At 39.3% G+C, this 288,358-nt stretch overlaps 3 protein-coding genes across 9 annotated transcripts; 1 reads left to right on the top strand and 2 right to left on the bottom strand.

The window, feature by feature from the left end:
• Positions 1–123,308: 123,308 nt before the first annotated feature.
• On the bottom strand, positions 123,309–224,688 carry TBC1D4 (TBC1 domain family member 4). 2 transcript variants are annotated; one of them, XM_062566897.1, is made up of 20 exons: positions 224,196–224,688; positions 167,254–167,856; positions 165,756–165,845; positions 162,054–162,158; positions 159,918–160,050; positions 157,963–158,054; positions 156,970–157,080; positions 156,249–156,368; positions 152,852–152,926; positions 151,639–151,865; positions 149,631–149,780; positions 140,710–140,870; positions 139,624–139,833; positions 136,800–136,958; positions 135,366–135,524; positions 134,825–135,069; positions 131,808–131,967; positions 129,427–129,596; positions 127,310–127,486; positions 123,309–125,563 (listed from the first exon to the last, which is right to left on the bottom strand). In XM_062566897.1, the coding sequence occupies exons 1-20, from the start codon at positions 224,655–224,657 to the stop codon at positions 125,345–125,347; spliced, it is 3,828 nt and encodes a 1,275-aa protein (XP_062422881.1). In that variant the 5' UTR covers positions 224,658–224,688; the 3' UTR covers positions 123,309–125,344. The 2 variants fall into 2 exon arrangements, with proteins under 2 accessions (XP_062422881.1, XP_062422882.1); XM_062566898.1 differs by lacking the exon at positions 149,631–149,780.
• On the bottom strand, positions 209,327–240,781 carry COMMD6 (COMM domain containing 6). 5 transcript variants are annotated; one of them, XR_009957296.1, is made up of 9 exons: positions 240,710–240,781; positions 240,099–240,157; positions 239,415–239,480; positions 239,145–239,221; positions 238,044–238,212; positions 236,860–237,012; positions 235,662–235,802; positions 232,176–232,284; positions 231,593–232,017 (listed from the first exon to the last, which is right to left on the bottom strand). XR_009957296.1 is itself a non-coding variant. In XM_062566899.1 (7 exons), exons 1-7 carry the CDS (start codon positions 240,759–240,761, stop codon positions 235,752–235,754), a joined length of 627 nt encoding a protein of 208 aa, XP_062422883.1. In that variant the 5' UTR covers positions 240,762–240,781; the 3' UTR covers positions 232,936–235,751. The 5 variants fall into 5 exon arrangements, 1 of the variants encoding a protein (XP_062422883.1); XR_009957297.1 differs by lacking the exons at positions 231,593–232,017; positions 232,176–232,284 and adding an exon at positions 209,327–209,368; XR_009957295.1 differs by having other exon boundaries at positions 231,593–232,921.
• Positions 240,782–244,060: 3,279 nt separating this feature from the next.
• UCHL3 (ubiquitin C-terminal hydrolase L3) lies at positions 244,061–285,545 on the top strand. Of its 2 annotated transcripts, XM_062576071.1 has the most exons (9): positions 244,061–244,136; positions 244,374–244,385; positions 252,392–252,520; positions 256,823–256,979; positions 257,315–257,400; positions 258,434–258,481; positions 279,985–280,060; positions 282,531–282,589; positions 283,748–285,545. In XM_062576071.1, exons 1-9 carry the CDS (start codon positions 244,095–244,097, stop codon positions 283,829–283,831), a joined length of 693 nt encoding a protein of 230 aa, XP_062432055.1. In that variant the 5' UTR covers positions 244,061–244,094; the 3' UTR covers positions 283,832–285,545. The 2 variants fall into 2 exon arrangements, with proteins under 2 accessions (XP_062432055.1, XP_062432066.1); XM_062576082.1 differs by lacking the exons at positions 244,061–244,136; positions 244,374–244,385 and adding an exon at positions 250,032–250,106.
• Positions 285,546–288,358: the final 2,813 nt, after the last annotated feature.

Raw genomic sequence — 288,358 nt, 5'->3', positions numbered from 1 at the left:
GTCAGGTGTCCACAGCTGGATGGCTCTGAACAATGAATAGAGTTATGGAGTCTAAAGTTGCAAGGACAGTTGGTAACCATAGATCCATGAAAAAAATAGAAATGATGGTGGAGTTACTGTACTGGATAGGAGACTCTAGCTGGAGCTTAATATTATCTGAAGAAGACAGTCGATTCTGGGGAAAAAAAAAAGTCCAAAACTCTCCTCCTCAGGGTTAAAAAGTAAAATTCTGCAATAAGTTTAAGACTAAATACCACTTTAAGGAAACTGAAGTTATAGTTAAGATATGACTTCAGATTAAGACATCTAGGAGCATAACTAAGTGACACTATTTAAAAGATTCTACCCTATCTGGTTAAATTTACCCTTAGAAGCAGAGGATTTAATATACCAAATTTATCTATCTAAACTTGATCACCTCCTAAGCCTAATCTAAGCTGATCATCTCACTTTTAATGCTCATGCAGAAAAATAGGCACCTGCAGGAAGTCAATTCATCCCCTCGTAACATAAGTGGTTTGGAAGACTCTTAAAAGTTCTCCCTTCTGTTGACCATAGAGCAAACATGGCAGACTACATTTTATATGGATGAAGTGAAGTCAGATAAGTCTCCTCCAAGGAGAAGACTGCTGTAAATAACAGAAATAACAGAATCTTTACAGCTGTGAAGACATTCTAAGCACGGCTTATGCAGGAAAAGGCAGTGAAAAATCCTTTCGTTTGCTCTATAATAAAATGTATATAGTACCAATGTAGCAGCAGAGTTTCCAAAAGACCTCAGTAAAATAAAGTGGTGATCAGACATCAAGTTTTTTTGTTCTGAGTGGAACTGACTTGCAGTGGAGGGTTTACAACTACATGCAGGTTGAAGTCTATTTATTTGCTGTTTAATTTGGGTCAACTGTTGTTTTCTGTCAAGGGGTTTGTAAAAAACATCTTGGCGTGCTTATTTCCAGTGTATTAAATTACACAACTTTTTGCTGAGTTTCAGTCTACCATACGCCAAGACATCATACCACATAAGAAATGTCAACATGAGAAATCACAGAAGGGCAGTACAAGAGACCTGCAATAAACAGATGCAGTCCACCTAACCTGTCTGAGTCTGTCCCCTCTTACTAAAAATAGAAGCCAGCAAAGCACAGGACTTTTCCTGGGGATTAAAGGTTAAAGGTTAGAAGGAAGTGTTGATGAGAGGAAGCACAGCCAAAGGCCATTAGACCCAACTGGTCTTTCATCCTCCAGGAAGTGCCCTTTGCACTTAATAATGTACATAAACACTAATGATTGAAAAGGAGCATGGTTTACTTGTTTGTGAGGTATGGACAGCAGCATCTCATTATTTTTTTCATCCAGTTTTCCCAGTTATATTGGGGAATTGATGAGACTTTTTTATTTTTTTATTTCAGCCTCATATTTCCTACTTCTTTTCTCATTTTGCAGAGTAAAACTTTTGCATAACCTGGAATTGTCAAACAGCTCTAGTTCCAGGAATCAAGGTATCTTAGTGCTTTTCTTCATGTTTTCTTTTCTACTTCTGACAGTCTCTGCCAAAAGCAGCCTTCAGAAAATGTTAACATGCTATGGGCAGTAAACTGTTAATATTTCACATGCTATTAGTGTCACACAGTTCTAACTTTTTGATACTTTTTTGTTTCCCTGTTCTCACAAAAATTTTGTATTGGCAGCAACAAATATTCCACTAGCATTCACTACACAGGTGGTGAGATGCTGAAGATTTTTTTAGGATAATCTAACCTTTACAGCTTGATTTTTTTCTCTGCAGATATGCATCGTTTACCACTGAGTAGAAGAGAACAGAGGAGGCAAGGCAAGGCAAGGCAAGGCAAAAGAGGAAAAGTGTGCTGTTATTGTAAGATAACTAACATGCTTAGCTATCTACAGTAAAACGCTACTGGAGATATATTCTGGTTCTTTGCCACAGAGCAGGTACATACAAGTCCTGACCTGTCTTTCTTTGCTATCTTTTTTCTCAATAAAAGCGAAGTTGCTTGTCTTGCAGTGGTTCTACTCAGGATAACTGCTGATGTGATTCAGTTATGCAACCATTAAAAAACCCTGAAACTTCAGCTTTTTCTCAGGTCATCTGATCAAATCTTCCTATTATACATTCAAGGAAGGTCTGTCTTGCCTAACTAGACATCTATTATGAAATTACCTGGATCTGTCCTGGCTGCTCTGTGTTCTCTTTACTGTCGATGATGTAGAGAAAAATGGAATTTTTAGGCTGTGATTTATCTTGTCTTAAGTCAGCAACTGCTGCTGTTTTCAGTCTTGAAATGTCTATTTCCTTCCATAAATGGGCTATTTCAGATCTTGTTGACAATTCTACAAATGCCTACATCTTCCTAGGTAAAGGATTAAATTTTGCCCCATTTATACCTCAGTAGATAATTATTTCTGAAGGAATGAACAAGCTCAGCATCCCAGCATTTTCAAGCGATCACTGTCACAGGCTGAATCTTATCCTCTTTGGCTGAGCCTATCACAATACAAGCCTTCAGGAAAGACATAACTGTGGAACATCTGGATTTTATCAAATAGATCTTCTGTTTTCCGTATCACATGCGCTTGACTCCACACACTGTAGCAGGCTGAATTTTATTGTATTTTATACTGAGTTTCTCCAGGGAGACTCTAGTGTCTTCCTTCTCTTAGACCAGCTCCTCCTGGCTATGCTGGCTAGGTTCCAGCATAAGCAGGGGATATCGACTCAGTCACGTATTCACCCTGCCCTGGAATTTAAGGAGATGATATTCTTTAAGCATCTTAATTAAGTTCCTGCTCTGAGGGTGCCCCTCCTCAAAGACAAGACAAATGATAAAGGAAGTCTGCACTTTTAACTTAGGCACGTAAATTTATGTTGAAAGTGAACAATGTACAAAAAATGCCATAGTTTACGAAGGCTTTTGTTTTTTCCTGATTACTTGAAAAGACTTTTCAAAGATTTCTGCAGCATATGCTAACAGCTTCTCCAATGCACTAGTGAAGATATCTAAAAGCCAAAGTTCTGGGTGTGAGGGAACAGTTTGTGTGTACTGAAGAGCCTCAGAGGAGGAGAATGCAGTGATAGAGGACAAGAGGCCCAGGAAAGATTTGAGCTGATTATCAGCCCTCCAAAGAGTCCTAGGATCTGCCCTGTTCCCGTTGGAAGGAATAGAGAAATTCCCATTGGTGTTGGTTCGGTCTTGTGTCATGGGGGAAGCTGAGGTGGACATAAGAACGAAACCATGCCACTACGTGATGTGGTGGGATGGCTATGATGGTTGGGTACCAATTTCTGATCTAGGATTATATCCAATGACACATGTGCATGACACATTGGAGCCAGCCAGGGCTCCTGCCCCTCTGCACCAGTGTGGACCAGCCTCAGGAAAGCAGCACGCTCTCCGACTGCTCGATGTTTCTCGGTGCTGACATGCTGCTGGACTTCCGTGGATGTGTCCCCCAAATTCCCAAGGGGCTTCATTATTTATTATTCTCTGTATCAGACTTCCAATAGCCACTGACAGTTTTGCAGGTCACATAGCTGCAGGTTCCTTACACCCTCTGTATCTCAGTCCATCCAGAGAGTAGTTGCCAACAGTGTTTCTATTGCCCTCTGATCTCCTGCCTCAAACGCGTTGCAGAGGTGTGCAGTTAGCAACAATTATCTAACAAGGTTCATGTTACCAGGCTCCTTTTTTTTCCAGCTCATATCAAATTAATCTGGTCAGTTTGAGCTGAGTAGATGTAGTCAAGGTCTTACCTATCTGAGAGGTACTTTTAGCTAGGCTTTACTCCATGATATGCTGTGATCCTGAATATCTTTCAGTGAAAAACAGCCTCTTGCAATAATGAATGAAAGTCTTCCCCTCCCTCATTTCTGAATGGAAGGAAGGAAAGAAATTACCTGCATCAAAATCATAATTCTGCAATCTACAGTACTCAAGGGAATACCATAACTTTGAGTTGTTACATGGCTTACTGACAAAATAAGACACATCTCTATATAGACGTTAATAGAGAGATAATGGTTTATATTGAAAATTGTTCTCCATTCTCAATATTCAGCCAAGACGTATTTTTTCCTCTACTACATTGTATTCAGGACGAATAAATCTCTAAACATCTTTATTTTTCCTTAGAAAAATACTTGATCTTCTAAGTAGCATACACTAGTCACAGATTATATCGCAACTTCTGTAAATTATTACTACATTAATAGGCACAAATCCAGGGCCACAGAGTCTAATAGCCCTAACCTTTGAAGTTTAAATCTGATCTACTTTGAAACACTGCTGCTTTGGGCTACCTCTATGCGTATGGTCAGATGTTTCAAAAGACCAGGTTAACACTTTTTAAGAAGTTCTCCACATAGTTAAAACATAGTGACTTACTGCATACAAAAATCATAGTCTACTGCACTGCAGCATAAAATAGATTGTGATTATGCCCGTGCAAATGCAGACTAACTTGTTTCCCAAGGTCTGCTACCCTCATCATTAAACCTACTTGCCAGGACTATATTCACACTGGGACAAACTGACAAAAGGGCTAAATAGTCAATAAAGATTCACAAAAAACAATGGCCTAAATGCATGCAAGCTTTACTATACTGATCAAAATTACTTTGAAGGATTTCTAAGGATTATACAGGTTAGAGAATCTGGCACAGGTTAGTCTTCTTGACCTGAATTGATACGGGCAAACCTCACAGGGAGGACATTTACAGTTATGGGTAGGCTGGTCTTAAGTTTGGGCAGAACAAGGTTAGCAGGGGCCGTACACTGCCAGCAGAGTTGGGGAGCAACCTTTTTCCTTCTGCCTTTCCACAGAAAAGCTCAGGTGAAACACCATCTAAGGAACATTTCTCCAAGAGGTCTCCCTCCTCAAGCCTCAATACAATCCTGTGCTGCCAGTTATTTGGTTAAATGTAATTACATAAGGTTTTACACAATTCAAGAATAATTTCCTTTAACAGCTGTGAACAGTTTTATTTTTCTTTCTTTTTTTATCAAACGCTAGGAAAAGACTCAGAAAACCTCTTATTCACTGCAGAAATGAGAGTTATTTAAAATACTGGGTTTTTGTTTTATCTGCTGCTACCTAGGCTGTCTCACTTGAAGCGATCTGCTTTCCAGGGTTCTCCTCTTCTCTTTGTCATTGTCTTTATTTACACTGACGCACAAGCCCCACAATCTGTAGAAGCCTTCTTCGTTTACTGCTTCCTGTTTCTTTTTACTTTTTCTTTACTCAGTGGCTCTGGCGGTTGCCTAATAGCAATTTTAGAGCAATCAATCAGCAGTCTGGGCAAGCAAATAACTTACCGAGCACTTGAACCCTGTAATTGTGTTCCGACCTTGGTGTTACTAAAGGTGAGAATGACAGCGGCGTCTCTGAGCGGTGGCACCTGCACGCTGGGGTCCTGAGAATGCCGTTCACCTGCAAAAGGTGAACTTAACAGCAGAGAAAAATCGACTCCCGCCAAATAAAACCTCGCAGTACGTGGAGGAATAGGTGACAGCACGGGGAGTATTGGCAAACAAGGCATAATATCACCTAAACCAAAGAAAGCTTAAGAAGAGAACTGTCTAAGGCAACTGGATAGGAGAGCTGACTGTCCTTACGCTGACACTGAAAGACTGCAAAAGGTTTTAAAACATCTAATTTTCCTCGCTTCAGATTTTTGGAGCATGAATTTAAGACGATTATTAAAGAATTTGCGGGGAGATAATTTTCACTCCAAACTTCCTTTTCCACCCTGAACCTGTGAATAAATGCTGTCCTCCCTGTAATTAAACAAGCCAATTCTATTGTTTGCAGAGTGGTATGTGATTCCGGTGTGATTCCTGCTGGGCGAATGACGCTCAAAATATACAGATTTCCTACTAACAATATTATTAATACCACTACTCATTATGCAGCCTAGTTAAGAAACAGGCACTATTATTATTCTTTCCAGAAGAGCCTTGAGACTGAAGACCAATTTGTTGAAGCATAAACATGCTCTTTCCAGAACTGTTTAAAATGAAGTAATACCCCTTGGTTAGCAAGCAAGATGGAGTGGCAGATAGGAGCTATCGCCGGAAGCTGCTGGGTTGGCTGCTTTTGAACGTGAATAATGTTTCTGAAAGGAATAGTGCAAGCACCATGTGTGTGTGAAAGAAAGACTGAGACACTCTTGGAACAGAAAAGATGCAAAGGGAAGCGACAGGACCTTGTACTCGTAAGCATATCGGTTGTCGTGAAGGACTGCCCATGCTATGCTGTGCTCAGACATGCAAAGACAATCTTGTGCAGTGGGTGTGTCAAAACAGAGGTCCCATGTGAGCACAGGCAAATATTTGGGGGAGTAGAAAGGAACTCAGAGGGTAATTTTAATCTACCTGATTAATAGTAGTATCCATGCAGCTGTAGTGGAGTTGTTGTCAAGATTCATGACCAAAAAAGAAGAGATGTTTTCTAGAAATTCCTCTCAGTTTCAGAGGCAGCATGAGAAAAAGCCTGAAAGTGCTTTTTTGAAAGTCTTAGAAGGGAGTAATGGGGTTTGATCAGTGGCAAATCCAATGCAGAAGCAGCTTTCTAAGGAGAAAAGTAGTGAGATGGAACGAAACCATGAGGACTTTAAAGGTTAAGACAGTATTCACAACGATGAATGGAGGCAAACAAACCCTTTCCTAAATCTGATATCTAGACTCTTGCATCCCAGTGCGCGGTAGCCCTCATTGCTGCAAGGCTGCACTCCTAGCTCACATCAATGCAGTCAATGGAGATCTTAATCACTATTCTTCTGATTAAAGGGTGTCTTCTTTAGGGTTTATAGCTCTCCACATTCTGCTGGTTCACTAGTAGGGACTTATTTAATTTGACACATGCAGGTCCAGTGCCATTATGGGAAACCTTCCAGTATTTCGTCCACCCTCCAGCTGCCACTCCAGATGGGTGCTAATCTTTCATAGGTTCAGTGTCATATCAGATAGTTCTGTAAGACAGACCTGTTTTGTACAGCATAGGATATTTCAGATAGCACTCGTTACCAACAAGTTGGGAGGAGAGTAAAAAAAGAGAGATTTTAGTCCTGTTTAGTTTGCCCTGATGGCTGCCTGGAGGACAGAAGCACCACAGTGAGACTGTAAGAAGAATGCTTGCAATGAGGAGGAAAAGAAAAGAAATGGTCTTTAGTGCAATGTGGAATAAATACATTAGTTAGTTACATTTCAATCAACTATGAAAACATGTTCAGGCTATGAAGCTTACAATATTGACAGAGACAGAAAACGGGTAAATGTTGTTTTCTGGGGATGAAATGTGGTCAAACTTAAATTACCAGAATACCATTCCTATCAGCAGGCATGGTTGTTAATAAGAAAGAAAGTCTCTCTCCAGAACACCTTAGACATTTGGCACTGAAGATATAACTGGTATGGGGAGTAAGGAAAGTTAGCAAAGGCAGATGAGAAGACAGAAAAATGGCAAAATTAAGCCATTAGAAACTCCCTGGAGTATGCCACTAAAAGCTTGTTTCTTTATGGGAACTTTGGGTAGTTACAGATCTATTAATGAGCTGAAAAGCAACAAAAACAAGCTTCACGTGACCTCCACAGCACAGATGCCCCCATGCATTTTCTAATATGCTGCTTTGTTTTTCAGGGTGCAAATGCTGGTGTTCTTCATCTGAAGTCCTACTTGCTTGAATGAGTTAAGTGAGGTGGACTACAACACCTTCTGCAAACTCCATTTTCAGGCACTCTCTGTTCCAATTGCAAATGGAGATTTTATTTAACAGGCTGCAACACCAACAGAGATGAAGCATCTAATTTCCCAGTGTTGCATGCTAACACAAAAACAAAATCAATGTACACTAAGTTATATTAAATAATTAGCATGCACTAATATAAGCTAATCAAAACCAATACATGCAATACATGCAACAAATAATCAAATTCAAACATTTAAACTGAATTCTCACAAGAATGTAGCTTAAAAATTATCAAATTCAATTAGTAATTCATCACAATTTGTGGTCACATATCCCTCTCAGTATAACATGAGCAAGATTTGATTCACATCTGGGAGTCTTGTTGATGTGAAATATTGTACAGGCTTGATGCCAGATGTGAAATTATCCTTATTAGGTGTTTTTCTTTAACAATTGTGTTTTACCATAGTGATTAGACCAGATGGAGCATAAATCTTTTCTTTCCTTTTCTTTTTTCTTTAACCTACATCCTTTCAAAATCCAGTTACCATAACAACTTGATTTCACTGTTTTTGTTAAATCATCTTTATATATATATGTATATATATATATATCACACCTAGAACTTTTGTCTGGTGGACAAATGAATACAACTAATTTTTTTAGTTAATTATTTGCTGTCAAAAATCTGTCAACTTCTTTTTTTTTGGTGGGGGGAAGGGAGAAAAAGAGTAACGTCTTTTATTTGGCATGTTTAGTATCAGCAATAAGTAGACAGAGTTTTTGTATAAGCCTTCTACAAAACAATAAAACAGAAGGACTCCCAGCAGAAAGCCTGAGAATCTCAAACCATACTTACACAGACCACTAATGATATTTTTAGAGGACATTTCTTTCCATGAAAATTAAATACTCTTGGTAATTTCACAGCATCTGAGCTTTGAATATATTTTCCTCTTTGTTTAAATGGGCCAATTCAAATCTTCTTTTATGATAACAACATAAAACCATATTGCAGTAAAATACCTTCCCTTCTGCCTCCTTTTTCTATTGCTTAGTATCTATTTGACTTTGTCAGGGAGAAAAAAGAGACAGTGGGAGTGTGATAAGTTAATATCTGGGAATAAAAAGGCGCTACCTAGCAACATTTCTCTGGAAACTAAATCTCATTTGTCGAGCAACTCTAAAACAGGGGCTACATTGCCCAGGGGATTGATAATGCCATACAGAGCTTTTCACTGCAAGTCACGAAAATATACCTCCAGCCCAGGTCAGTAGCAACTGAACACCGTTACCAGCCGACAGCTGTTTAGCGGCCTGTGTGAAATGCCTCCCTGGTCATGATCTGATTCCTAGTGGGAAGGTGGTCGCATCCCAATTAGCACTAATTGGCTCCCTCGTTGTTAGCTGCAGCAAGGAGACCAAGCACTGTGCAGCCTCACTGGGCTGAGGGCTGGGAGGAGCACGCGGTGACCCACTGGGCCAGCTGTGCCTCTAGCTAAACCAGCCAGTTTTGGCAAGTCCATTTCCCAGCAGACAACCGTGTAACCTGCTTTTAAAGACCTGGAGCGAACGAGCGTCTACAGCATTCCTTCAATGTGCCTCTCTCAGTGTTTCTGAGAGAAACTCCTATCATTTCAGCAATTTCCCCCCTCTAAAATCTTACCATTTTTTTTCATCTTCAGTGATTTTTTTTTCGTTTTGCAGAGAATTGATCAATTTGAGAACATTGCCTGATCTCCCTGCATGCTTCCCTCTAGAATCTCTCCAATTTGTCTGTTTAATTCATGAGGTGCAGTGACCAAAATCAGATGTAATGCTTCAGTAGAGGCCTTTACAATGCTAAGTACAGCAAAATAATTGTTTCCCTTGCTATACATTAATGTTTCTCAACACAGCTCAGAACAAGATATACTTTTCTGCTACAGAACCTCATGTTGAGTCATGTTTTCTGATCTGCTATAACACAAAGATCCTTGAACACAAGTGTTTCAAGTGGCTCAGATACAACTTCAACTGAATTTCTAATCATCATGAATGAATTTTCAGGTGTTTCCAAACAGAAGTCATCTAGCTGGCCTAAATTTTCTTTAAGTTCTTCTTTCTTTGCTCTGCTGTGTTCTCCCATCTCATTATAAAAACAGGTTTTGTTCATTAGCAAATTCCACTTCACTTTTGGGGTATGACTAAGGCAAAGGAGGTACTGAATGTTTCTGATCCTCCTGTAATTCATGTTCCTTCTCTGTTTTACAATAGACCTTTTTGCTTGCCTTTGTCCTACTTCTAATGCATTGACAGACTTTTCTTATCATTTCGCGTGTTTCTAGTTCATTGAAGCATATTTCGTACTGGAGTCTGTTTTTCTGCCCACATAGTTGGGTTATTTTTTATACTTAGTACTATATCCTATTTCAGTTCTTTGTAATTCCTTTTTATCATCACTGAAGAGCCAAGGAGCTTTCTGTAGAGCCAGGAAAAGACTCTTGCTAAACTTCTCATGTCTTTTTTACAGGAGGATAGCTCATTGTTGTGCACTTGATAAAATCTACTTAAATAGCTCCCACCTCTCACATTCTTCTTAATCTCTTAGATGAGGAATAATTAACTAGATGTCTACTATTTAAGTGAGTTAAATAAGAGCTGGGAACTGAAAATCAATTCAGTCACCAGTATATCTAGCCTAGTACCACTTGAAATGCCTAGGTAACCTCCTCAGCCTCCAGTCACTGCTCCAGAAAGGCACGAGTCATCTGTCCATCTTCTGCACTATCTGATAGTCCCATGTGGGCTTTTCTCAGATCCTAGGGAGCCTAGAGCAGCACTAGAAACCTACACATAGGCATCAGGCAAGCCCAATGGCATCCTAGAAGCTGTTCACCTTATCCCTAAGTGGGCATCTGTATTTAGTTAGCCACATAACACTCCGTACCCCATTAACTGTATTAACCAGGGGCTTCATTCGGTGTTTAGATGTTGGTATCTAGTGCTGTTTGGGATGCCATTGGCCATAGCTGCCATTCCAGAAGCTTACAGATATCTGCAGATCTTCCGTCATACCTACCAGTCCTATAGAGAGGTCTCGGATACTTCAGGGCATTTCAAGTGGTACTTACTGCACACTTATGTTAAGATGACTGCATCAGGAACCTAGTATCTGTTGACTGTAATGGAACCATAGACTTGTCCTCCTTTTTGATATTGGAAGTAAGATTCAGTTGCCTAAATACAGACTATTTGAAATGGTCTAGATCAGTCAAAGGGACCTACACAGGCCTAAGACAAACCAAAACCCATGTCCCTTTGGAATGCTAGCTGGAGGCCTAATGGATTACCATATACCATCTCAAAAGGCTTTATATGCCTTTACATATGCATCTGAATCTATCGATGCCTGCAAGTGAATCAAGCTCTATGTGCTTGAAGCTGGAACTGGTTCCACACCAACAGACTACACTGAATTTTGATATCCAGGATGACATGGGCCAAGACAAAACGGTTAATAAAAAAAAAAAAAAAAAAAAGACTTGAATAATACTTGAATAGTACTACAAACTGTACTTGGGCATATATGACCCACACAGGATCATCTTCGGTCCATACAGAACTTATTAGCTTTAGCTGAGTGTGGTTCCTGCCAGACTTGAAATTAGACAGTACTATCTAAAGAAAATAAGAATATTGAAAGCTACATGAGCCACTTTAAATATAACAAAATAGATCATTAACCACAGTTGTTAGGAAAAAAAATCATGCACATATAAACTCATTGTTTGCATGGTACCTCTTGTTGCACCAGTACAGGTTCAACTCATGTGATTTCTTTACAATCTACCATTCCTCAGTGAGTACTTAGAAATAATTTTCCAAATATTCTGGTTTCTTAAGTTGAAATGCGCAATTCAGTTTTCAGAAATTTGAGTTGAAAATGAGTGCTTACTGGCACAACTGGTCCTTATGTGCAGTAATTTTAGTTTCCAGGCACTGGGAAGCATTCCAGCATGACAAACTGGCACAACCTCTGCACACACTTAGATGCTCTGTCTTCTCATGTCTTATTATATGACCTATAAAAGAGATCAGCATCAAGTTCTCCTTGTGATCTCCTCCTGTCAATTGTACTAGACCTCTGAAGTCTCTAACCGTCTGATGTCACCTCACAGGGTGACAAACAACAAAAATCTCCTGAAAACTGACTTGTTACCAATAAAATTTGCCTGAAGTTGAATGATAAATAATTCTAAAAATGAGATAAAGTTGCTGTTTGATAATGTTATTCTCATGGTCTTAAAGTCATGTTACAACATTTTGTCTTTTTCAATGAGTCACAAGGAGCTGATGAAAAATCCAGGCTTTTAAGTGTGTTTGGAAAAACTGGGGAAAATATACAATTCAGTTCCAGAGCTTTTATGGCTTTTATCCCATCATCACTGTCTTCTGTAAGAGTGATTTCTTCTAGAAGATTTGTTGCAAGGACCTGCATAGTTGTACACTGCAACCAATCATTTATTTTATGGTCAGCATGCATATAATGAAATAGTCTTCCATCACGGCACACAGGATTTGCTTGAAATGAACTTTTAACTTGGAATGGTGATGCTCTGCTTTCTCACTTCACTCTATTAGGTTCTTAAAAGGCTCAGGAAGCTCAACCAAAGTGACTTCAAAATCATTAATCTTCACCCAACATATGAAGCAGAATTGCACGGTTTGCAGTGGGGACAATCACTTTAGCAGGCACTGACAGGATAGTTTGCCCCTTTGAAAAACTTATGCATATCACCCAGAGTCCCCAAAGGGTCCTTTATAAGTGGCACTTCATGCTGGTCTGACACAACTAACGTTAGACTATGCATGGTGCACTGAATCTTCAGAGTTGTTCTCCTGATATGAGCCTCAAGGCACTGAAAGCTGCCATTCACTGCAGTTCCATCAGAGCTGTCCTATATCTTACTTCTCTTCAGCCTCCACCATAGCTACTGTACCTTCCCTCGCTGGGTCACACAGCTGCAAGAGGGACACTCAGACCATGGGTGATCACAGAGCATGAAATGAGCAAGTGCAAGTGCTGTAAACTCACAGTCTTCGAACTCTCATTTGGGAATCCAGAATAACAGCTTTTTCCTGTTCTGGTCTTCTTCACGAAACTCAGAATAATTGGGCAGTTTTATATTTAAGTTATTCGACTTTAGTTACTTCAGTATTTCTACTGTCTGTTTCTGACATTCAACTTCAGCTTCTTCTTCAATATTACATCAGTCCTGGCATATAAGCTAAGAACAGCATGAAATTTGCTGTCATTTTTTGTGGACAATTATTATGGTGCAGTAGGAGTCTCTGTGTCCCTTGAAGACAAGGCTTTGACTCTGGAAAGGATAAATGATAACAGATTTCTTGACTGTCTGACATTTTGCTTCACTCCCTAATTGCATGAAAATTTCATAGTGCCTATCACATTAGATAGGTTTCCCGAATCCTTTATATTTGCTAGCAATACTGACATTTTTCACAAGCAGCAAAGCTCTTGGCGCTATCCTTCCCATTGCCCAATGCTAATATGCATAGCTATCCTAGAGGCTGCTCACCCAGTGACAGTGAAATTGGCAGGAATGGTGCACAATATTTGCAAAACACACCATCTTGAGCATTGGAATAAGCCAGCTGCTTGTTCTGAAATCAGAGATTCCCAAGTCCTTTGGCAGGAAAGAAGTAAGCTTGTCTCAAGCAGCCATAAGTTCTCCAGAATCTGTACGGTCTGGTCACTGCTTCTCCTGTTGTCCAATATTGTTCCTGTGACTGAGAGCACAGTAAAATATTTCAGCTAATGCAGTTAACTCTGAGCTGTTTCTGCAGCCCTGGCCAAAGCCAGACTAGTCTGCTCATTTCATTAACACTTGTAGATGTTTTCATAGCTGCTATGCCATTTGCCTTCCATCTCTTCTGACTACAAGATTTTTTTCTGACACAGTTTAAAGTGAAACATTTTGGCCTCTTGTCAGACATGTCAAAATCATGTATTAAAGAGTGAAGTAAAAGCTGTGTTGCTAGTCACTGTTTGTACCTAACAAATGCTCTCAGAAACACAGCCACAGTTATCAGTCACTCATGCGGACACACGCTGTACAAAGTGGATTACTTGCTGTGACTTGGGAGATAGCCAGAGCATATCTGAGCTCTCGCTAGTGCAGCATATCCTGTGTCATCATAGCCATGAAAGAGCAAATGATGTATTTCACATATATAGTCCCAAGAAAATGCTGCTACCACAGGGGTGCGGAGAGCTTAAATATCTGCCAAGCCAATGACAAAAAGACATTTATCCTTCTCACCTCACTGAAACAATTACTTTTAAAATAACTCCATTTGACAGTAATAAATGATTTTCACTTTATTTAACTAGAAAGGTAACACTGGACAATTTTTTCACACAATTCCTATCCCATCCTATTCCTCAGAATTACTTTAATAAGGATATCATATCTGTACCAATGAAAGAGCAACCTCCATTCATCACCTTTTTGCTTTGAGGAAGGATAGTGTCATAAATGTCATAAATGTCATGTTGTAGATGGTAAACTTGGGAAAGGGCTGTTAAAAGAAGTGGTCTTTTAGATGTTTTCAATGGTAGTAGTTTTCAATGGGTAAACTATCCCTAAAAGCAGTAGAAGAAAAAAAAAGTTGCGTATGTGTGCTTGCATGTGCATTTGATGCTACACATACTGACATATTTCCTATATTAGAGAAAAATATATCAAGTTGCATCACACATGCACATCTGGTTTTTGACAGCTCTTCCTACATGCCTGTAGCATGTTAACCTGCAATTTCCTGCTTTGCAGCAGACTGACAACCTTCAATTTTGCAAATAAGTAAAGAGATGTTTTATATATAATTTTGAAATTGCTCAGTTATCACAGACTGAAAGAAAGGAAAAATTCTAAGTCAATTCCCTTATTTTCCCATAGGGCAAGATTGTTCTAAAAACTCTACACACTATGGCGTTCGCTGGCTTGAAGTCTTCTGAAACCTGAGTTTTAAATCCCAGCAGGAACTGTCTCATTAAGACTGATTAAAAAATGACAATGTGTGAAGGAGAGTCCACACATACATCTAGATAATGGTGCACCGATATAAGGCCTTAGTGGCTGAATTGGTTGAAGTAGGAGATATGTCTCTGTAAACTTATGAATTCTGCTTGATTTTCTGAACTTTACCTCTGACCAAAACCTTCAGTGTGGATTAAATCTTCCATTTTATGGGTAAAAGCAGACAGTGTGAACAGCACCATTAACATTTGAATAACCTTGTCCTGCTAAAGTAGGAGAGTACCAGCTCCCTCAGTTCTTAATAAACTGTTGCCAAAACTCTGGCAGATATTGGAGGAGAAAAAAAAGAAATGCAGGTGTGCAGAGTATCAGGAACTCTTTTTTTAAGATAAGAGTTACTCTCTTACCCACTGTTTAATATCAAGGAAATTTAACAGGAGGCAGATCCGTCTGTGTCCCTGGAGGTTCTGTGTATTTATTTAAGATCTAAAAGGCTTTCAGGAGCAGAAAAGTAGTGCAATGCTGCTGCTTCCAAATATCTGTAACTTTTTGTGTTTTGCATCAGTTAAGTCTTTAAAGACACTCCTTTTTCTGTTTTTTTTCCTAGTGCTTCTGCCACTGCTTGATCCTCAGCTATGAACTGAAAAGCTGAAGCAGGATATAAAGGGTACATCTGAGCTACAGTGAAACTCACTGGCATTCAGTGTTGGTTTGGGGGAAAAGTGCTGGGGTTATGGTGGGGAGGCTGATTCCCGGACCTAGCCCAAGAAGCTGGACGTGGTGATGATGACCACTCTTCCGATATTAACAGTGCAGGGAATTAGGTACACAGCTGCCCCTCTGCGTGCCTCGGGCTTGTACTCAAGCACTATAGTGCTCTTCAAAACCACCACTCAAATATTATCACAGGTGGTAGGTGCCAGTGTTGTCCTGGTGGACACATAAATGGTCATCTGGCTGAAAGTCCTTGGGATCTGGGTTCATGTTTAAGCCTTGGTGGGATTCTCTAAGTAGGACTGAAGAGCTGTAATTCCTCAATGAGCAAAAGGGAAAGACATCTACGTGCAGCTTGTTAGGGCACTCACCTAGGATGTGAGTTGACGCCACGTTGAAATAAATTCTCATCCCAAGGAGTGCACAGATATTTATATAATGGAACAATTCAAAAGAAGGAGCTGAAGAGAGTCCTACCCAATAACACACGTAGACCAAAGTTAGAACTTCCACCTGGGCAATAGGAAAGACCCAAATAGAAAAAAGAAAAATAAGAATTTGAAATCAAGTCTCCAAACTCTGAAGAAAGTGCTCTAATAAGTAGCGGGTTATTGGAAATATGCAAATGGAAGTTTATTTTTGGAAAGGACTCTACTGACTTATAAAGCAAGAAAATAATTAAAGACTTCACATAATAAGTGATGATAGATGATTTTCTCATCTCAACCCAGAGTTCTCAGCTTATTCCTCAGAATTTCTTATTAACTATTTTACATAGCTCCCTGCTTAGAATCATGCTTTGATCAGCTGGGGACATTACACTGACTTGTAACAGGAGCCTAAGAAGCCTGATAAGAAATTAACAGCAGAAGAAATTTCCACTTATATTCAGGCCACTAGTTGTGACTCGCACCAGTTTTGTTACCAGCTGTGACAGATTTCTTTCATGATCACAAAAGGAAAAATCTCTTTTCATTTCACTCACTACTTGTAAAAAAGGGTCAATAAGCAGGGTCACAGCAAGGCTGGGACAAAATCAATACTCCAAGCTGAGACATACTTTGCTTTTTTATCATCAGTGACAATAAGGAAGGGTGCAGATTCACCAGAAGCAGATGAGCTAAAAACAGTGTAGTATTGGATGAAAATATCCCAAGATGGTGCAATACTCCTGTCCAAAATAGCCTGAGAAGAAGTTTTGCTATCTCCCACTCTTGTGTGGGGAGAGCTTTTATAATCAGGAGGTTAACGTATCAGTGTCATCCTGCAAATGTCAATGAAAGGCAGATAAGAGAAAGTCCCCATGAGAAACACTGACATCAAGAAAACCAGAATTAGGCTGAGTTAGATTTGATGGGTAATGATCCACTTCCAGGGAGCAACTCAATAATCCAGCTGTGGGACCTTCTTTCAGGACATACTCACTAACCTTAGTGACACTGAAACTGGAACAAGTGAATGGAGTTGTCAGAAGGCAAAACTTTTGTTACCCAATAGAGGTTTGAAAAAAGGATAAGCAGAAGACTCTTAAAGAATCCTCAAGAGAGAATTTGAAGGAGGTTTTATGGCAGAAGAGAAGTTTCTTCAAGCTTAAGGGATTCTAGGAAAAACACAGAAGTAAATAAAGAGTGAAGCTTTTATTTTATTTTATTAATTTTATTTTTTATTAATATGAATGGGAGACTGGCTAATCCTGAAGATTTGGAAGGTGTGGTGGAACTTACTTTCCTACGACTAAGATTAGAAATACTACCAAGCCAATTGCAGTAGTTTTAATACTATCACCAAGCCTGCACCAAGTACAAATCATGCTGAAGTCTAGACCTTGGTCTCCTAATTAGATCAAGAAAGCAAGTAGCAGATGGAGAAATTAAAGAAAGAATATGAAGAAATTAGGAGCCTGTGATGCAGGTAGCCCATTGCAAATACAAATATGCTTTCTTATTATTGTATTTTGCCTAAGTGGATCATTTATAAACAATTTTTATGATACATTTTCTTTACAATTCCCATTGGTTTCATTTAGAAAATAAAAAAAAAAATTACTTGGTGGTTGGCTATGTATATGTGACATGACACAAGCAGCTTGAGAGAGTACTTTTCTGCTCCTTTTTAAAAAGGAACCAGTAGTCTATGAATTATATTTTCAAGGTGAAATATCACTCCATAATAATACAGCTAAAGGCAAGTGAATGATCTACAATGAAAAATTTGATTGAAATATTTTCCCTTTTTTGTGGCTGTTGGAGAACAAATTGCATAATAAGGCTCAGATTTATTGTCTTGTCAAATTCATGTCCTTATGAATTTATTTAGGCTTTAGAGCTTTTGAATACCTGCTTTTGATATTTGTGGCTCAATAGATCAGGGAGAGGAAAAACTTTGCTGATGTTTCAGTGAGGTACAGTGCAATGAAGCATAAAAGCCTCTTTTCCTGCGGAGAATCCTAATAATACTGTGAAGATATTTTAATGTTCATTTGGGGCTTGAGAAAGAAAAACCTATGATTAGACATGAAACAACAGCTGAGGACTCCGTAGTCAGCTTTTTCTATTTTCTTTCTTTCTTTCTTTCTTTCTTTCTTTCTTTCTTTTTTTCTTTTTTTTTTTTTTTTTTTTTTTTGGCAATAGTGATATTACCTTCAGATCGTAATTGGAAGACATAGGGCACAAAAATTGTTGAGAAGGAAGCTCAAAATGAGAAAGTTCATTTTCTTGTGCTTGAGAGTAAAAAGCTACTTGTAAATGAAAGTCATAAATGAGAACTATTCATTTTTAATTGGGAGTAATAATGTAAAAATTCATCTAGCATATCAGGAACAGGGTTACAGTAGTTTTGCATTTCTGTGGTGGCCTTTGCTGAAAATCTATTCTGTAGGCACCCTATCTGTAAGCAACCAGTTTTAGAAACAAAATAGAGAAGTGAGAGAGAAGACTGAGGTGACTCCATGGAGAAAATTCCAAGTGAGAGTTCACTCCAGAGAGCAACTACTCAAGTCCAAAGCATACAAGTCCAAGCTTATAACCCTACCTCTGCAAGCTATGCTGCCTCTAAGGCTCTATCAGCTCTTTTATGCTCTTCCCACCCCTTTATCCCTTCCTATCTATACCATCACTTTCATCAAACTCTCTAGTGAACAGAGCCTGGACATTTCTTTCCACCATGCACTGCTCAGCACTGCTAACATAAACTCCATCCAGAGCACAAAGAAGGACATGAAATTCCTCAGACAGCACAGAGAAATGAAAACAGTTACTGCCAAGCACACTGTGAATTTGAAAACTCTTTAAATTACTTCCCTGCATTGACTTCACTGGTGACCAATAAACATAGCATAGCTTAACTTACCTTAAAAGAGCAGTAACAGTAAAAAGGTATGGACTCTTAATATAAATGTCTTTCAGCAGAGAAAGCCAGCTGACATAGAGTGTACACAAGGAGACTAAGTGTGAACTAGCTTGCGAGCTGTAAATTCACGTTACCTTGTTTTACAGTAGTTTTCCTGTAGAGACAAGCCCTTAGGTGAATTCAGTCTCTTCCACAAAGCAGATTTCAATCGTAGTTGTTTGCAGTATTTACAATTCATATTATTCAGGCCAGTGCAAATTGTAAAGTACACCTTGTACAATCAAGCTGTAATCAAAATTCACTTCCACAGACAATCCAAGCATTTGAGCTAAGAATATACTTTTTAGAGTGTTCTTATTAGTAAATTCTAAGCACTAAATTAACATAGTAAGCTTACATAAAAGTGTTGTTTATGTTTCCATTCTAATTTAATTAATATTCATAGGAAGTATTTTTCACTATGTGTTCCGCTGTGATATCCACTCAATTCACATTAAATGTACATTTTACCTTCTACCTTACAACTTAGCAAGGGCTATCAGGATTAAGCAGGCCATGTAACAAGGAGATAGGTATAGCCTTCACTTCTGTACCACAGAAGCATTAAAAAGGAAGTAATGTAAATTGGTGGAAAAGGAAGAGAGAATTTTAAATGCTAAAAAGAACGCAAGAAACATTCCCAAAATGAGTGTAGTTATACTATACTGATTATGAAAATAAAATATTATAATGAAATAAATGACAAGACTCAACCTTTCTGCAGTGCAAGATCATGCTTTGAAACACTTCTGTAAATGGGTATATTATAATTACCCCTCAGCTAATTTAACCTTTACTTATAACCCTCATATATATTTCAAGCGTATTCCTTCAGACTGGAGAACCTGTTCCTGTTGTGCTTTAGATTCATAGATGTACTCAGTGCAACAATTTATCCCCTTACCATAAATTCTCAGTCTAATACTTTCACCTGGTTCTAACCATCTTTGTTTTGTATTTTACTGTTCAACACCAGTCATAACAGTTTGATTTGGCATTCAAATAGCAGCCGCACATTTCTGCTGGGATTCCGCTGCTGGTTAATATTAACGTTCCCTTAAATTGAAGTAACACCCAACCCTCTCACATTTATTCCACGTGAAATCCTAGCCTTCCGAAAGGTAGGTCACGGTGACGTGACACGACATCTTCTTGTCCTCAGGGTTTGGAGGCTGAACCTTGGAGCTGCCAGACAGATCTGGGAAGTGCGGTCTCACTGCCTGAGCCTGTGAGCCGCGGGATGCCCATCACCCGAGCGGGCAGGAATTCTCCTCCGCAGGTCAGCCGGCAGGAGCCCCTGCGAACCGCCACGAGAGTCATTAATGTCACCCCGGAGATGAGACAGCCTTCCTTGCCAGCAGCAATAGTTTCTAGAAGTACCAAGACCACAGCTTACTGATGGGAGAACCGTGATTTGTAAAAAGTCACGGGAACAGCACAGCAGGTTTAAGGCAAATCCAGTGGTGTCTGATTATTTGATAAAATAACTCCTCAAATGAAATGCAGAATAGTCACGCTCTCTAAAAAGAAAAATAAATTTAAAAGAAATCAGACTGATTTATGAATTGCACATTTTAAAAAAAATGTTCAGGTAAATAAATGTCTTTTACCTCATACAGAAGTTTATAAAAATGATAGATGAGCTTGGCAAGAACAACTGTGATTTGATATTAGTTGATCCATTGCTTGATTGCATTATGACTGAAGCTGAAATAACATTTTTCACTGATAGGATCAGATCAAAGATCTACTTCATGGAAAAATAAAAAAAATAAAAAAAGATGAGATGGGATGATGCACATATGAAATTAGCCTTTCTTCTGAAATAATTCTGGGTGTGCTTTCAGGTATAAGCACACTAACAGAAAAACAGGTAACTGATTTTTTTATCCTTCTGAGATCCACCGTGACAAGGAATTCTCCCAGTAGCCACTAGTAACAAATAATTTCAGGGTGTCCCAGAGGACACAGGTAGGACATGCAAATGTTAACATCCCTTCAGTCAGCATTAGCTTGGCTGAGGAATCAATGCACAAACCTGCTGACAATTTGGTGCAGTCACAACTGGCATAATTCTCAAGCCCAGAACTGTCATCAAGAGTGTAGTATAGCTAGAGAGGAAGGTAAAAGCGGTCCATCAACATACAGGTGATACCCTCTCAGGTTTCCTCTGGTTAAGGTCAAAGGCTTAAAATCATTTTTGACGTAAAGCAATTTGTGTCAATATTATTCTATGCGCATATCTTTTAGATACTTACTTAGATTAAAACAGATATTACATATAGGTAGTACTATCAGTAGTATGTAATGTCAGTGAAACATTCCTCAGCCAAAAAAAAAAAAAAAAAAAAAAAAAAAACATACCAAAAGACTCTGTGAAGTTTGAAATAGACCTCATCATATCAACCAAACTTCTGTAGAAATACTTAGACATGTCAGCAAATGAAGGCATAGAAAACTCAGATGTAAGTAAGTATTTTGATCTAAGGGGCAGCATTCTGCCCTCCACCTTCCAAGGGGAGCATTTTCTCTGCTTTACATAGTACCATCAGTACAGAAGAATGAAGAATTCCAGAACTTCAGATCTGCTGCCCAGAAGACAAGTAGAAATTTGTTAGTTGTGCATCAGAATTAAGTGCTAGGTTAATTCTTCTGAGTACTCTTGTTCAAATGTACATCAGACCATCCAGTGGGGATCTGTACATTTAATAAAGCTATCTACTCACACTCAGAGGACCTGCAAATAGAAGACATACAGCAACCAGTCTTAAACCCAGCTACCTTGCTAAGAGACTCTGTTTGCTTACCATGTATAGCTTTGGAGCATAGTTCATTTGGTAGGTAATATTTCATACATTGACCAGTCCTGGCCAGACTTTTAATTTGAATTCAGTAGCACTCATTTCAGAATCGAAATACCTAGGAGTGCTATGACCACGTAAGCAGGCTGCTGAAGAAGTATGAACATGTTTAAACTATAATTGTTCAGAATGTACTAAGCTTTATTGACCATTTACAATACTATTTACCTTTGTCAGGTATTTTATGGCATCATTTTTGCTCCTGAATCATAGAATCATAGAATCAGTAACGTTGGAAGAGACCTCTGGAGATTATCTAGTCCAACCCCCCTGCTCATGACTTCTTCCGATTAAGTGATGTTTTTTTTCCTAGAACTCATTGTTCCTATAGTAGTATTTCCTTTTACTGATGGATACAAATTACACAGTAGAAATATTAGCAATACAGAAAATGACCAATAATTACTATTACCTCAACAGTATGATATGTATAACTGCACCAGATCTTTCCTTATTTACATTTGTAGAAGCAAAGATGAAAATCCATTTGCTCACATGACTTGCATTGATGAAAATATACAAGTGTTTCAAGTTCATCAAGACTTTTATTCCATTCTTCTGAGTTCTTTAAAAACAGTAATGTAGTTTCTGACTCTTCAATAGCCACTACAGAGCAGAGTCTCACTGGCTTTGAATACAGCATCATAAAAAAGTCTCTGTTTTAATTTGTCTGGAAAAGCCCACAAAATGGACATCTCATTAATCTTTTGCTTTCTTCAAAGTTTCCTTTTTATAGTCTTAAGACTGTAAAAGGCATTTTCATTGCCCTAAGGACAGATGCAAACAGACCACAACAGAACTCCCTGTCTGCAGAGCTACTTAGTAGTATTTAGCACTGGAGTTTCATCCAAAAAGTGACTTTTAAAAAAGAAAAGCAGGTGCTGTCTGTTGCAGCCATTTGTGTTTGTGCTGTCTAGACTGGCATGATTTCCTGAACAAGGAGAACAAGCAACAACTAAACCTTAGGACTCTCTTTGCCATCTGTTTGTAGTGCCAGAGCAAAGACACTAAGTATCAGCAAATCTTTATGTAGGTATCAGTATGCTCAGCTCCTAACAAAGCACTGGTTCCCAGCGTGTTTAGCACCCTCTTTTTTCATTTCTCCTCTCTGTATGTGTGCACATATGCTGGTTTTGCCTCTCGTACATCCACTCTCTGCGCTAGAGGTGCCTTTTCAATGTCAAGCTCCAGGCTGGTGGCCAGATGTGCCACCTAAATCATGCTCAACAGGAATCTCACTCTGCCTACGATCTTTCAGCCACACAGAAAAGTGAATGTTGCTGCACAGACCTCCCCAAGTAACCATTAAAAGAACCACTTACATTTCATACATAAAGATTTAACAGGGAAACCAGGGTTATATATGAAAGGAAGTTACTTGGGTGGGGAACTCTACACTTTATTTAGGCTTTACTTACTCTGATCATTTATTGCTTACACCAAAGCAGCACAAAAAGTCGCTACTTATAACCTCTAACAATCAATCTTTTTGCATGGAATTAAAAAGAAAAATCAAAAAAAAATACTGAGGATTTGAAACAGAAAAGTGTTTAAGTCCACACAAAAGGGTTTGCTGATAGCGTTAGTTGGTATGGCACAATAATGACCATTAGCTTTTATAACCATTTTACCACAATGGAAGTTGTGATTGTAGGTTCTCCTCTATACAATACCTAGAAGAGGAAATGAGTGCTCCTTTTTCAAGATTTGGCTTTCTGAATATTTTTATATATATTAAAATATATAAAAAATTATACTAGTGGCCTTCCTAGCCATCAAACATAAATTTATGTTCAATAGTATGAGCACTTTGCATGAGCACAAAACCGATTAACCAAAAATCCTAACTACAGAAACTATCTGTAAGGTAAATCACTGCAGCAACCTAAACTGAGTTTCTTCAATTTCTTATTGCTGTTACTACTAGCAACACAGCAAACTATTTCAGTGGCATATCAGTATAATCAAAAACGTCTAGCTTGCTAAGTACCACCCAAACAAAAGGGAGAATACAGCTGATAAGCTTTTATTCAGTTTTGTTAAATGAGACACACTTACGTGGTATTTTTAGCACATCCTGCCCCGCTTCACCTCCTCTTCTCAACTAAAGTGTTTAACCTCTACCAAGCCATATTTCTTTTCCAATTTCTGATGCATTTTCCACATACCTTATTACATCATCTGTTCAGTTAGGATAATGTTAATGCCAACTAATGCGTTATCTTCACATACGCAAACAACTACTGCTAAATAAAAGAGGGCCAACTGGCCCCTGTTTGTGTGTGCTGCATAACCGCCAGGTTATTTTTAATTTGTTTTGGACTGTTCTCCCTACAACACAAATCTCTTAAGGAGGAGGCCTGTCTTCAGCAGTGTGGTATGAGCTAGTCCATGGCACTCGGACTCAGCACCTGAGATTAGCTCTTGGCCTTCTCATTTAGTGAAAAATGCATAAACCAAGTCATTGCTAGAGTGGAGATGCAATTAACTTCAGGGCTGAGGTTTGTAAGCAGAACCAGCCCTACTAGAATAGTGCCCAAGTACTGCCTAAGCCCTCTATGTGAGTGCTTTCAGTTGAATCACTCACCTTAAGAAAATAAGGGAGCTATTAGAGGAATCACAAACAGGAGTAATTTTGCCAAAGAAAGAGCTGGGCTAGGAAACTTGTCTTTCAGTTGAACTCCAGATACTTATCAAAGGAAAGGTTGTGTTTGAGAGTACCCTTACACTGACAAGAGACAGGGTAAATCTGGATTTTAAATTAGTTGTGTAGATAGAAAGAACAGACCTTCTAGAAATATTACAGAGAAAGAACCTGCAAGTTTCATCCATACCTTGGTTTTGTGGATGTGGTGGCAGGCAAGACAGTGAAGTTTCCCTGCTATTTCCCAGCTTGATCATTGCAGACAACCTCTTTGTAAAGGACTGGATGACATTTTAGTTGTGTTGAGCTTGAGCTGACAGCTAGACATTCATAAGAAAAGAGAAAGACATGCATTCCAGTTCAGGCAGGAAAAAAATTATTTGAATAGGAAGAGATCTGTGAACCATCAAGATTGAAAAAGAAGCTGTGTGTGAGTTTGTGGATTCTGCTGCTTGAAGATAAGATGAAGAAGAGGAAGGCAGAGAGAAACCCCTGTGAGTCACTCATCAGAAGCAGAGGGTTCAGGAGAGTTCACCAAAGAACTTGCTCAAAGAACAGTCTGAAGTCAGGAAGACATCCAAGAGAACAAATAGTTGAGACAGACAGGGGAAGACAAAATTTTGAAAGAATATTCCTATCTCAACAGTATCAATGGTAAATGAGAGTTCATACAGAATGAAAATGGAACATTTTTTCTGTAATATGGTAGAAGAAGAGATTTTGGTAAAAGAAATACCTGTGAGGGCCCAGACAGAAGTAACAGGGCTTAATCCCCTGATCAGCCTTGCCTAGGACCAACACCCCCTGACCCTGACCCAGGGGACCTATTTGAGCAAAACGCTGGGCACCCAGACCTGCCTGGGGTTGTACTGTAGGTAGGCCAGTCTCCAGTTCTGACTTTTCCTGTTCCTGATTGCGTGTCCTGAACAGACCTTAGAACCCACGAGTCGCCTTACCTTGCTTGATAGTCACTAGATGGTTGGCAGAACCTTTCCCAACCACCAGCCTGGTCCAGCTCAGTTCCTGAGGGACTGGGGGGCCTTGGTCAGTCAGGGCACTGACTGCACGGAGGTCAGCCTCAGCTACCGGCTTGTCCCACCTCATGGAGTAGCCTTGCTCTCCCCGCTCACTGATGCTAGTTCTTGGAAGTAAATATTAGGAGCCAGGCTGGTGGTAAGCCAGCATGCCTCAGAGAAGAGGTCCACAAGCACCGCATGGGCACTTTCAGCAGCCTGAGCTGAAGAGGACCAAATCTGAAGGGTACTGTGAAATCTCAGTAAGCTACATCATTTCTGAAAATGGTCTTTTATCTCCTGTCACTTAGGCACTTCTGAGTTATCCTGTCTGCTGCATACAGAAGAGCTGTTACTAACTGATCTGCAGTACCACTTGGCTTATCAGGGAATATCTTGTTCATATATCTGGGTAAGAATAGCCATAACACTTGAAGACACCAAAGAATAGATTTTGCAGAGAAATCTGTTATACATACCCACATTTACATATGCACAAATTGCATGCTGTAAATTGTAAAAGAGAGCTGAAAATTTCAGCTGGAAAGGTACTATTTCAAAAACAGCGGTCTTGACATTTGCTTAACAGGCCTCTGGTTTTCTGGACTGAAGAAAGCACTAACAAGGATCAAGGGAAGCATTTAGCTTATGCAAAACCTGACTCAAGATATGCTACTCATCTCCTCCTCTCCCCCTTATTTGTCTTTTAAATATAGCTAGCAATGATAAAATAATTCTGCATCTCTCTTGCAGGCTAGCATGGGTATCCTGAATCTTCATCTTCAGATGCAGTCATCCAGAGATTGAACCAAAGCTCATCAGATTAAAAAAAGAAAAAAAAAATTGACAGGTCTTGCCTCAAATGATTAAAATATTTAACTCATGGAATGTGCACAGAGCTGTTAGTTTTCACTATATTTAATGCTATGCTGGATTATGAATAGAACATTTTTTTGAGGTTTCGCTAAAAGTTTCTGACACTGTTGTGTTCACACTCATTTATTTACTTGAGATCACCTTGGCCTGACTATCATTCTTTACAATAAACAGTGAAATGTAGTTAATGGGGTGCTGTCAGAGATATTAATAAAGCTGCCTATGCTGTCAAAGAAAATCTCTGGAATAGCATATTCTGGTGGAAAAAATCTTAACAGTTTTCAGCAAAGATATTTACTGAAATCCATCATTCACTCACTGCTAGAAATGTCACATGAAACACTGAGTAAATATAAAGTGAATTTACCAGCAAGTGGCAGAAGTTCACCAGAAGTCCATTTTACATTTTGAAAAACCCCTCACTTGTAAAATAGGTTTCTAAAATTAGAAAGGTAAAAATAGTTAAATAATTTCTAACCATTTTATAGAAAAATAAAGAAAATCATTGTCAGCAAATAAACAGGTGTATGCTCTGAGGCAAATTCTAAGAATCAGACCCCTAGAACAGCAAATTCCCATTGCCTTATTCTGTTATGTTTATTACAGTTTCATCCAAAAGTATTGTTTCATTCTGATCATGTAGGAAAATCAAAAATTCCAGCTAACCCTGCATCCACATTTTTACAGTCACTAAAGAAACCTTAACTTGAATCTGTATTTCAGCTATGAACTTTGACTGTTACATCACCCAAAACTGATGTAACAGCCAAATTTTTGTCACTAATTTTTCAAGTTAGCATAACTAGAGCAAGATTTTTAAAGCTTGTACCTAAGGTTAGATGCACAAAGCAGTATACATTTATTTCTGCAGGACTTTCAAATCTGACCCTCCCTAGTGGTCTGTGGCTCATTATGTTAGGCAATCAAGGACCAGGCCCAGGAGCTAACTGTAAAATTAAGTTATTTGATAATGTAGATGTATCTTGAGATCGTCATCCAAGCTCTCCTCTATTAACAGTGGCAACAGATAAATACCTGACATAGCTGGGTGGTTTTGCTCTAACAGCCCATTTTAGGGTCAGAGTTAAGTGAATGAAGACCCCCCAGTAATATTATTTGATTGTGGGAAGCATCTGAGAATCAAGAACATCTCTGTTTTATGATAGGTGTCAAAATCTAGATCTGTATTCACCTGCTTTTTGAATATCAAGTAGGAACAAGCATTCCTGCTTCAGTATCTGGACACAGGTAGGACGCTGTCTCAAAGCTGTACTAGTAAAACAAGTGCTCAGATTTACAACTTAAATCCACATAGAAGCTAAAGCTGGCACAGAATATGTAGAAAGCTGGCTGCTATGCAGACTGCCTCACTATCAATATTAACCCAGTGCTCTGCAAGCAATACTACATGTTTTTGTGTTTGCAGGTAAAGTTTAAGTTCTTGGTTTTGACTAACAGAGCCATAAATTGATTCAGGACCTTATAGGCTGGTTTTGCTGTTCATCAGTCCAAACAAATAAACTGCCAGCAGCCTGTTTGACAGCTAGTCCTTCAAACTAACTTCACTTTCTGTGGGCAAACACGAAGGAAAAAAAAAAGGCAATCCAAGCAAAGAAACGATTAACCCTTGCCTGAGTCAGGAAAGAGCAAACCTGCTGCTCCTGGTACTCCTCATAAGCCCCATTTAGATCTCACTGGGAAAAACATAGTGAGCCTAAGAGCCTATTTACATCTTTCAGCTGGGAATAATTCCAGCTGATTCCTGGCACCTCCATGGGGCTTGGGGGAAGGGGTTATTTTATTTTTATTTTTATTTTTAGGAAAATGGTGCAAGGTCAACTGCTCAGCTGCTTCTGTAGATCCTAATATACTTTTGTAAAACTTCTCCAACCTCTTCATGCTATTCGCCTCTCCATGAAACAAAATACTCTTCAATAGCCATCAGTCTTGGGATTTCATAAGATAGGGCAGTAGTTACTTGTGTAGCGAGGACCAAAGATGGGCTGTAAATATAGCACTGCAACCATTTTTTCACATGGAAGTGTTAGAGCAGTCCCCAGCAGGTGATACTGCGGTGTCAGCTGCCCGAGTAACAGGTAGGCCACTCTCCTAATGTTTCACTATGTTCTTCTGGAAGAAATTTTTGGTTCAGACAAGAGTGAGTTTCACGCTCAGAGTCATCTCCTTTGAAAACACCTGCATGAAAAATTAATTCTTTAGTAAGGTCTGAATTCTTAAGGATTAAAGCATTAAAAAAGATGTGCTTACTCTCATCAAATTTGTTGGCATATGCAGCTGACTTACCTGCTTTGGGAAGGTTTGTTACTCAGTAAATCCTCTTAAGATGGCTATGAACACTACAGACCTTCACATGCATCATCAGTAATAACTGGCTTCTATGGAGAAGGGTTGCACTCTTTTTACATAGTGGATGCTGAATTTTTGCTTTGTCAGAGAATGGGAATATTTCATGACTCAAAGTTATGCTTTAAATTTTTGTCTTGACACACCCATTTTGGTATGCGTTGCAGAAAGCAGAAGTCTTCTACCCTAAAAAGTTTAAGAACCATTTCCACCACACAGATATCCCACAAATTAAGTTGGCATGTATCACAACATCAAGGTATTTTCGTTTTCTTACCTGAAATGAACCTGAAGTATTTTGCAATACATCCCCAAATCAGTCAGCTTGTCAGTTCAGCTGTGACTGAAGTTGGGTTGAACCAATATAATAAATAATGTTTTGATAACCAGGTCAAACTACAAGGAGGTGGCACAGGGACAGACAAAAAAGAGGAAAGGGGAGCAGTAGTTTTGCAGTGTCAGCTGAGAAAAAGAATTGTACTTCAAGCCCAGCAAATATTTCAAGTGATCAGCCTCAGCTCATTCCCACTTTTAAGAACTGATAAAATTCCAGGCAGCCCAAATAGATGATTCTCTAGCCAGTACGGACCATCGAGCAGGTCTCAGGACTCACACAAGAGTAACCTGCCAAAGCACTGCTTTGGAACGTCGAAGGCAGTTATATATTATTTTTTAACCATCCTCTAGTATTGTGTCAGTTTGGGATATCAGGTTACACATCAAGTTTATTTCATACTTTGCACTGCAAATTACTACAAAATCAGATATAATGGATAATTGGATCTAGTGGAGCTACATTATACCTTTCATTGGAAATGGTACTGAAGAAGCAGCATCTCCATATCTAGATGGGGGAGGTGGAGGGGAGGGGAGAAGGTTTTCTGGGAGTGACTTTTTGCAAATGCTTCTAAATAGCTTCTTACATAGTCTGAGAACACTAATTTAGAAAGACAATAAATGCCCCACATATTAGCCAAAAAAGCCTTTTGACTGAACTCAGTCATACTTGATTAATCTTGAACAATAGTTTTAACTCTATCTTAATTCTTCAGCTATAATTATGATTCATGTGCAGCATATTGCACAGGATTTCCCATTGAGGTAAGGAACTATTTTAATGATCCACTTCTCCAGTGGGACATGTAAACCTCAAATATACACTCAAGAAGGCTTATGGATCTCTTCAGTCCCTGCTTTAGTGATGGCTCTTCTCTTTTGTTGAGGGACCAGCCCCAGCTGCCGCAGCCCCCTGTCCTCTCAGGCCACCGGTCAGAGCAGGAACTGCTGTGGATATTTTTTCTTTTCAATGAGGATTCCCGTGCAGCAGGAGCAGTCCGCTGACAAGCAGAACCTTTTCTGCTTGCTGCTCCCTCTCCTGTCCCTAGAGATTTGATCAGGTCTACAGCCCTGATCCATATTTCCATCAAGCTATAACCACCCTAACAATTTTCTCTACCGTATCTAGGCCGTTCTCCAACTCAGGCAAATAAACTGTCATAGCCACTTAAAATAGTCCCATGCAAACAGAAAAAAAAAATGTGGTGAACCCCTTAATTACTTGTATGAATCCAATAATTTCCTTTCTTTCTTTCTTCTGAAATAACCTAAGCCTTTTCAAGCCCCATGAGAGAGTTTTTTTTTTTCCCATAAGTATTAGGAAAATATGATTATAAGAACAGCCAATAACAGGAGCAGACTAGCATGTTTAGAAACATATTTTAACTGTGCCACGGATGTTTGGAGAACTTACATGGTGACTCAGTTGTTCTGAAATCTGTAAGTCTCAGTACAGAATAAATAATACAGAGTACAATCATACCTCAATGTTCAAGTTCTCCTTTGCCCTTGACATATGTTTAATAAGAGATAATCATCTCAGTAAAAAAAACTTAAAAACTAAATGTATAAGGCAAACCAAAAGCAGTCCCATTTAGAAATACATGTGCAAAGACAGAGAGAATTGGATCTTGGTCTGGTTAAATACCAGTTCAGTGTTAGATGAAGAAACAATGCAAGTTTTCTGTCTCTCTTTTTTCTGTGCTAATCACAAGACCATTTATTCCTCTTTTTTCTTCAAATTCTGAAATATTTGCAGCATTTGCAAAGAAAACACATATTATTGTTGGCACTTAGTCTGACTGAATTTAATTTTGAGAAAAACATCTGAAGGAAGTCCTCCTTTAAAAAAGAAGGGAAAACTTATGCATAATATATTTAAGACTGTTCTTTCTGTACTAAAAAAAGGGTTAGGAGCACAGGAATCAGCTAGCAACAACTAGCCACTGTGCACTAGCAACAATCAATCAGCTGGTAAAAGTCATAGATAAAAATCAGATCCTCCAGATTAAATGTTCAACACACTTAAATAGACATTAGCAAATATAAGGAATAAATGGCAGCACTCCAGAAAAGGCAAGCAGCCAAATAGCAATCATAGCGATATTAAAAAGCAGAAATGAAGAAAGGCTCCTGGAGCAAACCTAGTGGCAGGAAATGCAGGTATAATGGCAGAAAACAAAAACTGCAAGAACCATTTCTCTCTTCCTCCCTAAATACCCCTGCACCTAAGCAGCAAATTAATTTTACCGCCCCAAGACACAGTCCTTGGCTTCTGAAGGGTCTGAGGATCTCTACTAATTCCCTGCAATATAAAAATTCCCTTAAATAAGGTGGTGAGATAGTGGACTAATAAGGCCTTTGAAAGAGAAATGGCCGAAAACATGCACATTCCATCCCACAGTGGCTCTTGTCTTACTGTGATCCAAAGGGATCTCCCATTTGTTGCCCTACGGAGACCTTGTGTAATCTCAGTGAAAAATCACAAGGCAGGTAACCAGAGGACTGTTAAGGACAAAAGAGCCTTTGGAGGCAGCACACCCCAAACCCTATACACTGTAGCCTTGCCAAGGGCATCCTGAGAAAGATTAAGGCTCATAGAAGTTCTGACAAACAGGCCGTTTTTCAGCTGACTTAAATGAAGACCTAGCAAACTACCTAATTACTCCAATAAAGAGAAGGCACAAACCTCAGTCCTGTTTTATATGAGCCAAATGCTGGATTATTCCCAAAGAAGAGTTAACATGGTTCCTATCAATATTTCTATGGATTTTACTTAACTAATAAGTTGCTTTTTTAAAAGAAAGGCATTGTGTTCCTGCTTCTGTTCTTCTTTGTTGTTCTTGGTGGCTTTTGAATAATTGTTCTTTTTGTGAAAAAACAATTCTTTGTCACAAGAGGTGATATATTCTGCAACAGAGAGCACACACTCCAGCAGAGAGAAGGAAAGGAAACAAAGCAACTCTACTGTGTGAAAAAAAATCTTAGTTCACAATACCATAAAATATATTCTTCCTCCCACCCCATATTCAAGTAGAATATAACAGTGAATTACAAGTTCTTCTACAATCCAACATCTGTTTTGTATATGTAATCCATAAAGGGCTTCCAAATGCCCTTAAATGAGTCCTCAATCTTCTGTAAATTTGAGTCCTCAATAAATCTGCTGTTTCTTAATCCATATGCAGTCTTCTTATACTGGACTGATATCAGAAAGAATTTCCATTCTTCTAAGGCTTGGGGCAGAAGGAGGTGAAAGAATGAGGGAAGATGCCAAACAGGGAAGAGCATGAACTGTCTTTTTATACTCTGCATTATTTTATTTTTTTAAAAAAAAAGGTTAGTAGTTGCATGATAGCTTATAATGAATGTGTATGGCTTTCCCAAGAGAGTCAGCCATTGTCTCTAATACTTTATGCTAAAGCTTTCCTCCGTGTTACAGAAGATACTAACCTAAAAGACAGCCATGTCTGTTGTCTTATACCATCTGAAGTCATTAGCACCTAATGGTGGATCCTGACTACTGCTTCTGATCGTTTTGCAGCCTCACTCTTGCAATGCATCTTGAGCAGTTGCTTTATTCCAAGCTGAGTGAATGCAAAATACTACCTCATTTGAATGGTGGAATTTCACACCAAACTTCTCAAAGGCAGACAATAGGGTGTGAGAAAACATTTCAAGATCAAAATCTATTTAAATGATTGTCTCAAAACTCTATATACATTCAAGATTATAGTACTTTTTCTCTGAATAAGGCTAAACAAAATGCTGTCATAAAATTGAGGAAGAACTGTGCTGCTAGTGCTCCTGCTATTTGAATTAGACATAAATAAGTTTTCAGCTATTGATTTACATTACTCATTCCATGATTGTCCTCAGAAATATGTTGCGAACTAAGGATTTTCCAAATCTGAAACACTGTTCATATGAGAGGGGAAAAGGTCAGTCAAACACAGGTGTACTTCCTGTGTGTAACCAGAGTTTGGGTAATAAACCATGGAGATCTTTTGGGGAGAAAGGTGGCTAGTAAAGAAAAGAAACGTCATGCGCAGTAACACCTTTTCAAGTGGTAGCATTTAATAAAATAAGAACCTTTTAAAAAAAATCTAAATTTTTTCTTTAGCTTATTGACCAAGTAAACTGTGTAATGGGCAGGTCTTTAGAGACTGGGAGCAGCAATACATGCACCAAGCAACAGAGCACTTGAATCCAAGTTTCATTTTCCACTTCATTTTCAACATTTCCATGGGAGAAATATCTAATGGATACACGTTGAAGCAGATTTCTCAGTTCTGTCCCTTCAATACCTGCTGCATAGTCCAGAAAAATAAATCTTATCAGTATTGGCACTGTACTGTTGAAACAGCTTTATGGAAGCATGAAGTGTGGGTACCTCTCTAATAGAAGGCCTCTCTAGATACATTATTAGAGGAATGGCAACATTTGCTTTCATGGAGGATGCCTCTAATGAGAGTTTCTTAGCAATTAACTTTTCCATGACAAGGAGAAGCAAACCTCAAGTCTTTGCACTGTCTTTGCAGTTTTAGGTATCCATTCAGCCTAGCTAAGAAATAACAGTAACTGAAAACCTTTCTGTCAAAATAACCAAATGAAGATTTTACAGTTTGACTCATTCTAACTCCTCTACTTTGTAACAAGCAATAAAGAACAGTCACCATTTCACCAGAAATGGTAATGCAGGCATTTCTCAGATTTTCCTCTAGTCTAGTGCAATTACCACAAATAGTACAAAATCACAGCCAGCACTTTGGAAAGCTTTTTATTTCATTCATGAGAACATGCTGGTCAGTTTTATTTAAATGTATAGCAATTTCCAGAGCTGAATTTCTAGGAACTGACATTTTAACGTTATTTCCTATACAAACTTTGCTGTGATGGCTGATTGTCTCTATTCAGGGATTGAAGAGAAAGACTGTTAAGCAACTTGCGTTCACCTTAGGTTTTCAGCCAGCCGGTGAAGACCTCATACCAAGAAATCCATGGGAAGACCACAGTGTCAGTGAGAGTTGCCTCTCACACTCCAGTCTTGCATCATGATGGAAGTCACAATTTTCTGTTGTTTCTTTAAACTCAGTAAGGGTTGAAGCCTCATGGTCTTTTTGAATTTCATAGGAAGTCTTGAAATATAGATTACACTTGCATTTTGGCTTCATATAACCACCCATTCCTCTCTCTTTCTCAGACACATTCCTTTTTTTCCTGGCTATTTTTTCTCTCCTCTCCAAAAGCCTATGATTGCTAAGATCATAGGAATTACACAACACTAAGAGTACATTTCAATTTGGCTGATCAGAAAATAGGAACAAATTTTGTGGTTGTGGTAAGAAAGCTCACTTCGAATCATTAAAAAGTAACCTTAGGAAAGCTTGCATAGAAAATCATTTTGAAGCATTTGAATTTACCGTGCCATTGTTTTTTTCAATAAACTGCAACTACTCATGATCAAACCTTTCTATGTAAAACTATGGTAAGTTGAATCAAAATTTTCCAATTTTACCCTTAAGCTAACAAAATAGGTTGGTCCAGCATTTTTAAAACTGTATTTCTTCATTAAAAAGTTAAGCAGTTCAAATCCAACTGATTGAAATGCTCTAGAGTCTTGAGTTTGATTCTTCATGATGGCTGCTATAGCTTTTAAAGTAAATGTCTCTTATAAACCACTAAATTGTGTTTCCATTATATGACTGTCTGTACCGGTGCACAGACTGCTGGCAAGTCTGAAATGCTTTCTGCATAAGGAAACAGCTAAAAATACTGAAGCTGACATTTGGGCTTGGGTCTGCTCCGTGTTCGCTCCAGCCTTATTCCATAATGCCTAAGATTTTCGAGGACTGTTTTGAACTACCAAGCTCCCTGTCCCCATAGCTTTTCCAGAGTTCACCACACGTATCTCTTGACCATATGCAGATTTTTGTTTTCAACTCGCATAGCCAAGATTTGCCTCTCCAGCTCTACACGATCTTTTGCTGGCTGCTCAAGTTGCTCCACGCGCAACCATACCACACTCAAGAAGCCATATTGGTAGTAGCCAAGAGTGAGACGAAAACGCCTCACTGCAAAGTACATTGATTCAGGCTCTGCACCAGTCGAACCAGTGCCCCATGGCTTCCGCTTTGTACTTCACCCTTCTGGAACATTTGTTCACATCTTCCTGCAAAATGCCACTCCACTTTGGAGAGTCTCTACAGAAGTTGCACTGATGCACTATAATCTCTCAGGAGAGAAAGGGGAAAATCTCAATGTATTAAATGAAACAAAGGGAAACAGGAAACTTCCCATGAAGTTCACGTCATACAGTGTCTCCCATATTAACAACATTTGAACTTTTCAGTTCTTCCACACAGACCCTTGAGCAGCACTTCAGTGTGGCTGCCATTTGGGTCCCAACTGCATCGACATTACCTCTTCTTCTGCCTTGTCCCATAACTTTTAACCTGGGAAGGCCAAAGTCCTGTTAAAGCCAGGATTAGCTCTGCCTGCATCAGGGCTATGGTGTGGAGCCCTTCAGCTGCCTGGCAGTCCCTCATTCACACCTCGGGCATTAATGCTGCTGTTCAACAAGCAGCCTCTGTAACTTCACTCCACTTCATTGCAGGAAGGACTGCCAGAAATAACTTCTTAGTAGGTAGAAATGAATTTTCAATTCACAGTTTTACAACATCCAAGTGCTTCTGGACTATTTTCTCTTTTCTGCCTCACTGCAGGTATTTCAGGGTGTCTAAGTTATTTCTTTTTTCCTGGGAGAAGTCATAGCCTGTGTCATGCCTACTGGTAGAGTGGATCTGTAGTCAGCAGCTTCATTTCATTTAAGTCAATGTATCATTCAATCAACCTATTCAGACTGAATTGAAAATTCCTACTTTACAAAAACAGCCTCAATAATGAGATAAATCCTGTGCAAATTCACAGATATTCTGTGATTTCTGATCTAAACCTCCTGGTCTTGGTACAGGAAGTCTCTGTGTTTCTCTCAGGCAGTCTCCAGCAACAGCTGGGAGCTCTGGCCATGGGTAGCTGCAGGGAGTGCTGCAAAGACAGACAAATGACTTCATCTTGCTTTTCACTCCACTGGCCAGAAAAGTGGGAAGGTTGCCCAAAAAGTGGTTCCTTTTTCAAAAAGAAAAAGCTTATATCATGCCTCATGATATGTCTCCATATCAGACAGAGCACACTTAGGGAAATAACTATGGTCCTGGTATCATCTCTGAGAAAGGAATAAACATAGTGTTACATATGTTCTTTTGCCAATATCCCTCTGTCTGTTAAAGACAAATTTCAGTAATTCTTGGAATATGGGGAAAGTTCCAGATTGCTGAAAAGAAAAAATATGCCATGGTAATATCTTAAAAGGATTAATGAGACCTCGGTCGATGATAAGACTGTCAGCATGACTGCAGTCCATGGTAAAATGGAACAAGGAGAGAGCAAGAACTTGATTAATAACGCATTAAAGGAGGATAATGCAATTAATGCCAATCACTGTAGATTTATGGAAAACAGACTTTGTCAGAGAAAATTTCCTCTCTTTTTTGATGAGGTTACAAATCTGATTGATAAAAGTAATAGTCCTAATGTAATATACTTAGATTCCTGTAAGGCATTTGACTTAGTATCACACGGTATTTTGATTAAGAAACTCAAATGATGCAAAATCGATACAGCAGACACAACATTAAAAGGATTAAGAGCTGTCTAACTGATAGGTTTCAAAACGTAATTGTAAACAGGGACTCACTGCTTTATGGGAGTGTGGCAGGCAGCGTCCTGCACAGATTGCCTTTTGGCCCTGTCAGGAACCTGGCAGGAACAGGCAGAAATCATTGCTGATCGAATTTACAGATGACACAAAGATTGGTGGGCTGAAAAACAATGAAGAGGAAAGGTCAGTGAGCAGTCTGAATTGCCTAGTACGCTGGATGAAAGCAAAGGATGTATGCTTCAGCATGGGAAAATGGTAACGAGCTAGAAACAAAAATAATAGGCTCTAGGGTAAGAAGGAGATTCTGTGAAGGGGAGGCTGTGGCATGGTGTGTCACAGTGTTTGTCCAGGTCAATGTCTCATCCCAGCTGAGACGCTGCTGCACATCCATAGACCTACAGCTGCCATCAGGGACAGTGCAATTTCAGCAGCCCTTTTGTGCAATGACATATTGCACAAAACTAGTTCTAGCAAGGAATGTAGTTTTGAAAATGTCAAGAAATTAAGACTCCATCACTTCTAGTGGTTACTTTCCTTATGTTTCAAAAGTCAGTAATTTTTCTTCTTTTAATTTTATATTTCCTTTGTCTTGTTACTTCAGAGGTTCCTTAGGCTGTGTGTTCCTGTATTTACCCAGTAGTCTTTGTTTAGTAACACATCTTCTTTTCCTCATGATCATTAGGATTTTGTAAAAAAAAGAGACTTTCTTTTTAAAGTTTCATTTTACATTTTGGTACCTCCAAATACTGAATTATTTATAAATTTTATGTGGGTGGTAAATTAACAGGAAATTTCCAAAAGCGTATTACACTGAGAGTACTTTTGCTTTAAAATGTCTTTGTTGACATTGATTCACATTATACTTTCTTCCTGATGTTTCTTTCTCAAACGTTTAAATTTACATTTTTTTTCTCACTGAATGGCATAAGACACAGCCGGGTCCTACATGAGTGAGAGGCATGAGCTGTAGAGAAGACATCAACTAATGCTAATATTCTGTGCATGGCTGAATGCTGTTTTAACATTATTTGACTTTTACACAAACTTGTTTAACTTCTAAACTGCCTTGACGGGGAAGGGAGAAAGGGAGAAAAACCCTTCCCAAGCAGAGATCTTATTTATCTGGGGAGTGGGTTGATACCTTCCAATTAAACTTTATCATGGAGCTGTCAGCTCTGAAACTAAAAGCTAATCACAGAATGTTATAAGATGACACTATTCTTAGTCAGCTGTGGGTTTTGATGGAAAAAAGAACGAGATTCAGTTCAAGGATTTCCAATAGACCTCATTAGAGTTGTGCACTAACGTAGAAATAAGGTTCTAAGAACTAAAACATTCAAAGATTATTCACAATAAATATTTAGGAAACCAGTGGAAAAGAATTTAGGTGAATAAAGCTCAATCCTAAGGAAAAAATAAGAGGTCAAGATGTAAGAGTTTATAAGAAAACTATACTGCTTTCCAGGTTTATTATGCACAAGACAAAACCAGATACATTAGCTATGAAAAATGACTTTGAGATGGAACAATCATTTTTTCATCCCTTTGACTGCTGTCAAAGGCATGGGACTAATTCCTGGAGCTGCTGAGAAATGTCCCCACGGGCAACTTTCCCAGAGATGCCACCTTTTCCACAGGGTCCACAAGAAGGGCTGTGGGAACCTGGCTGCCTGGTCACCCTCCATTTGTACCTCTGTGATTGCTGCACCCTGCAAACTGCTGCAGAGCTCAGGTGCTGGGAGCTTCAGCCACACAGTCTGAAACTCTCGAATTCCTTTGAACTCACTGGCAGAAAATCATTTCGAAGTTTTTTTAAGGAGGTTTTTTTATACAGTGAGTTATTCATCCTCTGTACTAGCACTCTTTTAAAAAATAAATCATGCAGTCTTCAGCAAAGTCCACTGGAGAAAGTCTAGGTACATATTTCTATGCGTCATTATAGGGAGGTAGTCAAAGATATTTTCAACTCTTACCTAGTCTTCAATTTTTACTATGCTGCAGAATTTGGGACAGAATGGAGAATGGGTAGAGAAGGTGAAGGTCTTGGCAGATGAGTACATTCAAGTGGAGGTTTTCTGGAAACTCACACAGCAAAGATATCTATTTGGATTTTCGGAGGCGTAGATTAACTACATATTTCTTCAGCAAGAGTCAGCGTGTTGGTATTTCCAGCTTTTTCCAGGATTTCTCAGTTAAGTCTTTCTTTTCTTAAAGAAATATGCAAGATGGACTTTATTATTTCAGGCTGTTGGCTAACTCAGGAAAGTTGTTGGTTAATATTGGTTTACAGTCAGTTCTTATTTTTAAAAGCTCTCAAAAAGTGTAGTGAGCAGGAGCATATTATATTTCTTAATGGGAGGATGAGGTTACACAGAACTCTGCTACATAGTGCAGAATGAAATCTGTGAATTAAGAATACACGGGCATTTGGTTACTTGAGTGTCCTAGCACACTTTGGAAATACAGCTTTCCAGTCCTAATTCAAACACTAGTGACTTCTGCATTCTCCTTATCTGAACATTCAGTTCAGAATGAGATAAAATGATTAACAGCCAGCATGTCCTTGAAACATAACTGTTCGAACAGGTCTGCTTTCTTTTGCCAGTTAGAAAGAATATTTTGTTTTGAGATCATCTACTCCTATTTTGATTAAGATCATCTACTGCTATTTTGATTAATGGATATTTCCACACATAACTCAGTATTAACCACTCCTTCATCTTAAAAAAAGTATATACTTCATAAGTATGCAATTTAAATTGTCTATAAGATTTCCAACACTGTCATTATAGATGTTTTTTTTGCCTGAGGGTATAGTTTAGACTTGCTTTGCTACTGAAGAAAATATTCATTTAACTACACCCTTACATACCAGAGAATAATGTTTTGAAGAACCTAGAAATAGATGTGTTTTAAAGTCAGTTTCCAGAGACAGTTAGACTCTCAAACTCAAATGAATAACAAGGACCTTATATTTCATTCCTTCATATAAAAAGAAAGGAGAAATTAAGCCTAAAAGAATATGAACATTGAATATATAGAGAGGAAATGGAGGTTGTCAAAATCCCAAGTGACAAAACATAATCCTGCACTCACTATTGAAAGCTGAGATTATTGGGAACTGGGAACCCAGCCTTTGGGTATGTAAATTGCCTATATCTTGCAAATCTCCTGAGAGACCTCACAATCCCGTTGCACATCCCACAGCAAAGTATCAGCTCCTCGGACTCCCCATGTACCTCCCACCTACCAGAAATCTCTATATGTGGGATCCTCAGGAGATGTGTGTGCATATACACAAATACACCTAGGCTTTGCACAGAGCTGTAGCACAGTTCCTTTTACTTAGAGGACAAAGTACAAGATGTTTCTGAAGGTTTTTAACCAGCCGAGGGCAGGATCCCATCCACCAAGAGGGCAGCACCTCACACGGAGGTGATCTCTCTCTGGAAATCTCTGCTGGCAACTGCAGAGGGATCTGAAGCACCCGCTTTAGGACACCTTCAGAGGGTACCAGGCAGTTAAGTGCTAAGTCAGGTGGGCTGAGTCACCTATAATACCTGAATAGCGTGCCCTTCATTTTATTGCATTTTTCTCTCTAGGTCTGTTCATACTCAGTTTCCCTTCCACCCTGCTGCACTCCTGAAGCAGATATCTCTTCTTCAGCTTGAGCTGCTAAAAATGGGCCATTATCCTTTTCTATAACCTTCCAGTTCCTCTGCCAGGTGACATCTTTTGTAGGCTGATCAGGGAAACATAGACTCCAGGTAGGTGACTTTGCTGCTTAAGTGATCTGCTTCCTGTTGTAGCGAATTTCAGTAACAGGAGTTCGTTTATTGCTTAAAGCAATCATGCTTCAGTGATCTAGGAATTACGCCTGTTCCCCTGCTGTTGTCTGTGCCACTACGATTTGAAGAATCAGGCCAACATGAAAGCAAAGACAGCAAAAACGATAAAAGCTACCTATCCAAAACAGAGCTGGCAGCCTTCGAAAGGCACAAACACAGCACTCGCAAATTGTCCCCCACTCTCTTCAGCCTCCTTTTAAAAATCCAGAAAATCCCTCAAGCACAGCCCTCTTGGGTTGATTTAGGCTCAGGGAGAATTTAGATCTTGGAGCATCTCTCTTCTCCCTTTTCCTCTCCACGCTTCAGATATTTCATTAGTTTAGTAAAGAATAATGTTGTGCCAATCTTCACACAGCATCTGTGTGCTGGCACAACATCACGGCCCATCCCTCCTGCCAACATCCCTTCAGCAGAAGTAAAAGCAGAAGGATGGAGAAGGCCCTCCGCAGCAATTCATCGCTTCTGCAGACTCCAGCAATTGCGACTGGAAAGGTACAGAGGAATGGAAAACACCTTCAAGTATCTGGTGGGAAGACTGAGCTTCCAGTTTCCATAGCAGTGTGTGTACGACCCACCATTCACCCAACTTGCATGTCCCTAACAGTACAGTTCTTTCAGGGAAAAGAGGGTTGGATATGGATCAAAGTATAAGGAAAGACAAATTAAAAAAAACATAGGAATGCAGCAAATACACGGAAAAAGCATATGGGAAGCTGGTAAAGCAGTGTAATATATGTAAGAATAAAGTCTGTCTGAGATAGTGTTTTGATAGGAAAGTCACAGTACACAGAGGGAGACTAGAGCACTGTTACATAAATTAGTTGCATTTACTCATTCCAAATACAACCTGCTATTTTTAATCATATTCTTTAAAACAGGGTCTGTGCAGAGGATTTTTAACTCTGTGTCTGTCCAAAGTTACTTTTATAGTCTTGTTAGAAATTTCTAAAAATAGAGAGTTTCTAATACAAAACTACTGGCTAAACTTTAATAACTTACAATGGCATGTTATAGCATGCCACTATGGTCTGAGTAAATTATATACTGTGATGACTTAAGAAGAACGGCTGCGAGAGCTGGGCCTCTTCAGCCTGGGGAAGAGAAGACTGAGGGGGGATCTGATCAATGTGTACAAGTACCTGAAGGGAGGGTGTCAAGGGGACGGGGACAAACTCCTTTCAGCTGTCCCATGTGAGAGGACAAGAGGCAATGGGCAGAAATTGAAGCACAGGAAGTTCAGCCTGAACATGTGGGGGAATTTCTTCCCCGTGAGAGTGACAGAGCACTGGACCAGGTTGCCCAGAGAGGTTGTGGAGTCTCCTTCTCTGGAGATTTTGAAGGCCTGCCTGGATGCAATCCTGTCTAACATGCTCTAGGTGACTCTGCTTGAGCAGGGGGGTTGGACTAGATGATCTCCAGAGGTCCCTTCCAACCTTACTGATTCTATGATAACAGGAGAAACACGAGCTTAATCAGCCCAAGTGTCACTCAGGTAGGGGGTCCCATCTTGAATTTTTTTCTAGACAGTTTATATACACAGTGAAATGCTCCAAAGTCTCATTTATCACATCTTGCTGCAATCTCTGCTATTTTTCTGCACAATGTTAACCTGCACCAGTTAAGAAAAAGTTTGGCCACAGCTACTTGGATCACTATAAAATCTCTTGCTTTTGTTTAGCACAGCCAATCTTTCATGAATATAACACAGCTCATCCTACAATCAGAAATAAGAACTCTTCTAACAGCTAATCGATCAAAGTTGGAATACTGCTGTTATAACTGGTATTTTTCAGAGAAATTGGAAGTTTGATGAACTGAATCAAGTACCATTTGCAAGACTTCCCTTCAAGATATGACCATTCTTAAAAAAAGATTGAGACTGCTATAATGAAATACAGATTTCTCTTCTATAGAACACTAACTAAACATTTTATGACTTACACAGATTCCTTCAGTATTTCTAATGATGGTAGAAATATTTCTGGAACAAGATAAGTTTCCCAAGATGTTTGCATCATCAGTTGAGTAACCTTTCCTAATCAAAAAAAAATAAGTGAATAAATAGAAGACTTTAAAAAAAATTAGTGTTTCTTCCGTCAGAATGAATTTGAGGCCTAAATAGTCATGACTCTTGCATGTTGTAGCCTAAGAAGGAAAAGTTTAGGATTTTGTATACATGAGTAACTTGTAACTTATACTAATTCCCTCCTTATGTCAATGATAATACACGAGTATTATCATTGACATAAGAAGAGAATTAATATTGTACTAAAAAAAGAAAAGCCTCATATTATTAGGATAAATAACACTCTACTTATTAATGTGCTACCGTTTGCTGCCTCAAACCATGAATTTGAATTATTTGACTGAAGATATAAAATTATACCCATGGCTCTCTGATAAAAAGCACAAACCTCTTGGTTCTGTTTTAATTGCACGTTAAATATCAGGCCATTAGATTGCATTGTCTGAAAACAAACTCCTACAAATGATTATGCTAGGAACACTGCAAGATGTTCCAAATCAGGTTTTCTAAAACCAGGACTCCTATAATGCTGAAGAACATTCAGCCAAGTCAGATAACGGTTATATGACTTTTCAGCCACAACAAAAGAAAGACAGAAAATTATATCAATCCATTATGATGTGCTCCATAGAGCAACACAGAGAAAGTAAGCGTAAGCAGTTTTTATGAACCCAATCACTTCTTTACTTACATCAGTAAACCAGCCCACTACATCAGAATGATTCAGGTACAAAGTGGAAGCAATTATTTGTTGAAAAAAAATATAATGATTCAGTCTCTTTTTCTCAAATACATTAAGTATTATTTTTTATTTTATTTTTTTTTCCTCTTGATTTTTTCAGGGAAGGATTGCAAAGTACAGATCAGTCTTTGGCATGGAAATAAACTATAAAAGCAGGAAATGGTAGTAGTTTCACAACACATAACACTGCCTTGTAAGACACTTCCCAGCTCACGGATTCACAAATGCGTCTTCAACACATAAATAAATGATCTTGAAAAAGGAGTGGGAGTGCAAGGTGACAAAATTTTGTTGCATGCTGTTTTCTCATCTAACGCACTCTGCAGAGGGTGGTATACACATTGTCAGGTTTGCCTCCTCATATTTTCCTGGATGTATTCCTGTAGACACATCCTGAGAAATTTAGCTGTACAGCTGAAGGCCAACTGAAATCTCTCTCTGACGGTAACAGTTAGGAACTGCTGAGGCTGGCGTGGGGAGAGACCAACGAATGCCATGCCAAATCGGAAAGAGCTCTGCAGAAGATGTAAGGGGGAGTGAAAGTGGAGGCAAACCAAAGCAGGACTATACGATGGACTCTGTGGCTATTACACATACATGTTCATTGCCATGACACATCACACACTTGGCAAAAAGGAGCTGGTGGAAACAACGCTCAAGCTAAAACAGTAATGCACATAACAAGCAGACAAGGGACTCTGCAGTGACTCCTCATCTTGATCCAATGCTCTAAGAGTACGTAAGACGCAGCTAAATTTGTGCGCATCTTCCCTACCTTGAGCACACTTCATAATTGATGAAGGGGAAATGAATTTCATCTTTACATTAGATTTTTTTTTTTTTTTTTTTTGCTTTTCCCCAGAATAAAAAGCTCAATTTGAGAATAAAGTTATATGCGGTCATTCTTCCACACTCCCTACCACAGCCTGCTCTCAATTCTAAACCTGTGAGCATGTCTCTAATCACACATGTCATTTTAGAAACACTGTTTTTCATGAAGAAACTGATGTAGGCAGGTAGGCAATGAAGCTTTTCAGCAGACCACACAATGCTCTCTACTGCTATAAATACTATTTCAACAAGGCAGGTAAATTACATGTACATTTAAGCTTAAATCAAAATTGAAACTGTAGAACTTAAAGCTTTACATTTAGTATTTGCAAAGATTTCAGTAGTGTTGGATTTGGTTTGAATCTCTTTTATCTGCTAATAGAATCTTGACAATGCTTACCTTTAACTAACAGGAAACTGAGTGAATGCCTCTGAGACTATTCCAGCCCACAGTGCTTTGGCTGGGCAGAGTGTGTTTCAATAGTCAGATCCGTTAGTCTAATTGACTTAGGAGATGAATGAGTATTCTGAAGATTTTCCTATCCCTTCAGGGATTTTTTGTAAATCTTTTATTCAAGTTAGGTGGAATAGTAGATGCTTCCATGAGCCAGCATGTTACACAGCTTGAGTTTTTCCACAGATCTACTTCTCTGAGAACAATACTAACTATGCTGTGGAACTAAATACGGACCCAACCATTTAACTCTACAGCCATCCATAAGGAGGCAAGATGATTTAGCTATAGGAAACAAGTACTTCCCAGGCTCTTGTATAGCAGAGTGATTTGTCCTGGAACTGGACCTCCTTTCATGAGTTCAAGCCACCAGCTGCCAGGTACCTGCCTTCTCCACTGTGGCTGGCCCCAATGCAGTCTAGCTTCTCCTGCTTTTATAACCCCCTTGCAAAGGCTTTTATGTGACAGGTCTACCTCCAGATTGGCTCCCTGCTGCAGCAGCTGCCCTCTCAGCGTGATGGACCAGAGGAGTCAGCATCCATTCACCTCTAGCCAGAGTCGTATTGATGCAGCTGATCTCCATTAGGAGAAATGTATTTTCTTAAGCCCCTTTTGATGCCTGCTTTAAGTAGCAACAGATCTTTCCCATATGCAATATCCTAGGCTGATTATACTAAAAAAAAACCTGTTTGCAAACACTTTCATGAGAAATAATACTGTGTCTGCAAACCAGCAGCTGCTGCAGCTCCTTATACATGTGAATTATTACACATTCTCCTCAAGTTTATCTGTTGATATTTATTCTTGGGGTAAGTGACTTTGTGCGGCTATGCACATGCCCTAGTCACATGGCAACACTGAAGCAGGTACGTTTCAGACAAGGTGCGGTTGAAGGGTTTCAAAACTTTCACAATAGATGTTTAGTGCATTGAGAGGAATGGTTGCTGACTATCATTGTATCAATTAAAATGTGCTGAATCCTCTAATAAAGACAAGGAAAAGGTAGTATGTCATCTGAATGTATTGCTCACAATTGCCAAAAGGATTGGTTATGGGAGAAGCTCTGATTTTGGATGCCACATGTGAGAATATTTAAAGAATCCATTTTTCAAGAATCCAGCTGTTTTACAATTTCTGTCTTCTAAAGCATCAGTATTTTAGACCTGAGTCATCCTAATACAATAGCTGGGATATTCCTGCCTTTAATCAGTTTGCCTGTATTGGGCAACAGGCCCATTTCAGAGAGCACTGCAGGAATAGATTACCTGACTCAAGATCCGTAGAAGCAAATGTATTCCCATTGACCTCACTGGGCAATGGATCAGACTTATCAGCATGATTAAGCCCAAGATGAAAGCTAATCATATGTGTAAGACCTTTTCTGATATTTTTCCCCTGCCTTCAAGGTCAGACCTTTCCCATTTGTGATTTGTTCACACTTTGGCAACATAATTGTTGGTTATCCCACTGGAGCATCTCTAACAGGCATAGATTTTCCAAGGAGTTGAGAGGACATCAACTTTCCCCATAAGCACTTGGTGGTCTGTGCAGGATGCTGCCACTGTGACATACCTGTGTCCTGTAGCAGATGAAGATGCCCTGGTGGGTTGTGCCCACCCTTACTCTGTTGCAGGATACTCAGTGATCTGGAGCAGCTCTGGTTGCATATTGTATTTCATTCCTCATGTAAAAAGTGGGAATATTTCACATTACATAGAATCACAGAATCAGTAAGGTTGGAAGGGACCTCTGGAGATCATCTAGTCCAACCTCCCTGCTCAGCACGGTCACCTAGAGCATGACAGATAGGATTGCATCCAGGCAGGCCTTCAATATCACCAGAGAAGGAGACTCCACAACCTCTCTGGGCAACCTGTGCCAGTGCTCTGTCACTCTCACAGGGAAGAAATTCCCCCTCACAGTCAGGCGGAACTTCCTGTGCTTCAATTTCTGCCCATTGCCTCTTGTCCTCTCACATGGGACAACTGAAAAGAGTTTGTCCCTGTCCCCTTGACACCCTCCCTTCAGGTACTTGTACACATTGATCAGATCCCCCCTCAGTCTTCTCTTCCCCAGGCTGAAGAGGCCCAGCTCTCGCAGCCGTTCCTCACAGGGCAGGTGCTCCAGCCCTCTGATCATCCTCATAGCCCTACGCTGGACTCTCTCCAGTAGCTCTCTTGTAGTGAGGAGCCCAGAACTGGACACAGTACTCGAGATGTGGCCTTCCCAGGGCTGAGGAGAGGGGCAGGATCACCTCCCTCCACCTGCTGGCAACACTCTTCCCAATGCACCCCAGGAGACCATTGGCCTTGGCCACAAGAGCACATTGCTGGCTCACGGTCAACTTGTCATCCACCAGCACTCCCAGATCCTTCTCTGCACAGCTGCTCTCCAGAAGGCCAGTCCCCAGCCTGTACTGGTGCCTAGGGTTATTTTTCCCTAGGTGCAGGACTCTGCACTTGCCCTTGTTGAACCTCAGGAGGTTCCTCTCTGCCCAGCTCTCCAGCCTGTCCAGGTCTCTCTGAATGGCAGCACAGCCCTCAGGTGTGTCAGCCACTCCTCCCAGCTTGGTGTCATCCGCAAAGTTGCTGAGGAGGTACCCCGTCCCCTCATGAAGGTCATTGATGAAGAAGCTGAACAGGATGGGACCCACTGTTGACCCCTGGGGGATGCCACTAGTCACAGGCCTCCAACTAGACTCCACGCCACTGATGACAACCCTCTGAGCTCTCCAAATACCTCTCATATCAACTTTCCTGCCCTATCCCTATGAGACACCCCTTACCAATTCTCCTTCCACCAGCCCAAGAGACATTCACCTTCCCACCAAGATCAGCAACAAGTTCATCCTCCCTCCCCACATTCTCCGTGACTGACTTACACCTCAGTAAATTCATCACTCCCTCTGCACCGCAACACAAGAGCTGATCAGACAGATCTAAAATATGGACCTGGTGAAGAATTCTTGCCTGAATCATAGCTATTAAAAAGGCACAAGTAATGATTGCAAAATAAGAATAGTACTCAGCATTCAGTACTATAAACCTCCAAAAAGTTACTTTAATCAGATAGGACTATGAAATGTAACTGAAAAAGCCAACCTTCACTCAGATCACTAGCACCTTAAAGCAAGAATCATCTGGGAGCCATAGGCATTTACTAAGGACATTCTGACTGTGGGCAACATCTGCGTCTGGTGCAACACATAGCTATAACAACTTACCTATGGTAAGTTACCAGAATCCCCGTTTGACAGCTACAGAACTCCCTATACAATATCCCATAGATCTCCATCATTTCTCCTTCATACTTTAAGGCAGAGGTTGTCAATGGCTGTCATTGCTTTTTGCATATGGACGAAGAACTCCAGTTAATACACAAAGTGTACCTGGAGAAGTGGGTTTTTCTAATCATTTCATCTTTTAACAGTGATGGAACATTTCTTCCCAATTCTACAAGAAACTAAAATCATTATGTAAATTCTGATAATTATTTTCGGAAGGGTACTTGGTACCAGATCCAACTCCTTCAGCTCAACTATGTTAGTAATTAATATTAGAGATTTAAACTTCAGCCACTCAAGAGTCGGTGGAGTAACACCCTCAAATTCAAAAGGCTGGAATGTGGTTTTCTATTGAAATATTGACTGGAAAAATCTAGGATAAATTAATGTCTTCCATCTTCATTTCATTCTTTTCCCAGGAAATAAATTTATTTTAAAATTTCAACTTTGAGCATAGAAGAGGTACAAATAAAAACTTCCTTCTTCAGCTGCAAGTCAAGCCACACACAGAAAATACGGTAGGACAGTTAAATCATCTCAACAATATAATTGCAGAACATAAATCTTTACCCAATCTAACTAAAAAGACCTAGTAACACCTCCAGAAGTATTGGTTCTTTTTCAGAAAAAACATATTGCAACAGTAGGAACTCCAAAATTCAGCCAGAAATTAGACATTGCTATTATTCCTGTCCTGTCCTTTCCTTTCCTTTTTCTGTAGCTTTTTTTCTCAGTGTTGCTTATTGCCTTTGCTAGAGTTTTACCCTATTTTTACCCTGGCTTCATCAACAGAAGCAAAAAGTCAGGGAAAGCTAACATCTTCCCATCCCTGTTTGACGTGCTTGCTGATATACCAACATCTTTTTCCTTTTTGGTTGCTTGAGTTCTTCATCAGTTGCCCGCAAGTAATGCCCAATCTTCCACACAAACAGTTGCAAACAATTGCAAATACTTCAAAAACCACCAGTATTTTATGTTAATTTTCATTGCACCAGAATGTTAAAAGACGAATGTGATCTGAAACGATAAAGGAATGATATCATGTTAATAGAGAGAAAATTGAAAGCTTGTGAGAAATAAATAAACGGATTGGGATTCTTAACATGTTTACTTTCAGCTGGTTTCATTTGTGGTCATCAGTGAACAAACTTCTCTCCTCAGCTCTCTTCTCTTCATATAGTGAAGCTCTACTGCATATTCATTGCTTATAATGTCAAAGAAGAAATTCATTTTCAATCACATTTTCAGGTTACAGTTTTCTATCAGAAGGAAGTCTCTGCTGAGAAAAAAAATAGCAAATTGAATATTTTAAGTAAATTATTTTAGAAAAGAAAACCAAACATTTCCAGGTTCTGGTTTCTATCTGATATCAGGAAACTTAAAAAAAAAATCTTTAAAAATTTAGCTAAAATCTAAAGATGAAATATTTTAATTACTGGAAAAAATATACTAACATCTTCTTTTTGACTGACTTGAGCAATATTATGTTCAGTTGAACGAGCAGCTTTCTTTCTAGAATCCTTTTCTTTTATGATTAGAGTGTAATAACAAAGGATTACAAATCACTAAAAGATAAGAAAGGGTCATAACGTTAATATATTTCATTAATTGTTAAAATTGTATGTCTAATTCTATAGCCCTAGAAAGATTACTGCTCTCAGTAATGAAGTTTATATTCTAAAGCACGTTTAAATACAACAATCCCAAGCTTGATGTTAAAAAGGCAATGGTGTAACTGCACTGGGCTAACCAAACTCAGTAGCGTTATTCTGGTGTTAAGAGATTTTTCACGTGTTCAGCATTTGGCACTCACAATTGTGTTCATATTTGTGTTTAGGAAGATGAAGCTTCTTTTAGAATAAGGAAAAGTGGTGGTATCCACATAGTGCTGGAAATACCTCATGTATACTTAGATACATTCACAAGTCCCCAATTAAACTGCAGAAAGTGGGCAAAACGGGAAGTCTGGCAATTACAAGAGGAAATGTCTAGATTATTTACTGTTCTCAGTTAAAAAGAAGAAAAATATTGGTGTAGACACAAACACGCTTTCCAAACTTCTGTGACTAGCGAGATTTTATTTGCTTATAACTAGCTCAGAATAAAAAACTAACTCTGACAGATATTTTTAAAACGTTATTGTTGAAGCTGAAACAAAACCCCCAGGTTCTATATTTGAACACTTCTTTGTTCTCCTGGTGGAGCGTAGCAGCCGTTAGAATCACATTTATGCTAATTTTTTTGTTAATTAACATAAGCGCTTCTTGTCACTTCAGTTGGACACAAACGCTATTTAGATGCAGAAGGGTAACGAGATAAAAGCGGTGAGACAAGAAATAGGGAAGGATGAGAAGGAGTGAAAGCTACTCGCATCTCATCCTGTTTCTGCAGCACGAGGGATGCACCTTTTCTTTCAGGTCCTCCTGCTTCCTGCCTGCCTTGCAGTCTCTGGGGATTTATGCACCACTGGGCAGAATATAAGTTTCCCATTGTTACTCGACAGTGGCTGCCCCATACTGTGAGTTTAAAAATTCATGCATCTGTAATGCAAGAAAGGGACGCCTTTTCTCTTCTGTATAACCTGAGCACAGCACAAAGGTCAAGACACGAAAAGCCTAGTGGAATTAAGTAGATTTTGTTTGTTTCGTTCTAAAACACTGAAGAGATGTCTATACTGAGAAACGATTAAAGATGCTATTTCTAACAAAGTCAGCCCATCTAACAGTGTTTGGTGTATAGTAGGAATTCACTTTGTACGTGGTTCGGCTCTCCCAGAGGAAAACTGCACAGATGGAGGGAATCAGAGCTGTGTTTATGTGGAGCTTTCTGCCCTTGCACCTAGGCTTTCATCAGTCCTGTATCCATTCTCTCCCAAACTCTTTATTACAGTAGTTTTCTCCCAGAATGTGTGCTAAATAAGCTTTCAGGTGATGCTGTTTAGGAAGTAACAACAGTGAGCCTTGACATAGGGCAATGCTGATCTGCTTCCAAATCTTGAACTGAGCCTCCTTCCCCCAGCTGGAGCTTGGCCCAGTACATGAGCTGGCTATATTGCAGGGTAAAAGATACATCTGGCCTCTCTCACACCCTGCCTCTGACACCACTCCCCATCTTCCAGAACAGGGAAGAAGAAATCAAGACATATCCAGAGCATACAATTTATCCCTGTCCATTTTAGCAGGTAGGTTAAATTCATCCCACCAAGCTTTAGGAGCCTCATTGTGGTGCTTTTCCTTAAGGGTCTATATAGTTCTTCAGTGGAAGAAAGGCACCTTCAGTGGCTAATTCAACACATCTACATCTTCAACAGCTTTCTGTATATCGTTTGCATGTCTGTAAAAAACAAGAGCAATGACTTTCCTAACTTAGAACTCTTGTTAGGTGTCTTAACTTAGGTAGAACGAGACTAGGTTTCCATGCCTTTTTTGACTGCCTGACCGTGCCATAAATCAATGAAATTTGGTCTTACAAAACTGCATTTTGCTTTTTTTGGTCATGATGTTTTTGTATTTCCTGGTTACCAGGAAATGAGATGACCAGGAAAACTGTGGCACTTACACAATTCAGTTGCTTCTCCTGTATGTGAGGTGACCTATGTGAAGTCTGTTCTCACATGGGACCTTACTGGGCTATCTGAGTCTCTGGCTGTGGTAGAAAGTGAACTAGCAGAAAAGAGAAATCAGATGTCATTAGATCATCTTAATTATAATTAGATTCCTATAATCATGACCTATTTATTTCCTAAGGGAGGAGTGTGGCCAATGCAGCCCATGCGCTGCATTTCCCATGGGAGCCAGGAGCAGGGCAACAGCATGTCTCTTTGACTGTATCTCTAATGCTAACTAAAATAGGTCAGGGACCAATCTCCAGCCCTGAGGCTGAGTGGCACCATCTGACTAATGTCCTCACTGCTGAGGACTTGTTCCATCTAGAACAGATTTGTCTTAGACAGTGGCCCAAAAATGAGACTGAAAGTGGACCAACAGCTGAAGCAGTGTGGACAGTCAGATTTTACCTATCCATTCCCAGGGCTGAACTGCAGCTGGTCTATGCACATAGATCAGTACAAGGAGTCACTCCCAGGACCCTCAAATTCAAGACCAAGATGCGCTCCATTGCCCAGTTTTCTCTTGACACTTCCCTTGACAATAATGTCCCTTTTTTGATTGCAAATCATTTTCTGAATGCCTCATTTTTGGCTTTCTGAGGAAAGCGCAATTTGTTTGGATTATTTTAACATGCAGTGCACATGGCCAGTAAGCTTGGCCATGCTTAAGTTGGCTCTTAAAACAGTACCCTGCAAGCCCTTTTATTACACATGAAACCTTGAGTTGATATTGCAGCATATCTGTTCTACCTTGGGCTGCCTTTACTACAGAGTTAACTCAAGTTATATGCACAGGTAAGCCCAGCTCAGTAAGAGTCACCACACTGTGAAATAACATTTAAGCCAAAAAGCAGTCATTGTGTTATTGTATAAGGGGGTGGTATTAGAGCTGGCAAATTGTGCTAACAAGGTATAGATTTTACCCTCTGAAGAGCTAGCCAGGAAAATAGAGTATGGAGAACCCAGTCTCAACTTCAAAGTGACTCAAACATCACATTAATTTAAATTAATATATTCAAAAACCAGTGCAGTGCTACACTGTATAGCAATTGAGCTACCTAAGGCAATGTAATGGTCATCAGTCAAGCATCGTGCTGAACACATGAAGTTAGTTAAGCTATTTGCAGAAGATGATATATTTATTGATTCTAGACTTTTTGTCTGGTGTTAAAATATTGGTTAAAAATTCTAGTTCCTAATGGGAATAGTAATAGACACACTTTAAAAATTCCCCTTTCCAGGAACAATTTTCAATTAACAACTTTGAATCGAGATATCTAATTTCTGTTATTTTTTAAACATTTCCAAACTTTCTTGCTTTTTCAATTGTGAAGAAGTTAAAAAGAGGTGTGAGAAAAATTTTTTGTTCCCATATAATCACATTCTTTTATTTTTTTTTCCTCCAACATTTTAAACTGAAAGAAGTAAGAAAAGCATGAAGAAGAAAGGAGGTTTTTTGCTACTTTCTTCACTTACTTAACCTTCTTTCTAAGGGAGAAGCTATTGTAAAAGAGGCTGATGAAAGGAGAAAACAAGAGAATTCCAAGTTTGGAAACGTTCAAACAGAAAACTGAAAGCCAGAAAGAGATTGCCTAAATTAGGATTTCAGCATGGAAAGCATGGTGCCTAGCAGTCCAAATTGGCTACTCTCGAGGAATCCTTAAGCATATAGGCACCGAAATTCCCGGAAAACCCTGCCTTTGGCAGGATAGTTAGCTCTCTGACTGCCTAGATTTTTAATTTCAAAACATTTTACCTTCAAAATTTATTTAGATTTTTAAAGAAAGGTTGAAGAAAGATCAAATGACAAAAATATAGAAAAAATAACTCCAAATCTGCCTGCGGTTGAGGAAAGTGCTTTAAGATCTCCAAAGTTAGTATTTTCCCTTTCCTCTTTTCTGCTTATTTTAACCTTTAGTCATTTTTGAATACGTCAGGAAAGTAAACCAAAAAATCCATTATGCCCATCCTATGGGCAGAGTCCAGGATACCCAATCTGAACTGGTCCACTTACCCTCATAAATGAAGGGATATCTACCTCTATACCATATCTACAGATATCTATCTCTATACCATAGTTTAGGTAATGTTAAAGTATCTTCAGGTGAGTTGTGCTATGGAAGCGTTTAACTCTCTCCATTTACTATATAGGAAATGTAAGTGCCTCTCTCTGATGCATACTACGTACGTTTCATCAGATAAATCTTACTTCCAGTACTAAATTTCTCTATCTAAACAATAACAAAAGGTGTCTTTGAATCTGGAAATTTTGTTCACCTAAGCTTAGATATTTGGTTATGTGGACTGGATTTTTGCCGGCAGGCTTTGAAAGGCACTTTTCTTCTTTAATTAGGTTTATGCAGATCTTATTACTTATTTTAGAAGGACTCATTAATCAAAGGGTAGGTATCTTGAGTGTAGGTGTAAGTTAGGTGCCTACAGTAGCAGATTGGATCTTACCCCAATGACATATGAAGCACAAGCACAAGGTTGCTGACATAGATACAAGCGCATTGCGTGAAGAACACTGATTTTAAGTCCAAAACTATCTGACCCTTTTCACATGTTTATTCCACCAAAATTCGCACAAAAATTCACTGATCTGTACAGGTGAAGGAATAATAACTGTACTAGAAGCTAAATGAAATTAGAAAGGCAAGCAGTTAGATGAATCCAGGGAATGTCATGCAAATGCATCACCCCCAACAAGCCTGCCAGTGTCTCATGTCAGGTGCAGAAGAGCATGAACAATAAAGTATACACTGGAATATACACTGAGCAAGATGTAGATTAGGTTATAACATTTTGCAGTAGAGGTCATACATTTTACACTGAGGCTTACAGGTTTTTTTTCAATCACTACTTAAAATAATCAGTTCCCAGAATAAAGAGATTCATTCATCCTATTACTTCCCATCCTGCTAAAAATATTTATTTCAATTGCTATTTTAATTGCACAGATCCCAGAATAAAAGGGCTCCATTCATTCTATTAATTCCCATCTTGCTAAAATTGTCTTTACCCTCCCTTGCCAGGCAACAAGCCTAGTTTCAGTCATGAACAGTATTTACAAAAAACCACCAACGCTGTTTGAAATCTGGGAAGCACAACTGAACCATAAGCAATATTTCCCAGCTCACAAGCTGTGAGTTAAACAAATTGTTTAACTAAAAGGAGCTGTTGGGCGTGAAGGAAGGGAGAGAGAATAAAGGAAAATACAATACATGTTATGAGTTGGCATCAGACCAATAAAATCCTTGAATAAAATCCTCCTCATATAACTATCAGTGACTGCTGGCACCGCTTGTTACCGTTTTCCTCTTCACCAGCACCTCACTTCCAGTTTGTTGTCCCCAGCGAGTACCCTGAGTTTCTGGGACTCAATAAGCTCTCCCACATTTAGGCTGCTGTATACAGAGATTTTAGTGCAACTGCTGATGGTCTTGGTGGTCACCCTGCTTTCCATAAGCTGTTCTTGCTTAGCTGATACGCAGTCAACTCATCACTCGCAGGAGGCAAATTGCCTGCCTGAGGCTATGGGTCTTGCCACAGCCTGGTGTGTCCTGGTGCTTTATAAAACCTGCAATGACAAGGAGGATGCCAAAATGAAGAAATCTTTCTTTATTTCCTAGAGCTCTTTACCTGAGATATCTCCCCTCAAGGTATCAAGGTAGATCAGTTGGTTTGGGGCTTCTACTTATGGTCATGCCTTGTGGCCCTGAACTTTCAAACAAGAACATCCACAGTTCACCCTGCTTTAAAGTGCAGCTGCTTTTAACAAAAAAGCTTCCAAAATACTGACAAATAATACACATGTGAAAAGATGCCCTGCTCGTTGAAATGTGCCATCAACCCTCTTTCACAGCAGTGTTTCTGCCCCTCGGGTCACTCAACCCGCTGAGTCCTCTGATGGATGCTGTTCTTCTCCCTCAGGCCTCAGGTCACCAGTACCTTTCAGAAGACTGTCAAGGTCACTAAAAACATTGGCTGGATGATCTTTTTGTGGTTTATTAAAGCACAAGGAAATAAATCCAAATTTTTTAGCAAGAAGGTGGATAAAAAGTGCTCTTAAACCTCCTTCTAACGCATTTATTTCTATCTCTCTGTGCTGTATTTAGCTTTTACAAGCCTTATTGCTCACACATAGGGCACCAGTCTTAAACAAGACACTAATCCGAATTTACTAGCAAAGTAAGTGGCTAAGAATTCCCTTAGGAAATTGCAGACCAGGGAGGAATTTACAGGGTGAAGGGATAATCTATATTTTACCATTTAGGTAAGCTTTTAGGCAGCAGCAACAAAAACAGCAAAAACAAGAGTGCCTCTATGTTTAAGGAAATGCAATAAATGAAAGCATTTATAAGAATAATATTAAATGTAGTCATTTACAACAGAAACCAGATGTATAATGCTACCTTCTACATCATGCCACATAATCCTGGCCACCATATTTAGACAACATTTTGCTGTTCTCCAGTAGCCTTTTATCTCTGGATCTCTGAATAGTCTAAAACGCACAGCATTCATTAAGGACACCTTGTTGGTAGCCCCGTTTTTGATTCAGATGACACCGAGCACACTGTGAAGACTAACCCAAGCCCAAGAAGTCAGATCACCATTTCCTGTACTACCATACCACAGAGATTGTCCCAGTGGCTCTGCTGCTCCAAGCAAATGGGAGGAGACAGGACACGCTTAGACTGTATTAATTTCTTCTCACTGCCTATGGGTGTACAAGGTGCTCATCTGAGAGGTTTGGCAGTGTGAACAACCTCTTCTGCATCTGGGATCTGAGGGACTTACTCAGTAGTTCCTGCAGGAGCTTCACTGCCTTCTCCATTCAGCTGAACCATGAATTTTCTGCCTTTTCTGAAATTCAAAAGAAGTGAGTGACTTTCCCAAGCCCCCTTACCACCCTTAACAGCAGATCTCTTAGCACTCAGCACCCCTATCTATGCTAGGATCAGTTAAAGCCCTGTACTTTAACTGCTACACTGTGTTTGTTTTAATAAACAAACCATATGAAAGCTGAAGCCCAGAGAGTCTTAGGATCAGAGAGAGATGTGAAGTAACTGATTGGACTGTGGGTTTTTTTAATTAAACAGGATAAATCTGATATTCTGTCAAGGTGTCAGTCCCCTTCTCACTGTGCTTCTTCATCTTGAATTAAATACATTTGATGGATTTTAAAAAGACCATATTTATCATAAAAGTGCACTTGTGATTGTAAAAAAGCTTAGAATTATATCATGAAACAGGCAGAGAGAGTGCTGACAGCAAAAGGAAAAATTTTAAACTTTTAAAACTCTGAACAAATGCTTTTTTTATTAACAGATATTTAATTTCAGTGCTTAATAAACACAGGTGAAAAAAAATCTACGTGTCAAAATCCAACACCTTTCTCCTTTGGGCAAAAGGGAAGGAATCTCCAATGAGATATTTTGCAACTACTGAAAATAAATGGAAGAAATATGGTACTTATCTTTTTGATCTTTCTAAAATTAACAACTCAAGTAGCAAAAATATTGCAAAACTCCTCCAAACCACATAGTCTACAGGGACTCAAGATTTATTATGGATCATAAAGAAGCATAACAGACAACAAGAGCAGGATTCAATGCCCAGATATAGGTGTTTATAGAGGTTTAAATACCACCTGGTCTCCCACTTTGTCTTCGGCTGTCAGCCATAGAGCGTACAGTCGTCTGTAGATCCTGGATCATATCTACCTACCTTAAGCATATGAAATCCCTCAGATTACCTAAGACAGGACACAGGAACCCTTTTGTGCTGGATATCTCAAAGCATTAGATACCAAAGTATCTGAATCCCATCCTTTTAGCCTGGAGGAAAGTTATTAATGCATTCTTTCCCTGTACAAAATTATGGGAGGAAATTGTAGCTTCTGTCACACAGTCTACTGAAGATTAATATTCTTTTTCTACTTAGAGGGTTTCTTCTTAGTGGCTTTACACGTCAGAAAAAAAAATGTAAGTTTTGTCTGAGGTAGACACATCAGACAAAATTAGAAAGGTGCAACAGCATTTTTATTATACACCTTTTTGGCAGATACAGAAAAGTGAATACTTCATGGTCATAGAAAGCAGAATAGCTGGGTTTCAAGTGTAAAGCCAAGTAATAGCATAAGGAAAAATTAGTCTTGTTTAAAAACCTGGTATTATATTGGAAAAAAGATATTCACAGTAAGCCAGTCATCAGATAATATCAAAGATATTTTCCTTTTAGGAATGAGAAAAGGAAATGACTTATATAAATTATTAATCTGTGTAGTGTCTATCATCATAGCCACTACATGCTCTGAGTATGGAAAAGTAATGTTATAAAAGCTGCTAAGCAATTGTTAAGCAAAGCTAGTGCATATCCTTTAAGCCCTAAGAGTCATTAGTCTTAAGTACAGGAAGACAAGCAGAGGAATGAATTCCTCCGAGGGGGAGAAAATTCTAGAGAGCAAAAGTCTTACTCCTTAATGGGAGGTCTCGCAGATCCAGGAATCTATATTATTATTTATATTGCTAATAGTACCATTGAAAACAAATAGATTTACTGAAGACTCTAACTAGTATCTATTATCATCTTTGTTATATTTGATTTCCTGCACTGCCATGAACTCTTAGGAGTGCTTTGATGTGGAATGTGCCAAATCTCCCTTCCCCTCCCCAGGGGAAGAAAATTTTTTGATAAGTACGTAAAATAGCTTCTTTTCCTTTTCCTTTTCCTTTTCCTTTTCCTTTTCCTTTTCCTTTTCCTTTTCCTTTTCCTTTTCCTTTTCCTTTTCCTTTCTCTTTCTTGCTTCTTTTTCTTGGCTGACAGGTACCAAGAACAAGAACTTCCCAGCCAGGCAACAGAGGAAAGAGTGAAACGGGATTTCTCAAATAACCAAATGATCCATGAAGCACTAAAAGGCGGGCAGATGTTTTCAATATTAAACTGAGCCTCTAAGAAAACAACAAGACAACATTTCAAAATTCTTATGCAAATTTCACTCATTCAGCTCTTTTTCTGAAGCCTGGGGACAAGGAACAAATCCTGAAAGATAATTCACATGCTCATCCCAATATGGTACTCATCCAGAAAAGCTCCTTGCCTTTGTCCATAGGGATTTTGCAAGGCTGATTTAAATATGGTCTTTAGGAAATGTTTTAAGCCTGAAGAAGTTTTTAAAAAGCATTAAATCAATGATACTTTAAAATGGGTGAGGTATCCCAGATATTTTTAGATGGGGACATGCTTGTGCCACATTTACAGAAGCGCAACACCTCTTTCTCCCTTCCAAGATCTTTGGGCCAACCTTCAGGGGACTCATTGTGAGACTGGGATCTGGCTGCTGTACACAGAGTATCCTTACCTTGGTTTACTCTGTAAATCCGAGTGGTTTCAGGAGCCTTTATTTTTCACTTTGAGAAGTTACAACCAGAGACACTATGACCAGTAGTATTTTAAAATCTAAACGGGGTTTACTTTGTACATAAAAGAAAGCATTTAGACAGAAGGGGTGAAAGGAGAGTGTTACAGTGGCAAAAAAGCCTATATTCAGTCTTAGCTAAACCACCACTTCCATACAGCTGTAGTGGGCTTTCCTTTAAAACAACAGGGACAGTGCAGTGTTATGTTTGTATTTTCCTGAATGACCCAGAGCCCTTAGATTAATCTCATTATGCTTCTCAGATCTCTCTAGCAACTTCAAAAGAAAATGTTCTTTTACAGTTTTATTTTTCTTTAAAACTGCCACAGCTTGCATCTGCCAATTACTCGCTAGCTTACTGATTGCTGAAAAAGTGTTTCTTCTCTCGCGGAGCTTTGCTATTTTTCTGTGATGTCCAGTAAACTGCCTGAGAAGTTAGACTCATCTGATATATTTGCCCTATCATGCAAGAACCATCATGTATGTGACTCAGACACATCACTTCCCTGGTGTAAAATGCTTCTGGGAGCTCCCAGTAAGTGCAGCTGGCTTGCTCTCCAGGAAGAAAAACCCAGCAAGGGATCAAATGATAGTTGCACTCTGCTCTTCCCCAGCATTCACACGTACACACACAGAGTCTTCTCCTTGCTACCAATCATCTTTAGCAAAAACATGGAAAAACTCACTCTCAAAATTATACAGACACAGATGCTTTTCCTGCAGTTAAAAAAATCAATTCCACATCCCCAGCTTAAGACACTATCAGATCGGTATCTTATCAAGGCATCAATTTTAGTTAGTTCTTGTGTTTCCCAACATACTGCTCAGTCTACAAAACTCCATCATCAATACAAAATAAAGAATATAGGCTCTCTCTCTGCTAAGGAATCATTTTCCCACTACTTTTTACCCATTAGGCAAGTTATTTTCATACAAATAACATTCGCCAAATGGAAATTCTTACTCTCATGCTGGCTTGGACTGTTTCAATACATTTGTTTTTCTAAGGCTGTGCTTCCAGAAAGAAGTGTGTGGAACCTGTTCAGAGTAATGAGCCTGAAGCGAGGGGAGGAGGGAAGTAGCTTTTAAAGAAGTTATGCTTTTCAGCAACCCCATCCAGACACATAAATTAATTTAGTTTTTACGGTAATAAAGGCAACAGGAAATTATTTGCCAGCTGGCCTTTTTCCTCTGCCTGGATTACATACCTCACTCCGGCCCGTGTCCTTTTTTTCAGCATTGAAAACAGTGTTTTAGAGTGTTCCTCCACAGTAAAATGACCGAGTGATTGCAGCGGAAGCTGGCACATCTGTCTTACCTTCATCTTGCCAGAACAGATAAGAAAAACAGTAGCAAGATGCTTTGTTATAGACTCATGGCTGCACAAAAGTACAGACCTGACCTCATTGTCACTTGCCTCGGGTGTTACTGAAGCTATTGAAATTACCTTAGCACAAGTGCTATAATCCTAGCTCAATTCTGCTGTGTGGGTACAGCCTTATCCATACTATAATAGCACCGTGAGAGGCATTCAGATGCTCAGTCCCAAGACAGATCTCTTAATGTCTGTCTATCCATTAATGCCTTTTGCTAATAGATGTTTTCGAAACACACACTGCACTTGGAGGCATTGGCCAGCTAATTCTTCAGAAGGATATCGCTGAGATATACAAATTTGTTAATTAATGAATAGGGAGTTTAAATTCACATCAAACTTAATTGCACATCTGGCACATTATCTAGGTAGTGCCCTGCTACTGCATCTGTTTTCAAGTCTATCATGACACTTACCACAGGCAAGATCTGAACATATACAGGGACGCCAGATGTCTCCAGCCATCACCACTGTGGAAAGTGTTAAATGCAGAAATTTATGTAACTGATGAAGGAGAGGCAGAACTTCGGCCCTCTTGTCTGGTGCACTGGGTGTTAGGTGATAATGCTCAGATTTATAAAACCATATCTTAGACAATTATTAATTTATCCCACATTGAATGTACAGGCTAGATGTCTCCAGTCCTAGTTCAGAAATGGACTTGAAGTATCCCCATGTGTAAGCTGCTTAAACTTCAAGAAACTCAGTTTTCTCCATAAGCAAAATGATGAATCCCACAACAAAAAGTATTTTAAGGTGAAACAATGATTGTTTGGGGATTAAATGCTCCTAATGGAAATCACACATCACCTGGATCTGCATTCCTTTTTTTAGAGTTTTTCACACACACATACATAAAATTTTGTACTTAAATTTGTTCAGTAATTATTGAAATTTGACCTGATTTGTTAGAAGCTGTGAGAATTTGAAAGCAATCATATTTTGTGAAGGAAAAAATGTCCTGTTTAATAATTCATTCAGCACCAGATGAACAGTTGGACAGTTAAAAATCCATCTTGCCACTTTCTCACTTTGACAAGTGCAATTCTGTCGTAACTAAGCATGATATCAAAAAGTGAGTAGGACATTCAGTAAACATATTTCTGATATCTCTTTCTAGACTTACTGGAATATTTTATTCAATTAAAGTCAATTTCAACAATAAAATTAAAGAATGCCTCAACTTCTATGAACTGCTACTAAAGATGCATTAAGAGATGTTTTTAAATCATCGAAAAATAGACAGTAGAAGATTTCATCTGAAAACAGACACACCACAATTTTTGTTGTTCCAAGTAAGGCAAAATTCCCTTTGTTACTATAAGAGTTTTATTCTGTCTACCACTTGGTGCTTCTTAATTCCACTCCAGTTTATTGCAATATGCAGCATACAGAGACCATAGAAACTACAAGCCAGAGATTTATCTAGTCAGTGGTCTCAGGATGCAAAAGTCTAGTTAGGATGGAGATCTTTAATTATACAGTTTAGCTCCTTGAAGCAAGTAAACCATTCATATGAAAATGGATTTGCAGGCCTAGGCCTCTCATTTTGCTGTTTTCCAGTATCATCATTCATTTTCATAGAGGACTACCACAAGAAAAAGGGATTTAAGCTGCTCTCTGTGTCTGTAAGTGGATAGGAAATAATGAGTTTCCACTCCAGTACTGCATTTGAAAATCAGGAAAAAAATTGTAAACAGTGAGGATAACTAAGCAATGGAATAAGATGGTAGTACATGCCTAAGAGGTGAGGAAATCTCCATCGTGGCCAGTTTCTGAGAACAAGTGGTGCAAACTTCAGTTAGGATGTCAGCATAGCACTGGTCTTTTAATCAGTCCTGTAGTATATCTTATTTTATGGCAGGAGGACAGGCAGAGAGTTTTGAGGGACTGAATGTTGCCCCTCGACAATATTTTCCTATAATTCGAGAAACTATTCTGGGGTTGAAACCACCAGATTCTTCTTGTGTAGAAAAGTCCAGTTCACAAATAAGATACATCCTGCTGATTAGAGCTATTATTATTATGAAGCCATTGCCTTTCATCTGTTAATTACCAAAGCCAGTTCAGCTGTGGAGCATTAATAATTCTCATAGGTGGTAAATGCCATGGCTACAGTTGCCATGGCTTCAAAAGGAAAGAATTTACAAGGAAATATTTTATGGAAAAGAAGCAACTCCCAGAATAAGAAACTACTAACACACCCAGATGTAAAAATAAAGGGGTGATTCAGAATTAAACTTCCTGCAGTGCACTACTCTGACCTCCAGGAAGATAACATCTAGAGAGGTAGGTTCTTCCCTCTCTCTGGTAAAAAGGTTACTCTTTTGCCTTGTCTGACGGAGTCACTGATGAGACCATAGCATTCTCGGAAACCATGCTCTGCTTTAGTATTTGCATCTCTGACTCCCAGGGAGATCTTACAGAGGTGAAGTCTTATTTTCTGCAGGAAAGTACGATGTGAATAGCTGCAAGCAAACCTGTTACATTTCTGCTGTTTTAAAGCATTCGTAGGACCCCTGTGTATGCTGCAGAGGAATCTCGAGGGATACTCTCAAGCTTTGCTGAGAAATCACAGAAGGGGGATTTTGTGCTCTTGCCCAAGAACTGTGATATGAAACTGAGCTATCTGAACAGATGTCTGTCTCCTGGAGGAGAAGACAGCAACAGCTTCACATGAGCTGCTGCACTTCTGACTCTCCAAATCTCATTTGTCCAACAGCAAGATCCTCCCTGTTATTAGAAAAATACACAGTGATGTCATGATCTGCTGTTTCTTCCTCATTATACAGTCAAACTCCAAGTAGACATCATGGCAGGAAATTCTGAACAAAAGTAGAGGAGAAGAGATTACCTTGCTTGGGGTAGAAGGAATGCATAACTTGGAAATACTACAGTTTCTCTGTAATGTTATTTTCTCCCTATTTTGGCCAACATTTCATCCAGGGAAATCTGATCTCATAGTGTCTTAAAGATAGATTTATTGGCTGATTGTAGAATCTGTGGGTGTGTGAAAAGCCTGACAAAAACCGTAAGAATTTATTTATGGCTGCAAATATCACATCCATATGGGAAAGTTCATTTACCTTGAACTTTTTTTCAGACACCATAGAGGCTGTTATTGATTTAATAGTCTGCTGGAATATAAAAAAGAAAAAAGAAACACACATAGCAAGAGAAAAGCTAATTATGATAATAAGAACAAAGCGTGGTATAATTCCATTAAAAAAAATAGTTACTTCTCTTCCTTTGTCATGATTTTTCCCTAACCACAATTCTACATTCATTAGGAGATAATTACCTTCACTGTGAAGCAGACTATAAATGCACTCTTTATACCACTAGCAGAAGATTTTAGAGTTACATTCCTTGTCATAAATGTTATTGGTATTGATGCAGTCTGAGTGTATTACATCAAACAGGTCACTAGACATGCAAGTGGAGCTGTGTGCATTTGTTAATGGTTCAAAATTTTTTTTTTCCCCTGTAATGGACATTTTTAAGGAGGATGGTTTTACTGATTAGCCTTTTCATTCTAGACCATTGCTGTCAACATACTGAAAGTGATGCCAGCAAGAAGCCCCTTACTTCTTACTTCACCATCGTCTGCCTCTCCCACTTTTAAGATAAAGGCAGCTTTTGAGTAATGATGTGCCTTGTTTCTCACATGAGATGAAAAAGTGGCATTACAGTAATACAACACTAAGCTATCTTGCAAATGAAATGTATGGGCATTAATGAATCTTCACACCACCTATGCAAGGTAGGCAATTAATCACCATCATCTTCAGATGATGAGAAATATCATCATAATATGATATTAATAGATGAGAAAATACGAAACATAGGAAAGTGAGAACATGCAGCATGACAGAGCTCAAGAGTCCCTCTTGCTCATCTCTGTGAGTACTCCTCTATTTTGCGCTGGCTCTGCATCAGAACTGTAGGCTGCCCAGTAGCTTATTTCACCGGTTGGAAGCACCATAGCAGTAAGGCCCCAGATGAATGTATAATAGGGCATGCCCAGCTGTCCTCAAGTGGCGACCTTCTCTAGACCAAGCATGTGATAACGACAGCCCAAAGATAACAGGTAATACAGAGTGTGGTCCATATGCATGCATCTAATTAAGCACCTAAGTTAGCAACACAGTTGCTCTTTTCCCATCCTCGATAAAGGGTAGAGTTAGGGGTGTGTCCATAAGAACATTCAAGCAGCCTAAAATCTGAGTTGCTTCATGTAAGCACAGAAATTATGTCCTCCTGCTAATAACCTGACTCCTGGTTAAAAAATTCCCTGACCCTAATTTCTCCTGTCTGTTATAACTCTCCCACTACCTGCTGAATGTGCTGTTTTTTCACTGATGTCTGAATTTGCACATAGTAATAGTCACTAAGCAATAGTAATGGGTAATAATCTCTTTACCATAGACTTTCTAAATCCTTTATTCCCACAAGTTCCTAGAACCCAAACATTATAAAGTTAGGATATGTCCCTTACTTGAAGGATTAAAGGATTTGAAATATTAAAAAGTGACACACAGCACAGCATGCAGAACAGCCTAGAAATGATTGCAAAGCTGTTTTATTCTCTGTCTTGTACAATAAAGCATGACAGAAAGAAAAAGTTCCGGGAAAATGGAATAATAGGAAAGAAATGTAATCTGTGGGTTTTGTGCCTTTCATGAGTCAATTTTAAAGAGCCAGACCATGATGTCATTATTTCTGATGCAGAGAAATGGTCTTACGAAATCAATGGACATGTTGTTACACAAGAACCTAAATAAAAGAAAGATTCAGCCTCCCACTGGAGAAAAGAAAAGGAAAAATAAGTGAGATTCTCCTATATAAATTTCCACAGATTGTTTTCCTGGACAGGTAAAATTTATCCTGACCTTTGGAGAAAACAGAAAATGAAGGACTGTTTTCTAGTCCCTCTATAGATTGGAAATGCAGTTGGAAGATGAAGAAATGCCACAACAATATCTTATTCTTTGGTTCAGCATGTGAACTGAAAAGAAGTCGAAGAGGCAGAATTTGGAGGAAAAAAAGTGTCATAAAATTAATAAAATAGTGTTTAGAATCAACAGAACATTTTATTCAGCTGAAAATGAAATTTTTCATTTCCAGATATTGCAACAGCTAGGAAGAAGGAGAAGGAGAAGGAAAGGGAAAGGGAAAGGGAAAGGGAAAGGGAAAGGGAAAGGGAAAGGGAAAGGGAAAGAGCTGAAAATCTGGTCCTAGGAGCCATTCAAAAAAAAAAAAAAAAAAAAAAAAAACACAAAAGGGATGTGGCAATCTTTCCTTGCCTCTCTCCAGAGTGTACTGATTAGAGCACTCATTTGGGTCTAAATCCCCCTTGCCACTGAATTTGAAAGGAGTTGAGCTCAAGTTTCCCTCCACTAGAGGCCTAGCCCAGGGAATCTGTCTCCTTCCCAGTAAATATTTGATTATAACAATGTGATTTTGAAGCAGAATATGTCCAACAGAGAGAAAGAATAATTGAGGGTGTGATACTCAGCTGCTCAGTGGGAAATATCTTCTCCCCAGAAGAACAAAGAAAATAGCCAAATCCTCTTTGAGAGTCAGAGAGAGATGGGCTTTGGGGTCTTCAAATTCTTGGGCTCGTGCCCTAATCACTAAGATTATGGGATCTGGAATTCCTTCAGCAAATGCTCTTTATGAATCCAGTTTAAAAATAATTAAGATGTTCTGTTTTGGAAAATGCTGCAACTAATCTTTTTGACATTGCCAACACTTTTTTGCTTTCTCTTTGCTTACTTTTCTTCAGTCAGAGATATTCTTTCTGTTTGACTTGAATTTGCCACTGGTTTCAATTTGAATTTTGAATTTTTTCAAGACATAAATTGCTTGCTAGAAAAAGAAATTACTAGCTCTAGTCAGAGTTTTTCTCAGAGAACCTTTGCCCTCTCAACTCATACACTCCCTGCACATTTACTCTCCATACCAACTTCCCTACTCTATTAGAGCCTTACATCTATATCATCTTTCAGAGGCTGTCACTCGCAGAAACTTGATTCCACCTCACAGTAGGAGGCTAATGAAAAATTAATTCAGTTTAAAGCTTCTAACCTTTTGGCAAATGGCACATACAGTTCTGTAAAAGCTTACATACATATCTTTGAGCCTCTTTGGGGGTACAAACCCCCAAACTCTCAATCTGAAGACACTTCTTGAAGTGAATGAAGAAGGAAAGCTAGTGTAGCTTTAGTACTTTTTGCTTCTTCTGAGCCTTATGCTATCCAGCCCCAAGACAGAATGAACTGTCACGATAGAATTTGATATTTAATTGATGGTGGTCCTTAAAGGCCCTTCTGGCAGCATTAGGGGCTCGGGGGGTCCGATGGAGCCTTGTCTGCATCCTCTCGCCTTGGCCTCCCCCAGCTACATTGCTTTGCTGCCATAAGCCCTGCAGGTTCTGTAATATTAGAAGAAATCTCTATGAGGCTGAGGCAATCTTTAGAGTTACTGTGTGCTACCAGAGAAAAAAAGCAACACATTATCAAGCTCATCAGCAAGGTCCTGTAAGAAAGATCCATCCCTCTCAAACTAACTTAGCAGGAGTGATTTCTGCCCAGTTCATATTAGTGTTTCTCCCTGATTTTATCAGCATAGATTTGCCTGGTTTTCCTAATCTGTTCCTATTTTCTTTCCTTGTGACTGGAATAGCTATTTGCATTGCAATGTGAACATCAAAGGCATGGAAATGGTCTAGCTCTCTTGTTTCTACAGCTGATGACACAGTAGTATTTGTACTAGCTGATTCCAAGCCAGTAACAGTATCTAGGCAAAGCATTTAACCACCTGGAACAGCTTAATGTTGAGTACAGTTAAAAAGCTTTGACTTCCTGTGGCTCTGATACAGCTGAGTTTTAACAAAGGAATAACAACATACAAATCCTAACAAGGTAATTATATATTGTTATGGAGAAGGCCGAACCTCATGGAAACTGATGGATGTAACCCTCCAGTGATGGGTGTATCCTTCACTGGAAAATAACTTAAGAAACTGTCCTGTTACTTTATGGAACTGTCCTACTCAGACAACAGACACATCCTCACAAACACTGCCCAGACAGGTTGGTCAGATTTTTTTTTTCTAGGAAAGAGGGCTTTTAGACATGTCTAAAATGTGGAGGTATCTGTTTTTGAGACACATGAAAAGTACAGAAGAAAACAAAATACACAAGAAAAATTTACAATATGGTTATTCATGAATGGGAATATGAGCACAAGGACAAGCCAGAAGCAGCAGAGAAATAGAGATCAGGAACACTATTTGCTACAGTGGAAATTACAAAGGATAAATAGACAAAACAAGATGAGATGACAATGAATAAGACAGCAACTAGCCCTGAGTTAAGGCAATGGGAGATAATTGAGACATCTGAGAACCAGAGGCTGAAGAAGAATATGAATTGAAATGCAGGCTATTCAGTATCAAAACAGAAGACAGAGAGATCTGCAGACAAAAGGCAGAAGGGAAGAGAAAGGACCAGATATGCATATCAGTATTAGGAAAAAAAAAAAAAAAAAAAAAAAAAAAAAGAGCCTACACAGCTGTGGACTCTTGCTAAGAAAATCTGGCACATTTGTCAGCCAAGCACATCCAGAATACTGAGGCAGACCTCAAGTGAAAAAAGAGAACTGGGAAAGGAACAGTGAAGATCTGCTGATGGTTAATGCTGGAACAAGCAATACCAGCAAAATTAAAATCAGCTAGGACTGATGCTTAGGCCAGAGCTCCAAAAGGAGCAGTGGGCAGTGTGGGACAGGGAAAAGCAGATAAAGATCCTGACTGATTTTAAGGAGGTGTTTAAGAGCGTAGTTATTGCATCACTGGTTGTGATGGAGGTGGGCTCAGAGATGCTGCAGTCTCACCAGCCCCATGTCCCAGGAGAAGATGCAGTAGGGATCTCTGGTGGTAGGAGTAACACCTAGAGGCTTTTGAAATCAGTAACAATGGCTTTTTAAGTAGACCACATTACATGTGACATTTGTCTTCAGTGTAACCATAAAAAGTCCTCTAAGACTTAATGATAATCTCTCTTGTAGTCAATAGGGAAAAGATGGACCTGCAAAGAATGACTCATCTCATCTACCTTCAGTGCCCATTTTAAGAAGGGATAAATTGCCTTTTTGGAGATAACTCTTATCAGCTACAGCAGGAACCAAATGGCTTAGATTTAGACAAGAAATTATAGTTGGCTAAACACAAGTGACATGGATCCTACACATGACGTCATCTTCCAGTAAAACTATTTCCAACTGATGGCTGAGAAGTAGCTTAACCCAAAATATGTTCATTTCCAGTGTAAGTGACAGCTTGTATCTGTAAAGAGATTTTTTTTTTCTGTAGCAGAGATTTTGAATAACTGTGTCAAAGAAGCTGCTTTCTAGTAATGGACTTGTTATTCCTAGAAGAAAACATCATTATCTAGACGTAGGCTAACTTGGACTGCATAAAGATACATATTACTTTTTTTTTCTCAATGATTAAAGTTGGAGGGGAAAAAGGACTAAGAAAAACACTTTGAATTGTTGAGATTTCAATGTTTCGGTTGTCATAAAATCTGATATTTCAAGTGTTAAAAGTGTAAAATCTGGATTTATTTTTACTTGTTCTAATAATATGTACACTTACATGGCACATTTTAAGCTCTAGATACTAAAACATCTAAAGGAAATATTAAGTATTACAGCTGTAAGGGGAAATTCCTGAAAGAAAGATAATTTAAGCTGGGAGTCACTGCCTGTATTTGGATTCCTAGCATTTGGATGTCTGAATCTGATGTAGGTACACTATGTTCCTTTTATAAGTGTAAATGGATTCCATCTCCCAAGAAAAATTCATCTTATGCGAAAACAGACATCTATAATAAAAATAAGTCAGAAGAACCACTTTCCACCTATTTTCCTCCATTCAATATCAACCAAGCTGAAGGTAATTGTCTCAGAATTAGATGAGTAACTTTCCAGTATGTAAAATTAAGGACACCATTCCTACTCCGAATATCCAGGAAAGACCAGCTTTTCCAAGGATGTGATCTCCCTGTCCACAATAGCTACTCCTACGCTCCTCTTGAACACAGCAGGTTCTTTCTGCTGTTGTTTGCCCGAGGTGCCTCTCGGTCAAGGTCAGAAAGTGAGACTGGAGCACAGCTGCAAACAGAATCAAGGTCTCTTGTCTCTGAGTCCAGCATGCTATTTACTGCACCATGCTGTCTCCTGCTCCTATGCTTCTGTTTACAACCAAAAGCAAGATCAAGTCCAATTTATGTAGCTATTTGTATGCAAATTAGGGGATATTTTCAGATGTTTTCAGCTTCATGTAGGAGGCAGGCAGCATTTAAAAATGTGTTTCTTCCCAGGGTGATAGCGAGGTTTTCACTTTCTATTTTGCTCATCTTGTGTTTGTTGGCAGATTTTTTCCTGCCACTGATTTATAAATCCTTTAAAACCTAGCATGTCACACACTCCACCGCACCCAACAGGGACTCCATCTATTTCTTAGGTTCCTCTCCTGCCTCCCTCCAGCCTGCTACCTGTTGCCTTCCCCACTCTCACTGTTTCTTTAGGAGGATCCCTCTCGCACACTGCCAGGCCAGATGTCTGCGGTCCTCTCCCCCAACATGGTTCACCCAAGTGACATGGATCCCACACATGACGTCATCATTCAGTAAAACCATTTCCAGCTGATGTCTGAAAAATAACTTAGTCCAAAACATGTTCATTTCCAGTGCAAGTGACAGCTTATATCTGTAAGGAGATTTTTTTCTGTAGCAGAGATTTTGAAAAACTGTGTCAAAAAAGCTACTTTGGATGCCGGAACTTCCGTCTATGCCTCTGCCGTGCTCATATCAGTTTTTTTCTGGCACCCTTTTCTCTGGTAACAAAGTCTCCTTTGTGTTCCTTTGTACTTCCCAAGTGCTCTGTCTCCTCTTATGTCGCACTTGAGTCCCCCCACCTCAGCCCATCCAGTTCCCCTCTCTGGTTCTTCTCTCTTCTCCTCTTCTCCTTGCCCTATGTTCCGACTTCCCTCATCACCACTCCATAGGCCTGCTTAATTCATCTCCCAGTTCATTAACATTTTTTACTTCCTCTTTTGGGTCTCCTGTCCTACTGCATCTAATAATTCCTATGCTGTCTACAACCTTACTGTCTTTCCAGTTTATTTTGACCCTTTCCGTGTGGATTTCTTCCTCCATGAACTCTACTCCCCCATTCTACAGGTTTCTGATGCCTCCCCTCTCTCCACACATATCTCCCTCACAGGATACTTACTCCATTTTGCCTTCCAATATTTCCCCTCCCATACTCATCTTTGCTGCTTTCTACATCTCCATTAGCAAACTTTCTGTGTAACAAGGTAATTTCTGCTAGTGTCCAAGGCATAGTTAATAGCCCTATGTAGGAATTTATTCATCATTTAACCAGCTTGTCAGCATGCTGGGCTTTACCCATGCATTAGATTTTAGAAGACAGAATTATAAGCAAGAGAGAGTGGACATTTTTATTTCCAAAATCATGTGAGGGGAAAAAAATTGATCTTGGTCACACCAGGATGAATCTAGAGTAACCTCAGTGAAGCCAATGGAACTACACTAGCATAAAGTCAAAATAAGATCTATGATGTTACAGAACCCAGACTGCCTGCCTCAGCCCTATTAGCTGACTACAGACTTTAAAATTACATTTATACAAATAAATTAAAGAGTGTCAGGAAACATGCCAGGGCAATAGACCTCAATCGTTCCTCTGTACTCTCGGAGGAGATCCTGGCAAGCCTCATGTAAAATAGCACTCTCCCAAAATAGCGCTCTCTTGACCACGGTTCAGGAGTGGGCACAAGCCAGGATCTATGCCTGGTTTCGGTGCAGCCATCTGTTTTGGAAGCTAAAATGTTTAATTGTATGGACAAAGCCTTTACAAGTCATTTGGAAAGTGTTAGAAAACAGTCTCAAACACATTTGACTTACTTGAATATATGTTCTTAAAGGTGCATCCACACAGTCAGCTCGCTATTCCATGCTAAGATCGTTTCTCCATTACACATATCCCAGTTCACATTCAGCCTTCATTCTTGAGAAGACAAACAGTTGTCTTGGTAAACACATCTCAACGCAGAGATAACCCACCCTGAGGTCTAGGTCTAGTACTGTCCAGAGCAGAGGTTAGTCCACCTTTCTTGAAAAAGATTACTTTCAAACACTCCAATGCCAGTGATAAAGACAGGTTATATACTGGTTAAGGGATTGAACTCCAGTCCATGAGGGACTAGTTCCTACTGGGCAACTATAAAAACATACAGGACTCTGGGACAAGTCCTGCTGGGTCACCGAGTCTTGGACTCTGCTGCCACAGACAATCATACAACCTTCTCTCATAAAGGTTTCAAGTTATTTTCACTCTGGACATGCCCCGTCCTCTACCCTCCTGATATGTGTCTTCTGCAACATGGTCAGAGGAAGGAGTGGCTTGTCAGGTCTCTATTGCCTGAAGGTACTGTCAGGCAGGAATTTGCCACTGATATACGTACTTTCTGTGGCCTGGAGGTAGACACCAAAAAAAAAAAAAAAAAAAAAAAACAAAAAAAAAAACTCTCCTAGACATTTAATTTTAAAGGGCAATCATTATAGCCTATCATATACTTGCATTTATTTTCATACCTTTGAATGCTATCTTTGATACCATAATGACTGAAAATGATCACACTATACATATTTTTCTTGGCACTACAGACTTTCCTGTTCTGAAAGATTGAAGGACTGATCTCACAGCTGTCAATAACTTACAGATTCTTATTTAAGTATTTCCTCCGAGAAACAGTTTATTACAGTAATTAACAAGTATTCACTTAGTAAATGCCCTAAGACAAAGCTAAGGACAAGTTAATGGTGTAATAAATCAGTTGTGATGTTAAATGATCAGTTTCCATTGTACAGTATTATTGCTTTATTGACCCCCCCTACTTAAAGATTTATCACAGCAGTATTTTATTGTGGTGATAGGACACACAGTTGTGATACAAGAGGATATCGTTTAGCTTATCCTTCTGTTCCATTTTTTGTTTATTTGCTATGGGCAAAGGGCTGAACAGAGCTGGAGCCACAAGGATGGAAGAGGTGATTTCTACTGGAGGGTGAGCAAAAGCAGGGCGTGTGGGACACTGGCCGAGTGACGGAACTGGAGGGATGCAACTATTTTGTTTCAGAGTTGTAATGCAAGTGAAAAATCAACCAGACTATAGACATGCACACTTCTTCTCTCTATGTTTATGCCAGCTGACGAGGTCACTATCCCTAACTCGCTTCCTCTGTTTGCCAGGCTATTTCTTACTCTTCCCAACCCAGTCAATCAATGGTCACTCTTCCCTCCCATCTGGCTGCTGGTCCACTTTCATTATTATTTCCTCAACTGTTGCCGTCTAATTGATGCCAGGCTCGAAGAGCAGTTCAGGAAAGAAACTGGCTCATTTAGACTAGTGCTGGAAAGAGATCACACATGCATCTGTACAGGAAAATCTGAGAGGGACCATAAATTAAAGTAAGGGTGACAGCGAACAAATTAAGGTTACAGAGTTAGGAGCGGTCTTTAGGAGAAAGTGGCGATATCTTAAGTCTCCTGGAGTAGGAGAGAAAGTTTGCGTATGTGAGGTGAGCAGGGTATGGCCTGGGAGGTGTGGTGTTGGGAAGGGGTTCCCAGGCTATTTGCGAGGGAAGAGGACAGGATGGGAAAGAGGGAAGTTGGAGAACGAAGAGAAAATCTACGGCAGCAGCTGGCTCTGAGTGAACTGTCGTATCAGATTTAGTGTGTAGCCTGCTCACTTGGCTGGTTCGCCACTAATTAAATCTAGATCAGCCTCTACAGCATATCACCAAGAAGCCACTCTCCAGAGCTTTGCTTAAAGATTTAACACACTAAACTTTTTCCTTTTATTGCCCTAAAAATAGACAGGGAATCTGTAAAAATCACCTTACCTTGTTACACTCAGAAGAGGATGCCTCTAAGATATAACTATTTTGTTGCCACCTTACAGCTAATTAGCTTTCAAGGGGACAAGATTCTGCTCTGGCTAACACAAGACGACTGCCCAGTTGATACATGTGACTGAACTCAGAGCTTGTGTCTGTAGTAGTAAATTAACTTCTCCAGGGAATATTTCTGGACACTGGAGCTCAGGCACATACACTGCTTGGCTGTTGGAGGAGTCCTTAGCTAAAATGCTTCCAAATAATTTTGGGGCATATTTCTACATTTCACCTGAGCAAGGGCAATTTCTGTTCACAGACGCAACCACCCTTTTCAGGAGCCCTTTCTGTGTCAACCAGGCACAGGCCATGTCTAATTTGCTAGTATAGATATGTCCAAAGTCTTTAAAATCTTTCAAGGGGAAAGACAAAAATTCCACCAAAAGGGAAAATCAGCAGTTTGCAGAAGACACCAAACTTGGGGAAGTGGTTCGTACACGGAAGGACAGAGCTGCCATTCAGAGGCACCTCAGCAAGTTGGAAAAGTGGTTGGGTAGAAACCTCATGAAATTCAATGAAGGGGAGTGTCAAGTCCTGCAACTGGGGAGGAATACCCCATGCACCAGTTCAGGTTGGGGCCGACCTGCTGGAGAGCAGCTTTGCAGAGAAGGACCTGGTTGCCCTGGTGCACACCAAGCTGAAAATGAACCAGCAATGCGCCCTTACGGCAAAGAAGGCCAACAGCATCCTGGGCTGCCAGCAGGTCAAGGAAGGTGATCCCTTCCTAAGCACTGCAAAGGCCATATCTGGAGCGCTGGATTCAGTTCTAGGCTCCCCAGTGCAAGAGAGACATGAACATACTGGAGTAAGCCCAGTGGAGGCCACGAGGCTGATCCAGGGAAAGGAGCATGTGGCGTATGAGGCGAGGCTAAGAGATACAGGCTTGCTCAGCCTTCGGAAGAGAAGGATCAAAGGGGACTTTATTGCTGTCTACTGTTATCTAATGAGTGCATATAGAGAATATGAAGCCAGGCCCTTGTCAGAAGTGCACAGAGATAGAAGAGGGGGAATTTGTACACAAGTTTCAGTGAGGGAAGTTTTTGCTCTGTATTAGGGAAAAAAATCAAAATATAGGTGCTCAAACACTGAAATAAGCTGCCCAGAGATATAGATACTGAAGCTGGCCCTGCTTTGAGTAGAAGGTTGCACTAGGGACATATGTGCCTTTCAACTTGAATTACTTTATTTTTTTTTCTTCTGTGATTCTGCTATGTGAAGCAGACAGAGAGGCCCCACATGTGCAGCACTATCCCTACCTACATGGAGGAAGGAGAAGTAGTTTTCCCCTCAGCTCTCTCCCTTTCCTCTACAGTGCTGGCCATGAGAGCAGGAAGGAGCATGCACAGACAGGAGTGCTAACAAGAGCAGAGAGGGGGCATCAAATGGAAGTTACCCCATTGCTAGTCCAGCAAAGATAACATGGAAAAGGAAAAGGGCAACCCTGAAACAACCAGCTCCCGAGGAGACACTATAAGCAGCAAAAGAAACGCAGCCTGAGGCCCATGAAAAAGGCATGAGGCTTCCAAGACTTTGGTTAAGGATCATGTGCAGAAAAAAAAAAAAAAAAAAAAAAGGAAAAAAAAGAGAGAAGGAAGGCATCAGCATACATTTTCCCAGATGACAAAATTACATAGGAGAATTTGGCAAGAAAAACCCACTCAGCTCCTTCCTATGAATTTTACTGCACTCATTAACACGAGCCTGCTTTCAAGGTCAGTTAGAAAAGACCCGTTAGAAAAGAAAGGTATCCAGGGGCATCCTACGCAGCACAAGCCAAGAGGTCTGAGGCCTGCTTCTTATCTCCTTTACGTGAAAGTAAATGAGGAGTAAAGCTGCTCAGTCAGTGGTCCTTAATGGACTGCAGGAAACCAGGCCATAAAAACGGGTATTTTCAACATCAGCATAGTAATGCAGTATTTCTACAGGAGCATATATAACAAAGACAGCTTTTATATTTACAAATGGCTTTTGCTGACTCTCATGCTAGTTCAGGATCTATCTTCACTGCATTCACAGCCATAACTGAAATGTATGCAGACACGCTCAGCCTTGTTTCAAACTAGCTCTGTCTGGTGGCAAAATTGGCCCAGCAGTGGAAAACCTTCAGGTACTTTAGTCTGTGCTAAACCCCAATTGCTGGTGGCTCTGCCCAAACGAGACACTTTAAAGCTAACTTGGGGTGTATCTGTATGATCAGCAATCACAGCAAGGGATGCGGTGAAAGTCAGTACCCTGCATAAGAGATTACCCTTTAAAAGAGGACATCAGTCACAACAGATGTTATCTCCCCATGCATTTCACCTCTGGATTTTACTAATCTAAAGAGTTCAGAGCTTCAGATCACAGCCAGGGCCAAAACATAGAGAGATTTCAAATCAGGCTATCACAGCAAGACTTTTGGCATTATTAACATTTCATGGCAGTCAGGAAGAGAGAGGTGGATACTGTTCAAGCAAGGAAACTGGAAAGACGAAACCAACCTTCTCTGTTCATCAGCATACAATTCTTTAGAGATGTTTTCACAACATTTTTATCTGGTATGCTTTAATCCTGTCCAAAGGGAAGTGAAACAGAGAGAAATAGTATGGCCCAAATACTGGACTATTTTACGTAAAACATGAAAGTCTTAGAAAGAACAATGGTGTATCCAGGGGTGAGCTCTACAGTGATGAAGCCACAGAAATTGCAGTGGTCTTGAATCTCAAACCAGGGCGTACAGAAATATCACAAAGAACATAAGATAAATGTAATTCGCAGATTTTTCTATCAGTCCTTGTGTTAAAATAGCTGAAATTAACAAAGACTATTAAAATTGATTAATGAAACCACAGTGATGTACTCTGTATTCCCTCACATTCCTCAACGGTCTGGCTGGACTAAATGGCAAGAATCTGAGTGACTGTCTCATTGGTTGGCAGATGTTCCTAATTAATCTATTTTTTGATTTAGATTGCTAAGGTATTTTGCTGTTTTTACAACAAAAATGTTTCTGTCTTTTACTCAAAGCAACAGGTGTGGTTTTTCACTATTTTGCATTCCAGCTCTTCCAGTTGATATGTTAAATGACTTACTCCAGAGGACTGATATAGCTACAGCTTAATCTGGAAGATTTCTGAATTGATATAAAAAATCAAATTTTTTTTTATTTATGTATTTCTACATTTCTGTAGCCAGGGTCCTTCAGATCTGCAATGAGGCCAATGGCCTCTCATATACCCTTTGCAAAAGAAGTATGTATGAGACAGGAGTGGAAACTCTTAAGCATGTCCTCCATTTCCTAAAATGAGAGAAACAGAATTCACTTAAAGGATACATACAGAAATGTCCTCCAGAATCAGGGAAGAGCTCACTTAGTATCAATCAAAATAGTCCTAAACCTATTTAGTATAAGCAGAAAACAGGACAAAATATTTGGGTGTTCTGCAAGAGCCCATCAATCAGAAAATTGGGCTGGTTCTTGGATTTACTTCATGCTTCTTCGTTGTATAATCATTAACAAAATACCTTTCTCTCCACAAAAAAACTTTTAGAATTTCAAGTATCTAGGTTTCTCTAAAATATAATATTAACTTCTTCCATGGAAAATAGACATTTTTTCATTAAAAGTTTTGCCAAAACCAAGTGTCTGTTGAAAAATAGTTTCCATGGGGAAAAAAATGGAATGGACTTGTTTGAATTCCTGTTGCATCAAGTTCAAACTCCAAATTCCATATATTTTCAAACTCCTGAGGTTTGAACCTGGCCTGATGACTTCTTTTACTGCTGGATCCCAAAAGCACTCATCTCAGGGGCAGTCCTGCTGCCTGACACTGTTTCTGAGCAATCAGACCCCAGAATCCAGCCTCCTGAAACAGCTGGATCTTATACAGCCTCCCAGGCTTCTTTCCTGGGACCACTACAGCGTATCCCTTAAGTCCTTGATGGCATGGAATAGAAAAAAAAAAAAAAAGAAAAAAAAAACATTTTGCAAAGGATCTTTGTAATCATAAGCAGAAAGATTATAGTTCCATGACTTACGGTCCCCACTCCAGCCTGCAGGCAGAAAGGCCCTGTGATGTTGCTCCTGGCAACAACAAATTTAAGAAGGAAAATGTTGGCTGCTGCACTACTGTCCAGACTGACAGGCAGAGCAAAGTGTAATGTCACTTGCAGCATTCTTACTTGCTCGGCATTGCTGCCTACAGGCTCAGTCAGACTCTGTGGCCATTGCTTTAATATTTTGCATAATGGCTATAAATATTAAAATATAAATTGTTGATGACACTTGGAAATGTGTTGTGATATATAGGTGTGCTTGGGTGGAAAAAACACATGGCATTAATTCTACCTATGAAACCAAGGGTACAAAAGTAAGCGGCAAGGTCTGGAAACTATACCTCATATACATAGTTTTACATGTCTCATGTAAGTGCCCGTATGCCAAACCACAGAGATTAGTAACAAATGCAATTTATTATTCACATCTGACTGTCTTTCTTGCATTCCAGTCACTAATCCATCTTCCCTGGGATTGCTTCTTAAAGATTCATGCTCTACCCAGCTTTCAACAAATAGTTTGAGAACAAGTTTTCCATCTCTCCCTCAAATTTTGGGCTTTCTTCCACATAATTACACTTTCCTGATGTCTGGGACAGGTAATATTTAGTTCTGGAACAGTTGCAAGTTTAAAGTCCATGTATGACTCATCCAAGCTGCAAATATGAGCTCTATCCCACTAAAAAACTAGGAATTACAATTAGAAAGGTTTTAAGCCTTTTTTTTTCTTTTCCTAGTGCTATATTTTAGGTATAAGCTAAATATAAAAATCCAGATTCTATTCTGTGTGGAAAATCTAGCATCATTTAAATAATTACTAGAAAATTAAAGACATTGAAACCTACTTGGCTAGGACCGTGGTACTAGGCTAGTCTGCTTAAACACCAAACTTAGTAACACTCAGCAGTGGTCGAAAAGAGACTGTGCCTTTATGCCACGGTATAATTTCACAGTGCAATTGCCTTCCAAACACAGCACGCAGCTCTTGTCACCCCATTCTAAGTCGGCCTGACAGAACTAGGAAAAGGAGTGAGCAGGGAAATAGGGGTAGTTGGAAGGATGAAGTTGCTTCCATATTAAGGGTCACCTATACAAACTAGGACTCCTTATTGTGGAGAGAAGCAGTTGTAGGCAGCTTTGATAGAGATCTCTAAAATGCAAGGAGTAGATAAAAATGAGTCATGATTTTCATGAGTTCTCACAGTGCAAGAGCTAGAGAGTAGCGAGTAAACTTATCAAGGGCAAGCAGAAGGAAGTGTTTTTACATGGCACGGAGCAGAACCATGGACTTCACCTGTGGTGAGCATCACCCAAAGGAAAAACAGTTTAGGAAGAGACTGGCCAAGCAGAGGGTACACAGCACCTCAGTATGGTGGCCTTGGAGCAGCCTTCAGCTCTAAATCCCTGAAAAATCTTATTTCTGGAAGCTAGAAAGTGTACCAAATGCAAGGTCACTTTATTCACATCCTTTTCCTACTAACACTTTCCTGAGCATCTGCCACAGGCCATGATTAGAAACAGCACAGCAGGCTAGAGGGAATTTTAGACTGATCCTAAATAACTGTATTTAAGACTCAGAATGTATATTCTCTTGAAATTGGTAAAACCATTTTGTTATAAGTGGCTGAACATAGAGGCATCAACATCCCAGCAACCTATCCAGAGGGCAAAGGTCTCTTTCAAGCCCTTGTCCTTTCTGCCAGACCCCTGTGGACAGCTTGGATATATCACTCATTTAAAAGATCACTGGACTCTTAGGTTTGTACACTTGTATCACTCTTGGAGAACACAAGATAGGTGTGCACCGAGCACACACATACAGAATGCATCTTCGGTGACCTGGCTAGTGGATTCTGGCTTGGTCAGTCTGGCCAGTATAAAATCATATATTTTATCTCACCATCCTATAAAACTATATAAAATGGGGCAGGTGCTGGATGGAAGGGAGAGGAAGGTGCAGGATTTCACCCTGAGCATAAGATCCAGACAGCTGCTTTTGCAAGAACCCTTTGCAGGCAGTAGTACACAATAGCCTGCCAGAAAATAGGAATAAAACATATGCTATGAGCTGCAGGTTTGTAAGTGGCTTATTTTGTTGGCTGCACGGCTCCCACTTCTTCAGTTGAAAAGACTAAGTTGTTCCATTTTTACCCTGCTCCTCCCTCTGAAGCAATTTCACAAGGCCTGTGTGTACTATAAAGTCAATAAAGCAGGCAAGCTTGCAAGGTAAGGTAACCAGAGAGAGGTATCCACAAACAGAAACGGTTGATGGCTCCTATTGCTCCTCATTCTCCAAAAATCAGTGGAGGCCGGTTAAAATAAAGCTGACATGATGGTGAAACACTGATTACCCTGTTTTCTGCCAACATTCCTGGAAACACAGCTCATAAAACATGCTGAATCATATAAAAGTCTTCAAGGATTCAGCAAGAGACAGGAAAATTAATCTTTTCTTCATTGGCATCTATTTTACTATAATGATAAAACCATACTTCTCCAGTTCCTCTGAAAGTTAAAGAATCTTATTCAAAGAGGACCTGACTCTGCAATCTAGTCATGTTGAGTAACATTTCAAAGGGATTTTGCTGGGACAGCCTGCTCAAAAATATATTATTACCTATGAATCAGGTCTACAGAGCTGGTCTTTCAGCTTTTGTCACCGCTGCTGTAATTTTCAAGCTGGCAATCAGGAGCAATATGAAGGGTCAGGTAAAATATTTTCTATCTCTTATTCAACAGGCTTCCAGAAACTACACATCATGCCAGCTTAGGGAGCTCATTTCTTACAATAATAAGAGAGTTACAATAATGCACCGTATTTCCACAAAAAGGGATACCGGATGGGGCACTCCACTGCTCAGCTGTTGTGGAGGCAGAAAACTGAGAGGTTGCATAGCACAAAACTGCCAGAATACGTCTTCTCAAAATTCATCCTCTACTGGTAACTCCTCTCTCCCCTATTCCCTCCCCCCTTCCCCAAAAAATATATATACACACACACACACACACACACATATATATATATATATATATATATATGTCATTGCAATAAGGGCTCCTCTTTGCAGGTCACATGAAGATTCAGCCTAACGTTCCCTGATATTTCATTTAAGAACTGTTGTCATATGTAAGAAAGTTTTCTCCTTAGTTCTTTTTTAAAAGCAAATAATAAGACACCCTGAAAGCAGAAATGAACCAGACACTAATGCACGATGCTCAGAACGTGGGTTACTTCCTCTAAAAGCATCCTGTAAATCACACTACCTTTTCCCGCAGTGCCGCTGCGGGAGTGCCTCAGGGACTCTCTCCTGAGGCAGAGAGCCAGGAAAATTTTTGTTGTTGTTGTTTTTAATCACGGCAGTGACGATAGCGGTAGCACAACACGGGTTGCAAGAGGGCAGAATGAAGGGCTCGGGGACGAAAAGGGTCACAACGGCAGGCCGCGCGTGCGGGGACGGAGGCGAGGTCCCGGCCGGGAAACGCCAAAATTCTGCGTGCTCCTCCCGGGCCGCAGGGGAAAAGCAAAAGGCACGAAGTGGAGCAGAGCGACAAGCGCGCTTATTAGGGAACGCGTTTCCTGATGCGCTGTTCAGCATCCGGCTCTCTCTTCTTTAATGTCACTGGTGTTTGCGACAATAAAATTGTTTATCAGGAGCCTTTTAATGCAAGGTAGACTTTTGTACAAAATCAGTAATAGTCGCTGTTCGGCTCATAAATACATAAAGCAACCGATATTTTATGATGTTATCCATGCCTCATCAAGCATTATTGTATTCCTTGTAAACACACATTCTTTATTTGGTTAAGACAGTAACAGTACCATGTGCCAGACTTACCATTAAATCCCAGTTCTCCTGTTTGTAGTGGGACATAACAGATGTTTTATCCTCAAAGAATATCCTTCATTCTATTTTCTGTACTAAACATCCTGAAATCCTACAATATTGATCTCTACCAGTTTTCCCCCAGTGCCTTTCAAATTACCACACAGAAAGCACTTTTTGCAGACACGTGCATAGCTGTTGGGAGGTGAGTGATTTATATCCTGGCACAAGAATGACTGAGAATCACAAATCACATCAATGATTTAAAATGTAGCCAGAATATATATAAAAAAAACCCTCACAAATTACAGATATGTCACCATAAAGCTTAAGCAGACTATAACCATGGTGCATTTCTTTAGCAGCCCGTACCAGGGCCATTTCCAGAGGTGGCTATGGCACTCCAGTAGGTAATGCAGAGGGCCAACATGGCAGGACTCCCTTAGGGATCACCTTGTGCTGGATTTCAGGTGACACTGGCCCAGGCTCTGGAGAACATAGAGAAAGGATAAGGAAGAAAAGCAAAATATGAGACAAAACACAAGAGTATGGGAGGAGATGCACAGTGGTGGGAGGACCCCATCCTTAACCTACTGGAACGCTAAATGGCAAACACATAGGAAAGACCAGCTGCAAGCCTTACCATTAATTGCTGATAAATTTTAACCAGGAAACCAAGGCATGCAGAAGCCCAGAAGAAGCTTTCAGGCACAGCTAGCCTTGTTCTGGCCAGTGTTTCCCCACGATTTGTCCTGTTTGGGTACTGGATTAGTGACGCCATCAACTTGCAAACCCCAGGGCAGACCCAGTCAGAGCAAGCCATCAGGGCAGCAGAACCCTAGTGCTCTCATGTCACTGTCCGGGTGGGTTGCTGCCAAGGTTAGGCTTAAGGAGGCTAGCAAGGAAGTATGGGTTCAAGGACGGCTTTAATGGCCATGCTGATTCCCTGTTTAGGCACTGTCTTAGCCATGGGTGTGCATCATTAGTTTCTGGGGAACTGGGCTAGGCTTTGGGAGATATTTCCCACTGGTGACAAGGAAACACATGACTGATAACTATAGCTGAAGCCAGATCACAAGATCTCTGCAATCGTCTCTCCTTTTTACCTTATTTTTACAGGCTATTAATTTGGATGCAGAGAAACAAGTCAAGAAGCCAAATTAATTGCAGTTCAGCTAGTTTAGCTTCATTCTGTTCTCTTAAGAAGAACCATCTTATATATTCCAGAAACTACTGTGTTTAGTTCAGTCAAGGGTTTAATAAACATAGGCTCTCTTTTACTAGTTTTTGAACAAGATGAATAAATCAGCTAGCAACTTTAGATCTGGCACAAACCTGAAACCTGTTCATGTGAAAGATTGTGCATCTCAGCATACAACACAGTTTACTTCCAGTCTAACTTTCCAGAAAGCTGGTCATTGCCTGGAATTGAAAATACAATATTATAAAACCTTGTCTCTATTATACGTAACCCAGCAAATCAGTCAGAGTGCACCCCACCATCCGTGTATTCCTGTGCTGGATATCATCACCGTGTGAGCAAGACAGAACGACAACATGCTGCTATGCAGAGAAGAGGTTCCTTTATGTGCTTTTATTAGGCTTCATCAAATAAAGCTTCAGTTACATCTGAGAAGCTGGAACTCCAAGAAAAATCACAATCACAAATTAAGCAAAAAGATATTTTCTCTAATACTATTAATGGGATTAATTTCAGCAGAATAAGCCTGCAATAAATATCATCAAAGACACACAGAGGATGCCTATTGATAAACTGCACTGCAATATTATTTGATATTTCCTTACAAAATCATCGGTTTGCACTTACAGTAGTCTTACAAAGGGGCGTATGCATTTACTAACAGAGACATTACATTTCCTGTCTAGACAACCGTGTAGACATCAGGTGAGATGCTCCTCTTTCACGTGTTTTTATAATTCAGAAAAAATCTTTGTTTACTCCATTAGTGCTTTCAGTCAAGATGCTAATTGATTTTTAGTGGTTATTCAGTTCATTTCTGATTCCTTCTTTGGCTGTACAGAATCAAAGAACAGTATTTGTTCTATTCTGGGTGATTTACAGCTAAGGATTCTATTGACCTTGTCTGTTAAACCCGTTTTTCACTGAATACATATCATACTGGTTTTATAACAAATTCGTATTAGATGAATTTGCATTCAGCATAGAAATTATAGCTTCTTAACCAAATTTTCTTGCTATTTAGATGAATTATACACTACATAGGATGATTGCAGAAGAATAATGTGATAAATATGTACCATCAAAAGGCCAATGTTATCAGATAAAGTGTTCTCAGTTCTTGGGTAAAGAGCAGGATCTGGAGGACCACAGCTGCAGTTTGAAAATTTCTGTAAGTGCAGCTTAGTACTCACTACATGCTCCTGACACCACTGTCAAGCCATCTCGTTCTCATGTTGCTCTTCTCACTATGCTATCTTTGCAGTTCACTATGTGCAAAAACTCATGTCTTGTTCCCTCATTCTAAAAAAATCTTATTTTTTTCCATCCTCCCTACTGTAATCATAAAGATCCACGGTAGGAATATAGCTCTACGCCTTCTTCTTCTTTTTTTTCTTTTTTTTTTTGGCAAGGGTCTTGAGACACAAGCAGACCTTGCTGCATCATCACTATCACTATGGGTACTTTCTGAGCAAACAACATTCAGAGATGCTTGGTATAAACCATATATTCAGTGAATGCGATCCAGGAAATCAATTGTACTGAAGGCTGTTTTACAATATTAGGAGGTGAAATTACAGCCATGTTAAACTCAATGATTGTTCTGCCATTAACTTCAGATGGGCTGGAATTTCATCTCCTTGGTCTTGCTACTGGAGATATACACTTGCTGGAGGAAACAGGGCCAACAAAACGCCCCTCAAAAACAATACAGGAAAGGAACTACACATTTAAAGAGCTGCGTCTGCTGATAATTCAAATACTAGTCATATTTGGTTCAGGTACTGACAGCAGGCATGCACAAATGGCAAGGAAAATAAAACCACAGTTTTGCTCTGAATGTTGCATTACACCTCAAAAGCATCTGAATAGAGAAAATGAAAATAATGATTTCCCAGGACAAGACCATACGCTCTCACTCTCCACTAAAATAACAGAAAATTGGAATTCTGTCTTGTTGCCCTAGTGAGGCATACAGGATGCATTATTCTTTCTGATGTGGACAATTTCTTAGAGCAAAGCTATTTGTGAATGTGACAGTGGCTCCTCTTTTGCCAAGATGATCAAAAGACTTTTGATCTATACCCTTTCCAGTAACTTTATTGGGGACCTCTCCAAAAAAAATGATCTGTATACCTGTGTTTGCCACCCATCTGAATGCTGTAAGATATTATAAACATTAGCAAGCCCTTTTAGGGCACAACATTATTAGAAATCATCACAGGCAGAGATGAGAGAAAGCTCAGCAGCTGTTTCCAGTTACGTATGCAGTCCCCCAAACCAGACTTCCCCTAGTAAACAGGAATGATCTCCAAGTATTGGTGTGTGCAGTCCAGATTCATTCACAAGCTTTATAAATCTGAAAAGGGAAATTGCTATGACAGAAAATTGAACAAGTATGTTCTACTGCAGGGAAACATTTTTAATTAATATCTTTCCCATCTTGAGAAAAGAAAGGGAAGAGGAGCAGTCATCATAAACTGGGAAAGAGAATCAGAGGGCAACATCCAGGGCAAGTCTCCTGGGTCCGAGAGAGGAAAGCTTTGGGCCAAAGGAAGAGCAGTGTCAGGGAAGCTACTCTGAGAGAGCAACTGGGAAAACAGAAAGTTCAACTGAGAAAAGATAGTCTCTGAGGAGTTAAGCATAGCAACCAAAAACATACAAACACACATGCTGTATTAAAAATACACCTGGTATGAGGGCATCTCGATTATGTATCTAAAGGCCACAGAAAGCGGAAAGATGCAGAAAGAACTAGCATTCTTTCAGATTTTTTTTTCTCCTTTAAATATTAATGCATCTCAATACCAGCATTTCTTACAGCTCCTTACAGTCATTAGCACCGGATGCCAGAAATGCAAATGAGCAGCTGCCCTTCCCAGCCCTTATTTTGGATTTTACATAGCTGAGAGAATCTTAGACCTTAGAGCATATTTATTCTTTGATTTCTTTTGCTAAAACAGTCTGCAGCCTGGGTAAACACTGCAGAGGGCATTGAGCCAAGTGGTTTGTCTACATAGGCAGCTTTTTGTTTCTCCAGCCTCCATTCAGAGTTACAGCTGAGTAGTCATAAGCAGTGGATGCACCCTGGAGAATCGCTTTCAACCCACGCTAACAAAGCTGAAACCTGTGAAGATTTCATCTCGCTTCCAAATTCACCCAGTTCAATTGTCCGTAAATATCTCGGAGATGATCTGGGCAAACTATTGAATAGTCTGTCAAAAGCGTTTACCACCACCCTGGTCCCACAAGGTCCAGTTCCGATTCCAGACTAGTGTCACACTAGTACATATCTTTTAACACTAGTAAAGTTTCTCTCGACTTATATCAGTTTATAAAAAGCAGAATCAGACTGAACTAATGCAGTGTTTTGGTAGTCAAAGATTCATGTCACTCCACCTTATGGTTTAAAAGAACTTCAGTTATCATCAAAGTATCTAAAATTTGCCTTTCTCTTTAAGTCTGTTGGTATTCTCACTTGCAGCACTAATGAAATACAGATTAATGTTTAATATAATGGTTAATCCAATGGTTTGAATATCTGATAGAGAGTGATGAAGCACTGGTTCAAGGCTCAACTCAATCAGACAAATAGTTCATTACTCCATTCTGCAGTGTCATATTAGCCTCCGAGCTCACATTGAACCCCAAATCATATTCTCACTGCCTATCTATTTGGTAACGCTCTGCCTCTCGTCTGCAGTGAGCTGAGACAACTCGTAAGCACTAACTACACATAGGTAAATAACTTCTAGCATCAGTATAAATATAAATAAATATACTAAGAAAGTATAAAGTGAATATATGAATACCCTCTGTTTTTCCCATGAGACGACTACGTAATGAACAGTATCCAAACATAAACACAATGACTGGCATTTCCTAATTTTCAGGTTCTTGATTTTAGTAATCAGACCCTTTTTGGTGAAGTTTTACAGTTTGATATTATCTACCACAGTCCTATATTTGTGGAGTTTGCTTTTGTACAGCATTTCAATAGCTCCCTGAAGCCCAAAGGAGAGCTGAGTAATTACCCTTTTCAGTGGGATAAAGCTCCTATTTTAGCTTTATTGAGATAGCAAATGGAAATCAACTGCTGATCAAAGGCTGAATTTTGCCTAGCCTGCGCCCTAAGTCAATATATGTCTATATTTAGATGGATGAATGAAACATATTTGCAGCAGACCCATTTATTTTGTTTTCATTTGCAATGACAGATTACAGTAGTCTGAAGCTACTCAGAAAATTTGAAGATCCAGTGGTGAGGAGCTTATGGACAGTATACAGGTGAGACTGGCAAATCTGCAAGCATCTACCACCTCCACCTGAGTGACACATCGCACTAGTCGTACAGGCCATAAATACTGAACACAGATGTATTAACACTTTCTAGAATGAGGTGAATCAGGGAAGAGTGGCACAAAATGAAGATTTTTAGGTCCTTAAGCTGCATACAAGTATGTTTACCTAGAGATATACTTTGTTTTACTTTTGGGAGTCTAGGCTCAACATTATTATAGAAAAGTTTCCAGGCAACAGAGAGTATATGGAAGAAGAGAACTTAATATCTCATTTAATGTATTCATAAATATCATACACACACACGCCTCCCCACACACACACAGATTCATAAAAGTCTGGTCTGAAGACATCTTTTGATTCAAAGTAGTTTAAAAATTACTAAAAGAGCCTACACTTTACATGCTTTACACAGGAAGGTTTGTTTGATACAGTTCCATCCAATTTCTCCATTTCCAGGCACAGCTTGCTTACCTTTTCAGCATACACGGTCAAGCTGATAAAGGAGTAAGCATGATGTAAGAAGATACCTGAAAGTCTAACACTGAAAAAACACAGTACTTGGGAGACGGGGAGCAAAGACAGCTTCTTTTAACTCAGATATTATTTTTATAAAAGATTATCAGCTGAAGTTAACTACCCCTAAGTATCAGCATTATATTGGCTCTGTTTTCTTAAGGTTTTGCTTCATAGAGTCTCAGAACGAAAACCTACAGCATCATTTTCTTCTTGCTGCCCTGAGCAATGTTAAAAGCTCAAACAGTTGATCGCAGGGTCCAATGGAATAAAATGATTGCGGTAAAAGTGTCAAACATGGAATATGTCTCCATGAGACGTACTTGAGGATAGTATTCTATCATATCTGTTTTAAACCTGAATCTGTATTAAGTCAGAAAACAGATTATGGTATGCATCGAATTTTCATTGGCAGGCTATGCCTTTTGACAGCCCAAAAATCTCATACCATAATTGAGCTTCGGATAAGTAGATCTTCAATGTTTACCAGTTTATAAGCTTGCAACCTTCCACACAACTTTCTGATAGCCATTTTTGCCCATTTTCCCCCAACTCTGGTCGGCAGATTAGTTCCTTATCTCCACTGGTACATCTGCAGTGTATTTCATGTACAGATCCAAGAACTGCCTCAAGTTTGGATTTCACACTCTAGACACACAAGCCTGTACTCACATGAGAAAACACACAGTTGGGCTCCACCTTTGTATGGGCTCAGACACACCACGAGTGTGTAAAACACCACAGGCCACAGAGCATCCACACTGGAGCTGGGATTGTGCATCAGATTGGAGCATGGACAGAAGAAGGTCCATGCAGACATACCATGGGACTGCTATATCATGTCTCTCCAGTGGTGCTTCAAAGTGCGACAGCTGCTTCCGTTCCTCACCTGGCCACTGATCACCACTGAGAGGGAAAAAAGGCATCAGCCTTTAAAAATAATAATAATAATAATAATAATAAATAAATAAATAAATAAATAAATACTGCCAGAGCTACTAGCTACCACTATTAAAATTCTTGCCAATTTTTTTTCCATGCTTGGGGATACACATTAAGAGATGGGAGGGAGACAAGGAAGACAACAAAAAAATGAAAGAAGGTGGGTCATTTCTTTTGCCTCCAAGAAACAGTGAAAGCGATTGTAACTCAGGCTGTTTGGCAGTCCAGAATTGTACCACTTAAATTAACTGTTTCTAAATCAATGTAAAATAGCATCAACTCTTATATGAACATTCTTAGATCGATATATTTTTTAATAGATAAATTAAGGCAGCTAATATAAAACAGATGAAACGTGATGTGAGCAAGGGCCATTGAATGCATCTTTTAGTATTTAATTTTCTATTTTCTTTTTGCTTTGAGGAAGTTAAGCTCCATTTTTCCAAGATAAAGAAGTAAAGAGGGCAAAATATTAGTAGATCTGTTGATTCTGTGGAGCCAGGTCTTTTCCTTCCGGTAATAACAAGAATTTGTTTACACTGTCATTTTTTCCTTCTGTACCAAACACGTCACAGGGAGAAAGAGCTGAACTGTGCTTATTATTTGTTATCGAAAAAAAATATTCATTGTCTTTCAAAAAAAGAAAAAGAACGCTTGATAGTATTTATTATCAAACTAGTAAACTAGTAACTAGTAAACTAGTTACTAGTGCCAAGGTAGGACAAGGAGAAACAGATTTTGATCTTTCTTCTACTGATTTGCTGTGTGCCTATGATGCAAATCTCATGTTCCTTCCTTAGTTTCCCTAGTAACCTAATTTGTAAAATACTTCTAGAATCATTGAGGAAATACCTCCATCTTGTCTTTATTGTGAAAAGCCACTGAAGACAATTAGACTGGACAAATGCGACCTGTGAAAAAATTTGGCTGTTATCCATTTAAAAATAATAATTCATCAGTGCTGATATGCAAATAAGAAAGAGCACAGTTTATCTTTCAAATCTCAGACCGAGTTTGTAATTTTGGCAGTTAGGAAGCCCAAACAAGCACCCTTGCCTTGAAAACCGATGAGGCAAAATCATGGATGCCTCTAGTGCTCTTCATACAATAGCTTCTCACACTAAAAACACAGTTTGAGCTATATGATATGATGGATTTTACCTACCTCATGTTATAATAGACTGGAAAACCCCAAATATTATGTGAGTGAACAGAGTATTACAACATGCTATCACACATCGTAGCTCAGAAAGGTCAATAAATTACTGTTGCTCTCCACTGTCTTTTGTTTCCTGTACTTAGCACCAGCTCTCATAACTTCTCATTTCCACAAAGGTGAGTGAACACACATTTCTAGCTAGTTCTAGGCAATGCAGACTTTAAGAAAAACCTCTGCACTGCCATCTGTGAGACTCCACTCAGTTGTCATAGGTGCTTAAATTTAGGCTGCTTTGGTGCTCTCAGAAGCAGCTCTTCAAGGGTTTGGTCCTGCCTCTCTCCATGGAGATTTTAACACGTAAACCTACCCCCGGTGGGACAGAGCTGGTGCTTCAGTGCTGCTGCAGGAGCTGGTACCCTAACTCCCCACAAAGCTTCTGCTGGAAGTGTGGATTCCCAGCAGAGGTGAGTACCCCATCTCCCAGGGACATGAGAGCTGTGCAGGGTGCTGGTGGAAGGGCGCTGGTGGTGGAAGGAAGAGTATGAAGTACACATACCCAGGAGGTCTTCCCAGGCTGGAAGATACACAGCTGATGTTGGGCAGTGGGATGTTGTAGGCATGGGCAGAGCCCTGACATGATTGAGATCTAGACAGAGCTAGGGGAGGTCTGGCCACCTTATCTGGACCCTACCAGTTGTTTTCATATGCAAGTTAAAGCTCTGGTGCCCTAGTGAGCTTGGTGCTTCTGCAGGTTTCCAGCAGCTGAGTTGGTTGTGGTTTCATAGAATCATAGAATCAGTAAGGTTGGAAAGGACCTCTGGAGATCATCTAGTCCAACCTCCCTACTCAAGCAGGGTCATCTAGAGCACGGTAGACAGGGTTGCATCCAGGTGGGCCTGAAAGATCTCCAGAGAAGGAGACTCCACAGCCTCTCTGGGCAACCTGTGCCAGTGCTCTGTCACTCTCACAGGGAAGAAATTCTCCCTCACGGTCAGGCGGAACTTCCTGTGCTTCAATTTCTGCCCATTGCCTCTTGTCCTGTCACAGGGGACAACTGAAAAGACTTTGTCTCCATCCCCTTGACACCCTCCCTTCAGGTACTTGTACACATTGATAAGATCCCCCCTCAGTCTTCTCTTCCCCAGGCTGAAGAGGCCCAGCTCTCACAGCCGTTCCTCACAGGGCAGGTGCTCCAGCCCTCGGATCATCCTCGTAGCCCTATGCTGGACTCTCTGCAGTAGCTCCATGTCTCTCTTGTGCTGGGGAGCCCAGAACAAGTTCACAGAGCCCAGAACAATTCACAGACTTTTCACACCAACACATCATTGGAGACTCACCCATCCACCTCTGCCTTCCCTGATCTGCTAATTCCCACAGTGTGCTAGCTTCTCCTACACCTGACACAAGCGTTTGTGTGGCCAAATGATGAATCAGATCAGGGAACTGATCCAGAGCAAATTCAAAGTGTGAATTTACAATCACAGCCGAGCTGACCTAAGCAGCTGCTGTATGGATAGTCCTGACTCCCCTTCTTCCAAAACACACAGGCCATCCTCTTCTGCTGGGCCAGCATGTCTCTAGCATGAGGACCTAAACCAGCAGGAACTGTTTCCTTTCTTATTTTAGTAGTTAGTTTACAGCCAGGTGAACTCCATGAACTGACATGCCACGAGATCAGAGAAGCTTTCAGTGCCAGTGCAAGGGAAAAGCAGGATCTGAAGCTGAGAAAACTCAAACTCTCTCCCTAGAGCAGCAGCAAGCGGTTCAGTCAATTTAATTCATCACCATATCAACAACTGCACCCAGCAACAACATAAACTGGTGAACATTAATCTGGAGCATCCTCCTGCTCTCATACGCTACATGACCCAGAGCAGGGGCGAGGAGTTGGGTACAGATGAGAGAGGGGCTCCTTCTCCCAGGGACAATTTTAGTTGCACCAGCTGAGGTGTTTGTGAAAAGATGGCTCAGAAAACTCTGTGTGCCCCTACTGAGTGTGGCTTATAAACAATTATTCTCTGATTTTTTCCCTTGGAAAGTGTCATGTTGTTGAGTATCAGGCTGTTCTCAATGACTTCAAATTATCATTTTTTAAAATGTGTCAGTTTGAGCTTATTTTTATGGAAGATATATCTGGTTTTTTGAGATCACTATAACTCTTCTTTAAGGTTCTTCTATAGCAAAAAAAAAAAAAAAAATACTGGAACAAAAATTTCCAAATAGTCCAGGCCATTTTTTTTTTAATTTTCAGTTGTTCCTCTTCTCCCAGGTTTTCATCTTTCCATCTATGGTAAGGCTAGACAACCTGCTCAAAGACTCACAGATTCTCTTTCAGGCAGGAAAATTGCTTTTTATCCAACTCAGGCTCCAGAAGCAATGCTAGCAATAGCTAGTGCACCCTGTACTGTCTCCCCTATACCATTGTACCAATGTAGGGTATGTTTGAGCCAACTGCTGGTGAAGGGAGTTGAAAGAGCAGGACCTACATTTTGGATGCACAGAGCGTGGGAAAGATTGCCTACAATTTTCACCCAGTCTCAGGGAATGCAAGTATTTTGGGAGCTGAATCACCAGACATTATTTTTAGCAGGACCACCCTTCACTGACAGGATTGTGAAAAGGGAAGTCCAAGAGTGAGAACTTAAAGAAATTTTTTTTCACTTGTTTAAAAAAAAATTTTGCTTCAGGGACAATTTGGTCTCCTGTGAGCACTTCCTTGCTGCGGCAAGTTTTATTCATGAGTAAGGAGTTGGCCATAGATAATCTACTATTGTAATAACATGACTCTCTGAATACAATTCCTATTGTTGGCTTGGAATTCATAGAAGAAAATCCTTGCTTAGTTATTTTTGTACTGATCTCTCTCCTGAACACTGTAATGAAACCTATCTTCTCATACAGGGGTCTCCCGGTAATGCAGTAATACTTTCTATTCCTTGATGTCATGAGGATTGGACCATTTTTACAAACTCTGACCATGAACAAAAATGGATAGAGAATTATTTAAATATATTCAGGGCTGGTTGATAAATTGATGGGATTTTTTAAATCACATTTGAAGTTTCTACCACTTAAAATTAGATTTGAAATGAATTGGAAGGATACCCAGATAGTATGACAGACTAGGTGAGGTAAGAGGTATTCTTTCTTATCTGTGACTTAAATTATTTTATAATTCTTTACACAGGTATTACCATTGACAACAGGGTTCCTGCCATGAGCCATATCACATAATTCCCTTCACGGTGATAGAGGGAGGAAAAATGTTCTTCTCCGTAGCAGCCGAAGAGTAAGAAGTAGTGGTAAATAAAAGATTTGCCAGAGTGTCTGTCAGGGGCACAAATGCACACAATGGAACAAAGCTTAACACACTATTATATAACAGAGAGGATGGCTATAAATACTAGGTAATCAGGGTTTTCATTTTTATGACTCTACACATCTATCCATTCCTTGGACACAGGACTGCATTATTTAAAGACAAGTGCCGGACCAAACCGTAAAACTCAAAGTGCTTTTCAATTGCCTCCATTCCCTGACTGATATTAAAAAGAGAAAAAAAATCGGGCAAACAGAAAAAAGCTTGCTAAACATAAAGTGTTTTGTTACACTAGTCCATCAAGTGCTGAATTACTACTATGGGCAGGGCATATTAAATATTTTTTTAAACAGGAAAAATATATTTGATAGTCTTGGCTTATTTTCAGAGAGTGTTAATAACCACTAATAAATAGCCAAAGTAGTGTGGACATGTGAGTGGACATCTCTTCAAATCAGACTTAGAACTGCTTCAGAAAGAAAGGGTGAAAATTGAGGTATAAATTGTGGAAACTCTTCAGGTCGTCTCTCAGTATTTATCCCATGGATGTCAGCATCAATGCAGCTCTTTTTGTCAGCACTTGATTTACTGCTCCTGTGAGCAGAGAAGAGAAGCAGAAGTTCAGCACCATTTTGAACCCCAAAAAATACTCCTTCACGGGAACAGTGTTTTCAAACACAGAAGCACGAACGCCTGTGCTCTTTGCTAATGCCCTCCTTGCAAACTAAAATACACCTTTGCTTGCCCTTCTCCCACAAACTTCTGAGGAAGTGAAAACAGGATTTGTGAGTAGGCAAAATTTCCTCATTTCATTTATCCCTGCTGTTGAGCACTGTGGGTCAGAAACAATATCTATAGAACTTGGAAAACCCAAATAAAATAGTGTTTCATGCTCAACAAACTTAATTTCCTTTCTCCTTCCTGATAATGCAAAGCATTGAAATGGAAGCTGACACAGCAAGCTCTGCAAGATATAGATTGATATTCACTATGAAATAGGAAGAAAAATTCTCTAAATAAGCAGAAATAAACATTCCTTCCATTGACACTTAGTATCTGCTGGAATTTTAGCTTTTCATGAGTTAGATTCTCTGATCCGCTTTCACTACTCAAGGTTAAAAGTTTGTGATAGGAAAACCTCTTAGTGTCATACCCTGACACTTGCTGCCACTGCCCTCTTTCCCTTTCCTCTGCTGTCTGTAGTGAAAGGAAGGCTCAGGGCAACCACAGCCAAAATTCCACTCCACTCAGCACAGGACAACCTGACAACTGCTTTAAATTGGAACATAGAGCTGGAACCAGCCACTTTTACTGAAAATAAAATCATAAGCATTTGGGACAGGATTCACTGGCCTTAACTTGAGTCATCTCTATCTGACCAGATGCCATAAGTTCGTTTCGTACAGAGTGGAGAGTACAAGCATTTTATGTAACTGGTCTAGGCATATACCTTAGCATGAGATGAATCGTCCTCTGAGGGCTCCTATTCCCTTTTGTTTAAAAGGCTATGGGGACACTAGATGAGGCTTTTGGCATTATGTTAGAGGCTCAACTTAGAACAGATTGATCCATAAGGGTTCATGGAAGCTTTTCCTCAAGTTCTGTGATCCACAGATCATAGAAGATCTTTAATATCTGTTAAGAACATTTAATTCTCTAACAAAATAAAAATACAGTGTTAATGAGCCACAAGAAAAAAAGCAGGAGAGATCAACAACATCAGTGTTTCGGATCCCTACAATAGAAGGACATGTGTTAAGACAAAACCTCGCAAGTGTTCTTAAAAAGTTGTCCAAGCCCCCATGGTATAGTCTAAAACAGCATCCTGTGGTCCACACCAGTCTCACCTGGAGGGAAATTCTCTTGGTGCCTGTGTGGGGAACAGTTTCACGACAGTGCAGGCACTCAGCAGACAAAAGTCTGGAATACTTCAGGGACCATCACACTCCTCCTGGCATACACCCTCTCTGTCTCAAGGGCTTGCATTGATTTATCCCATGATCCAGTGCTCCCAGGAGAGGAGAGAAATGTGTCAAGTCAAAGTGGAGGAGCTGGCCAGCTGAAGGTGGCTACAAGAGCTTCATGAAGTGGCCCTACTTTGCCAGGTGCTTGGAAATATGAAAGTTATTTGTTAATGATGGGAGGGAACTAGAGACCTTAGGGACTACCAAGGCCACCAGCAGTGGCATGGTCTTCAAGTCTTTATACACATTTTATGTATAAGCGTATAAACACAGTTTGCTCTGGTCTAATAGGAAACATGAGCATCCCACTAGCATGAGGCATGTAGAAATGTAAGTCTGAGTATGGGACACAATTCTGTCACCTGATCATGACTTGGATTTATTTCATGTGACTGAAATAAAGACATAATGGCCATTCTCTGCACGGTTGCTGCCTTGGCTGGTTGTTTCTCTGGGGAAAGCAACAGCTTTTGCAACCCAGAGCAACATATGCACTCTGTGCTCTTTCCTGAGATCCTGCCATGTGTGGCAGACCGTACCTATCCACCGTGAGTAGCCACACTTTGCAGCATATGCATGTCTGATATGAGGATTAAGCCTAAAGACAAGAGGAGTATAATTTCCCTGCCTCAGGGACTCTTCCTCAGTTCATCAAGTGGGACTTGTTGCCTTTCTGAAAAGAGGAAAAGAGGATATTTTGCCTTTGAAATGCACCTTCTGTGCTTGTATGTATGCCGGGCATTTCCAGACCATTTTCCCGCAGCTTTCCATCCCTCAGGCTTCAGGAGATGCAGGAACCCAGCCTTTCAGCATTTCATTCTCTTTCCTTCTTTTTTGCTGCTTCAGTACCGTAATTAACACACTGGGCTATAGTCCCAATGCACTCAGCACGTCATTCTTCATGAGAATAAAGTCTAAGCATTGAGGCCAGATGTTTATCAATGCTCAATAGTAATAGGAAGTCCTTAAAACTATCCCATAATGAATTGCAAGTTTGTCTTGGCAAGTAGAGGGCTGTTTGATTTGCTCCTGACAAAGTCCCTTAAGCTGGATGTCTAATAGGTTCCCGATCCTCCCTTCTGCTTTAGTTTCTTAGTATATTCCATGCACTTTGTGGTATTAAAGCAGTTATGACACAGGGAAAGATTTTCACTTTGTTTTGGTTTGTTTTTTAATGGGAATGTTTCAGAAGAATACTGATGGTGACTCAACTAACGTTACTTCTGAAAACCTACTGCCACGAAAAGACCTTTAAAGATGGGGAGGTTCTTCATTTCCTCCCATTTCTGCCCCCTTTCTCATTGTTTGTAATTTCTCTGGCAGATGATTTGGAAATCAAAATCTTACCGCTGGAGGGAATATACTGTAAAGCTGTTTCCAAGTTAAGAAATTATTGAGATCATATTGTTTGTGGATCTACAAAGACATTCCCTTGTTCTAAGAAACACTTACGTCAGTTCTGCCTTGTTCCTGCTGCACATAGCTACATTATTGCTAGTCTAAATTTCCTGTATTACTTGCGAAAATAATTGCACTTCATCTTGATTATCAAATCAGGAGGACGTACATCACCATATAACTGCCGAATTACGCATGTGAGCATTCCCTTCATCAGGACTATACCTTTCATGTGCAAGCCTCAAGCAAAGCAGTGACTCCTCTGAAGTTGTTTTATGAGAGGAATTCCTGCATCACTTTACAGTTAACTATGCCAGTGTCACAACATTCACTTCACTGCATGCCACAATAGGATGCAATAACAAGGTGGGAAAAATACCGTTATTTGACAATGTAAGACTGACACTGTTGTAAAATCCATAGCAGCCATATTTCCCAAGCAAAGTACAGACTGACTCTCTTAAAACCAGCCTTAGTGTAAAGAAGAGACCTGTGGAAGGAGGCCTTGGGTGCACTTCCAACCCCGGGCCAGCACACAGTTGTCGTCGTTTGTCTGCGGTTATGTATCCTTCAGAGTTATACATTGACACTGGTATAGAGGGAAAACTTTCTCCCTCCTTACACTCAAGAGGAATTAAATCTCCAGCACAATAACGTAACAGCTTGAGTCCAGCCCTAAGTGGGCTGTCCTCCACAGTAGGAATTAACTTAGGTGACACTTTTGGTGGTTTCAGCAAAAGGCTAATGACTGTTCGCTCCTTTTACTTCAAACCTGGCTCTGTGGATATTGCGAGACAGTCTGCAGGAGCTACCAGTGCAAGAGTCTGTCCTGTAAGTACTATGAGGAGAGATGACTCAATCTTTCAACATCATTATCTATTCAAAATACAGAGGAATACCAATGTGATTTCAGCGTTTTGATTATTCCTGTATGCTTTGTAGAGTGGAGGATTACTTGTCCGCTATCTCTGTCTTCCTTGATTTCTGTATTAGATAAGTCTATTCTCTTGGACATGCAATGTTATGCTTCTTAAACTATACCTCTGCATCTAAGACCTAAATGATCTGCTTCTTTGGATCATTAGCTTGTCCTTGCTGTTGAGAAAGGACACCACTACTTGTAAGTTAAATGTCCACTTCAGCTGATGAAGAATGCCAGAGAGATCAGCGTGGCTTCATCTCCATTTTGTTCACATTTCATATTAAATTTCCTTGCAGATTAAGATTTATGTGAAAAGCTTAAATTGTTGCAGAACTATTTTGTCTGTACTGGCCTGTGGGTACTAAGATATAATACTGCAAATGGCAGATGAGCAGAACGAAGACCTAGGAAACCTGCCACAGATAGGCAGGACAATGACAGAGTCATGAGCAAAGCAGCAGGACAAGAGACTGTGGACCAATTTGGAGAATAACTTACAGGCAAGTTAAGTCCTACTGCAAACAGTAGTGATGAATATGTCGGTTTCCTACCGGCCAGAGAGTGTCTAAGGACCAGATTAAGGATATTTCCTAAAATACTGACTGATAATCTTACGTTAGTGAAATATGATGAAAGACAAGTAGCTTTCCCATTACTGTTATCTGCTTTTCAGTGAACAGGAACAGGGAACACATTAACATCCAAAATAGACTCCAAGTATTAGCTGGGCTCCAATGTTCAGCTGATCTTAGCTATAGACCTTCCCTTCCTTTCAGAGCCTGGCACCTTCCCGCCCTCAGACGTTACCGTGGGATGGTGCCTGCTGAGGATTCACACTTTAGTTTTAAAGTCACTTAAAAAAATATTTAACCCACAATTCCCACGTGGCACAAGAAAGGCAAACTGCATCTACATTTTCTGATAGGTGCAACATACTGTTCTCCTTTTTTAAAAGCAATTAGACTAGCTGTGCATTCATTCCCATTTTGGTAGAATTTTCTCTTCAGTAGGGATATTAAATTTAACAGTGTAAATTCTGTTCAGTTATATCAATATAAATATGTCACTCTTCCAAAATATGTAGTTTCCTGCTCTTAACATTCAATAGAACATTTGTTGCTACTTCTGAATTTGGATTGTTTTAATGATAGCTTTGGTATCTCTAGTTATAGGGAATTAGCACGTTAGATGGATTATCTCACTTTTTCTTGGCCTTTATATAAATCCCTTTCCTATTATCTGTAGAAAGTCGGGATTCAGTATTAATTTTATAACTTAAAACATGAAAGCAGATTGGGAACATGCTTGCTACTTCCTTTTATTGCTGTAAACAAAAAAAAATCTGTCCAATTGATAGAATAGATTTACAGTGATTCATAAAGGACTAATTGTTCACACAACCCTGTCAATCAACAGTGTTACGTTAGGGATTAATTTAGCTTGTAACATTTAGGACACACGTTACACATATTAAGGGTATATGTGGGTACACACTAATGCAACCTGATAATCATATCTGTGTTTATCTCAAAGTCTTTCAGTGAAAATCCACCAGAACTGGTAATCCTCTCTGAAGAAAACCATCATAAAAAATTTTCCCGTGGCCTGTTGCTTTCTTTCAGTATTTTATACATTAGGTGTAGTAGGCATTTTATATCACAAAATGCCATTAACTATGAAATGTTCCCATTTCCCTTCCATTCATCACAAAGAGTCTGTACAGAGTGTTTCTACGCGACTGCATCATTTAAAGCCCTGATCCTGCAAATGCTTGACTTCCGTGCCACCAGAATGTGGCTATTACTCACAAGCATCAGGGTAAGCATATTCATGTCCACCGGATCACGCCTTAGCTCGTCAGCGCCTTGAAACAGGAACATTGCCTCGAGATGACTATACCTCTGGGAATAAATTTTCATTGCTGTGCTCCCAAGCGCAGTAAATAGAGAGTCAATGATGTATACTGGCTTGCTTTTTTTTTTTTCCTTTTAATGACAATAAATCCATCCTGTGTCCTCAGTGAGACTGGTTTATCAGCAGTACATCCCAGCCAAAGGAGTCACAAGTCAGCTAAGGGCAGTCCTGCCTCCTCAGGCCTCGTCTCCGTGTCCCACGCTGGGCGCTACACACAGAAAACACAACGTTTCGTAGGAGCTAGTCAGGGCTTATTTAAAGGCTGACATTATTACAGGTTCAAGTCCATATATTTTAAGATATCTCAAGCCCTGAAATCAGTCGGTGGTTCAGTTCAGCTCCATTGTATAAGACCGTATTGGGAAGGAGGTAAAAGCAGAAGGGGATCTTCATCTACTGCAACCATCCGACAAATATAGCACTGGAGTGGGTCAAAGCAGTAAAAAACATCAGTCATGTAGCTTTATTAAACGCCGTTGTGGAAGAGCATATTAGAGCTCACTCCTGCTAATTCAGCAAAATTGAATAACCACAGGTTTTTTATTCTTCACGTATGCGTTTACTATTTCAGAGGAAAAAAGGCAAAATGGAAGAGGCTTGGGACGGCAGTGCGTGAGAAGCAGAGCAAGAAACACGCAGGTGCGGGTGGTTGTGACATTTTTACTCATTACGAGCAATCTTTGTATAGACCCAAACACACTCCGCTGGATAAAGTTGCAGGACCAGGTTCTCTCTTGGGGGCGGGGGAGGGAGAAACACATATTCCGAAATCTGCAGCATGGTACTGCACGCACACACACACACACACACACGTATTTGATTGCAAACGCCGCCTCTGCAGCGGCCTCGTGTCTGGAGAGCAGCATCGGAGGCTTTCAAGCCAAAGCCAGTCAAAATTGCGTGCCTGCATGCATGCACGCTGAGGAGCGGCAAAGGTATGGCCAAAAAAAATATGCATCGCCCTGAGCTGCTGGCGCACAGAAATCAGGGATATCCATGGCAACGCGGTCCCGGCCCTGGGGAGAAGGCGGCCCAAGGCAAGGCTCCGCTTGCTCCCGTCCTTGCCCAGCTGCAGGCGCTGGCCGTGCCGAGGCTGTCGCGTTGTGCTGCTCCCGTCAACCAGGCAGCCGCGTAATAAGTGGATTTTTTATTATTATTTATTTTTTACAACGCAATTAAATTGCGGGCTCAAGTAACGGTAATCATCATAGAGCGATCGTTTCTGCTGCAGATATTTAGACAGGATAACAGATTGCCCCTTGCTTCCTGTGGCTTTGCCAGCGTATCGCCTGCCCAGCTAATTTGCAGAGCGTGGCCCCGCGGAAGAGCAGCTGAGACCCCAGCGGATTTGCAGCGAAGCCGTCAGCCGCAGAGCACTCGGCACGGGGGCACGCGGGAGCCATGACTGCAGCCGGTTTGCCAGAGCAGCCGCTGCCAAGGAATTTTGAACCCCGCCGCTCGGGGAGCGTCTGCATCCTTGTTCGTGAGCTAGCATTTGGGGAGATCCCGATAAACAGGAGTTGCTTTTCTTTTTTGCATTTGTGTTCCTCAAATGAATCTTTTTTTTTTTTTTCTTTTTTTTTTTTAACAGGAACGACATGGCGCTGGTAAACAGCACTGCCTCGCTGAGCAGCAAGGGGCTGGGAGTCAGCCCCTGCGTTGTGCCCGGGTTGCTCCAGCTGCTGCATCACCCTAGAGGGAGGCTGCGGCTCAGGCATCGCAGCTTATTTTTTCCAGGGAGAGGCCAGTGCCAAATGCCTCTGGGCTTCAATGCTCACCAACCTGTCTTTGCTCTGGCCAGGTCACGCAAAGCACTGCACAGCTATGCATTCCAGCAAAGGCCTTCAGCATCAGCTGCTGAACACGTAGACATTTAAAGCATCTTTGAATACATAGACAAGTAAAACAATTAAAATATGCCTGCGAAACGTCTGTGGTAACTTTAAGCTCTGTTAAAAAAAATCTATTTTAAATATTAGGAGGTTGGATTTTTTTTTCCAAATACACGGAAAATTAAGAACATTTTTGTTCCCCTTGTTTTAAATCTAAATTCCAAAGAATTTACTCGGTGAATCACTGTTAGCTGGGGTGGCTGAATGCAGTGGGCCACGGAGGTGCTGCCGGTAATGGAGTGACACAACCAGCGAGGATAGTACCAACTCCTTCTTCAGTTGTGCGTTGTGCAACAGCCAAATCAGAAACCTGTACTTTCCCCTGACAGACGTGCTTGATGGTTCACATATGTAGCCTATTAATACCGAGAGATGATATATACAGGCTTTCTGCCTCATCCTTCTAAAAACGTTATTAACCATCTTATTTATATCTAAGGGGAGAGATTGGCCAGAGCTGTCATACATTCCTGTCAGATTTTTCACACTAGCACTGCAAATTAGGGCTTTGGGGAGTTAGCAAAAAATAGAGATAGGTGGTAAGGAGCCTGAAGGAGGGAAGTGTTCGACACAGTATTTGCATAGGGTTTAAGAAAAATAGAATCAGAAACCCTGCGCTGTGCAGAGGGCTGGCACGAGCCCCATGAAACAGCCCATTAGGCCCCGATGGCTTGCATTACGTGCTCCACAGGACCAACCAAAGTAGGTCCTTCTGCAGAGAGTAAAAACCATCATTAGAAAAGAGCTGTCTGGCTTGGATGTTCACAGCGTTTCCAGCTGACTCCAAAAAGATCCAGTGCAGTGTCAGGAAATGGTAACACTATTCGCAAGTAAAACAAAGTACATAAAATGCACCTTTCACTAGATATTGGTAGGGGAGATAGAGATAGATAGAGATATCATAGCAGTTTTCTCCTACACAGGAACAGACATTATTGGCCAGGATTACAAGAGCTATAGAAGTGATAAATTTCTGCACTAGAAGTCCAGTTACAGGAATCCTCCACTTTCCTGTGATTTGTATTCCGGTAGTGCTCACTGTATGTTAGCGTGTTCACAAAAACCAGCATTATCAGGCTTTATTCTTTCTTGCGGGTTATTTCGTTTTGATGCTCTATCTGTCACGTCTCATTGAAAGTCAGGGCAGCTCAGGGGCTGCCCTGCTGTACAATTCCTGCATGAAAATAGAGGGAAGGAGGAACTCTGCCAAGCTCCTGCCACGCTTGCCCCTCTTTGCTTCTCAGCTACAGCAAGGCATGGGGTGCTTGGCTCAAGAAAAGGTTCCTACTGAATCAAAACACAGTTTGATATTAAAAAAAAAGACAAAAGTATCTTCATGACTCTGCCTCAGCCCTGCCCTGGCTCCCGCTGCCTGCACAGGTTCACTGCTTGCTGCTGTCCTAGCTCCAGCGCTCTGGAGCACCAGGCACAACCCATCTCGGCACAATGATTGCCCCGATGAAGCCGTAACAGCTGCCTCGAGATGACTTCCAAGGGAAAGAAATGCAGAAAAGATGAAATGATCAGTTTGGGTAAGGGTAGAATACACACTGCGAGTTGCCCGAAATTTGACAAGCCTTAGAAAAGAGCGTGAATGTTTTGAGAACCTGGTTAAAAACACTGAGCAATTTGTGAAAATCATTAACTGCCCATATTTAGAAGTTCAAAGCACTTAGCTACCACAGGAGAGTTTATTTACAGTCTAACTCAAGCTTCTTTCTCTCCTTGGTTTAGTAGGTTCAGAACAGCTGGAGGCAAAGACTTGTCATTTTATTTATCTGTAAAGCACCAGGCACACCTCTTGTTCCATATAAATAATAGAATACTAATAGTTATAATAGCAGTAGTGGAAATATCTTGTGAAAGCTTGTTCTTTGGAGACTTCAAAACCCTTCCGTCTGCAGTTAAAAAATAAAATAAAATAAAAATCCAAATGCATCTAAATGAGTTACAAATAAGCACTAAAAGAGTTTCCAGGATTTGAGATTCTCAAAGATTTACCTAGCATCACTAGGCTTTGCTCACTGAAGGAAAGATATCAAAGGCTGTTTATGCAACTAGCGATTTGACTTTAACAACAATATGCCTCCTATTGTTTTTGAAGGTATTTATGTTTTCTTAAAAAAAGAGAGTTCCTTTCCCCAAACCTGGCTGCTTCTTCTGCCTGATCCTGCAGTGAAGTCATCATAATCCTGTTTTTATGATGCCACAGTCTGTTGCTGTGAAAATAATTGCAATGTCATAAATTCAGCATTAAAACTTTACTATGGGATGAAGGAGGAGAAAACAGGCTGTTGGGTTAAAAATACTCAGCGAAGCAAACAAATGCCTTTGAAAATTAGCCACAGAGACTTGTAGAAAACAGAAGATAAAACACCTCAAGGTAAGCGGATGTATGCAATGACACAAGTCAAAGTCATCCCCGGTGTGAAAATTCTCCTGTATGAGACAAATCAGAGCATTTAGGTCACAGAAAAGTCATGTCTGCATGAAGGGTGGAACATATGGAATTTTTTGCTGTTAATTAGGGTGTGCCTATGGCAAGGCCATTGCGGTGGGATCTACTTCAATCCTGAAATGTTCAGCTCAGCATAATGGCCTGGTTGGAATTCAGAGTAGAAAACCTAGTGTTGCTTTTATCTTTTTTTTCCACAAATGGCAGAACAAACAACATAGAAATCAGGGAACAGGAAAAACACAAGGAATGGAGAAGTCCCCAGAGTGTCTGAGCTGGGGTGGTGATGCCCCAGGTCCTGGACCCCAGGGAAACAACACCGGACTGGTTCTGTGCCTTTCCATTTTGCTCAGGGTTCAGTTTTTGCCCTTTACAAAATGGAGATAATGACATTTAGTCACCCCTCTGAAGTTTGCTGGATTGGGAATGAGGAGATCTGGACTCTGTTCTCAGCACTTCTGTCAGTGGCTGAGTGATGCTGAGCCAGTTGTTTTGCTTCACCCCAGTTTCCTCAGCTTAAAAAGGGCTAACAATACTGCCCTACTCTATAAAGAGCTTCCCAGTCCACAAAAATCTGGATATTATTAAAATGATTGGCAATCACATCACTAGGGTGGGATTAATTTGTTCAAATTCAGATGTCTAAAACATTTTTAACTCTTTCGTTACCAACCTCAGGATCGTTTTTATAGTCAATAAGGGAGGATGGGCACCTCCGGAAGGCAGTTCAGCTCCTTCGGAAGTGGGTCAGATCTGGTTCCACTGGTTCCAGTAGGATTCCACTAGTTAAGGTTTAGCCTAAGCATTTAGACTTAAGAGCCACCGGCAGTTGTTCCAGAGAGCTCCCCTTTCCCCCTTTAGTCACCTTCACTTTTGTTGTTTTACATTTTATTAAAAGTTAACGCTTTCTTTGGGTTCTTTGGGATTTTTTTCTTCTTTTTCATAGTGCTTATGGGGCTTGATCAAATCACTAAACATAAATGTGGCCCTGGATATGAAGTACAGTTAAGAGTCCTAAATAAAATATGGAATAGAGTCAACCTGTCCAGGTTTATTTCCTGTACATTAATGTAGATAATACACAATTCTGTATTTTGTGACCCCTAAACAAAGCAAGGCCAGCCATATAGCTGTTATGATGATGCCTTTGCTCTCCAGTGAGATTTTTTTATGGCTTTACTCCCTCTCTCCAAGCTGAACTTCAACGAAAATTCAAATTCAAGACTAATAGTGACAATGATTTCTGTGGACTTTACATTAACCCTGCAGTGACTCATGTTCACATAGCGCCTAGTATTTCTTTTGAAAGGATGTTGTTGTCCTAGCCACTCATGGTAGATCTTATGGACCTGGCAACATGGGACAACATGAGGTTTGGGAAAAAAAAACAGACCCTCAAGTTGAATGAACCTCATGGTCATAGAGAACATAGGAGCAGAGGGAGGCTCTATTTCCTTGGAATGCGCCTTTAAAAATTGTACTTTTTCACCTGAGCATGAATGAGTCCAAATGAACATTTTAAATGAGATAATTTGCAGTAGACCAAGCAGGCAATCAATCACACTTTATCTAGGCCTTTCCAGGGGAAGGGAGGGTGAATCAAACCACAGCGTTAAAAGAAAGAACAAAGACACAAATACCCTAGCCGCGCGGCCTGTCAGTTCCAGAGTAAAGAGGAGATTTTAGAGAGTCTCCATGGCAAGGAGATGCCCCTTTTAAGACGAAGTTTTATTATAAAAACCTCACAGCTTTCATACTTGCAGTAACATCTGAGATCTGAATCAAGCAAGACTGGCTTGTTACGTCTGAGGAATCCTTCCTTATGCTCCCATTTCCTTCTGGCATTTTCTGCTACATGCTTTCTGCTAGCACAGCACACGATTGCTAGTTCGCTCCACAGTCTGTGCTGCCATATACAGACCTGCTTGTGTCAGGTTCACTGAGGTTCATGAGCAACGAGGAGAAGCCTCATCTCATTTCAAAGTGACGTTTACAAATGCTGCACGAAGTGACTTGTAGCTTCCTGAAGGACGCACTGACCCAAAGACTGGTGTGAGACATGATGATTTTCCATTGGTGTCCATCAGGGTTGAGAGGATCAGAGGGTTTAGGTTTTTCTTTTTTTTTTCTGTAGTGATTTAACAACGGAAATTTACATCACATGAGACCTTCCAAATATAGCCTGTACTGATGAGAAGAGATATATTTACCTCCCTTTGTACTTCTCTAAGACCACCACATGTACAAATATAGCAGAGGTTATTAAGAGTGATCTCACAGCTGCTCTATATTGCACCTGAATACATGGAGTTGAATTTATTCACCAGGTTTACATTACTGAACCTAGGCACCCAGAAAAAGATTCCTTCACTGAATTTAGGAAAGAAGTTAGATTAGTCAACAGAGATTATGGCTTTTTATTTGATTAAGAACTTAAAAAAAATCTTTGAAAATATTGAGTAGTAATAAGGTGTTTACCATCATATGTGCCTTTACAGACCAATACATTAGAAGCTTGAACAATCATTCATGATCTTTTCCTTCCTTTATCAGTAAAGACAGAATATCTCCTTTCAGCTAGCTTAACCTTTCCTTTCTCCCAAGTTTGAGACTGCCTCTAACGTTGACTAGCTTACTTGAAGTTCAGTAGGATATGGCTAGAAAAATCAAATATTAGTGATGAATAGAATTGTATTTTTATTCAGATACTATCCATATTTTTGGGGGCTTATCTGAAGTGTATACAAAAATATCTGAAAAATATCTGAAACGTATACCAAAAAACTCTAATAATTTCAAGATCCATTCTTGCCCTGTCATTTCAGATCACAGTCTGGCCAGACTCTGTATAGTGAGTAGTATTTATTTTTTAATTTATGCTCATTTCTGCAATTACAGATGCCCTCCCACCCCCCTTTTTTAAGAAATGTTTGCCTCTGGTTTGCCACATGATAGGTGAACAATAGCAATTTCTTCAGAGTGCCTCTGCTGGAAAACCAATTGTAAAGTTACTTGCAACTAATTTCATATTTTTTACTACTACTATCCCTCCAGGGTAGATTCGATTTGAAGTAGTAGTTAGGGTTTTATTTCACTAATGATCACGTCCAAGAAATGAATGTGGTTTATTTGAAAACAATACCTTTGCTTTTTCAGTTAAGGAGTCTACAATTCTGTTTTTGTAGATTCAGCTGAATTACACATTGCTTAGATGCAAAGTCTTTCAGTATGGCTAATACCCTTTCTTGGCCAAATTCCGGAGGGATTTCATTGCAAGTCTGGACATGACCATTTAATTGACTTATCCCAGAAGGAGGATGGCTTATTAAATAAAAGGTTATTTGATTTAATAATGTTTCAGAACTGACTTCTCCATTGATGATCTGGAAAATGCAGGCGGAAATGAAAGCGCCCACATCCTGAGGCCATCATGCACAATGGTTAAACTACCACTTGCTTTTTGCATCTTGAACAGTTTGTATGTGCATGAAAGCTAAGAAGTAATTGTGAAAGCTCAGGTGGTCATATTCTTTGAGACTGAAGGGTCACTGTGAAGAATACAATGGCAAGAATCCTTAACTCCATTTAATTCAGCAAATGGGTGAACAAATACAGATGAAGTGATCCAAAAATGCAAATGTTCCCTACCTGTTGCTGTCACTATCTGCACTGAACATAAATTACACATTACAAGAAGAGCCCAGACGTTACTCAAACAGGGCAGCTGAGTTTGCGTTTGTACTCAGAAGTAGGTAGCTAAGGTAACACGATGCTTGGAGAGGGACTTAACGGTGGCTGGATTTCTACCAAAAGAACCTCCCAGACCCCCACAGGCACCCAGGTACAGAAGTCTTTTTTTTTGTTTGTTTTTTGTTTTTTGTTTTTTTTTTTTTTTTTTGAAATAGGATATTACAAGGCTGCAAATGAAGGTGTGACCTAGGAGGATGACGCCATTCCTCATCTCTTTTCCTTTCCTCACACCAGACAACAGTAAAATATGGAGGCACTGTTGGGGAAGCCTGCAGCAGATTTCTCCACGCTGCCATTTGGAGTGTGCTGTTCTCATGTCTCCACAGGCTACCCACCAGTTTGGTCTCTGTCCTAGTCTCACCAATATTCATCCATGGGCTGTGACAGCAGATCACTTCAACATACCTAATAGGTGGCATACCTAATGGCTGAGATACCTCCACTGTGAAGGTGTTTTACACCCCAGCTGCATTCATCCTCAAAGACATAAATGGCAACACAGTTTACTTCCCCCAACTTAATCAGACCTGCTGCTCTGAATCCAGAGAAGCAAAATATATATTTTGGAGCTGTGTTCAAGATCACAGCAAAGCGGCTAGCATGGAGAAATGCGGATGTGTGTGCATGTGTGGTGGAAGATGAAAGTCTATGCAGGCAGATCCCCATCACGTAGTTCAGAAGCACACACTGTATCAGATGATGCACACAGATGTACGGGGGAAGGAGGTGCTATTTTGTCTTTACTCTACCCCCTAGTGAATCTGTGCTAGTTAGCTAATTCCCAGTTACTTCTTGCTGAAACCACTGGGACTAGAGATGACCAGGGATCATAATTTAGCATTTAAAGTAATATCAACAACCTTTCTGAAAAAATTTCATTAAAAATACTTTTCCTCATGACAAGGACAACATCTTCAAAAACGCCGTGTCCAGCATGGGGCTAGGAGAGATTTGGCACTACCAGAGCAAAGTCAGCAATAAGTAAGAGAGGTCCAACAGCACCGCAAAGTAATTTCTGTGTTGATCATTTGTCTATTCCCACAAGCTACCATAGGAAAGGGAACAAAATAATGACTATACTTGAAGAAAAAACACTAGCAGTTTCTGGAGCAACATCATAGCTAACACTCTGGAGGTTGTGTGTCACAGACCTATCTAGGTTTGTTTGCTGCAGCCCACGAGTGTCCTGGGCTCCGTGAAGTTCAGTGCTTCTCCCAGCCAGTTGGCGTTTCCTTCCAGGGGAAACCAGGGCTGGAGTAGGACTGTACCTGTCTGGATAAGAGTTGGAGTGCACATTTTAAACACAAAACTGGCAAGCCCTGAGAGGTTCCCTAGCCCAGGACAGCAGAGGTCATCTCTGCCCCAGTGCAGGAGCCAGTGCTGGCAATATGCACCTGACAAGTCAAAACAGAAAGACTTGCTTGCACACTGTACTGCTTGAAAGAACTTTACCAGAGTAATACATGGTACTCAGTTAATTTCTGAGATGAACAACAGCAATAATATTTACAGCTCACTGAAAACATAAATGTATCAGGGAAGCAATTCCCCATGAAACAAAAAGTAATTGAAGGAGCAAAGATTTTTGTAAAGAGATGAGAATTCTCTATTTTTACTTAAAAGATACTTCATAGTTTCACTCTAGTGATGGCGCTTCAAACTTTGCCAGCAAGAGTTAAAACTTCAGGTGTCCTGACTTTGTAGAGGCACACGTGTCTAAGATCCAGTGTGCTACCTGTTCAAAATGAGCTACTGTCTGTACCAAAGGTCTGCACTCCACTTGCAAGGGGACGGAGGCAGTACCATAGTCACCTCTTTTCTGCTTTAGTTTCTAGGAGCTCATCTATTCCAAGTGTACACAAACATGCTTAGACATCAGGCTTCAAAAACAAGAGGAGAAGATGTGTTTTTCTAGGTCTAGACTCCTCAAAGGATTATATAGCTACAAAGACCTGTCCACAAGGGGATCCACATCAGAGAAAACTTCGGAAATGATGGAAAAAAAAAAAAAAAAAAAAAACAGGTCTGCTCACTAGACCAAGAACAAAGAGAGGAGTCAAAAATAAAAAAAAAAAAACTCCAAATCTGATGCTTTTCACCAGTAATTGCTAAAGCTGGGAGAACACAAAGATTATTGAGCTGGAATTTTGGTACTATTTTTTTCCTAAGGGAATAAAAGGTCATGATGACGTCTTCCCTCCAAGATGTAGTTTCCTAATTTTCTCCCAGATACCAAGAACGGATTCACACAGAAAGCCATGCCCTTGTGGAAGGCGTGAAATCTTCTGCTTAATATTTACATCTTTACTGAGCAGTAATATGGAAAACAGGTTTGGGGAATGTAGAAGCAAGCAGCCTGGGGGATACTCTGCCCTGGGCTGAGCCTCTGCAGAGGCAGACAGCCACCTACTGCCAAAAAACGAAATCAAAGCAGCCACACAGACTTCCTGAGAGCTGCATTACAGAAAACCATGCCTCACATGAAACAGCTTTGCTTGGCACACCAGGCAATCCATACTAGCCAGCCTTAGAACAAACCCGTCTCGAAAAACACAATATTTTTTTCTCCCACTGACATGTTCATGCTGCATCTAGGGAAAAAAAGAATCAGAAGCAGACGATGAAGTGGAAGCCTTTTACATACAGCTACGCTGAAGGTTTTCGGTGTCCGTTTGTGGAAAAGTCCTTCTCCCCTTCCCTCCGCCCCCTGAAACGTGCACAGTCAAATTCACAACGAATCTCTACAGACGGAAACGCTCTGAGCTCCGACAGCGAAGGGCAGGTAAAGGAGGCCAGCAGTGCAGACTGGAGCAATGGGAGCACACCGCAGGTAGCCAAATATTAGATGACAGAGGCACCACAGCCTGTGAGGTATTTGCATAGCTTCCACCTGGAAGGGAGGGAAACAAAAGCCTCCCTTTGTGTCACATGTTTCTGCAAGAGTTAAACACAGCTCCCCTTTGTGGCAGCCTGAGATTTCACCAGGAATAGGGGGCAGACAGCAGACTCTGCCGGCTGTCCCCAGGGTATAGCCTATTTTAAGCCTGCTTGCAAACATCTCCCTGTATATGTGCTGTATTTTCACGGAAGAATAATTTAATCTTCATTGCCATCATTAATTTTTGACGGGGAGCACCATACGACATCCTGTTTACAGCCCACTAAATCTCCATTATGAAGCCGTGCTTACAGAAAGAAGAACAATCTGAAGAGCCGTGTTAACTTTTATGATTACATTCCAGCCCTGAAATACAGAAAGATGATTAATTTTCAAATAAAAAAAAAAAAAGAAAAAAGAAAGGAAAGCAGTAATATTACATTAGCATTTTGCTATGCTGTTTTCAGGTTCCGGAACAAGAAAATCATGTTTAAACAACCTATGGTAATACAGCAGATGCCTTTAAAAATGCATGTGTAACATATTGGCGTTCATCCTTATTGCAATATTTGCTGTCTCCACCTCAGCTGGACGATGCAGGAAAGTGCTGCTATTTAGAACCATGCGGCAGAAGAGTAATTCTGTGATAGAAACAGAGATTTAATTCTGATGAATGGGAATCATCTCTCCTTCATATCCTCTCAGTTAGAAACCTAAGGAGAAGTTTGATGAAAATTGTTGATTTCCTCTGAAGAAAAACAACTCAAAACCAAAGCCCATCATCAGCAAGGAAAAAAGAGGAGAGTCAAGAACTCCAGAGGGCTTTTAATACAGGGACATCAGGCACAACCAGCATTGTGAAATGGACTGGTAAAATTTTCACCAAATCTAGTCCAGTGGCTAGATTCCCAACAGCTACATCAACATCACCACCACCGACCAGTGACAGCAGGTCAGACCTCTACTGCTGCCACCTGCCGCAGACATGCTCAGGTTACGTGGGTATTTTACATCATCATTTCCAAATGCAGCTGCCTTACCAGTGTCATTCCCGGCTGGGGGAAGACCTTCATGTCTACAGTAGGATTTCATACTGAAGCAACCTGTAATTTCAGTGCTGGGCTGGCCATCACCAGCCCTCTGCCATCTGGTCATGTGGGTGGCAGTCCCTGGAGCGGTCAAAGGGGGATCACTCAGGGTCTGTGATAAAGAGCAGGGGGTCCCTGGCCTCGTGCCTCTGCTGCAAGCTTGGGTGCTACTGGCAAGTCCAAGTAAGGTGGCTTATAAGCAGACGCTTAACCCTTTTGGGAACTATGTGACACTGGATGCATTCACCAGCCAGGACACAGCTTTCAATGAGATTACCATTTCAGCAAAAGGCAAGTCCCATCATTTAAGGACTAGGCTGTTGCAGTGAAGTTAGGCACACAGTTAATATAAGGCTTCCTCAATAATCACTGAAGCAAGAATGGCATGTCCGGAGAGCAATCCTGGTGTTAGACAGGCTGAATTACTTGGAAGATAACGTAAGATCTGGATTATCCTCTGGAGATCTCTCTTTCCTTCCTCCTGCACAGAGGGCATAGAAACACTCGCATAAGTACTTCACATTACAGAATAAATGTGGACAATAATTCCTCTCCAACCTACCATCTTTTGCTAGCTTTGAGAGGTGAATTTCTCTTTTGCAGTGACTTGAAGGACATCAAGACACAGCCAAGGTTTCTAGCTCTGTCTAACCATCCCAGGTGAGGCTATTCTGGTGAGACTCCTGGTATGTACTTTACATATATTTAATGCAATTATAGCAAAACTTCCCCTATGAATTAGGGCTATTCCCCTATGAATTTGCTTCTAACAGCAATCATTTTTCTCATATACATAATCTCTTTTCATTCTAAGGAAGCTAAGAGTCAGGACTCGATATTCTAAAATAAACCTCATCAACATTAGCTCCCATTTATCAGTTTCTACTGAACGTCCCAGGTGGCACTACAGAGGTGACAGCTCTCAGCTACGTATGGCAGAGCCAGACATGCCTGAATATCTCAATACAGCGGGAGTCTTTAGAAAGAACTTGGAACCGAGATGATAACAATCAAATACTAAAGCCACTAGCAACCTTATTCTGTGGATTGAGAGTTTTGGTGCTATTTATGTTTTGGGGTAATAGAAACGAAATAGAAAATGACTAACAGTTTATACTATTTTTTTCATTGAGTTCCCTTACAACTGAAGTTTTTGCAAAAAAGAACGTAAGACATTCGTACCTTCAAGTATTACTAGTCATAACCTGAGACTACTGAGAGCTATCAGCCATCATCATCTGCTAGGTTAATAACTTGTTGCATGATCATTTGACCTAGAGATTTCTGAGACTGTTTTATCTATTTATTTATTAGCGTTTATTAGCAGTGACCCTCACACTCCAGTCAGGTCAATGTACAGCCTTTGTCTGGGAAGCCTTGTATTGTCTTGTTTGAAGGGAAAGGAGCTGCCCCCCATCCAACCTCACTAGTGCTGGTTTCTGTCTGCTTCATCCATTTTCTTAACCTAATGCTGTTCTGGACCTTTCTCACAGTCTGATGCTCTGCCTGTGTCTTGCAGTGATGACAACTGCCCTCCCCAAATCTTCTCTTCCCTTTTGTCCTCCATCAGCCCTCACGGCCCATTTGCTCTTTCTGCTTAGAGTCTCCCTCTCCCGTTTCCCAGCCCTATCTCAGCCCTCAACACAGGTTGTAAAAAGGTTGGTGAGAGAGTGAGGAAAAGCTGGGACTGTTTCTCGGCCTCTAAGGAGGCCCTCTGACCTTTGCTGCCAGCACTCCTCTGTGGTGCTCTCTTTACTCCTGAGCTGCTCCACCACCTGAGCATGCCCCCTATTTTAGGTTTCCAGGCTAAAGTGTAAGGATTAGGGGCAGGAGGCAGGCAGGGAGGGGATCCTGTTTTCTCTGAAGACTGAGCCACCTCTCAGCTACCTAGCTCATCACCATCTCAGCTTGGTGCTCTGCTGCTCCATCCCGCACCACCATGTCATTATTGTTCCTTCCCTTGCTCAAGACGCTTTGCTTTCTCCTTCTTATCCCTCTGGCACACAAAACAGAGCAGAGAGCAAACAGTTCCCTTCTGACCATAGTCTGCTTTTAGTGCAGACCATGGTCTGAAAGGAACAGATTCAGTGTAATAGTCACTTCTACTGACATTTCTTTGTTTCCACAGTTATTAGGGACAAAATTGAATCAGGAGGTAGATTCAGCAACCAAATCAGCCTTGCACAGTGGTTAAAGATTTGCAAACTCTGCAAGAAACTGGTGAGTGTGCTTTTGCCTTTTCTCTCGGTCTATATCTAATGCATTCCTATTTAATTGCTCTGATAAAATTTGCCTAGTAGAGATTAGATGTAGGATTTAGAAGAGAGAATAACTATTAACAAATGTAACAATTAATTATGCAAATGAGAAGAGTGCTTAAATACTTAGGTAGCAGACTCTGCAGAATACTCAACAACAAAAACCTTTGCATGCTAAGTGCTATACATTAACTTAACCATACATAGCATGATAGGTATGACTTTGTGTGGCTTTTCATGTGCAGGGAACTATTAGAAGGTTCTGTGAAAATATACACAAAAGAAGCCACTCCCAGTGCTCAAGTTTTATTAGTCTTACAAAAACCCATAAATACACTACATGTGTTCTAACATATAACATATATAAAACATTTTATACATACATACATTATATATATATATATATATATATATATAAAAACATGTGTTCTAATATACCATGTGTTCTAACAGCATAGCTTAGTATTTGGGGTTTTCTGAAAAGCATACTTCTCCACCTACAGTTCAGAGGCCAAGAAAATAGATGGAGATTGTTGGTGCACTGGATCTTTGCTCAAGGAAAAGCCAAGCAGAAGACGCGTGGTTGTAGCTCAACTCTTCCTTTCCTGGATTTCATAAGTTTAAATTGTGCTGAACTTGGTTTTGTGGAAGGGGCAAAGCTTTGCTCACTTGAGTTCTTTTCATAGTTAAACCGAGCATATGGCTTGTTTCATACACAAAACTGAACACTGTTTGTGGGAAGCACCGGCTGTGTCAGCAATCAGGTGTTTTCTGAAGCTACCAAGGAGGTGGCTGTAGTTGCTTCTCCTCCCCATCTTGTTAGAGCAAAAAGGGGAAAATGGTTATATTTTGAAATATTTACAGCTTAGAGTTGCTGGCAGAGCCCCAGAGAGATGTCTCTGACCTAGTTTGCATCTCTAGAGCTCATGGCAACAGGCACCTTTGGCATGTAAAAAAGAACTGGCACTCATTTCTGCCTGCATGCCCAGTGCCACCCCATTCCTGTTCTTTCCTGCAATACATAGTCCTCTTTCTGGTTCCCTTCTACCTTCGTATCATTTGGATTGTCATGTTTTCAGCTGTCTGAAGTGACTTGCTGCTGTACACACATTATGGATGCTGGTAGAGCACACATTTATTTTATGATAGCTATATTGAACCAGGCCCCATATTCCAATATATTCTCTATCTACTTAGGTCACCTGCAGCAGCTAATCCTTCTCCTCCCCCATTACCTGCAGCTCCAGGCAAAGCCACTTTTTGTTATTCATTTTCCTATCACATACAGGATGGACTGTAGTTTTTTTCCATTTTAAGAGGCTTAGACTGAGGCTCTCTTCAGACTCCAGCTCCCATGGGAAGAGCAGGAAAAAAAAAAAAAAAAAAAACAAAAAAACAAAACTTGGATGACACTGCATAACTCTCTCCTCCTCTCCTGGCCAGTTTACCATAACTGATAGAGATCCCATTGCTGGCAGCCAGGAGCAAGGAATGGCCAGAGGCTAACTGAGATCCCAGTTCATGTTGGGGAGCAAGGAGACAGTCACAGGCACGCTCCAAGGAGCAGAGGATCTCTGCAGCCCAGATAGCCTGAGGCTTCATGTTTTGTTTAATAGCATGTTCATTATAATTTCCCCTTAAAGCATGCCATAAATAGGGAGAGATAGTCAGTAACTGAGATCCTTTGAGGGTCTAATCACACTCGTTATTTGATGCTCCAAGTATAAAAATAAACAAACAGGCAGTGGAAGCTGTCAGCATTATGTAATTCCACTTTACTTGCACTTTCCCAAGATGCCTTTTCCTGCCAGAAACCAGGTTTTTCACTTTCTTAACAATTGTTCTACTATTAGGCTGTTATGTAGAGGGAGAAAAATAAGGTACTGCACCTCTGCTCTCATAACTGGTATTTGGGGATAGAGGGGAGGAAATCAGCAAACGCCTTAGCACGTACCACAGAGAGGTAAATATTAAAATTAGATGAACTAGATTTGTTAGCCGTAGCTGTCCGTAAAGTCAGTGGTGAGCCAAGAAGCCTGAAGAAGACATTCCTGAAAAGAAGCATCACTAACATGGCTGTATCTGTGCCTAAATTAAATCATAACTATCTCAGGCCAATGCTGCTATTCTTACCAACTTGCCCTCATCATCCTTCTCACTTCTTTGATTTAATGGTAAATTTCTTGGGACGCTATGTCTTTTGCTCTCTTACTACATCAACTTTGCAGCACCTCTCTGGGTCCTATCGTACCGCAAAATATTAAACAATGCTTCCAAAATGCAGGCTCACCACTTAGCAACTTAACATTCTTGTAATGCTTTTGTTCTTTTTGCATCTTTTCTCTAAGTTTCCTTGATTATTTCAGGTGTGCTAGAAGAGATATGAGCATATTTATTGTAAGAAGTAGAACAGATGTCAAGAAGCCAGAAATCCTCAAAAGTTGGCATATTATCATGTGTTTTGGCACATCTACCTAAATAAGCTGCCATAACAGCAAAAGTGTCTGTTGCATCTTCTGTATTAATTCCTGCCATAATTCTGTTTCTTCCTGCCTTTCTCACATAACCAATACATTCCCAACCCTTTCCAACTAAATAAAAGTTTACTTAAGTGCTGTTTAACTGCATCAGGTTTATTTCCACTGGGGAGGGAGGGGGACCCAAAACCAGAAGACTTCATACACTAGGGCTGTTACAGTCATCCAGATCCTGGGACTTTAACAAGGAGCCAGCTGTGCTGTGCACATAGAGCATCCTCTTGCAGTGCTTGTGTGTAGTCTCAATGAGAACATGCAAAGTAACCCTAAGCATCTGCCAGACAAGGTGTTCTACCTCTTCACGAAATGGGTAGGAACTCTACTACCCCTACTGCCAGAAATCCAACTCTTGGAAGACCACATAGATTTTTAAAGTGCTGTGCTTCTCCAGTAGGATCGGGTAGGTATGAAGGGGCATGAAGTTCAGCTAGAGACCAGTCACTAGTGGCGTCCCTCAGGGGTTGATCCTGGGGCCAGTGCTGTCTAACATGTTCATTGATGACTTGGGTGATGGGACAGAGTGCACCCTCAGCAAGTTTGCAGATGACACAAAGCTGGAAGGAGTGGCTGATGCACCAGAGGGCAGTGCTGTCATTCAGAGGGACCTCAACAGGCTGGAGAAATGGGCAGAGAGGAACTTGCTGAAGCTTCACAAAAGGAAGTGCCAAGTCCTGCACCAGGGGAGGAATAACCCCATGCACCAGTACAGGCTGAGAGCTGACTGGGTAGAGAGGAGCTTTACAGAGAAGGCTATGGGGGTCCTGGCAGATACCAAGTTAAACATGAACTGGCAATGTGTCCTTGCAGCAAAGATGGCCAACACCATCCTGGCCCCTTTAGTCAGTGCTGGTGAGCCCAAACCTGGAGCGCTGAGCCCAGTTCTGGGTTCTCCAGAGACACAGAGATTACTGGATTGAATCCAGTGGAGGGCTACTAAAATGATTAGGGGTCTGGAGCATCTCTCATATGAGAAAAGGCTGAGAGAGTTGTGACTGTTCAGCCTAGAGAAGACATAGGGGGGATTTTATCAATGTGTATAAATACCGGATAGGAGAGTGTCAAGAGGATGGGGTCAGACTCCTCTCAGTGTTGCCTATTGACAGGACAAGTGGCAACACGCACAAACTGAAACACAGAAAATTCTACCTGAATATAAGAAAATACTTCTTTACTACAAGGGTGGTTGAACACTGAAGCAGGTTGCCCAGAGGGGTTGTAGCATCTCCACCCTTGCAGACATTCAAAAGCTGACTGGACACAGTCCTGTGCAATGTGCTGTAGGTAAACCTGCTTGAATGGGGCAGTTGGACCAGATGATCTCCAGAGGTGCCTTTCAACCTCAACTGTTCTGTGATTCTGTGTTAAAAAACAAACAAACAAAAAAAATCTCCTCCCACACAAACCAAGGAAACAGTTGAAGTAGACCAGTTATTCTAAATCTGGCTTTTTCTCACCCTTTCAGAAAAAATGTGAGCAGGAGGGGAAAGATACACACATGGGGAACAGGTGTCCTGAAAGAAAAATAAGATACCCAGCAGCATCCCATCCACATACACGGGCAGCAGAGATAGGAGACCACTGAAGAGCAAATATTCAGGAGGCTGGGGGTTGGCTGGGATGCAAAACATTAGGGAAAAAGCACAAAGCAACAGTAAAAAGCACAGACATTTAGGAACAGGCCAGTAAAAAGAGGTGGTGATGAGAAATTGATTGTCAAGAAGAAAAAAATTAATAAAGCAAAAATTTTAAAAGAAAGAAACGTACAAGACAAAATGGGTGGGAGAAAGGAGAAACTAGAGAAAAGAAAAGCTCAATACTAGTGTGCACATTTTTCTGAGGAATAAGTCATTGGGGACCTGTAGCATACATCAGGCTCTAAAGAGTTGATATCAAACGTCTGAGTCGCGCTATCATATACTGCACCATTACATTTCTCTCCACCCAATGACATAACCAAATCACACAACCCTTTCCCACACAAAGTACAGAAGTTGATTGCAGCACTATATCAAATTTGTTCTTACAGAGAAAGAGGAGCCAAAAATCCTTGTGCAAAGATTTAGTTCAAAGTCAGAAGAAAGGAAGGCAGAGAGAACTGTACAAGGCTGTTTTTTGTTTTCCTGCAACTGCCCTGCTTCATTCCTTGTGGATACAGGAAAGTTTCATTATTCAAGAGTATTATCAAATTTTGCACATTTACATCCATGGTTTTAAACATACGGTCTCATAAGCATGCGAGTCATCATATTTAGTTTACTTTTTCAGCCAAAAAGAGAGCAAGAAGTGAGAGATTCATTAGTATTCTTAGAAGTCATGAACATTAGCTATCGGTCTCCATTAGAAAACTGCAAGCAACTTCCTCAGTTGACTTCCTCATGTAGTTATTCCTAAGCAAACATGGTCACTAAAGCAGTCATGCCAGTCTGAGCTCTGCCTCACTTCCCTTTCCTCGTCCACTTGGAGTAGGAAGGACCACCTACCTTTTAACTGGTTTAGCCATCAAGTGGTAAATTGGCACTCTTCCAACACTGCAAAGAGGCTGCTACCTTTGCTCTTTCCACAATATGCGAGACAATATGCAAGCAGTAGGCTAAGGATACCCACTTCAGCCCATCAAAGCCCTCTCATAAGTTTTCACAACAGTGGAGGATGTAAAACATCACAAGTTTTGGTCAGAATGATGCCCTCAGGAATCCATCCAAACACAACAGCCGTGAGTGCTCAAGTAGGTGATGGACAGCAGAGAATCACCCTGGGTCACACGACTCCATCGCTGCCTCCAGGACCGCATCTTTGTGGGACAGACATGCATCTGGCCACCAAACTTGTTAAGATCCTCTCTCTTCTCTAAAGCCCTAGACACCACTTGTCTAGTGCATTAAGTTAATGTATTGGTTCTAATTGTTTCTTAAATAAACATGCGACATCAAAAAATTACGCTGTGGATTCTCTCTCATATTTACCCAGACATAATACCAGCTGCCGACACAATTTTTGTCTCGCTAATGCACAGCAATAATCACAGATCCACCCACAGCCCATCTATTTTGGTAGAGTGCAGAAATAGACATTAAACCTATAAACGTCAGAACATGCCTTCGTTTCAGATGTTAGTATTATTTAAATTAGCACTTGAATGATGTTTCCACAACGTGATAGCTTTTCAAATGATGGTATATTGCACATGAAGTGCACTGGGCCTGCTGTAAGCACCTTCAGCCCATTAGGTCTATCTATAATTTGGTGCTTTTAGAAATGCAAACACATTGTAGAAGAGATGCGGTCTCTTTGTTTATGCCCAGAGTCCCCAGGGAAATGCTGATGCCATAATTACCTGAGTACGGTTTGAACATTAGGCTCTGGTTGGTAGGTAAACATGCCTTGTGCTTGTTGTCCAGACACATTTGGTAACAGCTGTGCCTTTATTCTTATGGTAGTTGGAACAGCACATTATCTTGAATGTGTCCTTTGCATTTTAGAATAAGTGTGATATTCAAAAGAAATGCTGTCAGATGGAAAACCATTAACTGTAAAGTGAAAGCAGTAAATGACGTTTTCTCTGTACCACTGTACCACCAGGAAGAACCAGTAAGAGCAAATTCTTCTTCTTCTTCTTTTTTTTTTTTTTTTTTTTTTTTTGTTCTAATCACAGAAACCACTGCAAAATGAAAATTGACTGTGAGAAGAAAGACCAGTTCTTTGAGATTTAAGGGACATTGGAAGGTCAATGCAAGAAATTATTAAAAAAAAAAAAGTGGAGAATCATAGTGCAGTTGGATCAGCTCCACGCTGGTTGCAAGAAACAAGAATAAATTCTGCTCAGCAAGAACAGTACAAAAGGAGACACCCAGCATCAGATTGCTAGGGGACAAAACGCTTATTGTAGGGTGTAGAAGTGGTGCCACAGTCCTCTCACACAACCGAAAAGGCTGAACACTGCAATCAAGGCACCCGTTTCCAAGAAGGCCATATCTGACACTTATTAAGTAATTCTTATTACAGTAATTCTTATTACTCTTATTACAGTAATTCTTTGACCATGACCATCACTTTTTGTTACAAATAGTGTGCAAATAGAACATCACGCTTCATCAGGCAGGAGAATAAATTGATTTTCATCTCTAAAACAAGAGCCATAGTGTTCTGTTCACATTGCACAGAAACAGGGGAACTGCAAAACCTCCAGACACGTAAGAGGAGCATATATAAAAGCAACAGTGACACCTCGCGGACAATGTACAAATTTAATAATGAAGATCTTTCGTCAGAAGTGTCAAGTTCAGCAGATTGGGTGATTACTGAAAAATTAAGGCAAACCTGTTTGTCACACTGGAAATTTGCCCTTTGCTGAGCGCTGAAGAGCACAGTGCATACAGCCCAGCAGCCTTACACAAAATTAGCTTTGCTTCCTACTGGAGAAGAGCTGACCAGATGCTCGCTGGCTCTGCCTGGGAGCGCAGCACAGGACCATCAGTGCAGGCACACGCCATGGCCCTACAGCAGGCCTTTCATCAGCATCAGGCATACCCTTCTCAATGAAGTCTCCCACTCACCGATTCGGTTTGCACCACGACACTGCCTCAGCTCATAAAATTAACCCAGGAGATGTCTTCCAGAAGCATGCAGACCACAGTGGGCAGATGGGCGCTCAGCCCACGGGACCAGACCTGACCTAGTCCGAGGTTGAAAGCTGTGAGACGCAGTACCATGGGGATGGTGGACCTCCGTCCTCCCTGAGCTGTGCAAAGCACCAGCTCCGCTTCTGAACTCTTGCTAGCTCGAGCTTCACCTGGCATCATTGCAGCTGCTTCCAGGCTCTGGCTAGCTTAGATCTACTCTTCACTTTACACTGTACCCTTTAGCAGCTATATTTTCTCAGATTGCCATTATTTCAGGTAGCCCCCTTGCCTCAGAGTCTCAGCCAAGGGCAAGTTAACTATAGGCTCAAAACCACACTGTAGGTCTTTCCTCACCGTTTCTTCTGCTCTGAAGCAAGGTTTTCGGCCAGATGGCTATTTTAGAAGTGAAGGGAAGGCTTATGCTATCAGAATGCTGCATTTTTTACTCAGGATTGGATCATACAAGCAATTTAAACCTTTTAGATAAAAACGGCTGCACACATCTAGACATTTGCGACTCCAAATACTAGGCTTACACAGGTGGTTAAAGTAGTTGTTCAGAGAGATATAAGCACACAACCAGTCCAATTAGGTCTCTAAGCTTCCATAGACTATCTTCCCCAACTAAGAAGTGGCATCTTTTTCGGTACGTTACAGTATAGCATCTTACAAACACAAGCTCACTCCAGGATTTCTTCCAACCTTCATTCCAGCAGAACATGAAACCACGCATGCATGGCATCCCTCAGCATGCATGCTACACCCTCTAATCGGGAACTAGGTATTAGAACTAAAGTATTTAAAACATCTAACTTTATTATCACAGTGAAGATTTGAGTAAGTTGCAATTTGAATACAGAAATAGTTTGGATGTGTTCAGAGAAAAGCTTTTCTAACAGTAAGACCAAGAATACCACCGATTCCCAATTTTCTTATAGAAAAAGTGGTAGCTGAGTAAGAGTTTAAAAGAGAACAGTATTGAGTGGAAAATCTTCTCAACTCAAAGGAAACACATTTTGCTGGTTTCCAGCTTGGTTCAGAACTGAGTTTAATATTGCAATCAAACAACGCACCGAGCACCAATCCGGCTGGATTCCACTTAGCTGCAAGCCAGTCAGCACATGCTCCAGCAGCTGTTCAAAGTGCACAGGAATCACTACTTTATTCCCCAGCTTTTGACTGTTGCTCCTCAGTTTAATATACTTTCATTCAGAGTGAGCTAACACATTAAACTTTAAGTATATAAAATCTATCCCTTGCACACCAAATATCTGGAGGAAGGATATAGCTAAGCATTCAATATTCCTCTTTGGAAAAGAAAGTTAAATCTTGTTCTTTCTAGTCACTAGAAAGAAGGTTTGGGGAAGGTAAAGCCTACACTGAGTGCATCTAATAGCTAGCACTGACATTAAAACCTAAACAATGGAAATACAGAATCAACTACAATCCTTCAAACTGATGGCGTAGCCTGGGATAAATTTTAAAATGTTGCAGCCATCTATGACGACTACATAGAGCGGTATTGACCATTAATGCTGCCTGGGGTTAGTCGCTTCAGCGCACAAAAGGGTATTCAAACTAATACCTGTCTAGTTTCAGGTTTAGATGAAGTATCCAAACTCAGAACCTCTGGACAGTGAGAATGACATCAAATTCTTGCACAAACCATTGGAATCGCTTACGCAAACTGCTTCCTTTACCGCAAATCACCGTCTTCTTACAGCGATGTTATTAAGCAAAGCAGTGTCACGGTGAAGAGGGGATAATCGACCCACTTAAGACTACCCAGACATAATAGATCAGTCTGTGCTTTCAATTTGGGGCTTCAATTGGAACGTGTCTTTTATTAGTAGAACCATTTCCACCAAAATCTAATAGAGCTTCATGGAAAAAGTGAACAAAATACAAACGTAAAGCCATCTTAAAAAGATACCCTTCTTTTAGGAGAGGCAAAAAACAAACAAGCAAGCAAGCAAGCAACCTCACCTTTTTGACCAAATTTGCCATTCCTAAGAGGCGTGAATACCATAAAGAGAGTTCCTTATGTTAGCTCTTCTTAGCAGCCTGACCTCTTTCTGCTGTATTCCTGGCAGTCATACTTCTCAGTTACAAGCTTGTTTGCTAGCTAAAATTATGAATCTCTTCCCAGGCCTTTCAAGAAAGCCCTCTGCCAGCAGAAAGAGCTCTAAGTTAGCTGCTTCTGGGAACAGCAGATACTTTTTCCTCATTAGGATGAAATAGCTGTGAGAGCTATTATGTTTAGATCAGGCAGAACATTACTTTTATTCTAATTTTTTTTCCTCCAACCTCAGATGTATGATACAGGAAAAACAGAGCGATTTGACCAACCTCAGGAATCATCCTTTCTCCCAAGCAAATATCCTTGCCACTCAACCTCTGGCCTGTGGCACCTTAGACTTCCCTCTTCACAGTAGCATAACCAAAACCCAAGCAAAAATTGCTCCTGTAAAACTGTGAGCTATAGAGAGCGAGAAAGACAGATGGACACAAATACTCTGTCCACCATCTTCAAGTATAATTTTGCTGAAAGAATCAAAGACTTTGGCTTTTAGACCTGAAGAAAGTCTGCAGTCTATCTACTTAGCATAGGTTTCAAGCTAGATGCCCTAGAAATACCCTGCTTACAAGCCACACTTGTGTCCAAAAATGAATTCTATAATAAAAGTCCTCAGCATCATGAGGCACTTGCCTCATTGTAGTTTTACTTCTATACTTTATTCCTATTTGCTGTCACAGTGCCATCTTCCTCTTTCCAAACTAAATGCACAGCATCCTTAGGAGCTCATCAAATTACTATTCTCAACATGCTTACATACTGAACAAAGAGCTACCAGAAGAAAAACACTTTGAACATGCAAAACTATTTTCACTGATAAGAATTTCTATCATGCCTGTGTCCTTCTACAAATCCTTTTTTTTTCCACGCACAACTAATAAACAGATTTTTTTTTCTACCAGAAAAATAGTATTAAGACTGCTATTCAAGGTGTAGAAAAAATAAAACTAGCCAGAGGCCATGGGAAATGCAACAATGACATTTATTGGAATTTCTCCAGGCATTACATGAAAAGTTTGATAAGTGAAACAAAAGATAAAGCACATTCTGTGGAAAGAAAAAAAAATGATGATATATTTCTGGATAACCTTGATTCTTTGTAATACACTCTACTGCAGTTCCCCAGGACTGGTTTTGTATGTACATAACAGACAAAACTTACTTTGAACAAAATGGAAAAGAACTGCCTTTTCACTTGGCATTCTTCCACCTGGTACAACACAATATTACTGAAATACCTAGACAAAGTCCACATAGTTTTTATACACAGTGTTAAGACCTTGCACCCCAACTGTAGTAAGAAAGACTTAAGTAAATCAATATTTTTAATCAAGAAAACCCTACAATGGAAGTAAAAACCAACAACAAAAATCAAGAAGCCCCAAACCCCTCAGTTCCGCAGCAGCGTGCAGCAAATCAGCATGGTTGTTCCTCAGTTTTCTTTATGTCAACATAAAGTATAACACTTAGAAAGCATTTGCTTTCTAAATTGGACAATCTTATGCATAAAGACACTGCTGGATTTGGCACTTTGCTTAAATGTTTTTCATACTAAAAAGAATAAGCGTTTCCTGAAATGCAGTATAAACAGTAAGAGATAACATGAGCCACTTTGACACTCAATTTAACAGTTCAGACATGCATCCCAAAATACGTGTCTATTACATATCCGTCTAAGCTTCTTTGAAATTTCTGCTTGAAAACATTTTCAAATCTATATGCATCTTATCATGCCTTTATAAACATATTTTCTGTCTTGAAATGACCAGAGCTTACCTTTCTCTCTCCCAGAAAACAAACATGATTTTGTTTGTTTTAAAAAGACCACCCCCAAAAAGTATTAAAACAGGAACAACCAGAAAAGCATGAAACTGCTCCTGTACTTCAGAATTCCCTTTGAAATGTATATCCACTAGATATGTGAAAACTGAAAGGTACGTAATACTTGAAACTTGCTTGGTCCTCTCCCAAGGAACTTTTGCTGTACTGCCTGCAACCTGCCTTGATTCCCTTGTCAGCTGGAATCCATAACCAGCTCCCTGGCTCCGACCACGATAAGACAAGGCTTCCTGCAAGATTTCTTTGGTTAAATGAGAACCTCTTCCACACTTAACTATTATCACAGCAAGTCTTCTGCAGATAATTAACACCAGAATAAATACTACTCCGCAGCCTTATTTTCTTCCACCCATTGCTCCTGAAAAACTGCAGGACAGGTGGAAGCAAACAGGATGGGAAGAAAGTATTACCTCTTGCATTTACAAATTCTGCATGTGTGTGTATAGATATGTATTTAAGTCAGAGTTACTGAGGCTTATCTGTGACATGATGTTTTTTTGTTCAGTTCCAACATGCATGTGGAATTACGCTGCTGACTGGTACAGCCCAGACAGTGTATGGCACTAAACTCTCCCGGTACAAGCCAGGAGCGATACTTAACTCTGTGATTCTGCATTACTATGTACACAATGTCAGTAGAGTTAAATGACAGGCACGCATGAGTTCACATAGATTTTCCATAGAAGATGTGACACATGCTGCTCTTTGGAGGGAAAATTACATTCTCTTTTTTTTTTTTTTTTTTTTCAAGTATTATTCAGTATATATATAAAAAGACACATTATCTTCATTTCACTACAAGACAAGCACATCCAGAGTGAAATTGTAGTTCACCATTACCTTGGTTTTGACTACTGATTTTTTTTTTAATCTTTTCTGTTAGGTCAACTCTAAATATACATCTACTCATCATAATTACATGAGAATCCTTTACTTCCCCCTTGTGATTTATTTACACAACCATAAAAAAAATTAATGGTCTGAATTTGCATACTAAGGTTTGAAGGCCCATCTGTAGCTATGAGTGTCCCAGCACTAGTTTTGGATAATACCATAGCCTATTGCTTTCTAAGTTCATTGAAAACAGCATACTCATCTATTCTTTCCCTTAATATTTGAAGTTATGCTGCTTAGAAAACCCTGATTTATGGCTTATTTCCTTATTTTGTTTTATTATTTGGATTATAGTTTACTTCCTTCAGGAGCAGTTCACAGTCAGACAATGCTTCTGTTGGCAAATACTTCATTATCTGCTCGAGAGTCTTCTGATATGTTATCTTCTCCTGCTCCAGGGACTGAATTACAGTCTTCATTTTGTTCTCTCGAGTCAAAATAGTCTCCAGGCTGGATTCCAGACTCTGAATTTTAGCATGAGCAACCTGTAAACAATAACATTATCTTTACATTACATTGAGATACTCTGATTTGTTTTTTTTTAAATATTATTATTATGGTATACTCTTTGGTAAGGACACAATATAGCTACACAGATACTTCTAAAAGATATTTGTGTAGGCAGATGATACAATGAGCACCTACTGTGAGAGAATCTCCTTACACACAGGGCAACTTGGAAAATAGGAAATCCTTTCTGAGATAAGCTCTCTACTTCTCGGCTTTCTTTTTTATACAGTGGCCAGATTAATCTGAAGGATTTCTGAAAGTGTTGCAGAGGGAATGAGATATGCAAGTTGCAGCAAGCAAAAAACAGCTGGTAGTAACACAGGACTGGAGCTGCAGAAGACTCTTCCACAGGGGGAAGATCAAGGGGAAGGTCGGGGCAGGGAAGGTCGGGGCAGGGAAGGTCGGGGCAGGGAAGGTCGGGGCAGGGAAGGTCGGGGGGGGGGGGGAGAAAAAAAGCAAGGGGAAAATCACGCAGCTGAAGTAACACTGGAAGAGATGACTTGCCCAGCAGTGACAAAGCAATGGGAAACCTATGGAAGAAAGTAAAGCAGCAGAATTGAGAAGGGGTGATGAACCTAAACATCTCAGTCTAGAAACAGGGCTTCCAACTCTCCAACAAAAGACCTACAGCTTCTTCCAGAAAGAAGCTCAACCAGTAATCAGAAACCTTGGACCTCAGTAGCAGCAAATCTCTCTTTGCAAGAAGCGGAGAAACTCTAATCAAATGTTATTAGAAAAGGGAAAGAAAGCCCATACAAACAAAAAGATAAAGTGGTTAAGATAAAACTGAGGAAAATATACTAGAATACAGCAGTCGAAGAACAGAAGAACTTCCATGGAGGCTTTCAAACCATTCACAATTTTTCTATGCCCTTCGTGCAGTTTCAGAACAGAGATAAAAATCCAGCTAGTAACCAATAATAATAATGCCCAAGTAATTCACATTCTCCACAAATCACAAGAGTATAGCAGCGCACCTGTAGCCAGTAAACACCAAAATAACGAGGACATGACAGGAGCCTTAATGTTTTTGCTTCCATTTTCAGATTTCAGAAGCTGAAGGTGCTCTCCATCAATGCTGGTTAAAATGAGCAAGTAAATATAGAAACAGCCTGCTTACATAAAGCAGTCTTTCAGGAATATGCAAAACAACATCTATAGGGAAACCTGAAACAAGTCCTGGCATGGCTATGAGAAGAAGGGTAAATTGTGAATGAGGAAGAGAAGGCTTTTTTTTTTTTTTTTTTTTTTTTTTTTAAACTGAACATGATGGAAACTCACCTGTATTCAAGACTGCTAGAAGAGAGCACCTTTCAAAATAAAGTATGATTATGAGCTTCACAGAGAGGAACAGAAAGACACTGCCTACACAGGTATGAAGAAAACAAGACCACTATAGCTTATTTCTTAGAACAGGGAAGCAAAGCGATGAAGGGTCAGATGACTGATTTTTAGGCCAGATGTAAAAAATTTAATCAATATACTATGTTATGGAAGATAAGCCTAGAGATATTTTGAGAAAATAAATATCTAAAGCAAGAAGAAACAGTACAAGGGATGACAAAGGGGTTAAAAATATGCCTAACAGAAACATATTATTGCAATAGAGAAAATTGTTCAGCTGTATAAAATGTTACAGTCAGGAGACCTCTCACGCACATTCCTATTGGCTATGTCACAGAAATAACCTCTTCACGAGGTAGTGATCTTTAGTCATTTACCTGTAGCTTCTCCAGCAAATCCATGTTTTGTCTCTTTAGGTGGCTGTTTGCCCTCTCCAGCTTCTCCAGAGATTCACCTTCATCACAGGGATTCATATTTTCCTGGAGTTCATCCTGCAGCACATGGTACTCTACTTCATAAGCATGGAGCTGTTTTGATATATCCATCTCAAACACCTGCCAAAACACAAAAATAAATTTTTACCTGCATAAGGAGCATTTATCTCATATAAAAGCTTCATATAAATGATGAACTTCAATTCTCTTTTCATGTTCCTTTCAATAAAGCATTTTATGTGCAGGTCTGTGGTAAGAGCATTTTAGCATACAGAGTTATTAATTGTAGCATAATAAGTTACAGATCTTAAAATAAACTGGATCACCACTTTTATAATTGTCAAATGCTACCTTGAATGATAATTTTACCTCTGATAGTTAATTATACCTCTAATAGATATCATGATAATGATGTATCAGCAGAAGTCTTATTCTATCCAAGAATTTAATAGTCAGGCCAAATCTTATTATATTACTCATGAATACAGAGAAGTTTAAGAAGAAAAGTTTAAATTCAATTCTCACCAGCCTCTGACGGGAGCAGAGTCTCGCAACGAGGAAGAGCAAAACAGGAATCAGACCACTACTCTCAAAATGGCATCTCTTGACTCCAAGTTCCCATTTATAAACTTTTACGAAACACTGTACATGGTTATACAGCTTCTCTGTGCTCCATCTCTGGCATGGAAATACACTACTTTCCTACTGATAAACACCTAAACATCTTGGATAAAGACTACAATGTGCTCAGTCCTACAGTATTGAAGCCATATGACCCTTACCCACATATAGATCTAGTCAAAGGCTCTCAGCTTCCAAAAAGGTACCAAATAATTTAGACAACTAAGGGAAGGATGTCTACAGTGATGTTAATTCTGCTCCTTATTCTAGAAATCATGAACAAGTCACTAATAAAAGATGCACATACAACAAGCTCTGCTTTACATTCAACATTCTTCAGATAACCCAGATGTGACATAGAAATTTAAATTACATATGGTGTTCCAGACAGACATACAATGCGCCAGCTTCTTCTGATGCAACAACCCTGTTGGTCCTTTTCTGAGTAGTATAGTCATGCATAGTATCTCCTTTTTTCTTTCATTATCTCAAATAATGAAGGTCCTGGGAGCTATAGCACCAATTTACCCAGATGACTCCACCTACAGCCAATCTAGGTAGCAGCAACAAGACACAGGCGGTCTGCACGTTCCTGCAGATCCAGAAGGCTGCTCAGTGTGGGACCACGACACAGGGAAGCCGGCTGCCCTCCTCTCAGAGCCGGGCTGCCCAGCATGTCACTGCATCCGCCGTCGCTCAGGTGACAAAACCCACCCTTCACTCAATCAGACTGCGCAGAGCTGGTTCTATCATGTTCATCACATCACAGCGCACACAGACTCACACAGACCACAAGACAGAGATTTAACTTCTAATAGCCTCAAAAAAACTGAACTACCATCTCTGTCATTCGAATCAGTGAGTTGTGAAGACGCATATTTAAAGTGCCTGTAAAGAGGCACAGGTTTAGCATGGCTATCACAATCAATACAGTGAGGAATTTAAAATTTATACAGAAGCTTGCAGTAGCTGTCTGCAAAAGAACTGCTAAACGAAAGAGTTTCCTAGCAAAAAGAGAAACTGCTGTGATGCTGGCTCACCCTATTGTGGTGAGTTCTGCTCCCTATCCACCGTCAAGGAGCATGAGCAGGGTTTAGGACTGTTAAGACACGCTACTTCTACCCTACTGATGATGATGTGAAGTTTATAAGGAAAGTCACAGTTTTCCAACAGCTGGCCAGAAAATAATCTTAAAAAGGTCTTCTCTACTAGCACTGAAGTAGCAACTAAATTCCTGATAGATCCACATTTCAGGAAGTATTGAAATTTAAGCATATCCTATTTTTGTACAAGTTACTGGGAAGACAACTCCTTTGTATTTCACACCTCAGCAATTGAGAAAGGAATATATTGCAAGGACCTTTTATATTTATCTTAGGCACAATCTCTTAAAAACAAACTAAATGAAAAACAATGAAAAGGAGAAAAAACAACCTTACCTGGGTAATAATTTTTTCCATCTGTGGATGAGTCATGTCTGGAATAGTGCTTTTAAGAAAATCAACAATATTCTCAAAACTCTCGCATCCCATTATAGATGTTTCCTGACTGCTAAGTAGGCTCAGTGCTACTTTAAATATGACTTCTGTTCCTTGAAGAAAAATAATATCTAAAAAAAGAAAAACATTAAAATATCTTGAAAATGAGAGCTAAAGTAAATCAATAAACATATATTTGCTGGGAATTTTAAGTAAACATACTGCAGATTCATTCAGTTCACAAGTGCAATAGATCTTACTTTAACATGAGATAAAAGCAAAGAAAAACATTTTGTCATCTTATAGATGTAAGAGCGCATTACAAGAAAGTACTATATGCTGAAAGTACCATTATGCCTGTAACGGTTATCTGCAATAAACATTTCATTAGTGTCTGCTACAGATTACAGACTATTCACTAACTACTAACTGTTTTTAAATTCATCTGTGTGCGCTGAGAAGCGGACCACAGCCCAACATACTTCCAGTGCTGACTTCCAACTCTCTGCTTCCAGTCATTGATAGCTTCCAATACTAATCATACTCTTCTAAAAATCCATAGTATTGATCATATTGGCTTTAACTTAACTTCCAAACCTGTACTTGGAGGTATAATTATGTCCATATGAGGGAAAAGCCCATACTGTGCTGAAATCAGCAGACACTGGCTGCACAAAAACTAGAAACCTAGTCACAGGAACTAGAAACTCAGTCTTGGAAGCTACTAAGGTGAAGGCGGCACATAAGCAAGTCGTCACGGTTCCCGTGCTGTTGGCTGGGTCATTTGACCAAGAGCAGGGCCACATTCCTGAGTCACCACAACTTCCCATAACAACACAGCTAGGCTATCCCTGGCCCTAATCTAGTGTCACAGGTAGCACGAGGACGCTGATGAGCTGTTAATCTCACTTGTAAAGCATTCCCAAAACTCTCCCTTCTCAACTATACAACGCATATTCAAGTAGTGCAAACATACATGTTTTGTGCACACACAAACACACACACACATATATAAAATATGTATTTTAAGTATATATTTTGAGATTGGTAGATGTTAGCCACCTCTTACAGGTATGTGGGAGGCTCAGAAGACACTGAAGATGCAGGGATCCAAAGTACTGGGATCTAGGACAGCCTGTTGACATTGTAGTTTTAAAACGAAAAGATGCCTTGCTCTAGTCGTTTACAGTGAAATGAACACTGACCTTTCCCACTCTCAAAAATGAGTTTTCCAAATTCAAAACTAACTGAAGCAGGAAACGAAGCCAAAAAAGGTACGAAAAGTACTTTAGTTGTGGGGAGGGGGGGTGGGACAGAACAAACCCCCAAAAGGTTCAGAATTCAATAATCTGCTGAGAAACAGACACAAAAATCATTTCTTCATCCAAAAACAAATCAGAAAATGTTTTATGTAAAAAGGAAAACCTGTGCAATGGAAAAAGAAAATCAAAACAAAATACGCGATAAATGTCAGGCTGAATTTCTTACAAAAATGCAAGTGTTTTACAAAAACAGAAAAATAAGTGGAAAACACACGATATATGCTCCTACTTTCCAGATGCATGTCTGACTGTAGTGAGTTTTAACTGCCCCCCAACAGACAAGTGCTGCATTTCTAGTAATTTGATTAAGTTTGCAGTTCTTATTCCCAATGAAGAAAACAAAACCAAGTAATTGTCATCCTGATATTGCAAACACTACAAGGTACAGTAGTGCCTTGTACTATTTAAACTTCTACTATTTAAACTTCTTTGTTGTATTTAAACTTCTCTACTAGATGTTATCTGAAGAACAGAAAAGTAGAGAAAATTATTTAAATGAAACATGAAGCATACTAAGACTAGAAAACCATTCAATATAAACAAGCACCTGAAACAGCCTTTAAGTCCAACTTTACTTGAATTTGTATTAGGGGGGGAGAAAAAAAAGGTCAAATTATTATTTCAGTTTCTTGGAAACCAGCATATTCTACCTTTTTTTCCCTCCACTAAGCTGAAGTTCAGTTTGCAAGTTCAACAAGATGAAATTGTCTGTAAGTATAGACTGAAAACTTCAGGTGTTAAACACATCTGTGACAAAGTTTCTGCTTCAAAAGCCAAATCTTGGCTAATAACAGACATACTTAACTGCTCAAATTCAGGGTTTCGAAGGATATATTTCACCGTTTTCCTGCCTTCCTCTCTGAAAAGCAGCTGACATCCCACCACAAGGAGTGGTTCTACTTTCCACCCAGGACAGTCCCCCAAATGGTACTAGGAGGTGAAAAACTATTCCCATAGAGTTGGAAAACACAAAGGACAACATTGTTCTGCTTCCTACCACAATGAAGTAGTCTTTCTTACCAAATACTCTGGCTACAAATCCTAATGGAAACTGAGATGCAAACAGCGTAAGAAACCATGGTGCAGCATAAAGACTGGGACTGATTTCATTCTCTTCAAGATGATTATACAGGTCTCTGTGATAATCATGAAGAAGCCTTGACAGCTGATACATCTGAATCTACAATACATTGGGGAGAAGAGAAAGAAAAGTTCAGCTTTACTCCGTTTTCTAAACCATTCACATTCTACTCTAGGGAAATTAACTTCAGTACTGACGGCACTGTAAAATGAAGCTTAATTGCTGCTTAGGGCCTTGGGCGGTATCTACTCACATATAAACATCCCACCTCTAATCAATTAAAACTAACACATTACTGAATAATATAGAACAATTTGAACCCGATCACTAATTAATGAAGCATTCTCTAAGTTCAGATACATAACCTTAAGATAAGAAGGGAATATATTGATCTAACCTGGCCAACAAACTAGAACTTAGTCTTGCAGTAATGAAAGTAAAAGCACCCTTTCCAAGTAAAATAACATCTTCAAGATGCCAAAATTTTTAGTTACAGAGCTGAATTATTTCTTGGCTAAGTTTATGCACTTCAGCCTTCACCCTTCGAGTTTGGCCATATTTTTGCTGTATTTAAGACTCCTCTGCTGCAGTCATCACTCTAGACTACTAATGCACGGTGTGTGCAGCAGATGCAGTGAGTTAATCTAAGTGTACCACATATGCATTTCCCAGAACACTTCCCACATGCCAGGAGGCCAGGGGAATTTAAGATACTGATGCAATAAATGCTGCTAAATAACCTGTCAAAGGTTGCAAAACAAAATGGTGACATGTTGATATTCATTGATAAGAATACCATTCTAAGGTAAATTATTCCCTTGTAATTTTGATGGCTTACACTCCACAGTACGTCACTCATAGTACAGAGTGACATTTCTCTCAGAAAGTAGAAATTGAGAAGCAAGAATATATTGATTACCTGCCAGGCCCAATTTTGCTGTCAATAGTGCCTTATGCTTCACAGGAATTCATTCCTCAATGATAAAATGATTTACAGGATCTAGTTATCTTCCTTCTTTCAGCGGTCATGATTTTTCCCTACCACAGGTTGATAATACTTGAAACTGTTCATCTATCAGACCACCACATCCACCAACAGACTGATCACTTCTCGTTCAGGTAAGTTAGCTAAATTTGCACATGCATTTGATTCCTTGGTTAATTTGTAAAGCTACCAGTTAAGCACAATTTGGACAGTGTTGCTAAGACCCATATTTACATGGGAAACTAGAATACCACCACAGAGGCCATAAACCAGTTACTGGAGGGGTTCATCAAACCAGTCACTGGGTAAGTTCATTATGAAGTAAGGATCTAGATTACTATCTTTTTTCCAGACAACTTGGCATTTAAAAAGGTAAGAAGCTTTCTTTATCCTAAATAAATATCCACATTGTTCTTCTGTAGGACAGTAGTTAATTCTGTGTATGGGTTTGCTCATGTTTTGGTGCTGTAAGCACAAAGAATGTACAAGTGCTCTAATCCTGTTAAAAAACAAAACAAAGGATTTAGCTTTAACTAGATCATCTGGCTAAGTCATCATAAATAGTCTAGCTTGTCTTTAGCAGATAAAACTTGTACTGTCTAGAAGAGGGTAACTGCCCAGGAGGCAACCACGCGGGAAGAGGGGTCATCTCATTTAAAGGGCAAACAGCGCTACAGGTGTAAACCTTCACAAACATAAAAGAATACTTTCTTCCTAAGAGCATCTGAGGAGGAATGTTTCAGACTCATTTAAGTCACAAGGGGGAAATTCTGAATATCTGAATGCCCTCAAAGCATCATAAATTATTGAAAGAGCCTACACAAGCGCAGTATAACATACAAATGGGCAGTTTCTTGGGGAAAAAAAATCACACCTGTGCATTTATTACACTTGGACCCCCACTGGTTCAGAGTGTCATTTGTGAGCCAAGGACACAGGGAAGAGGTGGAACAATGCTCTATAGGGCTTTTCACATTTAATTCATCACAACAAAGCAGTCATGGCATAACTCAACACCTAGTGCACAGTGAAATACTCCTCCAAATCATTTTGAAAAGCACTATGTACATTTTCTTTAACTAAAATCTATTCTGCTATGCTACATATTTGCCAAGTAAGTACCTAACCTACTGGTCAAGCAAAGCGAATTGAACACTCTCCCCACAGATTTTTTACTTAATTATAAGTGTTTGCTATGTAGGGAGCATGACAGAAATTGAGACTTTTGTATCTACTTCTTAGTATTTGCTTTCTCCACTGTGGACTACAAGCCTTAATTCAGCAATTGTACATCCCTTTATAACACTAGAGGCTTAGAGCATACGGTTATGTAAATCAGTGGACTGTTTCATCTCAAGGTGCAAGACTCCTCAAACTTGAAACCTCACAGTTTACACACAGTTGAAAGATTTTCTGTCTCTCTCGTAGGAGGCCTTGAGTATGTATAGCTAGCTAATCAAAGACTAATGTTGATCATTTAAGACAGAGGCCCCGAGTAGAAATGCCCTGTGGAGTGTACTGACTGGCCACTGGGTGGCACTATTGATCTGACATGGAGTTACAGGACAAACGATTTAAAATCTTCTATATCTAAGCGTTCACAGACTGAAGAAAAACAAAAACAAATTTATTTTTAAATGCCGTCTATACAGATGCAAGCAGAGAGGACTTTTTTGGAATAAGGAAGAGAGAGTAGCAAGGAAGAGAAAAGGAAGAGCAAAACAGCAGAGAAAGCAGAGTTTCCAAACTGAAGATCATGGAGACGTGCGACAGGAAAGTCTGCAACTTTCAAACTTCTTTAATTTGCAAGGGTCAAACCCCTTCTCTGACACAATTTGCGAAAAAGCTTGTGCATATGTCACAACCTCCGAAAAAGCACATGAAGCTTCATAAGTCCCTAAGGAACATGAGCGACCACCAAGAGCTTAAGTCTCATTTAAAATTTTGGATTGCTTTACAAGGTTGACTTACCTGTAGCGACATCATGTCTGGCCTGTACTGTTTACGGAAGCCAAGGTCATACATGAGGAATTTCAGCATTTCAAAGGCTTGCTCCTCACTCATATGTAGAAGCAGCACTCCAGCTACGAAGCTGATACCTTGGCAATACCCCACTTCCTTGTCCAGCAAAGAATACGCTTTCAGGAGATTGAAGAGTGAGAGCTGTCCTGCTCCCAGCTGGGTAGAAAAGTAAGGATGGGTAGGGAATGTCCGTCCTGGTGTAAAGAGAGAGCAGTTGATATCCAGGTCTCCTCAGAAGAGGAAATAACCTCACCAGACAACCAGATTTTCTCTCTTCCCATAGATCTTTCATATGGGGATGGACTTTAGTCAGACCAATCATCTGTTGAGAGGACACTGAGTGGCAAAGGCAGAACACATCCTCACAACACAGAAACTGCTGCTGATACAGCAGCATCTGTCTCCAGCAATAGAGTCAATTAAGATAGCCATGCTTCTGCTCAAAGACACATGGAATGTGTTAGGAAAACCTCAGCCAAAACACACGTACCTAGATCTACGAGGATGGCATGCTGTTGAGCCGTCAGTTGTTTCAACAGTTCTTTGTAAGAGACGTCAGGAGGCTGCTGTTTGTTTGGCAGTCTGTGTCTGACTCGATGCTGCACAGCCAAAAATTGCCAAATTTCTCCTCGACGACTTTTTGGTACGCCTGCAGGTCATAGAAAAAAGCGTACAAAAGCTCAATTCAAAGCATTAAGGCTCTGTACTGAAGGAAGGACACAGAATGACTCATAGTGAAACAAAGCATTTCTCTCTAGTCATTCAAGTATCACCTAGATTCAAATACTGTTTTTGAACTTTCACATATATCCCCCCTTCAATATCTGACTCTCTACATTGATTTTCAAAATTCAAAAGAAATTGTCAGTTCTGCTAATAAATAATAATTTGCAACTAGAAAGTAACAAGAGTACAAGTTATAAAAAGCATCTGCTTGCTCCCAGTGCCAAATGGGAGAAGTTACAGCAGCAAGGTAATGACCAGCTGGCACTCTCACGCAGGTCACTAACAGGAACCACCTATTTCTTCCACACTTTTTTTGGTAATGTTTTAAACTTCCCTACTCTGCCATAACCAAATTACACCAATACATTATTATTTTTTTAGCACCTGTAATATGGACAGGAGATTCTAGACAGGAGGGCACAGAAAGACAAGCAGAATATACACAGACATCATGCTAACAAGGCCCTTTGGCTCACCTTCGCAGAACGGTTGAGGTTGGAAATGACCCCTGGATATCATCTAGTCCAACCCCCCCTGCTCAAGCAGGGTCACCTAGAACATGTTGCACATTGCACAGGATCATGTCCAGGTGGGTTTTGAGTATCTCCAGGGGAGACTCCACAACCTCTCTGGGCAACCTGTTCTTATGGCTAGACCAAAGGAAGATCCACCTCCAGACAAAACATCCTGGCCTTTTACTCATGGAAGAAAAATAGTTAAGATCAGTCTGGACTCAGCAAGTTGAGGCACTTCTGATTCGCTAAAGCATGGTTGAGACTCCTCCAAGTATTTGTATACAGTCCGTGTTAGACAATGTGTCCCTGCCTTTTCAACAAATAGGTAAGACAAAGGACCACAAATTCACAGTAAAAGGTATCTCCATAGAGAGGAGACCAGAAAACCATAGTTTTAGCTGCAGAATCTCCTAGTTCAGTCCTCAACATAACAGACAGGGGAGTATGATATTATTTTCAGGAGTCAAGCACTAGTTATGTTTCTACATCACTGACTGCAAGTTTCAGACACAACAGAATCTATTTGCTATCTGACACTAGAAGATAGATGCACATACAGAAAGAAGGCAATTTCTTAGTGATTTTATACTATTGGAAAAAAAAAATACTGCTACTGATTTCCCCCAGTATCAGACAACAAAAATCTTCAGATTTTCTAGTTAAAAGCCATCCTGTATAAATACCTTCTTTCAAAGTGGCATGAATATCTTCCATGTCACAACGGATTTTGGCTCTGCAGTTTAGTAATTTCTTATCCCAAACATTGATGGCATCTTTCTGACATGCACCAACTTCATCATAGTCCAATTTGACTTTTCTTGACTGGAGCTCATCTCTGCTTGCTAGAGAACAGAAAATAAGGGAAGGGAAAATGGGGAACTAAAACATTAGAAAATTACAAGAGATGTCAGGCATACAAAAACCACTCATGCTAAATACATTGATCTGATAAAAGATGACTAGGCATAAATACACCTACAATTCATCAGCTGATAGCTGAGATGGGGTCAGTCTTCTGTCATAAGATGCTGCGGGGAACAATCTGACTTGTATTGCTGAGCCATGAACACTAGGAATTCTTGAAGTACATGAGAATATTTTTTAAGGCTTGGGGCAAGAAGCAAAACCCACTCTACATAGTCAACTTCACCACATCTGCTGCTTCTTTCAACTGCAAAAAAAAAATCTTCGATAATTTTTTTCTTGTTTATACTGAACATTATAACGGTTTTAGGATGGAAAGTCCCAAACATATGAATGTTTACATTAGATATTTAGGAAAATAACCTAGGCAAGTCTTGTAAAAATTATGGCCTGTGTGACGGGCTTCATTTTGGATGTCCCTTAAGAGATTGTAAGAACTGTTGGCACACCTACTTGAACCACCTGCAAACAGGTACATCTATGCTTAGCACAGAACACATGTTGCTTTACACTTTTAGAGCTTTGCTATATAAGAATACCTTATTTCTCATTATTTCTAAAGAGCATCCAGCAGTTACTCTATAATTTCATGGAGGAGTAGCTTTTATTTCCATTACTGAGAAGTGAGCTGTGGTAGTTATTTTATTATATATGATATGCACATAGTAAAACACTTCATTTCCTCCGCTATTGATGCATAAAAACTGGAATCAATATATGAATATGTCTTAATTGACAGAGATAGGTCTAATAATCACTGGACTGAATTGTGTATTTCACAGTATGATCTCTGAAAGCTGCAGCTGAGTTCATCTCCTACTTGCCATGATCTGAGTCATTCTGTCCTTGAAGAAAACTTCCTCCCTTCTTTGTACAAGGGTACACCCCGTAACATCTCTAGATTAAAGCTAATTCTCCCTCTCAGTCATGCACACTCCTGTTACTACACAACTTGCAAAGCGAGAGAAGACAACCAGCTCCTCATCTAATCATCTTTCTTTGGATATAGTCAATATTGAATAAATTAGTAAGCTCATTGCCTTCACTGTTGCAAAAATATAGGTGATAAAGTACTTCCAAAAGCTGTATGTTACACCACTGAGACACTATTTATTGAACACTACAGAAGGCCTTGTCTTCTGGACGCAACTATTATGCAAGGTGCTGTACACTTCCATTCCTGTTGGGCATGCTTCTACTACTATTATGCCAGCTTCAGCTGCTTGCAGCCATCCCTAGAAATAGCTAGGCAAAGCATTAATAAGTGGTCTGCAACACCTTATAGCAATTATATTTCTAGGTGATCTACTGTAAAAAGTAGCTTTCAGCTGCTCAGAAAAAGATTAAGCAAAGGGTGTGTGACTCACAAAACTTACCTTCTGTAAAACAAAGCTAATAGTATTCAAGTCTCCTCGACAGCAAAGTAACAGGAGAAAAGGTTCCATTAATATTTTATAAACAAAACCAATAAAACATTAACAGAAAACCACTGAAAACACAGCAATTCTAGTCTTAAATGCTTATATTCATACACAGGCTGAATAAATATACACAGCTAGGAGTGAGGCTTCAAGTAGACAGCTCAGCCGTTTCTGTTATTATAGTGGCTGTTCCTGAGGTCTGTGTTTAACTGTATGTTACGACATCAGCCACTGCCTGAATCCAAGTACTTGCTCAGCGCACATCAGCTCAGAAGATGTGCTGATCATACAAAGACCCATATTGTCATTGCAACAGCCCACAGGGAGGAAGCCTAAAGACAGATGTCCAGGTTTACTTCTCACCCTTTGAAAATCCCTTTAACTCACCTTTCACCCTTCAACTTGCATTGAAGGTGATTAGTACACTGTATTCAGAAACACTTTCATAATAACAGACATTACATCCAATCTTTCATTTGTACGAGTCTTGACTAGCCATAATAAAATGGCTTGGCCAAAAGCTCTGAGAGCAGACAAGTCAGCATGGCCAGCTTCAGATGCCTTTGCAACAGGACTCAGTTTTTAGTGTATAGTGCTCATCTGAAAAAAGGGGACTTTTTGGCATACCTAGAGCCAATTATTCAAAAATCTTATTTGCATTGAGTTATTAATTACATCACAGTAGTGTTATAATGAGGAACAGAAGAAGACTGATTAGAATTGTCACATGCTTTTACAATGCATGATATCTGTTTGAGTAATTTGCAACTGGGCTGCAAAGGACTGAAAAGAAACATAGAGGTAAGGTCCACCATTCTTAAATGTCCACACAGAACCCCTTCTCCTGACTCCACTTCATATTAGAATTTCTAGATTCAGTCAGCTAGAACATATACCTATACTGTCGTGACTTATGCCTAACAACATCTTCTCCTTTAACATTATATTTAACAAGTTGGCATATGGAAGGGGAATGCAACAAACTAAGATAGGTCTATGAAGGGAAGGAGGAAAAAAAGTGTATATCCTAATATTTTCTAGCAGCATTAACCAAGAAGTTACAGAACCATTGTTTGAGGTGTAACATCAGTATAATTTTCAGTGTCTGACAGTAGAACTTGTAATGGTTTTCAGGGGAATTTTTTAATTATAAAAAGCTAACCTTCCAGCTTCTGGTTTTCTTTTTCCATTCGAAGCAACAGAATTTGTTGATGGATGGCTTTTCTCCATAGACTTTGTAGTTCTTCTGAGTTCTTCTTCTCACCAGCTTTATCTAAGGCATCCTCATTTTGCAATACTAAAACAAGAGGGTCCTCCTCCAATGGTGGAGCAAGAGGTGATAATGGTAACAACTCTCTTCCCTCATGACCATCTGCAAAGAATCAAAGAGGTATTACAGGAAACAGATTGTTTGACATATCATGAATATCTCTGTCATGGCAGAATGGAAATAGCAGTCTTTCACATTCAGCAGCAAGACACTCAGTTCAGAGTAAGAAAACACAGTTCAACAGTGGAGAACTTTTTTACTGAAGTGTTAGGGTCACCCAATATTTTGACACTTTCCTGTTAACTTCTTAATTACAAAAAGGCATTTATCCATAGTCTCTTCTATAGTTGATCTTGTTTACTATTGTGATTTAATCACAGGCTATATATGAAAAGCAACTTTCTCCATCTGCTAAGCTGCAGCATTGGGATATAGCACTTCATGGTCACTAAATATAGGGTTTGCCATCAATCCAGAGTTGTCAGTTCTACTAATCCACTATATCTATTATTATGATTGTAGGTATTCCAGAATTGTCCAGCTTATGTGACCTAAAGCTAGTGACCTAATAAAGAAATTACTAACCCATTCAAGAGGCACTATGTATAGTCAAAGGACAAGGCAGAGAAATGACCCTGTTTGCTACAAACACTATTACATAAGCAGAGTAGAGTAAAAATTTGCTATCTGGTAAAGAGAGTATTTTTGTTAGCAAAAGGCAGTTTTTAGTTTCTTTGCTATCAGCACAGCCACAGCAGAGTGCAATTCATTTGATTTTGATAACTAAATTATCTGTTCAAAGTAACAAAGACCTAAAACCAACTGACAAGAACATACCTATAGCGAGGGTTTAGCAAGAACATTACATTATATATATGACCTCCTTTTTCCTTCTGTAGTTTTACATGTAAGAGTTCATTTCAATAATAACTATTCAGTAACATCTGCTTGTTTATTTTTTTTAAAGCACACACAGACCTGGATGCTGCATCTTGGAAGGAGATTTATTCATAGGTGAAGCTACCCGCAGGAATATTCTCTGCCGCCAGGAGATGCGGCGCGGTGTGAGCGTGGCCCCCACAGCATTTAGAGACTCACTGCTGCAGACAGTTGATGTTCTTTTCTTTCCCTCCCCATCACTGAAGGAAATAAAAAGCAGATGGAGTGATCAAAACAAGTCCTCCTTTGGAGGAGAAAAAGAAAAAAAAAAAGAAAAGAAAAGAAAGATCTTTATTAAATCTGTCTACTGTACAATAAAATCTGCAGGAGCCCTTGCTGGAAAGCTTTAGAAGGCAAAGAGTGCTGTGTGTGAGCTTCACCTTGAATACAGAAGTGCCTAACTATTTTCACATAATACAGTGCTGTGAATTTTGCACTATATACTATTGGGATGAATTTAAAGCATTCATACAGTGCTTAGCTGGAAGCTCAAAATAAAAGCTAAGCTTTTTTGAAAAGCTAAGAGATATTCAAGCACACAAAAATGAGCTACTGTTTAGTCTCTAAAATAGACAGCAATGGGCTCTGCTTTGCTATTTATCAGTCTTATGGGGTGATCTGATGTAATACCTCTAAAAGCAGAGATGTTGCTTCAACAGAGCATAATATTCAATTTAGTGGCATTTCAAACGGCATGATAAGCTCACTGGTGAATATTTCATTGGAGACCATGTTCTGACCTTCTCATGCAGCCTCTTTGCTATGCTTCAATAAGTTGGTGCTTCACTTGTGCAAACGGAACCAAATATCCTCAAGTTCCACTGGCATTTCCAGATGAAGGAACAGAGCCTTTGCAAATGGACACAGATTCGGTCCCTACCACAATGCACTGCAAGCAACTTATCTCAAGTTGCCACACAGAAGTAACTGCAGTAGTAACTTACATTATTGGAAGAAACAAGGAGAGGTTACAGAGAAGCTCTGATAGGAAGTCACAGGGAAGTTTGGCTAAAAGGTCACTTTAAGAGGTCACCAAGCACACCTCTCCCTGCCTATTGCTGGTGTAAGGACACTCAGCTTTCGTAAGTAAATAAGCCACTTTCGGAGACATTTCTGTACTCTGCGTTTGTAGTAGAGAAGTAGTGCACCGATCCAGTATAGCAATGGCTACCTTCATTATCTGCCACAAATTTCCCTCCCCGCAACATCCACCACATGACACACTTAGGTAACTTCAAGTCATCCAAAATGGTTACAAGATCAGCAAAGAAACCCAGAAATTGCCTGTGGCAGCAGCATCCTAAGACAGCTAAACAACACATCACCCCAACAAGACCAGGACAAGCTTTCACCTCAGACGTGGAATTACTCAGCTAGGATAGACTTCAGGAAGTGACAAAAGAAGAACACACACATTATACACCAATGTATTTCACCACAGGCATGATCTTTTACTTGAAGGTGCCTATTTGACAGGGAAGACCTCTGTAAAGGGAGGCCCAAGGTATCACTATAGTTTGCAGTACCCAAACTGAAGCAGTCTCACAGACTACATGCTTCACCATAATTACTGCAATAGCATCTCAGTGAAGTCCTACATCCTCTCCTGAAGGTGTTACCTATAACTGTAATTCTACACACTTGGGAAGTCTGCAGCCTTTCTTGTAATGTTTTCTCCCAGACTGTAATCAGTTAGGGATTAAACAGGTAAACTTCAAAATGCATAAACCAAGGCTATCTATTACTATTACACATAACTAAGGGCTTCTTGGGAAGACAGCATTGAATATGGGGAACTGTGTCCACAGCTTCATCTTTATCACGTGCAAGACTACTGTATCAACACAACAGCAACTACACTCAAACTTTCATACTCTGAAAAACATCCATGCTACTGAACAACATCTCTGAAGAGAGTCAGATGAAAGGAAAGCCCAGCACATCAAGTGTTCCTTATGCTTTTAGTGGCAAGATTGTCATGGATGATCACAGTCTGCCACTTCCAGTCATGCTCCCTGTACTCAGCTCACAGAAAAGCAGAGACCTGCAAGGAAGACAGACTACATCTTAGCAAACCAGCTATACCAGTTTACCAGCCACTTTGTTCCAGGCAGCACCTGTTACATCAAATACCAGTGTACTGAGTGATTATCCCCTTGGAAAGCTAAAATTGACCATTTTAGTGACTAAAGTTGTCCATAGTCTAATGATCTACAACAGTTACTTGACATCCTCAAGCCCCAAAAGCAAACCCTGCTATCATACACATGTATACATGGAAGACCCCGCTTCCACATCCAGGCAGACGAATAACCATCTCCTCAGAATTAGGTGTCTCACCTGCTTTCCCCTAAGAACAGGACTATGAGCTGTGAGTCCTGGATAGCACAGAATCTAAAAGACTCACTACTCCTGATTTAGTTTCTGCAGTGCTTCAGTACCCCTTGATACTATTAGTAGGTAGCCTGAATAGATCCCCACATTTCACTGACCAAAATAGCAACAGGAAACCCAGTGCTGACCTCCTTTGGCTAACTCTTACACGTTCTGTGGGGGAAGAAAAAAAGAAAAACAGAACCACAGACCATTGCTTGTACAAGGTAACTATAGACTTTTTGATTCAATTTTCAATCTAGAGCTTTTATAAAAGTATTTCAGTGCAACAACTCTTAGGATAAGGTATGGAGTTTGGATATATTAATCATTATAACTCAAGTTTCTATAAATAACTGTAATGAAGTTACTACCGAATATATTTCAGATCTTACACATCACACATTAGCAAATTAAAAACTAAACCACTCCAAGGCTTACAGAAATAGAAGCTACATAACAAAGGAATTGAAGCTTCATTTCTATTGCTTTGTACAAAATCCCACATTCAGCTTGTGTATCCCTAAAATAGACAGATATTCCTGGGAGGTGTGTTCAATTTACAGTTAAAAATAAAATAAAATAAAACCAACCAACAGCCCTGCAGGAAAGCCAGAATAAGATATTTTAGGCTATGGAACAAAGCTGTTTAGGTCATTCAAGTCTCAGAATTGACAGTGGGATGAATTAGTCATATGTGCTACTTTGTGCCAAGTATAATGCACACAATTCTGCTGTTACTCCTTCCCTACTAAAATTCCCCAACATTTTGAGCAACCTCCATTAATCACTTCCTCTTTCAAAGAGCTGACTGATGAGTGAATAAACTTTTTCAGTCTTATGCACACAGCTTGCCATATTCAGTAGAAGACAAGGGCAACTGCGAAAGCAGATTTAGGAAATGAATGACAAAACAGGAGAAAAAAAGTTTCCTAATTGCAATTTAGGGAGGAAAAAAAATCCTTTCTCTTCAAGAAAAAGTTGTTCCTCAAATTCAAGAGATTAGAAAACTGCCCTATAATCTAGGGATAATATAACCTAGATACTGGGGGCAAGGCAGAGAATGAGTGTTTTTGTAGTTATATAGCGACATAAGCATCAATAAAAAGAAAAAAGCAGCTATATACTACAAGTTACTTCTCTACTGCAATCTGCCAGTAATGAAGCAAGATTAAATGTACCATAGGCAAAGTACTACAAATGAAGAGATGATAGTATGTAAAGTTTAAAAGAAGCACAGAAGAAATTAAAGAACTGAACTGCAAATGAGGACAACATTGCAAGAATATGAAAGGGTATAAACAAGTAGTTCAAGAGAGAAATTCCTGAAAGTAAAGCATTTCTGCCAACAGAGTTAAAGAATTTATTTTGGTTACATATTGTCCCTGTTTTAATCACTTAACATGTCTCACATGCAGCTCTAGAAAATAATAAGCGTAGTACTCTCCATCTAAGACAAATACATTCCAGTTCAGTTTTGAAGAACAGCGTTTCTCCATAAAGCTACTGAGCCTATGCTCCCAACCAAATAAATACTTCACCGAATACTTCATCAGCTTGTATGCAATACAAAATTAAAAGCTAGAAATTCAAGAAACTGCCTCAAATATTTCAGTTTGCATTTTCACCCTGAAGCAGTTACGACCAATAAGCCAAATATTAAGGAGCATGGAGTTCTGATCACGTAAACATTTTATTTCAAATAACTACAATTCAAGTCACCAAAATATCACCCCATTTGCTATTCTATTGGATAATGCATACTATGAAGACAAAGATGAGACAGCTCAGTTAAAAGAAACTTCTTCATATTACAGACATGCTTATTCCTTGGTTTCATTTACCTAAATTTCTTTGGGGAACACTTTGAAGGATACGTTCGGAAAGACTGCTATTCCAAGAAATATAAAGGGACAGCATTACACATGAACTCATTACACAATACTTATCTGAATTATTTTGCACTTGAATTCATGCAAACCAACTGACCCAAGAATAAATATTGCTGCTCACGCCAAAGTTTGCACTTCTTTCCAGTTTGCTTTTATTTCAGCTTCTTCTTTTGATGGATCTAAGTAGCAATTCAAACAACTCAACCTACTTCATAATCTGGAGGCTCAGATAGTTCAAAAAACTCAAGATACTAGTATAGAAAGACAGCTAGTATTTCAGTTCCCAGGATTTCAGCTGGCAGAAGCCTAAATATGTAACCTAACACATGAAGTATTCCTCCCCTCAGGGAAGAAGAAAATCTAGTTCCTATCAGTTTATGTTTCCCATTGGTTCTCGCTCCTGTCATGTATCTTAATTATGAACGCTCACTTTCTGGTATTTTGCTTAAAGACTTTTCTCAATGATTCTGTTTTCTGCATGAGAAAGGGAACTATTTTGAAAAGGCTAACTGTTCAAATTTAAGTGCTGATTATGTAAATTATCAGTGCATAATGATGCAATGAACAGAAAAAGCTAGGGTTAGTCAAACCTATCCTGCAGGAAATTCCATCTTTAAAAGCAATGTAGTTATTTTTATATAAAATCAACCTTTTCCAATGGCCTAGCTTTAAAGAGCAACTGCAGAACAAAACCCAGCAATTCCTGAAGCTAACAAACCAAGCTTATAAAACAGCTTTCCACTTCCTAATTGTTCACTTCAACGTTGGCATTTTTTTTCTAATTCTTCTAAGTGCTTGTGTTCCGTAGTAAAAACTTCATATGATACTTGTCAAAAATGAAGATCACATGCAGGTGACTCTCCACTCTAGAGTCTACTTCAGACAAATGAATTATCACTGCAGTAAAACCTTCTCCAGGCAGATTCTGAAGGTATCTGTAAATAGTATGTTGTCGATAGCTGCTTTACTATACTGCTCACTCCCGTGATCAGAAAACATATCAACCTAAAAAGCACCGAGTAGTGATTATTAGAATTAAAACCAAATAAACCTAGCCTCCCCACACACATTAGGAAAAAGAAAGATACGTCTTCTCATAGTGAAGTTATCTGGAGAGTAATTTTTTCAGCTGTCTTTAGACATCTGTGACAGATATTTAAATCCCAGCTAGTCAAACAAGGCTCCATGTTTAATTAAAGTCAGAGACTTTTAAGGTGTGATTCATCCGTTCTAAATGGAGATGTTCCCACTGACTGGCACAACAGGCTGTATCAGCAATCATGGAAAAGGCAGAGAAACTGGCAAGACTAGCTCTGTAAATGTCAGAGTAATAAAAGAGAATCACCTTAAGATGAGAGCAGCTGTACCTTAGAAATGCCTACTTTTCTCCATTGACTGGGTGAGATGAAGACCTCTATAATCAGGTAAGAACCACTGCACTTGTCATCTCCCTATCAGCCGTTTCCAAGTTTGTGACTGCACAGTAAATTTGATGGAAATGTACTTTTGAGTTATTTTATACGGGGATGTCAATACAGAAAGATGAATTTGTAATAAGCAGGGCTGCTTTTTAATATGCTATTCTGATGTGACAGTATTTGCATAAGCCCATTCAACTACTACAAATCAAATATTTTTCTAAAGCAAATTCTGACTGAAACTGGCTCTGCTCCTGCACATCAAAGTTCACCTGAACTCCAGGAAAAGTTGCTTCTTTTTCTTTTTTTTTTTTTCCCCTCTTTTTTAATATGTAGTCTCAAAGCTATGGGATATGGGAATTCAGACCACTAAGAACTTCATCTCAGCATGATGTGGTTGATGTTGCAAGCTAACTTCATGGACAAATACTGAAGATGATTCTTCTCAAAGAGGAAAATGCACTGAAGTTTTAATTAAGTTAATTAGAACTTAGTTAAAAATAAATGTTAACATGCCTTAACAGTTACATAGTTTACAGTTCTTCATCTTTCAATAGACTGCCATACTGCACTCAATTTCAATTTACTTCACATTTACACAAGAATGTTAAGAATAACTCATGTCATGCCTACAAAGGTAGAATATGGTCCTCTCAGGGAAGAAGAACCAAAGGAAAAAACACCACAAAAGATTTGAACTTCCTCCTATTCATAAACCTGATGGCATGACAAGGTACTTTCATCAACACATTTGCAAGCTCAGCCAGGGAAAGTTTTAAAGAGTATAACTTATGAAGCAGTCATCAGTCAGAATATACTTTATTCCTCATTAGCCAATTCAAACGCCAGTTGGATCTTACCAGCATATCAGCATTATTCATTTATCACTTCTTCCTGACTACATTTGTCATATTCACTTTCCTAATGTGAACCCAACTACTTGTCAACACTTCACCCCTGATTACTGCAATTTACCCATCGTGACAGTTTAGGCTCAGTTGCTCCCAGTAAAATTCGTAACTAATGAGACCTTATTTTCACAAATACACTCCCAAGATAAAAAGGAAAAGCAACTGCAAAAAGAAACAAGGTTTCGCACAAATTCAAGATTAAATAGTATCAGAAACCTGCATACCTATATCACCTAAGCAGCAATACATTTTTCTTCTGGGAATTGCTCCTAATTTGCAGAATTTTCCCACTTTACAGTTCAAAACACCATTAACCATTATAATGAAACCTTTATGTTTAATGGAACCCAGATTCTTGTATAAACTAACCTGGGAGCTGGTTCAACTTGCTATCTGCTAGCTGAAGGCAACACAAAGATGTAGTGAAATCCAAATAAGAGGTAGTCTGTAAGAGGCAGGCTATTTTCCCCCATTTCTCTGCACACTGCTAAATCCAGTCACCAATTTCTTAAATTTCCACTCTAATAAGCCACTTACCTGCTCCTCACTCTAGTGTTACTGCAATCTAGCACGGGCTGACAAATCTAGGCATCACTGCCTTTATATAGTGACTGTTGTCAGAACAGAAGTTTTAGAACAGGTGATATTAAAAGTTTACTTCCACACTGGATGAGATATCAGTCTCTTCTCAGATTTCAAACACACATGCACTGCTTATTGCCTATTCACCTGTGTTTGAGTACAAAAATAGGGAACACAGAAGATGACTCCATCCTCCAAACCATAAGTCATTTCTGAGTGGTTTTGGAAAGACATCCTAATATTAAGTAAATAATGACTGGGTTACATTATCCCTCTAGCAGGATGGGAACCTAGACAATTTATCATCTACTTTCAAAAAGCTGTAGGATTTGGGGGGGGGGGGTCCTGTCAGTAAGGCTATGCAGTCAACCTCCTGTAAGAGTCAGCTTATTCCATATCCGTGCAAATTTATTTTGCTGAAAGAACTTGAACTGTAGAGTCCTTCCAACAAGCAATTTTATAATCATCTCTGCATTACAGTTTTTGCTGCATGCTGTACAGCAGTTACGGATTAGAGGCCAGAGACATTTCAATGAAATCAAGATAAGATACAGTGTACTATGGGATATTGAAAGATGATATATACTTTGTAGCTTGTTCTCATCTACATATTACTAGATACGACTAACCCACAAACCACCTGTACTAACGCCACCTGTAGCTCAACTGCCTCTCATATTAGTTTGTGTGTTTACATAGTTCTTCACAGCCTATCCTAAAATGGAGATCACAAGCTAATTCGAGCGTGTTTAATGAAACTGCATTCCACCAGGAGGAAACATTGCTCAAGAGTAACTTCCACACCCACCTCATACAACAGAAATCCCCAGGTGTTACAGTCCTGACAAGTCCAAAACCCAGATTTCATCAATGCTTGTGTGTGTGTGCTAAGAATGCGACCTATTGTTACTTTTTCAGGGAAGGACAGGAGAAGCAGTCACCAAAGCACCTATTACAACTCCATGGGATTTGCTTGAGAACGATTTGGGGAGAGACACATTCAGAGCCGAAGCGCGTTAGGAATGACAGAACAATTCAGCTCCCAAGGACAAACTGAAGATGGGAAAAAAGGAGCTGTCCTTGAAAGAAGACACAAAAAAAGGCTGGCAACAGACAAAAAACATCACAAAGTTTGAAAGTATGGTCACCTTACCTTGCTACAGGTCTGCCTCAAGAGGGTGGGGAAAAAAAAATACTATAAGCATTTGCTCAAGCAGCCTCCTGAAACAGGGCCTATGCTTATATTAAAAAGAAGTGTGATTTCCATTCAGATACTTAGTCTCTCACATTGATGTCGGAAAACCCTTCTTGCATCTTTGCTTCTTCCATTCACTGTTATAATGTCGGCCTGCTAAGTGGGAGTTTCCCCTTCCCCACACACTGGCATCCCACGTTAGCACTGTACTCCCTTCACATTGTGCTTTTCTCACTTCCACACGTCAGTGATCACAGCAACACATGCTGGTTTACATTCAGCACAGAAAGTGTTAAATCGGTGTAACACTCAAAAAAAAATGCATTTCAAGTGACAAACCCATGCAGCAGTTTTGCAATACTGCAACAGCAAAAGGACACAACTACTAGATGTCAGCAGGCATGCCTCTATTTTTAATGGGCTTTTCTGGCCAAAAGCCCGCTTGCTTATTTGCATCACGTACGTAAAGTCTGTTAGCAAGGCAGCAGTGCAAGGCAGCGTGGGAGAGATCACGTGTGCCCGCTGCGCCGGGGGCCCCGAGCCACAAGCCAGCGGCACCGCAGAACGGGGCAGCGGACGCCGCTCTCACCTCTTGGAGAGGTCATTTTCTGAGTGCTGGAGCAACCTCCCCGAGCTCGGGTAAAAGTTTTTCAGGAAAGATGGGGCAGAGAGGGAGGAAGGGAGACCAGGCGGCGCAGACTCACTCTCATTGTGAAAGCGCCGAACCCCGATAACAGGACTGTGCAGGCAACAAGAGAACACAGCACATGTATCAGAATGAAACTGGACACAAAAACAAAACACCAAATTAAAGATAGCGGTCAAGTACCTCATTTTTGCTTACTAAAAAGCTTTGTTTTCCAGAAGATAAATTGTACTGAGTGAGCTTCTGGGCAGTTTCCCTGATAACATTAACTCTGCTGTTACACTCGTTTTAGGAAACATTTTAACGACATTGAAGAGCACGTATAGGATCTATTTCTTTGGTGTTATTTATTCTCAAAACAATTCAGAAAAAAAAAAAAGGCTCTGAAATGTCAGCAAAAATTCTTTCAAACTTGCTTCCCATAACATGAGCCACATTGTTTTTTCCCTTCAGTTGTCTCTTGTTTTTATAAATAACTTAAGTGCATTTCTAGTACATGTCATAAAATACAGATTATTTAAATGAAATATTTTGGGATAAGTTTTTGAAATTTCTGTTAAGTATTTAAATCAAAAAAAGACACTGTATTGCACAGTTAAACATTACTTAACAACAGTAAAATGTGTTAGGAGGGACATCAGAATCAATTGTTTCTTCTGCACAATATTTCTGGCTAATCCTCAGTAGGAAGGGAGGAAAGAAAAAGCCCAGCGTAGAATCAAGTTGTTACAAAGCTGTTTTGACTGAAAATTTGTTGATTATGCAGCTTAATCAGTGACTTCTTGAAAGTTATTACAAAGAAGCGAAGTCAGCAAATCCTTCAGTTTGAACTGTCGGGTTTCCTGTTTGTATACAACATGGTCAGTGGAAAAAAAAAAACACTATCTCAGTAAAAACACATTATTTATCTCTTCACAAACATAAAATAGCAAGGCTCTTTGAAGGCTTATTTCTTACCCTCCACCTCCTTTCATTCACTGAAATGGAATAAAATTGTTTGCCTTCCTCTGCAAGCTGGTGTGGCATTCACACTGCTAATTTAATTCAGACACCAAAAGGGTGAGAAACTTATTTAAAGTGATTTTTGGAAAGGACCTGCAACAAGCCTAAGTTGAGCCATGTATTGTAACAGCTGAGCAATTTGGAGAAGGTGCTTCTCCAGCACAAAAGAATCAGCTCATGCGGGCCTGAATCCTGGAGAAGTCTGGAAGTTTGTATGGTCACTTACTGGAGATGGAAAGGAGGGATGCAGCAAAAGCAGTACCTCCAAGGAGGTCCTGAACTATCTGTGAGGACCTCTTCTGACCAAGCACAGGAACTCTGCTTGGCTCTCAAAGGAGCAACGTCCCACACGAATTAGCTGGAGAGTCTCCGAACGGGAAAGGGGGAAGATGTTTTAGAGGGACGCTCCCAAGAAACGCAAACAGGGAAACGGGTATGTCTCACAGTTCAGAGGAAGTGTTTAATCCTTCAGCTGTTTTGTGAGACTCTTGCATAGCTTTAATTCTGGACACGGTCTCAGGGAGCTCGACTAACACAGCGGCAGACACTTGAAGCTGTCAGTGCCTTTTTCATCCTGGTAGAAACTTCCAGGTGCCTGTCTGCACCGTTAAAAGTGGTGGCAATCTTCTCTCCCAAGTGCCTGCCCCAGCCAAAAAGGCTTAAACGATTTTTCAGAGGTTGCAAATAAATAAATAAATAGAGCGCAAGCAACAGCCAGTCTGATGAGCAACACGCTAAATCGCTACTGTCCCCAAATCACAGATTCGGGGCTTAGTGGGATGCTGCCATGAGCCAAACCGCTTGGGTGTGCGAAAAACCCAGGCCACAGTGCAAACTGCTTATGGAGGGAATGCAGGGGAGGCTCGTGCACCGAAGAACGGCTGGCAACGCTTACTTCAGTGCCGTTGCTACACGCGCAGGCGACGCGTTTCGTGCTGGACTGACTCACCTCCCAGGCTCCGTGCAGCTCTGGCGCAGCAGCGGGGCCCTGACGCTCTGGGACCTGCCGTTCTGGAAAGTTATCCGCCGCTTGGCGCTGGACGGCGGGTGGCTGAAGGTGTGCGCCCGCCTCCTGAACTGCGGCGAGTCCGAGTCCTCCTCGGGAAATGGCTGCCAGGCCGAGGACACGGGGGAAGCCGGCGGAGTAGCCGGAGGAGAATCCCCCGGGGAAGCGTCCTGCAAGGAAGTGCGAGAGCAATGAGGCCAGTCGGCTGGCGGAGCCCCCCACAGCACCGCTCATCGGGGCACCAGGGCCTCTCCGCCCGTCTTGGTCCTGGTCTATTGTATGCTAATTATCAGCTGGGCCACCAAAACCTTTGATAATGACTCTAAAACAGCCACGTCCTTGGGAAAAAAAGAAAAAGAGGGAGGAATAGAAGTTTATGTACATCGCAAACATACTAATTACTCTAAGCATCCTCTTGCTGCGATCAGCATTCCAGCTACCGGGCTTCTGGCCCTCTCCGGAAAAATAAGGAATCGAAAAGTTTGGGGAAACTGTCTTTTGCTTGTTTCCTCGACATATCATACGCACACTTCCTGTGCCGTCAAAGCGATATCCTGGAAGAGAGACTGTTATTGCACAGCCAGTGTATGAGTAACTGCAGCAGGAAAATCATAACCGAATCTTCACCTCCGGAGAAAAGCCAGCAACCAACCCGCGTGCGAGCTAGGAGGAAAAAAAACATTAAAAACAGGAAACAAAAAGAAAGTGAACAGAATGCTGTCTGCCCACCCCCCAGCAAAGCATCCCCACCGGCAAGATTCAGGTCTAAGCTCTGACTTCCCTAAAGCAACTGTTACTTACAAAAGCAGGATTCCTCACCTTCAGAGCATTTCACTTGGTTGGCATATGCTCATTTTTAATTGCTGCAGAGAAACGAGGCAGAAGCTGACCAGAAATTACTTGCTTTTACAAAAGCAAGGGAAGTGTAGAAAAAAACCAGACTGGTAATCAAACAATAGATTAAAGCTGAAGCTCCGAGTCAACATGTATTTCAGCTTTCCTACGCTCTCCGCCCCCCAGTGGAAACTCTTGTTTGAGTTTTGTAAATTGATGTGTTTTGCGCCACTTCCTTCAAATTGAAGCGAAGTGCCATATTCATGCTTCAGTAACACCAGCGCATCGAAACGTGCCGCCTGCGAGCAAGCTCCTCACGTACTTTGTCAGAAGCCAGGCTGTTACAGCGCTCGAAGCTGTCCACGCTTCCCAGGCGGCCTCGCATTCTGTTGGCTCCCTGAAAAAAAAAAAGAAAAAAAAAAGAAAAGCCAGTAATGTAATCTGGGCTTCTTCCCCCTGCCTGAAGGTTAAGCAAAGACGGCAGCAGCTTATGGCTCGAGCACATGACATGTTAGACCACAGATAATGGGACAAGTGCTGTTTTACACATGGTTCTTCCAACTAAAGACGTACCCATCTGGAGAAGGGTAGAAAAAGCACTAAAACTAGGGCCAGTGCTCTCTGGCTGCAAATCCAGACACAAGAAAGCCTCTTCAACTGTAACAGCAAAGAGGGCCAAGACAGCTGCTAGAAATCAGTGACAATATCTGGCCTCCCCAGAGGAGGAGACAAAACAGTAATACCTTTCACTACCTTCTACCTCTAACTTTTACTCCCATGAAACATGAGTGACGATCTCTGCTGTTGGACATCTCCAACTGCTGAAGTTACTTCCAGTGCTTAAACAGTAGGAAATAAGAAAATGGGTTTTAGGAAAACTATAGATAGACTGAGTGCACAGTAGCTCTTCTTGGTACGCTTGCAGCTGGAGGGGAAGTTTTGTCAACATCAGCAATATTTATTTAGCTTGCTTTTTCCTAGTAGGGCTTATTTTCATTTTCAAAGTTTTGAATGCCCCTTCTGTGCATTACCCCACTTAAGCTTTCTACCCAGGAATACTCTACCTTAAGCATCTCTTCACTGATCCTCACAGTAAAACATGAGCAAAGGATAACTTAAAGTCTCTCACTAGATTTAAAAACATTCAGTGTTATACTTTTGGCATCCTAAGAAGGGCTTTTCAGTTCAGAAATCAAACAACAAAAAGTTTAGTATGGCATAGGCTGGAATAAATCTGTCTATGAGGTCAAAGAGAGGTTGTATTTATTTTTCTGAGGTACACAGCTAGGAAGTCACAGCCTGTTTTCAGTTCAAAGCTAGCAAAAATAAGACCAGTCGAGCAAAACAAACAAGTGAAAAAAGTTACATTCCTTTGTGAGTTGCTCTAAATAAAGTCAGAGCACACAACCCAACAGGTTTCCCTGCAGCAAGCAGTCAGCAGTAACTCACTCAGGTAGTTTAAAATGGGATTTGATGACATTTACCCAGCAAAGAAGCCATCCACTTAGTGTTCCTAGGTAAGCAGTTACTGCATTCTTCTAATTTTGCCAGGATTGAGCTCTCCCCACAACACTAACTGATTTTTACTTTTTTACTTTAATCTTTGCATCTACAATAAGTTTCTGAATGACTGCCTTACAAAAAATGATTTTCTTTCCTGATCTCTTTATTACTAACTATATCTTAAAATAAAGATGGCAACTCATGCACAGTTATCATTCCATTACATTAATATCATGTGACTTGCAGCTGATTTAAGGGAAAACAACCCCATACCAGTAGGAATTGGATGCTTAAATACCTTTACAAATTAACCGTGATCCAAGGGTTTGCTACAGAAGTAGTCTGATACAGAATAAGAACTATTGAACCTTTTGCTGCATAATGTGTACACACACATCACACAAGCAGTAGGCACACAGACACTGTATAAAAAGCCATTGTATTACCAGCTTCAAGTCTAAACAAATAGAGGTTGATTGTACCGTAATTTATTTTTTTATTTCTTGTATTATATAACCTTTAAATGGATCTGCAAGGATGAAACTCTAGGTGCATCATGATTCCTTGCAACATATTGCTGTCTCTGATGTCATACAGTTACAAGTAAAAGATGAGACAACCTTCATCACAAGGAGAAGCCCACTTGGTCCAGAGGCAAACTCCAAGTGGCCTCAACACAGATTTAGGTGCCCTCTCCTGTTAAACCTAAATCAGAGACTGTAAGTAGCTCCTTGTACTATTACACACAGCACATCACAGCAGTCCTGTGGAGAAGGAACATGCTATATCAAAACCAACAATAAATAAGTGATATCACCTTCCGAGAGGCTTCAATTTAAGCACTGCATTTGTATAAATGACTTTTTCCTTTACGTGACCCAATTACTAATACATCTGTATATGGCGTGCTGCTTTACTGGGTTATTTCCAGCAAGGTATGTCTGTGCCACAACCACTGCAGGGTTAGTGCCCACTGTCAGCACTAGATCGCTTTCTAGTCACATGTCCTTTAGGTATGGAAAATAAATCAGACTCAGCACAGGCATGACTGTAGCTGTCACCATCTGATGATATTTTAGACTGCTAAAACTATCCAGACCTTAGAGCATCATCACTCCCTTCATACGCTCTCCCCATACTCTTACAAAGTTTCCAGGGTATAAATCTCGCTACATACCATAGGCAAGTTTTAATGCTGCCTTCAGTCCTAGATCAAGCTCATGCTTAACCTTCAGAGCAAGCAGTTCTACGGATCTTCCCTGGCAAGTAATGTTTTGCCTCCTTTTTAAGGAGCATCTGTGGCATCTGAAATTTGCAGGTTACTTTATGACACGCCCATTTAAGCTGCAGGCAAGCAGAAAAACTTATGCTTTGATTTAGCAAGGTACTTAAGATTACCAGCAGAAGGAACTTAACTTCACTGCTCTGAACTATATTTAGACTGTGTCATCCAGTACTACAGCTCACTGCAGTTTATCTACATACTGGATCCCAGGCACTCAGCCTTCTTCAGTTACGGCTTTACATGCCTCTTCTCTGCTCTCAGGACTCTTCCTACTTACTGAACAGAGGACACTAAGCAAAACCTGCACCTAAGACTTCTTTTTAAAAGTGTAATAAATACAGAGCGTTCCAAAGCATGTTCCAGTGATTATCTGCAATTCCAGGTTGCATCAGGCTATCAACACTGAAATGAGGAAGAACTCATTTTAAAAATACAGACAGACAGATAGACAGATTTTCTGAGGAAGGGTCATTTTGCTACTACTTCCCAAACATTCTTAGTGGCCAACATGAGTTTTTATCTGCAAGATAAGGTATTACTCCTCAGAACAGAAAAAAAATCTCCAGTATAATTTATGCAGGGACATTCATTCAAGCTTTCAAAACAAGGTAATATATCCCTTTATGAGATCATACAGCAGTTCTGATTAAGATAAAGCTATTTGAAGGCAACACATCTGATAACGCTCAGCTAATTTGCTTGCCACCTACAACGAATGCTTATTTTTCAGAAAGTTGCCTTTTTCCTCTGTATATATGGCTTATCACAAACTCTCCACCATAGCTAAGCCACAGTCATAACCCTCAAATTTCACAGCAGAGATTTAACTTCATTAAGTATTTATTAGACCGAAGCCTTTAAAAAAAATCTGATAGGACCTTGCTGTCAAGGTTATCTGGGAGAGCTGCTGACAATGAGTTGTTAATCTTACCCTTGAGAAGATATTTTCCAGAGAGCTAGTCAAGGATTTCTTGGCCTTGTTTTTCAGAATGTCAAGTTTAAACCTGCCGCCACTGGTAGTGCTTTCTGGAATCGCACTGTTAGAAGCAGTCTGTTGAAATAAGGCAAGGACACAATTCAGCTTTGGCAATTCTTTTTGCAATTGCAGATCTCCAAAGACTAAACTGAACCAAGTTACATAATAAACAACACACCCTTGGCCATTATTCAAAAAAAAAAAATCTACCCCTAAGAACTATCTTAAAAAAAAAAAAAAAGAAAGAAATATCAATTAAACAATACTGTTATCTGTTCCATCCGCTAGATAAATTTGTGGTTTAAACTGAAGCGGTGCCCTCTTGGCCCCTATTCTCCCTGGAAGGACTGTTAGGGAGTGGGAATCAGGGAGGGAGGGAAAGGACACAAGAGGTATTCCTCACACTGTAAGGAAATCTAGACCTCAAAAATCAAAATAATTTGTTGGCTTTTTCCACCCCCCCACCTCCCTTCCCACCCAAACCTAAAAGAATTGAGCACTCCACAGTAAATCAAACCAAATCACTTCTCTTTCAGTCCTCGCTCCATAACTAACAATACCCAGTGCCAGTTCCCCGCTCCGCGTTGAACTCTGGCATTGGCCCTGCTCCTACTCAAGGTCGCATTTGAATAGCGTGGGGGAGGAAGGAGAGGCATAATACAAAATTAAGCTTTACCAACGGTGCTTCACCAATGTGAACGTGTGTTTTCTGCTTGGCCTCACAGAGCTGGCGGAGATGTAAGATCACAAGTTCATTTTCTTCCTGGTCGTTTTCAGGCTTCATTTTCTGTTAGTAGCAGCAAAGAAAAGGAAAAAAAGTTGTCTTTTAAGAGTCATAATGTGCTTAGTTTCACTTCCACATATTCTTTGAAGTTAATGTATCGATACTCCAAATGTCAAAGCACCCTATAAGTAAATTAAATTACACTATCATTTGTGTGCCTTCATATTCTTGGCCAAAATAGACCAGACCTGTCCATTTGGAGAACGCTGCAGGCCATGGAGGGTAGGAAACCTCATGACGGCACATTTTTCTTTTCAAAGGTTATCTGCTCTTGTCTAGGCTTACAAGTGGAATAGAGAGTGCACAAAAACACACAGGCACCTGCTTTTCCAGGCAGATGGAGAAGAACGTAGCCTCAGGAAGGCTAAACTAGTTCATGTTTACTTTAAGCAACCTAGATGATCAGGAGCTTGGCTTTATGCTATATACTTTATCCACTTAAGCACACTTAAGTGCACCAAGAATTCTTGCCTTAGAGTACAAGTTGAAACAGAGCTGTTGTGAATGCCAACCACCTCCTGATGAGTGAGATGCACACATCTCACGTACTCTCAACTCATCCTCACAGTCTCACTTTTATTTAAGGAAGTACATTTACAAATGAAGAACCAAACTTAGGGAAGAAAAAAAAAAAGGGAAAGAAAAAAGGAAAAAACTCAAGCCCCTTTGCATACAGATACAAATATCCAAACAGAGCTGAGGACCAAAACTTTTCTGATACCAGCATGCTGCAGATCATGTTAGGCTAGAGTGTTTGGCAGAACAGTAGTAAACTCTAGACAAACTACATGGCAACACAGTCAAGCAGTTAAATGGAAAGAAATGTTTAGTCTACTTTAAACATGCTCTTTTTCAAACCTGAGGCAACAGCTTCTAACTTATTACCTGAACACGTTCAAAAATGTCTGCTTGCTCATTATCGGTTAGTGATGACAGGTGTCTCTGAATTACAAGTTTGGCCCTTGGTGGATACAGTCCTGAGAAGAGAAGAGAATATTAAAGCCTCTGGAGTCCCAGATGATCTCCTGATATGCTTCTAGGGGAAGGAGAGAAAAAAAAAAAGATATTAAAAGATTAAACTTGTATTTGAGCTCATACGGTTTAACATTTAGCAGCTGTATATCTAGGGATGTGATGTATGTGACACAAAATGCTTGAGATTTTGCTAAACCATGCAGTTTTGTCTCATTGCGCAGGCAGTAAAAATAGTACCAGCTGCAGTGAAGCTGCACGCCCTTGTGTAAAAGGTTGTGCTCTCCACCCCACCACTGTTTGCCACCCAAGCATCGAGAGACCACTGACATCGATACGGAGAGGGGAGGAAGAAGGGAGCGGAGCAGGGAAAGAGTTGGAAATATATTCAATGCACGAGGTACTCGGAAGTCTTCAGACATTTTTAATTGAAACAGATGCATTTTCAGACACATTTCACACAAGGAAAGGAGAGAATGCGGGTCATACTGCAGAACTGAACAGATCCTCCTCAAAAGGAAGTGGGGCACAAATGCCACAGAAACAGAGGAAAAAATTTTTGCTCTTTGCTAAGCCATACACTTGCTTACAAACCGTGTTCTAAGAAGCCAAAAAAATCCTGGGGCAAAATTTAAACCCCCAAGTCAGTGAAAAAACCATTTTTGCAGCCAAGGTGGGTATCATTCATAGAAAATCACAACTAGAACAGATGAAGGCTGTCAAAAGTCATAAAGCCCTGGATTTAATTATAGGAATCTTGTAGACGCTAAACAAAGCAGAAGGACAAAACACATACATACATAAATTAGAGGCACTATAGTAAGTATTTCAGTCACTAAGTACAAAGTTTAAGAAATGACCATTTTCATACTCAACTTGTATTAGAAGAGATCTTTTGATACTGGATATTTATACCAGGCTTCCAGGTACCCTTATTCAAGATACCTACACTGTCACATACAGCAACCTCTATAGTTTTCCACTCAGAGCAGGTTAAGGTTTGTGATTTCTGCTTATCTGTTACAAAATCCACAAGACATCACTCATTACCTAACAGAATTTCACTTCACCAAGAATTTTTACTTTGCTTTCCTTCCACCAGAGGGAGATAAGTAGCAATAATGACTTTTAATCAATGGGAAACTGGACAACTTAAAGTACCACCAGACCAGAAGAGACAAGACCATGGTAACATATTTGCTTGTTTGCATACAACATTTTGCAATGATACAAATCAGATTGACTGTGAAAATAGGACTCTGATACAAGGTAGTATTAAAAACAAGTCATTTTGTATGTGTTCTGGCACATTGCACTTCCACAAAAAACAAGAATGGTTGTGCGCACATATTTTTCAAGTCAGGGAGTTGCCTTGACTTTCTTTGTTAGATATTAATCTAATATCTTAACCATTTATTTCCTGTAACAGAACTAAGTATTGAAGCACATCCAAAAATGAGCATAAAGAAAGAAAATAATCCCTACATAGGAAAGAATGATCACATGATAAAGCAAGACCCTTTCTGATCACTACTGTCTTTTTATGACCCATTTTGAAACAATGAATTTCCAAAGAAACAAAAGGAAAAGCTTTGTTTTTTTCTTCTGTTTAACACACGATGATGAAAGAATAAGTATTTACGATACAAGCTGTACTATATTTAGTTACAGTATCATCACCGCAATCACCTCTGCTTGACTGCAGCGAGTAGAAAGAGATAACAATTTCTCATTGAGTCAATTTTCCCTCTGTTCTTGCATCTAATCAACCAAAAGCATATGGAAAGCATAATTAAAATTAACAGATACAACAGGATTCTTCCAGAATGAACAGACGCACACATTTAGAAAACAGACTCAGCTGTTACCTTCAATCCTTTCACACAGCTTATGCAGTGAATGCATAGGGCAGGCCTCGCACAGTTTGACCTGCGTCTTGGCATTTTGCAGAGCCGCAGCAGTGCTAAAGGCCTGTTTCAGGGTAAGCATTACCTCATCGACCTAAGGGGGAACAGAGAAAAGGCGGTATATAAACAGAAATGCATGCCATTATGCATCAAATCAGATTTACAAATCACATCTTAGCCATGTTCCTTATAATCAAAAAGCTTGTTGTTGTCTGCAAGAAAATACAACCGTCTGCTGGTAAAGAGATCTCGGATCTCTTCCCAGCTCTCTGCCAATTCCCTGTAGACAAAGGCAGTGGTATGTTAACGGGACTTAAGCACTGATGTTTTCTGAAACGTCCAACTACAAATGTTTATAGGAGTTCTAGCCATGCACAGAATTTCAAAGAGTAAATGGAAATATGAGAATGGAAGAGAAATGTTAGTATTTAGAAGGGCCTAGATATCTGGCTCCTGTTGTAGCTATTGGATCTGGATGCTTAGGCACCTAAATACTTCTAGAAATTATCTGTCCATACACTTGAAGAGAATATATAACTAAGTTTCCATTACTAGCAAAATGATAATAAATCATAATTTTGGAGAGCAGTTTATCATTTATCCTTTGTGCCAGTATCTCAGATTATGCAGCCAAGTGTCAAGTGCTAAACACACCTTTGGCCTGAAGGAAAGTTTTCCGAGATGCTGTATTTCCACAGTCTCTGCTGAAATAAAGGGTTGTCTGGATGCTAAAATCCTTACGTTCAGCCAGAGAGTGCAATTTTCAGTATTTAGTTGTAGCTACTCAAGCTTACTGGGCCAGGCAGTCACCTTTTTCAGTTGATGCAAGCAAGCATTTTAGCCTGGATATAAGCTGGCTAAATAAAGAATGTTCACTTCTGTAAAGTTTTTCTTGCAAACTGCATACGCTCCTGCTCGACTATTTTCCTCCCACCATTATACTGTTTTAGCACAAAACATCATAGGTCCATCCTGCTGCAGAGAGGAGCTTCCCAGAGCAGTTCACTTTTCTCAGGATCAAAAAAATCTCACAGACCAGCTACCAGCTTCACTGTAACCAACACCACGTCTGTGGGTGCTGCCTGCCCTGAGCTCTGCTCCGCCGCTACCGCAAACACAGCCAACGCTGTGTTCCCGCAGGGCGCCGCTGGAGAAGTTCGGCTTTTGTGCAAGGAGGGTCAGAGGGGATGAGGGCTTCTCCTCACTTATTCAAACACACAAAGCACTCGGAGTTTCCCCATCTGTGCTTTTAGGGAACACAATGCTTTACTCATGTCTTTGTATTATCCCTGAAAGGAGGAAAGAGCTTGAAGACAATTTTTGAACAGAAAAGAATATTGTACTTCAGAAGCAGCTTTTTGCTTTTTTTTACGAGCAGGCTGAAGAAAGCTAAAATATTTAAGACCCAAAACATGCAGTCTAACATTCAAAATATACAAATTATTCTCAGGGTCTGCCAGTCACAAGAAAAAGGCACCTGAATGTGGAAATCTGAATTAGTTTGTACCTTGATATTTTACTGTTTGTTTATTTTTACATAAACATTTTAAACACTACTAGAAGTTCCTGGGTGTCCTCTCCCCATAGCAATAGGACAAGCCACTGAACTACGAATATCCCTGTTGTAATATAGATGTGCATGTTTTTCAGAGTAAGTTAGTGCAGATCTCTCTCAAATGGAAGACACACAAAACATTGCTAGGTATATACACCACATTTTAAGAGTCTTTCAATTACATTATCCATGGCCAGGTTTATCAATAGGTCAGCTGTAACATTTTCTGTTAGTTACGAGATCAGTTGAATCTGTACAAGTTCCCATTTTCTCCTCATTTTAACATAGGTTCAGATCCTCAGCAAGTATAGGACACGCAGGGCTATTAACTGCTTGAAGTTTTATTGACATAAATCTATTTGTTTGCAAGTTGGCTACTGAATTAACAAATGGTTTTTTTCAGCTAGCTAGAGAGAAGATTTCAAAGTTTAGATGAAAAAGAGTTAGTAGCTATTAGCACAGAATAATGCAGATTTTTAGAATTTAGGAAATGCTTTAGTCATCCTCTGATGGAAAGATTATGATCATTTGTAATTACTTACCAGAGATTCACTTGCGCACTGGAACACATAGCAAACATACTGGCTTAATCCAGGTTCAAGAGATTCCCGACAAATGAAGCCAAAGTGATCAACGTGTTTTATACCCTGGAAGAGTTTTAAAAGAGCAGTAATAGATTATTTTATTAACACGTTGCGTTTCCAACTTGATCATAGAAATAGTTACCAGACTCCCAGCACTTGCTAATAAAAAAATTTGAGATATTATAAGCCTATCCTCCTAATGATCTCTTATCCAACTCCAAAGTTTTAAATTGCTTTTTGTATTGAAGTTATGTAGAATTCTTTTCACAATCAAAACAAGAAGTTATATAGTAATATATCTGGGTCTGAGTTACTTCCACTAAAACAACTGTTTTTTCAGGGAAGCCAACAAAACAGTCCTAGGTTGTATTTGCAATTGCTTTGGTAACGAAAGCATCGATGTGTTGAGCCCACACTAAAACATGAGACCCGGACAGCATCATAACAATACTTCTTCTCTTTCCTGTAATATAAGTTTGAACTTGTATTAGCTTAAAAAAAAAAAAAAAAAAAAATGCAGAGGATGAGTGGTGACATGTCTGGGAGGATACCAAAACTGAACCTTTAAATTAATCCTCGAATTCTTGACTATGGCACTGACATTGAATTACACACTAGAGGTTTGAAGACTTGCTACACATTACTACTGATATTTTATTTCAAGATCCTAGTGTAACTGCTTGACAGGGAATGTTGTCATGCTAAAATCAGCAGTGAGAAGATCAAAGAGACCTGCTTCCAAAGAAGCACTATATTCCTAGTCTCAATTCATGGAACATGACTCACTATTGTTAAAGCTTTTGCCAATGTTTTTGACATCTAAATATGGTAATAGCAGATTCTCTCCAAAAGAAAGTCTGAACTCTCAAGTTCAAATACAACAGAAAGCAAAACTCAGTTGCTTGGATCCATCTCCAAAAAAAACACCTATATCATAAAAAGATGGGAGGAGATGAATCAACTTACTTATGCCTTCAGAAAACACTCTAGACAAAACCAGTAAGGCACTACGTGACAGACTGAACATACTGTCAAAACTGCCAGTAGTTCTCAAAACTTAAGTTGAATTGCACAAGTTCCATTTGTGCTACTGGAAGAGCAAACCTTAACACAAGTGCAAACACAGACTATCTAAGATGGCATAGATGTCATTATTTTACCATAGTCCACACCAATACTGACTTAAATGAAACCATTTTCCTGTGACACTTGCCGTCTCCAAAAGCATAAAATGGAGAACGACATACACATATGATAATTTATATAACAGTGAAGTGTTGCCCTCTGTTTCGTGATTTAAGTGTATTTACTCAACGTGGATCAGTAAGATGCCAGTTCCTTCACTGCTGACAGTGCCCGAATAAGCCTACTGCTGTCTGATTTCTCATTTCTGCAAAGGAGAGCATGCATGGCAGAGGTGGAAATGACACTCGCACCAAAGCCATAAATAGCACAGTGTGTTTTCCCATTAACGGCAGTTCCATCAGTTTTCTTTAACAGGGTGGCTTGACCTGTCCCAACAAAAGAACGCACAGCTTTGTCGTTCTGTGCTACCTGAAGGTACAGAGCTTAATCACCATTTACATTTGCTGCTTAGTCAATTATGTGAAGCACAGATAGTGAATTGACTGCAGCAGATCAATCATACTCAAGCTATATAATAGAAATACCTTTAACAGACAAGACTAAAAGAATCCAGAACACAAGCTCAAGAGAATGTCTCTTTTTCCATCATTTTTAAAGCTCAAAAGACCAAATAGTCCTAAGCTGCAGTCTCACAATACGCAGTAAATCACTCCTCTGTAAATCCCCAAAGCAGCCCTGTGGCTAGTACTGAGTTCTTTAAAAGAAATACTGATGAGCCTTATGAAACCAAATCCTAAGTCCTGAACAAATTAAAGTTTCATTTGTATTGAAAATAGAAAAAAAAAAAAATCTAAAGTATCTGTTGCATTAAGAAAAAACAAAAAAATGCAGTATTGTTAGTACCTGTTCAAGTCATTCAAGTATGCAAAAGAGCAAGTTTTGCTTCAAATAAGGCTGAGGAGGTGAAGAATGGGACAAAGCTCAACATGCAGCATTACCTATTTACTATTTACTGCATGCAATTAATTTCCTGAAGGAAAGTCAGGCCTCAAAGGACTGCAATAGTCTTGTTTTAGCCTTCAAAATCATCACCAGCAGCAGAACAAATGTTGTTCCACCTTTGGACTATTACCTGTATCTTCATAATACTCAGATGCCCAGTATATAAAGCTGCTGTGACACTTCCATTCAGCTCAATACATGCACAACAGGGGGAGAAGATCCAAGCCATCTGCAAATTTAGCTTTTCATACTACTGCTTTAAGATCTTTGCCAACCTTTGATCTTTATCTATTACAATGCTGTTAATACATCATTGTTTGATTATACTGTCCCATTCTAAAAGGTACATGCCCTTTTCTCCCTTTATGAGCAGCAATAAGAACTAGTTTAGCAGTGCACTTTACTGAAGTGCCTGGACCTACAGTGGGTCACTCCAGGCTCCACTTGAGTTACAAGCACTGACCAGTCCTTGCAAGAGTAGATTTGTTATTAGAATTAAAAATGAAATCACTTAGGGGTGGAATCCTGGTTTAGAGCGTGCCAGGAAGTATATTTTAAACTAAAAATAAATAATGTTTAAGGTGGCCTGAAGTGATGCATGTGAACAGGGAAAGGAAGAGGGAAATGAAACAAGACCTCCAAACAGAAAGTGCCAGAAGCAAGAACAGCTGCAAGATAGAAAGCAGTATCTCTCAGCCTAGACACTTCACTTTATAAGACATATTTATCTATTGACAGAAGATAGCTAGGTTCATCTATCACCATATTCTACAGATGAGATGATGGAGGTGAACTGCTGTCTGCCTGGAGGGCTGACTGGATGCTCTCAACAGTCCAGTGGCTTTCAGGATTTCAACTGCTCAGAGGCAGCTCTCTAGTAATTCCTAAATGGGAATTACTTCCAAAATTAAATACAATGCCAATAATGCTCTCCCAAAGCAGCTTACGCTTTGCTTTTTGATCAGTGATCAAAGCTGCCACTACTGTGACTCTGGCTTGTTATTTAGTGCCCATCTTTTCTGCATTAAAGCTCTGTGGGAATGACATCATGTTATTTGTGCAGTATCCACTTGCAAGCGCTACCAGACAAGTGACATAAAAATCCCTGATCTGAATAACAGCTCTTCATTATTTTAAGAGCAAACCACTACTTCAAGTCTGCCGTAGCTGCTCATGAATCAACTGCACTTTAACACGTAATTTATTCAGCTGCAGCCACCAAAGAAGTCACAATGATGTTTTTGCGTCAGACTTCACGTTGGATGTGTATATACTATCATAAACACTCAAAATCACCCTTTTTAAACTAAGCAGTAAATAGAGTAAAGCAGCACACTATTTTCGTTTATGAGAATTTAGTCAGAGAGAATAAACTGTTTGAAAAATGACATTGGAAACAAAAAAAAAAAAAAAAAAAAAAGGGGGGGGGAAATCAGCACAGAATACTGAAAAAGCACTCCAGATTTCTTTTTTTTCTGCTGCCTATAGGTTAGCAAGGCAGCCCAGCTGAAGAACAATTATTGATCCCTTTTTTTTCTGATGATCTACATGTTGCTTCTTATTCATGCTTACCTGAGAACATGAAGAGATATCTTTAAAATTCTTTTCAAGAACAACGGATTTGGTGTCTGGACTGATGAGGTTAACTTCAAACCTTCCAACCTTGAAAAGAAATGAAAAATAGGAAAATCTAGTTTGTGATTGTCATAGTACTAATGGTAACAAAAAATATCAAAATCTAGCCTTTTCTTGTTCACACTGGAATACCTTCAGCATAACAGCTTACTCAGCAGGAATAAGGATACTATAATTTAGCTTGTGTTGAGTTAAAAGGTATTTCAGCAAGAACTCACACAGTTCACTGGGAAAGAGATTTTAAAAGAGGACTTTCTTTTTTCCTCCTCTTTTTAAGCTCTTTTGACTCAAAGATCCCATGTTTAACAGATACTACTTAATGGAGTGAACAGTGAACTGCTTAATGGAGTGATACTACTTAGTGGAGGAACAGTGAGGGTAAATTACAAGCTACAATAAAAAACAGTGAAATTACATAATTCATGGATAGTTTTCTCTTTTTAAACTATACCATAGATGAACTGAGAGTTGATCTTAAGATGATACCTTTAATTTTCATAGTAACTCTGAGTACGTCATACAACAACTTACCTTTCAGCTTTTCCAAGCTGCTTCTCAATGTGTGAATTTACTCCACAGAGCCTGAGGAGTTTTTCAGCTAAATCCTTTTTACTAGCTACTAGTGACAGTTGTGGCTTTCTAAAGGAGAACGCACTCCCCAACTTCAGCCCAGCATTTCCCCAAAAGAATAAAACGCAAGACTGATCTTTAAAGCAAATGGAAAGACAAAACCCAAGCGTTTAGCTCCCTGTTATTTCAAGATCCAAAGATCTTTCCTTTTATGGGTCACCTCCTCTGAGTGCCCTTTTGTTTTCTCAGTACTAGCTCTGAGGACATCAAATGCAGCCGAGGAGAGGGAAGGAAGAACTACATGGTCTGATGGAAGAAGCAATCATAGCAAGTAGAAACATTGGAGATTTTGCAGAGAGATTACTCGTTTGGGAAAGGCAAGCTTAACATCAGGTTATCATAAAGGAGCTGGCTCAAACATAAGGCTGTGAAATTAATAACTTATTTCTAAATGCACATAAAGGAAGATCAGTTTACACTAAAAGCCTCATGGAATTACCTGTTTGAAAAAAAAATATTCACTATTTTCAGCTAGTTCCTGCATCTCACAAATAGACACACATCAGATTCGCATACAAAATACACAATTCTTTCCCTAGAAACTCTGCTCCTGTTATCTAAGTGTAATTTCTTTCTAAGTTCACCTAAGCTCATGATTTGAGTTGACTTCCTTAAGCAAGTCCACCTATTTGTGCTCCAATCATTTCTGAGCAGATGCAGCAATACTCACAACAACTCATGAAACCGCACAGAATCCTACTACTTATCTTACAAAACTTGTCTCCATTTCAGAATGCACAGGAGAAGATACAGCACAAAACCAAGTTCTGCTCTCATTCAAAAGTTTGCCAGTCCTAGCACACACCTGAAACAACATTGTCCTGTTCTTCTCCGAATCCGAGGGCTGAACGTGACTAGGCGCGCTGGCATGCCTTCTGCGTGGCTGTGTTTTCAGGTTTGTATCATGAACCCTTCTTTGCATAACCGCGGTGACACTGCTGCATCGGGAACGAAATTCCTGCTGCTCATCAAAGCCAGAGTCCTCTAAGATTCGCTCTGGAAAGGAGCTGCGAGTGCTGGCCAGGTTGGTTAAGTTGGTTTGACTGCCAACTGTAAATATCCCAGCCTGCACCGTGGTGGTATCTGGGCCATCAGACTCCTCAAAGGGGCTATCTGATGGTGAGGCTGGTGCATCTCCCTCGCACAAGGGTAAGTCCAAACTTGACTCCGTATTGCGCTGCTCACTTAACAGTTTCAGGCGCTGGCGCTCATGAAGGCTGAATTTCTCAATACAATCATCAATGAGTGTGGAGGGAGCCTTCTTGTGAGCCACTGTCACCTTCCCACAGTACAAGACCTCAAATTTTTGGGAGTTATAGAAGGCATCTTCACTATCCTTACTCGGCTTGGCATCTTCTTTCAGTGCCGCTTTGGAGACTTGTCGTATGCTGCTGATGACATCAGGAACCTAAAAGACAGTTTAAGAAGTATTCTTTAGCAGCCAAAAACAAAATACTGCAGACAGTGATACGTCAAACCTCTACAGTATAAATAAGTACACAAGTTACTTCTTCAGTAGAGTGCTACCAGCTTTTTGGCTGACAATGTAAGACTAGTAATTTCTAAATTCAGTATAGACAGTTTTTGAAGTGTAAGCAAAGAAAACTGTTTCTAATATTTTAGTAGAACATGTTTCAGAACATGTCTGCTGACAAATGTTCATACTTGTTTGTTCTTGTACTAAAATGCTTTTCTGTAACCCTCTTCTCACATTAGTGTTTCTCACCGACATATTGTGTATGGGGCCTTTTATTTTGGAGAGCCAGGTATTTCCTTCCTAGGAGTGTTGTGGAAACAGACTTCTACAAATGAAAAGAGCCAAATAATCCCTGTTAATTTCAACCAACAATTTTAGTATACAGGCAGTGAAGGGAATGCAAACTTTACAGAAGAAACATGTACTAATGCATTAGCTCTCCTCTATTACCTACTACAAAAATCTCACCCAGTCCCTCCCAAGACACAGCTTACTCTCAGGTCCAACATACTTCCTTGCTGTCTCAGTCACCTGATATCCAAGAAACACACCCAAATCTCTCTTCTCCATCATTCTTACCTACAGATCCCTACTATACCCTGCAAGGCCAAACTGCATATCTCTATAGTTGCAACTGCCAAATTCAGCCCTGTATCAGTCCTTCAAAGTCACCTGGTCCTTCCTCCATTATATGCTAATTACGCTGCAGGATGTCTGCTTTCAGGGACAGTGTATTTAATAAGCAAGTTCCTCTGTCATCCAGTCTTCACTAAAGAAAAAACAGAAAAAACAATTCTATTAGCCACAGATCGGAGCGATTCTAGTTCCTTTTTCAACTCTACCCACTTCTGCTTAACTCAGTCTTTCCCCGTTCAGTTCTCATAACCATCACAAATGGTATGACATCATTTCAAATGCATTTGGTAAGTTATTAGTTACAGTGAGATCAAGAGATGCTACTTATCCTACCTTCACCACCAAAGAAATCAGTTTTCAATGTCAAGCTAGTACAATATATAGCTGAATAGCACACACTGTATTCTATACAGCTTCTCACCACATCTGTAACATCTCATAATTTGTTCCAAAGTTTCTTTTTTTCTAAAATACTAACTCAAGTCAAGCCCAGTATATAATTCATGCTCCCCACAGTGTGTCTTTTTTCAGTCAGATCAGATACCATCTGAAGCTTGCTAATTCAGCAGTGATCTCCTATACCAATACTTTTGCAAGTAATGGTGCAAAATTACCTTGTCTAACTCCCCTTCCCCATTACAGGCTCCTTCCCAGGCAGGCTCTCAGCTCAAATGCGCTTCCACTTCACTGGCTGCAAGATGAAATTCAATTACCCTAAGACTACTAACCATTTAGCTTTTGTCCTTAGAGACATCATCATTTCAGTTTCAAATGACTGTATTTAATCCTCACGCATTCTCACTAGCAGGCTGCCCTACACTGCCCAAGGAATGCACCACCCGCAACCACACCAGCTCAGCTGGACACGGACAATCCTCCCTTGCCCCATGCTCCTTCATCTTCCAAGATAGAGCTTTCTTCACTGTTCACTGCTCCCCTCTATGAGCTTTTTACTATGTACTGTGCTAAAGAAGCTCTAGAGTTTAAATCCCTTAGCTCTCTATTTCAGTGACTTCCACTAGCTACCTCTTTTAATTAAATTTCCCCTTTCCAAATCCAGAACCTGTTACAGGACAGGACAACTCCTACTTATTTTTCTACACATAGTGACAAATGAGAATTCTCTTCAAGATGTTTAAATTCTACAATGCAATCACTATCCTAAACCATGTCTGCTGTTAATTCAGCAATCTGGATTTTTAAAAAACATACTGACAATCACTTCTGCAATATCTGAGTCCTGTCACTTGCTAATAATTTCTGAGATACAGACTGGAGAAGAAGTTCTTAAGTCTTTCAAAGAATTCTTAATAGTCTCCTAATACATCCTATCCCTCATCCTCTGCCAGTGAATGTCCAGATACATTGGGTATTAGAAGAGACTTCCAACCCTGTGACAGCAGGATTTCCCCATCCCCTCTCAGATATTTCCCACGTACAAACAGGCACACGCACACACAAGCTTTATGTAATTACAATTCTGTTAAAAAAGCCAAAATGTTACCCTACCACCTTGCTATCTACTGCTTCATTTAGTTTTCATCTTTTTAGATTGTACATACTATTCAATTACTGCTATTTGAGTCACAACCATGATTTCACAACACCTGCTACCTCTATCACTTCTGCTTCTACCTCCCACATCAACAGCTACGCTATCTTCACTTGAACATACGTGATCCTAGCACTAGGTAGAGGTTTTAGCTGGTGCTGCTTGACCATTCCTTATTTCCTGCTTCGTGCAGTGCAGATAGCTTTTTCAACAAGCTACATTATTTTTGAAGAGGGCACCTCCATTAACATTCACCTTTTTTCTATTTGCCCTCCCATCCACAGATTTTAAGTGAGAAATCAAGTTTGGAGGGGGAAGTGCCATTCAGTCTCCATAGTCACAGACAGCTTTCCTTCCGTACGGAAGAGGAAAGCAATGTAAAACAGGGATACTACAATGTATAAGAAATATCTATCAGCTGGGTCAAACTCAGTTCCAGATGCCTACTGATAGTCTCATTGCCTCTTGTCCTGTCACATGGGACAACTGAAAAGAGTTTGTCCCCATTCCCTTGACACCCTCCCTTCAGGTACTTGTACACACTGACCAGATCCCCCCTCAGTCTTCCCTTCCCCAGGCTGAACAGGCCCAGCTCTCGCAGCCGTTCCTCACAGGGCAGGTGCTCCAGCCCTTGGATCATCTTTGTAGCCCTACGCTGGACTCTCTCCAGTAGCTCCATGTCTCTCTTGTCCTGGGGAACCCAGAAATGGACACAGTACTCCAGATGAGGCCTCCCCAGGGCTGAGGAGAGGGGCAGGATCACCTCCCTCCACCTGCTGGCAACAGTCTTCCTCATGCACCCCAGGAGACCATTGGCCTTCCTGGCCACAAGGGCACATTGCTGGCTCATGGTCAACTTCTCATCCACCAGCACTCCCAGGTCCTTCTTTGCAGAGTTGCTCTCCAGAAGGTCAGCCCCCAGCCTCTACTGGTGCATGGAGTTATTCCTCCCTAGGTGCAGGTCTCTGCATTTGCCCATGTTGAACCTCAGGAGGTTCCTCTCTGCCCAACTCTCCAGCCTGTCCAGCTCTCTCTCAATGGCAGCACAGCCCTCTGGTGTGTCAGCCACTCCTCCCAGCTTGGTATCATCCACAAACTTGCTGAGGAGGCACTCTGTCCCCCCATCCAGGTTACTGATGAATAAGTTGAACAGGATGGGACCCAGTACTGAGCCCTGGGGGACACCACTAGCCACAGGCCTCCAACTAGACTCCGTGCCACTGATGACGACCCTCTGAGCTCTGCCTTTCAGCCAGTTCTCAAGCCACCTCACTGTCCACTCATCTAACCCACACTTCCTGAGCTTATCTAGGAGGATGTTATGGGAGACAGTGTCAAAAGCCTTGCTGAAGTCAAGGTACACAAAATCTACTGCTCTCCCCTCATCTACCCAGCCAGTCATTCCATCATAGAAGGCTATCAGACTGGTTAAGCAGGATTTCCCCTTGGTGAATCCATGCTGGCTACTCCTGATCACCTTCTTTTCCTCCATATGCCTGGAGATGACATCCAGAAGGAGCTGTTCCATCACCTTTCCAGGGATGGAGGTGAGGCTGACTGGCCTGTAGTTGCCTGAGTCCTCCTTCTTGCCCTTCCTGAAGACTGAAGTGATACTGGCTTTCTTCCAGTCCTCAGGCACCTCTCCAGTTCTCCAGGACCTTTCAAAGATGATGGAGAGTGGCCTGGCAACAACATCCACCAGCTCCATCAGTACCCGTGGGTGCATCCCATCCGTGACCATGGATTTGTGGATGTCTAGCCTGCCCAGAAGGTCTCTAATCCTATCCTCCTCAACCAAAGGAAAGTCTTCCCTTCTCTAGATTTTCTCCCTCACGTCCAGGCTGCAGGATTCCTGAGGGCTGCTCTTAGCAGTGAAGACTGAAGCAAAGAAGGCATTCAGTAATTCTGCCTTCTCTGTATCCCTTGTCACCAGGGCCCCCGCCCCATTCAGTAGTGGGCCCACATTTTCCCTAGTTCTCCTCTTGCTGCTGATGTATCTGAAGAAGCCCTTCTTGTTGTCCTTAACATCCCTTGCCAGACTTAATTCCAACTCTACATAGTATGGTGTGAAAAGCACCACACTTCAAGCATAAGATGCAAGATAGATACTAACATTGTCAGGCATTTAGTCATACACATGGATTTTTACGTGTCTTTACTGCATACTGATAAAGATGCATCCAATGATTGAAAATGGTTTGATTTACTAGCTGTGACCCTCTTCACTACTTATGTCTTCATAAGTGCCATCTGGTGCCACCATCACTTGTCAAGATTTCTACCTGATCAGATTAACAGATCTTCATTTAGTGTTTTGAGATGGCTTGGGAAAAAATGTAACTGGGATCAAGTGGAGTCTTAGCAAGAGTCTGCATCTATATTTTACCGAAATGTAAGATACAGGAAAAGTTTCACAACTACCAAGCTTAACAACCATCCCAATGTGGCCTGTAACACGTCTTTAGCGTGTATCACTGTTTTTTGACAATTTGCTCCTCTGTATATCATGAGGCCCCAGTACCAAGGGTTTCACCATCAAAGTTGAGTAACTTGTTGTATTGGATATTAGCTCATTTTCTGTTAATGTTGAAATTACAGAGCAAAGTTGTAAGCAGAATGAAGATTTTTAAAAACAGTGAATTAACAGGATATATTTTTAAAACTATTTTTAGAAGTCAGTTTGTTAGTCTTAAGAATTCAGACTCCCTAAAAACTCAAAACTTTTATTAATAACATTTTCAAAGTTCCCATGTTTCCCTGCAGCAGCCTCATGAAATTAAGCAGCCAAAGAGGAAAAATGGGATTATTATTCGTTAATTCCATAGGGCCACTGCAGATCTTCCTGAGATAAACTCCTGCCAGTTACAGTAGAGTGAATCAAAAAGGTTAGCTACACTTTCACATAAATAGCTTCTCACAGTTCACCTGTATACACTGTAAATAAACCTAAACTATTTAAATGATCTATTTAATTATAATTTTGATTATCAAGCCTTGAAGACAGTTATTTCAAACCAGGATACTGGGGTAGAGGGGGACAAGCAGTGCATTTGCGAGGCAAAAGCGGCATATCTCATCCCTATCAAATCCAGTGATGCTAGTACTGGAGCAGCATAAGAAAAAGTTAAGTTTTCTATACTTTGCTTCTCACCCATGGTATACAGTCTAGGGGCCAATTTTATTTCTCCATCTGCTGCTGGGCAGAGGAGGAGAGAAAGACTGCTTTCCAGAGGAAGACACAGAGGACTTCTAAGCAGAAAAGTAGCAGCCAACAGCCCTGCTGGAGCTGCACCATAACAGTGATTCTCAAGCCAGAGGGAAAAGTCAAAAGTGCAATGCAGGCCATGCTATTATTATTATTATTCATGAAGTCTGCCTAAATTGTGGAGGGGTAGGAGACTAACATTAAGGGGAAGAAATAGGCTACAGAAGAAGATACACAAATAGAGTGGTAGAGCAATACAACTTTGTTCAAGCTAGAAGCATCCTCAGCTTATACAAACTAACATTACAAGCACCTTAAAGTGACATTCTAACCACTGATCATCCAACATTTTGTGTTTATTAACACTAGAGCATGTAAAAGGTCTATTAACTTTTCCATTTAAAGGTTTAGAGGATGAGCTACTGCAACAGAGGCTTTGATGATACCAACTTGAAGCGTGTGCTCCTCAGCAAAAATAATTTAAAAAAAAGACTGTAAGGTAAGAGGCAAGTATGAAAAGTTACACAAAGACATTGAAGTGGCCATATTTCAATCTAAGGAATCATGATAGATCTGATAAATCCGATAGAAGAAATCAACACTTAGCAATTCAAATTACATCAGTCATCAGGCTGATTTGAATAGCTTAAGAACATTTTATGATCACTCTTCAGCAGCTAGATCTGATTCAGTAAGGACCATTAGCTTCACTCCAGCAAGAATGGATGTCACTGCTCAAGTTTTGCCTCTCCTTTAGTAAGATTCAGATGTAAATACATATGGTAGGAACTAACATGTGCCAGGCATTAAACTCTGTTATCTATAGACAGGAGAGTTTTGGTAGGCCAAATCCAGTATTGACATCAATTTGGGGATAAAGCAAATGGTCTTCCAATCGATCCCATATGCATCTTGGTTATGCACCTCATGACAGTGGTTATGGACCTGGGGAGCTTTACAATGCATCATCCATTTGGCACCAATTTAGGGCTGCAGCACTCAAGCTTGGGTACGAAACAGGTCAGTTAATATTCTAGATCTGCTAATTCCAGTTCTGCAGTTTTTTGATTCAGTCCATTTCTTCCCTTGTGACTAGACTTACAACAGCATCATAACGGAGAGCAAGCGCCTGTCTTGTGCACGACTAGGACACTGTACCCACGCTGCATAAATGCCAAACTGCCAAGAACCATTCTATTATATATATATTATATATCCCAAAGTGCAACCGTGTTCCATACAGTTGTATTTTCATGTTAGAAGCATCAGCTAAACTGACTTAACTCACGTGAGCTGTTTCATCCAACTTGATTAAAACCAAAAATAGTAAAAGAGGACCACAGAAAAATAACTAACAACAACAAATTAAAACTTTCTTAGCAAGGCCTACCATGTCATGCAACTGGATTTTGTGAAAATTATTTTGAAATGTCAAGATATCGGCAATAAACACCTAAAAACTGAAGTTCCTTTTTGATTTTAAGGCAGGATTTGTAAAGTTGAAATCAGAGAGGCTGAACAGCTTTCAAAGTCACACATATTGCAGTATCTAGCAGCTTTCTTCTGTGCTTTCTCTTTGTTACAACTCTAGAGTGGGCAGAACATCTCCAAGGTGATGCACGTTTTCTTAAATAGCAGTAACAGCAGTCAAAGCATTAAGAATAAATGCTCCCTCTGAATTTACAACAGCCTCCACTGAGGAAAGGTGGGGCTCCCTTTTTTGCTGGAGGGATTACATTCAAACCATACCCAGCAACAATTGCCCAACAGAGATTTCAATTTCACCCAAAAGTTAAAACGTTAATGCTTTTGGATATTGCAATGAAAAACAAAACTAACTTGCTGCGTATCGTCACATCCTCAGCCAGACAGAATTTCATTGCAACATGGAAACTACAGCTCTTTTTAGTTTGTTTCTACACTTGTACATGGCAAATTTCAGTTTGGAAATTTATTAATAAGGCAGAAAGCCTTAGCATAAGGCTTACAATCTTTAGCATGACTGCAAAATACTAATCTGACAGATGTCCAATAACTCCGGCTGCTTAATGACAGCAGTTCTCATAAGATGTTTATTTTCAAAGCAACGAAGAAGCTCAGCTCCTCGCTCTCGATCACCACACCAGCTGCGCTATCAGACCCCTTCCGACACTCAACAAGAAACGAGACGAAGCCACACCGCGCACGCACATCGAGAGCAATACCTTCTGGCATGGGCTCCAGTCCAAAAGCAGAGGCATGTTCAAGCAAAACTCTGTCACTTGACTTACGGTGGGACGAGCACGAGGCTGAGATAAGCGAGCGCAGACGCGTCCCCTCTTACGAAGGGCTGGCACTGATTTCACAGCACTTCCTCAGGCTCCGGTCACGGTATCGCACCGCGGGCAGCTACGAGGCAGCGCTCCGCGCAGCGACCGTTATGCTTCAAAAGCCAAGCATTTCCTGACTTGGAACTGGAAGCACATGTGCTGGCCTAGGATTTGAATAACTACAACCCCACTCACGACCAAGCTACATACACACACACACACAACCACCAAAAAAAGGGGGGAAAAAAAACAGAAGAACAAGATGCTATCCAGAACTCAGTACTCCACATTCTGCTCATTATTTTAAAAATTCAACATCTAGTGACTAGAAACCAGTGTGCTGTAAGAAAAAAAAAAAAATAGGAGCTTTTGTACAACATGCCTCTCCTTTCTAGTCAGTGCTAAGCTGCATATCCAGAAGCTGGGAGAAGCCAGCCACAGTAGTGAAACATGAACAGGGACAAAATATGCCACACGCAGTACCGGGCTACAGATCAACAATTTGAGGTAACTCTCCTATCTGGTATAACAACACATCCATGCACCAGTTAAAGTCCATATATCAATAACTATTCCCAACCAGAAAGAGAGACGGGAAGAGAGAAAAAAAAAACTGCTTTCTGTTAACTGCTAGCAGCCTGATACAAACATTTCTGCTGCCACCCAGTTATTACAACCCTAATCATTCAGCCTTTCGGACTTCTTCATCCATGGTGGTCTGCTGCTCCACAGACTGGCGACAGTGCTCCACGTATCAGTTCTCGTTATTAAAAATGCACCCTGCTGACAGAGATCTACTCAGAGTGACTATATTTATGCAGTCATGCATCAATTCCTTGCTTTTGTTTATGCTAGAGAGATTAAAAAATTGGAAGAGAAGAAGAATTTCCCTCCATCAGCTGACTTGGTGTTGAAGAAAGACTGACCACCTTCAGTTTTGCAGAAAGGAGCAGGATTTGTAGCCCAGTGAAATGCTAACACGAAGGAGAAGAAAAACAACTGAATTGCTTAGGGATATTATTTTTTTAAATAACCTACCTGCACTTAATGTGCTTTTAAAAAAGCACACTTTAGAAAAATCACAGTCAGGTTTCCAAGCAGGCAGCTTTGCTATCAACTCCAATGTGAGCCTGGACTAAGGCAAAATGAGCCCGGTGGCAAGCGAGCTGCAACACAGGGGCTGGCCAAGGCAGAGACAGTGGAAAGGCTCTGGCAGTTTTGAGTGGACGATCACCACTGGCAGCCAGCCAAATTTCAATAAGCAGCATAACGATACAAGGTAGATCAAGTTGCTTAACAGGAAAGAATGCTTAAGAGTTGCAAGATTGTTTGGACGCCTGGCAACAGATGCTTTTTTTTTTTTTTTAATACTTCCTTGTTAGACTGGCACTCTACAGCGGCATGGCAAGAAAACTTTAATGGAGAACAGAGCATAGCAGGAAGGTTCTTGCACTCAGTATTTTTGATCCTACATTTAGGTCAAAGTTACCTCCTTCCACTTTCCAGGCACAGCTCTCACACACTGCTCAAAAACGTTTCAGCCCATGGAAGCGTCAGTACAGAAAGGCACAGCTGTCATGGAGATCCTGACGTTCTTTGAGTAGCGTAGTATGTCTCAATTCACCTAGCAGTTAGGTACTTTGAGCATATGCAAATATTCTCAGGCTTGCTTCCAAGCTCAGGACACGGTTCCCAGTGAAAGATTTAGCAAAGTACAGTTTGCTCATACTCCCAAGGCATGTTCTCTTTCAAGTTATTTTGTGCAATTTTTTAAAAAACTATGAAAGCAAAAATTCAGGTTTCAATTATGAACATGCTCCTGTAAACTTGGCATTTTGAACTGAATTCTGTACTTCAATTTCTAGCACAAGATTTATTAAAGAAAATGTTTTTTAGAGCTCTGTCATTTTTAACACAGACTCTATTTTTAAAAGAGCTTATCTGAAAAGATAAGACTGTCACGTGGACCTCCCAAACAATTAATGCATTCTCTGCATTCATTTCCCTTTGGTGGGGGGGGGTGTGTGTGGAAAAAGCCACAGTTGGAGAGCTCATTGAAGCATTTTGCCCATTTATGGCCACTATCCACTCCTCAAATGTACATTGGAAGAGTGAGTTTCCTTTCAGTAGATTGAAGGTGTAAGTACTAAAACTGAAATGAGTGCTCTATCTACCAACCTTTGAGAAAGAATAGGGTTTTTTAATTCAGTAATTTTAGACAGGGATTCTCAAGATTTTAATTTAAAATGTTGAACTTAAATGTTGTTTCACAGGGCAGCAAACATACCCTGATAAGTCTGTTTTTCCCTAATCAAGAAATTAAAGTTTCAGGTTTCTTGCATGGCAGACTCCTAAAGTGACTGTTAACCCACATGCAGCTGAAGGAGACCTGGGTCTGATTTCCACAGCCGTCAACACCTTTACAAGTTGCTGCAATAACCTTACTATCACTGAGGGAGAAGGTAGAAAGCTCCTGGCAATTCAGGACCAACTCTAGGAGATGGGAGAGTAATTAGAGACTCCATTCAACCTAAGGGATCTAACAGGGCTCTAGACATTTAGCCCAGGACACAGGTTCTGCAAAAGCGGCAACTAAAACTCTTAATTCCTCAAAGCCTAGAAATCCCTTAATGGCATGAAAACAAGGAATTAGGTCTTTTTCCACTCGATGTATTCCTGGAAAGTCTTGACTGAGAAGGTCTACTGAGAAGTTTCAGACTCCAAGCTTTCCTCATGAAAGGCTTTACTTATAGAAAGGTGGACACCTAAAACAGTGTCAAGCAGGAGGTGACATTGTGACAAAAAGAAATACTACCAGGTTCAAGAGGCCTTTAGGAGAAGGGCATCCAGTAAGTAACTCTCAAAACACATGTACATGCTATTTATGAGCCAGCTGCGTTTACAGAGCAGAAAAAATGGACTGCAGTCTAATAACCCTTCAGTAGTTTCTCTGTGGCTGCAAACTTTGGAAATACACACGCAGGTAAATTCCAGCTTGCCAGGCAACCTTGCACTCACATGAGCAACTGCATCATCTCACTCCAATATCAAATGCCTAAGCAAGGGCTAGTACAATTAATTTTTCCCAAATAATAACCAGCCAATAGACCTAGCACAAACACACCAAGAGGATTAAGAAGCCCTATTGATCCAGGTACCCAATTCCCAACAGCTGGGAGATCAGTTTGGCAGAGCAGGCAGTTTTCAACCTAATCAGACTTCACCCAGCACGTAAGTCTTTAATCACTCTGACAGAGGCAGAAGAACAACGAACACAGTGCTTGAAGGTACAGCTAACAGACCGCAAGCACTGCTCTCCCTGGAAGGCATTATAGTCTAACCAGGTCAATCATTAACCATTAAAATATTAGAGATGCCATCAGCTGCTTAAGTGAACTGTGAAAAAAAATATTAAGTGGTTAGTTAAGGTGTTCAAAATTAAGGTCGAATAGGTGAATATTTCAAATTTAATAGCTGAAAGTGTTTAAGTGTATGGTTGCTCTGCTTCCTCACATGGAGGAATTCCAAAATAGCTACAGAGTTAATATGTAAAAAAAGACCAACCCATAAAACACCCAGGGGTACTAGGAAAGGAAACACTTCCCCAGGGAGCTTTGACACAAATAAGTCAATAAAGTAAAGGAAGGAGTTGCTTTTAAAGGAGGTTTAATATATGGAGGTTTGTTTTTTTGTTTTCTTCCTAAGTGAACATTTTTGAATACCTCAGGGAAAACAGCCTCACTAATGGCTACTGGTAGATACTACTTGTTTCAATATTTCCAGCTAATCAGTATTTTCCAAATGTATTGCGTGTGATACATGATAGTTACTACTGAGCCTATAGTTGCACAGTGCTGCCTGACTGCAGCAGTGAGTCTGGTAGCTCTGGGGTCACTGAAAGATGCAGGGAACTAGCTTTTGGAGCTGGCTTGTGCCTACACAGATAAGGGGTACGTTGTGCTAACATCGCTAACAGCATCAGTAGCAAAAATAGTGGCACAAGCTTTTCATGTCTTAGCAATAAGGTATTATTTCTCATGCTCAGCTGTAATCAAAGCAAGAGATTGCTTCAAGTACCTCAAAGCTTCAGAAATAGGCGAGATGTTCTCTTATAAAACAAAATAATACAGTTTTCTCTGCAGTTGATCCATTATTTCATCATTCTACAGCTGCAACTAATTTTTATTTACTTAAAATACTCCAGTCTATGAAATATTTCTTTCTGCAATCAGAAGTCATTTTGCTGCAATAGTTACAATAAATAAACCGTAACCTCCTAAGGCAAGAGCTTAACATACACACACATAGAACTTTAAAAAGCTGGGAAATTATCTGCATTAGGATTTTACTCCTGGTCATGACCTGTTCTCACTGAAGTCAAGGCTGAAACTTGTTTTGTAAAGCCAGTGAGGAGACAAGTCGGTTGACTCAATGAGAGCGAGCAAACTTCATAATATGTTTTATGCTTCCCAAAGACACATCTAGGAAGACACAGTAGGCCTTCGCAGCCCAGTATTTTGTGTGGTGGGATTTCCAGTCTCAACAGTGACACTTGCAAGAGCTTCCAAAACAATTCCAGCCATTTCTGTATGTTAGATACTGATGCCCTTAAAGAGGGACAACAAAAATCTCCACTTCAAAGGTTATCCTAAACATGACAGAAACATTTTAGTTGTTTACTATTCTCTAGTCTTTTATCACATTTGGCATAGTCATGAGTGCTCTAGTATGTGCTTATTTGTGAATTCTCAGGAAGCTGAAGCTAGCCTAATATGCAAATGTCTAGGTTTATTTCCGTATTTTCACTCTCAGATAAAACTTATAAATTTACATATCCTAATTCACTTAATAAAATTAATAGCATTGTATCAAAAGAGTTTTACTAGAACTATAAATTCAGAAATGCGTATAGGGAGTTAAATAGTAGCAGCAAAAAAAAAAAACACTGAGAAGCTCAATTAAATTTATACATCAAAATGGAATTTAGTTCATAGGGATTTGCAGTTGTTACATGAACAAAACAGAAGCAAGTAAAGCTGAATACATTAACACTTTTCGTTTTTGGATGAAGAGAAATCAGGTTGATCTATTTTATTAGTTATTCAACTTTTTTTTTTTTTTTTTTTTTTTTTTAAGTGGAGGGACAGAGATCTGTAAAAGGGTTATGATATATTTGTCCAAACAATGACACAACAATCAGTAACAGCACAAAATAAGAAAACAGCCACGTTTGTTTTGGGAAATACAGTACCTGGCACGTAAATTTTCAAAGTGGAATATGACAGTAGCCTTCTGCAGAGCTGCAACCTGCGTACCTGAATCTGCTCTATATACTCACTTGGACTCCAGTCCCTTTAAAGAGATTTCTCACATCCCATTTTCCTTTATAGGAACACTAAGAATGACTAGTTCAGATTTGGAAGTTCAATTTTAAATCATACTAAAACTACTACAGCTCTTTGAAAAATTTACATGGTGATGCAAAAGGAGCTTTTACCCGCTCTGCTACCTTAGACAGCAAACCTGTGTTTCACGCAGTTCAGAGCAAAGATTTCCGTATTTCTGCGTTTGATCTGCAGCCTGAGCCTTTACCACGCTTCCTCCCCCCAAGCAGTGAATACGCATATGAGGGCTGATTCTATGCCAGGACGCTTATGTGTATTACAGTCCCTGTGAATCCTGTCCCACTCTTGAAAAATACATCACAGACAATTGGCAGTCCTGAAATTAAACAGTTAAGGACATGACCATGTAACATTTGAAAAACTGTATTGCTTTCCATCAGCAGCAGTCTCATAATTATTGCTGGCCTACTTTGCGTAGACGATGCCTGCTCTGAGGCTGACTACAGCGGGCAGGGATGCTGCGAGAACACGGAAAGCTGCTGCAAGGAAACTCTGAGGCTCAGTATTTTTTGTATGCACAAATAATTTCTTTTTTCATTAGAACATTTAAAGGTTCTGTCCTCTTTTTCTATTACAAAAACAAAGGGGAAACACTTCGGCCATAAGAAATTAATTTATGTTAAGGACACACTGAAATAAGAGGTTATGAAAAAGAGTTACTTTCAAATTCAGTCAAAGGAATTATAAATTACTGGGTTGACCAGCTTGAAATTTTCAGGTACAGCAGACAAGGAATGACAGTCTTTCAAATAGTAAAATAAAATCTAAAAATACCTCTCAAAGCTTCAGAGTTGAGTGCTTAACACCTTAAATATGAGGATAAATAGCATGGATAAAGAGCACTTCAAAGAGACACATTAGGTAATGACAGATGAATGTATATATGCCACGTAGTAACATCCTGGTATTATACTGAGCGTTCCTATACTCTGACACAAAGGTGAAATAGAGGATGTTTAAAGATACAACACCTATTTCTAACAGCAAATATCTGAACACTGATAAGATTCAGGTACTGGCAAAGAACAGCAGGCAAGGCCAGTACATCATCTGGCTTTTCTGAACCTATCAATATAGTTAGGAAAAGGACACCAAACCGAGGTCATGGTATTGCAATATAAACTATATGATGACATGTTGACTGTGATAAGTATTTCAATGGAAAAAAAGCAAAACAGTCCTCTTGCAGGCAACTTTTTCCAAGAATCCTGTTAATATATAGCTACAGCAATTCCTTCCTGTGGATTCCCTAATAGTTAAAAATTGCTCGTAAGGTACAAGCTCCCTGAATAGCCTCAGCTCCAAAACACTAAGAGCTGCATATCTGCTATTCAGAAATAAGGATTCCCCTACCCAAACTTTCAGTTATACCTTATTTCATAACAAAAAAGATAAAATAAAAGAACTGTCACTTATTCTACTACCAACAACAATAAAAAAAGGAAGAAAGGGGGTTTTGTATACTTTAATCCAGTTTATGGAATACTCCCCGGTTTCATTCGGGGGGGGGGGGGGGGGGGGGGGAGTCATGCAGACATTTGGAACAGTAGTTACGCACTATATAAGGATTTTAAGACCACCTTTATTTTCTTTTTAGTCATAATGGATCAGCTTCAGAATTTACAGGATTCTTTACATGGAAAAAAAGACTTTGGGCAAAAGACAAAAGATACCTGATGAAAGAAGCAAGTACCCCACTTTTTATTCATATTCTTTTGTGGGTTTTTTTTTTTTTTTTTTTGGTTATGATTTTGATTTACCATGGTTTGCAAGGGCAAGGCGGGGGGGAGGACAAGCACCTATAGGAAGTATCAAACCCTGAGACTTGATATTTTGATAAGAATACAATATACAGTAAAACTTGCACACCTATTATGTTCAAATGTGGACAAATACAGCATTTGGGATTCTAATTCTCAAAAGGCATCTAACTGGAAGCTAAACTCAGCTAACAGCTTGGCAATATTGGCATAAGCAGGAGAAGCAGGTAATTACTGACACAGTAGGGTCCTTCCAACCCAAATCAAGCATTTTTTTCCTTTGTAATAAGACCCAGTATCAGCCTGGTTACAGCAAGCAACTCCAGCGAACAACTCAAGCACTCGCACTTGCTGTCAAGCCTGAAGCTTCCAGGCATCTATAAAAACTACAGCAGACAAGATGGTGTAAACGTTTTGTGCCATGATTACATGCAGCAAGATTGGAAAGCCTCAGGTTTATTAGAATTACTTCGGTTGTTGCAAGAGGAGAGGCGAAACCCCTGCGAGAAGGGCATCACCCTTAAAGAGCTGGTCCTTAAAAAGGTCCTTAGGCGCAGCCAGGAAAGAAAGGGATTCACCTGGAAGCTGAGATGTATAAGAGCTTCCTTCCCCACACCCCAAATACGAATTCCTCATGATATCCCACCAAAAACATTCATCCATAAGTTTATCTTTATAGCTTTATACAGATGTGATTGCAGCCAATGCTATGTTTTTTACAAAGTTTAATTAGATGCTCATGCCCATACAAGGTAAGGAATTCCATATCCTCATTTAAAGAATCATAAGTTTTGCAATGCCATTTTTACCCATAACGCTGAGAGGTTTCACACCTTCATTCAGGCTTTCTCAGAATACAAACTAAGAACCGCAGCTATGAGACTCTACATAGCAGCTGTGGTGTAAGAACTGGCTTAAATAGAGTTTCACAGGTCTTAGGCCCCTAGCTAATTTAATACACTGAATAAGGGAAGGAGCTATAATACAGGAGGTCCCTTCACCACTTTAAGAACAAAGCTGTATTTATATTATTCAACAACTTACCTGAACCCCACCCTATGTTATCTAGTAACACACACACTGCTTTTTTGTGTTAACACTCCCCCCACTAATGTGATCTTACATTTCTAGCAAGACTTGAACACATGTACTGAACCCTATTACAGGCACTGCAGGTAGCAGAGAAACAGCTGATTTTAAATGTATATACTCAGCTAAGATTTAATAAGCAAGTTAATAAAGCTTTTGCACACCTACAAATCTGAAGGCAGAAGCTGAGGAACCTCAATCTGAGGAGCCAAAACATTTCAGATGGATTCTGCTATGTGTGGTATATTAATGCTAAGTTAAGCAAATAGGGTATTGAGCTTAAAACATGCATTTCCTTTGATTGTCTAAGTTGACATGGGAGGACAAAACAAAGTGAAGATGATAGAGACAGTCTTGAAAGAAAATGAGGGATCTGGTGCTTGGCTGTCTTTCAATTCTCTTTTCCTTTTTCTTTCTTTTTTTCTTTTTTTTTTTTTTTCCTTTTTTTCTTTTTTCTCCCCCCTTTTTGAAATGAAAATTGCAGACCGAATGAAAACTTTGATGTTTTAATCCTAAAGGGTTACATTTCCTCAGCTTTCATACTCTACTACTGCAAGCCCGATGCAATAAACTGTAGTTATCAGAGGACCTACAAAATTAATATACAGGAATGCAAGAAACGCCACATTTCACATATACGGAAAGGAGTCAAGTCAAGAAAGTCTGGCCTTCCCTCCCCAAAAGTTATACTGGTATTTAGTAGCCTGAAAGCCCTCCTCAGATAACTAAAGACCAGACAGCTAACAGAGTTGCATACTGATTTTCATTACTATTCCTATGCTGTTAAATATGTTCTCAAATTTTATCTTCAGCTTAAGGAACAACAGCGTTTATTTCTTCAAACAAGATACACACTCCCCGACACATGCAAAAATGCAGTAAATAAACCTTGCAACATGCATGGTGGGCTTCAGAAAGCTTTAAGAAGGAACAGCCATACGACGGAGAGGCTGCAATGCAGTACTCATTGCTTTGCATTGCTCTCTTCTGAGGGTTCAGCAAGGACCCTCTATAAGGGCTTTTAATTTTTAAAGCAGAAACTAAGAAAGTATTCCTCATTTTATTCTGAAGGGGAAAAAAAGGAACTTGTTTACTACAGTGTTTATTATATTCACAAATGTAATTTTACGTCTTTGGCAGTTCTCTCAAAAAAGTTTGCCAATAAAAGGTTAAGGTTACAATATTGAATGCATTAGAGTCTAGCTGTTTGGAGGAAAAGAACTTGCTTTTCTGAGACACTGAAGGAGGAGCTGAGAAATGGAAACCTCTGCCCTTTCTGGCAGCACACTCCCTCCAACCCACACCAGAGTTTCTGCATCATTGTAAAGACACCGGCACTAAACTGTCCTGATTCAGGCCCAGATCCAGAGGGACTAATTCAGTCATTCCTAATCAATAGGTCTATGTGAAGGAAAAGAGGGCCATCCTCTCAAATTCAACTGCAACTGCCTACATAAGTTCATCTGAACCGTTGTGACATAGACAGCAAGATTTCTATACAGTAATTGCAGAGGCTATGCGGTAGGGAAAAATAAATAAAAGACGCCTTCAGCACCAGTTAGTACTACCAGTGTTAAAGCTCTGCCCGTACCAGAATGTTCTTCCTTCCAAGGGGGTTACTTTAAATATTTCTACCATGAATTTTCCCAGATCGCAGCAGTAATTCCATAGTATGCAAGGAAGAGTCACAAGATTGAAGAATGTTTTTCTTGAGAACAGAATAAAGGATGTAAAGTTGTAGTTCAAGATCATGTTTAAACCAAAAGCATCTCAGCTATTGGAACTTCTACTTTTTTTTTTTATTTTATTTTTGAGCTTGCTGTCTCCAAAGCTGCAGTTTTCTAGCTATATCCATCTGACTTTTGTTAAAAATAAATAAATAAATAAGTAAGAGGCAACCTAAGTCTTTATTTGGTCTCTATTATGTCTTGTAGCCTATGACGACTAAGTTAAACCTCCACATTTTCCCTTCTGTTCCTCCACTCTCCTCCCAGAGCTTCAGCCAAAGAACAAAGTCCATCTTTCCCAAGAGGAAGATTAAGCTTCCCTTCTATTTCACCTATTTCATTCGCATGTTCAACTGCACAGTGATATTCCCCGCAGCTTCCAGGGTCCAGCCAACCTACAGTAGCTCAGGCAAGTACTTCCGACATGGTATCACTACTAGTTCTGAAGTCTAGACTTATGCTAGATCATTTTCCTGCCTTTTTAAGAAGCCTGATATGCTTTATCAGACCCCCCAGATTTCAGCAATAAGGAAAGGACACCATCAAACACATTAAAGAAAAAAAAGTACAAGATTGAGCCTTTATACACCAAGCAAGTGAAAACACTGCAACTGTGCAAATTCGAGATGAACTTGGAAAGATAAGATGTACTGTTGCTTTGCATTGAATTCTGTCTGGAAACATTTGAAAGCACTGGCAAGCACTTTCAAGGAGCTGGTGAGAATATATGCTCACATAAAAATAATTTAAAAGTGCTGGTTTTCTTAAGTCAGACTCAATTTATACCCAAGCTTATTTTTAGGCCTCAAGTTGTTTCTTCAAAAAGTGAGATTTCAGATACTCTATTCCCTACTAAAGTTGATTTATATTACATAGCAGATAAGTAGCATGTAAAGTGCAATCTGATCTGTAGCGGTTGATGAGTGATAAACAGGACATCAGCCCATTTATACAAGCTACTACTTAATGGAACAATCTCTCGTAATACAGAGTAGAATGCCAGGAAAGTCTGTTCATCTCATAAAAAGCCAAAACAAAGCCTCCCTCCAATGCCTTTATAGAGCCAAAATAAATTCTACACAGCTTCTGTTTAGGGAAAGCAAAAAGAAAAAAAAAATGGAAAGGGAAAAAAAAAAGTCCTCCTCTGTTAGGAAGAAAGTAATTACATAAGTAATTATGACTCTTCAGTCCAACAGAAGAAGAGATTGAATTCAATAAGCCTGGGAAGAGACTCAATAGTTCTCCTCAAAACCTTGGTTTGAGTATTTTGAAAATAAGCAGCAGAGAGGGCTGGCATTTGCACATCTTAACTTTTGATGAAAACACAGCCAATTTAACCATTCACAATGGTACTCATCTTGCACATATTCCAGGAAGTAAGTGCTTGTAATGAGAGCCAGAACTTCATACATTTATTCTTCATATGCCCTTAGGTTCCTATTAAATTCCAAGGTAGAGGCAAGGCTGATTTTTGTTTATACAACCTTCTCATTTTTCATTTCCCATTTCAGAAAATGAAGCTATTAAAATAAAGGTGCGGTATAACAGGACATTACAATGCTCATTTTTTCTTTGTTCATAAAACTTGTGTTTGGAAACAGAGCAAAGACTTACAAAAGCCAAGACCTGAATTCAGTATTGCCTGCTCTTAGACAACCCCCACCCCTCAGCACTACATTTGCAGAGGTGTTTATCTCACTTATTGCTAAAAGGTGCTGTCTGAAATCATTTGCTGGGAGCACTTTAGGACAGCTAGGAATTTAGAGAATACACACATAAGCAGTTCTGTCCCATTTCCAGCATCATGAGAGACAGAGCAACAATACTGAGAAATGACTTCCTCAAACACAGACAGAGAAAACATGTTCAGTGGCCTTCTTTTGCTAGGAAGTACTGAGATATAGTGCTTAAACTTCCTTCCTCATTTCACATATTTGATCCTCTCAAAGGAACACAGAGCTCCTCAGTTGCCATATAGCAAGAGGAGAGAACTTTTGGAAGGAAATGTCTATTTATTTAGAAGAGAGTTAAAGACTTCACTGGGAGCTCTCCTCCTACTTTGGCAGTGGCCCACTTGCCTTTGTAAGGGATCATACTGTGTTGACTGGTTCCTCAGGGTGAAGAGTAACATACCGAAGTCATGGGACCCGCTGTTAGTTCTTTAGGTTCCACGCAAAACTTCAAGAACCATTTGCAAGCAGCTTTTAAACCTCATTTCCTAGATAAAGAAGACTTAAGAACTGCATTATCATGTCTTCTCCATATGCATCCAGGGCTTAAATCTCTCACCAACTTTGGCAGTCTGAAGAGTGTCCGTAAGTTCTTTCTTTGAGAGAGAGGAAGAAGGGAAAGTAGTTGTATAAGGCAGAGATATTCACAGTGAGGAGAGCTGTCAAGCATTTACCCACAGCATAAGTCAAGCATATACCCAAGGCATCTGCTCTCTTCAGCTGGCCAATACGCACACGTAAGTAAGTGCAAACCAAGCACCAGCTCCAGCTGAAATGCACTGTTTCTTTTTCAAAGTAACAGAGGACACAGAAGTGAGCTGAAAAGGCTACCGAACAAATATTGCAACTGAACTGTTCCATCTGGAGCCATAGTGGGGGCGGGGGGAGAAAAAAGCGAGCACATATAAGCACACAAACCTTGTCTGCAAGAATCCATTTGTTCACTTTTGATTTCCTCCCTTTTGCCCAACTATGATATCTATTTTTGTGTAGAGTTAGTCAAGGAAGTCCCTGCAGAGCTAACCGAAAGACAATGAAGTGACAAAAATAGCAGTGCTCTTCTATTGTAAGTCTTCTTTTCCTCTCTCTCATATATTATTTACTCAGTAGCTTCAAGGTAAAAATGCAAGTTGCTTGCAGCTTAACAGACAAAAGAAACTAACATTGCCCCCGAATCTAACACTTGTTAGAGATGTTAGAGTGAATGCCATACAGAGAATTCAAATCTCTCCAGATAGACTCACCAGACCCTGGAAGGACTAACTATTGAGCTGAAGTCAGTTGTCAGGCCAGTGAGGAGGAAGCACATTACACCTTGCACAGTGCCCTAATGAGCTCAGAGACCATAAAGCTTGAGCAAAGCAACTCTTCCATGTTTGGACTCTTTGCAGTTACCCAACTGGCCATCTATTAATGAGAAAACATTCATCATCACTAACACCATAATAATGTAATGCGTTTAGCTTGACCTGTTCCTACTCACGCTTAACAGTGTCATATAACACTATCCACTACTTGAGAATACTAAAGTCATCTGACAACGTTTCCCCAGCTCAGCAGACTGATCTGAATTCAGAGGCAATAGAACAGCTACAGTTTGTCCTTCCATAAAGGCTTACTCTGAAGAGCAACCAGATGGAAGCACTTCCACAGAAGGACAGAAGTGAGCCCAACACACCTCTGCTAGCTTGGCTTACACTGCATGTTTAAGAAACTCCACGTTTTCAGATCGTGCAAGAACTATCCCTCACTTCCTTCCACAGAGTACTTTCAGGCTCATCAAGCAACCGGTATGCTCAGGCATTTGAATTTAAGGAGTGTTACACAATGCCCATGTATTCAAACAATCCTTAAACTTTGACAGAGACCACAAGAATCTTGTAGAAAAAACACAGCACCATGGCTACTTAAGCTACAGACAAGTTCAATATTTTTTTAAAAATAAAACCCCTGACATTGGCATATTCGTTTTTCATAGAAAGATGGACCACTTCAAATAACACATAAGACACCAATGGACTCACAATCATGGTTTAGTCAGTAGTCTTCAAATTCTAGATAGCTCTAATGTCTAAAAGAGTTGGTCAAGATCTCATATTGATTATTTTTGATGAAGCATGTTAGAACCATGCATTGTTTCTGTGACTCTCAATCAAAATGAGATGTCTCATGCCTTCAATGAGACTATCATAGGTAAATAGAGACTGCATTAATAATTCAGTGGGTGGTAAATAAAAGATGGAGAGGAGTTTTATTACAACATGTGAATCAGGTGTAGTAATTGTCTGATGCAGGACACAGAACTTCAATCTGTAGCTGAATCCCACCTTGCTCCCTCCCACCACACACATCCCCCAAATAGCTTTCCATTTCTCTCCTCTGAAACAAAGCTTTCTAGACTAAAAGAATCCAAATTCCCACTACAGATAATGGGAATGTAGTTGGGCTGCAGAGCGCTGTTCACCTCATCTTGACTCAGACAGACATGGAGCGCTCCAGACTCTACAGACCAAGTTTACTAGATTGCCATTACAGTGGACAGCAACTTGAGCATCTGTTAAGTACAGACCTAAGTATCTGCAACTGAATAAGCTCAAGACTGTGAAACAGCAATAGAGTGAACATTCACTGAGTTCAATTTTTTTTGTCTCTGAATACACCCACCCCATGGGCAGTGATCAAGTATCTTGACCTAGGTAAGAATCCCCTTGAATACAAATAATCACAGCTTCGCTTCTGCCTTTCCTTTTACAGTTTACTAAGTATCTAACAATAACTACATAGCCTATTACACAACTGATTATCTTGCAATTTCAAAATAGGGAAAAAAAGAGAAAACCATCTGTATGCAACTATCAGTTGTACAAGAAACTCTACCCTTCTAGCTTACTCCTACCTGTGATTTTGGATGAGTCACCTTTATGATTCAATTGAAAGCTATGATAAAATTGTACCTACAAAGAAGCCATTTTTGCACCCCAAAGTTGACTTCCTCAAGTCAGTGCCTCTGCTTTAAGAGGACATGCAAAGAATCTGAATTTTATTACTTGAGCACTTCTGCATTTTTTCTTTTATAGTAGACACAACAGGGTATATCAGACCAGAAAAGTAAGACCCAAATACTCAGACTCAAGAGTTCTGCAGAAGATAAACTTTGCAAAATGCAGGTACCTTTCTCTCAATTTATTCAGCATTTTTTCCCCCCAAACTCCAGAGAATCCATATAGCTATAGGTTCAAATTTTCTCAGCAACTTAGCTTTTGTTTCTTGTAGAAAAGATTGTGTTAGTAATTTCACTACTGACAACAGAACAAATTAACAGAGTAGAGGGGGAAATAACACAAATGAGGTCAGAGAGGGGCATCTACTGTGATGACAACAAAGTAATCTGTAAGACTCAACAGAGCCTGTTCACTGGAAGTGGTGTGACACTACACAGTCAACCCAAACACCTTCCAATGCTATCACCTGGAAAACAAGACATTGCTGAGGTCCCTGGTAACAGAGCTACAACACACCAGTTCACTCTCTGCCTCAGAGTGCCACTATCAAAGTATGTCCTTACCAAAGTAAGTGTAACACCATCTGTAGTAGCATCAATAAGCTTTTTGCACCTTTTTACTCATCAACATAAGACTCAGTCGTACAACTTGCTTAAATTGTAGTATTTGGAACAATAAAGTCAGAGCAATATGCCACCAGTTCAGTGGATCCTTTTAAAATTCTTTGGTATGACCCACAAACACATCTAAGTACCTGAAAGGAAGCGTGCAACACCTCTAATGGAAGAGAAATCATTTTTGGAATAAATGACTAACTCAAAATAAATGCTTGAGCCAATCAAAAGATCACACGGAAAGCTTGATCACATATTGGGTAAGAAGGTTTGCTACATATCGGTTCCTAATAAAGAAATCCTTCTCTAGTCCTTTCCCCTGCCCCTTTAAATCAAACTATATTACCAAGGAGACTCAAAATCTTAATGGAAGGAGGACTTAAAATTTTTAAGCAGCTCAAAGATCAAACAGAAGTCTGACTAGTCACTACACTGTTATCAGGCAACTGTTATCTTTGCAGCAGATGAACCACCGCATTAACCTACCCAAGCAGAGCTGCACGGTAGACTTGCACACTGTTTCTGCACCACGCGTACGCCTGCAGCAAAGCCCACGGCTGTGCGTGCTGACACAGTTACCCCAGGCTAGCCGATGGGGGTAAGGGCTGTATGCCTGCTGTATTGCTACTTTGAGGATAGAGCTGTCAGTACTCCAGCACTTTTCCCGGCTTCTTTGCTGCAAAGCGGCAACACAAGCTTGTCTGAACACAAGCTGGAACATGCCCTGTGCTCCAGCCTGCACCTGTGGGAGACCCCAGGTGGGCCTGAAGCTTTGTCACACCAGTGCTAATATCTAATGGAAGAGAGTTCAGGTTTAACAGAGATATACCCAAAGGACTCATTTGCTGGCTCTGAGGATCCTAGGCACCCACCAGTCACACCAGGAATACAACCTCCGCTTGGCCAAGCTTCTTTTGTGGAAAACCAGACAGCAGAAGCATGTGCAGAAGGGGAAGGAAGAAAAGGAGGTGTCTCACTGTCTTTCATTTAATATCAAGACAACAACAGCATACCTAAACTCAAGAGAGCTTCAATTTATCTTCCCAAACGTAAAGAAATGGGCTACTCTAACGAGCATCTAACATCACCCTGTTCTTTCCACAGAAAGATCTTAGCTTCTCAGCTTACCTTCTTCCTCTTTTAAAGTCAGAATGATTTGCACTTGAAGTTTAATTAAAACCATTCTTCTTAAAAAGTTATTTTGCTGTTTCTAAGCATAGTAAGTATTAAAACAATGGGGAGAGGGAAGAAGGGAGGAAAGAAAACAGCAGGGAAGAAAATACTCCATGCTTTAGCTATCAGAAAGGACCTGAAGGGAAATATCCTGTATCTTTCTTTTCCCTTAGAAACCTACATCTGCTCCAAACCAGATTAGTCCCACTGAACACCAGAGAAGCTCTGTCTGATTACAGAGTGCAAATATATCCCCCAAGTTTATGGGGTCAGTCATTCAATAGGGAAATCCACGTCCATAGTGTCACAAGTTACTAATCACATGGGCCCCCATACGTTTCTCCATTTTGCCAGAGGGGTGATGAGAATCATCACATCACACCCATCCTTTGATGATTAGTGTGCAAAGAACAACGCACACCAGACTGGTAACCACTGCTAACGTTCACCATGAAAAATTCCCTTCTAGGTCCTGAACACTGCCAACATTTTTCTTTTTGGTTATAAAGTTGCAAGAAGCGTTTCAGCTCCTGCTGTTCGTGGATCTTCTCTGCTGACAATCGCTGAAGCGCCTGTTTTTCCTACTGTGTGTGGAACAATGAGAATGATAAATGCGCCCAAGAACAATATTTGAGTCTAAGATTTGTAATACCAAGTGCTGGTGTTTGGCATGAGATGAACTAAGTTCTGCTATATTATAGATAGTTCCTCTCTGCCAAAACCCTGATCTCCTTTTCTAAAGGAAAAAGAAAACAGTGTAAGTAAAACACTCTGTTAGGAAGGTTATCCATTTAAAAGATATTGCTAATCCCCATTATTTGTTAAGTACTGAGAGTAAAACTTACACAACTAAACCCCTGAACATTTGTTAAAAGTTTTTAAAAATTTAGTAGTACAAAGATTTCACCCTTACATGTGAACTTGACTCTGCTAGTATGGTGCAGTAATACTAATGGTCACTAGCGTACTTTAGTGTGCTTCGGTCGACTTGCTTTTTAATCAAGGCTGTTTGTTTATCCAGCCATTATGAACTGCGTGAAAGTACAGTTTTGCTTAGGCAAAGTCCGGTCACCATCAGCTCTCCCCTGGGAATCATTGTTTGCAACCACAAAATTTGCTTATCTTAATATTTCAGTATATTCTCCCATTTGTACTGAACATCCTTGATATCAAAAGGCACACATACCAGTGTGTTATTTGAAGCACTTCAAAGCATTGCTTTCTAAAAGCAGCTACACAAACAGATACCCAGCTGCAAGTGGTGGCTCCGGCTCTTCTGACCCAGCGCAAGAAGCACCTCAGCACCCCGGCTGGAGAGGGTAGTGGTGTTGGGACGTAGCAGTGGGTGAGGACACAAGACTGCCCCGCTGCTTTATCACGACAAGGATGATCAGTGGTAAGGTGGGAGAGGGAGAAGGCAGGAGAGAAGTAACATGCAGGCTATATAAGTATTGCATTTAACATTAGCACAGTAAGCAGTTGTACAGTTATATATCACTTGAATAGTGAAATACTGAATACAAGCTGCTTCTCAAAAATAGATACAGGGCATGAGGTGCACAAAAACAGGATATTTTCCAACTAAGGCAGCTAAGGGTTTATCATTTCTGATGAATGAAATACTAACTGTTTTAGCATATCTGGAGGTTGGAACCCTTCAGTTTAAGTCATTTTGCAACATTCAAATGAAGCGTTAAATGTATGTTACAGAAAGTCAAGTTACATCTGAAGTATTTAGTTGTACATGAATGCTCACAATTTCAATGTTATTTAAACTTTAGCACCAAAAAAGGGAATACATGAAAGTTTTGGCATCTTTCTTAGGCATGTTGTTGAAGGCACTTAATTTTACAAATGGACAGCAAATTGTTTCCAGTGAAAACAACAACAACAAAAAAATGTATTTCCTGCCTTATTGGAGATCCAACCCTAAGTTAATTCATTGTGTTCCTTTTTAATTGATTTGCTAGGATTACAAGAAAGGGGGCAATAAGAACTTGGTTTTTAGTAAAGTTTTATAATATAGCTTCAAGAATTGTAGGAATGATACGCAAGAATGCAAATATTATCCTTTAGAAGCACTGATGCAAAGGCATACAATATTTTTTCCAGACCTTTTCAACTCTTCTTACAGTAACAACCCTCTTCTCCAGTATTGTTCTTGTGCATGTAGTGCCAGCACCTTATCACAAGTATTGCTCTAGACCTCTTAAATCTTAGCTTTGTGAATGAAATTCTTCACAGCTTCTATTTACATTTCTTTACATGGGATTTGCAGGTAAAGAGTAGGAGTCCATCACTGCAGTCAACAGAACAAATACAGCTTAAGTTAACATACCCACTCCTTAGAAAGCTGGTCATTGTATTTTTGGTGTACCAGATTACAGATAGCAGAAGAAGGTGTCCAGGAGGTTGTGCAAATATTCTGTCAATCTGAGTGACATGGGCCACCTCTTCTGCTCAGTGCAACTGTGTGAAAAAATAATCAATGGCACAAGTCATGCCATTTATGGCTATATAACAAAGAAACGAAGACCAAAAAAAGGCATCTTTCTTGCAAGGGTTGTAAGAGGTAGTGCAAATTTTCAGACTCTTCCCTCCAGTCCCCATTACCACTCTACTTTTCTGATTCATGCAGGTAGCTCATAACCAAGTTTACATCACTATTTTTGTAAGAGACTCTTAAGCCAGAGTTTGGATGCAACATCTCGCCACTAATGTCAAAGTTACTCACTCAGTGCCCTGAGCCTCACTTAGCCATATTTTCAATAAATCAGTAAAGTCATAGTATCAAGACACTGTTGCAGAAAATCCCTTGAAAACATCCTGAGTACCATGAAGGTGCTACAATTAATCAGAGACCATTTTACTTCTGAAGATCCAAGGATCTCCTACTAATACTTTGCAGTTACTGCAGTTTTGCTGTCAGCGATGCACATTGTCACTTACCTCCTGGGTTCTCTGCTGTGGCTTTCTCACAGCTCACAGGAGGCAGTGTAGTGGTTATCACATCTGCTTTATGTGCTGAAGGTCCTGGGTTCAAGCCCCAGTATAACCAGCACCAAGAAATCCTTGGAAGGCTGGACTAGATGATCTCCAGAGGTCCCTTCCAACCTTGCTGATTCTGTGAAATTCTGTGAAGTGCCTGGCACAACTGCAGCGCACGTATATATGTTTGGGCAGATGGACAATGACCTTCCTTTGCATCAAATAGACTTACAGTTAAAAAGCTTTACTTACATACTCATCCTGCAGCTGAACATCAGCACTGTCAGCAATCAAATCCCACAATCCTAACCTATTCTTATCCTATGTTGATAGGTCCTAGGATAGATCCTAGGTTGTGATTCCATAGTTTAAGACTTCTTTTCAGTCTGACATACAAATGATTTCAATCCAATATTAAACTGCAATGTGGGATTTAATACATCCTGGCAGAAAAGATTACCATGTTTTGATCCTTACACTCCTAGTCAGGAGGAAATTTGATAGCCTTGCTGCAGAAAAATTTCCCGATACTACAAACAAAATACTCTTGTCTCTGAAATTCAGAGTTTAAGTTTTTCCTCATAAACTAATTACAATTAATTATTGTCACTGTAGTCAAGTCTCACCTAAGTGCTCAATCCTGAATAAGAGAAGCATTGGCAAACTCTTTATTTGACACAAAGGGTAACACGAGTAATTTAAAGCTTATAACTTGTCAGACTCCTGCATAATACTGAAACCCAAATAACTGCAGATAGTCTGCTTATACCTTAGGCAGAGATTTAGAAGCATTTCTGTAACAAAATGCCATCATATTTCACATGAGTAGACTCATAAATTAGTATCTACTTGCATGAATGAACTGAAAGAATCTGCAGAATGCTAAGTAACTTTTATAGATAGTTTTTCCAGCAAAAAGGAAAATGACATTTGGGTGGAATTACTAAATAACTGAGAATATTCAGAGTGCTGCTCAGAGAGCTACATCCTACAGGTTTACCTCTGCAGAGTATTAGGTGAAGTTTTATTTATCCTACCCCCTCTAAGAATTAGGAAAAGCTTTCACAACTACAGGGTTTGGGGATTTGTTTCTCTACCTTCCATGAAGTTATTATCTACAAAATAATTTCTAATTCCACTTTGCAGCAGGCAAAACTGTCACCCTTTCTGAACTCTGCATTTCACCACAAGACTCATTTCTGAGTTTTAACACTAGTCTCCGTGAGTCCAGTTCCCTTCAAGGAACAGCTGATTCCTCCTCTACCTGCAAAGGAGATACTATAACCACAGAGCTCTCCAGCTTATTCACTGTTGGGTGTCAGTCACAGAACAGCTGGGGTTGGAAGGCACCTCTGATGATCATCTGCTCAAGCAGGGTCGCCCACAGCAGGTTGCCCAGGACTATGTCCACTCAGGTTTCAAGGATCTCCAAGGATGAAGACTCCACAACCTCTCTGGGCAACTTGTTCTAGTGTTCAATTATCACTGCAGTACAAAAAAATTTTTTTCTTATGTTAAATGGAATTTCTTGTATTTCAGTTTGTGCTCACTACCCCTCATCCTGTCACCATGCACCACTGCAATGAATCTGGCTCCATCTTCTTTGCATCCCTTCTCTCCCTCCACTCCCCAATCAGGTATTTACACACACGTATAAAATTCTCTTGAGCCTTCTCTTCTCCAGCCCCAGTTTACCAGTCCCAGCTTGCACAGCCTTGTGTCATATGAGAGAAGCTCCCATCCTTTAATCATCTTCATGACCCTTTGCTATACTCCATCCAGTATGCCCATGTCTGTCTTGTACTTGGGAGCCCAGAACTGGACACAGCACTTCAGAGGTGTACTGGAAAGAAGGGATAGGCCCAAAGAGACAGATATATTGTTTTCCTTCATTTTCAGTTTCCCCTTTATATAATGGCAGGTTATCAATTCATAGAAAAACTATTTTTTTTCACTTAAGAATCTGTTCCAAGTAACCAAGATTGCAGACACTATTAAGAAACACCAATAAAAGTGGTAAGTCAGACACTGGATGAACTAGGAGAGCAACATAAATATACATACATTTTCTTTATGTAAAATGGACTGAATAGTCCTAAAGCTGTGTTCCAACAAGTATAAACACAGACTCACAAATGTTCTATTTTACATCAATAAAAACAAAACAATTTCTTAATGTCCTATTTCATACATAAACTGAAATAAGCCATAAAAGTGTATGCTGAAACTCCTACATTCATCACAGACTGCAGAAGATGGTCCAACATCATCCACTTGTCCCTTGCAGGAGCTCCTTCTTTATCTAGGAAGAAACTGCCCCTTCATCAGTAAGACTGCTGATTTCATTTAAATGCGTATGAAGACTCAACTGCTGTTAGATGTGATCAGCTCTCTTGCTTCCCAACAGCTAACTTTATCTGGAGCTCTCCCCAGGCAATTAAAAAATTTGCCGTGATTATTTCACTTGTTTGCTCCTCGTACTGTCTGTCCAAACGGCTGTAACTGCCTTCAAATTCCACTCAAGAAACTCATCCAATCTGACTAGAGCCTCTGAAACTGAAACAACCTTCCAAGGAACCTATCCAGCAGAAAACCGTCTGTGACATAAGGGACGAGCATGCTAGGAGGATATGGTATGTAATGATACGTAGATGCCCTTGAGGCAAAGCAGACTGTATGCTGCAGTAACTCCACCTGAAATGTGTGTTTTTAATTTAATAGAGTTAATAATAAAACCCCTAGAAACAGAATACTTTTTTGGAAAGTGTTCATTATCTTTCTGTAATAATATTTTCTACATAAAGCACAGATACCAACTACTCCAAAGCATCTTTTGGCTACAGGTTTCTTTCAGCCTCACCATCTCTCCCCCAAATGGGCTCTCAACAAATTTGATTTGGCAAAATGCATTTTGTCAACCATGAAAAACACTAAAGGCAGTTAGAAGGTACTCTGAAGTAGGACAGAGATGTCCTGCTGCACATCACATGTACTGCCCACTTCTGAGAGTATTCATTCTCTCCTTTCCTTTAGGAGTTAATCAAAAAGGTCTCCTTCTAGCTACTTTTAAATATTTAGAGAATGTCTTCAGTAGTTTGCTTCTTCTCATTCTTCACGTCATTTAGCATCTTTCTTTCGTCCAATGTGGACAAGTAGTTGGCCAGTATCTCTTCATGGTGTTTAGGTCATCAAAGTAAAATCCTTTGAAAACACTGTTTGATGTCTTTCAGTTTGTTACTCGCTTCCAATTTCGATCCAAAGTCTCGCTCACTCACATTGTACATACAAACTCATTTACAAGCCCCAGTTGGTGCTAAGCAATCTTACCTGGTTAGCTTGCTCCAACATGAGGCATTAAGCAAAGAATAATCTGCTGCATTGCCCCTTTATGGTAAGGGACAACAGTGAGGTTATGGTAAGGGACAACTCTCTTTTTTCTCCCTACAGCTTCAGTCCCTTCTTTGGAGCAATAATGATTAAACTAGAAAATTCTAGGCATTGAAACATTAGTATTTATGGATTTATTCTTCACTAAAAGCTTTTACAATTGACAAAGAGAGTCAAGATTCACTTCCTACACATGGAAAAAAAGGTTAGTTTGTATAAAGACAAAGACTACACAGATAGGAACAAGAGACATACCACACTAAAACATCATCATTAATGACAGAAAATTTGGGAAAGATGGGGAAGAGAAAAAAAAATGGGACACCTTGCAAATCAACTGCAGAGACACTCTAGCTAACTAATAGACTCCTTAACACAGGATTCTGTTACTCAATTAAAAAAGCAGCTATTAAACACATGCAGTTTCTTTGACTTTCTTCATTACTTTTCACAGCTTTATAAAGTCTGCACTTAACTAAAAGATAGAAGAAAAAAGCACAAAGAACTTACTTGTAGAAAAGGAGCTTTTCTGTACCTATTAATATATTGAAAGACACCATAAATTTCCATTTGAAACATATTTAGGAAATAAACATAGATGAACTCTTGTTTTTTGGAAATACACTACTATGCAAGCCTAACACATAATCTAGTTCTCCTCAAAAATGCTAACAAGTTGAGAAAAGCATTATGGAGGTGGAGTCAAGTTTTTACATAGAAAACACCTGATACCACATTCAAAGGCTAATATAAAATATTTACTACAGGTGGTACTTGTTTAAGATATATACTTTTAGAAGTCATTTAATTGTTTTTTTTTTTTTTCCCCTCCAGGGGTGGGTGGGTATGTATGTATCTTAAATTTGTAAATATATATATATATATAATGTGTGTGTGTGTATGTATGTATATATATATATATATATAAACTATTTACTTTTGTAAGTGAAATTATTTTCAATATGTAGTGATTATAAGATAGCTAGAAAGCAATGTTCCTTAAAATTGTGTGAAAATGTATTGACATAGGACCTGCTCTTATATACCTAAATAGTGCCAGGAATAACTTTATGTTAGTAAACAAAATCTGGTTCAAGACATTTTGAAAATGTATATCCTACTACTTTCTAGTTTTAAGAATGGGAGTATATACGTGAATAATGCTTTGCATGTTTTTAAAGGCTGATTTTTATGCTACAGTCTCACGGATCTTCCTGATTTACTCTGTACTAGTTGCAAACTGTATCTGGCTAGTACTGTGTAGATGAAAGACCTATTGTGCCTGAGTTGTTTAGAGTGATGCTAACAGACCTCACTTTTTTTCCAGATTGATGAGTTTGCTTGTCTGGTATTCTTATGCTGACACCCTGACTAGCTTTTTAATTCTTCCTGAATAATACCTAGAATGCTATACTCTGTACACGTTTTTTTACTAAGCTCTCCTTTACTTTATTTGGCCTTTTGAGTAATAAGTGATTCTATGCAGTAAGATATAAATCTTTACTTTTATCTGACACAAATCTGAAGACCTTCCTCCTGGAGGCACTCTTAGTGTTCACTAGAATAAAAAAAAAATCTGCTGTTCCTATTGCACAGTTTGATGCATGTGCTACAACACAAAGTTAACGTGTTACAAAGACTACTGAATGATAATGACCAAATAAATCTCAGTGCCTTCTAAAAATCTGCCTATCAAGTTAGAATATTTCTGGTTAATTACTCACAAAAATTGTTGTGCTGTGCTTGTTAGGAAAACTTGTTTAACTTCTCTCTTTACTCCACAAAATCAGACTCTAATAATCTCTTAAATGGCTGTTTAATCTTTTCCCCCTAAGCAGTATACAATCTTTTATCAGTAGGCTCTTGTCCCATGCTCTGTTTTGGGAGTTGGTGATCACTGATCTGTATTGCTATGGTATCCCAATATCAACTCTGAAGAAATACATAAAGCTGAACAACCATATATTTGACCATAAATTCACAGATACCAGAGCACAGAAAATTCTAGCTTGGAAAAGATTAGTATTTTTAAAACAAAACTAGTGTATTTTTATTTGCTACATAATGGGTCAATAAAGATGATTTGGTAAGAGCTGTTTCTGTTAAAAAAAAAAAAAAGACAAAAAAAAGAAAGTGGTGTCAACTTCTGAGCATTATCAACAATGACAAATCTACAGGTTATAGAGGCAAGCCTACAAAAGTAAACACTGCTTTCTTAAACAAATCCTAATGCTGTTATGCAAGAGATTACAGATGATCAAAGTCTTGCTGTACAGAGCTTTGCCTAGAAAGACTTAAAATTGAGGATGATTTAACAGAAACTATCTGAGAAAGCTGGGGGAAAGGAAATATAAACAAAAAAAATAATTTTGGATACTAAAGTGACAGAAGGTCAAAAAAATAATTTTGGATACTAAAGTGACAGAAGGTCAAACTCAGCTCTGATATTAGCTCAAATGTCCTTATCTTATAGTAATGTTTAACAGAAATAGCTCTCATTTTAGCCTTTTTTTTTAAAGAAAGAAAACTGATATGGACATTTAATTTAAAAATACTGCAATTGGTTTATAAGCTTGTTTCTAATATGACTAGCTTCAATTTTGCGAGTAGGAGAGGGAGGGACTGGTGTTTGACTGTTTCTCCATATCCAGAAGTACTTGACTGCAAAGCATCTCACATTTCAGGCTCCAGTCCTGCAATGAGTTCTGCATCTTCTTCTATATATTGTTTTATTGAGTCTAAGCAATCCCAGCCTAAGACATAAAATAAAATAAACATCTCCTTTGCTCTCACGAGAGGTCTTGTTTTTAGAACAGTGCCACTAACAGCTATTCTAAAGCTCTTATTTAAAATCTAAAGATTTTTGATGCTCATTCAGCTTATAGTAAATGATCAGTTTAGAGATTTTTACTTTGCAAAGATTTCATTGGTTTTCAGCCACTGCAGCAACTATATGCAAGATCTGGATGCAACTGTCTATCAAACTGTACCACCTTTGCATTAGTATCTGCAAGGCCAGACTGCATACCTCAAGTCTCAGATGATTTTCCTTAAAATGCATGCTTTCTGTTGACAATAAGAACACCCATATAATTCAAATAATGCCTGTGTGAAAATAGCAGAGAGAGTTTCCTTTCTGTTACTTCAATGGCAGGCTACCTTTTTTAATGCAGCCTTTTTCTTTTTTTCTTGTTGATGGTTCTGTTAACTCAACCTAAGATTTAAAAATCAAGCTGTGTATGTTTTTGTGGATTTACTTTTCACTGAAAAGGAAAATTCTAAGAACAAACTTCTGCCTTCAGCTGCATGGTATTGTCCTGTAATTGCCAATTCTCCTTGGAGTTTCATCAGAGCCAATGAGGGCAGAACCTGCAGGTTGGATATATTTGATCTTGCTGATCTGTGAGGTAGAGCAGATCCAAGGCCTGCTGGCTATGCACAGGCCACTGAATTAGAAATATATGAACATGCTTAGTGACATACAAGAGCTTTGACAGTGCATGAGGAACACATCAGCTGATGAAGGTGTTGTTTCCTCAGCTGCTGTTTCCCAAGCAAATACCTATGCCAAAGTTGCCGTTCTCTCCAATTGCTCCTCAGCTTTTTTGGATATTCATCAAGTGTGAACCCCTTAATTAAGTTAAGCCAAACTGATAATTTTTGTTTCGCAGCTGGTGTTAAAGACCTGTCTGATATGACCTCTTCAACTTAAGGTGAGACGAAGCTCTGCCGTAGCTAGGGCACAAAAGCCCAGATCCCAGCAATGTTCTACAGCAGCACCTCTGTCTAACGGCCAGGAGACAAGAGACTCATAGTCTTCATCAAAAACAGGAAGGCTACAGATGTGTTAAAATGACAAACTATTCAGTAAAACAAGCTTGGATGGAAGGTGCTTACTCATTTAGTAGTTTTAAAGCAAAATGCATACAGTAAGTATCTTAGAGACACACAAGAACTCCAGTAAAGTACTTTGGTAAAATACAGCAAACTATAAGCCATTATAAAAGCTTTTGGTTCTCTTAAAGTTAAGAAATGCCACCATCTTTTGTAGATAAATGTCTGGATTTCTATTAATCTATTGCTTTCTTGCGGAGAGGCTCAGCTAGTAGGCCAATGTGAACAGCCCTTAGATGTCTGATGCGGACAGCCCTTACTGCTCTCCCCTCTTCAGGTGTTCCAGGGTTGTTTTTTGCATTGTCTGCTGCTATTCTAGCTGTTCTGTAACACACGCTTTCTCTCCCTACAATTCAGTTTCTCCCTGCGACACATTAGCATTTATTTTAAAAGCACTATAATAGATACTTAATTTTAAAATTTTTTAAAAAATCTTAAAAACAAAAAAAAAGCGCTGAACGATACTATTTCTTGATTGTTTTGCCTTACGTTTTTCTCCAATTCTCATAGAAACATTATCTTGCTTTTTCTGTGCTTTTTTGTGTGGCAACTAGCAAAATGCATGCTTTTGTTGTTTTGCCATTATTCAGTTAAGGCTATTGAACTGTATTACAAAACATACTAGCTAGCTAATCTGAGAGTTACTGTTTAGCATTTTTAATCTAGGAGGAGAAATGCTTTGATGAATGTTTTCTAGATCACAGAGACTAAGAACACATCTGCAGTCACAGAATGGGAGATCTCAAGAAATCTTAAATTGCAATTCATACCACATGTAATAATCTGCAAATCCATATTCTTCAACAAATGTGCATATTTGCTAACATTTTCTCTAACCACATTGCTTTAATACTTACTGTCAAAATTAGTTCTGTGTAACCATCAACTATGGCATAATTTACCTGATGCACTATCTTTTCCAGGAAGGAAACAACAACACTATGTTATTGCTTAAAAGTATCATGTGTCATTTTGCAGTTGTCTTCCAACTAGAACTTAAATTGCAGTATAACTAAATATAGAAGCAGATGCGGTATAAATAACTTCAGCTGAATAACTATAGTAGAAACATTTTCATGGTTTATCTTCATTTTATATGGCTTTAGTTTTAAAAATTTCAAGCCATTGTTCAATGCATTTAGCTGATGCGATGCCTTCAACCTGCTTGGGAATCTTTCTGATGGTCCTTAAACAAATAAAATGAAGTTGAGCAACTAAGAGAAATGACTGGAGAAATGCATCTAAACTAGCTATTTAAGGCCTAGATCCCAATGTTGTAGTAGTGCAACTAACATCAGTGTTAAAGAAGACTTAATTTCTGATAAGACTTTGGAGGAAGTCTTAAATAACTGGACTCTTTCCCTTTGGTCAATATATGACAGCTTAAATTACACACAAATTGAAACTCCATAACCATCAGTCTACTGACAATTAGAAATATTAGATACTTTAAAATAGAGAGATAGCCTTTCAGACTTTATTTTCACTGGAATAGGGTTCAAAGCGGAGAGAGCATAATGATGCTTGACATTTTTTTCCCAAAGTGAAGAGGTGATGCCTCTCCAAAGGTATTTTTCTTGTAAAATCCGTATGGATATTTCTAACTCCTCTAAAGGAGGAGAAGCATATAGGTTGTTATAGGAAAATATTCAAATATATATTTCAATTTATGACTTATTTTTAAGAATTTTTTAAAGTTTAATTAACCTAGTATTTTCTAGATTAATAAATATTTCCATCAGCTAGAATGTTTACTTGGGCTTACCCACTAAAAGTACAAAAAATGGAAAAACGACTTTATCAGCACAGGATGTTTATTCTTGATTAACTTTTTACAAAGATGTTAATCTTTAATTAATTAGAAATAGTTCTTTCATAGCGCAATACTTTTTCATGGTGCCTGGAGGTTATGTTCTATAAAAATATTCTGGTATTCCTAAAAAATACTTAAAGTACTGTATTCTCATAGGAACCCTGAAAATGAAGGTGCTACACAGTCAACCTTGAACCACTGCACCAAAGATGATGACAGCAGGAGGTATTTCAGAGGAGATGCAACCGATTAAAGTGATAATACATGCAACTTTTTTGTAACCAGTTGTAATATATGATTGATGGCCTAAAGAAACATGTCATGAATTCTCTTATTCTGACTCACTACCCTGAAGACAGGACTAATGCTTGGGGGACTGGCGTAAGCTCCAGCTGATTGAAAGATCTGGGAATTAGCTTGGATCTTTCCTTGCTGGGAATCAGGGAGTGGCTGGTTGCCAAACATCTGCTTTCAAAAACAGGCAGAAAGTAGAAAAAAATCTTCTGATAAGAAAGTAATTCTAATTTTTGAGGAGAAGGGATTTATTTTGGTATGCCTGGTTTCCAAAGACAAATTCTGACTCTCTTCCTTTAACACACAACAAGATAATAGTGGCTAAGTCAAATCTGTGAGACGGGTTCATTCCATGGGCCCTCTGAAGTCCAAGTCTAGCTAATCTTTCAGATGCTGGTATCTACTGGTACAGCTCTCCTCCTGCTCTGGGGAGCTTTACATTTAGTGAAACAAAAAGATGTAGGAGTTGGAGGGAGTGATGTGGACCTCGTGCCAACACATAGCCGGAATATCCCATAATAATGAACTCCGAAACACTCCTGAGTCTCCCATATTAAAAATACTAACAGAGAACCAGTATGCTTTTTGGACATCAAGAAATAATCTCTATGGATTTGTCCTTATGAAGACAAACCTCTCACCCACCTTCCATCTGAAAACTAGGTGGCCTCAATCGTGCAGCTTATTATGCAAGACAGTAATTTTACTTAATTTATGCAAACGCTATAGAAAGTTTGTCTCAAACAACTAAAATAGACCAGGATTCTTCTGGGTGTGTAAAGCAATCTCCCACAAACATTTCCTTTCTGCTGAAATCCTAATTCAAATGATGTGCTGGTAAATCACTGTTGCCCACTCAACTTTTCTAATCATGTTGTCTAGTCAAAAGGTTTCTAAACCAGATCAGAGCTGTAGGCGCCTTAGAGGATGAAATATGTTGCATCTCTTCATAGCCCACAGTTCTGGTGCGCGCACGCACGCACACACACACACACACATACATACATATATACTTAAGCTGAGACAGAAATGAGGCTCTTGATAATTTTATTCACAGCTGATGGAAAGATTCTGGCTGCGGGTTTTTTGCAATGTAGGATGCTGGCAGGATGCAAGACAACATGCCACACTATTTTGCCGTAATGGTGTGCATTCTATAGTACAATTTAGACATTTTTCAAAAATTAAGAAATTTGAAGAACCATCCTCTATCATACCTATATCATGTTTTCATACAACACTCTCTCTTTGTAGCATTATGTCAAAAAAGTCAGTCAATCATTCTATCTCTGTGAGAGAGTTGTTTTTATTTCCAAACATTTCACTTGTTTTCATCTAGTTAGATTAAGTTTTTAATTATTTTAACATGTAATTCATCTGGAACTTTAAAGGACTACCCTTTCCATGACATCAGGGGAATTACGTAATATTCTTGGATCCAGATGTTTATGGTTAAGCCAATAAATGTAATTACTTCCCAGTTTAACTCTGACCTGAAAATCAGCGCTCTCTATATATTACAAAATAAGAGAGAGGACTCTCTTATTTTATAATGCAGTCCCAGCACCACCATGGCAGGAAGATGCTTTGCTGTCTGTTGTTTGTTTAGAAATAAGATCAGAGACACTGGGCGAGGGGATCACCCACTTCACTACCATCTTCTGTCCTTCCTGAAGATGGGCTCACATAAACATCTCCATTTTTAGAGCCTCTCCTACTCCAAAGGTTGCTCCCTAAGTCTTCTGGCTGGTCTCTCAGGCCATTTGGAGAGAAGCTACGAGGCTCCTGTGCTTAAAACAACACGGCATACAGTACTTGCTCAAAATGTCAGAAATCACAAAATTCTTGCCTTAAAAAAAATGAACAGAAATAATGTTTCTAAAGAGATAAATGTGAGCAGTACTAGAACTTCACTGCTTGCAGGAAGCTGAATGTCTTTTAAGTGAAAAAGCAGGATGAGTTTTCTGCCTGCCTTGTTTTCACATTTGGGCAGTATCCTCCCACATCTGCTGACAGTCAGTGAAATGGGAGCAGATTCCTCTTTCCCGTATCTGAGAACGTACGCCAGATCATCCTGGCTTGATCAGGGTAAACTGCCATCTACATCTCTCTCTCTCTCTGAAAAATAGCTTCAAAAATCTGGGCACTGATGAGGCTAAAAAGACAAGTTATCTCTCTTCTAATTTGCCCCACTCTCTCTATATAGGTCCCTCTTTCATTTAACATTCATATTTTAAATGAGCTGAAACTATATCCCTGTCTATTTAACCTGTATCCATAGGATGATCATTCCTCTATGGAAGAATATAGCTTTTTAATGATTTTTCCTTCTCAGTAGCATTTCAAACACTGATTTATCATTCTGTATTACAGACTTGTAAGCACTAGTCATCTAGAAGGGAAAGATATGATCTCTTATTAATAAGTATCTGCATAAGATTGGAATTGGAGATGGAAATCTTTGTCTAATACTCCAAGTAACACCAGGAAATAGCAGGACTTAAATTTCTAAACCTTTCAAAACACTGTCTCTTCTATCATAACCTCAAGAACGAAATGGAAACATTATGTTAAATTTAAATGTTTTAAACATACATAACTGCTCATTTTCATATACCCGTGTTTGAGACTAATTCATAATAAATTTGACTTCATTCTTTTTCATATTTGTCATAAAATTGCCATCACTTCTGAACTGAAAATGTTTTACAGAAAAAGGCTTTTTTTTTCCTTCCTAAGAAGTAGATGACACATTCCCATCTAGCTCCCCAAGAACAAGATGACACATTTGATAATTTAAAGTACTTAAAGTGCTCTGCAAATTGTTTTCAATATTGCCCAGATAAACTAATTCACACCTGCTGAGCTTTACTCAAGTGAGTAAACCCAATGAACTCCAGGGAGGAAGAGAACCTTTTCTTCAACTTGGCTCTTATGAGAATTCCTGATCTATTTTTTTGGTATCAATGTAATACACATTCTGTGGAAGAGCATCACCTTGGATTGTTTTTATTTTAAAACTATTGGTTGGAAAGACTACTTGTGTTCACAGAAATAAAAGGATGCTCAAATTAGCCTATAGTTCATGCTATAAGGCTCTGATTTTCAATCACTACTTTGCCAAGCTTTCTGGGCTGACATCTTCAAGGGAGTTCAGTCATAAGCAAGAAAACAAAATATGTATTTTCTTTGTTTTGTGGCTCCTGTTGAGCCTCACTGCAAATGACTCCTTCAAGGCATTTGGATACTCAGATTTTTCAATTTGGCCTTTATGTATAGTTCATAATTTTTGTCTCCATCAAAATCTATCCAAATTGTAAGTCTCTGCAAAATGTTGGGTACCATGTGTTCAGTAATAAATATATTGAAGTTGTTGGATTCCCTGGATTGTAACCAGACTCCAAAAATACTCTAACCCAAAGTTTAGATGTTTCTACCTGAAATAAGAATGCAAAGTTGAAATGCAACATGCCAGGGTCAAGTAGCTGCCCCAAGAGCTTACAATCCCAAGAGTGACTTTCCAGTTGGGTCTATGAGAAAGTGTCTGATTTGAGTGCTGCAGGGACAAGATCTGAACCAAAAAAGGCAGAGAGAGAGATACAAACAAAGTGGGAGACAGAGCGAGATGGGTAGAAAGAAGGCATGAATAAAAAGCAAGAAATGGAAAGATGTGGGATGCATGAGACAGGGATGGAGAGACAAAGGAGACTGAAATCAGTTGTACAGTGAGGCTGAAAGTCCACAGACACAGAGAAAACAAGGTAAAAGCAAGCAACAGAGATTGGCGAGGATCGGTGACTGCCAGTACAGGAAGACTGACAAAAACACAGAGATCAGAAAAAGATCCAGGAAGCAAGACTCACTCACTCTTGGATCACGCTCATTCTTGAGTGCGAATGAGCATAGGAAATGCAAGCGGCAGAAGCCTGAGACTGGGAAGGTGTTGTGAAGGCAAAGGAACTGTATTGAGCAAAGACGAGCTAGAAGCAGAATGTGTTATGTGAAAAGGAGCAGAGTTTTGTACTGCTATAATTTTTCCTTCAGCATCTGATATGTTTTCTCTCAGCAAACATCTGGGCAAAAGTTATCAAAACATCTTTTTTCTCTGGTACTGGAGGATGAGTCTTCTACTGCCATCAGTTAGCCAAATAGCTCAAAAGGAATAGAGGTTTGGAGTAGATAGGGTGAAGTTTTTGACAATCTGTGTAGGCATCAGCTTTTTCTTCCATGAAACTCTGGTAGGATTTTTCCTAGTTTGCTGTTTCCAAGAGGTGACATTTACAAAAAGACACATATAATAACTACCTACCTCCCAAAGTTAGCATTCAAGACAGTACACTGCTTCTGCAATTGTACTGGACTGGATTTAGTGTAAAAGTATTATGATTGGGATAGGTAGTTAAATACTAATACTTTTTTCTCTGCAAGACTCCCGGCTCATTCACATAAGAGGATGGGCAAGATCTGAGAACTAGAATTACAGGGGCAAACAATGTTTGATTAGCTGGAAGGCTGGGTATTACAGCTGGAACAGAAGTCAGTATAAGCTCTGGGTATATAAATTATTTTGACATGATGGTTTCAAAACGCCTTCAACTGAGCACTGAAGCAATAGATATTTTTATTCTGTTGAAAATTCCCCACTGTAAAATTAAAATACCTCATCCTTTCTCTTCCAACTGTGGAAATAAACTTAATAATGCTTTGTAAAACACTCAGATGTTGTAGCAATATGTATTCAGAACACTCTTTGAAGTAAGTCAATGTATAATATGTTTGTAACACTTGGTAAAAACAATAAGCATACAAGAAACTGTGTCCAGGTTATTTCTACACATGATGTCTTCTGTCATCCACTGGGGCTCCTGCAATCAAAAGAAGGACTTTAAGAGTGCTAACCTCACCATCAATATCTATGGCATACTTCCAGTAAAACTACTTTTTCAATGGACCCCCCCAGTCAAAATGCCATATAAGACTGTATTCTACTAAAGAAAAGATTTAGGTGAAAAGAACAACATTAGGCTCATCAGTCCCTGAGTCTTTGGTAAATCAAGTAACAGCATTTCTTTCTTTGAATAGTTTTGTAATTAAAGTCAAAACTTGATAATGAAGTGAAAAACACCTGCAGGGAGAGAATAGGTGACACTCTAGATATATTCCTATTAAAATAAGTTCTAAAACAGCTGACAAGTAAGCAAAATAACCTTAGAAGTCTCTGTAAACGTTAAAATAGATGATAACACTTGAAAAAATCTAGTAGCCTTCACATGGAAATGAGACCTCAGCCCTGTGTTCTTCAGATTAACTCTCTGAATCAAACTCTGGGCTTAGAGCTTATTTCTGGAAAATTTATGTACATGAACAAATTCACTGCTAGACTTATGCAAGACCATCTGAGAGAGTGGGCCTTTAGAAATGAATTTTGAAAACGCTGTCACTTCTAAGTATATAAGCATATAAATATTACCAAAATAACAGAGTTCTGCACAATAACTGGCTTCTTTAATGTCAGCACTGCTGTAACACAGGGTAACTCTGTCCCATATTAAATCAGAAACTGAAGCTCAGAACAGACTACAGGACTGCAAGGTCACAGAGAAAGGTTATTCCTAAAATGCAAGTTCTCATCCAGTGCATTCAGACTTTTTATACTGCATTATAGTTAGATATAAGACAAGAGTTTCTTGTCTCTTCAACAAGAATCAGGAATGCTCTTTGATATCATGTTCATCAGAACATAGTAACAAGTTTTAGAAATGCAAGTTTTATGCTTTTAAATTTAAATCTCTTACAGCCTTAAACAGTAATATCTTTACTGTTCATTTACATATTTGAACAGTCTAAGGATTTGGTTTCCTAGCAGAATGTAAGGTGAACAGTCCTGTTTGTTACCAGTACATAGTAACCATTCTACAACACAGGTGCATTTGATGGAAACCATTATTCTACAATTTCCAGTAGGGAAAAGCTCGGGAGAGCTGCAGTGACCACTTATCAAATAGCAAACTTGAATTTTGACCAAGTCTTAAATGTCAGGTGAAATGAAGTTAAATAACCTGAAATGGCACACATGATCCCTGCTGCATGTTTTCAGCAGGAAATTTAGATCACTAGGTTATAGGATAGGGACTATTTGCAAAATATTGAGTTAGACATTTTAAGAAGATCATTCCCACAAAAATTGGGACTATGTTTGTCAAAAAGGGACACATTTTGTTTAAAGCAGCCATCAGCTCACATTTGCAGATTCCTTCATATGAAGCTGCATAACAAGCCAGAAAAAAAACCCGTACACAAAGTTATGCTTGATAAGGCTTAAATTGCATTACAAGGTCTAGATGATCGATGCATTTATTTTTGCAAGGTGTGGAAGTTCCTAATATGAGGCATGATGCCCAAGAAGGCATTTGGGTTGTTACTTAGTTTGTAAAGTTGCAATGCTACATCGGTGAGCAAACTAGCAATCTGACCCTGTTTGTTTTTAGAAATACTGTGATTCAAGTGGTGGAAGGAATATATTTGCCAGTGTCAATGGCTAATTACTCAGGAGTTTAGCCATCCATGCAGCACATGCTGGAAACTTCCTCGCCTTCTGAGCTGCAGCCCAACGTTCATCAGGCAGAGAACAAGGTCTCCCTAATGGGGAAGGGAGGGAGGAGAGCAGAGGATTTGCTCCATCCCTCTGCTCTGACCTTCACCTATATCAACACACCTGCCTCCAAAATGCAATTGTACACCAAAATTTTGTGATACACACTCCCAGCTACCTATGAACTTGCCTATTTCTTTAAGAACAGTGAAAGAAGAGAAGGCTCATTAAAAACACCTTTTTCCACGATGTACTGGGGTAGAAACTTGTGAGACATTCTTTATACTGAGTTTGGGGTCTGCTGGCTTGAAAATTACATTTGGGAGCTGAAATGCACAGCTATTATTAAAGAAGGTACAAGTGTTCTTCAAATCAGACTTCAAGCAGCATCGTAAGTATGAAAATATTGAATTGATAGTTACCAGAATGCCTATCATTAGAAGTTAAATATGCTTTAAAACCTCTTCATTAACTAATCTATGAAAAGCTTCTTCCAATAGAGATGATGTTCAAAGAACATAAACTGAATTATATAAATTTTTGAAGGGATTAATCTTACATAGTTGTAGGGACAGCATTCTCTGATGCTCATATTAAACACATTTAAACCTCATTAGATACATAAAAGATCAGCACAGTGACCTACAAAATAGCTTTGTATTACATTAAGATGCAAGGAAATACTAGTCAAGACGCTTTCAAGAATAGATGTTAAGTTTATAGTTTGATGCATGAACCATAACTGAATTAACAGTAAAAGAAAGTGTCCTCTGGTACTACTTCTGGTGGATTCATATGGAAGATTAAATTAGAAATCCCTGATTAGCTCAATGTCATGAATATGTTTGCACATTTAAAAGGTTGTGCCATTAGAGAATGTTGCTGAACCAATTACATGTTTTAAAGATTAATGTACGCTTATCTGGAGTTTACTTTTTCCACAGCAGTTCTTGCTGGGCTCAAGTTTACTTTGCTCTTACCCAGGCCATCTACCAGCTGTAGTTGCAGCTGTGCAGTAACTAGCATCCTTCAGCAGCACTTTGTCTCGGGAGTGACTATAAATGACTCAGCTGCCTATATAATGCTTCAGGAGTGACTTTGCTAACAGTAAAGCCTTTTATCATGTGACACTATATTTCTTTTCTCCACACTGATGTTTGTTATTACCTATACCTTGCCTTGGAAGCACAATACAGCTGGCCTGAGCTTGAAGGAAGCTAACCTTCACCTGGTATTGACTTAAAGTTAAGCGTTGGTACTTCAAAGACAAAATAACTTTGAGTAAGTATGAACATTAGAACAGCTCTATTAAAATCAAAAGTCTCAAGCATGTATATTTCATTTTTAGACAAAACTGACTGTTCAGAATATTATTCTGTAAATAGCTGTTATTAGAGTATAGATTAAAAAGGAGGTTACTGAGTAAAAATAAATAAATGGGGGGGGGAGAGAGGGAGAGGGAGAAGCTAGTCCTGGTGTTTTTAAAATGTGGAATTTGGTATCAGGAATAAGAAAAGCAGTAATTCAAAATTTTTATAATCCTGATAGCTTCTAGAAGACACAACCACAAACCTAGCCTTTATCATTTTGTAGGTTGTTCTAATTTCTGTATCAGATTCCTCATTACTCTTACATTGCCATTCCTAACCTTGATGTCACTGGATTCATCCATAGGCACCAACTACAGAAAGCGTTCCGTTAAGAAATGCATTCCTCCAAGGTACACTCCTGGCACATACAGCAAATAAGGTCAGCAAATCTACGTACCACCAAACACTGTTATGGTTTCTGCAAGACTCCTAATGACAGTACCATCATGTACCAAATCTGAATTAGAAGTCTGCCACATCCTTAGTATTTACCTGCTTATTAAATTGAGCTCATATTTCAACACTTTAATAGGAACAGTCCCACACTTCTAGTAACTAGTGGCCTTAATAGAAAACATTTTGTAATTTTGCCTGAATAACTACTGCAAATGGTTTCTCATGCAAGAGCAGGACTCTTAGAGCAGGACCAAGGTCTTAAGCTGTTGACTGAACAGTCCTCTGAAACCAACCCAGAGCAGTAAAGCCCAAGACGAAAGCATGAAGCGTGTCCTGCATAGTTTCAAGCAGAGCTCGTGTGGGTACATAACACCAGCCCTTTCAGGGGCAATGATCCATTACAATTTATGTATGTTGTTCTCTGTGACATGGAGAGGCCACGGGGCCACAGTACATGCCAGCGAATTAAGTTACTTCTGTAACAAGATACCATTATTCCCGTAAAAGTGGCCCAGAGTAGGGTAGGAAGGAAATATTGTCTATATATTACACAGGTAAAAGACTTACTTATAAATGATGGAAAGAAGATCATGCAGAAATAAAATCTGAACTTTCTGTAAAGAAGTTTTGGTGGTCCTGAGTTTAAACCCTATTTTATGTGGTATTACTTCAGGCAGTAATCCAATCCAGTTCAAAGGCATTAAACAGACATGAGAGCGCTTCAAATCCTTACTCAGAAGGCTAAAATATATGGCGAAGTTAAGCACTTTTACGAAAGTGTTTTTATATTATTAGGTGTAAACTAATATGTCCATGGCTCTGTAGACATGCATGAGCTAGGTGCTGTGCTTGCACGTGGATGGTAGCCATCTGCGGGATTCAGCAGGTTATTCTGAGCTTCCCACGGAGCTACAGCAAGAATTTCAAAATCAGCAAAATGAGTATCACAGCCTGTGATGGGTTTTCAGGTGATTATGGACCATGCATACAAAATCTAGTAATACAACTGCAAAGCGTAACAGAATTAATTGTTAGATAATAAATATTATAGGCTGGGGTGCAGTGGCAAAAAAATATCAGCATTGTCATGTTTCACTCTGATATTTTTCTTCAACTTCAAACTCAGCATGATGGAAAAGTTTATGCTCTACCAGTTTTATAATGAGATTCATCAAGATGCATCATCAGGTGCCTGGTATGTAGTTAACATCAGCATACAAATCCCTGGCTTGCCTGAGGAAGGTGCTTCTAAAAGTAACAGAATTCAGCCGAAGTAACCGCTTTGTTGTACCATAAAGAGCCTTCCTCTTTCAGAAATCAAGTATTAATCATCTTCTCAAAATCTGACCTCTTTATAACGGTCAGGTAAGAACTCAAAACAGAAACATGTCAAATAACTAATCTGAGTCTAAATTTTTCAGATGTGACAAGAAATAATGTGTCAGTAAGATTAAACTTCTATTGAGTAATTAAAAAAAATAAATAAATAAAAAAATACCGATCCAGAAATACTTAAAAAGAATTGATTAAATTCTAACCTATTACTACCTTTTGAAGGATTTAACATTCCAATCTCCAAAAACTTACACTGAGGTATGCTTATGTGCCTTTCAAATTTCCATACAACAACAGCAGAAAACAGCAAGACCATGATATTAAGTAGAAGAGCTGAAATGCAGAACAGTGGCTGAATACGTGGAAGCAAAATGCATGGTTATATAAAGAAATACTAGGCTCCTTAATGTAGCATTCAGGGCTGGTTTCCACATTTGTCACACTCCCGAACGTGATGCTGTACATTTTAAGAACAACCTGGAGACTGAACAAAGCAAAAAATAGTTAACATTCATATGCATCTATTGACAAGTTCTTCATAATTTGTTACGTATCATTATTCTGTGATGGTTTCGCAGAGAGAAGGTCACTTTAGAGGAAACACACTTAGTCTGTAAACTTCATCCCTCCAAACGGCAGACCTTATTTTTAGATCTCCCTTGCACTATACAGACAGGGAATCTTAAGCACAGGGAGGCTTCGTGCCAGGACGCAAACCCACTCCTTCTGAGCTGGCTTTAATCACTTTGCCTTGCTCCCACTCTGTCATGTTTAGGTCAGCGAATTTTCTCAAAACTAAATCTGAATACATGCACACATATACCACGGATATTTTGGGTATGCTTCTTCATGAATAATTCAGATAAAATATGATGTGTTGCTCTTACTGAAAAGCCCACTTGATTTTCTATTTTGGCAAGGTTCGCCCAAAGTAGCGCTACTGAAGAACAGCCAAGCCCTTGCCTCTATTTATAATGCAGTTGGCTTACAAAATAGTTTGTAAAGAAGATCCACTTTTTATGTGGATCCTGCAGCCCTGATGCACAAAAAAAAAGCCTAAGTGACTCTCATTGAGCATAACCACAAAGTCAGGCCAGAAGCATTTTCTAAAAAACGCAGACTTGTTTAAAATCTTCCTCCTTTAGAAAACAAAGTCTGGTACGCATAGCTAAACCAGGAAGCCAAATCTTATGCACTGAAAGATAATGTTTTAAGAGCAGTATTTTCCACCCGAAAGCTCCCCTGCAAGATCCTATCAGATCTGCAACTTAGAGCAAGATGTTATTATCTTAAATTACTGTTTTCTGTTTTGTTTTTTACAAGCACTGCTACACTTCCTTGTGTGGGAATTTATATCCTCAACTGCTCAGATTGCCGCTGAAGTACCATGACACTAAGTGCAGTCTGGTATTTGTCACCACAAGTGGTAGCACTCCATATACGTGCTAACTTCTCTTTCTAATCTTCATACTCACAGTAATGAATCTCCCCCCTCAGACTACTGAGGCCCTAACCCTGCGTGCCGTGACAGAGCTAAGGCAGGCAGGCAGTACAGGGCTTTATGTGTACTGCAGTCTGCCGCTGCAGCTCCACTCCAAGGTCTGAGGCAAGGTCTTTACATCAGCCGTACGTCAACTTTCAGCACACAGCATAACTCGAATTTGTGTGCTGTTTTGTTTCTACACTTCCAACTGAGCAGCCCTCAAGGAAGCAAGCAGTTCCCCTCTAGCAAATACAGCTGCTAAATATGTACTACTTTGACTTCACTTTTTATTTAGAAATTCTACCATAACTTGGGAGCAAGTTTTAAGCATAATCAAACCAAAGACAGAAGCAAGCTAGAAGATAGTAAAAATATTTTTAAATGAGCTAGCATTAGCATAAAAGACATGTCTAGTCTTCTACTGCTCTGTTACTGCCTATTTATTCTAGTTTAGAAATGCTCAAGAACCCACAGACCACTAACTATTCCCAAAGTTCCCGGGGCATTTCTTTTTTTACTAAACATAACAGGAAACCCATGTCAGCGTCACAGAGTACACGAAATATATTTAACATCAGCATTCTGAAAAATAAAATAAATATTTATTAGCCTTGCTAGGAAAAACAAAGTTGTGAACAATCTGAAAGGCAGTCACTGCTATGCCCCAGAGGATAATATTGCTACTTCCCACAACATATTTGAGATGCATCACAGATCTCTAAACAGCACTGCACAGCTCTACACACTCTTGCCAAGAAGAATAATGAAATAAAATATACTTCCAGGCATTTTAACTGATCAAGCTGCCTGTTAAGGTTTATCAACATGCAAAAACTAACTGCATGACTGAAATGTACTTTATTTAATGGGAGGGAGGGAAAACCACAGTGTCAGGGAAGGAGGAGTAGGGGAAACGGCATATTTTTTATTTGGTATTGGTTTTATCTTATCTAATAGCTTCTACAAGTCTTTTCACATGGCCTTAGAACAAGGATCTTCTCTCATGTTTGCACTTCAAAATTAATTTAATCCTTCAGAAAAGCATCAAATGCCTTGGACTATAGAATCTTACTTATCCTCAGTGGTTTCAGAGAGGCAGAACAAGAAAAATCTTACCATATTACCCTTCCAAATTTCTGAAACAATCACTTTAAAGGTTTAGCTAATTGCGATGAGATAAAATGAAAAGTCCTCCTCCCTCTTTCTTTTTAAAGGAAATTATTGGTTCTGTGAGAAAGCAACTAGATTTGACTGAAAGGAAGACAACTCACAATTATGAGTAACTTACAAAGTCAGGAAGCATTCTTTAATATATAAAATTCCTCCAAAACACTACCCAGAATTTCAAAATGGAATAAAGAGGTCAACAGTCCAATTTTTTTTAAAAAATGCTCTTTCTGTAGTTGTTCAACTGAAATATTTTACTTCTCTTGCAGAGAATTCAAATTGAAGAGAATTGTAATGCATCCAGGTAATTGCGCCCTAGTTCATGACATCTTTCAGAAACTGAACAAAAAAATAGAAATTTAAAAACCTGTTTTAAATGTAATTACTGTATGTCACCTATAGAGTCTGAACCGTCATCAGAGCATGACAAGTTTTGAAGTACACATCTTAGTTTTTGGCTTTAGTAATTAAAAACAGGTAGAAAGCAGCAAATCTATGTTTATGTACTGCAGCTAAAGTCCAACACAACATTTCACTTCAGGTACGTGAACGGAGACCTAGAGACCTTGTTTGTCGTGGTTTTCCTCTTCTGCTCAGGACAGTCACTGGCCAGAGGGCAGAGGAAATCCCACCAGCACCATGTGCTCCAGAAGAGAACCCAGTTAATCAGCTTACTACTGAAAGGGAGGGAGAGAAATAGTGGGATAGCTTAAGTAGGCTTCACTTCAAACAGCAGGAAATAAAACTCCTCTGCTCAGCAGTATCTGAGCTGCAGAAAGGTACAGGTAAGGGAGCGTAGCTTTGGACGCCAATAAACGTTGTGCTGGGAAAGCACGAGTGTGTTTGGAATGAAGCCTGGCTGGTTTTTTCAAGCCCTGAAAACATGCAAAAGTAAAAGAGTTACAACTCAGCCTTATACTCTAATTTGGGCTACAGTCAGCCCTTGAGGGTGTCTGCATGCAGGTTTTTTTTTTTTTTTTTTGCATTAGTGGTATTTCACTTTATTTTGGAATCCATGTTATTGCACATGCTCTCCATGTACCTATTTGTGTCAGCACGTAACATAATTCTTAAACAGGATCTGTGTTTTTCTGCTCTGTATAGATAAAACATTGCAGTCTGTCATGTTACTTGCCTCATTTTGCCTACTGCTTTAAGATAGTTGTCAGGCTGCCCTCAAACACTACATTACTTGTGACCCATAAAAGACTTCCTGTAGGTCTGGCCCTTTTACCCAGTGTTTTCTTTATGGTCTATAAAGATATATCAGAACAATACAGAAAGCGAAGGTAGATGATACCACAATTTACATATGAGACAAATGGAAAAAAGCCATCACATAAATTCTTATCTTTTTTTCCCCCCGTCTCTAACTTGAAAGAGTAGCTGAAACCACAAAAAACACAAAAGCAGGTGGTAGAGCAGAGCTGGTGCCACAATGGGACAATGCCAACATGCTGCAAATTCTGCGTGACCTACAGGCCAAACAGCGACCTCCAATCAGCCTCTGAAATTCACTGCAGAATTCACCATGTTACCTCACAGAAACCAAAGATAACCAGGGAGTTCCCCGTATATTGGAAAAAATGCAAAGAAGGGTGGTCTGTATACCTTAAATGCTATACCAGCCCCTAGTAAAGGGGAGGAATAGGTGCAAGTCAGTCATGCTGCTATGCTGCAAGGGTTGCTTAGAAATTAAATTTTTGTAGTGTTCACTTCTATGAACACTAACTTCAAGCATTTTAATCTGAGATTTTTATCAATCCTAAAAAATAGACTCTCCTCAGCACTAAGACATGCATAAACTAGCTAAACTTTTTGGAAGATTAATTTTCTTTTCTTAAAGCAACTGCATCACCATTTGAAAGACAGGGAAGAAAAACATCTGCGAAAACATCCTCCTCATCTGCGAAAGAGGAGGCTTGATTTTGTGCACATAGGCTAAAACATTCAAGCTCTTCTCTTTAGATCTGATAGCCTTATTTTCTGGCTTTGCATCACCTACAACCACTCTTGAACAAGCATGTATCATCTCATATATTTATCATTTCATACTTTATTTTGTCCTTCTGAAAATACCATCTTCAGTGATGTGCTTTCCATTCCCAAAATAATGAGATGTTTTTCAGGAACTGCAAAAGAAAAATTAATGAATTCCTCCTAAGCATACAGTAGAGAAAAGGCTAAATAGCAGCAGTTAGTGAAGAAGTTTAATGTTTTCATTATTTCTTCTATTCGAGACTCAGTGAAAAACTATAATGGACTAGATTTTCAAAATTGGAATTTAAAGATAGCTTCACAATCCTAAAACAAAAAGCTCTCATTTTCAAAAAAAAAAAAAAAAAAAAAAAAAAGCGCTGTCTGTCATTGAGAAAAATAAAAATGGAACCTTAAGATCTCAACTTTCAGTTCCAACTACAAAAAGCTTAATTCAGACACTGTTTAAACAAACAAAAAAGAAAAAGCAATTGTAGACTTTTCATCTGACTCTCTACAGCCCATGTAAACTAGAGATAATAAAGCTGTTCACAGAACAATCCTATATTTCTTTTAAGCCTTTAGCATCCACGCTGTTTTGAGTCACTGCTTTGCAGTTTCTCATGCTATGAATGAAATCCCAACTCACACAAACTTACAGAAAATGTTGTTTTGGTCTCGCCACGACTCGTTTTCTTGTCAAAACTGGGCAAATATATCCTTCTTATGGAAAACAGTGTCACCTCTTCCTTCTGCAATTACAGCACACTCAAGTCTACCTAACGGCCAAACTGTGTATCTCATCTCCTGCAGAACCCTCCAAAACCCAGAGCCCAGCTTTTTATCATGTTTGTTATACCTAGTCAAAATACAGCTGACAGGACAACTCAACCTCTGCAAATTTTAATATGAACTGAGACAATGCTGTACATATGTTCTTAACATGCCAAGAATTTGCTATCATTTAGCCCATGCTCCTGTGATATGTAAAAATCTAGACACAAAAAGCAAATAAAAGAAATCTAAATGTAAAGTTCACTGACATTTTGCTACAAATATTTCTAACTTATATTCTGCAATAAGAAACTTTATAGAATGTTATTCTAATTATGCTATTATAGCATAAAAGCCTCTTTCAGATAGCTACAGATTTTGCACTGCTGCTCCATCCACCTCCCAGAAAAAGCTGTCTTATGGCCTTGTTTTACTACAATCCATTTATCTAAAAGACAATTATCACACACCCAGAATAGACAAACATTTTTGACTTTGGTCCGTACAGTGATACAGCCTCTAGCTCTTGCTTCTGCCCCTCTATCTCTCATAACTCATATCACAGCCTCGTTTTATCTGCAAAACGCTCCATTATTTCTGCTTTGCTCTGGGCCAGTCTAGTCCCCGCTAACTCGTGGTTGCAGCAGTATCCGCAGCTGCATGTTACACACACAAGAGCTAAACCATACTGAGGTCTGCGCCTTGGAGCTTTTTACTTTCCCAGCTAATTTGAATTAGTTTTGAAATCTTGTAACAATATACTCGCATCACTTCTTACAAGATTTCAAAAGGAAATACAAAATGTATTGAGGAAGTTCTTACTTTACTGGAGGAGCCTATGACTATGAAACTATCTTCACTAATAAGAGTCAGCTGCAGTATAATCAGACTTAGGATGCCAATTCAGGTTGAAAAAAGGGGGCGGGGGAGACCAACAATCTCCCAAGCTAGACTTGCTCATTTTTTGTAGAGTCTAGGTCAGCATAATGAGAACGTGAAAAAAGCAGGTCAGACCTTAACCCCCTTCCCCAGAGAAAAGACAATGCAAGGCAACTGTCAAACAGTATTGATCTGGCTTACACTTAAAATCTGCTTCACAGAATAAATTCAGTATTTCATAATAAAAATGAGTTGAAGCTGAGCTTGAAAATATTATTCAAAAGGGCTTTTCCTGGTGGCTGGAAGGAGGGTATGCCAGCTATATTTATAATCTCTAACTTTCAGTTAAAAAAAAAAAAAAAATCTGTTCCTGTGGTTGTGAAGAAATTCTGCCAAATCTCTCAACTCATGTCTACAGACAGACTCCATGCATCCTACAAAACTCACAAGTGACAGCAATACAGAACTAACAAATCTTCGGCTGCTCTTCAGAAGCTGCTAGGTAGCACCAAAGCAGGCGACCACCCATGCCCACTGCAGCCGGCTGTGCTTTGCAAAGGCAGGAGGGGCAGCAAATGCAGCAGTATTTCTGAGCAGGGAAGAGCCAAAAGCCTCTCCCCCCACCTCCATCAGTTCAGAAAGTTCCAAAAGTTCTTTCTCTCCTGGGAATTAAAGAGCAAAGCAAAGAGATATCCCCCAATAAAAGCACCTTCACTTCCATCCCCATGCTGACAGCTGAGCTCTGAGCTTGACACTGTGCCAAAGCCCTGCTCGAGAATATGAGTCGATCCTACTGACTCCTACTTTTCAGCTCCCTTTACAACTTCTAGGCTTTCAAATGAAATCCAAAAAATGTTTTCTACCACCTCAATCTCACATTTTTCTTCAGTCACAATAAATTAACATTAAAAATGTTATCGTACTACCTGATTTTATCAGAATGCATATTGCATTAACTTTTTATCCATTACATCTTGTCAATTCTTGCAGATTTTCTTCTTTTTTCTGTGAATAACAGCCCATTTCAGGGTAATGTTGAGAGCACATGCATCCAAGACGCACAGAATATGTTAAGTGGGCAAAGCAACAGGCTCAAAACCAAAAATTTTAGTTCTCAACTACACTGCTTCTTCAATTACTGTGCTCACACTAGTCTCTTGGAAGTCAATCTTACCATCTTACCTTCCTAATTTCTATCCATATTAAAATTACAGCAAGCTGTCTTGTAACTCAAAGCTTGAACACACTTCTGCCATTCTGAAGTGACTTAGTGTGCTGTTAAATGCAGTAACACCAATACCAATAATGCCATAGATACATGGTCAGTCACCTTCTGCTGATCTGAAGCCAGTACAATCCCACTCTTCGCCTCTTCGGGCACTAATTCCTACCTTGCGCCAACAGTAGCAATATTAGGGCTGGAACAAATCTGGCAAAAGGAAGGTAAAAGTGAGTTTTTAACTCCAGTCAGTTCCCTGATGCTGCTCACCACACATTTGCACACATGGCTGTGCTGACACGTGGACGAAGCAGGGAGGAAGGAATGAAGCTGGAAGAGGACAGGTTTGATTTGCTGAGTAACCTCAACAACTTCTGCTGGCTGGAAGCAACTATGCCCTAAGATCAAAAATGAGGTCATCTTAAAATAACAACTGAGAGAAATAACTTTCTAAGTTAACATGCACCATGAAGCCCACATAACCAATACGAATCAGCACCACACACTCAAAGATCTTGAAAGAGTGCAAGAACAGCATGTGTTGTATAACAAACAATTAAGAGCTTCGAAAGATTTTCAGAGCTAGCAACCTGTACCTCAATTTCATCTACTCAGAAGTAGGGTTAAGCACAGATCAACAGCCAGAGACCAGCACAGACTTAACCAACTAAGTCTCTCCAATTGGCAACAAAACTTAGTAGGATGAGAAGAGAAAAAAAAAAAAAAAGGGAAAAAAACACTGTCTTCTTTCCTTCTGACACCTTAAAGACATTGCCCATAGTCAGATACCTGTGAATCATATCGCTGGCTGTGCATCTACTTATCTACTATCCTTAATTAGGTTCTTTATCATAAGATCCTATGCTAAGTAACCTTCACGCCAAGCTCCTTCATTCTTTATTAATTAAATTATCAATTATATTTCTGTGTTATAATTCAATATATTTTGTATTTGTATGTATTTGGGTTTTTTGTATTTTTATTATATATTAATATATGGTTTAAAAAAAATCTTTCTAGATAAAATTTAGACTATATTGTCAGAACAGGTTAGGAGTTTAGAGCAGAGAACTTGTTCATACTAATAACTAGCTTTGGTAAGAAACCTTTACCTATAGCATCCATTTGATTTAACTCCTTATAATGACATTTTCCTCCAGGTGGAAAGAGGGGACAACATATGCAAAAAAAGGCAAAAAACATAAATTCAAACACAAGAAATACTATACGCACTATAGACACCACTACGGATCCTCTATTTCACAGCATGAAGTTGTCTTTCAAGTGATGGTACGAGACCAGACCTAACAAAGAAATACATTTGACATCTACTGCCAACAACTCCCTTCAGGCCATATGGTCAGACTCACGAAAAGATATTTTGGCTCCTCCCTCGCCAGACGTGATCCTCACCGTTTCACGCTCTTTCTGCACGCTGTCTCCTGACCCTCAATTCCCTTTTCCTGGCAGAGCAAAGCCATGGCAGCACTTGCCAATGAGTTAAGCGTAGTCACCTCCATTTGGGGTACCTCTTGTTCTATTTTTAACGATGGCTCCAGCTGCAGCGATACTCTAAACCCCTCCACTGTTACAATCTCTGGCAGTGCATTTTCTCAAATACAGACTAAAGACTTCTCGGGGGGGGGGGGGGTTTAATACTTCCCTTCATAGGGAAAAAAAAAAAAAAAAAGAAAAAAAGCAACCACCACCAAAACCCTCTTCTATTCAGTGAATTTAGTAAATCAGCTAAGTGGTTTCAATACCTACCTGCCAGTGTTTCTAATTACATGTATTCTTCCTCTTTGTATGTCCTTGAGTGAAAACTCAAGGGAAGGTCTCTCAGCTCACTCCACTGAATTCACCCTTCTGAAAGCTCTTTTTTATTGCTGTCAGCACACGAAACCAGTGCTCACGCCTACCCGCCTAACCCCCCTCTCCCCCGGAGCCCGGCGAGGGAGGAGAGGGACGTCTGCCACAGTGCGAGACGCGAGCCAAAACCTGCTCAAGAATCACAGAAATACAGCCTTGCCGCTAGGTCTTTTTTTTTTTTTTTTTTTTTTTTCCCCTTTTTTTCTTCCAGCTGGCACTAGATCAGCGATGTCTCCACCCCAACCTACGGCTGTTCGCAGCACCGCCGAGCGTGCCCGAGCGCAGCCCGCCGCCCTCAGCGCGGCCCGCCGGCTGCGGATGCCGGCTCCCGCCCCACGGCTGCTTCGCGGAGCGCGGAGGGGGAGCGTCCCAGCGGCCGGTCCGCACCAGCTCTGGGCTTCGCTCGCAAAGCGGCGGGGACCTTTCCTCGGAGCCGCCAGGGCTGGGAAGCGGCGCGCAGGAGAGGGAGAGGCAGCGGCAGCGCCCCCCGGCCGCCCCCCGGCGCGGGCGCCCCATCCCCGCCGGCGCGGGCGCCCCATCCCCGCGGGCGCGGGCGCCCCATCCCCGCGGGCGCGGGCGCCCCATCCCCGCGGGCGCGGGCGCCCCATCCCCGCGGGCGCGGGCCGCTTGCCTGGTTGGGGTCGGTGGCGCGGAAGACGTGGCAGGCCATGTGGGACTCGGGGTTGTCGGGCTGCGCCTTGATCAGGTAGGCGAAGTAGGTGAGGTCGTGGCTGTTGTGGATGAAGCGGGCGATGTGCTGCGCCTTGTGCTCGAAGATGAAGACGGCGGGCCCGGGGCTGGCGGGGCGGCCGGCGCCGGGCGCGGGGCCGGCGGGCACGCAGCGCAGCGTGGGCGAGCCCAGCAGCAGCAGCACCTCGCGGGCCGCCACGGCGCTGCCCAGGGCGCCGCCGGGCTCCTGCCGCTGCCCGCGCCGGCGGATCTCGGCCATCAGCCAGGGCAGCATGGGCAGCGTGGTGCGCCGGTCCAGGCACGACGAGCCCACGTACCACAGCCTGAAGCGCTTCTCCGGCGGCGGCGGCGGCGGCGGCTCCAGCGGGTGGGAGAGCGGCTCGTCCCGGGCCTGCGGCTCCATGGCGCTGCCCGGCGCCGGCTGCCGCAGCGCCGCTGCCCCCGGCCCGGCTGCGCCGCGCGGGCCGGTGCGCGGCGGGGCCGCGCTGCCGAGCCGCCGCCTGCCCGCCCGCCCGTCCGCGCGGGGCCGGCCCGCAGGGAGGCGGGACCCGGAGCGCGGGCGCGGACGGGGCGGCCGCCGCCGCAACGCCCCGGGGAGGGGCGCGGGCGCACGGGCGGGCGCCGCGCGGGGCTGAGCGCGGCCGCTTCGCGCCTGCCGCCGCCCCCAGCGGCGGAGCTGCCGCCGCGAGCCCTTCTCCTTCCCCCAGAAAGGCAGCGAGAGCCTCGTCGCGAAGTGCGAGCCAGGTGCTGGGGGGGTCACGTTAAGCGACGAGTCACTGCGGAGCCAAATCTTAACATTCTTAGGTTCTACGATATATTTTTTTCCCCTTCTAGGTTTCGTTTTCCTGCCGGAGCTTTTAGGGTTGGTTGGTTTTTTGTTTGTTTTTTTTCTCGCTATCGCGATAACATCTCTTTCGGCAATGTAAAATCTGCCACCTACTGCAAATCTTAGTAACTGGCCTCCTTTAACTGAAAAAGTCGCCAGAAAGCTCTTCCAATCTTAAAGCATCCGTATCCGATTTGTAATTTTAAAATTCAGTGACTGTCACTGTGTTGCTTGCAGCAGCAGCAGCAGTGACGACTCCCAGTAACGTGGTATTACGGCAACCATCTTAACCCTGTCTATCTCCTCTGGAAGAAAATCCAGCGCCTGAGCTGAAGAGCTCCTCCATCAATTAAGAGGCTGCACACCAAACGATCTGGGCAGCGCGAGGTCAGGTAACCCAGCAGGTCACACAACCCACAGCAATCACAAGCGACACAAAAGCTGTTGGGCTAGCAGTATTTTAGTAGCATTGCAATTAACCTGATTGCTAGAACAAAATATTTTGCACTGTTTTTCCAGTTTGCCACTATTTAATAAATCCATTTTGTTTTGGAGATAATCAGTTACACTTTTCACTTTGAACATTCTGACCTGTAACTTGGGAAAGACCTCGAACATACTTCTTCCCAAAGCCTTTACTAAAACAAGTTTTTGTAACAGTGCAGCTAATTGCAGAAGTTTATGTCAGATGGGGCACCAGCTTTAATATGCTAAAATAGTGAAAGCTGAAGCAGATGAGAATGGAATTGCTTTACCCGCTTGACTGTTTTCTTGCACATGACTATCTGAACTGCACTGTTGTATAGTAGAATTGAATGCAGTAGTTATAATAATAATGCCCAAAATTTCTGGATCACAAGCCTATCAATATTTTAAATATCCATCAATTCACACGCTTATCATTAGCCCTTCAGTTGAGAATGTGAATTGAGATCATATGCTTCCATGAAACAGCCGCAGACCAGTTCCACAACTCCAGTGTTGTCAGCTGACACACTGGAAACCACAGAGATGCTCTAACATTACCACTCATTTTTCTGCACAAGAAAGGAGCAGCCTAAGGGGAAGGCTGTAACATGCTAAATTGCTGCAGGTGTTCATGAGCATCATCTCTAAGACATTTAAGGAATTAATTAAGGTTTGTGTAAGACCTACCAAAACCAGGCTGTGGGCAATGACCTAGGCTTTTATGCACCATGGCAATACAAATAACTAATAATAAGCAGGAAAAGTGAAGATAGCCACAGAGATGTATTTTTTTTTTTCCTGCTTGAAAGAGGCTGAAATTCTTTTTGGCCATCACAGATCCATTCATGTTCTCACACTGTTCAAATGGAATGGAAAAGTTTTCACTTGGAGCTGCTATAGAGGTGGTATTTTTAATCTCCCAACGAAACACTGATTTTTACAAATTATTTTATCAGATAGAACTGTGTGGAACAAAACATGAAGAATGAATCTGAAATTCTTAAATTGTCACCCTTATGCCAGTTATGTAAACGTGATTTTTTTTTCAGTTGAATGATTTGCTTAATATAATGCAAGATCTGGTTATTTTGATATACCTAATTTATTGCTGAATTTTTTATACAAATTATTTTTAAAGTTAAATTAATCTATATAAACTATTATTTAACTACCTTTAAAATAAAATTCTCAAATGTTAATCCAAACAGTTTTCAAGCTGTCTTTTCTTCTCACTTCAGCTTTTCTCATGTCTCTGAATCAGTTCTTCATAGTAATCCTTCTTAGCTGTCCATTAACTTTATCCTTTTACTTCATCATTTCTTTATCCCTTAATCTGCCTATCACTTTTTATCCTCCCATCTTGTTAATAGTGTTTCATTAGAAACTCAGTCCTTTAGTTATGTAATGTTGGTACTTGAAGTTATTTCCCTTTTTCTAATTTCTTTGCAGTCCTAACGTGTCATGCACCTCAAAATTAAGCTTCTTAGTCTATTCTTAGTCTATAGTTCTTATATTGAACTATATTCCTTCACCCATGACCAAAACTTTTCACCTTTTACATTCCTCGTGTAATTTCTTCCCTAGTCTATAATGCCAACAAAACCATCACCCTGTAGTACTTTGAACAGCATAGTAAGGAATTAGCTGAAATGCTGGATAAGCCTTATAGCTTAGTCAATGGGAGTCTAGAAGCTCTGGAACACAGCATAAAATAATTTTCCATAGCCCATGGTGCTTTATCCAGAGAGCTCTGAAAATACATTTCAGCTCTTGATGGGAGCAGTTTCTCTCCGTATCATCTCAACTGGAAAAAAGTACCCATACAAGAGACATCACAGATAAAGCCCCTGACAAGAGGCTACAAATGTTTCCAATTCCTTTATTATTATTATTATTATTATTGGCCAAAGTTCTTGAAACAGATTGTAAAATTTAAAATAAAAAACAACACTGGAAGATCAAAATGTTCAATATTTTCCAAAGAATGTGCTGCAAATATATCTGTTGTTGGTCAGACTAACCAAATTACCAATCTGATTTTTCTGAACTGTTGATAAACTACTGTTGATTTGTGTTGACTAAATAGACATTAGATGAAAAATCTCTGAGAATAAGGTATACTACTGAAGTGATGAAACATTTGATACAGTTAACTAAACTCAGGTAGACATCTCCGAATATTTTGAATTTGATATGCTTGTCAGTGGAGCACTACAAATACATATTATTAGCTGCCATATGAAATAGATATTATGAAACAGGATAATATAAGTGAAATAAGTAAAACAAAAATATTCTCTTCCTAACCAGCTTTAGAGACCTGAATTTTAGACATTTTAAGGAAGTACGTTTCTTCCATTTATTAAAACAAATGTTTGTTAATTAAGAAAATACCTTAATAATGTACACTATTTCTGTACTTGACACCACAGCAGCCATTCCACGTATCATATCTGGATCATCACTTCATCCTCCATGTTAAAGGCTTAAACCTGCAAAATGGCAAGCAGCCACTGTTCCCAGTAATTTGAGGGAGTGGAAGGAATTCCACATCTCACGTGAGACTTAATTGCTAACAATTATCCATCCTCTTAAGCTTTTAGCTACAATTATAACTGCAAAAAAAAAAAAGTTATTAACGGCACTATAAACTTTATTTTATAATCCCATACCTATGCATAACTATAACCACCTTAGAATATTTTATTTCAGTAATAGTACTTCCTTATAATTGGAATTTCTTCTTATCCGATTGCTTTTCTAAGACTGCTGTCATTTAGCTCTCCAGAATTTCAAGATCCACTACTCTACTTATATTATTTTAGCTAGTCAAATTTCATTTCACTCTTAACTCACCTTTTAAGACTTGAGATATGGACTTTTTTAGAAAATATTTTATTAATTTAATCAATCTTATTCAAAGATGCTAATGAAGTAACTTTTGGTAATAACAACTCCAGTATTAAAAAGTAGAGTTCAGTAGCCTTGGAGTATTACCAAGGCTTTAAACTTTGGCTGCTAATGAAAAGTCTGATGTCTTCTCTGTGATTCTAACAAGACAGAAATATGCAGTGTGTAAAAACATCGCTGGAACTAATTTTAAAAATGCATATTTTGCAGGTTGTATAGAGGTTATACTTTAAGATATGATACCAAAGGACTGAGTAAAATGCACTACTCTTGTAAAAACAAGTCAATAATAGAGGACACTCACTAATTTGTACACAATTAAAAAAATTTGATCTGATGAGGCTTTTTTTCCCCCCCTCAAAGGGCAATAATTTTTTGATCATAACAATAAATTATAGTTTGTTCTGCCAAGGAGAACTATTCCAAAGCAGATTTAGGGGAACTGGAGGGAGCAGAGCTCACAATCCATAAAAGAATAATCCCTGGCTGAAAATCTTGTAGATTTCTCTAGAACTTCAGGGGACCTACCACGCCTATGCCTACGCTCAGTGCATCAATACTCAATTTAATACAGAACTAATTAAAAGAGAGAATGCACTGAAGTATTGTATTTGCCTTCCTCAAAGAAGGATTTTATTACGGAAGATAATCTATTTTTAACATTTTTGCATCTAATCACCATCCTGTGAAGCTTGCTAGCAGACCTTGAATCCAGTGAAGAGAAATACTGCCTTCTATTTATAAGGGAAAGTTTTTGCAATCTTGAAAATCTTATTGGTTATTACAGTTGACAAATGGCTAGCTTCAGTTTTCACAGAGGAGAATGTGAGTTTCTCAGACTCCACAGAAAGTTTCTGTACATAATGCAGGGTGAGTAGATTCTGAAGATGTATTCTTCTGACCTCCCCAAATCTTCAGTCCTATAGGTGTAATCATAGCAGCTCTCCAAGTCAAAACAGTGGCAATTCCCCACATACCTGGGGTGTGGGTTTTTTTTTTTTTTTTTTTTTTTTTTTTCTTAATTTTCCCCCCAAACCCAATACCAGATCAGCTTACTAAAATCCCTGCTGTTAAGATGACAGGTTGATCTGAGCCACTAAGCCCAGCTGCAAAGCTAGTTATTGCAGAAGATGGACTTCTGCAGCAAGAACTTCCACATTCCCAACTCTTTCTGCCCCCCCCCCCTTTTTTTTTTTTTTACAAAGGATAGATTTGCCTCCCTACTATTTGCCAACCACTGCAGTAACATACAAAGAAGAGACGAAAGAAGAAACGTAATAAGGAAGATAGTTCTGCAGCTGCTGGAGTCTGCTTCTCTTCCCTTATGGTGCCCACTTGCTCAGCCTCATCTGAGGATTTGGAAAAGATTCTAGTTCCATTCTGCTCTCCAGAAATGGAAACTAAGACCAAAGCTAACAGGAACTCAGATTATTCCACAAATAAGTTATGACAAATGATAGAGCACAAGCTAGAAAGATTAACAAATTTGTAGTATAGTACAGGATCAATAAGAAAGGGAGATGCTTTGGGAGGCAAAACTGTTTCAGTTTCAAAAGTGGCAAGTTACATCTGGTTCTAAAGGAAAATGCTAATGCCCTATAGGCTTTAATAGTGTATCACCATTAAAATGCTACTAGAACTTCTGAAGACAACTAAAGGCACAGCTTGGTACTGTATGCTTGTAAAAGAAGGCACAGCTTACTATGAACAACAGAGCACTTGTAGTCCCAATATAATATCAAGAATGGTAACGAGCATAACAAAAAAGAAATAAAGACAACAGATGGGAACACCATAATCCTTCTTCCCCCTCCCTTGTATTCTTCCTAGATAAATCTGCATCTGTTGTCTTAACTATGTCGATTCCTGAACACCTCCTCTTCCCACATTCACAACTGTGAGAATAGTAAGTATGGCACAGCACACCAGTGGTTCATGCAAGATATGCACTTACATTCCTCTGCTCATTTTAAATGTAGACTTTAACATCCTTTTCAAATTTTATGTGTGGTTGTAGCATTCAGTACTTGACAGCTTGGAAGCGTCACTGGAAAGCGGGCCTGTCTTTAATTTGGCCTGTCATGCAAACACTTTATTAAAGAAAAAAGACACAACCTTCCACCTAAAACAATAGTAATGAAACCCTAGACCTGTAAGTGCTAAGCAGAAATATTTCTAGCAACTTCCCAAGAAGAAGAACATTATCTTTCAGATTCAGAGGTAACTCTACGGGGAATTAAGCAACAATACCACTTTCAGTGGCTAAAGTATGCATTGGTATAATCAACACAGCGTAAGGACACAGAAAACTAAGGTGCATAATGAAAAAAAAAGGAAGAAAGAGTAGCTAAGAAAGCTACTAAGAAAAAACTAAGTAGAAAAGAAAGCTAAGAATAAGAAAGAGTAGTTAAGCTGCATAAAAACCTCGGATAGGGAAATGCAACTGCTTTTTCTCTGAAACAGATCTAGGAAAATCTATTTCAGATACAGACATATAGGAAAAATTGTAAATCTAGAATAGGCCTCTAAAAATGTAACGTGATACTATTTAAAGAGCGAGCTATTAATTATGTATAAGTGTTGCTATAATTATATGGCTGTTTAAGTTGCCGCAAATTTATAAGGCATGGTATATATTATCATCAAAATGCTCAATTTTTATGTAACTGAAAATTCTGATATGTATGAAAAAAACTTGTGTTACTCAAGTCATACAATATGAAAACTGGTATTGAAGTTGTAGTAGCATGAACAGATGTAATAAGTTACCCTAGAAAACTAGAAGGACTACCCCAGTGTTAGACACATGCTCTAAAAACATTACTATGTAGCAAGAATATATGTAGCAGTGCCACCTGGTGACCATTCCCATAACAAACATCTTAATTGAATAAATTTTTGTGTGGATAGAAGTTTGTCATAAGATTTCCCTTCTTTTTTTATATATATATATATATGTATATATATGTGTGTGTGTGTGTATGTGTGTGTGTGTGTATATATATATATATTTATATGTATATGTATATATGCTTACTGTTCCAAATCTAAGTATATAAAGTACAAAAACAGCAAATATTGAAATTTACAGTTTATAAATATACTGAAAATTTGTAATTTAACCATGCATTATTTAGAAAATATGATATCTACACATTCTGAACAGAAATGATTATCACAAACAAGGCAGGTAAAATGTAATCAGTCGTATGCCCACATACAAGGCAGGAAAGAAGAAACTTTATAAAAGCTTGTATCAGCAACCTCTAAGAACTGACAGATAATATCCAACTAAGCATATAGTTTATTTCCAAAATTAAGCTTCACTGGTGCCTCAAGGAGGCCAAAAAGTCATAAATAATTAACAGACATATCCCAACAGCTCAGTTCAAATGGTAGGACATTTCTTCACCTTCCTTCAGAAAGGCAATTAAAACAGTCTTCCAAAGCACCCAGGATTAGGTGTAGCGACTGACAATCATCATCTCTCTAACAGGCACGCTGTCTGTAAGCGACTCTAGCACTAAAAGCAGGACTTCAACAGTATGTTTTGACAGCGCTGCATGGCAGAAGCAAGAGTAAATATTCACAGAGATGTACAGTGAAATTCAATTGTTTATGAGGCAACCAAGTCTCCTGTGGTCCTCAGTAAGGGAGTACTGCAGGAACACATCACCAAGCTGAACACAATTCTAGACACTTGTTTCATATACTGACCTGCACTGATCCAACTTCCTAAACCAAGTGAATGTGCAGTAAGCTAGCGCTGCCCAGGCAAGAGTCATTCGACCTTTTATTACAGAATCAATTTGGGAAGTAGGCTCTCCTGAAGAGAAACAAACAAAAAGGTACTGGGTAGGATAGATGCCACTGAATTTTAAGTCCTCCCCCTCTATTGCAAATCTTGTTAAAGGATGGGGCATTTTTGCCGCAGTAGATTAAGTGACTCTGGCATCTTCATGTGTTATTCTAGTACCTGCAAGAGTTAAACAGAGTAATCCTGCATGTCCCTGCAAAGGATTGCAAGTTGCCCTCTCTGTATCTACAGTAAGAGGATAATAAAACATCCAAACACCACAGGGAAGAGTAAGCAGAAGGAAGAAATAGGTAATTCCTCTCCCCTTATTTTATCATCTTTTTACCTTTGTTTTCTAATTGGTACCAGCTAGCGTATCTTTAAACAGAGTAGCAAAGCTTGAAAATAATTAAAAAAAAAAAAAAAAAAAAAGGATGGGGGGGGGAAGATAGGCTCACACTAAACAGGTTACACAGGTTTAAAATGTGTTTAAAGAAAAGCAGTACAATTTTGTGGAAGCAGGAACGACAGAAGTCCAACACAGATATGCTTTATACTTTGGCAGTAACTAGGTCAAAGCAAGTGGGCAGGAGCTAAGTCTAAGAAGACACTAGTGTGCAGAAGTGACTATTGTAATTTCTGCCCTCTGTGGACCTTTTTCCATTTTCTGAAAAATAAAAAATAAAAGGCATTCTGTAAATAAACTGCTATGTTTTGAACTAATACAAAAAAATAGTCAAGTAAGGAAGCAGAAATTTAGCTGTTGCTAACATCCTTCCTCCCTACTTTGGCTTTGTTTACTGCCTAAGACCCTTTCTTCCCTCTTCCTTTCTCTGCCCTGCTCCGGGCAACTGTTGAAAAGACAACTGTTCACTTGTGTTCTATAGAGTTAGGAAAAATGAAACCACTTAAATGAAAACTTTCAAGAAATTGCACGCATCACATCTTTTCCAGGTTCAATACAGTGTTCAGTCCAGCTGTAACTGATCCATGTAAGTATTCTTTGCAGCCTGCAGCTATCCCTCAGCTCTTTGATACCTTGTCACAGAGGATGACTTTATCTCACCTTCATCCTACCTTAGGAAATAAATTTCATCAGAATCTAGCTCTGAACTTTACCTATTATACTGTTTGAGACAGTTTTATTCAGTAGATTTAAAATAAAATACATACCATCTTTACCTTTGTCACCTATATGTTTAATGTTTGTGGACTTACAAAAATATTCATGTTATACAATTCCGTATCAATCAACAAGCGGAATTAGGAACACATAAGGCCTCCTGATTCTCTTTAAAAGATATGGATTCTGCACAAATACATAAGCATGAATCAACAGCGTGTTTGAACAAGTTAATATTGCCATCCTGCAAACTGTTAGGTTTTTTTAAAGTAGTGTTTAATTCTTCCATTGATTAGTATATGAATACCTATTGAAAGTGATCAGGACAAATCCCATTAGTTGAGTTCATAGCCAGCTTCTAGCGACATCTCTTGAATGTCTATAAATGCCTCTAAGAATTCTCAGACAGTTGTGCTGGTATAGCACACACCTCCAGGCCATCTTCCAGCCAGTTACAACATGCTGGCAGGCAGGGACATTTCAAAAATATTCGTTAGTACTTCTAACATATTTAACTTGAACATCTACACTTTTCAGATGCTGCCAACTTTCTCTTCTTGGTGACAGACCAAGCACAAATGGTAACTGAAGTTTCTCATTACCTTTCCAGGGAAACATTCCCTGTTTCTTAAAGTTAAGACTTCATTAATTAAATCATCTTTTCCATCCAGTTCCAGTGAAGGCACAAGTATTTTCAGCTATTTGAATTTGAGTGCATTAGAATAAACTGAAGTATTTGTAAGACTCCAACTTCACTCTCTTCAAAAACAAAAGCATTCCCCCCCCCCACCAAAAAAAAAAATCCCTGTTTGATCTCAACTGGTTAATTTGATGTCAAAGCAAGATAATGTTTGCCAGTTATAGATGCTTTACATTCCAACTTATGCAAATTCAAACAACAACAACAAAAAAAAACACTGCTGCTCACATCATTTCTCCACACTTTGAGAGGAGGATTTTTGCACCACACTCAGCTTCAACGCCACAAAAAGACATGGGAAAAGGCAAGCTGGAAGCCTTCTCCTGAGGCCATTTTGTGACATTCCATTGAATGGTCCCAGAAAATAGGATTCTGCTCTCCCCTGCCCTGAAGCAAGCACTCCTGACTTCAGCTGAACACAGGAAGTGTAGTCCAGATTAACAGCCACAGTCCAAGCTGTGGCTTTAACCAGTGACGCCAAACTTTCATTTATTTGGGGTTCTGAGCAACTCCATTTGTACAAAAGAACCAGTCATATTGCTCAGAATAGTTGGGGAGGGTGCATCTCTCTCCAAAGTGCATACCATACACACAATGTGTTGCAGTTTATTTTGACGAGACAAAGGTAAGACAGATCTGTATCAGTGATTTTCAGCCAGCTTCGAAAAAAGTTAAAGGTTAAATGGGTTAGAAAGGTAGATGTTCTCATGTGTGAAACTTGAAATCACCTAAGGATCTGTCCCAAAAAAATGTTTTTCAGTCTCTACCACCCCAATGTTACAGCATAAACTTCAGCCTGCTTATCTGTATGAACTGCCACCAGCCTATCTTGAAATGCAACAGTATTGTTTTTATTAGTCAGCTATATTTGTAGTTTGTGTTTTGTTTATGTAAAACTCAAAATCCAGTGTGCTTATGCGCTCTTTTTCTTTTAGCACTCACCTTTTGAAAATGCCCCCAGAGTCAAAAATCAAATTTTACTGGTGAGGACATTATCCAAGAGAGCACTACAGACTACTGCCACAAAATGTAACGACAAAAAAAAAAAAAAAAAAAAAAAAAAATCTTGCTGGCTTCTACCATGGTCATTTCTCTGATGTGGGAAATAAATATCTGAAATAAGCTGTTATGGTAAGTACATCCTCCAATAAATAAAAAGAGACTGAAAGCCAAGTCTGCTGATATATGCAACTAACTACTTGACAATGCTGTTCTTTAAGACTAACTGTATGCTTGCTATGTGTAATGTTATAGTTAATATTGCTTCCACACACATCTCCATTTTACAGACAGAAGATATGGGATTTACACTTCCCTTACTGTCTCCTCAGTCAAATTAACATTTCCACAAATCTTTTTACGCTGCAGAGTTAAACGCATAGTTTCTTATTCTTCGATAGCAGAAAAGGTCTGCAGTGACACATCTCCTTACACATCCTGATCTTTTGTCTACCAGGATGACAAAGCTGAACACATTTTACAGACAATGTGGAGCTGGTCTCAAGCATTCAATAGCAAAGAAGTCTTCAGAGCGATTCAAGGAGGATGCTGAAAAATATTCTTTGGGAAGACGAGTATACATACCTTGCTTGAACAATGGCACTTTATTTCCTGTGTAGAACAAAGTTTACTCAATCTAAGTCCATCAGAAACTTCAGTGTTAAAGAGTTCTATTCAAACTGTTTCAAGAACAGCTGCCATTTCCTTGAACTGTCTGAAAAAGTTCTGAAAAATAAGACTTAAGATAAGTTTCAGTTGCACAAAGAATAGCCTGAACTGTAGTACAAACTAGCAGGTTAGACAAGAAGTTCACTTAATCCAGGTTTCTCATATTTCCTCTATCCTTCAGTTACAATTTGTAGCTCGAACTGAAAGTTTTTACATTTCATTTTCTGGGCTGGCTACCATTTGGGCACATTCACTATTAAATCTACACAGATGATGCCTTATTTGAGTTGGTTTGACTACTAATAGAAAAAGATGCTATAGGAAAAAAACATAATAGTCATGTCACCCCTCAGAGGAAAAAAAAAGCAAGTCTGACAAATGCTTCTACTGTCAGCTGAAATAATCTAGAGCTCTCTATAGAGCAAACCTTTCTTATAACAGTTGAAAAAGCAAATTATTTAATAAGATTTCACCCAGGAATATGAGACTTACGAATATGCAAGGATTCAGAATATCCTTCTTAAAATCCCTTTCTGCATAACCACATAGATTTATCTGTAAGCTTGCAAGATATTCTAAGTAATATACAGGCCCTCTAAATGGAGAATGACAAGAGTGACACACTTCGGCAAAATTAAAAGTTACCAAAATTCATAGCTGAAAGCACAACAGTTAAGAGCCAACTGTCAAAGCAGAATGACCATCATTCTTAATCATTAGCAGATTTTAGGCTGAAACCAAGTTTTAGATTTTGTGGCTAGGAAACAGTTCCATAGATTTAGAATATCTCCAGAAGTTTCTGATTAGGGAAATGGACAGCTGACAAGACAAATCAAAAAGTCTTTGTAAGTTCTTTATCAATTCTAAGGTTATTTGGAAGAGAAAAGGTTAATTTACTAGTAATTAAACCTGTTAGGAAAAGCAATGTAGAACTATATGCTATGAAATAGGTATTTAGTTTCAGCGTTTTAAACAATAATTTAATGTTTCATCTTTTTAATTATCATATTAGCAATTAAGCATCACAAATGTATGCATCAAGGTACACATTTGCTTATTGAGACAGTATTAGAGTTGTTCTTAAGACTGATTCAAATAACACTGGATTACAGACCTTGAACTGTGGAACTGTCATTTCAAAAGATTTGTTCGTTACTTGTCCTGAAGGGTCTGCCACTTTTAGTGTCACTGTAACATAAGGATACTTGAGAGATCTGCAGGTGTCAGAGCTCATTGCAACTCCCAGTTTCCAACAGATATCTATGAACTACAGAAAAAAAAACAATCATTGTAAACAACAATTACGGAAAAGATATAACCTACTCTTACAATTCTGCTGTATAGATGTTTTACAGGTGATACAAGACATTTACAGACCATATCCAAATGGTAAACACACACACATTCAGATACTATAGCAAAAATTCTGTTTACAGATGATTATAAAGTTATCTGCCCTTTCTTAAAAATTAATAACTTTTTTCCTTCCTTATATTTCATGTAAATCTGCTTATAGCTGAACAGATTCAAGTACACAGCTCACAAGAAGTTTACAACAGAAGAAATTAAAAAAACCAAGGTATTTCAGAAGTATATTTTAGATAAATCAAGGTACATCAAATGTTTTAGATAAGTAACTTATAAAAACTAAAAATGATAACAGGTAGCGCTGCTAAGTAAGGAAGTGAAAAAACAGAGAAGACTATTTACTACTTAGTATCAAAGATTTTTTTTTTCCAAATTCTGCGCTCTGATTATTAGTGCTAGAGAAAGGTCTCAAAATACAGGTGCACTTTGTATCACGCTTTCCAAAACAAATGAACAAACTGCCCTCCTCCCTCAACAGAATCCTACAGACTGAATGAAGCTACTTAAAAAAAAAGGGGTTTAAATCCAAGAATAACATATTCAAGTGCTGGTGCTGTCAACTGTAAAGAACACTTGAAGTCACATTTAGAAAACACATACATCAACAGCTAATGCAGTTGTCTACCATACTGCCACTCACATTCCCTGTAAGTGCTAGCTAATACAATTAAAAAGAAAAAAGTGTGTATTTGCCATGTAAGCAAGATTATTAGAATACCAGCAGCTTTCACTGCTGTCTTAGGATTCAGAAGACCTCTACTGTATATGCTTCTTTGTCTGGCTAGACAGGTTGCCAAAGGCGACCAATATGAAGGGAAAGCTTTGGGCAGTCAAAATACCATTATATGCCTGACAACATAACACACAAGAAAGCACTGACATTTCTGAAAAAGTAAACAAGAAGTGCAGTTGAGCTAATCGTTAAGTTACCTGCCCCACTGTGGCCGTATTTCTTGCATCTTCTGACACACTAATAGATTTGCCTTGATCATTCCATACATGACGAATAACTTGAACTGCATGTTTCGGCAGCGTGCTGACTGCATTGCCCAGAGTGGTGACAAGTTCTTCTGTAGAGAGACTGTTTCTGGCTGCTGTGCTATAGGTATATCCAAAAAACACATCAATTTAATTTCCCAAGAACTGAGTAAACTTTCTCACTTCACCCTAAATAGGCAAGTCTTAATTTCTGCTTTACGTTTGTGTGTGTTTTACAATAATTAGGCAGCTTGTGACTTCTTTTTGCAAAATATTTCACTCATCTGGAAGTATGACTTCTGTATCCACACACAAGAAACGTGACTTTTTAATATACCTTAAGATGAGGAAATAGAGACGAAGCTTTGCAGTGCTTGCACAACTTGCAACATTAAAGCAGAAATAACCTCAGCCTGAGTGCTGTTTTAACTGCAAAAAGGGCATAATTAAGTGAAGGATGTACACAAAGCAGTTAAGACTACTTAATAATATCATTACTTTAGAAACAAAGCAATTTAATTAAATGTTTAAGAGAGGTAATTTAAATATCACCAAGGGGCAAGTAAGGACCTCTAGGTAATCATATAACTGGTACAAAAGTCAAATGACATAACACATACCCAAAAAGGGAACAAAACTAGAGAAAAAGCAGCAAGTACCACCACTCAGGAATTATTATTTAATAGGCTTCATATTTTAAAAGGAAAATGTGGTAAATTTCTACTAGCACATTTTCTACAGTCCGATTAATGATGCATAAGATATTTAGATTCTATGTTTTGAAAGGATAAGCAAAATATTGAAAGTTTTCTCTTTTTCATTATGAAAACTGAGTGTAAACAATAAGTTACTCTGCTTTTTACTTTTTACATTAAGAACACAAACTAAGCACAGAAGTACTTGTTGTGCGCTTAAGAGTTACAAATTTTTGCCCTTTTCCCAAATTCAATTTATTCTATACCCATATTTTCTGTCACTTTTTAAATACTGTTAGTAAGACAGGGTGGAGGGAAAAGAAGAGAGCTAAAGAAAAATAAATGATATTGTGCTTACCTAAATAAAAAGGAAATAATATTAGCTATTTTTGCCAGGTCACCGACATTAATCTCAGTCCCAGATGTCTGAAGTCTCTAAAAATAGGATGTTCAAACAATTATAAGTGATAAAGCATACAACAATTATATTTTTACACCTATGTCTATCTATCTCTCTCTATATATATACACACACACACGTATATAAAAATAGTGACCTGTGAAATGTAAGCTCTCCAGTGTACCCAGCCATTGTACTTGCTTATAAAGTGCTAATATCCAAACTTACCTGACACAATTCTACCGTATTTACACCTGAGATCTTATGGTTCAGATGCTGAATTACTTGCTCACACTGTAAGAAAAATAAATTCATAAATATTCTTTATACATATGTTAATACGAGACAAAGCTAGAAACACATGGCTTGAATATTTCAAGATTACACAACAAGAAAGAAAATCAGTTGATACAAAAACAGACAACGGGACAACATTAAATGTAAAGTGAACATAAATACATGCCATGCAGGTAACCGATATTAAAACTACATCAAATTCAAGAAAAGCAAATGAACACAATCTAAGCTTTTAGCTACTATCTAACTTGCTTTTACCACTTTGCAAACTGTTTTCATGCTAACTAAACAGCCATTCTGTTCAAGTGCACACTTTTTTTTTTTTTGATAGATTTTTTAAGGTAAACTGAAGCTGAGTATCTTCTCAGCTAGCTAATAGTGTATCTCACTTAGAAGCAAAGTAAAAATATACATATTAAAATCTTTTGTGATAAAAACCCCACAATCCTAATAGGTGTAAGCAGGACTAGTCCACTGCATGATGTAAATCTATGCAACTGTATAGATAAACTTCACTTCCCAACAGACAAGAGCATAACAACTGACACAGAAAGATTTGCAAGAACCAAAGGATTCCCAGAAGCCCTTCCACAACCCATTTATTGCCCAACTTACTAGTTCTGCAAAAAAGTCTTGAGGTATGAAATTAATCTTATCTGCTGCATCACCAAGATCTGAAAAACAGAAGTAGCAGAGATCAGAAGAAAATCCTTGAGTTGTTGCTCATAATAAGTCTTCCATCTCACTTCTAGGAATAATTCCTAGGTCATCACGCTTGCATTTACCTTTTTACATTTGCTTTTTAAACAACGTCTTCTTTAAAGGAATCCAAGAGTTGGTTCTGAATTCCTTTACCATAATCTAAACAGGACCCAAAGTAAGGTCCAGTGAGAGTGACACTGTGCAGTCTCGGACACCAAACGAGTCTTTACAGTGGTAGAGTACTGCAGAATCCCACCACACGCTGCGGGGCGGGATCTGCAACAATTGTCTCGCACCCCCAGAGGGTCAAACCCGCCCAGGACCGCGCTGCGGCCCGCAGCCCCGGGCACAGCGCCGCTCCCCTCCCCGAGGCCCAACTCTCCCAGACGCCGCGGCCACATCCAGACTGCCGCTCGCCACCGGCGCCGCGGGGAGCGGCCTGCGGGCCGGGCCGCCAACCGCCGCCATCCCGCGAGGCGTGCCCGGGCCTCGTGCCCAGGCCGGGCGAGCCCCAGCCCCCTCACCGAGCGCCTCCAAGGCCCTCGCCAGCGCCGCCGCCGCCGAGCCGCCAGCCATAGCGCCACACACCCGCCGAGCCCCACTTCCGCCACACAGCGCCCCCCGCCCTGATTGGCTCGCCCCGCTCCTGGGCGGAGCCGGCGGCCTCGCGCTTATTGGCTGCCGGGCGGGGCGCATGCGCCGTCGTTATTCGCCGCCTCAGGCTCGTCTCGGGGGCTTTTCCCCTCCCCGCAGTAAACCGGGCCCCACATGCGGGCGCGTAGAGGGGCTGAGGGGCGGGCGGGGCTGCCGCGCCCGGGGAGGCTGCGAAATTCCCCACCCGAGGCGTACCTGGTTTGCGCAATGATTTATTTACTCGGTTCTGTTCATTGCTAGCAGGCACCCGGGTTTTCCTGGTGCTGTCTGGGGCCTTCCAAGGTCTCAGGTGTACAAAGCGTGCGCTGTCCTGTGTGCGCACGGCGAGTATGGTGTGCTGCACTTAGTACAGCTAAGTAGAGTGACCACTGTGTACGGAGAGATTGTGGAATCAGTCTGCACAACTGCAAACAAACCGGGCAGTCTGCGAATGATTTGTGTGTGCAGCTCAAGTTTTTTTCTACGTAATTGCCATTTACTAAAAAAGTATGGCTAAAACCACATTCAGGAAGGTTTTCCTACACAGCACAGTAACTTTGGGGTGTGTCTGGGGCCCTAAAAACCTAGTGATCATTCGCCCTTTTAAAAGTAGCATATAGTCTTAGATTTTTTTAACCATGAGTGTTTTAAATTTTCTCACTCTTATTTTTTTATATTGTTATGTTAGGACCTCAGGTTGATAGATTTTAAAACGGTGTTGAAAATTATTGAATAATTAATCACATAGAAGCACTGGCTAGTTTAAAATTACCTATTTCAAATGTAAATGTCCCTTTAAAGTTTACATAAAAGAACTGATATTTCAGGAAAAGGAGACGTTGTTATGGAACATAGTGTACATGTTTATGAGCTTTATACATTTATGGACTCTGATCTTAGCCTCTCCCTTTAAAAGCATCTAATTACATGTGCAAATGTTTCTGAGTAACACATACTTTCGTGACCTCGTGATTGTCAAAACACTTGCAACATGCAAAAAAGATATGCCTGCTTTAGCAGGGACATGACTTAACAATCTCTGTGTTCTCTAACTTAGGTAGCTGTGTTATGTACCTGTCTGCATTATTTGGAAAACTTTACATAGAACTGCAATTTCATCAAGTCTCTTAGTAGTGCCTGTAGCAATATGACTAACATTTGTTGTGTTTTTCATTCTTTTTTTCATGTAGAGATAGGTGTGAAGTTGCATATCTTGTTTTCACAGGGTTCTTTAGCAATTACAGAATTATACTCAGTGTTTTGCTGAAATTTAGAGTTATTTGGAGATTGTTTTTATCAACATGTTAGCATGTATTTAGTTGTTTGAAACAGAAGATGGTTGATGTATTTAATGATTTCAGTTTACAGTCTGTCCATCTATAATCTGAAATTGTTTAGCAAATTCTGCCTTCTGTAAGCTTGCTCTACAAAGGTTTTTTTTTTGGGGTGGGAGAAAGCAGATACAGAATCTGATCTTCATTTGACATTACAGGTCCATCTTTTAGCTAGACAAGGACTGTGAACTTAGTATGAGGAGACACTTTGTATAGAAACTCGTATAGAAGGGAAGTCTCGTAAGCTAGAAGTAGACTGAATTGCAGAACCAGAAGTTTCAGGCACAGGTGTGTGATCATCACTGTAGTCCTGCTGAATGATAACAGGGTAAAACAAGATTAAACACAAATTCTTTAGGTAATTTACTCTATTTCACAAGCTTAGCCTCTTCAAGATAGGGCATTTATTTTTGCCAGCATTCTCTAAAGAACTGTATCAAGTTCTTCAAAGAGCTTTTTAGGCAGATGGGAGAAAGTATTTCTGTTAAAAACTTTCTCTTTGCCTGTGAACTGGCAGTTTCTTTCTTTCCCGCAGCCTCTCTGCTCACCGTAGACAGAAACGCATGCTCAGCCACCTGCTTCTCACTGCTCCAAGTCTTTCTCTTCACATGCATAATGGCTGGATGGGTCTGGGGCTTCAGCTCCAGGGCCTTTTCCAGAAAGTTTGTCTGAATGTCCACCTCAGAGAAGCAGTCCACAGCTGCTCTCACAAGCCCCCAGATCCCGTGACACAGGAACAGGTAAATGTTCCCTTGTGTTGCAGTGAAGGAACATTCATGTGAGCACTTCTGTTTCTTACAGCCTTTGCCCAACCTTGCAAGTCTTTGGCAACCCAACATCTCTGCTGGAGAATAAAATGGCATTCTCAAAATACCCAGGCTGAAAGAAAGAAAGATAAATCTCTTGCAGCTGCCCCTCCTGGAATGGCTTTATACAGCTGCCCAGAGAGTGTGGAAAAAGCCTGGGCAGGGCAGTGCTGTAAGGAGCCATGCGCGTCAGCTGGGCTTTCGTAAAGAGTTGGGGGCAGAAGCAATCTGCTTGCTAGGGGCAAGAAGTGATGGAAGAAGCAAGGAAACAGGCAGAATTACTGGGTGTGGGGGAGAAAAGACGGTGCTGAACTCTAATGAAGAACAAGAACCAGATTCCTAGTCAGGTAATAGGGCAATGTGGGTAACGGAGCTCTTACGGTAACAAACAGCAGAAGTCGCTGTTCTGAACTGACTCGAAAGAAGACTCTCAGAACAGTATTAGGAGAAAAATACAAGATGTGTATGGAACAAACAGCTAGCGTAATTTGAGCTGTAATTTAAATGTTTCGACGAACAGTCCTCGGTCTGGTGGCGAGGCAGCAGCACTTGAGGGCCTGGAAAGCAGAAGTGACGGGAGAAAGACACGAGGGAGAAACACAGTGGTCGGGAAGGAGAGCATGCCCTCCCTTTCATTTTTTTAATTTTTTTTTTTTACCATTTGTGCTTAAAACCGCGTTTCCGAGGGCGGCGGCGGTTAGCCCTGAGGGGGGCGGGGCGGGGCGGGGCGGGGCGGGGCGCGCGCAGCGGCCCCGCCCCCGGCGGCTCCCGCGCGCCGCGCAGCGGGCCGCAGCGGAGCGCGCGGGCGGCCGCGGCCGCGGCACCGCCCCCTGCCCCCTGGGAGAGTCCATTGCCCGGCGGGGCGAGGGGAAGCATAACCGAAAGGTTTCCAGCCATCGCTGCCCGGCCGTAAGAAGCGGGAAGGAGAGAGGCATCACCAGGCGCGGCAATTAGGCTCGCTCCCGTCCGCTGCGGAGCAGAGGGATGAGATGGGTGTGTAAGGCAAGAGCAGTGTCGGTGCCTCCTCCGCGGTTCCCCCCTCGCCGCGCGGCTCGGTGGTGCGGTCCCGGGCGGGGTCTGCGGCGAGGCGGTGCGAGGTGCTGTCAGTGCCGGGCTGCCGCGCCGCTGCCGCCAGCATGGAGCCGCACCGCTGGCTGCCCCTGGAGGCCAACCCCGACGTGAGTGCCGCCGCCAGGGCGCCGCCGCCGGCGGCCCGGCCTCCGCGGCGGGCGGACGGACGGAGAGAGAGGGGCTGGGGCTGGGGCAGGGGCAGGGGCCGGGGCCGGGGCCGGGGCCGGGGCCGCCACGGGCTCGGCGGGGCCTGGCGGCCGGGCAGCGCCTGTGGTGAGGGTGGGGGGAGGCCACCGTGTCTCGCCAGGTCTGTAACGCCCCTCTCTTCTCTGCTTGTTTTCCAGGTCACGAATCAGGTAAGCAGTGTTTCCCTGAGGTACCCTCCTCTCTGCAGTCTTAGGCCCATCTTTCTTCACTCTCGTGTAGAGAGGCTCCTGCTTCCCCAGCAAGAGGGGCCCCTTCTTCCCCCACGGGTGCTTGTGGTCTCTCTGCTGGTGTATCAGGCCTTTCCGGACCTCCTCAGAAATTTCCAAGTATGTAGTGTAATGCCAAGGCTCTACATGAAAATGGGAGCTACAGATAGAGAGTAATGTATTTTGCAATTGTGATAACCAGATCATCTCACAGGGTAATCTTTAATATACTTTAGGGTGGAGTTTAATTCATTAATTAATGGTTAAAGCATCATCACTTACTTATACATCCAGATCTAGACCTGTATATGATGGCCTTGTGCATTTGCATGCACCTCCTTATATAACTGTGTCAGTCTTCTATTTTGCTATGGATAACTATAAGAAATAGCTTGTTTTACTGTAGTTGTATTTTGCTGCTTTCTCATGACTATATCTCCTTGATTAGCTATTAAAAAATACGTTTTGCTGCACTCTCATGCTTGTTAGTGCAGTAGATGCAATAGAATAAGAAACTTGTCCTAGGTCACGAAGACATATTAGTGCTAGATAAGCTCTACCTGAAAGAAAATTATGTATCCTCCAACCCTGCATGATACTCTTAGTGATAATTTTGAGTATCTTTAGCAAGCATTAGATATTAGATACTGGTTCTGGCAGGCCTGTTAATATTGTTAAAGTTCAAGCTAAAAGAGTCTGTCTCCAGCAGTAAGATGAAATTCTTAACTGTTAGATTGCTGAAATATTTTGGAAATCAGACCTTTGTGCAAAAAAAAAAGTGTATTTTGTTGTTGTTGTAATACAGTAACAGTCTGTAGAAGAGTGAAGAGTTGTTTTTTAGTGAGGCACTTTTCACTTTACAATTCTTAGAGTACTGCTCTTGTGGAGCAACTTGCAAAGACTTCATTCCCTCTTCCGAATTAAAACAAGCACATCCCTCACCATTTTTTATGGAGAATAGTCTTTAAATTCTTCATCTTTGCTAATAAGGTGTGACAACTTATTAATTTTGAAGTTTAGAAATTAAATTCTGGTTTGGGAAAGAAATAGGTGTTACAACTTTATAGATGAATTTCAGATTTTCTAACTTGTCATCTTCCAGCTGTTGAGATGTGCTCAGCATGGTACAAATAAAAACCTTATCAATTGTAAAGTAGAAACTGAGGAGAAAAAGTAATAATCGCTTCAAAATATCTGAATTATCCTGTATTATTACAGGCTTATGTTCTTTTATCGTTCTTACACAGAGAAAATCATAGAACAACTTTAAGTGTGTTCAGAACCTGTCTCTCTCTCCCCCTTAGCTTTGTATGTGAGGATAGGTGATGTCTGTCAGCTGTGAATGATCATGGATAATGTGAGCTTCCACTCAGTAGTGACTTTACTGCTAATATTTCTGTTTAGGGAAGGCAACTTCAGACAAGTTAGACTTTCTTTGGTGCATTTTGCTATTATCTGAGCAGTGGTTGTAGTTAATATCTAGACTGAATGGTGTAGCTTTAAAAAAGTCTTTGAATATGAATATACTTTGTATTATTAACCGTTGTTCTTTAGTCTTACAAGGATACTGGTAAACTGGACAGCAGCAGGGATGTTGGTCAACAGGTTTTTTATAAAACATAAGTATATGAAGAATAATTTGAGTTTTAAATGAAGCTGTAAACATACAGAAATGCTGTTGAGTAGATTACAGGGTACCTCAAAGTCGGTCCTTGCAATGAAGAAAAGTATGTGTGTGTATACATACACTACATCTGTTACAAGTATATCTTATTTTTGATATTGCTTTAGAGTGTATATATGTCTCACAGTAATTTAATACGTGTATCTTTAATTATACAAACCTGTATTTACCTACTTTTTAACTTGAGTATTAGCCTATCCTTGGAACAGTGTGTTGCTAGTAGTTTTATGAATAATAGCCTTTTAAACCAGTGCACTTTCAGTCACCTGTAAAAAGCATGGGTTCCTGAGCATTATGTTATACTCAAAACAGTTATGCTTTGACAAATCCTTAGTCTATTTTGGTTAGTGTACCAATCATTCACTTTTCTTAGAACTAAAAAGAGGAATGTGTTAAATACACTTCAAAACGGGAGGGTGAGCCCAATGCTAAGAACATATCAAAAGTAAATGAACGTGTGTTGTCAAATTGAGACTCTGTCTTTGTAGTAGAAATTCAAATGATAATGGGGGAGTGGAAAAAAGTCAGTATTTCCTGGTTGCAGGAGCACAAGATTGCTTAGGTGTGAAGTATTTCCAAAACACCTTAAGTCTTTCTACGTCTGATGAAAACCTTTGTATTACAATTCAAGTCTAGGAGCTTCTAATTCCTTAGTGTATATGACCTCTGATGTATTGGAATTATTTGCAAGTTTAGAAATTGTCTGGTAAGAGTAATCAAAAATACTTTTAGCATTAAAGATTTCCAATTGCCATGACTCACTGAGGACAGCACCACCACTTATCTGTAGGGATCTTCTTAAAGTCAGCGTAGTCAAATGTACCATACAGTGCTAATTTGTTTCTGTCACAGTGCTTTTTTTAATCATTGTCAAAGTCTAATGGAATGAATTATGAAGTATTGTTGGTTTACCTCTGATGTAAAAACAGTTCATGATTCAGCATGCACAGAGTTGTGGTTGTGTCTGATGGGTTCAGTGAGACTTATTTCATCTCTTTGAGATGCTTCAGCTGTGGGGCCTGCAGGGACCTATGCTACCCCTTTTCGTGAACCTCTTATGACGCTAATGGTACTTTCCCATTAGTGGGAGAGAGAATGCAAGAAACTACATTTAGCTGTCCATAGTTTATGAGATGATGCTTGCCTATGTATTTTGTTCTGAATTTCATCTGACACTCAGCAAGTGAGACTGCCTAAAAAATTGCCAGAGCAAAGAGATGAGGCTCAAGCTGACTGCATGTAAGATTGAAGTGATGTGAGGAACAATCAAGAATTGTTCATCTGGGCTTACTAAGGAGCCAAGTAGTGTCAGTAGCCAGATCTATCTTTCTTGATCACCAGTGTTCTAAGAAATATCCTTACTTCCTACAGAAGGTAGCATGTCAGTGCATGTCTTTGTTATAGCAGATAGGCTAAATAATTCATTGAATCTGATTGTGCAGCTCAAGCATTGGCTAAAGATTATCAAGAGTTAAGCTATTTGGCTTATTTGGCAGCTAGCTGCCTGTGGCTTGAGTTTCTGTGATTATATAATGCTTACAAACTACTGTCTAGTTGCCTTCCAGAATTATTTTCAGACCTTTGATCCTGCTCTTATAAATCCATTAATGCATTGAGAATCAGCTATATACAGAAATTCATTTTAGTGCATGGATCCCTTTGACAGCTATGACTTTCTGAGATAATAAAGATTGCAACATAGAACAAAGTGGCAGAAACTGTGTACAACCAGTCTTCGTTCAGTTACAGAACATGTTTGTTTCTCAAGAGTGGCAAATATAAAGATTAATTATCTTGAAGATAATAAAATGGAAAGTTCTTTTAGGAGGAGTAAAGTTATCAACTCAGTTTGCAACATTAGCTTTCCCAAAAGAAAACCCTACTGACCAAAGCCAGGAGCCTATTCTAAAAAGGCAGTGCCAGAGATTCCTGAAGTGCATTGTTCGTGGTGGTCCTCTTAGGTGAGCTGTTGTGTTGGAGTGGAAGTGTGTCTAATGTGAAGAAGCATAAGCACCTTAGCTAAGCATTTTCAGGCCACTTAAGCTTACCTTATGCCTTTGTAGGCAAAGTAGCAGTATTGGAGATAATATGCAGTCTTGGAAGGCAGCCTGTTTTTGAGTGTAACCTCAAAGTGGAAGACCAAAACTCAGCTTGCACTTCTGTAACGAGTGTACCCTAGAATGTCTTCCATAGTCAGCTAGGGGGAACTGTTGAATCTGTGCCACTGCATAGCGAAGAATATCAAGAATATAAAATTCATAAACACAAGCACAAATATGAAGGTGGGTTTATAGATACGTTGATTGTGAATGGTTTATTCTAGTTTAAAATATCTCAAGCTATTGAGGTAGCATGGCTAACCTGCACAGGGAAAAATTGTAGCTTGTGTTGGAGTTCAGAATATTATTTACAAGAACAGCAGAAAGACTGATTTCTAAGTCTTTCCTGGTATGTTCTTTAGTAATTGAAAATTAAGAAAAGCATACATTTTACCTCTCTATAGATAATAAAAGGCCAAAATTGGCAATTGTGTTCTTTGTTCATTTCTTATTTCTATTTCAATTAAATAAATTGAAAACCTTACTGTTAGGGACTGAAGTACCTCCTGACAGCCAAGGATAAATAAGTCTGTTTAATGAATAACAATAAATGCTGTACTGTGCAGTGAAAAACAAGTGATGGTAGTTAGTGTGATAGATTATCTTGTTTCACTTAATAGCATGGCAGAAAAGACAAAATTTCTTGCTTTCCTGTTTTCCTTGACCTAAAGTAGCAGAATAATCTGCTTGTTATTTTAATATGCTGTAAATAACATGTATAATGGCTTATCTGAAAGAGTGGATTGATCAGACCTGTGCCCATTACTCACTTTTTCTTAGATAATAGAAATAAGTTCCTAAATGTTTTTTTTACAACATAACTTGATGTCCTATTATGAATCATTGACTGAATAGCCCCATTTCAGTAAATCTGCAGTTTGTGCTCACTAGAAACAATTTTAGAGGAAGTCTGAATTGCCTGATTAGTCCAACTTCATGCCTTGCATCACCATCTCTGTGGCGATCTGGTCCTGGTTCAATACATACATCACTGCTTGTACATACTGAATATTAAATTTCAAAACTGCTTGATGGGTATTGATAGATATATAGATACTGCTCATTATGAAGATCAGGAGCTCTAAGTCAGAATGGTTGTTTTTGGACACACTAAAGAAAGACACACTCATTAACACAACTGAAGGGGTAAAAACTCTGTGTATAGAAAACTTACCACACTTCAGTCTTCTCTTGGTTTCTCCATCGAAAATCTGAGGTGGGGGGGAAGTGGTGGTAAATGGGCTTTATTCCTTGAACCTTTTTTATGAGATCTTGAAATACCAGGTTTGAAGGTGTTAAAGAATTTTTGATAAATATGTTAAGCAGTTGGCCTTAGTGTCAGCCCCTGGTGGATGTCACTGCCGGTTGGGCCTGGGGTCTGTGTTTTCTTTAGCCTTTTTGTTGCCAGCGTGCTAGTAGAAGCCTTATTCTTGTCGTTCACATCCCTTGTAATTTCAGTGACACTTGTGTTTTGTCTTTCCTAATGGCATTCCTGCATGCTTAAGCAGTGGCTCTATATTCCTTTTGGATATTCTGTCCCTCTTTCTGCCCTATGTATTTTGAATTTAAGCTCGGTCAAGAGCTCCCCTGTTGATCCACACTGGCCTTCTGCTACACTTGCTTAACTTTCTGCAATTGGAATAGACTGCTTTGAGGAGATTCTCCTTGATGATTGAACTCCAGTCCTGAGCCTGTTTCCCCTGCTGGACAGTCTCCTATGAGATTTTGTGAGGCAGATCCCTGAGTGAGTCAAAATCTGCAGAGCTGCAATTATGCTATCTGTTTTATCTGTTTCATTCAGGTTTTTAAACTGCACAATCATGGTCACGGCAGCCATGGCTGCTCTCGGCCCTCACAGTTTTGACCAGATCTTCTTTGCTTGTGAGTAGTTTAATGCTATTATGTGCCCAACTTGAACTATTGCTCTTATCAGGCAATTTTAAAGAATGTAGGGGTCCTACATTGCTATTTACCTCCTTGAAAACTGGGCTTACCAGTGTGGGCCCAACACCACAAAGGGCTGTATGTTCTTTATCAAATCTGTTAATGGTGAAAGTTTCAGCTCATGTATATTAGATATTGAAGCAATTGTGCAAACTTCAACTTGAATGGTAATTGAGCTGAAATTCCACTTAACCCTAGGCACCAGCTGAGAAGGAAGGGACTTGAAGAGTGCTTGGGCAACAAGCAGAAACTTATGAAAGGTGCAGATAAGACATCATTGAAATGACTGTATAGAATAAGCATGCAACTTTATTAGGTCTTTTTGTCTAATGAATGGACTGACCCAGTGGAAAAACAAGACTTCTTCAGGAAGATGGTTTAATACAACAGCAAAAGAGACAACTGAAAATATGATAGCAGTGAGTAAAAATAAAGCTCTGAAAGTTACTTAATAAAATCAATGCACTTTTGCATATCTAATTCTATCTGAACTTCAGGACTTCTGTAATGTGACTAAATATCTTTCCTATTATGTCTTTTAACACTTCATATAAATTCAAATTAATGAGCATTTTGATAATGAAAGTGAAACTGAGTATCTAACTGAAAAAGAGCAAATCTAGAAGAAAAAGAACTATTTTATGTTAACCTGATAAGTTAAGGGAAAGTAAGCAGCTGCAAGTGTCTGAGTGAGCCTTTCAAATATGGTGAAAAGTACCCCAACTGCTCTGTCCTTAAGGATCTGTACAGTAGAATTACTTGCATAATTGCTGAGTAATTGGGATGCAAAGCAACAAAAATCCCTCCATTTGAATGACACAGTCTAAAAAGCATACAGAATTGTCTGCTGTTCTAGAACAGTAATGCTTTTGTCAATGTGGAAGTGCTTGGTCCATCTCTTAGTGGATAACTGATTGCATTTTGTACCAGCTTCTGTAACTGGCCTAGGAAAGAGCTAGAAGAAGGTTGAAGTGGGTTTGATTTAGTTCAAAGCTACATATCTTTGTTTTTTTGAGGGATTTTCCCACCCTGCCATCTACTGGTCATCTGTTACCCATCTGGCGGTCTATCTTACGTATGGCCTCATGATGCTAATTTTTGTCATCTCATTAAATTTTCAGACAGGTGTCTTTGTCCTTTTTTCCCAAGCTTGAGTGAAACCCTCTTGATACACAGAAATATCTCATTAGCCTATTTCAGGCTTCTCCTTAAATGTTTTTTGATGATTCTACAGTAATGTTTTGAGGCTGCTATTTTGTCAAGACTGCTTCCTGTCCTACTAAGCCAATCTTCTCGTTGCCTCTTGTATTGGTAGCCATCGCTTAAGAGCCAACTCATGGTATATTGAAACTTAACTTCTTATTCCTAGGTGCTATGATACTGGCAGTAATGGAAGCTCTCTATTTCTGTGAAGCTTTTTCCCTGATAAATACACTATTCAGGTGTACAGAAAGCCGTACTATTTTTTTTCCAAGCTTCTCTTTAAACTTTTTTCAAATTTAATTCTCCTTTACTTACCCTGGGTTTTGATCTTTATATCTTTCAGGGTAAGAGGGAAAGTGAAGAATACATTTAGAATGACAAAGTGCAATTTTTTCTCAAAACACTGTCTGTAAACTGTAGCTTCATTCTCTTCATAATAAACTTAACAGTATGCATGTTTCCTCTGATTTTTGCCCTTCTTAAAAGTTACACAAAGTAAAATGTGTTCTCTCTTGTCATACCAAAGGCCATCAAAGAGCACCTTTCCTCCCCCCCCCCACCCCAATTGCTTAAACTTGGCAGCTCCACTATACTGGTATAGGGTATTCTGAAATGCTCATGGAGTCCAATATCGTAAGCTTATTCATAAATACTGTGTCCTACAATTACTGGTTAAAGTTAATACTTAGTATTCTTCTGTATTGGTAACAAAACACTTTCAAAATGGTTGAAATGCTTTAATGCTTAATAAACAATATTGGGGATGAGATTTCACTTCCCTTCCTATTTCCTTAAATAGGTTAGATGCGTTTTATACATCTTTGTTAGCACTAAGGTTTATTCACTGTTATTTATTAAAATTTGAATCTCATTTATTCTTCTTATTTTGTGCTGATGGAAAGTCTGTGCTGTTGCAATGTATTTCATCTTGAAACTGAAATTGTTCCTTTATGCTTCTGGAAAGGTCAACATATGAGCACACTCATTTATTTTATTAATATGTATTTCTTCTTTTCCAGTTTCTGAAACAATTAGGTATACATCCTGACTGGCAATTTGTAGATGTTTATGGTATGGAACCAGAACTCCTTAGCATGGTGCCAAGACCTGTCTGTGCAGTGCTACTTCTTTTTCCAATAACAGAAAAGGTAAATGTTTATTTAATAATCAATGAATCACATTTTTGTAAATGAAATGAGAATGAAAATTTTGTATCTTGTACTTCAGTGTCATAGTAGTAACAGACCTTATTCAGAGACTTATTAACTAAAACATTCCTTCAGAACTTTTTTTGACAACCTGTATGTGTATTTCCAATTTCCTTTAAAGTATTTTAATTAAAGTGGGAAAAGTTAATATAGAAGCAAAGAAAGTATGTCTCATACCTTTCTTGTTTATAAACAATTTCAAGGCTTTTTAATAATATGCATAATTAAATGGCATATTTTTGCTAATTTTAGTAGAAAGCTGCAGTAGGATAAGCAAAGTATGAAATAGAGAACATACCAAATGCAGCTATTTCTCTCTTTCCCCCACCCCGCCCACCTTGGTTTTAAAAAAAGTTTTGAGTTTTGGCACTATCACACCGACCAAACTTCAGCCCATTTTTGGTTCAGTTGTTAGTACCAGTATGGATTTTGTTTTTTGGGCAGATAGGACATCTTTCTAAGATGAAAGTGCATATATTTTCTTGCTGCCTGTTTTTCCCCTCCTCACCCTCTTCCTGACTGCTTATGTTCATTCAAGAAGAAAAAATAAGTTAGGCAGGTATTTGAAATAAGTCTGCTTATTCTGTGTACTTACATATTTATATATAAAGATATACATCTCTTCTTTGAAAGTTGGATGGCTGTAGATTGAAATGTGCAGTTCATATTGATCTTGTAGCTTGTAAAAAGTCTTACATGATAGCAGAAATATCTAAAGTTGACCAATAAGTTTGAGGTCAGTTTTCCTCAACTGCCTTTTAGTGTGTCTCAAAAAGAACAAATGGTTTATAAGGACAAGGAGAGAACTAAAGGTGGCTAGGTTGGAGCTCTTCTGTTATGACTTTTAAGCCTCTGTGTATTAGCTTGTCCAAAACATCTGTGCAGTTGGTCACTCTTGGGCTTGATTTCAGCCAATTTGGCTTTACATTGAAGCAAACTGAAGTGCCCCTTCTTATCTTCAGGAAATTTCTTTTACCTCACTTTTGAAGTTGGCTTCTGTTCTGCTGTGTTGTGGTTTTGCAGTCTCTTGACTGTTTGGCCTACAGGATCTGAGCTCCCTGTGACCATCCTTTTCTTCTGCCCACCATACCACAGAGAGGCAGTCTCTGTGAGCTTGCCTTCTTGGAGCATGTGAAGGGAGCATTCCAGGGGAAGAGCAACTTCCCTTTTGTTGCAGAATATCTGCCTGGTTTCATCCTACAATAGCATGAGACAAACGAAGAACCAGAGAAACAGCATATACTATATTGATCAATCAAATCTGATCATTGACAAAACATTTGAGATTTTAGCCAGCATGTTAACCCTTCAACATAAGGAACAGAAGTGTTTATCTACTATGCAGCAACTCTTCTCCTGAGCACATGAGCTGAATCTTCCACATTAAGCCTCTGTTCTGAAGCTTTTTTGCTCAGTGTAAATTCTAAGAGCTGAGTGTTATGTTGTATTTTTGGAGTTCTTCCCCTCTTCCATTGTCCTTCCAATACTGTCCGTCATATTGTGCTTATATGTGCCTGCTGTGCTTGACTGTCTATATTTATGAAAGCATACCTCTGAATTCATATTTTGCTGTCTCTGTAAATGTGCATCTATCATGTTTATTTCTCTGTCTAGAAACCCCTCTGTCTAGAAACCCCTCCTTTCTTCTGTCCTTCCTAGGTATCAGTTTGCTTGAACTTGCTTTCAGGGTTAGATATGCTTGTTAGCATACAAATCATCTGTGTGCTCATTATCCAGTTAAAGGTTAAGGACTGACTTAGTTTGCATCATAGCTTCTAGACAGAATGAATCCTGTATGTGTTGGGACCTTTGGGCCTGATCCAGTGGATGCCTATCATGGGATAACTGAAGTTGAAAAGGACCTCTAGAAGTCATCTAGTCCAACTCCTGTGCAAAATGTATTTTCAGTATTCTCAAAAATCCATCTTAATCTTTTTTATTTATTCTTTTGCCTTGGGGTTCATTTTGATTGGCAAGGGATGAATGGCAGCTATATATCTACATGTAACCACTTCAAGCTGCATTTTTGCCCAATAAGCTTTGAAAGTCTCCAGGTAAGACCACTGTTGTATGCTAGTAGCTAAGTGGTTAAGATGCCTCATAAATGTACTTGCTATTACTATGAACATTCAGACAAAGCTGTAGATGTGGAACCATGATGCTGGAAAAAGTCTTGTTTCTCTGTCACTGATACAGAGTTTGAGAGATTTCTAATAATTGGATATATCCTACATGCAAATTTTATATTTGCCATACTTGTATCAAAAGTACATCCACTTTGGAGGGTTTTTTTTTCTGCAAAATGAGGTAAAGAGGCTACGCAGAGGAGAAAAATACGGCATTTTCTGGAACAATCTTTCCCTAATTTATGGACTGCAACATCAGTATCACTGATTCTCAAATATAAGTCTTCATGATGCTGTGAGATTGCCATTTTCTTTCTTTTGTATCTCCTATTCATCAATCCTTACAATTCAAATTCTTACTAGTCTTTGCAGATGTTTGAAAGTAACACTAACAAATCTTTTCAAATTTGTTATGCATGCTTTTGACATACTCCTGGGTAGTGTTTCATAGCTTCTTTGCTATGGAAATTTGGGTAGTCTCTTCCACCTCAGGCCTGAGCTAACTGTTTTCAGCACTTCAGCCTCTACTGACAAACTACTGCTTTGGAGGTCTGTCCTTTGTATTCCTACCTAATTTTTAATATTAAGAGGAACTACATTTTCACAGTATTAATATGCCACAGTGGGTTATGTGGACGAACTGCTTTAATATGCTCTAATTCTGGGGTATCGGCATGATGTGCAAGTGGTTGAAAACTCCTTTTACTTTGCTGCTAAGAGGCATTTAAGGGGGAAGGTTGGTATTTCCAGAAAACAGAATTCCTGCAGTAGCTGAAAGAATGGAATGTTCTATAATTGGCAGTAAGAGATGTCTGGTACTTCCAAGTTTGTCTTCTCTGGTAGAAATCAATTGTTGAGGCACACTAAGAGGGTGGCAGTATTTTAGATGAGAGTATAATTTCATTTCATAGTCCAGAATAAGATGACTGATTGTCAGACTAACCTTTTGGGGATTGTAGACAGCAGGCTCTTATTTTTCTCTTTTCATGTTTTTACGCACCTCAAAATTCAGCATCTTTTGTCCTTCCTAGTTAAATCTGTCCTTTGCCAAGTAAAGCACATGAATGATATTCTGTTCATAGGTATCTATTCTTTGTTTGCTAGTATTTTCATGAAGTTCTCTTAAAATAAAGCACTTTAGTTTTAGGAGTCATTTCTTACAACAGTGCCAAAGGCTCTAAACTGAATCCAGTTTGAATCATAGAAGATAACTGCTTCAGATAAAGCAAAATCTAGAAGCAAGTGATGTTAGCCATATCTTTTCCCAATAAATTTAACTAGTGCATGTAGTGTCTCAGGGACCCTTTAAGTTATCCCCCTAGTAAGGAAAAGAAGGAACTCCACAGAATAAGCAAGAGGCTTATTCTCAAGGCTTCTTCCATCAGTTAGTTTTTTTTCATCCTCGTCAAATGAGATGAAAATCTTAAGCAAAACAAAATCTGTCGCAAAGAGTAACAGATTACAGATTTTTTTCATCAATACTAATCAATGATTTTGCTAAGTGTAAAATTGATTGAGCTTGCTCAATCAGATTAAATTCTGTCTCTTACTCCTGGAAATAAATCATGCCTTTATAAATACAGCTTTTGAAGGTCCATTTTCAGGCAATGAGCATTATATGAATCTTATTTTTTTCCAGAAAGATAAAATAAGTGTAAAGAGAGGGATCTTATAATCCAGGTTGATAAACACCTTAAGTATTATGGTTTGCTTGATAGATTTTTAAAGCCTTTATCCTTAAATATTTTTTCCTGTTGGATTGAAGAGATGGTGATAGGTGCACAAATCAAAAAAAAAAAAAAAAAAAAAAAACAAAAAAAACCAAACAAAAAAAAAACACTTTGAACATTCTTGAAATGATGTTAGATAAGCATACATTTCAAAGTGATGGATTAAGGATGACTATTCCCTAGCTAGTGAAAAGACATTAAGACACAATATAGAGCTTTTCAGTTAAGTCAGCATACACTGGTTGAACCACTTGTTAAGTGTTTCAAGCTGATTTTTTGGGAGGGAGGAGGGTAGGGGGCAGTATACCTATCACATTTACATCATCCAAGCAGAAAAAAAACAATTAGTATCTAATTTGCGGAATTTTTGGTAACTTTACTTCTAGTATGAAACCTTCAGAACAGAAGAAGAAGAGAGAATAAAAGCAAAGGGACAAGATGTCAAGTCATCAGTGTATTTCATGAAGCAGACCATCAACAATGCTTGTGGAACAATTGGTCTAATTCATGCTATTGCGAACAACAGAGAAAAAATGAACTTCGGTAAATTTTTTTTTTCTTAACATTGCGGAGAAGACATGGAGGGAAGGATAGGTTATGTACTATTTCTCTAAATTCTAAATTAAAACGTTTGTAAAGGGCAGTTCTTACTCATGAAGCATTTTTACCTATAAGTATAAAAATAATCTTTTGTACTAACCAAACTAAGGCACTTAAAATATTGAATAATGCAGCAAATAGCTATTGTTTTGCAGTAAGCCTTTTTACTTCTATGTAAAACTTTTATGTATAAAACTTTTATGTAATGTCTAGCTAACTTAAGATATGAAGCACAGATAAGAATTATTAATGTTATATCTTGTTTTTATTTTTTTAAGAAACTAATTCTTCATTGAAAAAGTTCCTAGAAGATTCATTGTCTATGACTCCTGAAGAGAGGGCCAAATATCTAGAAACTTACGAAGTTAGTATCGTAATTTTTACTTTTGTATCTACTTGTGCAAATAATTCTTACATGGCTTTAAACAGTCTTTAGGACTTGATCTGGTCAAGCATTTGAACAATCTGACTTTACATGGGAGCCTGTGATCAGACAGTTACTGTAAGAAAAAAAACTGCTTTAACTTAAGGTAACTCAGTCAGTAGAATGGATTTTGTCAATGTTCCTCATCCATATTAGTTCACTGAGTTAGTTTAAATGGATTTTAAAATGGATGATAAATGCGAATACGATCTCTGGCTCGTTCAGAATCCAGTTTTATGGTCAATTTAAGCAGATCTGAGGCCATTGTTGAAAAGATGATGCTTCTCCTGCCCCCTTCCATTTGTGCTTTCTAATCCTCACTTGCTTTGTCTCTAGCACGTCTGGCCGTGCAGGGAACTGATTTGGCTGATCGACTTTAATCCTCCCGCAAACACGCACACCACCACTGAGATGAGCTAGTTGCTGCAGTGGTTAGGAGAATCATTTGATGGAGCAGAACCATTTGGACAGTGGTGGAGGGGGGGAATGGCTCCTAATGCTAGTGATGATCCTCTGTCAATAAATAGGGTAGTCACAGTGACTTCAGGTGTTAGTTCAGTTTAACTTTACTGTGAAATCCTCAGGAATAAGGGTGATAACTTGTTTATTAACCACACCCTTCAGCCACAGGAACTGTGGAGGTTTGGTAACATCTTGTGTCCGTCTTCTCTGCAGGAATGTCTGATCACAGCTTCTGCCTAAAGTATATTGTATAATTAAGCTGGGAACTTGTATGCAACAAAAATACTCGCCACTAGTGTTGTCAGTATTAAAAGTGCAGTTACCAACTGTTAAATATTTGTTTTGAATTGGGTTGAATGAAATTGAAATATTGATCTCTTGATCTTCAGAAGTGGAGATATATTTGCTGATTTAATTTTCAAGAGCTATGGCTTGTGTAAAATGAAGAGCATAAAGTGATTCATTTGAAATCTCTTATTTAAAGTCCAATTGAAATATGTTTTAATTTCAGGCTATTCGTGTCACTCATGAATCCAGTGCCCATGAAGGTCAGACTGAGGTACTCATTTAAAAAAAATCTTTAACTACTCTTAGCTGACTATAACTGTGATGAAAGCAAGCAATCATATATAAAGATCTGCAATGAAATTAAAAGTATTACTTTGTTTTCAGTATTGAGTTGTTGGTCAAAAATCAGGACTTTGAATCAAGTAGCCTTGGGGAGGAGGAAGAAAAGACTTTAAGCATTTTAGTCGCTAGATTTCTTAAAATCTTTTCAAGCTTTATTTTACAATAAAAGTCTCAGTAATAGTATTTTTAATGAAAAATGAGATTTTGATGTTGCAAATTCATAGCTTGAACTGTAAGATCCATAGTAATCATACAAATAGAACAAACATTTTTATAAAAGACTGAAAAGTTTCATTTCAGGAAAGCAAATAGTGCAGTACGTGGTTTACTGTTGTGTATATGCTGTTTGTATATAAGAATTATTTAGGATAAATTCCTATTAATGCATATAGTTATAAGCTTTGATCTATAACAGATTGGATAGTGTTTAAAAAATTCTTTCTAGGTTTGGAAGGAAAGATTCTTGCTGTGAAGCTTAATCAATATTAGATAGTGCTCCTCTATGTATGATAAATTCATTACTATTTTGTGTATAAAATCAGTCTGTTCTCTGCACTGCGCTTTGTCATGCATTATCAAATATGGGCACAAAGGCTCAATTAAATTTTGACATACGGCAAGATCTGTGTGACACCTTTATTTTCATTGAGCTGGAAAGTTAAGACTTACAGAAAACTGCATGCATGAATAACTGACCTTTGAAGTTTTAGGGAGGAGTGATGTTGTTGTTGTTGATGTTGTTGTGGAAGGAGTTTTTTGTTTGGAACTTGGCAGGGGGGCATAGTTTTGTTTTTTTGTTTAGAGGGGTAAATAGATATTGAAGTTCCCCCAACAAGTCACTTATGTTGAGGCAATTTTCTGTCTTTCTGGTTTAGATTTCAGTGTTTCTGCCACCAAAAAAAAAAAAAAAATGGTTAGATTGTTGTTAACATTCTCTCTGGCAAGAGAACTATGCTATTAAATATATGTATATTATATATAAAACTGTCTTCTGCACACTCCAGAAGAAAGCAAAGCAGATTTTTCTCCTCTAAGGAGTTGGCAGCAAGACCTTTTCCTCTGTACAGGAGGAATTGCTTTAGACAAAAGCAAAATTATTTCTAAGCAAAATGAAATACATGAAACCTGAATATGCCAGTAAGTATAACTGAGAGTTGGGGTGAGTTAATCTCCTATTCTTGTTCCTGCCAGTAGTACATTTTGAATGTTATTGTATACCTGTTCATGAAATGTGAAAGGGACTGATGCACAGTATGATTACTATAGGCAGATGTTACTGTATTACTATAGGCACATCATTCGAAGAGTAAGAACTTGTCCTGAAGGACAAGCTGATAATGTCTAGCACTTTTGGAATAAGAGAGATCTAATTTGTCTTGCGTATCTGTTATTTTTAGGATAACTTTCCTGGGAACTGAAACTGCCTTTCAGAACACTGGAAAAGAAAGTATCTGCCTTCCTATGTCTTTGTCTTTTTTTTTTTTTTTTTTTTTTTTTTTTTTTCCTAGAACAGTGAGGGCATTTTGCACAGAAATCCTTCCTTTGGATAAAGTAGCTTAAGTAATTGCTTAATGACAGAAAGTGCCATAGCTTTCCAAGCAGAAAGTCTTTTCCAGGTGTCTAACAAAATTGAGAGTTAATATCTGTAGGCCTGCTATTCTGGCTTGGGTGGTTACTGAGATCAGCCTGCTCTCTGGGTGGTTTGGTGCCTCTAGTAGGTGATGTGTACTAATATCCATGCAAATTCTTCTGAAAATGTTGTTTAAACTTAACAGTATTAGGGCACAATTCTGAAAGCAGGGTGTGTGGCAGTCAGATGTGCTGATTTGGTTAAGAATGGACACAGCTGCTTTCAAGATGCTGCCTTTCCTCTTTCCCCATACAAAACACAGCATCACATATTGATCTACAGTGTCATGAGATGAAAGTAAAACTTTCTGAAATTTTGAGATGTGGAAGTTAAAAATAGCGAAGAATACAGACAGGTTTTCATCTGATAATATTTTTGTGTGCTGTGATTTCTGAGTTGATGCAGATGACGATTCAGTCTTTAATGCTGTAAGTAAATCCTTTATTTGTTGATTGCTCCTGACAGTCTCACTAAATCTTCAAGCATTTTTTTTAAATCATCTCAGTAGATTCTTGATTTTACAATATGCTAGTCGTTTTTCTGCTTTTACTTCTTGTGTGGGGGTATTTCAAACCTGGAAATAAAGCGAGTCTACCTAGAAATAGAAGGTTAGAAATAAAACAAGTAAAATGATTCTATCTTTCCAGTATCTATGCATTTCATCTATTCATTTATCTGATTAGGACTTAGCTCTGTTTTAGAATAGTCTGTAATCAGACCTATATTTTATTTTATTTTTCTTTGTCTTAGAAGTGCTATTAAAAAGGTATTTGGCAGGATATTAGTATTAAGGGCCTACCAGAGTCTGCATTCCAATTCAAGGCCTGCCTGGATGCAACCCCATCTAACATGCTTTAGGTGACTCTGCTGAGCAGGGAGGTTGGACTAGATGATCTCCAGAGGTCCCTTCCAACCTTACTGATTCTATGATTAGTGACTGCTTGAAGAGAAGAGTTAGTGAGATTTATCACGGTGTGCTCTATTTAGGTGAACTATTAAGATGAATTGCTAATCAAATGGATTGAAGCTGACAGATGCAGAATGTTCTGCCTTGATGGATGCTTTAAGAAGCTCACCAAGTTTGATAGTTATGATTCGTTTGCTTAAAGGAGGTTGTGTGTGTAGCCATTTTGTATAATTTTTGGTAACAAATTCAAAAATTTTTGCAGGCAAGCTATAGACTGGATTAGAATTGAGTATTTTTTCTTTAATCAAAATACTTGATGTTTTATTTAAGTTCCCTGAGTTATTGCTGAACTGCTTCCATCCTTTCTTGTGAATAGAGAAGTCTGTCTTTTGTTGTTTTTTCAAAGATCATATTTTGAGGATAAGTGCGCTTGTCATTGAACTAATTTTCTTCAGATTTGCAACTCAAGTGTTGTTAACTTGAGCTTCTCCTGTAGGCCAAATTTTAGGCTGCATTTGAATCCAGTTCTTTAAGACTACTGAAATCTGTAGCTCTACGACTTATTTTTCTGTTGGAATAGAAGAAATAATACCTGTAGCACTGCTTTATCTGTTTTTCATGTTAAAAATCTAAGTCTGTTTAAAGTTTACTTTAGGCTAGCCAAGAGTAAGATCTATGAATATTTTGTTGGAGAAGCATAGTGGTGGTCTCAGGGTTTTTTTCCCATGGTGATTTGATGCTGGTCCCATGTTCAAGTGCCATTTTGAATGAGGGCAGCTGAATGTAAGATTCTTCTCATAGTCTTTCTGTTCAAGGTTTATGCTGTTAAAACTTACACTTTCTCAAGTGGCAGGTATTTCATATTTAAAGCAGCCAAAAAAGGATCTAGATCTTAAAGACGAAGCTGGATAGATGCAGTAGCATAAGGCCAGGTTTTCTGGTTTCAGATTTCAGCTGAAGCTAGAGAAATTTTTTTTATCCTTTTCTTTGACTGTTGATACTTTTGTTAGAGATAACTATGCTCTTGGGAACAAAAAAAGAAAACTTTCTTTATGTGCCAGACTGCTACCTTTTTAGACTATATCTTTCTCTTTTCTCTATGCTAACCCCCAAAAGGCAGCTATTCATGAAGGTAGAATAGTTGTCAGCTACTCAAGATCCTTTGGCTGAAGTGTCATTTAGTCTTTCATGGTTTTTTGCTGGGCATGTGCTTGTATTTATAATATTTAAGATGTTTGAAAATGTGGAGAATTACAAACTATTTCTTTGCAGAGCTGCACAAGCCTTTTAAGCTTATCCTTATTGTCACTTTTTATTGAGCAGTATTTTTATTCTTTCTGTTTCCTCAGAGTTCAGTCTTAATTTTTCATGCACTCTTAAACTTTATTTAAAGAAAAATAAAGGAGTATAGTCTGTGGATGCTAGGTAAACAGTTAATTTATAACAAACATTAATGAAAGAAAATTGTAGCAAAAAGGGGGGAAATAGCAATTTAGATTGTATACTGACCAGGGTTAGGTTGCTCTATCTCCTTTGTCATACTGCCTTGGATTACTTTCTTTCCGGACAATCATAGTAACTGGCTATTATCAAATAACAGATCAGAAAATCTGAGGGGGGAGTTCTGTGAAAACAGGCAATTGTTTTGATACAGTGAGAGGTGATTTTCAGGTTTATAGTCTTCTGCAGAACAAATAGACCTTCTGAATTTAGCGTTGGAGAGAAACCTAAATTTTTATCCTCCTCCCCTTACTTTGATTAATAATTAAAGGTTACTTTATAGTTTTCTGGGAGCAGAGGAGGAAAATGCATAGTTGCATGCTACAGAAATAAACCAGTAGAAATTGTTTAAATCACTTACTGTGGTAACCTGAGAACAGTTATTCCACATAGAAAATAAAACCTATACTGATACATTATTATAGTCTAACATTAAAAAATAATTTCAAGTGAGTAGCGAGATGTTTTGTTCTGCTCTTACTACTGACATCCACATCTGCTTTGTAAATATACTTCATTACAGCTCAAGTCTAAGGTATGGAAAATGGAAAACTATGCCATATGAAGTACTTTCAAAAAGACTAATCAGGAAGTCTTATCTAGAGAATAGTCTATACTCAGTCTCTGCATTTGTAAAGACTTTGAAATATTTAACTCATTTCCCTATGGGTAACAAGTGTTTGAAGTTTTTAGACAGCTGTGTGTGACTGTGGCAGCTTATATCAATCTGGTCTGAATTTTCAGGTTACCTAAAATACTTTCTGTATTTTACCGACTTCCTGAACCAGCTCATCCTATGATCTCATAGGAGCTAATGCCGGCACAAAGATGTTACAAGTACATTTCTGGGAAAACAGAAAAGGAAACTTAACAGCCTAGGCTTAGATTGGTTTTTACTGTTGAGGACAGCAATAATTCAAATAGTTGTGGTGTTAAGTAATTAACAGGCTATGTTGTGCAATGTCAGGGTATCATTAACTGCTGACACATGACTCTCCATATCACTTTTTGTTTTAAAGTTGAAATAGTATAGCCAACTTTGTCTTGTGGTACTTGTGGCATATGGAAACACTTCTGTGTTTGAGATTACATTTTTTTGGGATGGGAGTTTCAGTGTAGTTTATACGTTAAATGCTTAGCAGAATGTGACTTGGTAGTCCATATCCTTAGGAAGTTTACTGCTTTAAATGCTACTGTACTGTAGCTCAAAACAAATCTAATGTTTCAACCAATGAAATAAATACAAGTCAAATGGCCACTTGAAATACCTGTGTATTTGCTGTAGGTTAGTGTTAAGAACTTGAAGCATCAAAATAAAAGCTGTTAGGAGCAAATTAGGAGCTCTCGGGTTTCTATTTTTCTTTTCCTTCCTTAGAAGCTATTAAGAATATCAAAGTAGGTGAAGTTTAACTTAGAGTGGTTCAGTCACTAGTTATTACGGATGACATAAGAAAACAGAATTGTGTTTTACATAAAAATGTATACATTTATATACATTCCATTATGCCAGCTAATTTGGGGAGCAGAGAAAATACTGCCTTTGATTCTGTAGCTTCCCACTTGTTCTTTTTTAATGCATCCATATACCACCAACAACTTCAGCTACAAGAACTATATATGCTCAGCTAAGCGAGGGAAGCTATGAACTGAGTAGTCTGAGGTGCTGCATCTGAGCTGCCACTTCAAATGGAAACAGCATTTTTGTGCCTTGTTGGACCATGATCAAAAATACTGATGGTGGAAAAAAATAACCTTTGAAAATCAAAACTGCTGTTTGACTCTGTCAATTTAAGAGTAATAAGCAAGAACTAATTTGAGATGTGCACAAAACTGAAATACTTGTACACATCAAGATATGTACTTAGATATATGTAAGGTTCACAAGTATGACCAGCAATGTAGCAATGCTTTTCACAAGAGTTTTTTTTTTTTTCAAAAAAAAAAAAAAAAAAAAAAAAGCTACCACAGCTTGATTTCTTCCTTAACTCAAACCATAGCTGCAAACTGTAAACTTGTTTAATATGCCCTGAGAACTGTAATCTTGTTTGGAATGCACTCAGTTAGACTTTGATCACGATAACAGTTGTTAACATTGACTCTGCTTAGTTCTTGCCAATGTGCTCTGTTCTCAGCTGCTGTAAAGCTTGAACTTTCAAAGATCTCTGGCTCCCTAAGGCATTACAATTTATTGTTAGAGATGAAACGTAAAGGAGCTTCCCTTTCACTCATGCCGATAAATAGGGTGGGATTTTTTTTCGAGGTAGTCTGTGTTTCTTGATGCTTCTTCTGAATAATACATACAGTCTTGTAAAGAAATGGTTGTATCTCAGGAGAATATAAAATCAATTATAACTTTCTAAAATAACTTTGTCTAGTTCAGCATTACAGAACAAGCATCTACTTCTTTCCCATAAAGGAGATGATGTTGCCTAAAAATATTAACTGTAGGTTTTACTTTCACACAGCCTACTCAGTGAAAAGTATAAGAATGAACTTACTAGAAAGCTCATGTAAAATACTTTGGAAGTTGCATTTGGTTAGTCGCTTGATTCATTGCATTGCCTTGTTAGTTCTGTGTCAACCTGAGACATGCATCAGTCTGATTTCTATACTCTATACTGAGCAAATAACTAATAGGGTGTTAAGTTATTGCTCTGAGATGCTGTTTTGAGTCTTATGCTTAACTGTAAAATCTGTATAAACAAACTCAATTCTTAGGATGAAACAGACCTATAGAGGATATTCAAACCCATAAAGCAGCTCATTAATTAAAAAAAAAGTATGCAAGAAAAAAACATAAAGTAACAATGTTTTTACCATTTTGCATCCTACATCTCTGTCAACCAACTGCCATAAGTTCTTTTGCATCTCCAGCCCATAACACTTCAGTGTTGTCTCACACTCCGTATGTAAGAGGTAATAAGTAGCAAGTTCCAGCTGTGTGTTTGTTCACTGATGTTTCAAAAGCTGTTCAAGACAGCTGAATGAGTTTATACTGAAGCCTGTTCCCTCAGACAGGAGAGAAACTAATCTGGCTCTCCTCCTTTATCCAATCAATAAGTTTGAAAAAAACAAAACCTTACAGGAACTTAGTAAAATGATAACATTAAAGATAATACTATGCCCAAAGCTAGTCAGAGAGCTGAAATTACTTGGAGACTGATGTTAGTTTCCTTAAGGAAACATACTGAAAATATGATAGTTGGTGTGCAACACTGCTCTTCAATTTGTTAAAGAAGCATATATAAACTAGTCAGTTAATTTAAATTTTGCAGAGCTCCCTAACCTTTGAAATTTTGTAGTTTTTGCATCTCCACTAATTTTTGATCACAGAAGTCACCATTGTGATAATCTAGCTTGATTTTTGCCTAGCATGGGCCATAGCACTTACATTCAGATCTTCAGAGGGAGATTCTTTTGAGAGCATCTAATAATGTAAATTATAAGTAACTTTGGAAATGATTTTTTGGGGGCGCTCTGATCTTTGGTATTTTTCTTGGTTTAGGCTATGTCTTAACCCGTGTGTCTAGCCAAGTATTACTCTCTGGATCCTTTCCATTCTTAATTATGAATTAAATTGATATGGAGAATACTGTAAAGACTTTCTGTTTATTGGCTGCAGAAACACTAATTAAACTTACAAGCAAGTTGATCAGCTGGCATATGCAGCCTGGTTCAGTTAAAAAAAAAAATGTTATCCAAGTTCTAATATATATTAATGCTGACAGTTGTAATATTGACAAAAGAAGCAGATCTGTAAACAGTGGAATTCATGAACCTTGAGTTCCTAAGAATTTACATGTGTAAGTTTGTTACACCTATTGAAGTTCTAGTTAGAAACAAGGCTTTTCCTGAAGTTGAAATATTCATAATATCTATTGCTCGTGTGAATTTTGTGGTGTATTGTTGTAATGAGCTCATGAAGCAGTATCTGATTCTGTGGAGCACTCATTTCATATGGCAGCTCTACCCTGCCTACCTGTTTTTATAAAGGCTGCAGGAACTTGACATCTCCTGAGACTTTGCTGCCATCACCAAAATAGCTTAAATTCTGCAAAAAGGTTGAAAATTCGTGAGAGGAGGAAAATGTTTTCAGACTCTGAAGCATGGATTTAATTTGTGTGGGGAGAGAAAATGGGACAGTGACTTCTAAGGAGGAAAAAAAAAGTATGTATTCTGAATTAAAATGTAGACGCTGCATTTAAACAGTTGGGAGCAATTACTTCGGCAAAATGCATTAAAAAAGGTAAGGGGTGGAGAAGACAATATTAAGTACAGTTTTTACTAATATAATCTTCAGACTAAAACAACTCTTTTGTAGCCCATATAGCTGGAAAAGTTACACTTTTTAATGTTAGTCCAACCTTCCCCTAGCTCTGCTACTGAGTTTGTAGTATGCGTATTGTGTAACCAGTCCACATATGCTCAGTTTGTCGGGAGGAGTTATTGGATACTCACGGATCTACTCAGCTGAGCATATGCAGAACACGCAATCGTGTGGCAGTGTCTCTGATCATAGGGATGTTTACGCGACTAATTCTGGAAGCAGAGTCCAGGGCTGACAGTATGGTACCTCCTTCTGTTTCCCAAGTGAGTACCCCAGGAACTGTGGCATGCAAGCAAACCTCCCTTCATCTCTCCCATTCAAACTGGTCTTTCTTCCTACACAGTGGCACAACATCAGAATGGAGGGAAGAAGATAGTCCCTGTCTCAGTACAGTTTATCAGCTTATAGATAGGGCAGCCTCCTTTGAGGGAGGTAGCATGGTCTTGCCCTTTCCAATGAGATGGTGCCCTGAATTTGAGCCCCTGAATGAATTTTTGTAACCACTAGCAGATTCAATGTTAAGCACTATTTCTACTTGCAAATAAACAGTTATGCAATGGCACTTTAAGTGTAGTCCTGTCAGGCCTTCAGTGCATTAGACATGGACCAGGATATTTTGCTAGCTTGAGTTCCTCAAGTGAGATGAGCAGACAGATGCCCTGTTTTTAAAGTCTGACAGGTCTAGGCATGAACTGGGTCCTGAGCTATTAAGCACTATCGAACTTGTGTGCTTCTGGGCATGCAAAGAGGCACAGCCCTTGGTGCCTGAGGAACTCTGTAGGTGTTTCTTGATCTTAGTAAAATGGCTTTAGGACTTAATAGCAGGTATACCTAGGAATGAGTTCTGGGTTGAGGTAGAAGTTAATTGCCTGAGCTCCTTTTTTTTTGTTTGTTTTTGTTTGGTTTTTTTTGACTGGCTCCATGGAATTTAACTTATTCATAATGAATTTTAACTTTACAAACTATCAACTTAATATACTTGCTGCCACATATGGTAATAACATGCAATTCTATATCTGGGTTTTTTGTTTTACTGCTTCAGCTGTTTGACGTGCTACAGTGTACACCTGTGATCTTACATTATGAAATTAATCTGTAGTTCTCTTTTGACTGTAGTAACTAGCCTTTAATGAGTCTTGTTTGAATAGTGTCTATAGTTACAATTGTCTTTCCTGTTTTAAATGTGAAATGTAGTTCTTGCATTTCCAAATTCAGGATACTAGAATATTAAACTTAATTTCATATTAATATTGAAAAATAATTCTGTTTTTGTACATCTAATAATCAATTGAAAATGATACATCCTAATTTATGCTTATTACTCAAGCAGTAGATATAAACTAACTTTGAATGAAATTTTATGGCTATTGCAGCCATTATAATTAGACAGAAGTCCAGCAGTAACTTTGCCTTGCTAGAATTCCTACATACTGTCGAAACTTCACTCTTAAAATGTAAAAATACCTTCTCAAGGAGAGGAACTTTTTTTAAGCCTTGGTTGATGTTACTAGGGGACCTTCTAACATAGGAAGCAAAGGATGATAAAATTCCATTCATTGAATCTCAAAATGAGGGAAGATACTGACCTAGAAACAATAAATAGTTTTAGTTTATTCCTGGTGGTGGCAGATTGCATTCTAAATTTAATTTTGAGAATAGTAAGTCCTTTCTGGTCTCAGTATTAAGGAGTATTTAACATTCTCACTATTTTAACGAAATTAGTCAGAAATTAAATAAGTACAATCATTAAGGATAGTAGAGGTTCAGGCATTGTTTTTACACAGCCTTTTTGACTTTTTTACCATATTTAACATCTTTCAAAATAATTGGCCATCCTTGGAATATGAAACAAATCTTAAATTTGGTAGTATTCAATTTCTCATTCATAGTCTCATGTTAATTATGCTAAGAGTGCTAAATGATGATTTTTCAGGACAAAAGTATACAGTTGAATAGTTTCCTATCTAAGGAATGTACCAAAGCCAGGATAAATTCCTTCTCAAGCTTTTTGGGTTCCCCCCCCCCTTTTTTTTTTCTTTTGCTCTTTCTAAGTAAACAGTTATTGTACTTGCAGATTCCAGGAAGACTAGCAATCTCACCTATTTTGACAGCAGAAACTTGCAAAATTGTAAAACTTAATATAGTGTTCAGATCTAGATCTATAGTCTCTAGATCTCTATGGATCTATAGATCTTGGCTTTTATTGTGAACCTTCCAGTTAGCAAGACCCTTAGATTTCTGTCTCACAGCATGTTCTAATCTTACAGGCTCCTCTTGTCTGTAGGGAGGTCCAAGGACTGAAGACTTCTAGGGGCAGCATTTTGTGAGTCATCTTTTAGAACTTTCTTAGGCATGCTGAGCATAAATAGCATGAGCCATGTGATATTTTATCCAAATGCAAAATGCTTCATTTAAAATCCGTTCTTCATGTGAAGAATTTGGAAAAGACAAACCTTCAGTAGTAAAAATGAAGTATGATAGCCCCTGAACTCTTCTAAGTTTCTCTGACTCTAAGAAGTATTGTCATTGTTAATTTCCTCTTTCTTCATTTTTTTTTTTTATGGTTACATTTAGGGTTTAGATTTTTTTGGTGTTAGAACTAATTTCTGTGGAATTGCTGAGATCTAGGAATAGATCAGAATGCTTGAAAATCCTGTTTTACATGAGGGTCTAATAGAGAACTGCCTAACATGGACAAAACTGTTCTAGATGTGTTACAAGGCCTTATAACAGTTCATGCATGCTTACCTCTGAGTTCTGTAGTTGTTCCTGTACTTCATGCTTATTCTCTGTGAAGAACTCCTATCTGTGTCCTTTAAGGACAACAATATAAAAGCAGAAAAAAATACTGCCTCAGTCCTGACAGGAAATGGAAAAAAAAAATCACATAGGAAAGAAGATAAAAGGCTTCAAAAATAATACAGAAAATATTTATTTTGACTGGCACTTACTGATTAAATAAAGTAAAAATTATTTTTTTCAGACAAGCTATCTAATACTCAGTTTCTGTAGTCTACAATTGTCCCATTGAGTGCATTGTTGGACATATCTTGTGGAACTGCAGTTTCTATTCTGCCTACATAATTTTAATGAATTCACAAGCAGCTGGCAGATCTCAGTGAAACTAGGTGGAATATCATTGCTGAGTAAGTATGCTTTTCTAATAAGGCCTTGCAAGGATTAGTTCTAGGACTTGTACTGTTTAACAACTTCTATCAGTGGCACAGATACATAAAAGTACAACTCAATCTGCAGATAAGGTAAAGATCAGGAGACAGTAAATTAATTGTGAACACAAGCCTTTGACACAGGACAATTTGGATTGCACTTCAAGTTAGCTTCAAACAAAGCTGGATTTTTCTGAAGTCAAATAAAGGCCATAATTAGCAGAAGAGATGATGAACAATGTGTGAGAGAGGTGAGGAATTTTCTGAAAGATGGAAGATGACAGTGGGGATTTTATGAGCTGAGAGGAGAAAGTTTTGGTGGATGATAAGCTGAATGTGAGACCCTGGTTTGATGTCATGGCTAGAAGGACTAACATAATCCATTATTCTCATGTTCATTAAGTAAGATTAGCAAGGTTGCCTTTTTTATTTAGCACTAGTAGGGTTAATGTATCTCAAACTATATGAAAACATTACTTACTGGTTCTGTAGCAGTAGACAGGATTGATTGAAATTGTCTTATTCTGATTTTATTTTGGTAGTCAATAAATCATAAGCTTGACTTTTTGGTTTTGTAAACATGTTCCAGTTCAAACAAAAGGTGATTGGTCCTGTGGCCCATGTGGGACAGAAGATCAAAACTAAATCATCACAATGGTTCTTTCTGGTCTTAATATATTACTATAGTTTTGTCAGTTGCAACTGAGAGTCATTTTTAATACTTCTGTGGTCTTTCTTCTAATAGTAACTATTTGAATGGTTTAACATAGTCCTACTGCTTCCACGGATACTAAAGGGATCCTGAGTGTTAATGGCAATACTGCCACTGGCCTGCTATTTTAGAAGAATAGGTGAAAAACTTAGGAAGTTGCATACCTCACCACGGTAAGCTTCCCTTTTCTTTGCTATTATTTTATGTTAGAAATAGAACAGTAAAGAAACGCTGAGATCCATTACAGTGATTGATTCATTTGAAATCCCAGAATAGCACAATCTACCTCTCTTAAATTGACAAAAAAAAAAAAAATACTAGTAGTCTTTGTGGCTGTAGACAGGATTGATCACTCTTATCTGTTCTCAACTATTCTTTCCATGAGATGTTATTTCAGTTCACTTATTTTCAGTGAGTTCTTTCTCACTTGCTAGCAGTCTGTCTCTCATATGAATCAGTGAACTTGGGTTCATATTATGAAGTTCACTGGATGTGAAAAACCTCTAGCTTATCTGATGGTAAACTTCAGATATGGACCATGTCTTTACTTCTCTTCATTGCTCTCTTATCTCATTCAAATCGAACGCATTCTTTGTTATTTTCTGTGTAGGCTTTATCAGTTAAAGCACAGTGTAATGAACAGTGGACATCTTTGCAGTTGCCTTTTTAGGTATGTTAATTCAAGTTTAAGTGGGCTAAGTATGTTCTTTTTTAATATTTATGTAGTCGTCATCGTCCTCGCTGTCTTCACCACCATCCTCATCGCAGCCTCAGGTTAGCCACAGCAGAACGAAGGCTTCACCATTGTGTCACTCTGCATCCCTCTCCTGGGCCAAACGTAATCATGTAGGTCCTGCAAAAGCTACCAGTCCTTCAGTTCGTCTCCGTCGTTGGCGGCCCTTGATACGCCTTCCATCTGTTGGGCTTCATTCTGTTGTAAGTGTAGTCCATCTTCAGTCTTTTCTTACTCTGACATGACTGGCATTCTGCCACGTAACGTTCAGTCTTCAGGGCATCATTTTTTTTGTTGGGGTCTTTTCTCAACCATTCTTGGAGGTTTTCTTTCTCTTTTCTTTCTACCGTGTTGGAGAGCAAAAGTACATCACTCCATGCTTTGCTGTCCAAATATTTTTTGATTCAACACATGTACCAGATCATTTTCAGAGCATAGATGAAGCTTGCTGTTCATGAAGTGGCTTTTTTTTTCCCCCATAGGCTTTACATCCAGCCTCTTCACCTCATCTTCATGATCTCTCATTTGGATCTTCTAAACCAAGGGGCTTCTAATTCTTTGTCATATCATATTATTTCTTCTGTGTTTGAGACCTGGTTTATGTTCTGGTATCCCAAACCTAGGCTCATTTTCTTCTGTTCTAAGTCTTGCTTAATAGTCCCTTGGTGTTTTGCTAAAGGTGAAGTGTTTTCTGTAATCTCAAGGGGCTGGCTTACCTTCTTACTTGATATTTTTTCCTTTATCCAGTTTCTAAAACTTACCTTCTGGTTGAAGGTGAAGACATTCTAACAGATAGCTTTTCATCAATTACTATACTTACCTTTGTTTCCGGTGAGTAAAGGGAAAAAAAGATTATCTTGGAAAAAGCAGGGAAAAAATAACACATGCACACAGTAGCTAATATTTCTAAACTGCACTATGACCACCATCAGAATCACTAAACTGAAAGAATTCTTTCGAGGGATTTCATGTTACTTTTAAAGTCATAACTCTTTCAGTATGCACAAAAAATCTTGATATTTAGAACTGAATGCTCTTAGAAGTAAAATTTGGACAATATTTTTTTTTTTTTTTTTTTGTAACAACTATGTTTCTGTTTTTTCGCTAGAAATTCCTATTTGAGGAATATGAATTTTTTACTGAGGTGAAACAAGTATTCTGACTGATCCAAATAATTTCCTAGTGTGTACAGGTCTGTCTTTCTAGAAATTCTTAAGACTTAATATATAATTACTATTAAAAACTAGTGTCAAAATACTTCCATTTCTGTTTAGCTTTTATATCTTTATCAGGATAAGTATTTCAAGATGAATCTTTTCCCAGCCACCTTTCTCTTCATATGAATAATAACTATTATAAAGTGCCTAGCTAGGAACAGTGATGTTATTGTTTAGGGCTAGCTAAGTAACTTTAGATTTTAGGAAATACAGAGCTAAAAATGGTCTTAAGTTCTCCCCAACTCATGCATTTTTTTTGACTGCCTTAAACATTTTTTGCTGTGAACATTGGCAAACCTCTGACACCTTACCAGGGGATTCTTTGTTTGTTTAGCAAAACTTTGAAAATTCTACCATGTTACGTTTTTGTGATTTGAAATTGGGATCTTGTATGAATATGAAGTATAGAAGCTTGATGTTAACAAAAGACTTGATGAGAAAACTTTTGATCTTGGGATTGACTGCTTATAATAACTACATTAATAGATTGAGTTTACTGAAACACTAAGTCAGTCATGACTTAACCAAGGTTGGAAGTTACAGTAAAGTCTATTGTGATAGACGATGAATGTTTGCAAGTTGCAAGTCTTTTTTTTTTCTTATTTAATTCTGAGTATTTCTAAACAAATAGTTATCTATTAGCAGTGAATATTTGTTTGGAATACTTCAAATTATAATTTCATTCAGAAAATAAATGGTCTTCAACATAACTGTCTGGCAATACAAAAGCTTGCTGCCAAAACTGGTTTTAAGATACTACTTGTTAATTCCACTTAGACTTATCTAGCAAATATTCTATTTAGGAAAGATTTATCACTGAATACAATGTACAGTCTGACACTTACTGGTAGCTGAAAGGTTATTCCTGTCTTTACACTTTTATACAGTGTACAATCAAAAACACATGAACTGTATGTAAATTAGTATAACTTTGAAAAAATTGGCATTTGTTCATGTAAGTGATCTTAGTTGGTTTAATTTGGGGGGTAGAGCATCTTTACCTTCAACCTTTGTCCTACCTCTGCCCCTAAAACATCATGGCTTCAACAAATTAGTATTACTATGGAACTGATTGTTCTGCTACACATACAATGCAGCTACATTGGCTGGAGTATTGTATAAAAATGATTTAGCATTGCTTTTATTCAGAATCCTATGCATTTAATTACAAGGAGTGGAAAAACATTCTGTACATTGTTTAAAATAAAACTGAACTTCTTTATTTACGTAGAAGAAAGGTATTTATAACTACATCGGACAGATGGTAAATTTCTTCAAAATTGAGAGCAAAAGTCAATGGTGGTAGTCTGACTTTCTGCTTCTTAAATACAACTCCTTTCTCTTCTCAGAAGACTACTTTGACTTAATGAAGTCTCCAGGTGGCTAAAGGCATGTAACAGAGAAAAAAACATTGAAAATACTATACTGAAATATTCTATGCAAACTTGATGATGTTGCAGTAGATACAGTGAGTTTTTAAGCTACAGATAACAACAGGTTTCATTGTTGTTCACCCTTCCTCAACCCACGTTATCCCTTATTTTTCTATATCATCTGTTCTTTTGGTTTAGAATCTCTACTTACCTTGAGATGATCTTGCTGCCTTTTATAAGTCATGGTAATCTCCTAATTCTGTTGTCTTCCTCACACTTCTCAAATGGGAAAACATGCTGTTTTTCATCTTGGCTACTCAACCTTTAATTTCTGTGTTGGACTGAAGTTGCTGTTTTTAAAAACAAGAAACAGCTGTTTAGCTTAGCACACTGCTGAATAATCTTCCTGAATCTAAATGCTCTGGGCCTCACCTCTGGATTTCAGTTTCTAATTTGACATCTTCCCATTCAAAACCAAATGCTTCCATCCAGCAGCTTGGAATCCTAGCTAATTTGGCACTTGCATGTGCAAGTGGGGCATAAAGGAGTTAATGAGCTTTAGAGGGACAGCATGGTAGAAAAATACAAGACAACACTTGGCAAAGGAATCTCATATCCATTCTGTGGGTCAGCAGTCCCAACTGGATAGTCCTTTTGCCCCTTTCTTTTGTAAATTTTCTCCTGTAGTCTGGACAAGAACTACACTGGTCTCAAGTAAGTGCTGTGTGCACATTAGGATGTGAAGCTCCAGAGCCTTCCAGATACAGCCAACTTACTGCAGCATATTGAGTGTGAATAGTGATGTCCCTGTTCAGTGAGAAAGAGCCAGAAATAGTCTTGCTGAAACTTGTGATCATCATTCCAGTTGTCGTTATTTTAATTACAGCATTTTAACCATGTTTCAAATACCTTTGAGTCAGATAAAGGAAGTTTGCTGAAGGATAGTGTCAGTATGTTGTGTACTTCAAAATGGAAAAATTACAAAGACCTAATCTACCCCATGGGAATTGCATTGCCTTCCTTTTTTACTTCAAAATTCACTGAAACCAAACCAACCACATCTAACATTCTCTTGTGTAAATGTGTATTTGAAAGGGTTTTTCTTTTTCGCATAACCCCTTGTGAGTAAAACTGTATTTAAGCCTCTGACTTTTTTTTTTCTGCCTTAGACTTAGTAGTTATTTTTGTCTTGATCTTTGAATTTGATGCATCCATATCTTTTCACTCCTTAAGGTTTTGCAAAATTGTCGTCTTATCAGTCTTTACCTATTTTTTTCCAGAATCTGAGACTCTTGATGCCAGTCTTGACTTACACAACTTTGTTTTGTTTTGATCACTGCCTGGATATCTGTAATGCAAAATATTCTTCTAAAATGGCTTGAGATTTATTGCTTCACTTTATTCTCTCAAAGGCAAGCGTAAGGAAATAATTAGTAGATAAGATTCTACTTTCTGAAGAAACTTTCTGAAATCTGTTACGTAATATTGAACCTGCTTTTATATTGTGGTCCTTCAGTAAAGTTATAAGCCGATTGAGGTGAGCATTGCCTAGTGTATCTGTGGGAGCAAGACAGAAACATTTTCCCCCAGTTGCATATTTTTCCACCAAAATGTGTTTTTGGGACAAGACACCAACTCTAGATCAAAGTGGATAAACAATTTTGTCCTAAACTAGTAACATTTTACGATGAAAACTTTTCAGATGTATGAAAATTGAATAGTTACTTTTAGATGATAAGGGTTTGAATATGTTAGGAAGATGAACTGTATAGGAGACGAAGCGTACTTTATTAGACCAGTTGATATAATTAGCCTAAGAGTAAACCAGCTTTTGGTCATAAAGTTGTACCATTGGGTTTCTGAAGGTTAATGCAACAGCAAGAATGAAAAATGTAGCTGCTCATGAGTAGAGGACAGCTTGCAGGGCAGTGGTGAAAGGTAAGAACAAGGAATTTCTCAGACTAACAGGAGGTGATATGAATTAATGGGTATTAGCCTGAAATCAATTACTATTGCTGACTGTTATAAAAAGTCACTTTTTTGAATTCAATCTGAATATCCAAGTCAGCAGAGAAAGGTAGTCACATCCTCTGAAAAAATCAAGACTCATTCAGATGCCTTTAGTTTGGTATTCAAAATCAGACAGCACTGCCGCTCTGGTTCTCATTTCTGAGTGCCTTGGAATGCCATTAATAGAGAAGCTTTTTTTTTTTTTTTTTATTAATAAGGGAATGAATGGCGTTGGAAGGCAAAAGGAGAAATAGCTATTAGATATTAAATAATGAAGCAGCACCAGAAGGCTGGAAAGTTGTTCCTTTTAACCTGTGTGCTAAAACATGTAAAGTATGAGATGGATAATCCATGAAGATGCACTGTGCTCTTATCGAGGGTTATCTCAGTAGCTTGAGGACAAATTATGATTAAGAAAAATATTTTTTGGCGTCATCACTTTGACTACTACTTATCTTTTCTTTTAACCAAATCACTTTCAAGTCTGCTGGATGTTAGTTTTGAGAGTGTGTGTGTTTTTTTTTTTTTTTTTTTCCCCTCTTAAACATGTTAAATTGGAAAAGTCATGTCCACTAAGGAGGAAGTTCCTGCGATGTGGGTTATACCAAGACAGAAACCATATGTAAGCCAGCTTATGTAAGCTACTTGAGACTTGTTGTCTTTCTGATCTTTCTGACTTTTTGGTTGGAAAAGAAACATGAATTTTCTTTCAGAGTGCTATAGCTATTCAGAAGACTTGAAAAATGTCCTGAATCATAGAGATTGGTTCCAAATCCTGATCAGAGAATGAATCTTTTCAGACTCATACCTCTCCTCTTCCTGATGGTTCTTCCATGTGATCATTCAAATTTGCTTTTTTCTTTCTGCACATTAAGTTTGGCACTAAGTGGAAAAATCAGAGGAACGGGAGATCCCAATGCATGGTTGATATTGATGTTCTACTGGTCTTTGACAAGAAGAGTGATCAAGAGAATCCTCTGCAGTTGCCCTGAAAATACTACTTAGGGACGAACACATACTTTCTTTTTTTTTTTGTCTTAAGCCTTTATGCAGATTGTTTATTAAAAGCAGAAAACTTTGCCAAAGGTGTAGCTTTTCATGAAAACCACAAAAGCTATCTCCCTGAAGGTGGTAATCACTATTCTTTCCCTCCCTTTGAAATCTAAAATCTGGTTTTAGTACTAGAATTAAGAGCTTCTCAGTGAAATAGAAGTTTGTGTGTGCTGGTGTATGCACACATGCAGGCAAATGGCTGCTTTATTCCCCCAGAGGGGGGTAGGGGGATTCTGAACCTCATTCATCATATGGGAAAGGTTTAATCCAGACACTTGTTTTGCCTAAATCCTAAGCAATATATTTTTATAATAAAAACTTGAGATCAACTTGATGATCCAGACCTTGTTGTCTCTGTGTTTATGCAAATAATTGTCAGTCAAAAATAACCATAATCCTCATTTGCAAGAAATAGATCTTCTTTTCGTCTAATGTAAATATTAAAATACTAAAAAGAAATCACAGATGAAGAAAATTGAGCATGTGATAGAAACTTTAATAATGGCATGGCTCTTTCTTCCCCTGAGTTTGCTCAACTGCCCCCCCCCCCCCAATGACGACTGAGAATTTAAAATATAAAAACAGTATTTCTTACAGGCTGCGTCAGTAACACAATGGAGGTGCATTATCTGGATTCAACAAGCTCAAAAACAGCCATGGCTATATTCAGTAAGAATAGCAATCTTTTAAAATAATCATATTTTTCTTGATGGCTCCACTGTCAATCTTCCAGCTATACATAGATTCAGCATTGAGGACATGCCAAGTACCTATATCTGTAGAAAAGGTGATTATTAAAAGTTGGCAAAGAACAGAGGCCTAAAGCGGTCAAAGGAAACAATTGAGTGTTGGTTTAAATCTGAGCAAAAATAAATGCTGCGAATCAGGCTTGTCCTATAAAAATAAATTCTAATATTTTGAGCTGTCTAGTAAAGTCAGTTTGTACACACATAGTCAGAAGCAAGCTTTTAGGTGTTAAGCCATTTTTCTTCATACAGTGGGACTAACTTGTAGCAGTCTTTCCACTCACTGTGAAGTTTCTTAAATCCAGACTTCCTAGTTAGTAGCTTTGGTGCTGTAGTTTGACACAACTTGATATGTGGACAGCTGCGAAGTCATTGTAAGTGCTGGGATTAGGTGGCAACTTGGGACTGAACAAGAACTGTTTCGCCTGCCTTCAGGCTTTTGTAGCACTGCGGTTTGATGCATCTAAACAGCTGCTGATTGATGGCCCCTTCAATAGTCTGCTCTTTGTAAGTGGCAGAAATCCTCTTCGTTTTCCCTTCTGGGCCCTCTGAAACGCAGTATTTGTCTCTTGCATTTTTATTTGGTCATAGAGATAGATATTGGTGAGGGTGGGGGAAGTTGTTTTTTTTTTTCTTCTTCTTTGTGCCTTTTTTTTTCCTTGCCACACAGGATTTCCGTAAGCTGTGGCCAACTCCTCACTAATGCTGTAGTCTTCAGCATTCTTCATTTGTTGAAGTACTAATTTTAACTTCTTGTCCTTCCCACTACTGTTTTGGCCATTTGCTGTATTTCTTCAACTTGGATCATCTTTTAAAGTCTTTCTTCATGTCCATGAAGAGGGAACTTTAACTTGGTCTTAAAAGCGTGATGTAACTGCAACATTTCACAAACAGTCTTACAGAGTACTAGGTTCCTGGCAAGTTCTTAGGTTCTGAGGTGCTTTAAGCAATTCCGGAAGGCTAAAACTAGAGATTACCATTTAAATATAGAGGAAGAGAGTGCATCAAATGTATTTCCATATGAACCAGTTGCCTGATAGTTTCTTCAAGACAAATTGAGGTGCTTTTTCCCATTTCTTCATATGTTGTCTAACTGTATTGTGGAATATGGACTTAAATGGAGATTGGACAGATTCATGAGGAAATAAAACCACCATTGGCTGTTGATCCCAATGGTAGTGATACAGTGTTTGGCTCAGAAGTTCCAAATCCCCTGAGTAGTGGATGCTGGGAAAGCATACTGGCAGGTGGGCGATGCACTGCATGCCCTGTTGTCTTCTCCTGAGAAAGCTGTTGCTTGGCACAGTTGGCAGTGCAGTACTGAAGCAGATTTTTACCAACTAACCATTTTTGTCATGTCATTTAAATGTGCTGTCCCTGCACTGCAGTGCTTTCTTGATATGCAGCAATGATGCCTATGATATCACCCTGGAATCTGAAACAAATTCTCCGAGGAGTTTGAGACAAATGGAGCTATGTGTATCTCTGATTATTTCCCTTTCTATCTACCTAGTAAGTGTCTTGGGATGGAGGAATGAGAGAACGTCTAGTTCTCTCTACTGCTTGTGAGGGGAGAACCTGTTGACTGTATTACAAGTGACTTGCAAGCAAAATTAATTTGACTAAACAAATATCTTCAGTTTTAAAATACTACAGATTTAGAGTGCAATCCTGCATCGCTTTGTTTTGTTACAGTAGGTGGGTTAGTGAAGGAGCTGCTATTTATATGAGTATGTTTTTAATGCTGATGTATTTGAGTTGATACTACTTGTAATCCAGTAGTGAAAAAGGAAGCTCTTTTGTAAAATAACTGTTGAGAACACTGTCAGATACCTTTTTGAAATAATTCTTATTGATGTATGCATTTGCAGGAAATGTGTTTATATTTCGAAATGTTCTATGGTATGACTTCTGCCATTCTGCATAGAGCCAGAATGCGCTTCTCACTTGCAACTTCCATCCTTCGAATGGCCAGGTGTTTTGTTTTGTGATGATATATTCTAGTTAACTTCATTGTGATGAGAGTTTTAGTGAACACTATGTTTTTTGTTTTGCAGGCACCAAGTATAGATGAAAAAGTAGACCTTCACTTTATTGCATTAGTTAATGTAGGTGGTCATCTCTATGAATTGGGTAAGAATGCTTTATATCCTCCTCTCCATTTGTTTGAAGTAAACACAAATGGTAATCTTGTTCAGTTACTAAAGTTTGCGACAGATTATTTGATTTCTTATTGGGCTTAGGTTCTTTTCAACTGCCTCCTAGGTTTTGTTGAATGGTGTTTGGGGGGTGGGGGAGGAGACTTTCTGCCAAAGAATTAGAACATTTTTCCAGTTGCCTCTTTAGGATTCTTTTTCCACAACACTCTCCCACTCAGATAAAACAGTGCATAATACTAGACTATCTCTGAGTTTCCTTTATTGTTTATGAGGACAGGAAGCAAGAAAGAGTTAATGAACACTTGCACTTTCAGAGAAGAAAATATCGTTGTAGTTATTAGTTGCTTGTGGAAACAATTAATAAACTTTAGGCAACTACAGAAGTGTTAGCTATATTATTAAACAGCACTATAGTTAAAGTTGAAATTATATAGTCAGAATACTAGCAGATATTAATATTCTGCAATTTATTTATTATAGGCTGGTTATTCTCTTAATCTACTTTTTTGTGGTCACTAGATAGTTAACTTCTAAACAGCAGTTTGTTTTTGGCATTACAGCTATTTTTTCCTGTTGTCATATTGTGTAGCACCAAGTTCTGCTCAGATATTTTCTAATGATTCTAATCTTAAACATGTTGCTGGGCAACTAGGTTTTGCTAAGGCACTTCAGAAAGCTATCAAGAATAGGATTTAAAAACTGCAAGTCACTCTGGACTTCCCTGAAGTAATTTTTGCGGTATTTTATGGTGGGAATATTTGCTGTTTCTTTGGATTCAGTACCTTTTTAAAATCAACATGTTAAGCAGTAGCCTTAACAGGGGACAATTAATTGAATCCTGGGGCTTAAGTGATGTGTAAGAAATGCTTATGTTAATATTAAGGGGGATATAAGAAATAATAAGTGATCATTCATGTACAGGAGACAGATTTCTATTTTTCTGTGAAGCTGTATGTGTAATGACAGTGAACGAGATCAAATAGTGAGGCAACTACTGTAGGATGTGATATAAATATTTTATGACAATAAATTTCAAAGCATGTTGCGTGTAATGATGGATGGCTCATTTCTTTTAGCTGTGTGCTATTATTTCCATGTTATCATTGCATTGTGCGTTAATTTGTTCTACTTAAAAGCATACTACAAACAATGATTATCATATTTATGTATTTTCTAATCTAAGAATGATGCAAGAAAAATCACTTTCATTTTCTGCTAATATTAAAAATGAGGCATTTAGCTCAACTGTATTGTGGAAAGCTAATACTGTTTCCTTTGTTCTTAAAATAACTTCTCTCTGTACTAGCGGAAGAAAGTATTAAAAACAAACAAACAAACAAACAAAAAAAAAAACTTGAAAGTAGGAAAATGGGAGAAGGTTTTTCGATTCATTCACTGGCTTCGATCACTGTGGCCAGCAGGTGGGCTTTGGCAGGCAACACACTCTAGGGAACCACATAAATGTGAAATGCTTATGATGTTTTTGCCATAAAAAACATGTTTTCTATAGGCAGATGGAATTAAAATGCCGTTGTGCCAAGATGCATGTTAAAATTCCAATCAAACTTAGCTTGCAACAGTGCAGGGCATTCAGTTCTGTTTCCTGGCATGTTCTGAGGATTTTGCATTGTTAAATCTTCAGTCATGCTTGTTGTGTGAACAAGAGGGTGTTCATTACTATAAATATAAAAGTGTTCTATCATGGAATCTATTTTCAGTTAGGGAGAATGTAGTTTAGACACAATGCCAAATTCAGTGGAGTCTTTGGGGATGGAGAACTCTTCTAAAGAGAGCACTGAGCCAAAAGGGAATCTTTCCTAGTAAATGCTACAAACAAAAGCATTTAAAAAATACTGATGGTAAGAGCATTATTATTTTGCAAAGTAAAGGACGATCTAGCTGTAGCAACTATTTTAAATGCTGTGAACCTATTTAATACCTAAATCATTTGGGTTTTGATTACAGATTTTAAAAAGAGGATAATATTTCAGTTATGCCTTTTGCTCTTCAAACCCTTTAAGTGGTGGGTTTGGTGTTCTCTTCTGGTGATCACGGATTCTCTGATCAATTGTCAAAGACCACAAATCCAGAGCAGTCTGCATACATCCATTAAGAGCGGTTGAAATTGTTCTTCTCTGCTTGAGAAACTAAAGTACTGTACCAGCATTAAAACAATTGCAACTGACAGCTTAAAATATATATTAAAAAAATACTGTAACACTTTATTAAAAACTTCAACAGCTTGTGCATAATGGTATCTTTGAAGTAGTCATCAATGGAAGAGAGACGAGCAGTAGCTGCATAGTATAATTTGTGCGATTCTTTATGAAAAGTGAGGTGGCACTTTTATAAGTAAAGAGTAAAATCTGTTTATTCTTTATTAAAAAAACTTTTCTATTCAGTTTTATAAATGCTTTGTTTAATCCTGTTTTATGTTTCAACAGATGGGCGCAAGCCATTTCCAGTAAACCATGGGGAAACTAGCGACGATTCTTTTCTAGAGGTAGGAATAGAAAACTCTCTCAAATGGTGCTAAACAAAATTCAGACTTATATTTATAGTTCTGTTGGTGTAGAGTGAGCAGGATGGTGAGACAATTATGTTTACTCAGTTTTGAAATGGTTATTTCAGAATGCACATGTTGTGAGAGTATAATAGTATGAAAGCAAGAAACATCTGAAGAATCGATCATAACGATCAGAAGGATTTTTTGTGTGTGCGCTGAGATTTTTCATGTGCTACTGCTGCCTTTAAATTGTGTATGAAGTGAAGCAGTCAGTTTGAAAACTTAATAGTAATTTTTCATTTGCTTTGCTTTTGCTTTATTTCTAGTTTGATAAACGTCATGCTGGACATAAGGTGAATCCGCCTCCAGCACTTTCTGCTTCTTGCCCTTTCTTCCTCCACCTATAATCATTCTCCTTTAGCTTCATGGTTTCTTTTGGTTGCTGCTTTGTGTCAGGAGCTGTTTAGCTGATAAATGAATCCAAAAGGAATACACTTCATTGGGAGAATAAACTTTCATCCCAGTAAACAATGGGGCAATGCATAGATCTGGCCATTAGAGTATCCAGTCTGGATTAGCTTTATGAAAGGAAGAAACCAGAGAAACTCGAAATGAAAGCTCTTACAGTTTAGTAGTGTTGACCTAATCTCTGTAATGTGTGCATGCAGTTTGTGCTTGTTGGGAGGTGGGAGCTGAGTAAAGCTTTTATTCTTTCATATATGTTTTTTTCCCTATTTTCACTGATAACATGTGCTTTCCATTTTGCACCCTAAAGCTAGATGAAGGAATTATTTATAATCTTTCACTTACCCCACACAGTTTAGATTCATCTTGAGACAAAGGAAAAGTTTCTGAATACAGCAGTACTAGTAAAGGCAAACTTGAGTTGCATTTGGAAAGTCAGACGAACAACACATGCCTTTTGGACAAAGTAATATTCAGTAACAAAAGTTGTTGTTAAGGTTCTGTATACGGCTTCTGCTCTCTTCTACTGCCTTTATGAGCACTCTAATCTTGAATGAGGCAACTTGGATCAGAAATACAGTTTAAATAAATTTGTCTCATTAGGAATCCTCTATTTGAAAAGTTCATTTTGGTTGTATCTTATTTCAATTGTTTGTTTGAATAAGTTTTTTTTTCTTTTTTTCCTTTCAGGATGCAATAGAAGTTTGTAAGAAATTCATGGAACGTGATCCAGAAGAATTAAGATTTAATGCAATTGCACTGTCTGCAGCTTAAGCCTTTTCCAGTGGGGCTGATACATCATGATGTATTGTAACAATAAAATTCTTGCCATATGTTAATAGTAGAGATTTTGATACTTCTTAACATGTTTAACTGTAGCACACATGGAATAAACTTTGGATTTGTCCTTGCTATATCTTGCTGCTTGTTCCTAAAGCAAATTGAGTATTTATATACACGCATGCATTTTGTGTAGGACTTCTGTGTGCTGGGGTGTTTTTTCCTCTCAGTCCCCCTTAAAAAATGTGGGAGTTACTGTCTGATATTCCATCTCAACTCTTCAGCATAATAATGATGAGCAAATTCAGAGTAGGATTATTTATATCTAACACTTGGAGTGGAATATGTGGTATGTTAATGGGTAGAAACTTTGAAGTCTAAGGATATCTGCATCTTTCTTTTAGTTAAAATGATACAAAAATATGAGAACTTTTGCAAGTGATTCAGAAGGCAAAGGCTGTTTTTCACTGCATTATTTCTTAAGGCTCCCTGGCTCCATTTCTTTGTTAGCAGAGCTGTTTCTATTTACTGTTGGTGAGCACTAACATTTTAAAACTATCTTATCTTTACATTTTGAATAAAAATATAATTTTTCATTTCAAGCCTAATAACTTAAATAAACTTCCAGAAGCTTTAGTTCAAGCAGTGTTTGCTATTTGTGAAATACAATATAGATTTTTACTGGGGGGGGGGGAAACTGTTGTAGTAATAAACACAAGTTCAAATGCTAGGTCTGGGAAGGGAACACACACAGGTAAAAACAGCAATGTGAGGTATCTTGCATAACGGAAATAAATGATAGGAAAGTTTTCATTAAAACATTCATTACTTACTTTGAATGAAATCTCTAGGATAAAATGAAATAAAATGATAAAGTAATGAATGTTTTAATGAAATCTGTGTAATCATACTTTCTTATCATTTCAGTTAATTGTTTTAATGAAGTCCATGCAATAGGACAAAAAAAAATCATATAGATCTTGATAGCTATGGTGGTCGTGCTTTTTTTCCTTTAGGAATAGCTATTGTAAATTTGTCAGGTGCTATTACTGAATGCTGTGAGATACCCTTCCTCTACGCCTTCCCCTTCACTTGTCACACTGGATCTTTAGGTACCACTGACCAATTTTTATACTTGGCTTTAGCAATGATTTTGAGGGCTAAGCAACCTTACGGTTTATCATTCTTGAAGGGTTTTTTCTGAGATTCCAGAGTTGTTCCTTGACCTGTTGCTTTGAAGGGAAATGATTCAGGTTGGCTTCTAGTCAAGACTGTTGGCAAAAGAAACTGATCCCTTGCTGTCCCAGACTGTGCTTTCACTCTCTATCAATTGTCATTACAGGTAAAATGAATGGGATTATGCTAGAAGCAATCTGGCAGTGTTTTCCTTCTTTGTAGAAAAGAAACAGGACTAGGAGGCTGTTTGTTCACTTCAGAACATCTTTTGCGCTTTAAAGAAAAAGTCAGAGAGTGTCTGTGTGAAAATGTCACCTTGAGAGTCCTCTGACAACAGTCTGTTTTTCCATAAGTGAGATGGTTAGAAAAAGTGAGGGGGGGAGAAGAACACCGAGCTTCTATTTTCAGCATTTTATTTACCTCAAGAAAATTCAGAAAACCTGTGCTACAGAAAACTTGCTTTACATTTCCATGTTCACTAGTAAAGCTCAAACTTCTTTTTTAAATAATAAAAAAGGCTTTATTAAACAGAGCAACTGCATTGTTTTCCTGTTATTACCAAAGTCAAATAAAAGTTGCCATAATATAATTGGGATATTGTATCTTTTGTGTTAAAGATTATGCAAAGGATTATAATTAGGAACCTGAGCCATAGGTGATAAAGATAAGGTGCTTTTAGGGTAAGGAGGGTGGGGGAAGGGGAAGTATGATTCAAAACCATTTAACTACATCAGTTGCCTAATGTAGAGAAATACACTGTGTACAGCTATCAATGTTCAGAAGATGTCTGCACTTTCAGGTGCTAAGTGTGGGGGCTGCGTTTTTGGTGTAAATGTTTATTGCATACTGCAAATAACTTCATAACTAGAACTTTGATCAGTTATTGTAACAGGTTAGAGCAGTGAAGTTGAGGTAGGATTTTTGTTGGTCACACTGGAAGAATATATCTTAAACCTTAAGTAAGATTATAAATAAGAATACTTAGTATTTGGAAAGATGACAGTTGTGTGCAATACTCCTTAAACAGTCTTCAAAACAGTTTTTGAAGGTAAGATTTCCTTCTATTTTGTTTTACTTTCAGTGTTAATTTCTAGATTATAGTATAGGATGGCACAGGTTCTCAGAAGATTGAGATCACCGTTAAGATTAAGGAAGGACCATGTGTCAGGTTTTATGCTGACTTGAATCTGCTTACTGCACAGTTCCTTGTTAGGTTGAAATCTTTGACAGAGTGCACTGCGGGAATAAGGCTTCAGCTAATACATGCAGTGTGGTGGCTTTCCAGTGCTCATCGTACCATGCTTTCACACACGTACTGGCAAGTCTTGAGATCTGCAGGTACTCAAGGGATCTGCAAAATGCTGCAGTATCTTTGGTATTGAAAAACCGTTGCGAACTCGGACACCAAGAGCACGGCACGCAAGGATCTGAACTGGCGCGGAGGAGCTTAGCCAAACCTTTCTCTACGCTGCGATGCCAGTGTGGACGTGGCGTTGTCTGTCCAGCCGCTGCTATTAGCTCAAGCCGCGTGGAGGAAGTAACGCGGCATTTCCGAACTCGGGGGGCCCTGGCAGAGCCTGACCGCCTCTGCGCGCAGCCTGCCTTGGCTCCGGGCATTCAGCGCTAGGGGCTGCCAGGAAATCCCTCTTCGGCTCCTGCAGTTCGGGCTGGCCGTACGCGTTATGTTACGGAAACGGTGCACGTGGGAGGGAAGTGATGATGCGTGTTCGGCGCTTACATAATTTAGCTGAATGGAGCTGGTGTACTATTAACTGCTCAGGATTGTTCGAAGTCTTTTAAATACATCGGCATAAATCTTCCCGTAGTATTAGAAACATTTTGTTGGGAAATGATAAAGATTTAAGAGCCAGATTAATGCATTTTCCTTTTAATCATGGCTGCATGTTTAAAACAAGATGAGAAAGAGAAAAAAAAAAAGGTTTCTGTCATTGGTATGTCACATTTAGAAAATAAATACACTTACAGCCCACACTTAGAAAGTAAGTAGTCTTCTCTTAAGAAGGGAAGAAAATTCCCAGATGGAAAATATTATTGCATCAAATATTTTTGAAACTCTTTTTGAAAAGAATATGACATAAACTATTGCTTGACTTAGCCCTGGGAGCACGTGCATAGAAAGGCTCTGTTTTGCAGAGTAAATTAATGCTTGCTACTCTTGTCACCGATAATTAGCAGTCATGCCTGAATTATGCAATCTTTTTTTGATCTACAAGTCTGATGACTTATCTTCTCAGTGCAAAGGAATATTAAACCGTCTTGGTTGTTTCGGCTAAGACAGGAAAACTATTGACTTAAAATTCACTGTGAGGGAAAAATGTGTATGTTGGAACTCGGTGTCTTTACTCAGCAAATGACTTCTACCTGAAAGCTGCTGTGGTCCACACCACTTACTAAAAGGAGGACTTTCTGAAAATTACTGAGGTACTTGATCTAAAAAATTAAACACTTTAATCATAAGGAAAGTAAGCTGATTTGCCTTGAAGTGACATAAAACAACCAGAAGTAAGTGTGAGAACTTGGAAACTATTTTCCTAAACATGAACTCTTTTCTGTTTCATAGAAATTTATTTTCAAATAAATTAATTTGTGTAATGTTCACGATTATTACTGCCCTTTTCTCCTGTTTTATGGCTGAGCATCATAATTAATATTAGGTGAAAAGGCAGGCCTTAATGGGAAGTGCTGCACTAGCTCTCCAAAACAAACATCTGGCAATGACAACTAATGCAAATTGATGTCAGCCAGCAGCAAGCAGCACATGGCCCCCATTAAAAAAAAAAATAATAAAAAAAACTTTTGTAGTCACAAATGCTAAATATTGAGAGGATTGCTTTGTTCACACATTTCACTAAAAAGAAATGTATGTTGGTTTGTATTTGGTCTTCTGGCTGATGCGGCTTGGGGCAGGAAAGAGGAGTGAGGAAAGATCCTTTCCAGAGTAACTTTCATTGTCGTTTCATTCATCGCTGCTCTGCAGCACTGAGATCTCAAATCACACCACCATGAGGAGCTAACTGCATGATTTCTGTGCACTTACAACTTTAATACAAATCAAAGACATCCTGTGAGACTTATTCCAGCCCGAACCATGGGTGTTTCATTCGTCCGCAAAGTAAAACAGATCTCTAGCTACTACAGGAGCTGATGGCGAAGAGATCAAGTCAGTCTAAGGTGTTCATTCCCATTCTGCACAGGTTGTCTCCAGAGCAGAAATAACACGTGCTCCCAAGTGAACGGGTCAAGAAAAGCTAATTAGAGTACAAAATTTAAATTACATTTTCTCAAACTTAGGCCGGGCTCTGCCACAGCCCCTAAAAGCAGAAG

This window comes from Rhea pennata, chromosome 1 (genome assembly GCF_028389875.1).
Source record: "Rhea pennata isolate bPtePen1 chromosome 1, bPtePen1.pri, whole genome shotgun sequence".
Taxonomy (NCBI): Eukaryota; Metazoa; Chordata; class Aves; order Rheiformes; family Rheidae; genus Rhea; species Rhea pennata.
Note: the sequence above shows the minus strand (reverse complement) of the source record. Positions and strands in the feature narration are given on the sequence as shown.

Excerpts from the sequence above, each read along its gene's own strand:
- UCHL3 (XM_062576071.1), top strand. The coding sequence starts at position 244,095 with ATGGAGCCGCACCGCTGGCTGCCCCTGGAGGCCAACCCCGAC. Across the intron at positions 252,521-256,822 it reads TTTTTCCAATAACAGAAAAG|TATGAAACCTTCAGAACAGA; the intron begins GTAAATGTTTAT and ends CTTTACTTCTAG. Across the intron at positions 282,590-283,747 it reads GCGACGATTCTTTTCTAGAG|GATGCAATAGAAGTTTGTAA; the intron begins GTAGGAATAGAA and ends TTTTCCTTTCAG.
- COMMD6 (XM_062566899.1), bottom strand. The coding sequence starts at position 240,761 with ATGGCTGGCGGCTCGGCGGCGGCGGCGCTGGCGAGGGCCTTGGAGGCG. Across the intron at positions 239,481-240,098 it reads AAGACTTTTTTGCAGAACTA|TGTGAGCAAGTAATTCAGCA; the intron begins GTAAGTTGGGCA and ends TTTTTCTTACAG. Across the intron at positions 239,222-239,414 it reads ATACGGTAGAATTGTGTCAG|AGACTTCAGACATCTGGGAC; the intron begins GTAAGTTTGGAT and ends TCCTATTTTTAG.
- TBC1D4 (XM_062566897.1), bottom strand. The coding sequence starts at position 224,657 with ATGGAGCCGCAGGCCCGGGACGAGCCGCTCTCCCACCCGCTGGAGCCG. Across the intron at positions 157,081-157,962 it reads ACATTTTTGAACGTGTTCAG|AAAATGAAGCCTGAAAACGA; the intron begins GTAATAAGTTAG and ends TGCTACTAACAG. Across the intron at positions 149,781-151,638 it reads AGCTGCACGGAGCCTGGGAG|TCCTGTTATCGGGGTTCGGC; the intron begins GTGAGTCAGTCC and ends TTGCCTGCACAG.